Source organism: Phacochoerus africanus, chromosome 3 (genome assembly GCF_016906955.1).
Source record: "Phacochoerus africanus isolate WHEZ1 chromosome 3, ROS_Pafr_v1, whole genome shotgun sequence".
NCBI classification, from domain to species: Eukaryota; Metazoa; Chordata; class Mammalia; order Artiodactyla; family Suidae; genus Phacochoerus; species Phacochoerus africanus.
The window spans coordinates 895,968-1,162,234 of NC_062546.1; the positions used below are offsets into that span (position 1 = coordinate 895,968).

The 266,267-nt window shown below is 62.1% G+C and overlaps 10 protein-coding genes and 1 long non-coding RNA gene across 26 annotated transcripts; 3 read left to right on the top strand and 8 right to left on the bottom strand.

Moving 5' to 3' along the window:
* Positions 1-7,426: 7,426 nt before the first annotated feature.
* On the top strand, positions 7,427-16,567 carry BHLHE23 (basic helix-loop-helix family member e23). 3 transcript variants are annotated; one of them, XR_007133775.1, is made up of 3 exons: positions 8,167-9,185; positions 11,531-12,031; positions 12,641-16,567. XR_007133775.1 is itself a non-coding variant. In XM_047770665.1 (3 exons), exons 1-3 carry the CDS (start codon positions 8,946-8,948, stop codon positions 12,370-12,372), a joined length of 798 nt encoding a protein of 265 aa, XP_047626621.1. In that variant the 5' UTR covers positions 8,167-8,945; the 3' UTR covers positions 12,373-16,567. The 3 variants fall into 3 exon arrangements, 2 of the variants coding, with proteins under 2 accessions (XP_047626623.1, XP_047626621.1); XM_047770665.1 differs by having other exon boundaries at positions 12,316-16,567; XM_047770667.1 differs by having other exon boundaries at positions 7,427-9,185; positions 11,531-16,567.
* A 19,635-nt stretch (positions 16,568-36,202) lies between these two features.
* On the bottom strand, positions 36,203-49,481 carry SLC17A9 (solute carrier family 17 member 9). Its single transcript, XM_047770668.1, has 13 exons — positions 49,308-49,481; positions 44,283-44,480; positions 43,848-43,987; positions 42,005-42,104; positions 40,550-40,680; positions 39,993-40,089; positions 39,711-39,807; positions 39,205-39,292; positions 38,750-38,784; positions 38,272-38,387; positions 37,022-37,077; positions 36,864-36,893; positions 36,203-36,487 (listed from the first exon to the last, which is right to left on the bottom strand). Exons 1-13 carry the CDS (start codon positions 49,364-49,366, stop codon positions 36,324-36,326), a joined length of 1,311 nt encoding a protein of 436 aa, XP_047626624.1. The 5' UTR covers positions 49,367-49,481; the 3' UTR covers positions 36,203-36,323.
* Positions 49,482-55,515: 6,034 nt separating this feature from the next.
* On the bottom strand, positions 55,516-61,396 carry GID8 (GID complex subunit 8 homolog). 5 transcript variants are annotated; one of them, XM_047770676.1, is made up of 5 exons: positions 61,253-61,396; positions 58,703-58,832; positions 57,354-57,550; positions 56,862-57,059; positions 55,516-56,354 (listed from the first exon to the last, which is right to left on the bottom strand). In XM_047770676.1, the coding sequence occupies exons 2-5, from the start codon at positions 58,818-58,820 to the stop codon at positions 56,181-56,183; spliced, it is 687 nt and encodes a 228-aa protein (XP_047626632.1). In that variant the 5' UTR covers positions 58,821-58,832; positions 61,253-61,396; the 3' UTR covers positions 55,516-56,180. The 5 variants fall into 5 exon arrangements, with proteins under 5 accessions (XP_047626632.1, XP_047626634.1, XP_047626633.1 ...); XM_047770678.1 differs by lacking the exon at positions 61,253-61,396 and adding an exon at positions 60,778-61,072; XM_047770677.1 differs by lacking the exon at positions 61,253-61,396 and adding an exon at positions 60,604-61,072.
* A 107-nt stretch (positions 61,397-61,503) lies between these two features.
* DIDO1 (death inducer-obliterator 1) lies at positions 61,504-109,371 on the top strand. Of its 5 annotated transcripts, none has more exons than XM_047770671.1 (17): positions 61,504-61,615; positions 80,046-80,173; positions 80,841-80,949; positions 81,710-82,541; positions 83,034-83,355; positions 84,796-85,008; positions 85,892-86,105; positions 93,852-94,320; positions 94,420-94,579; positions 94,835-94,951; positions 95,058-95,162; positions 95,371-95,503; positions 95,726-96,239; positions 96,630-96,783; positions 97,398-97,487; positions 97,970-98,165; positions 104,826-109,371. In XM_047770671.1, the coding sequence occupies exons 4-17, from the start codon at positions 81,712-81,714 to the stop codon at positions 107,996-107,998; spliced, it is 6,690 nt and encodes a 2,229-aa protein (XP_047626627.1). In that variant the 5' UTR covers positions 61,504-61,615; positions 80,046-80,173; positions 80,841-80,949; positions 81,710-81,711; the 3' UTR covers positions 107,999-109,371. The 5 variants fall into 5 exon arrangements, with proteins under 5 accessions (XP_047626627.1, XP_047626626.1, XP_047626628.1 ...); XM_047770670.1 differs by having other exon boundaries at positions 61,602-61,721; XM_047770669.1 differs by lacking the exon at positions 61,504-61,615 and adding an exon at positions 70,263-70,394.
* LOC125122403 (vegetative cell wall protein gp1-like) lies at positions 61,561-63,402 on the bottom strand. The gene is made up of 2 exons (XM_047770680.1): positions 63,166-63,402; positions 61,561-62,215 (listed from the first exon to the last, which is right to left on the bottom strand). Exon 2 carries the CDS (start codon positions 62,143-62,145, stop codon positions 61,675-61,677), a length of 471 nt encoding a protein of 156 aa, XP_047626636.1. The 5' UTR covers positions 62,146-62,215; positions 63,166-63,402; the 3' UTR covers positions 61,561-61,674.
* Positions 67,225-70,121, bottom strand: LOC125122404 (uncharacterized). Its single transcript, XR_007133776.1, has 3 exons — positions 69,155-70,121; positions 68,630-68,721; positions 67,225-68,487 (listed from the first exon to the last, which is right to left on the bottom strand). It is a non-coding gene; the product is annotated as an uncharacterized LOC125122404 (long non-coding RNA).
* A 10,415-nt stretch (positions 109,372-119,786) lies between the features above and the next one.
* On the top strand, positions 119,787-140,790 carry TCFL5 (transcription factor like 5). 6 transcript variants are annotated; one of them, XR_007133778.1, is made up of 7 exons: positions 119,787-120,454; positions 121,318-121,504; positions 121,798-121,960; positions 124,592-124,835; positions 127,228-127,369; positions 140,030-140,369; positions 140,507-140,790. XR_007133778.1 is itself a non-coding variant. In XM_047770684.1 (6 exons), exons 1-6 carry the CDS (start codon positions 119,793-119,795, stop codon positions 140,150-140,152), a joined length of 1,521 nt encoding a protein of 506 aa, XP_047626640.1. In that variant the 5' UTR covers positions 119,787-119,792; the 3' UTR covers positions 140,153-140,790. The 6 variants fall into 6 exon arrangements, 4 of the variants coding, with proteins under 4 accessions (XP_047626640.1, XP_047626641.1, XP_047626639.1 ...); XR_007133777.1 differs by having other exon boundaries at positions 140,030-140,365; XM_047770684.1 differs by having other exon boundaries at positions 140,030-140,790.
* COL9A3 (collagen type IX alpha 3 chain) lies at positions 140,472-159,690 on the bottom strand. Its single transcript, XM_047770681.1, has 32 exons — positions 159,426-159,690; positions 158,803-158,871; positions 157,584-157,619; positions 157,001-157,072; positions 156,299-156,352; positions 155,164-155,199; positions 154,923-154,946; positions 154,688-154,741; positions 154,370-154,423; positions 153,934-153,975; positions 152,934-152,990; positions 152,522-152,575; positions 151,948-152,001; positions 151,652-151,705; positions 151,294-151,347; positions 150,647-150,700; positions 149,908-149,961; positions 149,184-149,237; positions 149,033-149,086; positions 148,814-148,858; positions 148,660-148,713; positions 148,526-148,579; positions 148,130-148,183; positions 147,907-147,978; positions 146,856-146,891; positions 146,468-146,512; positions 145,435-145,467; positions 145,147-145,293; positions 144,928-144,982; positions 144,288-144,470; positions 142,263-142,340; positions 140,472-141,559 (listed from the first exon to the last, which is right to left on the bottom strand). Exons 1-32 carry the CDS (start codon positions 159,633-159,635, stop codon positions 141,369-141,371), a joined length of 2,187 nt encoding a protein of 728 aa, XP_047626637.1. The 5' UTR covers positions 159,636-159,690; the 3' UTR covers positions 140,472-141,368.
* Positions 159,691-161,695: 2,005 nt separating this feature from the next.
* On the bottom strand, positions 161,696-169,394 carry OGFR (opioid growth factor receptor). The gene is made up of 7 exons (XM_047770686.1): positions 169,177-169,394; positions 167,080-167,148; positions 166,442-166,520; positions 165,496-165,574; positions 164,512-164,578; positions 163,864-164,012; positions 161,696-163,355 (listed from the first exon to the last, which is right to left on the bottom strand). Exons 1-7 carry the CDS (start codon positions 169,324-169,326, stop codon positions 162,017-162,019), a joined length of 1,932 nt encoding a protein of 643 aa, XP_047626642.1. The 5' UTR covers positions 169,327-169,394; the 3' UTR covers positions 161,696-162,016.
* Positions 169,395-171,937: 2,543 nt separating this feature from the next.
* Positions 171,938-176,581, bottom strand: MRGBP (MRG domain binding protein). Its single transcript, XM_047770688.1, has 5 exons — positions 176,373-176,581; positions 175,788-175,909; positions 173,590-173,671; positions 173,306-173,380; positions 171,938-172,936 (listed from the first exon to the last, which is right to left on the bottom strand). Exons 1-5 carry the CDS (start codon positions 176,518-176,520, stop codon positions 172,749-172,751), a joined length of 615 nt encoding a protein of 204 aa, XP_047626644.1. The 5' UTR covers positions 176,521-176,581; the 3' UTR covers positions 171,938-172,748.
* Positions 176,582-199,791: 23,210 nt separating this feature from the next.
* Positions 199,792-246,568, bottom strand: NTSR1 (neurotensin receptor 1). Its single transcript, XM_047770689.1, has 4 exons — positions 245,604-246,568; positions 207,517-207,718; positions 204,034-204,124; positions 199,792-202,775 (listed from the first exon to the last, which is right to left on the bottom strand). Exons 1-4 carry the CDS (start codon positions 246,312-246,314, stop codon positions 202,526-202,528), a joined length of 1,254 nt encoding a protein of 417 aa, XP_047626645.1. The 5' UTR covers positions 246,315-246,568; the 3' UTR covers positions 199,792-202,525.
* Positions 246,569-266,267: the final 19,699 nt, after the last annotated feature.

Below are 266,267 nucleotides of genomic sequence, written 5' to 3' on the forward strand. Positions count from 1 at the left end.
GTCTGGGCAGGTCCTGCGTCCTCTTGGAACTCACCTGTTTCCCCAGGGGACCTGCCCGGTGTCTTGCTCGCAGCAGTCTCTGATGACCCTCTGGGCCTCTGTGGCACCAGCGGGGCACCGTGGACGTTCACAGAGACGTTAGCCACAACTGCCAATAACTCACACAAGAAGGAGAGTCTTTGTAAGGGTATGGAAATTCTCAACAATACAATCAATACATTTGACCAAATCGATTTATACAGGACATCACAGCCCCTCCCCTCCAAAAAAGTCTACAAAATTTGAGCAGAGGACAGAGTTGTAGAGGTTGGGGTGGGAACAGATAGTATCCAGGGGACTTTTGGCGCCCTGAAACGGCTCTGTATGGTGGATACATGTCATATACCTTTGTAAAAGAATGTGCAATACAAAGAATAAACCACGATGCAGGGAGTTCCCGCTGTGGCTGAGCAGGTTAAGAAGCCGGCTAGTATCCATGAGGACACGGGTTCGATCCCTGGCCTCGCTCTGCAGGTTAAGGATCCAGCATTGTTACGAGCCGCACTGTAGGTGGCACACACAGTCGGATCCCAGCACGGTCGGATCCCAGCAGCTGCAGCTTCGATTCCACCCCTAGCCTGGGAATTTCCATACGCAGCAGGTGCAGCCCTAACAAGCAACAATAAAATAGTAATGTGTCAATACTGACTCATCAATTATAATAAAATATGTAGCACACGGGACAAGACGTCAAAAGCAAGGGAAGCTGAGGTGGGGTGTGGAGAGAGGTGGGAGGGAACTCTCTGTAGCTCCCGTTTCCCTGTCAACTTTAAACCTGCTCTTGGAAAAAAAAGGTACAAAAAAATTTTAATTGGCCATATGCTGAGTCTAAACCAAGTTTCAAGGAATAAGTAAGCATATTACTGTCTTTAGGGAACACATTTTGCAGATGTATCTGAATGTACCCGTAGAATGGCTTTACGGGCAGTCATGGGTTCCCCCCCTCCTCGCCCCCCCCCGGCCACCTGTCAATTTTTGTCTGATATATTCAATGATGTGGTAATAAAAGCCTTTATCATACCTCTTTCAGCGTCTTTCTGACAAATACCCCCGCAGAAATATAAGGGCATAAAGAATTTGAACAACGCAATGTGTTTGATACGTATTGGCTATAGAAATGAAATATATATAATGCATGTGTATATATATATATATGTACACAATTTCAACTGTGCCCAATAAAATTCCCATCGTACACACGAGCCAGGTTCATTGACCACATGTGATAAAGTTAGAAATCAACAAGGAGGGAAAAACAAAATGCGTACCTGGATTTTTCACCCACAATTTGTTTACAAAATTTAGAATTGATTTCCTACGAGGAAATCAAACCGTTTCCGAGGAATTTAAAGGCTCCAGGTCTAAGCCTGGGGGCGCAGAGGCAGCATCCTCAGCCGGGATGATGAAGCTCACAAGCCTTTTGGCCCAGCTCGTCGTTCCTAATGAACGCTGATAGGTGGGCATCTGGTCCAGCTGGCGGAGGGTGCCAGGAAGACCCCCTGGACCAGGAGGTACCGTCAGGCCTGTGGGGTGGGGAGGGTGTTCTAGGTGGGCAGCACGGGATACAGGCAGGCGTAAAAGACCTGGCCCGTCCCCAAGGCTCAGGGACTCCATCCGCAGGGGACTGGGAGCGGCTGACACCTTACGTGGCAGGAGATCAGGTCAGCAGGGGTCTGTGTGGTGATGGAGAAGAGGGCGGGGAAGACGGGGGCAAAATCAGGGCTGAAGCCACCGGCACCAGAACCTGGGAGGCTCCACCTGCTCCCCAAGGTTTCCCGGCGACTCAGCTGCCCTCCTCATGACTCCAGGTCAACGGCTGTGCTACAAACCAAGGCATCAGTTTAGGGAGAGAAATTCCCGCCGGTGCATCCCAGGCTTGCCCCCAAGACATCCCACAGGGACTCCTGCGTGGGTACCACCTCCATGGGGGTGGGGCTCCAGCTGGTGGGGCAACTCGGGGTCAGGAGAGGGTTGGCTCCTGGGTGGAGGTGGGTACCACGTCCATGGGGGCGAGGGCCCAGCTAGAGGGGTGATTCGGGGTGGGGAGAGGGTTGGCGTGGGGGTTGTCTGCTACGTCCCATCCCGAGGCCACCAGGCAACAGCTCGGATGGTGTTAAAACCTCTCCTGCGACGTGGGCGAACCTGGAAACGCACTCGGTGAGAGGAGCCAGTCGCAAAAGGCCACACACGGTACGAGTCCGTTTACACCAAACGTCCAGGGCTGGCAACTCCATAGAGACGGAAGGCAGACGGCAGGTTGCCGTGGGCTTCGCGATCAGGCACGCGGGCTTGGTGGCGAATGGATACGGGTCTTTGGGGGGCAATGAATGTGTCCTGAAAGGGACCGTGGTGACGGAGCGTGACCCCGTGGGTGTAGGAAAACCACTTCAAACGGGCGAATTGTGTAGCACATGGGTTATATCCCAATAAAGCTGCTTTTTTAAAATTTTTCCTCATCTCCGTAGAATCGCCTGGCACAGTGCCACTAGTGGGGTGAGGGGAAACAGGGAGGGAGGGAGTCCTTTGTAAACTGTCAAGTTCTGTCCAGATGCAGGAGTGGTGGCTTCGTGAGAATCTGACAACAACGTGAACAGGAACTGGTTCCTGCGAGCGGGCTGGGGGCTCGCCTTCCTTATCGTCCCCCCAAGGGGAGTGAGCCGGCCTGAGACGGTGGACAGTTAGTCGCCAGAGCCGCCACCCCGAGGCTCTGCCACTCGCCGGAGGACTTTGGGGACACTTACCAAGTGGTAAACCTGAAGCAGCTGGCGAGAGGCACAGGGAGACACGCGCCCCTTCAAGTCAGCTAAGCAGCAGCCTCCAGAGGCGGGGTCCTTGGGCCACCGCCCATCACCAGATACCCACAAAAACCAGGGGGGCAGGAGCAGAGTCTCACCGCAGCTCCCAGGGCCAGTGTGACCCCAGAGGAGCTGCCAAGCCCCTTCCCCGCCTTACGGAGTCTGAGGCCATCCTGCTGCCCGGACCCAGTGCCCTCGGCCTCCCCCAGGACCTCGCCCCAGACGAACCATCCTCGCCCGACAGCAGAGTCCTGGCCTAGTCCAAACTTTTGCACATAGGAAACATCACAGAAGCAAGCACGGGGTATAAAACAAAATCAGGAGTTCCCGTCGTGGCGCAGCGGAAACAAATCCGACTAGGAACCACGAGGTTGCAGGTTCGGTCCCTGGCCTCACTCAGTGGGTTGAGGATCCAAGGTTGCCGTGAGCTGTGGTGTAAGTCACAGATGCGGCTCAGATCTGGTGTGGCTATGGCTGTGGTGTAGGCCGGCAGCTATGGCTCTAGTTGGACCCTTAGCCCGGGAACCTCCCTATGCTGCGGGTACGGCCCAAAAAGATGAAAAAATTTTTTAAAAATTTTTAAAAATCAGTAAAAACAACGAGGTTTGGGGAAAAAAACTCAAAGAGGTTTGAAATCAATGTTCTTTATGCATCTTTCAGCCAAGGCCCAGGATTGGCCCTGCGGCCTCTTCTGTGAAAGGCGTGGCTCCTCAGCGGGTTTGGAGAGCTAGCGGAGCCGTCAGAGGGGACAGAAGGACGGGGTGCGAGTCTAGAGAAGTTCCTGCTTCCGGCCCTGGAAAGGTGCTGCCTTTGGCTCCGTGGTTGGCGTGGGTCTCCACCCAGGTCTGGGGCAGCAGCCTGAGCGTCTGGTCTTTTATCCGATCCCCATTCTGGCGAAGGCCTGGGTGGCTAAGCGCTGCGTCCCAGCGCCAGGAGCGTGGGCTTCTCGGTGCTGCCAGCGGTGACCTCTCGCTGTGCCCGACTCTGCCCCTTGCAGATAGGCTGTGAGGCTGGCCCCAGGCCCACCCAGCCTACCCCGGGCTCCCCAGGTGAGCCCCGGTGCCCCACACCTTGGCAGCGCAGCCGGGGCACCTGTGATGCCTGCGTGGGCCATGCCCCCGAGGGGCACAGGCCAGACAGCCGCAGAAGGGCAGGGCACACGGAGGGACCCCAGCTGCTGGCTGGGGAGTGAACCAGGAGGCAGGCCCACCCCGGGGGTGGTTGTCAGAATTCTCCCCATGAAGATGACGCCGGGGAGGCTGTGCAGCTGCCCAGGTAATCACGGAGGTCGGTGCATAGCGGCCTCACACCCAGCACTGCCCCCACCCCGCCCCCGAGAGTGGGGGAGCCGGGAGGCCCACGGCCCGATGTGCTGCAGCAGCCAGCTCCCCGGGCGAGGCCTGGAAGCTGGCGCACTGGGGACATGGGCGCCCCAGGGCAGGACCTACGGGTTCCTCCCTTCCCCACCGTGCACACGCCAGACGCCTGAGAAACCGCCCCCAGCAGCCCCCTGACCAGGATGCAGGCCTGAAAACGCGCACTAACCTGCGGGCGGGTGGGGTGCAGTCTCCCGGCGGCCAGCAGGTGGCGGCATCTGACCAAAAACACGGCTCTCCCTGGCTCTCGGGGATTTACCGCTAAGCACCGCCAGGTGGACCCTCCCGGGAGGCGGCTTGAGGGTCGCTGACCCCAGAGGAAGGCCCGCCCCGGCCCACGCCCACCCCGGCCTCCAGCCAGAAAGTGGCCCAGAGCCCTGGTTTCTGGGCCTGGCGTTGGGACCTCCCAATGCCCGCCAGACCCCAGACTGACGATGTCCGATGCCCTGGGCGGTGCCCATGTTGGCTTTAATTTAATTTCAGCGACTCCACCTAACATTTGCACGTCCAAGGGCCTGCCAGACACCCCCCAGGTGGATCCAACACCCCCTACTCAATTTGTCCACGGCACTCCCTCCCCCTCAACCCCAGTCCCCTCACCCCCCAGCTCTGAGTCCCAGAGGCGGGAGGTCATGCAGCATCCCTCCTACACCAGTGCCCACCACTCATGCCCTCCTTGGGAGACCAGGGCCTGGCTGCGGAGCGCTCTCCCTCCCACTCGCGCCGCTCCTGCTGCAAGGTGCAGAGGCGCCCGCGGGGACTCTTCGGCCGTCCAATCAGAGGGGACCTGGTGACAGCCTTTTTCCCGGAGCCCAGCTCCATCCGCCGCCGCCGCCGCCGCGCAGACCGATGGCCAGCGGTGGGGGGACCGCTGGATGGGAGGGCGATCGAGGGCTGCCGGGAGGCCCGGTGGCGGCGAGGCGAACCGGGACTCCACCTGCGTCCTCCTGCCACCCCATAAGCTCCCGTCCCCTGTGGGCGCACGCCTCAGTTCGTCTTGGCCTCGTCCTTCGTACGTTTTGCAGGAGCCACCTCTGGAGTCGCACAGGCAGAGGTCGGAGCAGGCAGCGAGCAGCACCCCGCGGCGGACACCCCGACCCGCCCAGGAGGGAGCAGGTGAGGAGCGCGCGCACCTGGGGCGCCCCTCTGCTCATTGGTCTGCAGGGACCGGAACGTGGAGAATCTGATGCTCCCGGTGTGTCTGCTCATCTCCTCCAACACTCGCATCCAGCAGGGAAGCCCTTGAGACCAGGATCCCTGTCATTGCTGGACTTCCAGAACCTTCCAGAGCTCACACAGCTCTCATCCATTTGCTCCATAAAAAAGTGCCTGGCTCCTGCTCACCTGCCCCGAGCAAACACATGGATTATCTCTGTTGCTCCTCTCCCTGGTGGAACCTGGAGAACAGAGAGGTTAAACCACTCTGCCAAGGTCACACAGCAGGGCACCACGAGTGGTTCCCAGGCAGTATTGAGCTGGAAGCCAGAGTGACACCCATCTCCAGACTGAGTGGGGAGCAAGCATCCTTGCCAATCTCACAGGCCCCAGGCAGCCTCACCTGGGAGAAAGTCTGGGGTTTTCACCCCCTGTTGGAAGGACTGAAAAGGCGGACCCAAGGCTGGCAGGCCTCCCATCAAATGGGGCAGGACCCGAGGGGAAGAGGTGCCTCTGGAGACTCTGGCAAAAGCCCTGCCAAGCCCGTGTGCGCCTAGCGCCCTTGGACCTGGAAGAAAGGCCAGGTGGTGGTGCCTGGTGGTGAGGTAATGCCCTGCACCCACCTCCAACTGCTGTGCAAAACAGGGAGCCCGGGTTTGAAAAGAAGCCAGGCTGCCCTCCTCGTCCTACCCTCGACCCTTGAGGAGGGTCTGGCCTTCCTCCTCGTCCCCTCCTCCCAGCCCCCGGGGCCCTCCTGGCCGGCCACCCCTGCTCACCCATGGGAGCGCTGTGTCCAGAGACCAGCACAGCCCCCCCCATTCCAGGCCGGTGGGAACACTGCAGAATCAGGTATCAGATGCTACCCCGCTGGCGCTTGGATGACAGCCCTGGTCTGATGCCCTCCGGGGGCTCCACCCAAGTCCCTCGAGAGGTTTCTGGGTTGAGACTCAGGCTGGGCACAGGACCCGCCCCCACCCCAGTCCCCCACTGGTGCAGCCCCCACCACCTCCTCCACCAGAGCTGCCATCCCCCCTCAAATTGCCGCCCCCCCTGCCCCCCCCAGGACAAAATTCCCCCTCTGTGGTAGGACCAGCATGAAAAAACCTTCCACCTGAAATATCAGGTAACTGAAGCTAGAGGTTTAGCCTAAAAACAGGGTTTTGTCCTTATAACTCCAACCCCTGCCTCAAATCACTGAGACTTCAGGGAGTGTGGGAACAACCCCAGGACTCACTTGTCCCTGGAAACTGCGGGGGCGGCAGGGGGAGGCCAGGAAAGGCCCAGCCACCCCGGGCGCTGGGAGGGCACAGTTTGCCACTCGCTTATGGGGCTGTGCGGTTGCTCCTGGAGGGCTGCGCGCTGACGCCCACGCGGGAGGGGCGCCCCAGGTGCGCGCTCCTCACCTGCTCCCTCCTGGGCGGGTCGGGGTGTCCGCCGCGGGGTGCTGCTCGCTGCCTGCTCCGACCTCTGCCTGTGCGACTCCAGAGGTGGCTCCTGCAAAACGTACGAAGGACGAGGCCAAGACGAACTGAGGCGTGCGCCCACAGGGGACGGGAGCTTATGGGGTGGCAGGAGGACGCAGGTGGAGACCCGGCTCTCCCGGTTCGCCTCGCCGCCACCGGGCCTCCCGGCAGCCCTCGATCGCCCTCCCATCCAGCGGTCCCCCCACCGCTGGCCGTCGGTCTGCGCGGCGGCGGCGGCGGCGGATGGAGCTGGGCTCCGGGAAAAAGGCTGTCACCAGGTCCCCTCTGATTGGACGGCCGAAGAGTCCCCGCGGGCGCCTCTGCACCTTGCAGCAGGAGCGGCGCGAGTGGGAGGGAGAGCGCTCGGCAGCCGGGCCCCCCGCGCCGCCGCGCGGAGGGTGGGGGAGGGGCAGGAGAGCCGGGAGGGGGGAGGGCAGCGGGGGAGGCGGGGCCGAGGCGGGACCCAGTGGCCCCGCGCAGGACCGGGAGGCTCGGCCACCGGCCCGCTGCGGGACGGACGCGCGAGCTGGAGCAGCACCGAGGCGGCGGCGGCGGCGCGAGCGGACCCCCGGGCGGGGCGGCGCGGGCCGGGCTGCGGGCGCAGCCTCCGGTCCGGCGAGCCCTCGGGCCCCGGAGGCGCGGCCATGGCTGAGCTCAAGTCGCTGTCGGGGGACGCGTACCTGGCTCTGAGCCACGGCTACGCGGCGGCGGCGGCGGGCCTCGCCTACGGGGCGGCCCGGGGCCCCGAGGCGACCCGCGGCTACGGCACGCCGGGCCCGGGCGGCGACCTCCCCGCAACGCCCGCGCCCCGCGCCCCGGCCGCGGCGGCCGAGAGCAGCGGCGAGCAGAGCGGCGACGAGGACGACGCCTTCGAGCCGCGGCGGCGGCGGCGCGGGCCTGGGGGCGCGGCGGACGGGCGGCGGCGGCCCCGGGAGCAGCGCTCGCTGCGGCTGAGCATCAACGCGCGAGAGCGGCGGCGCATGCACGACCTGAACGACGCTCTGGACGGGCTGCGCGCCGTCATCCCCTACGCGCACAGCCCGTCGGTGCGCAAGCTCTCCAAGATCGCCACGCTGCTGCTCGCCAAGAACTACATCCTCATGCAGGCGCAGGCCCTGGACGAGATGCGGCGCCTCGTGGCCTACCTCAACCAGGGCCAGGGCCTGGCCGCGCCCGTGGCCGCCGCCCCCTTGACGCACTTCGGCCAGGCCGCCGTGTTCCCCTTCTCTGCCGGCGCCGCGCTGCCCTGCCCGGACAAGTGCGCCGCCTTCTCCGGGACTCCCTCGGCGCTTTGCAAGCACTTTAACGAGAAGCCGTAAGGGCCCCGAGCCGCCCCCTTCCGCCGCACGCCCCCCATTTCCCCTGCCGCCCAGACTGTGTCACCCCGCCCCTACCGGATCCCGCCCGGGGGAGAAGGCGGCCCGACCTCGCTCCAGCCCTTGCGCCACGAACAGTCGGGCTCGCGGGAAAGGCAAAGCCCATCCGGGCGCTGGATTGAACGGGAGAGCTGGCCTCTGGAATCTAGCCGCGGAGCCCGCAGCGCCTACCCGGCACCCTCCCGCCTCCCCCAGCCATCGACCTTGAGGACGGCATGGGGGTGACCAACCGTGGTCTCATCTGGGCACCGCCGCTCACCCTCAGAAAGAAAACCAGGGCGGCAGTGGGAGCGGGGACCGGCACACCCTGGCACGGATGTGCCTCCCCAGAGCCGCCCAGGGACTCGCGAAGCCCAGGGACAGAGCGGAGCCCTGCTTGGCGAGTTGTGGCCCCCTTGTTGGGCCGCTGGCGACGGCTGCTCTTGCCAAACCCCAAGGTAGCCGTCTGCTTGGCCGTGTTCCTGGGGTCGAGCCTCAGCGCCTCACTCGGTTTCTCCCGCCTCTGCCTGCTCCACGGCCCCAGCGCCGCAGCAGCGGAGAGCTCCTGGATGCGCCCAGACCTGGCGCCGCAACTGTCGTTTGCAAAGGAGCTGGACCTTGGAGACAAGACCCTGGGCCGGTAGCTTTTCGGCTTTCCCAAGTCTGTTACGTTTATTTTCCTGCCTGCCTGGAGGTGTCTGCCTCTGGGGAGGGCGTGGGCTTGGAGCAGATGCTACCGCCTGGTGCCTCCAAGTCTGCATAATGTGTCCCCTCAACAGCCCAGGGACCCCCAGCCACTGCTGCCCCCACAGGGCGTTCCTGCCGCGGCACCAGTGGAGCTGGTGGAGCTGGATGGAGACCAGTGCGTGCCCTCTGCTTAAAGGCGGCTGCCCCGAGGCGAGGCCCTGGGGTGTCAGGGGACGGCTTGGTCTGGCTCCGGTGACCACCCGAGCCTCCTCCCCACCAACCCCGCGTGTTTCCGGGACAGGAGACCAGGCCGAGGTGAGTGTGCTGGTTGGGGTCTCGGCCTGGCCAGGGGTAACAGGGTCTCTTTTAGTGTCATTGTGTCGATGGGGTCTGTGTCTTTTTTGTCAGTGTGCCACCAGCCGGGTCCAAGTGCCACGCGCAGCCGGCCACCCGCCCTGGGGACCGAGCTGTCGGCGCTGGTTTGCGCCAGAGCGGTCCTGCGACAATATTCGGCTTTATTAACCCAATTTCCTCGGCTGTCGCTAATGCTATGCTAATAGGAAGAGGACCTGGCCCTACAAAGTGGCCTGTCTACAGCAGTTAACTTTAATTAATACGTTTCCAAAGGCCCTTTTGTATTTGCAAAATGAAGTGTGATTAAGCCTTATTCATAAAGACATATGCTGAATACTGGTTTTTGCTAATTTCCATACTTATTGTTTTTTCCCCCCATAACGGACTAGTTTATCAGTTTTGCACGTTAAAAAACTGGTTGGAAACTCTGTCTCAAATCGCTTCTAGACAGCTACGTTCTCAGGTGTCATGAACTTGCAGAGTCATTTCAAGCGGCCCTAAATTCAGCTTTGTAAATTACTTTTCATGATCGGAAACGGCAGAGTTGCTTATTCTGGTTGAGGCCAGACATGTTCAGTCCACCCTTTACATTCAGAAAAAATGTATTTGATTGCAACTAATTTTTTAAATGATATGATGAAATTTTAACATCAAATCGAACAGTGCTCATTTGTGATTGAACTCATAATTTCAGTTTTCAAGGAATTGTGTCAGTTTGGGCGACATGCTTTTAAGTCAGAGTCGAGGCTCAGCAGGTTAAGGCTCTGGCGTTGTCGCTGGTGTGGCACGGGTTCAGTCCCTAGCCTGGCAACGTCTGTGCGATACTGGTGTGGCAAAAGAAAAAAAAAAAATCGCAGCATCTAAGATGCAGACAGCTGATCCGTAAGCAGCTACTCAGCTGTATGTGAAATAATAAGAAAAAGGTGAAGGAAAAAATCTCTCTGCCCCCTTTCAGGTGAAAAATAACCCATTTTTAAACGAGCCATTTAAGTCATCATAACTCCTTCCAATAACTTCACTTAAGTAAAAGTTAAATTCAATCTAAACATTTTTTAAAGCTGCAAAAACTCTTCTCCAGCCTCTCAGCGTGCAGGTCCCTGGGGTTAGTGGAGGAATGGTTCAAAGTGGAATTAGGTCGTTTCTTGACAGCTAACCAAGCAATCCAGTCAATCGGAATAAATGGCCGTCGGCTCCTCCCAAGTTTGCAGCAAACTCCTCGTGCTAAGAGAGCCTGGGCATTGGAAGAACTTTCCCAGCACAAAATGTCTAACACTCCCCGCCACGGCCGCGTGCCCCGAATATAATCAACCCGGGCCGTGTTGGCATTGCCTGCGTTATAAGCCAGAGCCTCTCTGGAAACTTCTGATGGGGGTCGAGTGTCTTCCCCGAAGGCTTGCTCTCCCGCAGGGCTGGCACGAGCTGCTGGGGATGTGCTTGAAAAAGCTCATCACCCCGCAGCTGACCCCGAGTTCACCTTTCTCCAGCCGTCGGGGAGGAATGAAATAGGAAAGAGCTTTGCCGGTGGCTTGGATGTGAGCTGCCTCTTCAAGATCCCGCTTAGGAAGGGAAGATGCACCTGCTGTGACCAGTGGAGCAGGTGTCTTGTGTTAGGCGGGATCCAAGCCGCGTCTGCGACCTACCCCACAGGTCACGGCAGCACCGGATCCTTCACCCACGGAGCAAGGCCAGGGATCGAACCTGGAATTTCATGGTTCCTAGTCGGGTTCGTCTCGAACGCGCCACGACGGGAACTCCAAGTGTCCTGTTAACAGTGGAGGACCGAGATGTTAACAAGAGCCCTTGCCACCGCGGCTGCCCCAGCAGAGTGCCGGCCACATGTGGAATCTTAGTTTCTGGCGGCCAAGTGACAAAAGGAAATAGAAGCAGGTGACTTTTATTTATCCCAGCAAACCCCAGCTATTATCACTTCAACATGCAATCCATGTCTTTATGTTAGGAGTTCCCATCACGGCTCAGCGGAAATGAATCTGCCTAGTATCCATGAGGACACAGGTTCGATCCCCGGCCTCGCTCAACGGGTTAAGGATCCAGCATTGCCGTGAGCTGTGGTGTAGGTCGCAGACACGGCTCGGATCTGGCGTGGCTGTGGCTGTGGCGCAGGCCGGCAGTCACAGCTCCGAATGGACCCCTAGCCTGGGAACCCTCACATGCCACGAGTGTGACCCTAAAAAGAAAACATACATTTCTTATTTGTTGTATTTGTTCTCATTTAAAATGTTTTTGTAACCAACATTTTCAAATGATTAAGGAGATATTTTATTCTCTTTTGTGTTTTCAAACCCCAGCGTGTTCTGCCCTCAGCGTCTGCCTCAGTTCAGAACAGCCCTGTTTCAAGCGCTCAATGGGGCTCGTGGCCAGTGGGGCTCGTGGCCGCCACGGTCACGGCAAAGGAACAGCACAGTGACAGCGGGTCCTCCGCGCTCCCACCGAGGGGTGGTCTGGAGCCAACAGAGCCTCTTCTCCTACCGACCCCGCCAACGAGGGGCTCGGCCGCGCTGGCTGCTCGTTGCTTGAGCAACTCACAGACCAAGACTCCTTCACGCTCAGGTTACGAGCCCGCGAGGCCTGGGGGCTCCGTCGCGGGCTCCGTGGGCCAGAAGAGGCGAGCTGCCCCGCCGGGGTCCTGCGCCCGCTTTTGTTCAGTGACCGGCGTGGCCGACGTGGCCAGCGTGGCCCCAGTGCTTCTGGCTTCTGGCGGCGCCCGCGATTCTTTATGTCCACAGAGCTTTCTCTTCCTCCTTAGGAGACCCACGCATCTAAAACGGCACCCTGGTCTCCGGCGACAGGTAAGGGCGTCTAGCCTCCGAGGCAGAGCCCTGCCCACGCCTGGCTCTGCCCCCAGGGCCCGGGAGGACGGCCACGCCATGGCCGCCCAGCCCACGCGGGGTCATGACAGACCCTCACGGCCCAGGCACGTGGCTTCTGCCGCTGCTTTTTGTTGATTTCGTCCCAAAGATGGGGTTTCCTGTTCACTCACACAGATGTCCCAGGGTCCTGAGGGAGCCTTCTCGACCTTACGAGCGAGTGCAGACACTTGCTTTGCCAAATTCGCCTGTCTGTTGCCTTGCAGGTTGGGGACGCTCTAAGAGGAGGCCCTGCCTCGTGGGGACAGACGCTGCTCTCCTAAAGCAATGGGGAGACGCACCGGCCACCACTCCAGCTGGCACGGCAGGCCTTGCGCCTCCCTCAGCCGTCTGAGAAAACTCCCACCGAAGCCTCGGAGCAGAGGCTCCTGGGCCCTGGTTAATCCAGCAGAGTGATTACAGCAATTTTATCATGTGAATTCGCTTGTGATATGTTTTAGTCTTTAATCGCTTTTGGCGTCCCATTGAAAGGGATAGAAACAGAGGGATTTACAAAGTATTAAATCATTTCTCTAACAATTACCTCTCCAGGCTCATAACTCTGGACGTAATATTCCAGCTCCCCAGCCGAAGTCCGTTCTGGAAAATTAGGAAGTGCGTACACATGTGCAGGTTTAACCCCAAAGGAACAAAGCCCACGTGACCGTAGCTGCAGAAAGACGGAAATAATTAGCGGAGTTACCTTCGATCCAGCGTCGCCCCGGTTTTACAAGGGCTGTGTGTTTCCCTGTCTGAAAGTGCCTGAGGCTCATGTATTCCCGTGAGGGTGTAAGAGCTTTTTTTGCGGCTCCCTGTGCGGGAAGACGGCCGGAATCACCGTGAGGTTAAGGTGAGGGTAGCCTTGTGAAATGCACGCATGCCAGGGGTCCCTGAATGGACGGCCGTTTCTCTTCCGTGGCCGGCCCTGGGGAGCCACCCGGCTGTTGCCTGGTCGGGACACAAAGACAAGCTGCCTGTGGCTCCAGGCACCTGTTTCCTGGGGACGCAGCCCTCCGAATGCAGCGCAGAGCCCAGCCTGGGCCTGGCCGATGGCCTCTGTCCCCCACGACCCTCGAGGCCTCCTGGGTGCCAGCCAGCACGGGGGAGCCACCGGGGCTGCACGCGGTCCTAGCTCGAGGCTGCGCAGGGAGCGCTCTCCTGCCCGCTGAAAACGGCCCGGGCTCCCCGCCAGCCTGCCTTCGCCTCCAAGCTCCGTTTTGTCTCCGCGATGAGTCCACAGTCAGTTGCTCTCCTGGGGGCCCTGATTGGGCCTGACGGGAGCCCCGTTTCCGGGTTCCACGTGGCCAGCCCTGGCTGCCCTAATGAGGCCCAGGCCAGCCGGGGAATCTGCCTTCAAACCTGAGACGCAGTCGGCCCCGTGAGGCTCTCCGATGGCCACAAGGCAACTGACAGGAGGTGTTTTTGTCGCTTGCCTCACTCTGCAGCCGGCTGGCTCGCGGCACCAGAGCTGTGTCCGCGGCCCTCCCAGCTCTGCCCTGCCTTTGAGGATTAAAGTCCCGCAGCTCCTGCACGCAGACGGAGCTGGCAGACACCAGGGCTCGTGAGTCAGGGTCTCGAGGTCGGGCCCAGCCTGCATCTGCCCAGGGATCCGACGGGAATCAGCCAGCTGGAGAGGGCTCACGCGACCAGGCCCACGTCACCACCAAGCAGGCAGGAGCCAGGTCCCCTCCACCAAAGGATGGAAGGTTTGCGCAGAGCAGCCTGGACACCGCCCACGGGCCACAAGCTGGTCAGGAGCCAGCTGACCCCTGTGGCGCAGACACGCCTGCGGGTTTTAGCAAGAGGACTCGGAAACCCCACCGTCCGTGGGTCGCGTCCGGACTGCGGGTCGGGGGAGCTGCGTCTCAGCATCTGGGCGTGAAGACCCTCTTCCCCTCCGGCACCTCCCTGACCAGCGATGCCAGCGTCCCCCGGTTCTCCCCCGCTGAGGATCCTGGGAAGGCAGAGTCTTCCCTTCAGACAGCAGACGCACACGCGCGCGCACACAGGAGGGTGTTTATTTTATATTCAGGAGTCTGGATGTCCACGAGAAAGGAAAGCCTTTCACCTGCTGCCAGGACTTGACAGTGACTGCCCTTCGCCCGCCCTTCGGCGTCTCCTCCGGGCTGTGGGGTCAGCAGGAGGCTCTCTGTCGGCTCTGCCGCCACCTTCGTGACTGGGGCTGCTGGATGGCATGGAGAACGCCGTCCAGGAACAGAGGACGCCGCTGCCAGGCCGCGGCTCACACATCCGGCTCACTCTTCCTCTCAGTGGACAACAAGCTGGAACAGCTGTTTCCTCGGCCTGAGTGTCGTCTGCACTCGCACACGTGTGCACGCATGTGTGTGCACACGCATCCTGCATGTGTGTGTGTGCGTGCATGAGAGCGTGTAGTGGAAAGTCACGCAGTAAACCGTCCCATCCCCTGCCAAGGCCACATCGCGCCTGCGGGGATGGGGGTTGCACTGCCAGCGGCTATCCTGGATGGTGGGGGGGGCGCTGGGCGCAGCAGTCACGGAGCCTGAGAGGGGTGGTCTCCAGCTGGCTTCAGGGGACAGTCTCACTGTGGCCACAGTCGGGAGTGACTCTACAGAGAGGCGTCAAGAACCATGCGGAGGGGGCATCCCTCGGGCTGCCGTCCCTTCCAGGTCACCCAGCCTGGCCTCAGCGCTGGGCCCTCCCCACTTAACCCGTGGCCCATCCCGGTTTCCGCAGAGCAGAGGGAGGCCCTCTTCCTCCTCGTCCAGGGCCTGGCGAGGCAGCGGGGGCACCAGGGGGCTGAGCTGAGGTCCCAACGCATGGCTTCGCCCGTCCCCCAGCCCCTGCGCCCAGCAGCTTCGGGGCTCCATGTCTGTGACAACAAAGGGCGCTTTGCTGAAGGGCACGGTCCCCTCGGGCCCCCTGAAGAGGCCGCAGGTGGAGGAGACAGGGGGCGGCCCTCCCAGAGGGGGCGTCCTCCCGTCCCTCTGCCCATTGCGGTGTCCGCGTTCCTCGTGTTGCGACACCGGACTCACCTTCTCGACCACTTTCAAGTGCGATTCAGCAGCGTCAGGTGCGTTCAGATGTCGCGCAGCCACCTGTTTCCAGGGCTGTGTTACTGCCCACGACTGGATTATTCCAAACCAGGCCCGTCGGTGAGAAATTTACACGCAGTAAGATGCACCCCTTTGATGCCGCCCCTCGGATGCTGGGAACGGGTGTGAGTCACGGCCGGTCAGGACAGAGAATCTGGCCGTCAACCCGGAAAGCCCTCTTGCTCACCTGCTGCCGCTTTCTGGCCCGCAGGGTCGCTTTTGCCAGAGCGTTGTCTACGGAGCTCACGGGGTGTGAGTTTTGGGGCCTGCCCTCTGTCGCTCAGCGTGACCTCAGAGGCCACCGTCTGGGAAGTGGGGAGGTGAGCTCAGTGGCCGTAGGAGGAGCCTCCTAACCCCCAGCCTCATCCCCCCACCGAGGGCTGCGGGCCGTCGTCAGCGAGATCCCACTGTGCCCACCGTGGCGCTTTGAGCGTCAGGGGCCGTCTGGATTTTACAGAAGGATCCCCGCCCCGCGTGAGCCTCTGTGACGGAGAGAGACTTTGAGGGATGAAGGGAGCAGCGCAACCGCGGTCTTTAGGGGAAGGTCTCCAAGGATGGCCCTGCCAGCAATCCCGGGCAGCCCCGGACGAGGCCAGAATCCACGGCGCCCTGGATGCCAGTCGCCCCGACGGGGTGAGGGGCGGTGAGGGTTGGGGAAGGAGTTGCAGAGGCAGCCAGGCCAGGAAAGCCGAGGGAGTGAGAGGACATTGCCGCTGAGCTGCCCCGATGGCCGCTCGCCTCCAGGGAGGGGCCGGACCGCGTGGGTGTGCGGTGGGCGCCCTTAGGCCCGGATGGACGGAGATGGCCGCGGGGACCGGGCGCCGGGCGGCAGGTACCCCATGATATCACTGTTGCATGAGCTCGGCACCCCGGGCGGTCGCTAAGCTGCCTGTCAGTTAGCGTTAACCAGGAGACACGCAGCCCCTTGCTGGGAACCACGGAAGATAAAGCAGAGACAGAGGACTCTGGTGAGGAAGCAGGAATCGCTTCTGCCAGGGAGAAGGGACCCCGGCCGGGGGACAAGTGGCCAGAGGAGACACGTCCCGCAGCCATTGTCTCCACAAACTGGGAAGGCGGCCAAGGGCTTTCTGCTGGTGTGCTTGTTTGATGGAGAAAACGTATGAAGTCTCTAACAGGCAAAGTGAGGTTAACGGGCCGTCAGGTCGGGGTAAACGGCGCGACCACCCGGGACAAGGGCCCCCAGCACGCCGCCTGCGTTGTCCCGCTCGGACCCCTGCGTGCCCAGGCCAGAGCCGTCAGCGGGAAGCTATCTTCACAAACAGGAGGCATTTATAACCCCCTGGTGGCAGCTCAATTATTGGCTCGGCGGCGAGCAGACATCATGGATGAGGCTGTGATTGAATTTCCTCCTGTAACGACCCTAAGTAAATCTTTGCAATTTTCATTTTGTGGAGATTTAATATAGATGGGTGCCCTGTGGTTGGCTCCCCTTTTAATCCAACATCACTCATTAGATGGAGACGGGCAGACGTTGGTGGGCGAGGCCTGTGGGCTGAGCTGCGGACTGGCCAGCGAGAGCAGGGCCAGATGGACGGCTGCTGCCCTCCTTCTGCCACGGACGCTAATCTGAAACCTGGACCCGCTTCCACCACATCACTCACAGGAAATGCCCCAAAATTCCGGGGGGGGAGACCCGGTCCGCGGTCCACGCCGCTCTCCCCGGGTGCCGCTGGCCCAGAGCCTGCATGGGACGCATGGGCCAGCACGTCCCCCAACCCCCACCCAGGTCTGCTCCGTGCAAAGCCCCCTGGAAACGGGTGGGCTTCCCTGCCCACCTGGGCGCACAGCCCAGCTGGGGTTGCCAGTGAAACGCCAGCCAGTTGTTTGTAACAAGACTGTCGGAGATAATTGCGTGGCAAGTACTTACACTGAAAATGTGTTTCCTGATTATCTGAAATTCAGAGGTTTTTTTTTTCCTTTTTTGGCCACCCCGCAGCATATGGCGTTCCCAGGCCAGGGATCAGATCTCGGCCGCAGTTGTGTCTTAAGGGGCAGCTGCGGCAACGCCATATCCTTTACCCGCTGCGTCAGGCGGGGGATGGAACCCGCGTCCCAGTGCTCCCAAGATGCCGCTGACCCTGTTATACCCCAGGGTGTCCTGTACTGTCCCGGGCTGCTCTGGCACGGTGCCCAGCCCCCGCACGCTTCCCGCTGGGCCTCCCCGCACCACACTGGCCGGGTTTGCTCACGTGGCTGGGACTCCGCCCCGGGACCCTTCCTCCAGAGACCCGTGGGTTTCCTGGGCGCCAGACGAGCTGCAGAATAGCAGTCCCAGCACCAAGTGAAAACACGGGGCCCAGGTTCCAAAATGATTAAGAACTTCAGTGACCGCCTTCTGGGGGGTGGGGGCTCCAGGTGCATCACTCGCTCAGGCCACTGCCCATCGAGCCGCCCTGCTGCGGGTGGGGGCACGCAGAGCAGCCCGCACCCTGCCCGGGCCGCATGCCCAGAATGGATCCCTTCCTCCCACCCGCCTCTCCTCCATCCCGCAGGGCCCTTCTCCTCAGCAGCCCAGAGACGCCGCACACGTTCTGACACAGGTACACACAAACGTGCACACGTCGCACACACAGGCGCGCCCGCTGGACGCTGCTCATTCGGGGACGTGGGGACAGGTGCTCTGAGTGGAAAGGCAAGCTGGCCGCTTCTAGCCTCAGGGGACAGGTGCAGGCCTTGGGCCAGCAGTCCTGCGTGGGACCGCACCGCTCAGCAGAAAGGCGTGTCCCGGGCCTCCAGCCAGCACGGGGTCGGCCAGCCCTTCGGCCACGCCCTGGGGACAGAGCCAGGACAATCACACAGGCCGGATTCGGGCTGTTCCCAAGACCGGCAAAGCCACGAGAAGCCCTGTTTACACAGCCCGAAACTCCGGGTCTCACGACCTCCTCACAGACGTGAAATCTCTCCAGCAGGGACGAGGCCCTGCCCACGGGGCCCCTGAGGAAGGAGCTCGGGCCGCAGGCAGGCGGAGGGAGCGGCTCCCCTCCCGGGATGACTTTCATCAGAACCAGGAAGTAGCGGTCACGGGCTGAGGGGTGGCCCCCAAACGCGCCGCAGCCTCGTCCCCAGACCCCGCAAGTAGCACTGAGGTGGCTGAGGACAAGCGGAAATGATGTGGGGGGGACCACGGCCCCCGCCCTGAGCTGCCCCTGCTCCACCCACAGCCTGAACTTCCTCTGACCTTCGCCAGGTCCCAGGACACCAGCTGCCCCCGGCAACCTCAAGGGCTCGAGGTCACAATCTCAAGGTGGCAGCTATTTCTGCCCCCACCTGAGCCCCCTTAACCAGCGCCCTCGCCCCTCGCCCGCTCGGGCTGTAGCTCGAGAAGAGCGGCCCGGTAGCTGCCTGGCCCTGGCCTGTTTGCCTGGCCTGGGGCCCCGCGTCTGCGGTCTGATGGGACACAGCCCAGGCGCTCTGGACCACTCTGTCTTCCGGGCTGCAGTCCTAACCAACCCCAAATAAACACCCTTTTATCTCAACCAGTCTCCGTGTCCGAAGTGTTGGGGGACGTGGCAAAACGTGTGATGAATTTAAGGGTCTCGAGAAGAGGCAGTTACCTGGGCTGCCCGGTGGGCCCATCACATGTGTCCATATAAGAGAAGGCAGAGCGCTGGGGCACGAGCCACGGCGGACAGCCAGAGCTGGCACGGGCAAGGACGACTGTCCCGGGAGCCCCGCGGGAGCTCGGCCCGGCCCCGATCCCGCTGTTCACGGCCCGGCATGTGTGCTTGGTTCCGGCAGCTGCAGAACCCCCTGCAGAGCCACCGTGCTGGGCACACCCCACCCCGCACCCCGGAGGCTTCATCCTCCCAGAGGGGATCAGCAGGGGGCGGTGGGCGGTGGTGGCTCCTGGTCTCCCGAGAGCGTGAGTGTACAGCCCCCCAGGTCAGGCCCCCAGAAGCGGCACCAAGCGGCTCTGCTGGACCGCGGCCTCTGGAGCAGAGGGAGGGTCGTGTGGACACAGGTGCTGACACCATCCCCGTGGTGGCCGCACCTGCAGGACACGCCAGGAGCCCCGAGGCATCAGCTGACCTGAGGAACCTGCGTGCCTGGCAGGCAGGAGGCGGAGCGAGTGAAGGGTCATCTCGGGTCACTCAGCAGCCGCCGGAGGCCCCTTTGCCAGCACTGTCCCCACAAAGGGGGCGGGGGCTTCCCTCAGGAAGGGACTCACGGGGCCCCGAGCCCCCCCCCCCGCACCAGCCTTGACCTCTGACCTCGGGGCGCAGATCATGATCCAAGCAGTGGGGTCCGGCTGGCCCTGGGGGGCGGTTCACGGTGATCCGAGACCGGGGCCCGGCCCGGGGGTCCGCCCCCTGGGGGCCCGTCTCCCCGCGGCCTCCCTGACGCCACTTCTCACGGGGACCTGCTCAGGAACCCGCTGCGCGAAGCCAGCGAGCCCCACCCCTCGCGGCCTGAAACGATTGCCCACCCTGGTCACCATCTCCCCGCTTGGGGACAGGAGCTCCGGAGCGGCCGGGCTGGGTGCGTCTCACGCGGGGCCTCTCTCGAGGGGCGGCCCGGGGGTCGGCCGAGCCTCTGGTCAGCGGGAGGCAGGACGGGGCTGGAGGGCTCCCTTCCCGGCTGGCTGGCTCCACGGCCCTTGGCTGCCGGCCTCAAGTCCTCTCCCCAGGGCCGTCCACAGGCCGCCCGCAGCGTGGCGGCTGGTCCCCGGGGCGCGAAGACGGGCGGACTCAGACGTGACAGGCTGTCCCCTCCCCCGCACTTTATCCCTTAGGCTGCGGCCACGCTCAGGGAAAGAGAGAGTTACCCCTCCTCTTGAGGGGACGATGGTCAAAGAATTTGAAGGGTTTTTTTTTTTTTGAGATTTTATTTTATTTTATTTGGCCTTTTGTCTTTTTAGGGCAGCACCCGTGGCACATGGAGGTTCCCAGGCTAGCGGCTGAATCAGAGCTGTAGCCGCTGGCCTCCACCACAGCCACAGCAACACGGGACCCCAGCCACGTCTGTGACCTACACCTCAGCTCACGGCGACGCCAGATCCTTAACCCACAGAGCGAGGCCAGGGATCGAACCTGTGTTCTCATGGATCCTAGTCAGATTCATTTCCACTGAGCCATGACAGGAACTCCTGGAGATTATTTTAACACCACCACATTTGTGTAGTTCAGTCAAAAGGACTGAAAGAAAATCAGCCAAAGATACCCTGTCCTACAGGTAAATCTGTTTCCACAAACAATCACAGGGTCAATGATTCAGCCCTTAGATAGTCATTTCTTTGGCTTGAGCATTGGGTCTCCAAGTTCTACAGTTGGACATGAATGTCTCTCCAAGGGGTTATGTGTGAGGAAACTCCTCTGTCAACCCTTTCCAAGAGCAACTTGCTGTCCTTTCTCAGAGGGTCTTTGCTGACTGTCCTCTGGGCCACACCTGCCCCTCAGCCCCACCGTCAGTGCCTGGGTCATGTCGGAAGCAGGAGGCACTCAACGAATGGACCCGGCTGCACCTCCTGGTTCCAGCAGGACGTCTCACCCTGGACCCCACAGAGTTCCCACTGGTGTCCAGTGAGGTCCCTGCCCCACCCCCCGGCCCAAGGGCTCAGGAGGGACAGTGTGCAGACACGCTGGCCCCGCCAGAACCCTGACATCATCTTTTATGGGCGGTAATAAATGCCCGCGCTAATTAACAGGATGGGCTTGAGGGCAGTAATGACCGTGTATCACAGGAGTGGCCGTTCTGGGCCCGATATAAAAACTGCCGTCGTAAAATTTTCTCGGTGGTATTTGCAGCAAGTTTCCATTGTTCTGAAATGAAGGAAGAGCTGGAACATTCTGCAGGGGTGCCAGGGCCTCACGCTGACACGCCAGGGCTCCCGGGGCTGGGACAGGCGCTCCGCTCCGGCTGGAAAGGGGGAGGCTGTGAACAGCAGGTGGGGCGCCCCTGACCTGGCGGTGCCAAGGCCGCCCGAGCCTCCACCTCCCAGTCTGTGAAATGGGGCTGAGACGGCGGGGCCGGGAGCAGCAGCCCTGCTGCCGCGGGCGGAGCAGACAGGCCGGCAGACACCCAGGCGGGCGGCACCGTCTTACAAACTCCCCCCGCCCCCGGACCCTGACCCCGACCCCGTGTGAAAGACACACGCGCTCCCGGAAGCCGAGTCGTGTGCACCTCTTCCCAGACAAGACCCCGTCCTCGGGGACGGGACCCGTGTCCCCCCGTGGATACGCTTCTGCCAGTCAGTCAGACCCTGACTTGGTCGCAGACCCCAGGGCCGCCGCCGCGCAGGCACAGCACTCCTCAGATGCTGGGGCAGGAAGCAGGGCCTGTCCCCGGGAGGCCCGGGCTCAGCCTAGGGACCCTCACCAGCTCGAGGTGTGGGAGCCCCCCGGCCGACCCCTCTGTCACCAGCACAGGACCAGCAGCACAGGGGCGCACGCGAGACCCGCACAGGCCGCGCCTGCAGGGTTAGGCTCTTGTGCGTCCCTCCCCCGGTCCCCAGACTCACGGTCAGTCCTTCGGAGACAGAGCAGTGCCGGAGGCTCCATCCCCTGGATTTGACAAAGCCGGTGGAGTTGGGGCTTTCGGCTAACTCGGGTTGTTCTCAGCCAGCATCCCCCCCCCACGGCCTCCCTCCCCCATCCGCCCTCCCCCTCTGCCCTCCCAAGGGGCCTGGGCGGATCCCCCCTCTGCCCAGGAGTCCGACCGTGGCCTCCCCGGGTCCCTCTGTCGCCCAGATGCTTCTGCAGACTCTGGAGGCAGAGTTCCGCTTTGCGACCAAAGCCAAGAGCCGATGCCTCGGAGAGGCGCCTGCCCCGCGGCCGCCGCGGGCCATGAATATTGATGGCGCTTCCTTTGTGACACGCGTCCCGCCAGGCGGCTGCTGCGCGGCCGGCCGCGCTGAGATCCGTACGGCTTTGTTCAGAGGCAGGGCGCGCGGCGCGCCAGATGGACGCTCGCCTTCAAACCCCGAGCCCGCGCCCGCACACCGGCCCGGGATGGGGCTGGTAGCACACCTGCCCGCGGGCTTGTTTTCAATCCCACTTTCCAGGGGCTTCGGCTTTTTATCAGTCAAACGCCTTAAGCACTTTGTCAGCTTGGACATCTGGCCACACGTTTAGAATTTTTTTGCTAAAATATTTAACAGTGTGGCAGGGGTTTCTCTGGGGACTCGGGCTGCCAGGAACGCACGGACACCAGCCGCTACCTCAGAGAACCTCGGGGCCCCAGGGCCACCGCCCAGGGACGCGGCCGTGGCGGGCACGGTCCTGGTGGCCCACACTTTGGCCTCTAAACCGAGGGAGGCTCTGGGGACTCACAGGATGGCCGCAGCCGAGGGCAGGGACGCAGGTCCTTGGACACATGCGTCCACGCAGCCTCTCAACACCCCTGACCAATGCTGAACAGGAACCCACACGGGGAAACAGCCAAATGCCCCTGGTTGAGGCCTGCTCGACAGAAGGAGTCTGTCTGGACATGGGGGGGCGGGCACAGAGTGACACCCTGCCTCGGGGACTAACCTTGGGGACGTTAGGATCAGAGACAGAAGCCAGACACAAAAGACCACGCGGTGTATGATTCTGCTGGTACAAACGCCCAGAACAGGCAAATCCAGAGACGGAGGGTGAGCTCGTGGCGGCCGGGAGCTGGGGGTAAGCGGGGGCTGAGAGGACTGCTGAGAGGTACAAGCCGTCCCTTTTGGGGTGATGAAAAAGTCTGGAATGCGGCAGAGGTGTTGGTTGCGCTCCGTCACGAGCAGTTCCAGTGGGAAATTTGCACAAGACTGTCGCGAAGATGAGATGAGGCTGGTACCGATCGCAACAGCCTTAACCCGCACCGACTCCCAAACGTTGTTAGGGGTCGCGGTCCCCTGTGCGCCGGGCACAGCAGTCTGCTGAGAACACACCAGCGAGTGACAACAGCGGGCCTCGGCCCTGGCAGAGCCCACAGCTGAGCACAAGCACAGGCGGTAGCCAGATAAGTGAGCCCGAGACGAAGGAGGCCTTCCTGGAGGAGGTGACCTGAGGCTGTGCTTAGGAGAAGGGGGGGATCGGGGCAAGGGAGCAGCAGGTGCAGAGGCCCCGAGGCGCGGCGTGGCCCGAAGCTTTGAACGGTGCGCCGGTGGAGAACAAAGAGGGTGGAAGGCAGTGCCAGGGGCTCTGCTGAGCAGAGGTCAGGGGTGCAGGCTCATGCCAGGGGTCTGGTCTCTGGCCCTGGGCAGCCGTCACGGCTGTGGAAAGAAGGCATGTCCAGGGCAGCTGGCATGCCTGGCATCAGCCTGGCCCTGAGCCCGTCCCTGTGCCAGGCTGGGAAAGTCCCTCCCGCAGTGCTAGCCGTGACCTCTCACACGCCCTGAGAGTGACCCCAGGGTCACTGGCAAGGGTCATGCTGCCCCTAGGCAGGGCCTCAGCCCACGTCTGGGTCCAGAGCCCCATCCAGGCTGCCCCGGGCCCCTCCGGGGGCCAGCAGAGAGGACAGCCACCTGCCGGCTCCAGTGCGCCCCCCGGAATGAACCCTGAGAAGTCCTGGCAGGCTGGCCGGGGCTGAGGGGCTGCAGCCTGGCCCCGGGCGCCGAGCGCCGCAGTGTCGGGCCAAGGACCTGGGACCAGAGAAGCCTGTGTCTCCATCCTGCACCCCCCGGGCCACCTAAAGGGGCCGCCGGATCTCAGAGCCTCCTCCCGCTTCCAGGAGCAGCCAGGACCCACCCGTGTCTGTCTCCAGAGAAGAGCCCACGGCTGGGCCAGCCCGGCTTCTCCTGCAGCCCGGCTCTGTCCGGAGTCCTGGGAGCTGGCTCCAGGGTGGAGAGGCCCCAAAGCGGATTAATCTCTGCCCAGCGAGGACGGTTCCCTGAGGACTCCGGGGAGACGAGAGCGGGTACGGCCCTGGGGCGGGGACGGCGTCACGTGTTTCCCAAACAAGACCTTCCCCACATTCATCCCCTGCCCTCAGACCTGGGACCAGAAGGGAGGCCGCTCGGGCCCAGGACAGGACCTCAGGTCAGAGCTGGAGGCGACACCCCGACCACGCCCCTCGGGGCAGCCCCAACCCTGGGCCCTGGGCTCCCAGGGTCCAGCCTCCAGCAGAGAAGGGCACCCGCTCTGGGGCTGCATGCGTCTGATGACCCCATCCCCGAACGCCCGTCCCAGGGCCAGGCAGACAGGGGACACCAAGCGGGCTGCAGTGTGGACAGGACACACCGAGAGGGCCACAGTGAGGATAGGACACATCGAGAGGGGTGCAGTGTGGACAGGGGACCTTGAGAGGGATGTGGTGTGGACAGGGGACACCGAGAGGGCCACAGTGAGGATAAGACACATTGAGAGGGATGCAGCGTGGACAGGGGAACCCTGAGAGGGACACTGTGTGGACAGCAGAGATTCCCGTGCAGCCCACTCACCCCGACAATTGCCCTCCAAACGGCAGTTCCCGGAGCCACCGGAGCGAGGTGCTAACCTGCACCCACCGGGGTTTTCGCACCTGTTCCCGGAGTCCCAGGGGCCCTTCCCCGTCTCACCCACCAGATCCCAGCCGGATGCCTCCTCCCGGAAGTCACCCCGCCTCCCTGGGCCCCCAGGCTGTTTGCCGAGCTGGTGGGGCGTCTGGGTTGATGTCTGGAGCCAGCACCTTGGACAGAGCCTGGGCAGGACCCCAGCCAGGATCCCAGAAGGGGTTCACCCAGCAGTGACCCCAACTCCCAGAGGAGACGACAGACGTCAGGTAGCCGCAGGGGCTGACCCCACTCAGCCCCACCTGGGAGAGATGGAGACGGCGGAGGCGGAGGCCCGGGGCGGGGAGGGTGGGTGTCGCCTGGTGGCCGGCGTGCCCCACGCGCCCCACTCGAGACGCTGTGTCCTCGTCGCGTCTTCAAAGGGGACACTGTCCTCCCCTCAAGGAGACCGGTTCTTTCCTCCTCCTCCTTGGGGGGAGCTTTCATGTCTCGCAGAGGCGGCCGTTGACACGAAAGGGTCTGCCCACCCCGCCCTCCTGCGGCCACACGGCCACCTGCGCCTCCCGGACGGTCCCACCTTGTCCTGCACCGCCGCCCCCCCCCCGGGACCCTGGTGGATCGGACTCTGTGGCCCCCTCCGCCAGCAACACCAGGACCCAGGCCGGCCGGTTTGGACTCTGGCGTCTCGCTCACCTTTAGATGTTCAACAGCCTGAATATTCTTATTTTTTATTTAAAACTAATTTGGAGTTCTCGCTCTCCAAGGGGCCTCTAATCACCAAAAAGTGCCCACGGCAAGAGCTGATTGACAGGCCAGCGTGGCCACTTCTGAGGAACAAATTGGCCATTGGCGGTGCCACATACAAAGGCAAACGCCAAGGGTGCGTTATTTATGAGCTATTAGGGAAGCGGACCAGCATCTGCTCCCACGCGGGCAAAAACACCTGTCAGACACCAGGAGGCCGGAAAAGGCGCAGGCGCTTAACCGTCACTTTGTTTAAAAAGTCATTAAAATCGAATGTCAGCTACAACTTGGGAAAACATTTATTCTTCAAACCCCCTTTGAATCTTGCCGATGAGGAGACAGGACTGTTTCTCCCCCGACAAAGACACGAGTTTGTAAACAGGCAGCCAAGTCCCCGGAGCCGCCACAGCGACAGAGGGGGCCCGGGAGAGGAAGGGCAGTCGTCAGGGTCCGGACAGCGTCCCCGCCTGCCCCCAGCAGGACCCCGGCCCCCGGCAGCAGCCACAGCCCCTCACCCTCATCCGGCCCAGAGCCGCCCGCTAGGCCCAGTTCTGGACAAGACTCCACAGTGGGAACCCACGGCCCAGGCCCGGGATGGGGTCTGAGTGGCAGTGGCAGGTGGGGCCTGGGGGCGCTGAGTAAGGAGCCAGAGCCGCGTCTGGCCGGCCCCGAGGGCTCTTCTGCAGGAGGGCTGACAACTGGCTCTCCCTCGCGCGTCCCACTGAACAGTGGTCCCAGGGACAGAACCTGGCCTGAGGCTGCTTGCTGCCCACAGTCTTAACTCGGTGGGGGCAGAAGATTGAAGACAAGAAAGGCATGGCAGAGGCTGGCAGGGGCAGGAAGCCCCTCTGGACTCGGGGGGAGCAAGGACCGGGCTTGCCGGAGCCGTATCCCTGACTGGCTCTGCGGGGAGGGGGAGGACGGCACCCGGGCATCAAGCTCGAGCTGGGCACGGGCGGCAGGCGGAGCTTGGGCTGGGCCGCCACCGGGGACTTGGGCCTGGGAGTGGCAGTCTCGGCCCAGATTTTGGCTGTTCTCTGCCCGAGGCCTGCGCAGTGCCGCTGGGCTCCGCTCAAGGCTGCATTCAGCGTTGACCAAGGGTTGCAGGGAAGAAAAGCAACAGTGAGGCCTGCGGATGTGCCCCGGACACGAGGACAAGGTGGACATAGGCCCGAGGGCCCAGACGTTACAACTGGCCCGTTTTGACACAGACGGGCAGCTGGGCTTGTGTGTTTGTCCCATAAAGGAAGTGACCCGCTGAAAATCATTTCTGGCAAGATCCCACATGGCGCAGTGGGCTATGGACCCGGCATTGCCGCAGGCGTGGTGCACGTCTCAACAGCAGTGCGGGTTTGATCCCTGGCCCAGGAACTGCCCCGTGCCACAGGAGTGGCCACGAAAAGTAATCATTCCTGCCAAGGAAACATGGAAACAGACAATGGACACAGGGAGGAGCCACATGGACACAGGACAGAGGAGCTGGGCAAAGCCCGCCAGGCAGGGAGCCTGGGGCAGGGGCGGCTGCAGCTCGGGGCCTCACCAGCTCCTGGGACCCCTCTGTGCGCAGATCAGCTGGCAGACGTGCCGACGGGGGAGAAGGCAGAGAAATCTAAAGACCCATCAGCCTGGGGAGAAAACTGCAGGAGACCTGAGGCTGAGGGTCTCCGCCCCAGACCCCGGGGCTGCAGCGCCAGTGCCGGCCTCCTGCACCCACCCCACCCCACCCACCGGCCACTGAGCTCATCAGGCAGCCAAAGGGAGGAAGGGCTGCCTGTGCCCCCTGGGCCTGGGGACAAGGGGGCCCAGGGTCCAGGCTCCCTGGGGCTTGTCCCCCCTCCTCTGTGGGTGACTGACCACTGTGCCCTGGGGAGCTGAGAGTGTCCCACCCCTGCAGTGTCACCTAGGCCGGCTCGGGGCCCTGCCCTTGTTCAACGTCTGGAGAGTCTCAGACTTGGGAGGCATGGGTCCCTCTTGAGCTCAGAGGGGTTCTGGGGGCCCCCAGCCACGGTTTGGGGGCTCCCCTCAGGCTGGGCCCCTGAACACACCAAGGTGGGGATTTGTTGCAGGAGGTCATGGGAGCAGGGCGGGCAGAGGAGAAGCTGGGGTGCGAGGCAGCCCCACAGAGGCCTCCACCTGCCCCCCGGGAGCTCTGGAGCCTGTGACCCTCAGGGTTGTCCTTACTGAGGCCGAGGGTGGGGCCCTCGTGCCCCCACACCTGGGGTCGTTGGAGGCGCTGACCCTTGGGGGAGGGGTCAACTCAGGGAAAGAGAATCAGCTGTGAGCTGCCCGCAGGGCCCTCATCTCTAAGGGGGTCCAGGGGGCCTACGACACCTGCTATTGTCTCCAGGGCAGGGTCCCCTGGCTCCTACAGCCCTGCGGTCAGGGCAGGTGGAAATGGGGGAGCCACACTGTCATGGCTGAACGAGGTGCCCCCCACATTCATATGTTGAGGTCCCAGGACCGCAGAACGTGGCCTTTGGAAGCAGGGCCCTTGCAGAGGTGACCGCCATGGCCCGGGGCCACTCTGGGTCCTCAGAAGAGAGCAGGACTCGGCCTCACCGCGGCCACGAGAGGACCCAGGGCGAGGGCGGCCGTCCTCACGCCCAGGAGAGAGGCCTCAGGAGGGCCCTGCTGCACCTTGACCCCAGACTCCCAGGCCCCGGGACACCGAGGGAGCCCGTGGCTATTGCTCAAGCCCCGCCCCCAGCCCGCCTCGGCTGAGCACGTCGTCCTGGCAACCCCAGGACGCCACCACCAGACCCCTCCTGACGGCCCTGGGAATGGCCACCCAGCCTGAGCGCCTCCTCCAGCCGGAGCAGGGAGGCCGGCAGGCACAGGGCCGCAGGACGGCCAGGACCCCTGGCCCTCAGTCGTTCAGCTGGACAGGCCGGGAGGCATGTGGGGTGGCCCCGTATGGGGTGCCTCCGGAGGTCTGTCTTTGGCACTGACTCCTCCTGGCTCTTTCCTAAAGCTGCTTGTACGTCCACCACCCTCCTGGCCAGAGGCAGCTCCCTGCTTGTAGGAGGGGGTCAAATTCTCCCCCAACAACAACTGGACAGCCCCAGAGTGGTCCCCTCCGCCTGGCCAAGAAGCCCTGCCGCCAGCGGGTCCTGCCTGGGCTGTTCTTCCCGAGCAGCACCCTAAGAAGCCCACGCCGACCCAGCTGAGACACGTCTGCTCCCGCACCCCACCTGGCCCCCCGTCTTTAAGCCTCCAGTCGATCCCGCAGGATGCTCCCTCCAGCTCTGACCCGGTGGTGATCCTGCCCGGTGAAGCACCCCCAAACCTGGTGATTCTCTGTCCATTTCCATGGGTCAGGCATTTGAAGAGGGCTCACCTATGCCGTTCCGTGGGTGGGGGTTCTCATGCAGTCAGCCGATGGCAGCCCCCGCCCGGCCTCCGCGTACCCTGGAGGCTGGCCTGGGCTTCCTCGCAGCATGGCAGCGGCTCCCGTGGCCAGTACCCCCAGGAGCCAGATGTCGGCTCACCAGCTCTGCCCAACGTCACACTCTGGCTTCTGAGTAGCCCCAGCCCTGCCCCCCAGATTCGAGGAGGGCACAGGCCCCATCTCTCGAGGGGAAGAATTGGGGGAATGGGTGCTGAAATGGCCTCAGCGTTCCATGCCAGCTGGGCTTCTTGGGGCAGGATGGGTACCCTTCCTCTGCCCCCTCCCCGGATGGGCACAAAAGAACGCGATTATTGCTGAGGCCAGAGGCCCCAGGGCTTCTGCACCCTGGATGCAGCCAGTTCCTCCTGACGGGCACTCCTGCCCGGCAGACCATGGGTGCTCTGCCCCCCACCAGGTCTCCTCTGCTCTGTGCAGGCGCACCCTCACCAAGGCGCCCCAGGGTGGGGGGCCCAGAGGGGCCCCAGGCTACTGGGCCCCCACACCCCACATCAGGACCATCAGCGGGTGTGCGTGAGTGCCCTCCTGTGTGCGCGTGTATACATGTGTGCACACAGCGAGTGTGTACAGGTGTGCTCAATGCAGCGGGGAGGGTGATCCAGGCAGAGACAGAAGCCACAGTCAGCAGGTGGGAAATGCGGGCAGAGAGCCTGGGTGTGAGGGCTGCGGGCGCGGAGCCCCGGGGCCCGGGGGGCTGAGGCAGGAGCCTCTCGGCGTCAGGCCCAGCGAGGCTGGGGGCAGGGGGCGCCGTTGCCTCTGGGACCTTAGAGAGTCACATCAATAGATGGTCAGAGTGAGGGGCCCAGGACCCCTCTGGGGAGAGAGAGACAGCGACAGAGAGAGACAATGAGGAAAGAGACAGAGACACTGAAGAGAGACAGAAACCGAAGAGACAGAGAGAGACAAAGAGACAGACAGAGAAATAGAGACAGAAAGACAGACAGACAGAGACGAAGACAGAGGACAGGGAGTTCCCACTGTGGCTCTGCAGCAACGAAACCGACTCGTATCCACGAGGACGCGGACTCTGTCCTTGGGCTCGCTCAGTGGGTGGGGGACCTGGCGTTGCCGCGAGCTGTGGTGTAGGCTACAGACGCAGCTCGGATCTGGTGTGGCTGTGGCTGTGGTGTAGGCCGGCAGCTGCAGCTCTGATTCGATCCCTAGCCTGGGAGTTTCCATACGCCACGGGTGTGACTCTAAAAACCAAAGCAAAAAAAAAAAGACAGACCCAGAGGGAGAAGCATGTGAGAGCTGGAGTAGGAGTGGGGCCGGCAGGGCTGCTTGTCGCTGGCTGGCAGCAGGTGGGGGACGGAAGGGGCGAGTGTCCCTGAGGAGCCACACGGTTGCAGGTGGGCGTAGGTGCGCCTGCCGGGCTCGGTCACCCTCAGGCGACAGGAGGGAGGACCACCCCGCACACGGGGCACTAGGCGTGGCCTCAGTCTCGGTCAGGGCCGTTCTGACCGGCCAGGTCACTGGCCTCCTGCCGCCCATCCAGAGCAGGGCAGATCCGGGGGAGCCCGTGGGGGTGCGGGGTGGGGCAGCCCTCTCTGAGGGTCCCTTGGCCCACCTCCAGCTTCCAGCCCCTGCATGCAGGACACAGGGCTGGCCAGGCTGTGTCATTGTGTGTCCTGGTGCCTGTGACCCCAGGTGACCCCACGTGGTCACCCGCCCTGGGGGGGGGGGGTGGAGTAGCCAGGGTTTTCTGCCCCCAAGGGGAGGAAGGTGGACCGGGCGGTGGGAGGACGCAGCGCCCAGCGGCCCGGCCGCCCCTCCCCCGCCTGCACCCGCGTCTTTCAAAGTTGGGAACCTCTTTTGTATTCCGGAGGTCAAGGGCCAGGCCTGCCTCAATTAAAATGCACGTCCTTTAATTAAAGGCCCCATAACACATGAAGGGCATATCCAGTGAAAGACAACGGGTGACACAGTCGTTTCCCTGCTGTTAATTACTAATTAATGAAGCTATTTCAATTAATAGCTTCCCCACCTCGCTCCCCCTGTGAGGGGCTGGGGAGGCACAATCAGACGAGGCTCGCAGCCACCTCGCTGAATATTCATGCCGTGGCTTCGGCAGCGGCGCTCAATTAAACACAATATAGGAAAAATCCTCGTCCAAGCCGTCCCAGCGCAGCCCCGCTCCTGCAGGAGCCAGCGGCAGGGACGGCTGTGACCGAGGGGACGGTGGGGGTGGAGGGCTCCCCTGCGGCTGGACGAGAACGTGGCCCATGGTCCCAGGAGGCGCCCTAACCGCCCAGGGTGGCCCCTGCATGTCCTACTGGGGAAAGGTGAGCAGGAGCCCCGAGGACAGCAGTGAGGACCCCAGGGTGCAGCCGACCTACACTTGAAGGACGAAGCCAGACGTGGGGGAGGGGAGCCCAGAGAGGTGGAGGGGCCGTGAACAAGCTAATTGAGTGGCCAATAAAGATCCCATTGAAAGGAAGGACAGGAGAGTGTCACTCCCGGCGTGAGTGGAGGTGGGGAAAGCGCCCGGCGAGGCCGGCCTGAGGCTCTGGGGTCGGGAACAGAACCTCCGGGGAACGTGGACCTGGCCCATCCTGGGTGCCAGAGGAGCCCAGCCCGTCCTGAGACTGAACTCCCGCAGTCCCAGGTGGGGGCTGCCCTGCCCCTGGGGACACCTGTGCCCTGGGGAGCGGACGGGGAGGGGCGTCAGCCCCTGGAGCCACCAACCACCAAGTCCTGGCTGCAGCCTCGCCTTGGCACGGGAGGACACACACACAGGGCGGCCAGTGGGAGGGACCCTGGGGACCCAGAGCTGGAAGAGGGGGTAGGGAGAGGGCCTCCCCCTGTGGGTCACCCCAACACACCTGGCCGCTCCCCGGGTCCCACTCCCCACCACGGTATCCAGCCTCGCACCCTTACTGAGCCCAGAACGCCCTTCCCACTCTCCCCTTTCTGCAGAGCCCAGCGGGCAGCTCTGTGCGCCTCCCGCCTGCCTCCCGGGAGGAGTGGTGACGGCTGGGGTCCAAGCCCTGTCACACGGCGCCCTCTGTCGGCCAGCTGTCGGGGGACAGCCACCTGGCCCTCCCCAGGCGCCTCCCGGGTGGGCCATGCAGGCGTGTGCACCACACACACACACACACACACACACACAGAGCACACACAATGCCCAAACACAACACCCACAAAAACACACACCACACACCACACACATGACAGAATATGCACACACACACACTGCACACACCCAACACACACGCCCTGGCAGCAGAGCCCCTCCTCTCAGGAGCGAAGACTCCGCAGGTTTGGTGTCTGGTGCTTGGTGACCCTCCAGACGCTGCCCCACCCTCCCCTGTGGCGCTCAGGGTGGTACTGGTCCTGGGATCCCGCCAGGGCTGCAGGGGCGCAGGCTGGCTGAGCCCGACCGCTGGCGACAAGGAGATAACGCGCATGGCGGGGCCGGGAGGGAGCTAACTGCTCCCTCCACCAGCAAACACTCCCGCCCAGAACCCGAGGAGCCCGTTCCAGTGCCCAACACTGGCCTTGGGCGGGGGGCGGGGGGGGGGCCGCAGCCAGCTCCAAGGTGCCCCTCAGGACCAGGACGGGCAGTGACAGGAGGAGGCACAGTGGGCCCCGTGCTCCTCCCGCCCTGCTCTGCAGGCAGCGACAGGCGTGAGCCCAGTCTGCACGTGAGCCCCAGACCCCCTTTCTGAGCAGGACCCACCAGCCCCTCCCGGGGCCCGCACCTCCCCAGGGCTCAGACGCTGAGGCCCCTGATGGCTGGGGCTCCCGTGGGAAGAGCCACGTCCTCGATCACTCTCCCCGAGAGCTGGCCGCTTGCCGCGGGTTCAAGAGAAGGGTGTCACTCTCACACCCACGCTCAGAGCCGCCAATTCGCAGCGGCCAAGGGTGGAAGCAGCCCGCTGTCCGCTGATGGACGATGGATGAACGAGACCACCCGTCCGCAGGAGGAAACAACGCACGGCGTCAAGAGGAAGGACTCAGTGAGACGGGAACTCGCCCTCTCGCTGTGCACAAAAGTCAGCTCCAAGTGGCTTAAGGACCTAACCCAAGGCAAGACCCGGCAGCTCCCCGGAGAGAACACGGGCAGCACCGTCCCCGACCTCGCCCGCGCAAATGGCGTCTTTGGTCGGTCTCCCGAGGCAACAGAAATAAAAGCAAAAATAAACAAACGGGACCTAAACAAACTCACAAGCTTTTGCCCAGCAAAGGCAATGATTTTTTTAAGAAAAGAAAAGACATCCTACAGAATGGGAACGATAGCTGCAAATGATATAACCGACAAGGGCTTAACCTCCAAACGATAAAAACAACTCATGACACTCAACAGCAAACAACCCAACTGAAAAATAGGCAGAAGATCTGAACAGACGTTTCTCCAAAGCAGGCGTGCAGACGGCAGCAGGACGTGAAGACTGCTCAGCGTCACTAGTTATCAGAGAAACGCACATCAGAACTACAGCGACCACATCACACCGGTCAGAACGGCCGTCACTGGAGTTCCCGCTGAGGCACAGTGAGATTGGCGGCGTCCTGGGAGCGCTGGGATGCAGGTTGAATCCCTGGCCGGGCACAGTGGTTCTGAGATCCGGCGTGGCCACAGCTGAGGTTTCAGTCACAACTGCGGCTCAGATTTGATCCCTGGCCCAGGAACTCCATATACCTCAGGGCAGCAAAAAAAAAAAGAGAGAGAGAGAGAGACAGAGGGAGGGAGGAAGAGAGAGAAGTAAAAGAATGGCTCTTCTTAACAAGTCTACAAACAACAGATGCTGGAGAAAAGGGAACTTCCTGCACTGTTGGTGGGAAGGTCCATTGGTCCAACCACCATGGAGAACAGCATGGAGGTTCCTCAGAAAACTAAACCTAGAACCACCGCATGCCCCAGCAGCTCCACTCCTGGGCATCTCTCCAGACAAAACTCTAATTCAAAGAGGTCCACGCCCCCCTGCATCCACAGCAGCACGACCCACAACAGCCAGGCTGTGGAAACAACCAAAATGTCCACGGACGGAGGAGTGGGGTAAGAAGATGTGGGACATACACGCAATGGAACACGGCTCAGCCGAACAAAAGAAGAAACGAATATGCCACTGGCCGCAATACTGAGGCAACTAGAGGTTCTCATACCAAGTGAAGTAAGCCCGGAACAGAAAGACAAATACCATACGATAGCACTTCTATGTGGAACCTAAAATAGGGCCCAGGAGTTCCCGTCGTGGCGCAGTGGTTAACGAATCCGACTGGGAACCATGAGGTTGAGGGTTCGGTCCCTGCCCTTGCTCAGTGGATGACGGATCCGGCGTTGCCGTGAGCCGTGGTGTAGGTCGCAGACGCGGCTCGGATCCCATGTGGCTGTGGCTCTGGCGTAGGCCGGTGGCTACAGCTCCGATTCGACCCCTAGCCTGGGAACCTCCATATGCCGTGGGAACAGCCCAAAGAAATAGCAAAAAATAAAAATAAAATAAAATAAAATAGGGCCCAGATGAACCTATCCACAAAACAGAAACAGACTCCAGACATGGAGAACAGACTTGCGGTTGCCAAGGGGGAGGGGGAGGCACCGGGAGGGGCTGGGAGTTTGGGGTCAGTCGACGCCAGCTATTGCATTTAGAACTGAGCAGCAGTGAGGTCCTGCTGTCCAGCACAGGGAACTCCACCCAGTCTCCTGGGAGAGACAGGCTGGAAAATCACATAATAAAGGGGATGCGTATACACACACACACACACACACACACACACACACACACAACTGGGGCAATTTGCTGTACGGCAGAAATTGGTACAACATCGTAAATCAACACTACTGCAATAGGACCTAAAACATGAAAGAGAAGGAGTTCCTGCTGCGGCTCAGTGGAAACAAAGCCGACTAGCATCCATGAGGATGTGGCTTCAATCTCTGGCCCCGGGCAGTGGGTTAAGGACACGGTGTTGCCATGAGCTGTGGTGTAAGCCGCAGACGTGGCTCGGAACTGGCGTTGCTGTGGCTGTGGTGGAGGCCGGCAGCTGTGGCTCTGGTTCGACCCCTAGCCTGGGGACCTCCACATGCCGCGGGTGCAGCCCTAGAAAGCAAAAAGCAAAAAGAAGGAGATGCTGGGGCAGGCTGCACGTGGATGAAACCTGGGGACAGGCCCAGTGAGCCAGGACGGGCGTTTCCAGGAGGTCCCACACAGACGGGAGGCGGACGGCAGACAGTGGGGCCGGCGTCTGGCAGAGGGAAGAGGGGCTGGGCGTTTAACGGGCTCAGTGTCGTTTGGGGAGGATGAGAAAGGGAGCATCCGTCACTGAGCTGTACTGGCCGAGGGCCTCGAGGGCACCCTGGGTCCTGTGCCCGAGAAGGCTGCCCGCCGCGGGCTGGGCTCCCAGCTCAGAACAGCGCGGCCCAGCCTCCCCTCCAGGCTCCCCTCGAAAACCCGGGCCGAGCAAACAGAAAGACCTTTCCGGTGAATTCGCGTGCTCGCTGCACCTCCGTCAACACTCAGGCCAAACCGACAGAGGCCGGACTCGCTCGTGAGCAGCAGTCTTCTTTTCGGGTCCCCTCTGACCACAAGTGCGGGGTCTTTGGGGGGACGTCTTGCTCGACGTGGGAAATCGCGAGCTGTCCCGTTCTGGAAGCGCCTGACGTCAGGCGCGCAGACAGAGCCCGTGGGGAGCGGGAGCGGGAGCCAGGCACCCCCCACGCCCCCCACCCGTGTCGGCGTCCCCAGGGGATCAAAGCGTCTGTTCTGGGTACTCGCCCCTGACTGTGTCTGACACTTTGCTGGTTCCCGGAACAAGTGAAATAAATCTCTAACAAGTGTTCATTCCTTTTATAAAAGGGTGTTGAATCACAGCGCTCCTCTTTTTAAATAGTTTGAGTCACTTAAATAAGGCGTTGGGGTGACTTTCCTCGTTCTTAGAGCGTCTTTCCTCCGCACGTGCGTCTTGAAAATCTGTCATTACTTCGTGCGAGGGCCGCCCGCTCTTTGTCAACAGGGAGGGAGGAGGACCTCGAGGACAGGCGGGGCCACGGTTTCTGGGGCGTGTCCAGGCCAGGAGGGGTCCCCACGTGCCCTTGCCAGGGCCTGGGATCCATGGGAGGGGACTCCGGGGGCAGGCCCCCAAGGATGGGCAAGGGCCTCAAGGTCCCACCCCACCCACCCACTGAACTGCCTTGGCCTGGCCGCCTGGAGAGGCAGAACCAGGGCGGTCTCCGCGGACTTCACCCAGAGCTGGGGTTGCCACCAGGGGGCGGAGGCAGGTCCCCCAGGACACTTGGTCATATGTCAGTGTTGGCCGTCACAACGGTGGCGGGGGGCAGGGACGCTGCTAAACACCCCGCCGTGCACAGGAGGCCCCACCACAGACCATGACCCGACCCCACGTGCTGAGAAGCAGAGCCAAGCAGGTTTGGGGGAGACTCTGGCCAGGGACCCCGGCCCCGCGACACCCAGGCCCCAGGGGCGGGCTGACCGCGTGGGGCATGTCCGGCCCACATGGAGCAGACCAGTCTGTGATGAAGCTGCTGCTGCTAAAGGCACTAACCCACGCACCCCGTGGTCCCACCGACCCTGGAGGAGGGTGCGACCTCCACGGGCAGGGGGGCAGGGCCCGGGGTGGGGGGCGGTGGGTCGGGCGCTAGAGGTCCTCGTGGGCGGGGCTCAGGTCCACCCGCTGGGCCTTCCCAAACACCAGGAAGATGCACAGCCCCAGGCTGCTGACGGCGGCCACCAGGTTGAACACAGACGCCCAGGAGCCCGTGGTCTCGATGAGGTAGCCGCCCAGGCACACACCCACGACACCTGCACGCGAGGGAGGGGTCAGGCAGGCTGGGGACCGGCAGCCCCACCCCCTGAGCGCAGTGGGGGTGCTGGGGGGCCGAGGCAGAGGCCCCGTCAGTCATCCAGGCGCTGGACTCTGGGGGTTCACCCACGTCTGTGGGCCAGGTCGGCGGGGGCTGTTATAAGGCACTGTTCTCCCAGGGGCCAGCTACAGAGTCTGGGCACCCCCTCTGCCCTGACACTGTGGGACCCCTGCAGGGAACCAGCCCCATCCCCACCCCCCCACCCCCGCCCCACGGGGCTGACGCTGGCTGCCAGGAGATGGGAGGCTGCCAGGTGGCACCCTGGGGAGCTCTGGGCTTGAAAGCCACAGGCAGGGGCCCAGCCCACCTCTCACCTGCCAAGGCCCCAGCTGTGTTGGCCACACCTGTGAACAGGACAGAGGGTGAGCACAAGGACGGGTCAGAGGAGGCCCTTGTGACCTGCTTGGGGCAGCCCACGGGGGTGGGGGTGAGCTGCTCTCAGGCCGGGGCAGCCCAGGTGCTGCGTCCTCACCAAACAGAAAGCCGGCACAGGACGGGGCCAGGTCCTGAATGTTAACGGAAATGCCACTGTGGGAAAGAGGAAAGGAGGCGGGTGAGCGACCACAGGGTGGCCGCCACACGCTGAGCCAGCGGTCTGCCCGCCAAGCACCTGCATCCTGGACACTGGCCAGGAGTCTGGCCTCACCCCGGCCCAGGAACCCAGTCCCAGGACAAAACACAGCAGGAAGGTGGGTTTGCTTGACTGCAAAGGCACCTGCTGTCGGATGATTCGGGAAATAACATCAAGTTGCCAATTCCCAAGATGCGCTGCTGTTTTCCTGATTAAACGCTAAGCTGCTACTAGTTATAACAGCCAAGACGTGGAAACGACCTGAACGTCTGTCCATCGGGAGAGGACTGGGTAAAGGAGGCGTGGTCCACACACTGTGGAATACTACTCGGCCATAAAAAAGGAAGTCACGCCATATGCAGCAACACGGAAGCAGCTAGAGATTCCCATACTAAGTGAAGTCAGACAAAGACAAAAATATAATGTTACTTGTATATGGAATCTAACAAAATGGTACAAATGAACTTCCAAAACAGAAACAGACTCACGGACATAGAAAACAAACTTATGGTTACCAAAGGGGAGGGGTGGGCAGAGGGTAAATTAGGATCTGGCATTCACATATACACACTGCTATGTGTAACACAGACAATCCACCACGGCCGACTGCATGGCACTGTCACATATATAATACATATATTCCACGATAGGGAAATATACTCAACATTTTATGATAACCTATATGGGGAAAAATCTGAAAAAGAATACACATATACATAAAATCGCAAAAAATCTGAAAAACAATACACATATACATAAAGCAAAAGGCTGTATACTTGAAACTAGCAAACACAACACACGCACGCACACGCACACGCACACGCACACACACACACACACGCGTGGCCTGCGGCTTCGGCCGTCCAGGCCCCGAGGCCTGAAGCTCAAGCCCGGGGCGGGCTCGCGCCCCGGGGCTCACGCGGTGCTTCTGGAGACCAGCGTCTCCTCTCCCAGCCCCTCCCCAAGCACCGGTTTGGTTTTTTCCCAAATGGCCCTGGTCCATGCGGGCTCTATGCCGCCAAGCCCCTCGCCTCGGGGCGCACGCAGGTCCACCCTCCACGCACCGCCCCCCCCAGCCATGTGGCTGCCCGCGTGCCTGGGACCCGGGAGCCCGGAGGCGGTGCGGGCAGCTCGGAGTGCACGGCCCTCACCTGTGGTTGAAGGTCTGGAGGCCGATGGAGGCCGATGCAAAGACCACAGACGTGCAGAAGCTTGAGGTGTGACCCAAACACAGGGCGAAAACGCCGGACAGGCCAAGGCCCATCACCTGCAGAGAGAGGGGCAGACAGTGAGGACACCATGGACCCTCGTCAGCCCACGGGCCCCCCCGTCGCCACCTGGGGTGCCCTGAACAAGGGTCCGTGGGCAGCCGTCCCTGGGACACGGGGACAAGACCACCAGCTGGTCGGAGCCCAAGCAGAGACCCATTCGACGTGAGCAGACCCGGCCCTAAAGTGGGCACCGGGGCTCAGGGAGGGGCCTCAGGTCAGCCAGGCCCCGGCACCGACCCTCAGCGCCCTTCAGCCACCGGGCTCCCCTGGCCCCTTCGAGGTCAGGGGACTAAGGGACAAGAGTGGGAACAAAACAGGGACGTGCAGGGGGAGCCAGCCCGTCAGAGGAGCCTCCTACCTGCATGAACTTCCGTACGGAGATGGTCCTGTAACCTGGACAGAGGGAGCCGGGGGACGGTGGCCGCTGTGCGCTGCCCCCCACAGGATCTGCCCCCCCGCCCCCCGCATCCACCCCCCCACGGCTCGGTGTGAGTCCCACCCGGCCTGCTGCGGGGAGGGAGCGGGGAGAGGAGGGGCGGGCCGGGCTTGAGGAGGCCATCCCAGGCCTTCGTGAGCGTGTGCCCACACGTGTGGGCGCGGGTGAGGGCACTACCCTGCCGCGTGTGTGTGCTCTGAGAGGGTTCGAGGCCCAGGTGGGCCCAAGCCGCCCCACGGTCTCCCAGTGCCTCTTTGCGTTTCTGCACCTGTTCTGATTTCCCGCAGGAAGCCCGGTCCTCGGCCTCTTCCCAGGACTCCATCCGCACCCCGGGGGGTGGCTCCCCGCCCCCTGCCCGGCCCTCCCCTGCACCTCACCCTGATTGATGAGGTGGTCAGACAGAAGCCCGCTGAGCAAACTGGCAGGAATGGCCACCAGCCAGGGCACCACGTTGAAAACCCAGCCCTGCAGGCGGCAGGGGGGACAGGGCTCAGAGGTGGCCAGGCGGCCACCCATACCCACACTGACCAGTGCGGCTCTCCGCCCACAGGCTGGGCGTCAGGGGACAGGCCCTCCGGGACCCTAACTCACCCCCACCCGCTGAGGTGGGCGCACTAGCCCCGTCTCCCCGGGCGCAGAACCTCCCTTGAGGCTCTCACAGCTGGTGTGACAGAGCTGGGGGGACACGCCCCACTCGGAGTGTGTGGCCAGGGGGTTCTGGGAACCGGGAGAGTGGCCAGGCAGCCGAGGGGGAGCCGGCTGCGCTGACGGGCAGGTGGCAGCCGTGTCCCCGTCACAGCCCCCGCATGGCCCCTCCAGCTGCACCTGGTGGCCTCATGCGTGCCCAGCCCCCACCCTGGGAACGGCGGGGCCGCCAACCCACCTTGGAGCTGGGGAAGGTCTCCTCAAAGAAGGTTGGCAGCCAGGAGAGGAGGATGAAGAAGGAGCAAGCGGCAGAGAGCTGGGAGGTGACGGCGGCCCTGGGGGCGGGCACCAGGCTGAGGATCCACGCCCCAGCCCCCTCCCTGCTCCAGGTGGCCAGGGGCCTGGGGGGCAGAGCTGAGAGGGGGCCCACCCCGTGTGGCCGCTCGTCCTCTGGCTGTGGTCCCCAGGGCCCCAAAGCCCAACCCTGCCATGCCCACCGTGCCCGCTGTGCCCCACTCACCAAACCGCAGGCTTTCGGAAGAGCTGTCTCCAGGGCACCTTGGTGGGTCTGGACACGGGCAGGCCCTGCGCCAGGACACCCAGGGCCAGGATGAGATCTGAAGGGGCAAGGCAGGTCCACATGAAAGCCGTGCAAATCAGGGACAGCTCTGCTCCCACAGGGTTCCCCCCGCCCCAGCCCGGCTGTGCATGGGGCAGGGGCGGCAGTGGGGGTGGCGGTTGGGGGGGGTCCTGCCCTCTCCATTGGCACCCAGGCTTGGGTTGAGTTTGAGCCAACTTCCTCCATCTGTCCCCAAGTCCTCAAGGCCCCATCCCAGCTCCCTCCACCGGAAGCTGCCGCCTCTGCCACTGCAAACTGCCTCTGCTCGTGCCAGCCTTCACTCAGCGGCTCACAGGCTGGACTTGGCCATGACTGGGCTGAGGGTTCAGGGAGCGGATGCCTTCTGTGAGGCTCCACCTAGAAGGCAAAGCCCAGCCCCGGGCGCCCTGGCCTGCTCTGCGGGTGCCGGGTGGAGGGGACAGGTGCCAGGCCCTCACCCTCCCCGGCGGCGCACGCACCTCTCTCGCTCAGCAGGCACTTGTACACGTACCACACCCAGAGCAGGGTGAGCCCACCCGAGAAGTAGAAGACGCTCGGCCAGCCGTACCAATCCAGGAGCAGGGAGCCCACGGCCCCCGTCACCAGAGTCCTGCAACAACAGGGGTGCGGCTGGGGCCCCCACTTCACCTGGGCACGGGACGCCTCCAAGGCCCCCGCCTGGCCCTCCCGGAAGCCGGTCTCTGTGTAGTTTACCGGGGATGGGAGGGTTCAGGGGCCTCACGTTGCCAAGGGGCCAGAGTTAGCACGGGCACAGGCACGCAGCCGTGCCTGCCTCTCTGCTACGCCTTCAGGTTGACCTACAACTGTGGTGTGGATGCTTTTAAAATAAAAAAGCTACCAAGGAGAGTTCCCCGGTGGCCTCGCGGTTAAGGATCTGGCGTTGTCCCCGCAGGGGTGGGACTTGCGTCCCAGGCCCAGGAACGTCCGTCGGCTTCGGGCACAGCCAAAAAAACCAAGAGCAGAAACAACCAACAAAACCTCCGCGCTGTTTTTAGCTTCAAGCATCAGAGCGAACGAGACAGAACGGAGAGACCAGACCCAAGCCCCCTCAGGTCCCGCGGATCCTGCGGTTCCCAGGGTCCCCCTGGGCCCTTCCTCCCGCCCGCACGCAGGCTGGCCTGTCCGGTCGGGGCGGCCCCATCTGCGGGGGCTTGGCCAGGAGACAGTTAAAGGAGAAAGAAGGGGAAAAGCTTCCCCGCCAAGGCCAGGGGGCCTGGGGAGGGCCGGCCGCCCCCCCGCACCTGCCAGGCCGGGTCTCTCCCCGCGCTCCCACCGCACCCCACCCCCAGGGAAACTGGGACTGCAGATCCACAACGACCTTTGCGGGTGTGAGGACACCCCACGTGGCTCCCCTGAAATTCACAGTGCCAAGGGCGCCCCGGCTGTCCGCTGGGGCTGCTCCCGGCCCCTCCACATTCTTGCCTAGACCTGGGCAGCAGTGAAGTGAGGGCCCTGAGCCAGGGGGCGTGAAGCTCAGAGGACAGCGGGACGTCCTTCCCACCCCAGCGCAGCCTCCCCAGGGAGGGTCTGGAGCTTGGGGGGGACAGGGACGAGGGGCACAGGTTTTCAGCTCTGGACACGGCGGATGCCCTCCACGCCGATCACAGGCCACCTCTCCCATCGGGATGGACCCCCCATCCAGTCCATCGGCAGAGGTGAAAGGGAGAGGGATGCCAGCCCATGGGCCAGAGCCCCCAAGCGGCACCTGCCTCTGGCCCCCAGGACACGGAACTCAGGTCAAGAAGCGCTCTGCACAGAGATGGGGGCGGGGGGGGGGGGGCGGCAGCCAATGCCTCCCGAGCGCGGGGCCCACCGTGGTCTCCAGACCTGTGCCACCCTGTCGCAGACGTGCACGCGGCCTGCCTCTCCCCTGGGACCCCCCGGGGCTGCTCTGCCAGACAGCCGAGACTCACCCGAACTGGGAGCCGGCCCCCACAGTGCTGTAGGTGAAAGCTCGCTCGCTCTCCCGCACCTTCTGCGACAGCAGGCTGGTCAGCGCAGGGAAGTAAACCCCTGAACAGGTAGAGAGGGCAGGGCTGGGGGCGGCTGTGTGCCCAGGCGGCCAGCAGGGGGAGGGGGCGGGGGTGGCTCTAGGGGACGGTGTGGAGGGGCAGCGGGGATGATCTAAGTCTCGCTGTCCTTTCTCCATGTCACCCCCAGGCACCCGCAGCGCTGAGGAGACATGCGGGGGGGGGGGCTCACTCAAGGTCCTGCCACCAGGACAGCTGCGGGGGGACTTCTGCTCTGGCTCCCAGAGCCAGTCCTGGCACCGACACGCAGCATCCAGCGTGGCAAGTGCACACACACAAACTCACACACTCACACACGCTCACACACGTGGTGTGCTTACATCCAGTGAGACCTGAACAGCCCTGTGGGATCACACAGCCAGGTCCGGGGTGCGACACTGCCCTGCAGCTACTTGAGATGTCACCACAGGGAGGGGGCAGGGAGCTGGGGACCTCCCTGCACTGTTTACTGCAACTTCCTGTGAATCTATAATTATTTCAAAATGGAATTAAAAAAAAAACCTGCACAGGGGACTGCAGTCCTGCCTGTTACACTGTGGTTTCCTCTGAAGCGCCTGGGGGAAGCTCAGAAGCCAGGGCACGGGGACACGGCCTGGTGACCAGCTTCCCACGGCCACACCAAGAGCCTGTCGCCCGGGGTGAAACTGCTCCTTGAGCCCCAGTCTGGCCCTGTAACGGGCCATAGGCTGGCCACACAGAGAAGTCCCTCTGGCTCCCAGGAGGGTGGGGAGAGACGGCCGCGCAGAGAGCCACTTAGCTGGGTACCCAGCGGGCCACCCCCAGCCCGGCGTCACATGGCTCCGTCCTGGGAACTTCGCCTGCAGGGCAGAGCACCAGCCACAGCCACGTGGGGAGCACGTGGTGAGTCTGAAGGAGGGCAGGTGCTGGACCCCCGGTGCCCCTGGAGCACCCGTGGGTCAGACAGGTGTAGCCGATCAGGAAACAGGAAGGCCACTCCTGGGACAACTGCGGCCCCAGGATATGGGATGGAGGCAGGCCCACGCCCTACGCGGGCCCTGGGAACGGGGACCTGAGGTCAGGAGGGGTCACGTCCAGGGGAGGGTGCAGGCAGGAGCTCGGAAGCTCCCCCCTCCCTGGAGGGTGGGCCATGGGCCCCTGCCACCAGCGCTCCGGGGTGACATTTGGGGGCTCCCTCCATAAGTCTAATACCGCCAAAACATGGGAGCCGAGGTCTTGGGAAAGCTGGCACCTCTCAGTCTGCTGGCTGGCCAGCGGGGGCCATGGCCTCTGACCGGCTGCACACACAAACTTGGCAAGACCCCACCGTGTGACCGGCAGAGCTGACGGTACCACATGGCCACCTGGCTGCACCAGACCCCTGGCGGGGGAGGACATGTGACCCCAGAAGGTGCTCAGGTGCCAGGGCTTCGGAGCACAGGGAAGTGCAGCCAAGAGCCGGCAGCCCACCAGCAGGGCCGGTCCTCGCGGCCGCCTGGCCCCAGCTGACCCACCGCGGGGGAGGGGCCCTCATCGGCAACAGCGCTGAGGTGCTGACACACTTGCTGTCATTCATTCGAGGCACAGGTTGAGGCACAGCACACCCAGGGCCACACGTGAGGACACACATGCGTGCACACGGGAACCCCCCTGAACACGCACCCGTGCACACAGGCACACGCCCACCCACCCGCCCCCGGCTCTGCCAGGCCTGGGGCCGGAGGTGGCATGCCGGCAGCGTGAGGGCAGCCCCCCGCGTGCCCCTTACCTTGGAGCAAGCCCGTGAGGATGCGAGAGAAGGTCATGAAGGCCAGGTGGGCGCTGCCCAGGTGGGCGAGCAGCGGGGTGGCGGCGGTGATGAAGCCCCAGGCGGAGGCCGACAGCAGGATGACCTTCTCCCCCCCGATCCTGCACAGCGACGGGAGGGCGGCTACGGGGAGCTGCGCGGCCCGGCGCCACCCCTCGCTTGGAGCAGCACTCTGGGGGGGGGGGCGCCGCAGCCACGTCCCCTCTGCAGAGGAGGGGCCAGCTGTCCCCTTCGGCCCCAGAGCTGCCTCCGTGGAAGCCGGGCGCTCCCTAGGCAGCCAGGTACCCTAAGCCCCACCAGTGCCGGCCCAGTGTCCCCGACGTGCACCTCGGGCCTCCCCGCTTCACTTCCTGGAGCCCCCTCCCCAGGAGCAGCCCCCCCCCCCGGCGGGATTACCTGTCCCCCAGGTGGCCGCCCACCACCTGGGTCAGGCAGTAGCCCCAGAAGAAGCTGCTGAGCACGACGCCAGCCTCTTTCTTGTTCCAGCCGAAGTCCTGGCTCATGGCAGCGGCGCAGACGGGCATGCTGACGCGGGCGCAGTACAGCAGGCACGTGCCCAGCAGCAGGGTCCCTGTCCATACCTGGCCCTCGGGCCTGCAGGGGTGAAGGGGCCTGGTCAGGCCTGGGGGAGGCCGACCCTCTGCACGGCGGCCACCGTGCCAACATCCGTGTCTGCTGACTCCCAGGAGAAACAGGCAGAAATGGCGCTCGAGCAGCAACATGGGGATGCCCGGATGGCTGCCGTGGCAGGTGGAATAAAGAGCGGTTGGGGAGGTGCTGCTCCCAGGACCTGGGGCCCAAGAAGGCAGCTGGGCAGAAGCCGGCAGCCAGGAACCCGCCAAGCTATGCCAAGGGCCGGCGGGCAGGCGAGAGGAAGCTCGGACTCCATCTGTGGACACGTGGGCAGGTCTCCCGCCGGCCGGCCCCTCCGGGCTCAGGCTGCAGGCCGACTGGGGCGGGGGACAGACCAGCATGAGGCCAGGATCACCGGGGTGGGGGGAGCTCTCGCCTGGATGCCTCCAGGGAGAATGAGGCCTGGAGCCCGAGGGTGAGGGCGGCCTCACGCCTGAAGTGGCTCTGAGCCAGCGGGCAGCACACTCCCAGGAACTGGCTAAGTGGGCCCATCGGTCTGTCTGTCCATCCGTTATCTCCGGGGCAGGCCCTGGGCCGGCAGCAGGGCGGGGCCCCACGGCAGCGCCCTCCTCCAGCAGGCTGGACCCCTGACCCTGGCGCTGTGAGAAAGTTTGGGAGCAGGAAGGAGCCCCTGGACCTTGTCACGGCTGCCACCACCCGGAGCCACGGCAGCCACCACGTCTGGGGGAAAATGCAGAATGAGGCCCCCGAGCAGAGGGGCTTGGCCCCCGACACTGGCCTCCCTCACAGGTCAGTAAATGGCACGGTGACCCGCCGGCTCCCGGTGCCCCAACAGGAGCCACTGACTGGCCTGGGGGAGCCCTGGCATCAGTGTCCAGGTCCTCCTGCCTGGCCCTCTGCACAGGCCACTCCCCCCTCAGCAAACTGCAGGGTACTTTACCCCCAGGAGCAAGCGGGGGACGCGACCACCCCAGATCTTAGCTACTAAGGCCCCACGGGCCCCCCAGGCCACACCCTCTCCTGTTGCTGCCCCCAAGGAGGAGGCAGCTGACTCCAGGCTCAAGAGCATAGCTCTGGGGTTTTGTTTATTTCCCTTTTTGGCTGCCCCGCAGCACAGGAAGTTCCCAGGCCAGGGCCTGAGCTGCGGTTGCGACCGACGCTGCAGCTTCGGTAACGCTGGATCCTGAAGCCCACTGTGCCGGGCTGGGGGTGGAACCTGCGTCCCCGCGCTCCAGAAACGCTGCCTATCCTGCTGTGTTTCTTTCTTTTTTACGGCTGTGCCCGTGGCGGCATGTGGGCGTTCCCAGGGCAGGGAGCGAGCCCGAGCCACAGCAGTGGCGAGGCTGAATCCTTAACCACCAGGCCATCAGAGAACGCCTTTATTTATGTTGACGTTTCAGAGTCGCACCTGCGGCGCATGGAAGTTCCTAGGAGCTACAGCTGCCGGTCTACACCGCAGCCACAGCAATGCAGGCTCCGAGCCGCGTCAGCAACCTACACCACAGCTCAGGGCAGCGCTGGATCCTTAACCCACTGAGTGAGGCCAGGGATCAAATCCACACCCTCATGGATATTACTCGGGTTCTTAGCCCTCTGAGCCACAACGGGAGCTCCCGTCACGCGTGGGTTTTGGGGCAAAGGAGCCCAGCCTGCCATCCCCAGACGGATCCGTGTGTGCGGGCCAGTGCCTGGCTCAGAGTTTGGGAATCACTGCCCAAAACGCTACCCGGCCCTTGACGGAGTGTGTGGTCGGAGGCGTTGACCAGCTCTCCGGGAGGAGAGTCTTGGGTGCTGTTCTGGGCCCTGGTATGACTCAGGGGAGCCCTGCCCTCCCATGGGGCCCGGCTTCCCAAGTGCACAAAAGAGGCTGCACTCGACCATGGATTTCAAGCTGGTAGCTGGTCACTAGGCGCCACGCGGTCACCGTGGGCGGGGCTCCAGAACCCTCGCTGTGACCGCCTGCTTCCTACACTAGAACCTCCTATACGGGTCCAGCGGGCAGCAGCTGAGCCAGGAAGACCCATGGGTCTGCAGGTGCAGAAGCCTGACAGGGCCTCCACTGAGGCTGAAGAGGGGGCCCCCCTTGGAAATGCCCAGTGACCCTCACTGACTGGGGAAGGCACCCTGGCCATCACACCTGGGCCTGCTTCCTGCTTCCTAAAATGCCACCGGGGTGACGGGGAAGCCAGGATGATGGGAACGGAGGTGCCGTGGCAGATGAGATGGCTCTTGGGGCCTCTGCCTGAGAGGTCAAGGTGGAGGGAGGGGTGGGACCCCCTGGCCCAGCTCACCAACCCTCCCTGGGCCTGGTGGACCCCAGTGCTAGTTTTCTTTATAGAACCAAAGCCTGAGCTTGGGGCGGGGGGAATCTATGAGGCCCACAAGGTCCCAGGCAGCCCATCTTCCCCGGGAAATGACGGCCGCAATCCACCCCCTCACCCTGGTTTCCGAGCTGGGCGCTGCAGGCCTTTGGGGGGACGCTGCTCCCTCTCGGCAAACACTCCCTCGGGGCCGAGGGTGAGGCGCAGTCCACGGTGCACATGAGAGGCAGGCCAGCCGGCCCCCAGCCCACCTCAGCCGAGCCGCCAGGCCCCACAGGACTGCACTGCCGTGGCCTCAGGCACCATCCAGGAGAGCCCAAGGCAGGCATATGAGCAAGGGCTGGTTTTTACCATCTGGTGCCAAGGCGAGTGGTGGGGGCTGGAGAGCAAAGCTTTGACTTCCCAGGAACAGCCCCGGTGCCTTTAAAGGGAGATGCATTCCTTTCTGTGGTTGAGGCCACCAAGGGTCACCTGCTTGCAGACGGGACCACGCCCTGGGCCCCCCTCCCCTCCCGCAGGTGCCCTGCGCTGTCACCCGAGAGCCTGGCTGTTTGCTCTCTGGGTGAGACGTCCAGGTAGAAACAGGGGAAGGCTGGCAGGTCCTCAGAATACAGTGCTGTCCCCCCACCCCCAGCCTCCTTATGGCCCTGGGAGGTCCAGAGAGGCCCATGAGCTTCCAGGCAACCAGTCGCCCTGGGCTTAAGGTGCTGGCAGCTTTCCTTGGGGGCTGTGGGGAGCCAGGGTTTGTGCACTTCCTCCCGGGGCCCTGGAGGCCCCTGCAGCCCTGTCCCTGAGCTGGCAGGCACTGCCAGCCAGGCAGGCAAAGGGTTGTCCTCCACAGCTTCTGGGGACAGAGAACAAGCAAGTCTGGCTAGAGGGGGGCAACCCGGACACGGCCAGCTGCCAGCGTGCGGATTAGAACACCAGACCCAGAATCCAGTAGGAGCACAGATGGTCGGTCACGGCAGGATGGGCCACGAAAGGCCTGAAGAGCTAATCCTGCCCACTCTGGTGGGACCCAAGTCCCAGGTCTGTGCCCCAGCTCTTCAGGATGCTTCCTGCAAACTTTCTAGAACCTTCTGCCTCCTGCAAACGGCCCCTGAGATGCATCCACGGCTGAGCAAACAGGAGGTCACATGGCCCCTCCATTCAAAAAAGGGAAATGCGCCAGTGCCGAGGGCAGGGGGCGGCCGCCAGGGAAAGCGCTGGGGGCCAAGGTGGCCGGCTGCCTGCGCCTCCGCGGTTGTCCGCGCAGGGGGCACCCAGGCAGCAGCCACACACAGGAGCACTTGTGACAATTCTCATGACCATGGTCCACTCGGGGGTGTGAACAGCCTTTTCCCGCCGAGCCCCACCCCCCCGGGCCCCCGTCTGCCAGGGCGCCTTCCTAAACTGGGCGTGGAGGCAAAGGCAGCCAGGTCCATTAGATCGCAGCCTGCGAGGGGGGACTGCTGAGGCCCCAGCTCTCTCCGCCTAGCTGGCTGCAAAGCCCGCCTGCCACCTGGGTCAGGGTAGTGCCTGGCCTTGGCAACCGACAGGGGGGGGTGGGAGGAAGTGAGTGGAGGCAGGCGGCAGGGCGCTCCCTGGCCCCGGCACACCCCTGTGCCACCCTCCCGCACCCACAGGCACCAGGCAAGGAGACCGCTGCTGGGATCTGAGCTCTCCCCCAGGTCACCGTGCCCTGCCCCGCCTCGCAGAGCCTCTGGCTTCGGAGGGCTTCTTGTGACCTGACCCCCGCCGGCTTTGCCTGCTTCTCTGCCCAGCCTCCGGGGCTGCCCCTTGGGGCTTTCCTGCAGGGCAGGGGAAGGCCCCGGACAGCCGGCTCCCTGAAGACTAGGAGCTGGACTCACAGGGCCTGACTTCAGGCCTGGGGTCCTCTGGCTTGAAGAGGGGCCTCAGCCCACAGAACCCAAGGGACCGCTGAGCCCCAAGTGGGTGGTGTGGGGGCTCCTCGGGGGTTTGAGTTCTCGTGAGTCACATTCACGAGCCAAGCCCCTGTCCCAAGGCCCCCTGCACGTGGCAGCAGGTGGTGGAAACACCAGGACAAGCAGTGGCGACCTGCCTGGGCTCTTTCTCCCCCACCACTGACACCCCCATGGGGCCCTGGTTCCCATCGACCGGCTGGCCCTTAATGGCAGGAGGCAGCCATCTGCCCCAGGTTCCAGGGTGTGGCCCCCACCAGCCCAGTGACTGCCCTGCAGCTACAGGTGGCCCTCAGGTGGGTGGTCACAGGGGGCCTGGGTGGCAGATGTGTATGGTCCTACCGGGCAGCTCCCTCTGCGCTGCCCAGAACACGCCCCCGCCCCCGCCCCCGCAGACCTCCCTGCAACGCCCCCAGACCCCGGCCAGGAGAGCACGCTCAGGGGACCCTTCCTGCCCTGCGACCCAGTGGAAGGGAGGAGTGTCCCGCCCCCCCCCCCCCCCGCCGGCGACGCGGCCCGGAGGTGCGCGCCCCCCGGACGCCCGCCCGTCCCCTGACCGCCGCTCCAGCCCCGCGCGGCCCCACCTGGACCACTGGGCGTCCTCGGCCCCGTCCCTGCGGGCCTCGTCCGCGGGCGGCTGCATCGGGCGCGGACGGCGCGGGCGCGGCGTGTCCGGGGCCCCGCTCGCGCCCGGCCGACCCACCGGGCAGCGCCGCCCAAGTCCACGTGTCAGTCCCAGCGGCGCTTCCGTCCGGCGCGCTCCCAGGACGTGTCGCCCCCGGACGGCCACCGCGGCGGGCGGGCGGGGCGCGCAGCTCAGGTCCCCGCCCCGTTCACGTCCGTCGGGGAGGCCGGGCCTCGCGGGCCCGCGGGCGGGTGGGACCCTCGCGCCGCCTGGCTTCGGCCCCGCGGCTCTGGCGTCCGGAACGTCGCGGGCGCTCCGCTGCCGGCCCAGGAAGGATGGGGCTCGGGCGGGGCTGCGCCGGCGGGGAGCCTGGCTCCACCGCGCTGCTGGGCGGGGAGCCTGCGTGCCCTGCGCACAGCCCGCGGGCGCGGGGGTCCTCCGCTCATGGGGCTGCGGAGGCTTCAGGTGGGAGGGTCTCCTTCCCCCCCGCGAGGGCAGCCGACTCCGGGGGCAGCCCGTTTCTAAAGCAGACCTCGCTCGGCAGGTGGGCTCCGCCTTGCCCCTGGACCAGCCCAAGGAAGCTAGGCAGCCTGTGCTCAACCAGGGGCCTGAGCCCTTCACGGCGACCTTCTGGGGAGTTCCTGATGCGGCACAGTGGAAACGAATCTGACTAGGAACCATGAGGTTGCGGGTTTGATCCCTGGCCTTGCTCAGGGGGTTAAGGATCCGGCATTGCCATTAGCTGTGGTGTAGGTCACAGACGCAGCTCGGATCCCGCGTTGCTGTGGCTGTGGTGTAGGCCGGCAGCTACAGGTGGGATTCAACCCCTAGCTAGGGAACCTCCACATGTCGTGGACGTGCCCCTAAAAAGCAAAAAAAAAAAAACCCAAAAAACAAAAAAAGACCTTCTGGAGTTCCCGTCGTGGCGCAATGGTTAACGAATCCGACTAGGAACCATGAGGTTGCGGGTTCGGTCCCTGCCCTTGCTCAGTGGGTTAAGGATCCGGTGTTGCCGTGAGCTGTGGTGTGGGTTGTAGACGTGGCTCGGATCCCGCGTTGCTGTGGCTCTGGTGTAGGCCAGTGGCTACAGCTCCAATTGGACCCCTAGCCTGGGAACCTCCATGTGCTACGGGAGCGGCCCAAAGAAATAGCAAAAAGACAAAAAAAAAAAAAAACCTTCTGGGTTCAGTCGCCTGCCAGGCCCTGTGCACTGGGTCCCACGGACCCTCCTGCTCCAGGGCACAGTGGCCTGGCCCATGTGGCAGGCACAGCCAGGGTGGAGGGGCTGCAAAGGTTGGGACGGCCACGGCGAGTGGGCTTCTGGCCAGGTCTGCTTCACCCAGCTGCCACCTCTCACGCCCACAACCCGCCTCTGACCCACTTCTGCCTGCCCTCCACACAGCACCCTGGCCGACTCAGCCCCCCGCACATAGGAGCCCCTCCTACCAGAACCTAAGACACCCTACACCCTGGGCCCCCCTTCCACTCCCTCCAGCTCCGTCTGTGTCCTCCCCAGGCCGGGCCTCTGCGGTGCCCCAGGGCCTCGCGCCGAGCTCGTACACGCCGACCCTTCATTCCGCCCTTCTGTGCTCCACACGATGCTCCAGGGACCAGAGAGACGGCGGGGACGGCTCATCCCCCAAACAGCCCACAGCCGAGGCGGGCAGGTGAGCACCGCACAGCTCCCCTGCCTCGGGCAGTTCCCTTCGCATCTGCCGCCCAAGGCTCTTCCACGATTCTGTCTAAAGACCTGGAACTACGTCATGGTGGACATTTGTCACTTCCCCACATCCCTGTCCTGGAGCTGACGATCCGGGCACGGAGAGAGAACACAAGAAGGAGACCGGGGGCACGGGCAGGGCCTGCAACAGGAGGGGCTGCTGGTGTCCCCGAAAAGGTGCAGGAGTCCCGGCTGAGAGCAGGGAAGGTGCGGGCGGGCTGGAGGCCAGCTCCAGGCCGCCAGGCCGGGGGCGAGGGAAATGGGACAAAGCTGGCGGGGGGGGGGTGTCACAGGATCACCCTGGCTGCTGTGTGGACGGCTCAGGGGCCAGGGCTGAGGTGGGAGGACTCCGGGCCCGGCGTGGGGGGCTCCAGCCAGGCTGGGAGGGGTGGGCGCAGAACTTAGGGTCCAGGCTGGGTGAGGAAGCTGACAGCAGGGCTCAGGGGAGCACCCGACAGATTCCAGACACCCCAGGCTGGCAGGGCCTCGGTCCTGGGTGAGGCAGAAGGTTCGGAGGGCAGCCAGAGCCGCCAGGCCAAGCACCACATCCGGAGAGGGAAGCGGCCCTCGACGGTACTGGCGGCCAGGGTGGACACACGCTCTGGCTTCGAGGGGCCTCTGTGAGTTACCTCAGCCCCATCCAACAACGGGCTCCCGAGGTTCAGGCGGACAATGACGGCGGCCGTGTCCAGGGCACACGGCAGGCCCCACGAGCGGGGAGCCTACAGCTGCCGAGCGCGAGGCCAGGCCCTGGGGCTTCAGCAAGGCTCTGTCCAGGGTCCTGGGCCGCCTTCCAGGGAGGCTGTTCTGGACCCTGAGAGCGCCGGTAGGCCCCTGGGCCTCGGCACGGGCACAAGCACGCGGTGGGGCACCAGGTGCCAGAGCAGCCCCTCTGCTTTGAAGATTTGGAAACTCTCATAAGCAATGAAAATGACTTAGGACCTTCTAATTCAGCTTCAGGTCACAGGGCGGGTCACTGCCTCCACAAAACTGAACCTTAATTTTGTTTATTTAATTAATTAATTTTTTTAGGGCCGCACCAGCGGCATATGGAGGTTCCCAGGCTAGGGGTCAAATCGGAGCTGCAGCTGGCAGCCTATACCACAGCCACAGCCACGCGGGATCCGAGCTGCCTCTGCGACCTACACCACACCTCACGGCAACACCAGAGCCTTCACCCACTGAGCAAGGCCAGGGATCGAATCTGCAGCCTCATGGATGCTAATCGGGTTCATTACCATGGAGCCACAGTGGGAACTCCCAGAAAACTGAACCTTAAGGGCGTGGAGAACAGAGGGCGGGCTTCCGGGTGGGACAGAGCCACGGCAGAGCCCGGAGTTCCCTCCCACTCTTTCAACCCCAACGGAGAACGCGTTACATGACACTTAATTCTTTGTTCCGAGCATCTTCACGGGAGGAAAACAACGAGCTTTCAGATGACACTCTGAGAAAAACATGAAACTTTTGCCATGAGATTAAGAATAGGCAGCACGAGTGGCCTGTCCTGCATTTTTCAAAAGATCCTGGGGGCCCCACCCACGCCCCACAGGAATCGTGGGGAATCACAGGCTCGAAGGCGTACAAAGTGCCAGGACGGGGACTGTTTCACGCAGCGTCTGACACAACCGATGCTCGCCAAACACGCGCCCGCCAATCCGAAAAAGCAAGGTGTTTCTGAACCAAAGATACCGCGTCGTGCGTGACGTGCACGTGTGAGAATAAGACGAGCCCCGGCAGTGATCACACCGAGCCAAGTGAGTCAGACCCACATGCGAAATCTAACAGAGAGGGTGCAGTCGGACCCCCAAAACAGGATCCGGCTCAACGATACAGACCAAGCTTACAGTGACCACCGGGGAATCGTGGGGGGGGGGGCGGTAAACGGGGGAGGGGACGGCTGGACGCTGCTCGGTACCCACAGCGCTAACAGGACCCGCAGCACAGCCAAAGGGCTCCCTGCTCAGCACCGCGTGGGCCCCGCTGTGGGAGAAGAATCTGAGTATAACTGACTCGCTTTGCTGTGCACCTGAAATCAACACAACTCTGGAAGGCCACTCTTCTCAGTAAAATTAAAAAAAGGCCAGAGCGCTGCCCTCCCCGGGACGCCCCGCCCGAGCGGCTCAGCCTGGTCTTCTGTTCAGACCGAACTTGGCCGAACCACCCAGAAGGGAGCCCTGCTCCGCCACCCTGACGGCGGCACCAGCTCTGACGTGCTGTGTGTGCAGTCCCCTCCGAGGGCCCGGGTCCCTCGCTGCCCATGCTCACAGACGCAGCGCTTTAGGAAAGCGGCCCCCCCGGCAGGATGGAGACAGGCGGGGCCTGGGGTCTCCCTCCATGCAGGCCAGCCCCGGGCCCAGTAAACAGCCGACTTTTCTAGAACCTGGGAACCTTAATTCAAATGGCAAACACATTGGTTCTCACTTGCTTTACAACAATCCCCGCGCTTGAGAAGATTTCAAACTAGGGTTTTTCCTGCAGTGACTTCATTATCAGGAACACAGGGTACCAGAATGTTCTCCCCTTTTATCTCAAGGCACTTTTTTTGGACTTTCTAGAGCTGCACCTGAAGCATATGGAGGTTCCCAGGCTAGGGGTCGAATCGGAGCTATAGCCGCCGGCCTCCACCACAGCCACAGCCACGCCAGATCCGAGCCACGTCTGCGACCTACACCCCAGCTGACGGCAATGCCGGGTCGTTAACCCACTGAGCGAGGCCAGGGATGCTGGTCAGGTTCGTTTCCACTGAGCCACAAAGGGAACTCCCACAACGTACTTTCCACAAGAAAGCATAGAAGAAATAAACGACCCCTGTAAAATATGACATTTTAATAAACACCGAGAGTGAGATTCCAACGAGAGGGGGCAGAAGGGTGCATATACACTGAGCATTCGCTTTCTGGAAAGGACTGAAGTTGATCTGCTTGCGGCAAAGAGACTGCAAAGAGGAGGAAACAGGAGAGTCTGCAAAGCTGCCCCCTTGAGGGTTTGCAGCCCTCTCGGGAGGACCTAAACCCCTTAAAGCAAGGTAAGGAAGCTGAGAAGAATCTCTGAAGCCCCGCATCGCACCAGGGCCCAGCTCACCTGTTTTGGCACTGGCTCATCAAGCTACTGAGTGAGCCGGCAAATAAAACACAAAGACTTTCTATAGCCAGAATTCCGGTTGTGGCTCGGTGGAAACGAATCCAACTAGTATCCATGAGGCCACAGGTTCGATCCCTGGCCTCGCTCAGTGGCTTGGGGATCTGGCATTGCCGTGAGCTGTGTGTAGGTCAGAGACGTGGCTCAGATCTGTGTTGCTGTGGCTGTGGTGCAGGCCGGTAGCCATAGCTCCAATTGGACCCCTAGCCTGGGAACCACTATATGCCATGGGTGTGGCCCTAAAAAGACAAAAACAAACAAACAAAAAGAAAAAACAACCAACTTACTATAACCATTTAATGGGATCAGGCAGGAGACAAACCCACACAGGCCCTGATGGTTTATGGACACCTGCTGCTGTCAACATGCATCTCAGACCGCCTGCTTTCAAAGACGTGTCAAGTTGACCATGTGCTAACTGTGCGTGGAAACAGTCTCATACACACTCATGATAAAGGATTAGAAATAAGCCCAATGGCCTGGTGCTTTTCAAAAAGTGTATAGTTTTCTCTCTTCTTCCTTAATATTTTTCTTCCAGCTTCTGCTGCATTTGACTATTAATAACTTCAAGGAGAAAGCCCGTTCTCTCTAACTTCAAACTTCAGAGGAAGCGATGCTAGAGAAAGGACACCTCCGAGGTGGACTGCTGAGACAGAGTTGAAAGGCATCATTTTGGGATCAGGAAAGGCCCCCCCATCCGCACAGGGTCAAAAGGCAGGACAAAGGGCCAGCTGAGGCCCGACTGATCAATCACCCTAGGGAAAAACTGCGAAGCACTGACCCCACGGAAAACCGGTCACTCAGATGCCACACGGAAGGAGAGAGGGAGCGGGGGGCGGGGAGGGCAGCAGGTGCCGAGGACGCGTAACCGGGTCTGCAGGGACGCCACCGGCACAGCCCGCCCCGCACCCTGAGCACCTGCCTGGCCTTGCTTGCCAAGGCCAAGGGGCCCCTCCAATTTGCCTGCTGATGGCTTTTCTCTCCATCCAGCCGGGGCCCAGACACTCCACCTGGCAAAAGGAACCACACGGCGCTGGAGCCCCTGCCCGGGGAGGAGCAGCTCCAGAACGAGCTGGCACCAGCACCAGGGGCACCCATGCAGGACCCGAACACACGGGCCCACGCTCGAGCCCCACCCACCACACGGGCATCCCTCCCCAGCTCCCCGCTGGGCGGGGGCAGACGCGGGGCAGGGAGCCAGGACACCTAGGACAGCGGGGGCGCAGGCCCGGGGGACGGTGCTCCCTGGGGAAGCCTGCCCCGCCCCCCAAAAAGGTGTGTCGGGGCAATTAAAACTTTCCAGAGGCTGTTTTGGTCCTTCTTGACGTTAAAGGGAAACCTTTATTTTCAGCGAAACGGCCTAGGAGAGACGGTTCACTGATCCCCTGGGAAAGAACCTCTCCCACACACAGCACCAAATATATATTAAAACAATTAAAAACACACAGCCCCCCCCCAAAGCCACACAACCCAGACCAAGAGGGCAAACAAATCCAACTCAAAACCCTCGCACCAAAGTCTGTGAGTTGGGACCTGCAAATTGCTATCCTCTTTCCGATGAGAAAACCAAAGGAAGAATCACGGGGCTGTGGACACGCTCCCACACGGAGACCTGACCTCGCCTCGGAGGACGGAGAAGAGCGGGCTCTGCCTCCTGCGCCCACAGAAAGCAAACCGAGCGTCAGAGGGCGAGCCTCCGGGGCCCGCTGTCCCCAGGGACCCAGCCTCGGCGGCACCCGGAGGCCTCCAGGGACCGCAACGCCCCGAGCGCCCTGCGGCAGCCCGAGCTGCTTCAGGACGCACGGCGCCATCCGCGCCAGCCTTCCCGAGACAGCGTCCAGGGCCTGAAAGGGCCCCTTTCCCTTAGAAGAAGGTGCTGGGTCAGAAACGGCAAAGGGGAAGAGTCTCTGCTGCGGAAAACGTCCTCCGCCGCAGGGGGCGCTGCGGAGCCACAGGCCGGGCCCCGCGCAGCCTCTACTTGGGCTCCTCGATCGCGCCTTTGCTGAGGTCTGTCATTTTGGGGTATTTTACTTTCTTCTGGTCCAGCTCATTCTGAGCCCAAAGGAGGAGTTTCAGCAATTTTGCCAGCTTGGGTGTGGACTCACGATTCTCATAATCGAGGACAGCTTGGTTCACCTCGCTCCACACCTAGAAAACAAACCCGCCGGTGACCCCCGGCCCGCAGGCAGAGCGGCAGCGGCGAGGGCCCCCAGGAAGCGCCCTTGGTCTCAGGGGAGACGCTTGTTATTTCTTTACACAAACCCGAAGCCGCTCACAGTGAGGCACCCGCAGGCTGGCAGACAGAGTCCGCGCGCCCGGCCAGGCCCAGGGGTCCGAGAGGAGAGGAGAGGCCGGCACGGGGCCGGACCAGAGGGGACCCCGAGGACCCACCCCTGCAGATGGGGCACTGCCAGCTGGAGCACAGCAGCGGCGATGGGGACGGGCAGTGTGGAGGCACCGGAGCCTGAGGGTCTCCACGCAAACAGGAAGGGCGTCAAGGTAACGGAGACACGCTGGCCAGGAAGCTGGACGCGCCCCGGACCGGACATGGCCACGAACGTGGCCGCTGGGCAGAGCGGCTGCTGCCTCCTCTGTGCCCGGGCTTGGGGGCAGCTGTGCCTGAGCCCTCCCACACCCCCCCCACCCCGAGCCCACCTTCTGCCTCTGTAGCATGTTGAGCAGGTCCCCGAAGGGCGACTCCTCGGGGCTGTCGAAGGCCAGCAGGGCCAGCGTGCGCTCCATCTCCGTCAGGCACTCCCGGCTCTCCTCGCCCTGCTCCGCCAGCTGCGTCTGCGCGAACTCCAGCGCCGCCTCCGTCTCCCGCTGGCGGATCAGCTCGATCAGGTGCTGCTGCTGGGCATCGGCAAGCAGGCGGCGTGAACCCCGGCAGCCAGCCGCAGGGGCCGCCCTGTGGGCCACGTCGCCCAGAGGCAGAAGCGCATCTCAAAGGACAGCTTCCTAGCACCTCCGAGTTACTGGGTTTGCGTTTTTAAAGCAACAAACAGCTTCTGAAATCCTATGCCAGCAGCCAACTTCCCCGCGTGAAGGAAAACACTGCAAGAACTAGCCTGGGCACTTCTGAATCCCCAGAGGTGACCCCCGCTGACCCAGTGTCCACAAACCAGACGCCACTCAACCAAAACTCACCTGCAGGTGAAAGTAAAGGTATCGGTTGGTGTCCAGCAGCTCCGGGTGCAGACTGTTGATGAGCGCGATGGCCTCCTGGATCTGGCCTTTCAGAATCATCTCCCGGATCTTGATGCGCTCATCAAGCGTCTCCAGGTCCACACTAGGTTCGATCCCAGATTCCATCCGAAACTTCTCAGCTGCTTCCTTGAAACCCTCTGGAAACGAAAACCACCATGGCTGCTCGATTAAGGCAAAGCCCTTTTATCTCTAGAAAGCCTTGAATGAAGACCCTCTGAAGCATTCCCGATGCGGCGCAGCGGAAACGAATCCAACTAGGAACGAGGAGGTTGCGGGTTCGATCCCTGGCCTCGCTCAGTGGGTTAAGGATCCAGCGTTGCCGTGAGGTGTGCTGTAGGTGGCAGACGCGGCTCAGATCCGGCTGTGGTGCAGGCCAGCGGCTACAGCTCCAATCAGAGCCCTAGTCTGGGAACCTCCATGTGTCGTGGGTGTGGCCCTCAAAGAAAAGACAAAAACCAAAACCAAAACCAAACACCTTCTGAGAGGCACCCTTGTAGGGGCGAGGTGACTGGCTCGTTAGGCTCCTGATGCACAGAAACAAAGCAGAAGCACTTTGTCACCGTCCATCCCGCCCGAAACACCCCGACCTCGCCGATGGCGAGGATGGGTGCCGAGGCCAGGGTGCTGGTGCAGCTCCTTGCAGGGGCTGGGGCCAGGCCCGGCGGGGAGAAGCTGTCCGGCCGGCCGGGGAAGCAGGGCCCTGGCGGCTGGCAGGACACAGCCACTGCCCCTTCGGTGAGTCCGTGACCCCCTTGGACATGAAAGCAACGCCACCCACAGCGCTCCGCCCGCCGACACATGTGCCCACACAGCTTCAGGCCGCTGCTTCCTAACACTTGTCAGAAAGGAGCCTTAACAGAGATGGACCCGGGCCGGGGGTGGGCACTGGGAACCCAGGAGGAGACTCGCACCCTCTGGAGACCCGTGGGTGGTCTCCCGGCGCCCAGAGCCACCCTCCTCCTCTCCAGGGTCAGGGGCACTGAGGGGCACTGGCTGGCCAGACGGGCCAGCCCGGCCTTCGCGTTGACTCGGAATGACCTTCATTACTCCGGCCCGTTACAAAGACGTCCAAGGCCGAGCAGCTGGGCTTGGCCTCTGGTCCCGGAGCCCTGGGACCGTGACATCAGCTCCAGAGAAGGGGCATCCCTTTAAAACGATCGCTGCAAGGTCACTGTGTCCGCACCGCGTTTGGCTGAGGCCTGACCGCGGGGCAGGGCCGTGGTAAGGCCTGCTGGGCACAGCCAGGGAGGAGCCCGTCCGAGCGGCACGGCCTCAGCGCAGCCTGTTACCTGTGACCAGGTAGTTCATGATGAGGCGGTTCATGTCTGCTCGCTGGACGTGCAAGTTGTTGAGCTTCTCCATCCACTCGTCCTTCGTGATCTCGTCAGGTTTTTCCGAGTAACTCATTCTGAATTACTTCTACGGGGGAAAAAGGAATGTTCTAGGAACCGATGAAGAATTGTGTGTCAGCTGGGAACATTTTGGAAACAAACACAGCGACAGAGCAAGAAGTAAAAGGCAGAGGGGGCAGATACTTGCGATGTGGAAAACAGCAAGTGCAAAGAACCTGAGCCTCAACACGGTCGGTGTCTGGAAGGTAGCATGGACGCGAGGAAGCGCCGACGGCCTTAGAACCAAGGTCTGGCGGTCAGCTGGGGTCAGACTAAAGCCCTCCAGGCCGAGGGAGAGCTCTAGAGGGACCCTCTCCTAAGCAGAGGGCGGCTGCGGGAGGTACAGGCTGAAGTCCCGGCTGCTGTGTGTGCCTGAGAGAAGCCTGCGTCCCACAGCCGCTGGCCAGGCAGAAAGGGAAAGGTCCGACGGCAGCGAGAGTTAACACAGCCGCGGGGCTCTCCCGACCTGACCCTGGGCTCCCCCAGATCTGCCTGCACACAGACGCGCGCAGCTCCTCCCGCTGGACGGAGTCCCTCCAAAACTCACCACCGGGCCGACACACACCAGCCCGTGCACAGACTCTGTGCAAAATGGCACAGTGTGGAGGCCGTGCACCCAGAGTTCATCCAACAGCAGCACGGACAAACATCCTGTGCTTCCCGGACCACAGGCCCAGCTCCGAAGCCCTTGCACAGACTGGCTTCAGAATTTAGAATTGCTCAGACTGTACAGAGGCCATCTGGGGAGTTCCCGTTGTGACGCAGCAGGTTAAGAGCCTGACAGTGTCCGTGAGGACGCAGGTTTGACCCCTGGCCTCGCTGGATGGGTGAAGGATCTGGCATTGCCGAAGGCTGCGGTGGCCTGGACCCGGCGTTGTGGTGGCTGTGATGGAGGCCTGTGGCTGTGGCTCCAATTCGACCCCTAGCCCAGGAGCTTCCACAGGCCGCAGGTCAGGATGTAAAGAGAAAAAGAAAGTGTTCAGCCACACACACACACACACACACACCAAAACTGCTTTGTTGTTGTTGTGAGGGCCTGAAACATGACCCTCGGGAGGCGGTCACCCCTGGGAGAGGGTCCCTGGGAGCACCAAGTAGGCTCTCGAGACAGACGGTGAGTCCACTTCAGTTTTACCCCTTGTTACTGACAAAGGTGTTGTGGATGTTACCTTACATCCAGCAAAGTACATCTGAAACTGCGTCCAGACATGAAGTCTAAAGGACGCCCTGGTTTCCCGGCAGACGTGGGAGGACTGTGGGTGGTGAGGGCTGAGCCGGAGGATGAGCCAGGGGCCACCCGGACAAGGAAGAGCAGCTATGCAAGAGCCAGAGGGCAGAGCCCACCTGAGGACACCGAGCCACGTGTCTGCTGCTGGACCTCACGTGGAAGGACAACAGAACCAACGCGATGGGGACCATGGAGACCCGGAGACCCTGGCGCGTGGAGCCGCAAGTGAGGAGGAAGGACTGGGAGAGGAACAGGTTTGAGGAGCCAGGCCAGTTTGGGCTGCCTGTTACACACGCCGCAGGAGTCAAGCTGGCACCTGGATCACAGGTCCCGAGCTCAGCGCCGGAAGCATTCATTAGGGAAACATGCGCCACACCATGACTGAAAGCCCGGATTCCGCCAAGGCTGCCCAGGGAGAGAGTGGGCGCGGGGAGCAAAGGGGCGCCAGACCAAGTCCTCGGTAGCGGGGGACGCCGTGCCCAACTCGGATCAGCAGAGGAGGAGGCGCGGCGAAAGCAAACTTAGCTTGTAGGAAGACCTAACAGGGAGCTGCGGTCCTTCCAGCACACACCCAGCTCTCGCGGCTACGGCCAACTTCACGACCAACGGCGTGACTCCCTCAGATCCAACCCTGACTCCCAGACAACAGAGCGAGAGTTGATGTAACAACGCTGGAGAACGGCCCCGGGAAACACCCCAGCTCCGAGGGCGCGGAACCCCAGCTTCCCAAGCAGCAGCGTCCGACCTCAGCACTTCGACCTCCGCTCTGAAGCGGCTCTGTGTCCAAACAGTTCCCTTGCGACACAAGTGCGCCGGGTCGACAACCATCACCCCAGCAGGCGACCGCCTCTCAAGGCTGCAGCCTTCCCTCGAAAGGCGCTCGGGTCGGGAACACACACTGAATCCCCGACCCGGGCTCCGCCGCGGTTAGCGAGGAGGGAGGCAGGTTGACTCGCAAACCTTGCGAGCGCCGCCTCCCGCGAGAACGCGGCCCGACTCGGTCCTGCTCGGACCTTCGACCCGGAAGGCCCTGGCGCGGGACGCCCCGGCCCAACCCCCTCTCCGGCCCCTCTCCCCGCTGCCGCCCCGCGCCCGTCCTCCCCGGTCCCGACCCCCGCCCGGCCCCTCCCCTCCCGGGGCCCTCCCGGGGCCCCCCGCCCGGCCCCTCCCCTCCCGGGAACGCTGGGCCCGACCGCCCGGGCCCGCCGCGGCCATCTTACCGTGCGGATCCCGCCTGCCGCGCTTCGGGGGGGGGGGGGGGGTCTTCGCGGCCGCGCGGGGGGCCGGGCTGGGCGGGGAGGGGGCGGCGACGCCGGGGAGGGGGAGGTGGAGGCGGGGGCCGCGGCAGAGGCGGGGGCGGGGAACGGGAGGGCAGACGCACCGGCGGCCGCCCCCTCAGCCACTTCCCGCGAGATCGCCAGCTCGAGAGCCGGCAGCCAATCAAGTGCTCCCGAAAGGGGGGCGGGGCGAAGCGGCCCGCCGGAAGCGCGGAACCCCAGCTTCCGCCCTTGCGCAGAACTCCCCTCGCGGCGCCCTCGCTCTACGGATTGGCGCGAGAGTCAAAAGGCGTCGGCCGCTTCTGGGTAAGATGGCTGCCGCGGAGGTGTCGTTGTGGGGCAACTTTGCGTCGGGACGGCGACATCTAGACTGAGTCGGAGGCGAAGGTTCCAACGCCCTTCCGTCTTTGGTGTGAGCCCGCGGGCATGGGCGGGAGCGGGGGGCAGGCGCCGGTGCTCCGCGCAGGCCCGAGGCAGGGTTCCTCCTGGCCGGGCGCCTGCCTTCGCGCAGGCCGGGGAGGAGCCGCCCGAGCGCGGCCGGCGGGAGGTCTCGGCTCCGACGGTTGGGGCGGGCTCGGGGGCCACGCGGCCGCGGCCGAGAGCGTGCAGCCGCTCGCTGCCGGATGAGTCACCCGGAACGGGCCTGCCCTCAGGGAGCCTCCCGCCCGGGGTCCCTGCGGCCCGGGGCCCGGGGGTCTTTCCCGCCCGGGCTCCCTTAGCCGCGCTGGGGTTGGGCGAAGGCTGCAGCATGTGCCACGGGGGCCGGGAGAGCGGAGGGTCCCCCTGCGCCGTGGCCGGGACCTGGTGCTCGTGGAGGTGCAGAAAGGCACCTTCATTTGGTTGTTTTCGTCCGTCTGCTGGAGCAAAGTGCAGACTTGGTCAGAGCAGGGCCTCGTCTTCTCGTTACTGGAGAGTAAAGTGAAAAGATGTTAGACTCTTTCCGGAAGGAAATTGAGGGGGCAGCCCTTTATTCCATCGGATGAAATCCGACGTCCTCCTGCAGTCAGAGGCTGGAGGGTTGGTGTGGTTGCTCTAGAGTCAGCTAAGAAACGTGGAGGTGGTGTGGGGCTTCTTGCACAGAGAGCTATTTGGCAAATAGGTTTGACAGGGAGAACTAATTGTAGATTATTTCCGTTCGTCGAATGAGCTAAATTTGCAGGTTCAAAGCTTTGGCACAAATCTGTTTAAAGTGCAGATGTAAATGCCTGACAGACGTGCGATTCCATTCCTTTCAGAGACTCAATCCTGTAAACAACCTTCGCTGTCAGCTCAGTAGTGAGAGGTGCAGACTTTAAAAATTATTTCAAGGGTGCACGAGCACATGCCGGTGCCCTGAGGAGACAGAACGTTCCAGCCCCTAAAAAGGGTTCAGGGGGCCTTCTCTGTGGGTCATAGGTTAACGGCCGCTCTCCCCAGGTCCTGCGCCCCCTTCATTCCACCTAGACATGGGCTGCCTTCTGTGGCTCCCAGCCTCGCTCCCATAACACTGAGGCGCCCTCCTTCCTCTCCTCCTCCATCCCGGGGACCCTGCCAGCTCCCTCGAGACACCCCCGTGGCAGGCAGGGCGATCTCCCTTCGTCCCTGTCCTCTTCACACCCCTCAGAGACTCCCCTTTGGCGCCGAATGAGCTGAAAGCCTCGCTCCCCTGTCTCGCCCTTTCTCTCCCCACCGCTCTCTGGGCTCTCGGCCTGTGTCCCGCACTCCCCAGGCTCGCTCCTGGGAGTGGGGAGAAGGACCCTGGCAAGCAGGCTGTAGCGCCCCCCCCCCCTTATGCTCACCTGGTCCCCACACTGTCCCCTTGGTGTGTTTAGCTCCTGACCTGTGTGGCAGGTGCCTGTGAGCGGGTCACGACTTACCCGAAACGCCTGAGCCTCCGCAGAGCTGAAGCGTCTGGCGCGTGGCGGGAGGCCCGTGGATACTGGCTGGGAATGTGGAGGAGGGAATGGATGCGCCACGAGGACCCCAGCTGGAAGCAGGGACGGCCAGGGGAGGGGACGGTCTGGAGTGGGTTGACGGCCGTGGAGTGACAGGGGAGGAAGGTGGCGCTCAGGTGCGTGGCCGGTGAGGGCGGTGGTGGTGGCACCAACCGAGGGAGAACGTGAGTTCAGCCTGGGCCACGTGCGTTGAAGTGCCTGTGAGTGTCCACAGCTCGAGGGCAGATGAGGCTGCAGGTGACAGTTTTGCGGCGACAGTGGTGACAGCTTGTGAAGGTCAGTAGACAGGTCAGTAGGCACATCCAGGGTGGGTCCTCCCAGAGCCGGGCCCAGGCACTCCTGGGGCCTGGTTTCTAGCGGGTGTCCGGGCCGAGGTCGCGTGTGGAGTGGCGGTTGACTTGACATCCACCAAGCCTGCCCGAGGGACGGCCAGGAGGTGCAGTGAGTGTAGGGTGAGGTGTCCAGTCTGGAGAATCCACTGGGGCCCTGCAGTGGACGTGGGGTGGAGTGACCAGGTGGCACCAATCACGGGGGACACTGAAGCCACAGGGTTTGGTGGCTGGTGTGGCGAGGGGGTCGGGGACCTCTGGGCTTCTCGTTGGTGCCTTTGAGTTTGTAGGCGGGCCCATCACTGGGGACAGGAGAGGTTCTGCACTGGTGGAGAGCCTCGGAGGTCGGGAGCTCATCTCACAGGCGCTGGGCCTTGAGGTGCTTTTGAGGCATCAAGTGGAGAGGTTAGGGGAGCGGGTGAGTGGAAAGGTGGGCCAGACCTGAGAGCTCGAGTCCCCCTTTGGGGAGAGTGGAGGTAGAGGCAGGGGCAGCCTGCGCGCCCTGAAGACTCAGCCTGCAGCGGGGAATGGGGGGGGGCGGTGCGCAAGGAGGTGAGTGGCTGCAGGGCCACCTGGTCCTTGTCGGGGGCAGTGAGCAGGTGGAGCGAGATTTCAGCCCTGCAGGTCGTGAACTGGCTTCTAAGCAAGAGGTGGCCTGCGGAAGAGGGTGCCAAGCTGCCAGGGGGCCAGAGCTTCCACTGTCCTCCAAGCCCAGGGGGAGTTTCTTTTGGCAGATAAACGTTTTTGTCCCCTCCCTCGTCATAACTGTTTCTCTTTGTCTAAAATCAAGGTCTCGTTTAGGTGCATTGTAGGTTTGGGGCGTACAGCAGAGCGCTTCCCAGGGTAGCAGTCCGCCCAAGGGGGCCATCAAAGGTTGCCTTGTTTTCAGAGGGCGTAAGAGTGGGCGTTTGTTTTGTCTTTCTTAGGGCCGCACCCACGGCATATGGAGGTTCCCAGGCTAGGGGTCGAATCGGTGGCGGAGCTGTAGCCACCGGCCTACACCACAGTCACAGCCACAGCCACGCGGGATCCGAGCCGCGTCTGCAACCTACACCACAGCTCACGGCAAGCCGGATCCTTAACCCACTGAGCAAGGCCAGGGATCGAACTCAAAACCTCATGGTTCCTAGTCAGATTCATTAACCACTGCGCCACAGTGGGAACTCGGAGAGGGCGTAAGAGTTTTTAGCAAGGAAAGTGTGTTTTGAGAATAAAATGCAGTGTTTCCGTCGATCAAATCCTGGACTGTTCAGAACCAGGCCATCCGCCCTGGTTTATAGGACCAGTGTTTTGGTGGGTGTTTGTCTTACTCTCAGTCCCAAAAGCATAAACTCAAACCCTTACACGCTAGAGCCCTGCTTTCACGGGGATCTGGCAAAAATCAAACCTGGTTCTGCAGGTTAACGTGTAAACTGAGGGCTTGTGGCTGTCAGAGTCGTGACAAGTAGGGGGTCAGCTCCCAGGAAGCCAGTGTCCCCAGCCTTAGTTTTTCACAGTATCTTGTCCTGAGATTCTTCACGAAGATGTTGAAAGGAGTAAAGACCACTTATAATCAGAGGCTGTAAGTCTTGGCTAAGTCCCTGGGAAGCGTGTTTGATGGGGTCTCGGGGTCCCCCCCCCGCGGTATCTTCCTTTCTCGACGGTCATGTGACACGTTTCTCTGGCAAAAGCGAGAGTGATGTCTTTGCTAACCCTTTAACTCCGGCCTGGAGCCACCTGAGCCCCGGGGGGGGGGGCGGGCCTGGCGGTGCGTCCCTCCAGGTCACCTGCTGGGCTTGCGGGCCCTTCGGACCCGGCTGGTGAGGGGGTCCCGCGCGCACGGCCCACAGACAGCGGGGACCGCGCCCGCGGACACCCGGGAGGGTTCGCGGGGTTTGGCGCGCGCCCAGGCGGTCGACCAAAGGTCTGGTTGGGGAAGGAGAAGCCCGGTGGACTGGAGGCGCTTTTCCAGTGGACATCCACGCGCTCCGCACACTCGGGAAGTTTCGTTTTGGCTTTTTGGACTTTAAAATCCTCGTGTATTTACTCTAAACGCCTTTACTTTCCGCTGGAGCTAGAGGAACTGTGTGTCTGACAGGATCTCCACGTTTTTTCACTTTTCTGTGCAACCGAATAGGCAACACCACCGTCTGCAGACGGATTCGAGACGTGCGACTTGTCCTCGGACTTGTAAATGTTAGAAGCAGTTCGGTTTGGAGCTCACAACCCTTTTAGAATTCAAAGGGTAGTTTATGGGTATTGGTTTGTTGAAATTCAGAGTAAAACCTTTTGGCATTACTGATGGCTCCGCCTTTGTCATGCTTATTGGTGTTCCCTGCAAACGCACGTTTTCGCACTTTCACCATCTTGTTTCTGTGAGCCAGGCTGGAGCAGAAGTTGATGCTTTTTTTTTCTTTTTTGGAAACGCAGAAAGCCACTGTTAGACCGTCCGTTTCACTTCTCGAGTATCTTCATCTCAGAGAAGATCATTTTAAATTGTAGCCCGCCTAGTTGCAGCTGCGCCCCTGCCCTGGGACACCCTGTCCGCGCAGACCGGCTCCCCGTCCCCGTGGGGCTTCCTGTAGCTTTCTCCTCGGGCTCAGCAGCCGGCTTAGGAGCTCTGTGCAGGTCTGTGGGCTTTGTCTGTCCGTTTTTCTGTGTTTCATCCTTCATGGTGTGGTGTGATGAACCTCGGAGGGTAAAAGGTCCATTGGAGCACGTGGTGTAGACGGCTCACCCAGTGGGGTGTTTGCCTTACTCTTCAACTGCTTTTCTGGAAAATTCTGTGAAAAGCTTTGTTTTTTCTGCTTTTTAAAATCTGGTGTGTCCCGTTAGAGACTTAGAGATGAAACCAGCCAGAGAGGAAATACAGTTTTTGTGTCTTAGACTCAAGGAAGGTTTCTTCCGGAGTCACCTTGACTTACTTTTCACTAACCTCACAGGAAAAAGGCGACCTCTCAGTGACAGGCACGGCTCAGGACGGCACGGTCCCTCGTGCTTGGACAGCCAGGCTCGGACTTGCCGCGGGGAGACCGTGCTTCTCGCGGCCTCTGGGCGAGGGGAGGACTGAGCAGAAGGCACCCGGAGGCAGGGCCCCGTCTCTGCGCAGGCCTCCCAGCCTTGCCTTGGGTATTGAAAGCCCGCGGCCACCTGCCCCATCTCTTCCAGGGGCTGGGTCACTGCTGCTTCCCTCAGTCCGCCACGGCGACAGTTGCTAGCGTGTTAAAGATGGACCCTGTCCCCAGGCGGGCTCCGGCACCGTCCGGGGGGCGGCGTTCCTGCTCCCCTGCTCTTGCCCGGAGGACAGGAGGCTGCTGTGACTGCGCACTCCTTTGGACGGGGAGCTCTGTCACATTCCGCTGACTTCTCAGCAGGTTGCGCTCATCCTAACTCCCCCCCAGTTTTTAAATTTTATTTTCCGCTTTCTAGGGCTGCACCTGAAGAGGTTCCCAGGCTAGGAGTGGAATTGGAGCTACAGCCCCCAGCCTACGCCACAGCAATGCAGGATCTGGCCTGCATATGCGACCTACGCCACAGCTCACAGCAACGCCAGATCCTTCACCCGCTGAGCAAGGCCAGGGATTGAATCCGCAACCTCATGGTTACGAGTCGGATTAGTTTCCACTGTGCCACAGTGAGGACTCCCTTTTTTTACATTTATTTATCCCCCCCCCCCATTTTTGCTTTTTGTTTTCTGGCCTGTTTTCCATGGTGCTGCTTTGCCTTGCCTTAACTGCTGAGACGAACGCCACGGGGCTCTGCTTCTGAGGCCCTGCTCCCTCACCACCCACCAGCAGGGTTCCTGCAGGCCCTGGAGCTGTGGCTTCTGATGGTGGTGCACAGAGCTAGGCTCTGTCCTGCTGCTAGACAGGTGTGGTGAGGAAGGGTAGGTAGCCTGTTTTCTTTCGAGGGGAGCCAAAGCCTCGTTAGTGCTGTGGCCCGTTTTGCTTTGGGGGAAGGCGTTTCCAGCTTGCTTTCGGCCTTGCTGAGATGCCAGGGCTGTGCCCTGCCGCAGCTCAGGTCGCTGCTGTGGCACCAGATCCATCCCTGACCCCGGGAACGTCCACATGCTGCAGCCGCAGCCAAAAACATACAATTACCTGTGAAAGTTAGCTGGCTTAATACAGTGTAAAGGTCATGAAAATTCGTAGGCTTTTCAAAGAGAATACAGTGGTTGATGCTTTTGGTAGGGACATGAGAAAATACTAGATTCATCTGTTTCTGGGAACTCGCGTTCTAGCCTCAGAAGGGTAGGTGCTGTGTCTTGTAATGACCTTTGCATTTAGCTAATACCTTCCAAAGGGGGAAGCCTACGGCCTCTGGGTGCCAGGCACCCCGGGGCCCTAGAATAGGGTGAGGAGCCACACAGGGACCTGCTGGAGTGTGTAGCTCTCCTCAGTGCGCCCGGCGCCGTCCACCCAGCCTCGGGCCTGGGCCGCCCATGGCCACGGGATCAGAGGGCGCCTGTGGGAGCTCCTCCAGGCTGCTCCTCGGGGGGGCGCCTTTGCCCCCTGGCTTCCTCTCTCCTCCTCGGCCTTGCTCTTCTGCCCCTGACCTGGGTCTGAGTTGGGGTCCAGGATCCCCGGGGACCTTGCCCGGGGCCGGGTATCAGGCCCCACCCTGGGCACGGACCACCCGGCCCCTTCTCTGCCTGCCCGCCGAGTGTCCTGGTTGTGCTCTTCTGTCTGTAAATTTCCTCAGCACCGTCCCCTGGGGAGGCGGCAGGAAGGCTCTGGGTTCTGCTCATGCTGCTGCCGCAGTACCCCCCCCCCCCCGGGGCGGGGGGCATGGACGCCTGGTTAGCGTCCTGCTCTGTGAGCCACGCGGGCTGTTAGTCCCCCGACTCTGGGGGCGTGTTGTGTGTGCGCTGCGCTGTTGGGTAGAGAACTTCAGGCAGCTGGCGCCGGTCTTCTTTAACCTCTTCCTCTGGCTTTAGCTGTTGAAGCAAGTGTGTCAGAAAGTATTCCTTAGCTGGTAGAGCGCAATTAAAAAATACCCAAACTGCAGTCTCAGAAATGCCGTTTTCACCAGAGAACGGCAGCTCCCACGAGGAGTGACCACAGGTGACCCGCACGTACCTGAAGAGGTCAGAGAAGGGCAAGGGCCTGACTCCGCCCGTACGTGGCAGGTGCGCCTCAGCTCAAGGGCCCATCGTCCGAGCTAGCTCCTGCTGGGAGATTGGAAAGGGAGGCCTTCACGGCACAGCGGAAGCGAATCTGACTAGTACTCGTGAGGACGCCAGTTCGATCCCTGGCCTCGGTACAGTGGGTACCAAGCATTGCCGTGAGCAGTGGTGTAGGTCGCAGACGAGGCTCAGATCCCACATTGCTGCGGCTCCGATTCAACCCCTGGCCTGGGAACCTCTATATGCCGAGGGTGCGGCCCTAAAAAGACCGAAAAAAAATAAAAGGGAGGCCCGGCTGGGTGGAGGGAGGAGGGCTGAGCAGTTCCCTTCCTAAGAGCCTCCTGAGGATCATGGGGCACCTGTCTGTTGTCCCTTCTGTCCCCTTGGTTTTCTGCTCAGAGCTTTCTCTTCCCCTGGTGCCTTTCGAACATCCAAGCGCCCCCCCCCCCCCAAGCAGCACCCCAGTTAACAGTCTCACCTTGTGGAAAGATCCGCTGCTGGCTCTGCCTCATGTGAGGATTCTCAGCTAACCTGGCCCGGCGGGTCTCCCCATTCCAGCTCCTACTTGGGGCCCTTTGCAGGAGGCCGCCTGTGAGCCCCTTGCCCGAGCATGGGAGCCCTGCTTTACAAACAACCAGCCAGAGGTCACAGCGCTTGTTCAAGCGAGTTTCCGTTCCGTCTGTCTGGTGTCTAAACTCATGACACCTATGGGGCAAACCTGAAGACGAGCAAGAAGCAAGTGTAGACAGCGCCCCTGCAAGGCTCGATGCGGGGCTTGGGGGGGCAGACGGACTCACACCAGCAGAAACAAGCCGGGGCTGTAGTGCTTGGAAGAAGACGCACAGTCTCTCTCGGAACTTGGCGGCCGAGTGAGTGAGATCGTTAAAGGCACGCCTGCTTCTCCACGTGGAAGCACCTGGAGGCCCCTGCAGGGGCAGGGCTGCAGTTTTAGTGCCCCAGGGCACGCGTCTGCTTTTTGCCCAGCGGTTCCTGCTTCTCGGAAATGGGGCAGAGGGATCTGCGGAGGCAGTGATGGGGACGAGGGCCCTCTGCCAAGGAGCTGCGGGCCTTAGGGCTGGTGTCCGTGGCGTCCAGGTAGCAGGCGTTTTCCCCTCTGAGATCCGTTTGCTGAGTATGTGGGGACGGCAGGCGCTGGGGAGGGGGGTTACTAGAGGAGAAAATCCAGGTGGAGGGTGGTCGTCGGCCGGAGCGCTTTCCCCGCCGCCCCAGTGGCAGGTGTGCCTGGTTGCTTGAGCTCCGCTCCGCTCCGCGGGTATGCGGGGGCGGCGCGGGCGCTGAGCTCCTTGGCCGGGCGGGCAGCCGACACGAACCCCGGAGAAGCTGGGCACGCAGTCTGGTGGCAAAGGAGCGGCGCGCCTCGCTCCGCCGTCCTCGCTCCGCCGTCCTCGTCCCGGCCCCTTCGGCCTCAAAGTGGGCGGGGAAGCGCCGTCGAGACCCGCGCGGGGCCGGGCCGGCGGGGCGGGGCGGGGCCGGGCCCGAGCCGCGCTCCTTCCTCCGCTCGCCGTGCGGGGGCGCTGCTCCGGGCGCGGCCGGCCTCTCTACCCCGGGCCTCTCGGTGGCCGGCGTCTTCCGTCCGCTCGGCGCGCGGGCGGCCCCTCTACCCCCGCGTCTCGCTGGCCGGCGCCGATCCCGCCCGCCCGTTCCGCGGCGCTCGGAGGAAATGGCTGCGAAGCCCTAGAGGAGGCCTGCGGGCCGCGGTGAGTGGCGGCCGGGCGCCCGGCCGAGGGGCCGGCCGCCGCGGGGCCGCGTCGGGGCGGGCGCGGGTTGGGGGGGCGCGCCCGAGCCCGGGCCGCCCGGAGCCGCAGGGGCCGCGCCCGCCCGCGTTCGGCCGAGCGGAGAAGATGGCGGCGGCCGCGGGGCGGGGGTCGGAGCGGGGAGAAGCGGGGCGCCGCGCGGGGCGGGGCCGCCAGGGGGAGAACGGGGGCGCCGCGCGGGGCGGGGCCTCCGGGCGGGTCACCCCCTGAGCCCCCGGAGAGGAGCGCGCGCGCAAAGCCGCCCGGCGCCCCGCCGCGGCCGTGCGGGAGGGCGGGCCCCGGGGAGCGAGATGCTCCTTCCTAGAAGTTCCCGGCCGGTTGCTGGTGCAGGGAAATTGTTTCAAGCAACCGCAGCGTAGGATTAAATCCCCCCGCCGCCTTATTTTCCAAAACCCAGTTGGTTCCTCTAGAATCTTGGAGATGAAGTTACAGTCTAGATTTTTTGGAGTGTGGTTCTGTCCGCTTTCATTTTGCTTGATGGTCTTGGTTTCTACTCGACGACTCGTCAAGGGTAACATGACAGTAGTTGCGTGGTACTCGGTGCTTAGGAAGCAAAGGGGTTTTCGGAAAATTGGTTTCCCTTTTTTAGAGAATATGTGCCTAGTCCTGAAATACAGATTTTTAGCTTTTTTATTGCGTGAGTCGTTGGACTTATGACACAAATTTGTGTTATAGTTTACTCTCTGGCCATCTGGAAAGTACAGAGGGGCCACTCTCGCCTTCCACGGGAGGTGTGCCTAGCTGTCCCCTTTCTGGCTCACGTCTTTGGGGATCAGAGCCCTCTCGGCTTCCTCGCTTTGTTGGGGGCGTCTGTTGCTCCTCCAGCGGGTTGCAGGTCGGGGCAGGTTGTTTGCTCTGAATCTGGCACGTCGGGCAGTGAGCTCAGAGCTGGGGCCTTGGAACAACAGCTCATGAGTTAGCTTGAAGTTGCTCTAGTTGGTATCATCTGTGTGGTCGGCACCCGGTGGGGTCGAGGTCTGTGCCGGCTGTCTTGGGCGTTCTGCAGGAGGGAGAGGCTCTGTGTGCAGCTGTTCTGAGCAGTTTATGGGTGCCCATGCGTTCCGCCTAACCAGCAGGATGTTTCCGCGCCCGTCGCAGTCCCAAAGAAGCTGGAGCGCCTGTGCGGGACTTGCCCGAGACTGCAGAGCTGTGTGGTCCTCGGCTCGATAACTTGCTTCTGAGAGAGGCGCGTGAGCCATTCTCCTTAGGGAGGCGGGGTCTGCGACCTTCAGAATGATTCCTGGTTGTACTCAGCACACAGCTGTTGGGCCCCCCCGCCCTGCAGAGGAGGGTAATGGGGACTCGCGAGGCTCTGCCAGCTCCTTCATTGAAATCCGGTGTTAACAGCCCTGGGCCCATCTTGGGGTTGGCATACATATACAACTCTATAACTGGCCCCCTGTGTGCCCGCTTTAACATGGCACAGAGCTTTCGGGTGTCAGCTGGGGAGACCAGCCCCAACCCTGTTGTGGAGCTTTCTGCCTCGTGCATTCCCTAAGCCCTCTGGGTTTCCTCGTTGCCTGTGTCCCTGCAGACTTGTTTTAACAGTGAGTTTAGGAGTAAGATACATCTTTAATTGACTTTTGATTTTCCACGGAGAACTGTCCGTTATTAGTATTTCATCGGGCAGGCGACTTCAAGCAGGTGCGCCGTGCTCTGATAAGAAAGGGCACAGAGTGAGGTCTGTCGTTGGCTGCCCCCTCTGTCGTCTGCCCGTCCCCCCCATCCCTTTCTCTCGGGCATGCAGCGCCCTCCCAGCCAGTGTGCCTGTGTGAGCAGCACAACGGCTTGTTGAGGAAATGGCACTGGGGCTTGGGCCTGGCGCACCCGGCCAGGGCTTCAAGCAGCCCTTGGAGTGGGTGAGGTTTGTCTTCCTGGTGGGGAGGGAGGGCTGGGAGCGGCCACTTGGCCTTCCATTTTCTTTCTGAAGGCAGGGTTCTGGGGTCCTGCTGTGGACCCTCTAAGTCTTCCTATGACCATGGGTGCCTGCGTGGCTCAGAGCCCCTTCCTGGGCAGCCCGTGGGTGGGTGCTTCTTAGCCTCTGTTGCCAGGTGTGCAGGTCCCGAGTGTTGTGTGTTTCCGTTAACATGAGGGGTTTGCCTTTTCATTCACTTGACCATGGGACCAAGGGACTTCGTTTGGCTCTTGGAGAGCCAAGACTGGACATTTACAGGCCGGCTCCCCATTTCCTTGGGTGCCTGCAGTTGGCATTGTGTCCGAAAGACACCTGGTTTCTCGTATACCCGGTGGGCCCAGGAAGCCCCTTAAGAAAACTGGCCTTAAACAGTCTCCCTTTTGCTTTTCTTCTTGAGACGGTGGCATCCGTCACAGAGGGTTAGCGGTACCCTCTATGGCCAGCATCTAATGATGTGTGTGAATTTTGTTAACAGAGGCTCCGTGGTTACCAGTCAGTGGACTGGACAAGTACTAGTTGAGAAGGCGGGGTCAGAAACAGCCTTTATGAGCTCACTTCCTCCCAGTGCCCACAGCTCTGGAGTCTCTTCCTCGGGCCACTTTGTGCGTGTGTGTGTGTGTGTGTGTGTGTGTGTGTGTGTGTGTCTTTTTTGCGGCATATGGAGGTTCCCAGGCTGGGGGGTCCCGTTGGAGCTGTAGCCACCAGCCTACAGCACTGAGGGATCTGAGCCAGGTCTGTGCCCTACACCACAGCTCACGGCCATGCCAGGTCCGTAACCCACTGAGTGAGGCCAGGGATCAAACCTGCGTCTCGTGGGTACGAGCTGGGTTCATTAGCCACTGAGCCACGAGAGAAAGTCCCTCGTTTTGTTTTTGAGTAGGGCGCTTGACCCTTGAACAACACGGGTTTGCACCGTCAGAGTCCACTCATCCAGGCGCTTTTCCAGTAGTAAATAGCCCTCTACTGCAGGAGCTCTAAGTGCGGGTTCTCTGTGGGGTCTTGGCTCTAGCAGAGCGGGAGCCTGACTCCTGCGTTGCTTAAAGATCAGCTCTGACGTTGAGGGTGAGTTGTCACGTGACGTCGAATAGGCGATTGTACTTACCTCGATGAGAATTCTTGCAGCCAGGACTTTACAGCTGCTTCATCCGTGGGTGTGGTATCTGGTTGGCGTCAGGGAGGTGCTGCGGGTTTTGTCCTTCATGTGCTGACACAGCCACTCACGTGGTATTAACACGCCTTTTACAAGAAGGTAAATGAGGATCCCCCCCCACGGTATAAAGATAGCTGTCCTGTGTTTGGGCTGCAGGGAGAAGCGTGTCTGTGTAGAGAGAACCAAAAACAATGACGGGCATAAAGGAGATGCCAACATGGCTCAGCAGAAAGGCGTCTGACCGGTGTCCCTGAGGACGCAGGTTCCCTCCCTGCCCTCCCTCGGTGCGCTAAGGACCCCTTGTTGCCGTGAGCTGCGACGTAGATCGCAGATGCAGCTCGGATCTGGCGTGGCTGCCCCTCTGATTCGGCCCCTCGCCTGGGAACCTCCATGTGCCGCAGGCGTGGCCCTAAAAGACAAAAAAAAAAAGCAAAGAAGAAAGCAGAAAGCCCAGAAGTGGCTCCATGTGGAAGCACAGTTACAGCTGGGGACCTGCTTTTGAATTTGGGGGAAGGGGTGCGAGAGGTGCTGGCAGTTGTGAGCTGCCATGGTCACTCCAGCGGGGGCTGTTCCAGGGCAGTGGCTGTAGGGTCCGTAACCCTTTCCTTACAGTCTTGAGGCGTCCTGGCCTGTGGATGGTCCTTGACCCCCCCCCCAGTCCCTTGGTGAGGACATCGGTTTGTGTCCTTTCTCCTAAGGGGTGGGGCCTGCTGGGAGCAGCCTCATACACGCACCTGTACCTTCCCGGTTACCTGGGGGGGCCCTGTGCCGCCCTGCGGGTCCGGTGGGGCCGGGCACACAGAGGTGCGGCCTGCTCTTTGCCGAAAGCACCTGAGGGACACTCTTGGTGAGTACTTGCAGGCGCTTCTCTGGGCGCCTCTTTTCCCAGCCGCGCACCGGGGAGGTCGCCGTCGTCCCCGTTTCCCGGGTGTTGGGGAGGTTCACAGCTGGGGTTGAAGCCAGGGCCCCGTCCTGGAGGGAACCCTGCTGTCTTCCACGTGCTGCCCCTCCAGCCTCCCAGCCCCCAGTCTGCCCATGCCTGGGGGGAGGGGACCCTGCTGTCTGCCCTGGTCAGGCCCCCGGCGGCTGAGCCTGCAACAGGCCGTGGCCCGGATGCCCACGGAGACAGGGTGGGCCCGGCCGCTGCCGGGATGCAGGTCCTTGGCTCTGCAGGGTTGTCTGATGGTGGCTTAACTGCGTCTTCCCTCACCTGAGGCGCTGGCAGTGCTGGGACGGCTTGTCTCTGCACCCCCACCTGCGCCGCGGTGGCAGGGGTTGGCAGGAGTCGGGGACGCCGCCTCAGGTTCAGCTCTGCACGCCTCGGTAAAAATGAACCCAGAGAAGACGAACACAGAAAACCCCTGTACTTTCCTTGAGGCCAGGCCTTCCCCGTTGGCCTCGCCGAGCCTTGGGGAAAGAAGGGAAGGCGGCAGCGGCAGTACAGGGTTCCCGACTGTTCCCATGGTCTCCAGTATTTATCTTTGCCCCCGGGCCTGTGAGCTCCTGAACCTTCACGCTGGAAGCCAGTGCTGGGGAGAAGCAGGCCTTGGGGCGGGGGGGGTTCCCTCCAACCACTTCGCCTTTGGACGTGGGGGCAGTCCTTCTGAATGCTGCTGCGGTTTCAGAATTGGGCATCCGGCCTTCTCAGCCATCGTGAGGGGAGCTGGGGGCAGCCTGGGCAAGTCACTCCTGGAGCAGCGCTGTCCCTGTTCTTTGGCTCCTCGGGAGCGGTCCTTTGCAGTTGTCCTCCGTGTCAGGGCTGTGTGGCAGCCGTTCCCCAGCACCTGCTACTAACGAGGACCGCAGGGGGCTTTCGTGCGTGTGGCATCTGCTGATGCGGCCCGTGTTTGCCACTTACGTGAGTCTTTTGGAGTTCCTGTCGTGGCTCAGTGGAAGCGAATCTGACTGGCATCCATGAGAACACAGGTTCCATCCCTGGCCGCCTCAGTGGGTTCAGGATCCTGCGTGGCTGTGGCTGTGGTGTAGGCTGGAAGCTGCAGCTCCGATTTGACCCTTGGCCTGGGAACCTTCACATGCCGCGAGTGTGGCCCTAAACAGACCCCAGAAGAGAGATTTACTTATTCATTTAAAAATAACAAACCCTTGCGTGTTAACGTAAATAGCACTTTACGGAAGGTAGGTCCCGAGGTAAGACAACTTGGTGGGGGCGTCTGTCTCTCAGTGTTGCAGGCCTCTTTCCCGTCTGGCTGAAGCGGCAGGAGCTGCATCCGGCCCTCGTCCGGAGCGGCCTCGGTCCTGCAGCTTCTGAAAAACTCCACTCTCTGGTGCCACCTGGGGCCCTTCTGAGAGGTCCGTGGCCACGCCGAGGACCTCGGCTCCAGGTGTGGCTAGAAATGCCGTGTTGTTGAGAAGCAAGAATTAAAACAAAAACAAGAACAGCTGGCCTTGAAATTTAACACATGGGGAAATGTGTTAACTTTGAAGAAGCTAGTGGTGACTTTGAATTTGGGGCTGCAGGGTGCTCAGCCCTGTCCTTGCTTTTTGGGAAGAGCGTGGGTGTGGCTAGTTTGTCACCCCCAGGGAGGAGATTTCAGTGCAGCCGGGGGGTGGGGGGGTTCTTTTGGCTTCGGGGCACGATGGCCTTTGGCCTGGGCATGGGGGAGCCTGTGGGACCTGCACAGCAGAGGGCTGGGATCCTGCTGCAGTGCCTGCTGGGCCCTGGGGGGAGCTTTGTGGGTGTGAAAGCCCCCCGGTGGGCTGCAGACTTAGAGACTCCAGGGGGTGGGGGGGTGGGGTGACCAGCAGGGGTGACTGCCTGGGAAGGAGAACGCTGGGCACTCTCTCTCTCCTCGTTCTCCTCCCGGGAACCCATCCCAGCATCCTTGGGCATCCGGCAGTAGCCAGAGCTGCCCCGCAGGGCAGCACCTCCCTGAGGACCAGAGCCTGTTGGGGGAGGGTCGGCCTTGTCCTAGGGGCGCCAGTCATGGGGATGTAGGGTTCAGGGGGTCCCTTGGAAGCCATGTCTTGTTCACTGTGAGACGGGAGGGAGCTGGCCCAGTCCCCTCGGGGGTCACACACCGTGGGTCCATGTCTCACAGCTCGGAAAGCTGGAGGCCCCCGTCGGGACCCCTTGGCAGGGACCTGAGCACAGGCCTCCTTCAAGGGCAGTCTGACCTCCCGACTGGGCCCCTCCCCAGGCCCCACCTCTTCGTCCTCCCTGGGGCCCCCGGGTTTCCATAGCAGCGGCAGGGCCGTCCAGGGTGGCCGTTTTGGGGCTGTGTCACAGCCTTCCTTCCGCAGGACGGGGCGAGCCGCCTCTCCTTGGCATTCCCCGGGTCGCGAGCCGGGTTGTGCCCTGGACATCGTCGTCGTGGTGGGCACCTTTGCTTCGGAGCAGCGTTGGTGGTGACCGTGCTGTCTGGGGAGCGGCCACGCTTGAGTCAGGGACTGTGTTCGGGCAAATGGAGGTTGGGTTTGTTCCTTTACCTCGTGGGCTCCTGTTTCGTGGACACGTGTGGGCGCCCGCGTGGCCGGCGGTCAGTTGAGGCGTTGGTCAGAGGACACGTGCTCCTGCTGCAGGATGTGGCATGTCGCCTGCGGTTTCTCTCTGGGCGTCCTCTCTCGGGGTCTGTTCCCTGAAAAAAGGGGGGGGGTCGTCAGGGTCTCTAGTCGGGAACGCCCACCGGCCCCTCGCGCTTTTAGCGTCTTCTCCGTCCCCCTCTCCCGCAGCCGAGGATTCGGTGGCAGGTGGCAGGCCCTTAGCACCAAATGTAAGTGGCCTCACCTGTCAGAACTGAAAACCGAGCCGAGGGTCTGAGGGTGAGGTGGCGGGGTCGCGTTGGGTGCAGTGGGTGGCGGGCAGGTTAGAAGCGCTTCAGAGGTCAGGCTCTCCGTTTGTTGTTCCGGGCGGGGGGCGCGTATCGCGGTTTGGAGAGTGCAGCTAGGCCCTGGGGTATGTTTTTGATCAGCTGTGGCTGTTTTCTCACGGTTGTCTTGCTCTGAAAATAGGAGCTTTGCCGCGATTGTGTATTTTAAAGCGTTTTAGAGAAACTAGTCTCGAGTTGGTAGAACTAAACACTTAAATGGGCGCGTCTCGAACTTGAGCCTTCAGATGTAGAGTGGTTGCAGTCAGGCATCGCTGACAGGGTGTCTTTCCTCGGACGGTCACTTCCAGCAGCTTAACTCGTTTTTGAGTTTGGCAGCCTAAAGGGAAGACGTAGCAGTTATCTCGGAGCAGTTAGTGGGAGGAAATGTTTGATGTCCCAGTCCTGAAGCAGGGGCGAGTGCTACTGCTTGGCCGCCCCGGTGGGTCCTTAAGCTGCTGGAAGCTTTCCCGGTGTTTCAAACCCTTTTGGGGGCTCAGCCGTCCCAGCTCTCCTGGTCCCGGGTGCCCTTGTAAGGCATAGGCCCCACGGACTTCAAATGCGCCGCCTGCCCTGGGGAGCGGGAGCCTCTGGGCTCTCTCTGGCCAGCGCTGCGCTGCGGTGGCTAGAGGATAGGCAGCGTGGACCACTCTGCAGAAGGACCCGCCCCCAGACCGCCTGCCCGGTGTTTTCTCGAAGATGAGCAGCGGGGAGCCTTGAGGAAAGCAGCTGACAGTATATGTAACGAAGGCCAGAATTCGAGCGATAGGCGAAAACTAGGACTTTGAAACGTCGTGTTTGCACTCCTGGCTTTCTGGGCCTCCCAGTAAGTACACACCCTCCTGCAGATGGGCACTGACGCTAGCAGACACTGCCCGCAGCAGTGGGCCAGGACTTGCCACGTGACTGCCACGCATGTGGGCCAAGGATGCCTTCCCAGTGCGTCGTGATGGGGGGGGTGTAGCGTCACATTCGTGTCACAACTAATTTTTATGGAGCTGTTACATGTCGTTGAACGTGGGATCAGCGAATATTCACACTTCTGAAAAGCCCTCAGATTTAATTTTGGAATTGTCGGTAGGTCTCGCATAAACGAGAGGTCTTTGGGGTTCTCTCTTGAAGAGTAAGGGGGCCCTGGCAGCCCCGGGTTGGAGAGCAGCTGCTGGCTGTCACCCCTGGGACGGAGATCTCTGCTGCCGTCTCCAGCCGGCAGCCTGCCCTGGGGAGCAGGCAGGTGACGGTGAAGTGTCCCCTAACCCTAACCCTTTTCCGCTGGGGAGACGTTTGTTACTAGTAGGGCGCGACCTCAGTTCGCCCACCTGCTGTCCCGGGTGGACCTGCCCGCTCTTAAGCTGTGTTAGGAATGCAACACAGTTGGGGTTTTGTTTTTACTTATGCCTTGGTCATAGGCGTTTTATTTTTCTTTTGTCTTGGTGCACTGCTTTTATTTCATGCGCTGAAATTGTATGTTAGAATTCCTGGGTAGAAGAAATCATAGAATCACTTTGGTAAATAAAACGTTCAAGATACACCAGTCCAGTTATCTAACATGATTTGACGTGAACTTTTTATCAGCGGTCACGTCCTCGTTTCCTTGCTTTTTGTAAGTGTCCCCGCTGTGAAATAAGAAAGGAAAGATGATCTCCAGCCCCTCCCGAGGAGCGTCTTTAGAGATGGGTCTGCGGCCCGGGAGAGGGGCGGCCGTCGGGGCCAGGGTGGGGGCTGCCCCGACCGGACGGGCGCCGGCTCTTTAAAAGCCGGGGCGGAATGCCGCCTCTGAGGTCACTAAGGAGACCACAGTTACGAGGAGGAGGCCGTTGGAGGGAGGCCGGGAAGAGGTGCCACGCGGGCCGGGGTCTTGGGTCGAGAGTGTGAGTCGTGTTGAATTCGGATAGCCAGGGCTTTCCTGGGGACAGGGCCTGTTTGGTGCCTTGAAACTCGCGGTCGAAGGGGGAGCGGGAGGAGGGAGGTTTTGAAGTGGATGCGACGACGACCGACCGCGGGGACGTTCAGGTCGGAAGGCGCCTGTCTGAAACCTTACCTTTTACCCGAGGCGACGGCGTGCGGTTTCTAAGTGATTCCTGTCAAGCGCGACTTTGTTGTCCGTCGTTTTGTGTTTTGTTCGTGTTTCTCTCTGGATTCCAGTGACCGGGTCCCTCCCCGAAGTAGATCGGTACCTGGACCAGAGGCCACTGTGAGGCCCCGGCGCCTCCCTCCCCCGGCCTGTCCCAGCCCTGCTCTCGGAGCCCCTTTCCTTCTGTGAAGTTCCTTAAGGAAGACGGCCGGGGCTTGTGGCTTTGGGAGGGGTTTTGGACTCCCCAGATGTCTTTGTAGATCACATCGTGTGCCCTCGAATAAGACGCTGCTGGGAAGGTTCGATGTCCTTTTCCTTTTGGTCTTTTGAGGGCCGTACCCTTGGCGCATGGAGGTTCCCAGGCTGTAGGGGTCGAATGAGCTACGGCTGCCGGCCTGAGCCACAGCCCCAGCCCCGCCAGCTCCGAGCTGCATCTGTGACTTAGACCACAGCTCACAGCAGCGCCGGATCCTCAACCACCTGAATGCGAGAGCCCAGGGATCGAACCTGCGTCCTCGTGGATACCAGTCAGACTTGTTTCCACTGCACCACAGTGGGGACTCCCCCTCTTTTTCTTAAACGTGGTTTTGGTTCCAGGTGAAATCAGTGAACCAGCCGTGTTCTCTTTCAGGAGCTCACTCTGGGCGCAGCCTCGGGACAGCCTGTGTTGCTGGCAGCGGTGTTCGGGGGCCTGGGGCCTTCCTGGGTCACACATCGCCTCAGCCAGGAGTCAGAAAAGGTGTCCAAGCTTTGGGACAGGTAACCTATCAAGAGCATGTCCTTCCCCCCCACCCGCCGTCTTTTTAGGGCCACACCAGCAGCCTATGGAAGTTCCCCGGCTGAGGGTCAAATCAGAGCTGCAGCTGCCGGCCTACCCCACAGCCACAGCCACAGCCACGCGGGATCCGAGCCGCACCTGCGACCTCCGCCACAGCTCACGGCAAGGCCGGATCCTCCACCCGCAGAGCGAGGCGGGGGGGGGGCCAGACCCGCGTCCTCAGGGATCCTCGTCACGTTCGTTCCTGCTGAGTCACGACGGGAGCTCCCGAGCTCACGTTTGTAGATGACTGCAGTAACAACCACGTGCTGAGAATTGGCCTCGGCGGTCCCTTGGTGGCCGCATTAGTGCGCGCGTGTGACCCGTGTGGGCTCGGCTGACGTCACGCGTAGCGCCCTTGCCGCGGGTGCCGTGTGCACCATCTCCGGCGGAAGCCGCGCTTTGCGGAGGAGCATTCTTGCTGTGCTGCGGAAGAGCCGCGTGTGTCCGGAAGAGTGCTGCGGTCCGGGCACGGGCGCCCGTGTCCCGGCTGCTCCGGGGCGGGGCTGCCGAACCGGCGGGAAGGGGCACGCGATGACGCCTCGTGGGAACCGGAAAAAGAATTCAGTTGCCTGTGGTTTTGAACTTTGTGTATTTTACCTTTTGAAGGTTTCTGTTCTGTACCAGTCCTGCCCCAGGATGGACCGTGGCATAAAATCTGAGTCACGTTAGCATTTACCTGGGATTGAAGTCTGCACAGCTGGGAAAAATTCTCAAGGTACATACTAGGTTTTTTCATTTTAAATGAAGTTTTCACAGACGCGACCCTTTAATCATCTATTAGAAAGATAGTGGGAAAGAAAGACTAGCCAGAGAAAGAACCCTCTGAAGGTCCTGCCTGGCCCCGTGTTTTGCCAGTGTCCCGTGTTCCGTGGCCGCGTGACCCCACCCCAGAGCTCAGGGGAACCCCAGCAGCATGGCTTGTGTCCATACAGTCTTGGCTCAGGAATCTGGGCCAGGTTCGGGGCCTGAGGCTTGACCTCACGAGGCAGCCCCAGGGCTCCTGTGGCTCAGCCCGCTTCAGCAGCGCCCCTGCACCTGACCCCCGCGGCTGGGCGGTCCACGCCTTGAGTGCAGCTCAGGGCTTCCGAGCCCACGGCCGAAGCGGCGAGTCCCGGGGTGGACAGTGTGCCATCCTGCTGTGTCCTGGCGCCGAGGCTGCTCGCGAGCCCTGCCCCTGCCCCCTGCCTCTCAGATCCTCGCAGAGCAGTGGGGGGGATCAAGCAGCCAAGAGACCTGGCCCCCTGCCGCCTTCCTCTGAATGTTCGCCGCGACGCGTGGCGGCCTGTCCCGCCCAGCACGCCCAGGAACCCCCTTCAGTGGTGCTGGGTGGAGGATTGTCCCCTTGTGCCCGGTCGGGGGTCCCTCCCTTCCCAGCAGGGCTGCCTCCGTCCCCGCATGTCCCACAGCTGGTCGTTCCGGGCCCTCGGCCCGGCCCCGCTGGACGCCTGTCATGCTCTGCTTGCGTTTCCCGTCAGGTATGGACGAGAAGGGCGACCCCAGCAGCGAGGAGGCGCCCAAGGCCATCAAGCCCACCAGCAAAGAGTTCCGGAAGACGTGGGGCTTCCGGAGAACGACCATCGCCAAGCGCGAGGGCGCAGGGGACGCGGAGCCCGAGGCCCTGGAGCAGCCGCCGCCGCAGCAGGGCCTGTCCCTACGGCGCAGCGGGCGGCAGCCAAAGCGGACGGAGAGGGTGGAGGAGTTTCTCACCACCGTGCGCCGCCGGGGAAGGAGGAGCGCCCCGGCGCCCCTGGAGGAGCCCGGCGAGCCGGCGTCCTGCCCGCTCACGGATGGCGACACCGCCTCTGAGGGGAGCGTGGACAGCGCCTCCGACGGGAAGGGCGGGCCCAAGCCTGGCTCCTCGGCTGTTAAGGAGCGGCCAGCCTCCTCCAAGGCCAAAGGGGGTGACGACGACGAGGACGACACCTCCGATAGTGACAGCGATGGGCTGACTTTGAAGGAGCTGCAGAACCGCCTGCGGAGGAAGCGGGAGCAGGAGCCCGCCGACCGGCCCCCGAAGGGCCTGCAGAGCCGCCAGAGGAAGAAGCGTCGCGAGGACCCGGTGGAGGCCGCGGGCGTGGAGGCGGCCGACGCGGGGGAGGGCTCGCTGCCTGTCAAGGCGGAGCCCGAGGCCGACCAGGGGGCCGCGTCCCCAGCCGCGGAGGACGACCGCGAGGGCGAGCTGCAGGGGCCGGCGGCTCTGGGCGGGAGAGAGCAGGAGCGCGGAGGCCCGGGGCGCCCCAAGCCCGAGTGCGAGGTGTACGACCCCAGCGCCCTGTACTGCATATGCCGGCAGCCCCACAACAACAGGTGAGCCGCTGAGCGCCCTCGGCTGGCCCGGGCGGGACCTGCCCCGCCGGAACAGCCAGAAAATGGGGTGGGCGGGGACTGTCCAGAGCCACCGTCCCTCTGCTGTGGTGGTGGCCAGCGGGGCTGCCGATGCCTCCGTCACGCTGGCCACACACAGCTGGCGCCGTCCCAGAGAGCGGCCCCGGGGACACCGCGCCCAATGGTCCCGTGGACGCCGGGCAGCCCAGGGCCTCGAGCTGCGACTGGCCGCTGGGGGCGTTCGGGGGCAGGGGCGTGGCTGCCGGGCTGGGCACCCTGGTCTCTGGGGCAGATGCCCCCCGCCCCCAAAAGAAGACGTGAAGGCTGTGGCTGAAGGTCAGTACCCACGAGGGAGGCGTGTTCCCATTGCTGGGTGTCTGCGCTTGTACAGCCAGAGCGTGAAGACCACGCAGCACCTGCTGGACATGGAGCGTGTCTCCTTCGCGTGCCGCATGCCCTTGTTTGTCGTTCCAGGTTTATGATTTGCTGCGACCGCTGCGAAGAGTGGTTCCACGGGGACTGTGTGGGCATCTCTGAGGCGCGAGGGCGGCTCCTGGAGCGGAACGGGGAGGACTACATCTGCCCCCACTGCACCATCCTGCAGGTGCAGGACGAGAGTAGCGCGGAGAACGCGGGCCCGCAGGACGCGGGGCCAAGGCCTGCTGACGCCGACGGCACGGACTGCACGAGTATCGGGACCGTGGAGCAGAAGTCGGGTGAAGACCAGGGCATCAAGGGGCGGATCGAGAAGGCCGCGAACCCAAGCGGCAAGAAAAAACTCAAGATATTCCAGCCTGTGAGTACCCGTCTCCCAAGGCCACTGGTGGCGGGGACTGTGGCGCCCTCGGACAAAAAGCACCAAGGCCGGGGCGCCAAGTTCGTTTCCGGGCGCAGGAGCGCCGTCCTGTGTGCACACCTTCGTGAGGCCGGAGCGCCTGGGGCTCCCCTTGTGAACCCTGTCGTTTCCTTTAATGGCTTCCGAACTGTGGTCCTTCTTTAGACGGCCTTGCTTTTTAAGAAGCCCGTGGGTGTTCTCACGGGAGGACTCTCCAGCTCAAAGCACACGTGTTGAGGACCGAAGTTATTTTTGAGTCGTGGAAGTGCCTGTGTCCCCTGGCAGCACCCGCCTCTCTGTGAGACGCCGGGGCGTGGTGGGAGCGCTCTGGTGCGCACGCAGCCGGCTCCCCTCTCCCCGGCCCTGTCTGCCCGTGGGTCCTCCCAGGGGCCAGGGTTCTTTGTCCCGGGTTCCACGTGTCTTGAGAACTGTCTCGGGCTCCTGTGATCGTCCTGCTCCGGCCTTCCTTGAGGCAGGGCCGCATCCGAGCACCCCTGCTGCTGCGTTAGCTGCGTGTCAGCCTCAGCACGGGGCTGGGGGGTGTGAGGAGCACGGGGCGGAGGCGGGAGGGTAACGGACCACTGAGGCGGGAACGGAAGCGTAGCTTGAGGAGCGCCGCCGTCTTGCTGCTGGAGAGTGGGGGACTCCGGGAGCTCACGTCACCTCCGGTTAGGCTTGTGCTCGGTGGAGGAAGACAGGGGCAAGATTTGAGAAATACGCTTTTGCCCAAGTGTATCTGAGGACCGTGGTCACGCGTGGTGTCAGCCCTGACCCAGAACGTGCTGTAGAAGCCCTGAGCCCGAGCAGCTGCTCAGCCCCGGTGGTGCTGCCGCTGCCACCAACCAGGCGGCTTCAGACGCACATCGTTCCTGGCCCAGAAACTGGGGTCTGGTCTGGCCGGGCCCTGGGCTCCAGTCTTGCACGACTTGGCACACAGATAGGTCCCGCTAGGGCTGGGGCTGCTGTCTGTGCAGCGGAAATTGAAGAGGCTGTCCCGGGGGTCACCTGACAGCCTTGCCCTCCAGCCCAGCCCTGGGTGCCCCTTGCCTCCCCGGGACCAGCAGTGGGGTCCTCCCTCTGCAAGGCCCCGTCCCTCTCTTAAGGGCTTTTGCCTGGTAAAGTCAGTGCTCTCCTTCGGGATTGTAATGACGAGGCAGAATCCCTGCCCACTGGCCCGGCAGCACGACCGCGCCGTCTGAGCCTGTCGTGTGTGGCAGTGCAGGCCGTGGGAAGGCCAGCGTCTCGGGCGGGGCGGGGCGGGGCGGGGCGGGGGCGGGGGCGCCCTGAGGTCAAGATCCGTTCTCACTCCTGAGCCCGTAAGCTCGGTGCTGGGGGAGCGGGTTTCAGAGGGCTGCCCTGCGGAGCCCTGTCCACGCATCCAGGCCTTGCCCTGTCCTGCAGGTGGTGGAGGCGCCAGGCGCCGCCAAGTGCATTGGCCCCGGGTGCTCGAGCGCGGCGCAGCCGGACTCCGTGTACTGCAGCAGCGACTGCATCCTGAAGCACGCCGCCGCCACCATGCGGCTGCTCAGTGCCGGCAAAGAGCCGAAGCCAAAGCCCAAGGAGAGAGGCAAGACGAAGCCAGAAAGACTCATTCTTCAGAAATGTACTGTTCAGGTAGGTTGACCAAGGCCGGCCCTGAGAGTCGGGAGCACGGAGGTGTCGCTCGTGCGCCTGGGGGCCGGCAGGCCAGGCGCGGTGCCGACGGCGTCAGCTGCACCCGGCCCTCCAGCTTGCCCAGCAGCTCCTCAGCAGACTTAGGGCGAGCAGGTGTCACAGCGGTGCTTCTCCCCGCCTCTCGCCGAGGCGCCCTTGATAGAAACGCAGGGACCGGCTGCCGCCCAGACGTCGCTTTCGGCCCGGAGCCGGCCTCTGGCGAGAAGGGCCGGAAAGTTGACTCAGGCAGGCAGCCGGGGGTGACGCGTGGGTTCCAGGGAGAGGCCCTGTGCTCTGATGGCAGGCCTGGCCCCCAGCTCGCCACGTTACCTCGGCCTCGCGCGGCCGGGCATGTGGGAAGCGTTGGGGTCCACCGGCTGCCTTTCCCCTGGCAGACCCTTCCTGCAGCTGAAGTTCGGTTTGGCATGGCTGTATTGCGGCCCCCTTTCTGCTCGTGCAGAACAAAACACACCGCGTGCCGTTGGGGGTGTTCTCGGTGTTTCTGCTGCTGCCTGAGCAGGAGCAGCGGCTGCCGGGTGCGGTCTGGGGGCGCCGGGGGCAGGGGTGCCGCAGCTTCTCCTGTCCTCCCTCCAGTGGCCGTCTTTCGTCCTCAGCCAGAGTCCGGGTTATTCCTTCGGGAGGGGCCCTTCATGTCACTCAGATGTTGACATCCTGGACGGGACGTTGGGGTGCTGAGGGCCTGTGGGCCGTGGGAGGGAGCCAAGCAGATGCGGGGCACGAGCTCGCGACGACCCCAGGAGCGGTGCTGCAGGGCCTCCGTTGCAGGGACATGAGCGGAGGTCCATTCTGACCGCCCAGTAACTGGGGCTTTGCTGACATCCAGGCAGGCATTAAAGTCGCTCCTGTGCCCAAGAGGCCGGCGCCGGACAGGAAGGAGAACGCAGCGAAGAAGGTGGCGGCTGCCCCGCCCCGGAGCGAGGGCCTGGCCCCGGAGCCGGCCTCGGAGAGCAGCACGCCGTCGTGGGCCAGCGACCACAATTACAATGCGGTCAAGCCCGAGAGGACCGCTGCCCCCCGGCCGCCACTGTTGTGTAAATGTACGTATCACCAGGGCGCTCGGGACCCTTCCCGCCTCGCCTCCGCCTCCAGAGCCTGCGTGCCTGTCCTTGGCCCGGTGGGCTTCCTGGCGCGTGTCCCCCAAACCTGTGCAGCCTCCCTGCTTCTCCCTGGCGCTCGCGTCTCTAACCGCCGTCTTTACCCTCAGGCTGGGTGAGTATCTGTAGGGCCTCTGCAGCGCCTGCCCCCGCCGCTTGGCCCGGCAGCGTCCAGTGTCCACGGCCACCCCCCGCAGTCCCCGCTTCCCATGTGTTGCGGGAACTCTTACTGCACGAGACTGTCATGGCTGGTGTGCAGCTGGAGTGTGATTCTCAGGACTTCAGTTATTTTTGACCAAACCAGACATTTTTCCATGCCCGCTTCACACACTACACACCACATGCACACACGGGCCAGTCCCGAGGGCCGCGTCCTGCTGCGTCCTGTGCTGTGAAGGTAAGTGGGCACGACCTTGTCTGCTCTGAGCAGCTCCCAGGCCAAAGGGACGCCCTGAGTCCCAACTCCACTCTGGGCCCCATGAGGCCGCCTGCCCAGATGGCACGGAGACCGTGCAACCTGAGTCTCTTGTGTGTGTTCGTGTTGCTCAGCTTCGTTCTCCAAAATTAAATTTTGGAAGTTGAAATTGATCACAGGGCTCATTCCATTATTAAGATTATCTTATGCAGCTTTTATTTACACTTTTTATACGCTTGTGGCTCTTTTAAAAGTGCCAAACGGTTAGCCAGCCCCAAGTTGCAGGGTGGTGGCGGTGGGCCGCCGCCTCCGTTGCGCCAGCCCTTCAGCCGCTCACCTGGTCGATGCTGCTGTGCCGCGGCCGGAATGCGTCGAACCAGATCCTCACTTTGAGAACGAGATGGCCCAAGACGTAGGAAATGGAGTCACAGGTCGGCTCCAGAGCAAGCGCATGTGTGTATCTAACCAATTTTTGGATTGTAGGAGTCGTTAAACACAGAATTCAGCAATTGCTGTGTTAAATGAGTGTCGACACACCTTAGGTTGTCCGAGCTGAGACGTTCATGCTAACACCCTGTCTCAAACGCCCATCAAACGCTAGCCCCCCCCTGCACCCTGGCGGCGCTCTCTGCTCGCAGAGGTTAGGAGCAGCCCTCAAGCTCGGGGAGCCGCCACTGGGCGTCCTCCGCGGGACGCGCCAAGGGGGGCCCAGGCATGTGACAGTAAGAGGAGGAGGGGGCAGCCCGCAGACCCCCCGGGTGCCCGTGTCTGCCGTCAGCTTCCGTCTCTGTCGACCAGAACGGGGCACTGCCCTGGGCCCGGGGAGGGCCCAGCGGGGGGCAGAGTTGGGGCTCTTGCCAGGTGGGGGGCAGGGGCAGGGAGGAGGCGGCAGCTCTGCTCACAGGCCCGCTCGTCTCCTCTGCCACCGCTGCCGCTCCTGAAGCGGGCGTGCCTCGGGGATGGGGGCAGACGGATGGCTGGCTACCCTGCTCAGCACACGGACGCCTCGAGGTCGCAAGGATGGATGGCCACGTTTCTAGCACGTGCGAAGGACCTGTCTTTGAGCTCGTTGCTTTGATCACTTTTGTGGCCCGGAAATGTCGTCTTCCCCAAAGATGGTCGGGAGGAGCGCGTCGAGGGTCACTGTCCCCTCAGCCTGGCGAGGGGCACTGGGCCGCTGCCTCTTCCCCAGACAGAGCCTCACCTCGCCGGCGCCGGGCCCTTCCCGAGTCCCCAGCCACGCCTCGCAGACCCGGACTGTGCTCAGGGGGGGCGGTGCCACCCCTGGCCCCGGTCGGGGCTCGGGCAGCCAGGCTGCTGCCCCGGGGCGGCTCTGGGCCTCCCTTCCCCGGGCTGTGGAGCCGGCCTGGGTCGTGGGTGCAGGGCGGCTCTTCTGAGGGCATCGAGGGTGAGACCTTGCTCTGCAGGGCTCGTGAGCAGCGGAGCCTCCCGTGTCCTCGGGGCGCGGGGCAGACACGCGCCTGTTCTCGGAGGTTTATCAGGATTTCTGAACAGCCGCCCGTCCCCTTCTCCCCCATCACGCTGCTTTGTGTTTCCACAGCCTTCCCTCTCTTCCTCCTCCTGCCTCTGCACTCCCACTGTGGTCTCCCCTCTCGTTGCTTTCCAGGGCATGAGGAGGGCTGACAGCGTCTGTTCCACCGTGTCCCTGGGTTGGTAGCAGTTGGAGGTGGGCTGCTGCTGAGTCACAGGCACGATTCTAGTATCGTGGGCTCCACGAATGGCTCTGAGGCGACTTAAAGCACAGGGTCAGAGCAGATCGGAACTGGAAGATGGGATTTCCACGGCTTCATCTCGCTTTGAGAACCAGCATGGAACCCCTGAGGGAGCCTGCACACCCAGCTCTGGCGCTGCCCCACGCGCCACGCGTCACAAGAGGAAGTGGCTTCCTCTGGGGAGAGATACATGGGGTCCTGAAGCCAGGCCTTAGTCGAAATCCCATGCTTGGGACGGTCTCGTTTTATCGGTTGCACAAGCCATCTTTACCTGTCTCTTCCAGAGTTGTCTGTGGCCAAAAAACGTGGGTGGGGCAGGCAGACCTGTGCGTCCGAGCCAGTTTGGGGGACACCGCCCCGAGCAGTTACGGGGTTTACCATGACAGGGTTTCCCAGTTCCCGCCGAGCTAGGATTGTCTTGGCTGTCCTTGGCAGCCCCACACTTGTCACAAGGGCTGGCCACCAACTGTCCAGAAAAGCAGGGCGAGAGGTGTCACACGCACGTAGGCTCTGACGTGTTCGGAGACCTCAAGCTCCCCCGCCCCCGCCAGAGGGGGTGGAGTCGAGAAGCGTCGAGCAGGATCGACCCTGCTCCCTCACCTGCGCTTCCCCTGCCGTCGCGTGGCCTTCGGGGGTCCGCATCTACCCAGTGGGTGCCGCAGCCAAGTCCTTGGGTGGCCTTGAGTCCAGGGTTCCTCTGGAGGTGGTGCAGTCCCCGTGCGGGACACGCGTCTCAGTGCCTTTGAAGTTAGGACGCTCTTGGCGGTGCGTGGGCACGTCCCCGTGCACGTAGCTGCAGGCTTAGCTGCTGAGAGTTAAGGAAGCAAACCCAGAAGATGGAGGAGAAGCTTTCCCACCTGCGTTTATGTCAGGGAAGGTCGGGGTGACGCCCGTTGCCACGCACCCGGAGGCCTTCAGCAAGACGCACAAAGGTAACCGCTGCTTGGCCTGCGGGCCCAGCCACCGGCCCTCTGCTGAAGGTCACCCTTTGGGACGAGGGGCCTGGGGGGCACGAGTCTGAACACAGGCCTGGTCCTGTCGGGTTGCTTCAGATAACCTTACCCCAGTGGGGAGAGGGCCGGGCACTGCCCATTGCAGGTCTGGGAAGGGGGTGAGGTCCCTGGGCACGGCCTCAGCGCTCGTCCAGCACGACTCGGGGGTGGGGGTGGCTTGCAGGAGGCTCTGTGTGAGACGACTGGCACGCGAAGGGCCCTTTGCCTCCAAGCCACGCTTGGACGTGGGCGAGTGTCTCGTGGGCGGCTGTGAGCACCTCCCCGTGAAGGTGGCGTCACTCGGACCCTGGACGTGCGTGAGACCAAGTCCGCCCAGAAACGCTCGCTGCGGCCCCGAAGCACCACAGCCTGGCTGTGGCCCCAGAGAAAGACCAGCACGCAGGCCTCGGGCCCCCTAGAGGGGTTCGGGGCGTGGGAGCCAGTCGGCACAAGGGGCGTCCAGATAGGCAGAGGCATGAGCGCAGTGGCTCGCTCTTGCTGCCGGGTTTTTCACACTCTGGAGAATCGTGTCAGGAAGCGGAGTTGAAACGGGGAAGCTCCTTGTACGTGTGTCCCACTGAGCCGGCAGCAGGGCTGATGTCCCCACGGAGCCCACCTCCCCGGCTGCCCCTCTGTCCTCTGAGCCTGGCACTCACTCCCTGTGGCAGTGGTGCCAGCCGCCTTGCTCTTCGCGCTGAGCGGATTCGGGCCCCAGTGGGGTGGGTGGGGTGTGGGGTCAGGGGCCCCGGGAGGGAGCCCCTGGGAGCCGCCTCCCTGCCCCAGCAGCTGGGGCTCTGCCTGGCTCCTTGTCCCACCAGAAGCTGGCTTTGGTTTCTTTGGCGTTCACAGGCAGCCATTGGTGAGCAGCGGGCCCCCCCCTCCCCTCCGTGTCAGGGACCGAGAGCCTCACATCTTCTGGGGGGGCAGAGGGTCAGCTGGCTCCTCGTGGGGCGGGACAGAGGGGACAGAGCAGCCGTGGTCGCTGGGGCTTCTCAGCAGCCCTGTGAGGAGCTGTCGAGGCCTGGGCGGCACGGCGCGTGCAGCTCCCGTGCTGCCGGGACTCCCTGGGCCGCCAGCGGCCTGAGCAGTGCAGCCGCCCTGTCCTCGGCAGAGGCTCGCCACTGCCACCCAGCGGCCAGCGGGGCCGCGGCGCCTCGGCCGGCCTTGCAGTTGACGCGTCCCTGGTTTCATGCCTAGTGGGAGATGAGCCAATTAGAGAGTTGCTGGCCCCTGCCAGGCTCCCCGCGGCCCCCCTGGTCCCCACGCAAACACACGGCCCCCCAGCAGAGGCTGGCTGCTCCCCAAGACGGCGCCTGGCCTGCAGCCCGGGCCACTCTTCCTCCCCGCAGGCAGGCCCGCCCAGCCCAGGCTGGGCACGCGCTCCCGTGGGCCATCTGGGTCCAGCACGTGGGCAGGCGTCCCCTGGAGCCACTGGCGGGGGCGGGGAGGGCTGCTTTCCTCAAACAGGCTCTTGGTGGCTCCTTAGGTGCTCCGAGCCCCGCTGCGGCTTTGCACGCACCACTGCAGTACGGTTTGGGGTGCAGGGCGAATTTGCCCTTAGCCCACTCGGAGATCTTGTTTCTCTCGCGGTCGGACACTGGCGCTGCACTGTGGTCGCTTGTTCCAGCAGCAGCCGACCCCCAGGCGGCCGACGGTGGGACCGCGTCTGGCCGTGGTGTACACGGCCCCCTTCAGAGCGGGAGAGGGATGCGGCCAGCGGGGGGCAGTCCACCTGCTCCAGCTCTTCCCAGGACCTTCTCTGCAGACCTAGTTGTTGGCATATTTACTCTCGGAGAGGCAGGGACGGGATGAGGAAAGCTGGCTTTTCAAAGCCAGAAGCAACTAATCTTGTAAGAGTCGCTTCGTAGGTAAGGAGAGCCACCTTCTGCTCCAAGATAGGTTACGTTCACTCACTGGTCCGACCGTTGGCTCGTGGGTCCCACTCATCACGTGTCCTGGGCACGTCCTAAAAATAACCTCCGGGCTTGGGTTTCCCTGGACGTTGGATGAGTGGAAACGCTGATCCTGGGGGCGGTGGGTTCTGGTGAACATGGGTTGTCACCTGGCGAGACTTGTTAGAGGCCCCTCACCGTGTGTCCTGCGTTTACAGTCAGCCCCTCGCTGGGCGTTCTGGAAGCACCGTGGTCCAGCCCTCTTGCTGTATTTATTTATTTAATTAATTTTTTATTTATTTTTTTTTTGTCTTTTCAGCTATTTCTTGGGCCGCTCCCGTGGCATATGGAGGTTGCCCGGCTAGGGGTCGAATCGGAGCTGTAGCCACCAGCCTACACCAGAGCCACAGCCACGCGGGATCCGAGCCACATCTGCAACCTACACCACAGCTCACGGCAACGCCGGATCGTTAACCCCCTGAGCAAGGGCAGGGACCGAACCCGCCACCTCATGGTTCCTATTCGGATTCGTGAACCACTGCGCCACGACAGGAACTCCCCTCTTGCTTTATTTAAAAGCGTGCTGTTGGAATCCCCGGCAAGTCGGCGAAGGGCAGCAGCCGAGCCGTTCTGGGGCCTCGGCGTTAGTCCTACAGGCTTGTTCCTTCCTGCCCGCCCGCCCTGCATCCACCCCGAGGTCTGGCAGCTCCGCAGTTAGATGCTGAGGGGTCCTTCGCCAGGCCTGTGCCCAGTACTGAGGGTCACTGCTGCCCCGGTGACTGCCCTCGACCTGGTGAGACGGCACGTGGAGGAGTGCGGGTTCTATTCCTGGTTCCGGGTGTGCCCCTCTCCTGCTTTGACGTGGGCAGAGAGCCCGCCGGTGCTTTAGACTCAGCTTCCAAAGCAGTGAAGCCTTTGGAGCTGTGACCCGACAGCGGTCGTCGGGCGGCAGCAGGTCACTTGAGAGCAGGTGGTCTCTGGAAAGCCCAGCCAGCACAAGCCCCGGGGCCTGCTCCGCGAGCACCAGGTCCAGTGGTGGAGACGATGTGGGGCTGAGGGGCCTTTGTGAGATGAAACAAAGTCAGGATTATTTACTGATAATGACATATTTCTAACACTCAGTTTGGGGTGCATGCAATGCTGTTTGCAAACTTTCTAAAATTAGTTACACTGTAAAGTGGAAAAAACCTGAGGTCCCTGGGCTCCTAATTCAGAGCTGAACCAGCCTCACTGGCTGCTGGAGAAAGGAAGTCTCTGGGGTGGCCCCTGGTTAAGATTGTGGGATTGCTGGAGCCTCTGTCAAATCTTCCCTTTGGGGTGCTGGGGGTTTCAGGGCCCCCTGCACCGTTGGTGGTCTGGGGAAGCAGGTGGCTGTGTCACGGGACCTGCCCTCGTGGTGTCCCCATGGTGTCCTGCCTCTTCACTGGGCCCGCCCCTGTGCCCCGGTTTGCCCCTCTGGGTGGATTCCTGCCGTCGTGCGCGCCGTGCCAGGGCAGAGCCGTCTACCAGCAGGTCCCAGCTCTGCTTGGCTGCGGGTCCCTGGGGCTGAGGGCTGCGGCGTGATCTCCCCTGCGGACTCTGGTAAGGCCGGCTCTGACGCCCTGCTGCCGGGTGGAGCGCGACCAGCCCCTCAGCACAGAGTGCTGCCTGGCGGCGTAGAAAGATTACTGTGCAAGTTGAGCGGTTTGTGATGGCTTTTGTTTTCGCTGTGGCCGCCCTCCTTGCCTGGATTACAAGCGCGCCCCCCGAGCCTTGCTGGCCGCCAGGTGCAGCTGGAGGGTGCGACAGGGCCGGTGACAGCCGCCAGCGGTGCTCCTGCCCCCCCCAGCTCGAGGTGTCAGAATAGTCGCTCTCGCCTCATGCGGGTGCTTCCGACACCCGAGGGCCCCTCGGGGACTGTGCCCTCAAAGAGAACGCCCCTGTGTGATCCGCCCTGAAAAGATTTTCTACGCTCAGGTTTACCAAAAACCGCACTTGAATTCTCCTTGAAAGTGGTCTAAATCTGCCTTTTCTTGATGTGAATGTGCCCTTCTGGTCAAGCCTTGGGTAACGAGACCTTTTTTTAATTTTGTAATGACTCTTCTCTTTCCCACTGGAGCTGTCCCCTTTCTCCGGTACAGCGCGGTGACCCAGTCCCACACCCATGTGCACGGTGACCACAACGTCTTTTTTTTTTTTTTTTTTTGCCATCTCTTGGGCCGCTCCCGTGGCACATGGAGGTTCCCAGGCCAGGGGTTGAATCGGAGCTGTAGCCACCGGCCTACGCCAGAGCCACAGCAACGCGTCTGCAACCTACACCACAGCTCACGGCAGCGCCGGATCCGTAACCCACTGAGCAAGGGCAGGGATCGAACCCGCAACCTCATGGTTCCTAGTCGGATTCGTTACCCACTGCGCCACGGCGGGAATGCCCCCAGAACTTCTTGGTAGAAGTAAAAGTTGTAGTTACTCAGGTAGCATTTCTTCTGGCACAGAGCGTGGTCGCTGTCGTAAACGCCGCGTTGCCCTCTGAGACGCCTTTTCTGAGCAGATCGCGTCCAAGCCCTCTTCGGACTCTGTCTCGCGCCGTGACGCCTGGTTGGCGCTGCCGGTTCGGGGGGAGGAGCGGTGTGGGGGCCCCGCGGCCGCCTCACTAAGCAGCCTCGTCTCTTTTGCAGCCGGGAAGGAGGACAGACGCGTGGAGAAGGTGGTGGCAGCGGCAGCGCCCAAGAAAGGGGCTCCTCCGGGCTCCTCTGGGGGCGGCAAACAGCCCGCGCCCCGAAACCTCCTTCCCAAGAAGTCTCCTCCTTTTGCGAACGCGGCAACGGCCAGGCCAGCCATCCGGAAGTCACCCTCGGGCTTCAAGGGCACCGTCCCCAAGAGGCCGTGGCTCTCGGCCGCCCCCTCGGGCGCTGGCCCAGCGGCCAAGCAGGCCGGCCTGGCACCGGGCGCGGCCTCTTCCGCTCCCAAAAAGTTCCCAGGACCGGCAGCCTCAGCGGCCGCCGTCAAGAAACCAGTGCCCGCCTCCGCTCCTCTGGCCTCGCCCGCCCTCGGACGCCTGGTCCCCGCCAGTCCCGCCTCGTCCCAGCCCAACTCACAGATTCGGCAGAACATCCGGCGCTCCCTGAAGGAGATCTTGTGGAGAAGGTGGGCTGCTGCCCTCTCCCCCGCGCTGCGCGACCGTCCCGCGTGCCCGGCGTCGCGTGCGAGCGCGGTGCTGACGCGGGCGCGTGCTGCCGCTCCCAGGGCCACCGACAGCGACGACCTGGTCATGACGGAGAGCGAGGTCGGGAGGGTCGCGCTGCGCATCGAGAAGGAGATGTTCGGCCTCTTCCGCGTCACGGACAGTCGCTACAAGAGCAAGTACCGCAGCCTCATGTTCAACCTCAAGGACCCCAAGAACCAGGTGTGTGTCCCGCTCGCTGGGGCCCCGTCGGCCGAGTGCGCCTGGCAGCCTGGGGGCCCACGAGCCGCCGGCCCGTTCGCACCCCCGCCGCCCGCGGAAGCGGGTCTTCTGCCTTTACCCGACCCCCGTGCCGGCCGACGGCCTCTTCTTTTGGGGGTGGTCTTCGTAGCAGCGTCGGGGGGTGGGGGGGGCCCTTCGCCAGCGTCTGCGGGCGGGCCGGGCTCTGGGACCCGTGAACAGGGCGTCTGTCCGCAGGGGCTCTTCCACCGTGTTCTGCGGGAGGACATCCCTCTGGCAAAACTCGTGAGGATGAAGCCGGAGGAGCTTGTGTCCAAGGAGCTGTCCGTGTGGAAAGAGAGGCCGGCGAAGGCCGTGAGTGCCGCCGGGCGCGGGCCTTCGGGGCGCGGGGCTGACGGCCGGGCGCGTGCGTCCTCCTGGGGAGGCGGCTCAGCGCGTCTGTCCGTCTGGCTCGTCGCAGGTGATGGAGCCCAGAGCGAAGCTGCACAGTGAGAGCAGGAAGCCTGCCGCTAAGCAGGAAACCGCTCCCGACCTGGGAGACTCTCCCCCGGTGTCGGACTCTGACGTAAGCAAGCGTCGGGGACCCTGGCGGGGGACTGCGTCCGCCGCGGGCCTCGCCCTCAGCCCGCAGGCGCGCCCGTGTCGCTGCTCGGCTCCTGCAGCTCAGGGGCCTTTCTGTGCTCGGGGGTCGTCAGCAACGCGAGGTGTTTCCTCCCGCGGCCGTTAGTGGGGCGCCGGGCGGGAGGACGTGAGCAGGTCTGTTGCCGTTGCAGGAGCAGCAGGAGGCGGTGCGGGCGGCCCCCGAGCGGAGCGTGGCGCCCCTCGACGTCTTCAGCAGCATGCTGACGGACACCACCAGCCAGCACCGGGCCCACCTCTTCGACCTGAACTGTAAAATCTGCACAGGTCAGTCTTCCTGCGGGCAGAAGCTCGGGAGCCCCTCTCAGTGACAGTGGATCTGGACCAAGTGTAGACACTCAGAGGCGAGACTGGTTTTCTCACGTTCACGAAGTTCGCCTCCACCTTCTCCGTGTCTTTCTCTGTGGAAGGCAGGTGTCGTCTTCTCGTGGGCAGATGTGCCCGCGAACGCGTCGGGTTCCTCACGCAGGCCTTCCTCCCGTTGCGCAGGTCAGGTCCCATCCTCAGAAGACGAACCAGCTCCCAAGAAGCAGAAGGTGTCAGCTTCCGCCCGCAAGGAGGACTCCAAGCCCGTGTTGGGCAGCCCTGCCCCGGAGCCAGGCCTCAGCTCCGCGGACGACCTGGTGCCAGACGCTCTGCCCAAACACGCCTCAGAGCCAGACCTGGGAGGCGCCGCGCAGGCACACCTGGAGGGCACGCATCCCCCGGTGCCTGCAGGGGACACCCCCCCCGCGCCCGCCACCCTGGAGGACCCCCCGGGCCCAGCCCCCGGTGGGGGCAGCGTGCTCACCACCGTCACCGTGTCCGGCCGGGACCCCAGGACCGCCCCAGGGGCGGCGAGCACCGTCACGGCTCCCGCGGCAGCCCAGCCGCCGGAGCCCCGGCCAGACCCCCCGAAGCCCGTGGCGACCTCCGTGACGGTGCCCAAGTCCATTCTGGCCAAGCCGTCCACGCCCCCCGAGCCCAGATACCTCCTGTCCATCCCTCCGTCTCCGAGCACCAGGTGAGGCCTCCACGCGGCCGGACGCGCCGCCTCGCGTCCTTTTCTTGGGTGACGGGAAGGGGCAGCACGAGCGGGTCCGGGGCGCAGCCCCGAGGGCTGCCAGGGAAGACGGCTTCCCTCAGTCCCGTGTCTCAGAAAGGCGTTTGACAGCCTCCGTTCTAGGAAGGCTGACGAGCACCTTGGAAACAGACCTTGAAAACGGCAGTTTGTGTCCGTAACCGTCCAGCTGAGGTTCCTCGACCCGGATTGTGCGTCTCTGTCATTGTGATGACAGCAGCCCGTTTGCAAAGTCAGCTGTGGCACTTGCAGGGCGTCCCTCGGCTTTCGTACACGTGTCAAGTCTTCCTGCTCGGGAACGACTGACCTGCTGTCCGGGGCTTTGTCTTCCAGCGTCCCGGAGTCGCGGTCGCCTCCCGACGGAGACACCTCCCTCTTCTTGTCTCGACTCAGCACCATCTGGAAAGGGTTCATTAACATGCAGAGTGTCGCGAAATTCGTCACGAAAGCGTATCCCGTCTCTGGGTGTTTTGACCACCTCAGTGAGGTTAGAACGGAGCGCGCGTGCGCCCACACATGCGTGCGTGCGTGTGTGCGTCTGCTCGCGTGCCTCCACCTGTCTTCCCGGGCGCTCTGACCCTGCGCTGGCATCGGGGTGTGGCAGCCCTGCCGAGGGCCAGGACGCACGCGAAAGGGGCAGGGAGCTGCCGTCCCGAGTCGGGCAGAAAATTGAGAAATCAGGCCTTGCACCTCTTTTGGAAAAAGCTGAAGCTCGTGCACCCCCGTCGTGTGAGCGGGTCCTGCCCGGCTGGTTCACAGCCTGGGCGTGCGTGTGCCCGGCCAGAGGTGTGGCGGGGCCCGCCCAGCGTGACAGCTCTGGGTTCTCGCGATGAGTGGGAACAGCGGCGGCAGTTAGCACCTCCGTCGTGTGTGTCCCTCAGAGGGACCACAGCCGCGTCCTGCCCCCGTGGTCCTCTTCAGCGGAAGGGGGGCTGGTGACGCCCGGGCCCAGATGTTGGCTGGCTGGTTGGCAGCGTGTCACCGACGCTGGCTGTTTTCCCGGCGGTGCTGGGGGGGTCTCTCTGTGGCGACCCGTGGGTGGTCTGGCGGGGTGACCCCAGCATCTGGGCTCCGCACCGACTCCGCGTCTCTCCTGCTCAGGACCTGCCCGACACGATCCACGTTGGCGGGAGGATCGCCCCCAGGACGGTCTGGGATTACGTGGGCAAGCTCAAGTCCTCCGTGTCCAAGGTACCCGCTTGGCCCAGCCAGCGCGGCTGCGTTCACTGCGAGCCTCCCGCTGGCGGTGCCGTAGCCAGGAGAGGCCTGGCTGGCCGGCCGGCCAGCTGACCGACTGCGTGAGGGGGGTCGGGTGCCCGGCCCCGCGTCAGGCAGGAGCGCGGTGTGAGCCGAGGTGGGGCCTCGGGCCTGGGCTCTGCCGGCCTGAGGGTCCTGAGAGCCGAGGCCCAGGCGCCGCGTGGGTGCAGGGCCGGCTGCGGGAGGGGCTGCCGTGTGCGGCTTCTCTCGGGGACAGGGGCTCCGTGGGGCGGGCTGTTTTGAGGCCCCGGGGCTAGAAGCCGAGTCGTGGCTCTTGCGCCTGGGCCGGTGCTCTCCCCGCCTTTCGTCCCTTGGACGGCGCAGGGCCGCTCGGGCTGCGCCTCGGGCTCAGGGCCCAGGGGAGGGCGGCGCGCTCGCACGGCCGCTCCAACGGCGCCCGTCCCGTGTCTGCCCAGGAGCTGTGTCTGATCCGCTTCCAGCCCGCCACGGAGGAGGAGGAGGTGGCCTACATCTCCCTCTACTCCTACTTCAGCAGCCGCGGCCGCTTCGGGGTCGTGGCCAACAACAGCAGGCACGTCAAGGACCTGTACCTGATCCCCCTGAGCGCCCGGGACCCCGTGCCCTCCAAGCTCCTCCCCTTCGAGGGGCCAGGTAAGCACCAGCCTTCGGAGCCCATGCCCCCCCCCCCACGGACCCCAGGTCCTGCGCCTTGTCACCAGTGGGCCTGCCGCCGCGGCCACACGCCATGATGCTGGCCGCGCGCGGCCCTGTGGGGCTTGGCTTCCGGCACGTGGGTGGCTGGCCCCAGAGGCAGCCTCCCCCAGGCCCGAGTCGCCTCAGGGAAGTCTCAGGAAGCGGGACCGCCCCGCAGCGCCCACCCCCAGGCCGCGCCTGCCCCAGGTGAGCACCCGCTGCCACTGAGAGCACGGGGGACGCGGGGGGAGCGCTGGTCAGAGGCCCGTCCTCCTCGGGGACTCCTGGCGGGTCCCTCTCCGGCCTGCTGCTCGCGTGGCCGCCTTCAGCCGGCCTCTTCCCGGGCGCTCGTCCCTCGTCCCTCGGCGGGGGCTGCGTCAAAGGACAGCTTACACGTTAGCACAGGCTTGTCGGGGACCGAGGGTGACGCCGGGGGGCCAGCTCCTCTTAACCCCCAAGAAGGTGACGTGACGTAGGTCTTGCAGAAAGGTGCCTGAGCGGACCTGTCCTTGGCCTTGACGCCCCGGGGGGCTGACCCCCTAGAAGGGGCCGAGCTGACGCACGTCGGCGCTCCCGGGCGCTGCCTGTGCCCAGCCTCCTGTCCAGGTCTCACTCTGGGCCGTCCCCACTCTGGTCCCGCCCAGAGTCCCGCTTGGTTCCCGGGGTTGCAGAGTCCAGGGCTCACTGGCGGACACACGAGATTCTCGTCACACCGAATACACGGAAGCCCAGCTTTTTGGGGTGTCTCCCACTCAGGCCTGAGGTGGTGCCACATGACGGGCGGCGGGGGGGGGCACGTGGGGCAGGGTTCCTGGCGGGCGGCTCGTGCAGCACGAGCCAGCTCCCTGGACGCTGTGTTCCCGATGCGACCGTGACAATGGGGAAGCCGCCTTCGTGACGACAAAGAGCCTCCGGTCAGTCCTGGGCGGAAGCCTGCGTGGGGCCCAGCGTGAGCATAGGGTCCCATGACACCCACACCGAGAGCTTTGGGGGGATGGGAGCATGAAGTGCTGCTTCGTCCCCGCCTGAGCCCTCACCCCACCCTCGCCCGACCCCATCCCGGGCGCAGCCGGTCAGACCTGCCAGGCGTGGGGCTGAGGGCAGCAGGGTGATGAGGCAGGGACGGTGGGGTCCGGGCAGAGACCCCCCCCCCGCATTGCAGCGTGGTGGGGTTGCCAGGGTGACACGGGGACAAGGACGAGGAGGGCTGGGCTGGGAGGGTGCAGTCGCCTCATCTGTGAGTGAAGGGCACTGACCCCCCCGCCAACACACACGGTCCCCAGCCGAGTGGGCCCGGCCCGGCCACCCGCTTTCCTGCGGCTGACACCTGCTGACGGGGCAGCACAAAGCCGCGGAGTGCGGCCAGGATCAAGGGCAGGTGTGTCTCATGCAGATAAGATGGTGAGGCCGGGAGACGTCCGCACACAGCGAGTTTCACCGTTAGTTTTAAAGGCAGTTTCTCAAGGGCTTCTAAGCCTACCTCAGCCTGTCTAAGGTAGTATGAGTGTGTCTTAACTTTCCAGATCCTTCTGTCTGACGTGCATACCTACCTGTGTTCCGTACACTCGCGTGCCAGCCATGTATCTTGACCCCCAGCGGCCTACCTGCCTGAGCCGTGCTCCCTAGCGCAGGGGTCTGTGTGCCCGGGCTCGTGGTGCCTGGGTGTGTGCTGTGTGCGTGCCTGAGCATCAGGAAGGTGGGCCGGGGGTGGGCCAGCCCTTGGCAGCAGCCATCGGGTTGAGCACGTGCTGGAGCGTCCTCAGCCCCACGCCAGCCCCGCAGGAGGGAGCAGCTGAGGTCGGTGCCCAGTAAGTGTCGCTCACGCCAGGGTCCGTGCTGGCCCCACCTCTGTTCCAAGGCCTTGTGGGCGCAGGACTCCCCCCACGGGGGTGTGAGGAGCAGTTCTGGGGCAGAGGAGGGTCGCCTTGGGGCCCAGGTCCCTCGCCTCCTGCACACGGAAGCCCAGCAGGTTTCGACAGTTCACGCTTGAGAAGCAGGTAGGGAGGGGTGCGAGGGATTTAGGGAAGCCTGTGAGGCCTGCCCGTGGGCCACGGTGAGCGCGCGGGGGGCCTGGTGTCCCCGCAGAGCCCTCGGCACACACCTGGGTCCCTGGGCAGCGTTAGAGCCTATCCAGAGCCTGTTCCACCTCGGGGACACCTTTGCCCTGGCCTTTTTTTTTTTTTTTTTTTTTTTTGCTTTTTAGGGCCACACTTGAGGCATAGGGAGGTTTTCGGGCTAGGGGTCTAATCGGAGCTGTAGCTGCTGGCCTTATGCCACAGTCGCATCTGTGCCTCACACCACAGTTCATGGCATCACCCAATCCTTAACCCACTGAGCAAGGCCAGGGATCGAACCCGCAACCTGATGGTTCCTAGTCGGATTCTCTTCCGCTGCGCCACGGCAGGAACCCCTGTCCTGGCATGTCTTCACGGCTTGTCCCCTGAAATGCTAGGGTGTGGTCATTTCAGAGGACCTCTGACCGGCCTTTCCACTTGGGGTGGCAGCTCAGCACCCCTGACACTGACAGTCTGCTCACTGGGGACGCAGCGTCTCAGCTGCTCTGTGCATCTCAGGGCCTTCGTCAGGGGACCAGTCAGGTGGGACGCCGGGGCCAGGCCAGGGCAGCTGTGCCCCTAGTGGGTCAGGAGGGCTCTGCCCTCCGCCTGGAACGCCTGAGGGACCTCGGGGGCCTGGTGGGCCACAAGCCACCCAGGGCAGGGGAGGACCCTGCCGCCCTCGGGGTCGCAGTGGAAGGGTAGCTGGACCTGCAGTGTCGTCTCCTGTACACGCTTCCCACCGCTTCCTAAGCTAGCTGAGCGGGTGCGTGACTTGCAGTGTCGTCGGGGAAGCGGGTCCTCGGTTTCGGTGTGCGTGTGCGAGGGTGTGCGTGCCCGTCAGAGCCCTGCTCAGACGCTGTAACCGAGTCACACGGTGTGGGATGGAATGTGCTGCTCCTTTGAAATCAATAAAGACATTTCGTGGAAACTGGTCATGGTTTGTTTGAATCTGAACCATTTGGTAGATCTTGGTACCTGTCCCAGGTGCGCAGTGACACAGGACCCCGTCGCCACCTTGCTTGTCAAAAGTCCCGGGCGCCTGGACGAAGACGGACCTCGCAGCCGTGGTTCTGCACAGGCCTGGGGCGCGGCCCTGGAGCGGGCGAGGCGTGAGCGTGAGTGCGCTGGGGCGGGCCCCCCTGTCCTGCCACGGCCGAGTCACGGTCGCTGCTGCTGTTCACGCAGCACAGCCTCCGTCCCTGCAGCTCTGGGGCCTCGGTTGGGTCAAGTCAAATGACCAGTATTGGAGTGTGCCGGGCAGTTTTAGGGGAACAATTACACGCCGTTTGGATGGTTTGGGGGTAAGGAGTCGGCCTTCGGCTGGTCTCTTGACGCAAACGAAGCCTCTCCCTGCAGTCTGTCACTGGAGGCTGCTTCTGCCACCCCTCCTTGGCAGCCCTGGCACCTTTTCAGACGCCCCTTGTCCCCGGGCTTGCCGGCTCCTTTCCCGTGTGGGGGGCTGGTTCTCACCAGAGGCTGGAGCTGACCCTGCGTCTGTGGGGACTCGGGGGCCTCCGTGCAGCTCACGGGGCTTGTTCGTCCACTCGGGACCTGCTGGATACGTCTGCTCTCGCCCTTTGGAGGGGCGGCCAGGCGGGGTGCCCTGTGCTTGGTCCGACCAGCACCCTGTGTGGAGACGGAGGCTGGCACGTGGAGCTGCAGCTGGTCTGCGTCCCACCCGCCTGGTTTGCATCCACTTTATGAGCTAGAAGCCTCGCACCAGCCCTCCGGGGAGGTGGGTAAGCTGCATCCCGCTCCTGACAGCTCGGCAAGGAGGCTCCCCCTGTGCCCTCGGCTGGAGCCTCCACCTCCACCCCCGCCCACAGCTGGCACCACGGCTGCTGTGCCCTCTCTGCGGGGGGCCCGCTGGCAGCAGCGAGCCTGCCACTGCCCCAGCGGGTGCCTTTTCTCCTCCCGGTCCAGGGCCCTGCAGAGGGATGGAGTCCCGGCTGTACCCTCATCTCCAGCACGGTGGCTGCTCGGGCCCAGGGCCCGTCACGGGTGTGGTTTCTTTCGTGAGTGGACGTTCTTCCCAAGGTGCTGGGGACACAGCACGTTTTCACGCAGTCCATCCTCGAACCTATGAGTCGGGCAGGGCGGCTTCAGAATAGGGCCGTGTGTCTGGAGACAGCCCAGTTCAAGTGTGGGCTTCAACCTTGGGGAGATTGCCGGGGACACAGAAGGCTGGCGCTCCCCAGACCCTGGAGCGCGAGAGCCCGGCGCACTGGCATCCCAGCTGCTCGCCCAGTCCCCGTGACCTTCCCTGCGACCACGACGAGGGCAGAGCCTGAGAAGTGCTGCCAAGTCCGAGATGCAGTTTCCACCTCAGGCAGTAGGCAGTTGTGGTCGGAATGGCCCCCCAACAAAGACCAGAGACCCCCGCCCCCCTGGATTTCACGCAGCAACTTAGCGTCCACACAGCTCACTTCACCTGCAGCGTGATAAGTGCCCCCGGCCCTGATGTTGGCACTTAGAAAGTTAGCTCTGGGAGGTGGCCCAGCCCCTCCGTGTGGATGACAGGCCCGGCCCCGCCCCCGTCACCCAGGCCCTGCCCCCCCCTCAGGCCCAGCCCCTGCCGCTCCGCCCCAGGTTCTCCAGGGAGAGCCGAGCTTGCAGAGCTGTCCCCTGGAGCTTTGGGTCGTCTGCAAGCTCAGGGTCGGCGCCAGCCGACACTGGGTCCATTGGGGCCACACGGGCCGATGTCGTGATTGACCATCCCCCAGACTGGGTTGCCGAGAGCTCTAAAGCCCTCGGGGTTAAAGTTGTCTTAATCTAGTTGATCAGAAAGTGAGTTTGATGGACGCCCTTCCCCTCTGAGCAGAAACGTGGGTGTGAGGCTCCAATGGAGCCTGCTGGCCTCCCAGCCCCCGCTCCCTGCTCTGTCCGGCCCTTCCTTCCCCTGGTTCCTGGCACCACCTGGGGGGCAGAGAGGCCTCCTGGAAACCACTCCTCTGTCCCTCGGTCCCGCAGCTGTGGAACGAGCCCTTTGAACACTGCCGGGGGCACGGGCGGTCCCTTGTCGGTGGGGCCAATGCTGGGCCATCCCTGCTCCCTGGGGACAGCTGGGGTGTCCACGGCCCTCAGGCTCAGCACCCATCTCTTGGAATTTAGGAAAGTGACACGTTTCAGAACTATGTAATGACCAGGAACAGCTACTGCAAGTGGAGTGCGGGCAACTTAAAATTGCGAGAGTCGGAAGAGCAGGACTGACCCTTTTAGTGACCAGGGAAGCTGGGCCTGGCAGTCTTCATGCACAGGGCTGGCTTACCCTCACCTGGGATTTGTTCCGTTGGATGCTTTTGCATTTGTCTTTTTGCCTTTTCTAGGGCCGCACCCGCGGCACATGGAGGTTCCCAGGCTAGGGGGCGAATCGGAGCTGTAGCCGCCGGCCTACGCCAGAGCCACAGCCAGGCGAGGGCCGAGCCACATCCGCGACCTGTATCACACAGCTCACGGCAACGCCGGATCCTTAACCCACTGAGCGAGGCCAGGGATTGAACCTGCAACCTCATGGTTCCTCGTCGGTTTCGCTAACCACTGAGCCACGACAGGAGCTCCCAGTTTGATGCATTTTAAGTATCTTCTGCTATTGAGATGAAACCTTGGTCCCGTGTTTATCGTGTCTCCCTAGACGCCCGAGTCGAGCCTTGGGCTTCTCTGTCCTGTCGGCCTTCTGGACTGGGTGTGGGCGTGGCGGCAGGGGGTCGTTTCTGAAACGGCCGCAGCTCTGATAGAACGTGCTGCAGGTGCAGGGGTGGGAGTGAGCCCTTCTTTCTGAGAAACAGTTGTTCTCAAGCACCACACTCTGCTCTGGGATTCGCAGCGTGTTCCCTGTGGTCTCACCTGTGCTGCCCCTGTTCTGTGCGGTTTGCAGAGACCCGGGCGTTGGGGGCTCTTGATGAGTTCGCGACCGTTGAGCTTCTTTCTGAACCCAAAAGAGTGTTTCGCCGTTTCAGCCAGCGTCCCTTTCCCCCGGTTCTGTCGTTTCGTCGCGGTGCCTGTGAGGTGGCGGAGTGGTACGCGGGGGTGGCCGGTCGTGCCCGCCTCTCCGGCGGTTGTGGTTGTGGAGCCGATCCCTAGGCGATGTTGGCAGGAGCGCGTTAGCTTTCTGATCCGTGGCAAGGGGCAAGGAGGAGAACCCAGCTTTTCCCCAAGGTTTTGTTTAGAAAACATCCTGCCACCTACAGGCCTGGCGCCCAGGTGTGCGGGGCCGCGGGACGGCCTTCGCCCCTCCTCGGCCATGCCGCTGTCGCCGTCGTCGTCGTCGTCACGGAGTGGCCGCATTGCGCGGCGGCGGCGGCGGCGGCGGCTGCCCGCGGGGTGGGCCTCCTCCTGAGCTGGGCCTTTGGCGGCTGGTGTGCGGCGGCGGGCCGGGCGGGCGAGCAGAGCAGAGTCCAAGCCTTCTGCTCTCGGCTCTTCCCACGCTCGGTTTTGTTTTGCCCCAGAAGTTCCTCCTCGTCCGAGGACGGCAGCCCCCACCGCTGCCCCTGAGAGCGTTTGCCTCCGAAGGACGGAGGCCGCAGTTCCCGCCTAAAGGTGGCACACATGTCTTGTTTTTCAGGTCTCGAGTCGCCGCGGCCAAACCTAATCCTCGGGTTAGTGATCTGCCAGAAAGTAAAGCGTCCGTCCGGCGCCGGCGAGCTGGACAAGCCGGAGGAGAAGCGGGCCCGGCCGCCGACGCAGGACGAGCTGGACGGCGCCCCCTACGCCAAGGCACCCGGCGCCCTGCTCCCCGAGAAGAAAGCCCCCAAGTATCCGCTCAGCTCGGGGGACCCGGCCGCCAGCTCCACACCCCCGGGCTCCCCCCCACCCCCGCCCCCTCCCCCCGAAGCCCCCGCGGCGCCCGCCTCGGCCTCCGTGTTAAAAATACTGTCGGCCCTCAAGCCGGGCGCCGCCAGCGCCGTGTCGCCTGCGTCGTCGGCCGTGGCGGCGGCCGCGGCCCCTGCCGCTCCCTCTGCTTCCAAGACGGCGTCGCCCCTGGAGCACATCCTGCAGACGCTCTTCGGAAAGAAGAAGTCCTTCGACCCCCCGACCAAGGAGGCTGCGGAGGCCGCGCCCGCCTGCCTCGACCCGCACGCCAGGGCCGACAGCGGGCTGCCGGCCGCGCCTCTGCTGGACCCAATCGTCCAGCAGTTCGGGCAGTTCTCCAAAGACAGGGCTCTGGAGGAGGAGGAAGATGACCGGCCGTACGACCCCGAGGAGGAGTACGGCCCCGAGAGAGCCCTCGACGCGCCGCTCCTCGAGCGGGGGAGGCGCCAGGACGCGGAGGCGGCCCCCGAGGCGGCCGAGCGCGAGGAGGTGGCCTACGACCCGGAGGATGAGACCATCTTGGAAGAGGCCAAGGTGACCATCGACGACCTGCCCAACCGGATGTGCGCGGATGCCCAGGCCGGGCCCGGTGCCCCCACCCCATCCCTGGCCGAGCAGCAGCAGATGATCGAAGAGCTCAGCCGCCAGATCGAGGAGCAGAAGCGCCAGGTGGAGGAGCAGGAGGAGGCGCTCCGGCTGCAGCGGGCCGCCGTCGGGGCCTCCATGGCCCACTTCTCCGTGTCGGACGCGCTCATGTCGCCGCCGCCCAAGGCGGAGCTGTTCCCGCAGGAGCCACAGGCTGGGGGCAGGGCGGCCGTGCTCCCCGCCAGCAGCCAGGGGCCCAGCCCGAGCGCCGACCTGCGGCCCAGCCGGGATCCCCGGCAGGCCCGGCGCCTGGCCGCAGAGAGCAGTGAGAGCGAGGCCGCCCCAAAGCCCCCGGCCAACGGCACGCGCGGCGCCCCGCCTGCCAGAGAGGTTCCCGGTGGGGCCGTGGCGGGCCCCGGGCCTGTGCCAGCCCTGGAGGAACCTGACTCGGCCCCTCCACCCTGGGCTCCGGAGGAGGAGGCCGCGCGGCCGGCCAAGCAGGACGGGCCCCTGGGCGAGCGCTCCCAGAGCCCGGGGCAGCAGCCAGGGGAGAGCGCACAGCCCATGGCCCCCGGGGATGGCGTGCCCAGGCCCGCCCGGAAGGTGCTGCTGCCCACGCCCCCCGGAGCCTCCTTCCAGCCTCACTTCCCTTCGCAGAATGAGGGCCAGAACTTCAACCCTCCGGGAGGAAGGGATGCCTTCTCAGGCTCTCTCTACGCATCTCAGGAAAAAGCACTCAGCTGCTCCCAGTACGAGGATCCGAGACCTGCTCAGTTTGCTGGACGGGGCGACCCCCCGACGGCTGAAGCCGAGGGAGACAGAGAGCCCCAGCCCAGGCCTGGCGAGGGGCCCGGCCCTTTCCCCCCAGCCACCCAGAAAGGAGGGCCCCCGCCCCAGTTCCCCGGCCAGCGGGAGCCCGCGCCGCCGCGCACTTTCGGAATGTCCGGCCTTCACGGCCCCAATTTCCCGGGACCGCGGGGGCCCGTCCCTCCGTGCTCCGAAGAGAACGTCGTTTCTAATAACGAGGGGCCCAGGGGGGTGGCCCCGCCTGGCAGGTTCGGGCCCCAGAAGGGGCCCATCCCTTCCCTGTTCTCAGGGCCACACGGGCCCCCTCCCTATGGGGACGGCAGGGGCCCCTCCCCCTCTCACCTCGGTGGGCCCAGGGGAGGGGCCCCACCCCCCTTTGAAGACCGCACAGACCCCCACGGGGAGAAGAGGGAGTTCCAGGACGGCACCTACAGCGAGGCCGTGGGCCCGCCCGCCCCGTTTGAAGGGCCAGAGCAAGGCCAGTTCCTGGGGGGCCGGGGCGGGGGCGCCCCGTTCCAATTTGGAGGCCAGCGAAGGCCCCTGCTGTCTCAGTTTAAAGGACCCCGGGGCGGCCCTCCCCCCTCGCAGTTCGGGGGTCAGCGAGGACCGCCCCCCGGCCACTTCGGGGGCCCCAGGGGGCCGCACCCCGGGCAGTTCGAAGGCCCCAGGGGCCAGGCCCCCAACTTCATGCCGGGGCCCCGTGGGATTCAGCCTCAGCCGTTCGAGGAGCAGAGGGTCCACTCGCCGCCCAGGTTCGCCAGTCAGAGGGCGCCGGCCCCGCTGCAGTTCGCGGGCCCCAGGGGCTCAGCCCCGTTCCCCGAGCAGGGCGAGGCCGCACCGCCGCGCTTCCAGTTCCAGGGCCAGGCCGCCCCCGGCTCGAAGCCCGCGCCCCGGCCCCTGCTGGAGCTGCCCAGCCACCCGCCGCAGCACCGGAAGGACCGCTGGGACGATGCCGGCCCGGCCCCGGCCCTGCCAGCCGCGCCGGGCCCGGGCCCCGAAGCCGACTTCCGCGAGGCCAAAGGCCACGAGTACCGAAACCAGGCTTTCGAGGGGCGGCCGAGGGAGCGGTTTGAGGCCGGGCCCAAGGAGAAGCCCCCCGACGAGCCTGAGGCCCCCCCGCCCGACGGCCGGCCAGGCCGCGCCCTCGATGACCGGCGGCGCGAGCGGGAGCGTGGGAAGCCCTGGGAGCGGGAGCGCGGCCGCACCTGGAGCCGCGAGCGGGACTGGGACCGGGGCCGCGAGTGGGACCGACACCGCGACAAGGACGCTGGCCGTGAGTGGGACCGCGGCCGCGAGCGGAACACGGGCAGGGACAAGGGGCGCGAGTGGGACCGGGGCCGCGAGCGGAGCCGCAACCGGGACCGGGACCGCAGGCGTGACCGGGAGAGGTCCCGCAGCAGGGACCGCGACCGTGACAAGGCCCGCGAGCGGGAGCGAGGCAGGGACCGCAGGGACCGCAGCCGGAGCCAGGAGCGGCCCCGGGACACCAAGGCCGAGGCCCCGCGGGCCCCTGACCCCGCCGCCCAGGCCTAGGGCGCCTGGGGCGTTGAGACAGCCGTGAGCGCCCGCACAGGGCAGAACCTTCTGGACTCAGAAATGACTGTGATTCTGTGCGCGATGGTTTCTTCCCCCGTCTCACACCTTTCCAGTTCTGACGCTTTAAAGCTGACAAACAGAAACTGAGAACTCTCAGTGTTTCCATTGAAAGTGACTGAAATGGGAAATATCCAGGAAAGCATATTGCTTTTTCAGATCATAAAGTTATCTTTTTCTAATAACTCGACTCTTGTAAATTTTAAGGGAATCTCAGTGGACCTCAGAGCCATACCTGCCCGACATCTCATCTGTGCTGCTGTTTTCACAGGTCCGGGGGGGGCGGGCGGGCGGGGTGCTGCGTGCTTCTGGGGGGGCGCCGGGAAGCAGCCCACACGCGTTCTCCTCTTTTGTAAAGGCGTTGGAATTACACACTTCAGCCGGGAGACAAAACGCTTTTCTTGGTTTTGCTCAGTTTTTATGTACCGCCTTACACATTTCTTTTCAAATACATGATTTAAAGCAACATCTAAATAGAAATTGTTGAATTTTAAATAACAGTTTGTTTTAAAAGGTTTCAGTTTTACCAGCCTAAACGAAATGAGAAAATAACCAATTAAGTGAACTTTGGGGGGGGGGCTTCGATATGAATAATCAGGACGGGGGGGTGGGGGGGACTCTGGTGTCTGAACAGTTCTTTCTCGATCCCAGGAGGAGGCCGCTAGCGCCAAAGCGTTAGATTCGTCAGGTGATAAATTTCAACGTTTGTCATTGAAATGGAACAATATTTGTATAAAGCCCGAGATGAAAATAGTGTATTAGCTTCAGAGCTGCCGACTCGGAAGTTTTTCACTGTGAAATACAGTATACTGCTTCTCGTCATGTATTTCCCAAGTACTTCTCAAGTGTGAAATAGAGAAAACCGTGCTAATTTATTTGACTGTACAATACACTTTGATAATTTTTTATATTTTCATAAACTTACTTTTGCAGATGCAAAATTATTAGAGGATTTTGTTGGTTCTTCGGAGTCTCGTCGCTACAGAGCTTTCGCTTTGTAGCACAGACGTTTTACGTTGTGAGAGCCCAGCGATTTGGGGTGATCGGTGTTAGAGACCCAGCAGGAGGTTAAATTACATGAACGTGGAGTCAAGTTCCAATAGCTAATGCGACATGAAGGGTTTTTTTACCTGTAAAGCAAATTTTTCTAATTTAAATACAACAAGTGTAAAAATCAGGTGTGTTTCTTTAGGTTTACTGGATAGAAGTTTCTGTAAATTGTATTTTATACTGCAAAGGATTCTATCACTGTACATTAAACGTGGAACTTATAGCTTTGTTACTTGACGTAGAATAAACACCTGCCGCAAGTTGCCTGCCTCTCGCGTGTCATCACTTTTTCCCTGGCGGGAAGCTGGGGCCAGACGGCTGCCTTCTTCCTGCCGGTCCGGTCGGAGTGCTGTGGGCTGGACTTGCCTGTGGCCCACAGATGCGGCCCCAAGCTCAGGGGGGGAGCCCAGCTCCTGACTGGCTGGCGGCCGCCAGCCGGAGGCCCCCTCTTCAGGGGGCGGTTCCAGCGCGGGTCCCACACCCTCCCCTCCCTCGGCAGGTGTTTCTTGTGCGGCCTACCTCTGACCTTGAGTGGGTGACCCACGCCTTGGACTCAGCAGGCAGCAAACCCGAGGCCGCCAAGGGAAGGACGAGAGGCTCGTGGCTGGGGGATGACCGCGACGGGGGCCGCAGGGCAGGCAGTCGACCAGCCCCCGCAGGGTCCAGCCGCTGCCTCGGGCTCAGGGAGCGCGGGGCTGCCCAGCAGGCTGGTTGGCGCATGCTGGGCCGGCCGGAGGCGGTGGCCCAGGCCCTGTGCCTGGTGGCAGCGGAGCCCGCGGGCAGATGCGGGGCTTTCCCGTCGAGGGGAGCGGTTCGTCTCAACCCTGCTCAGGCTCTACGTGCCTTGCCTGGAACGTGCCTGTGCGTGGCGGACCCGAATCTGGTGACCCCGGTGGCAGCGTTTAGCTTCTCACCCAGCTGGCGCACTGTCACCTGCGCTGTGAGCCGGGGCAGGACAGGCCCAGGTCCCGGACCTGGCCGTCCCGGTCGCTGGCTGCAGCAAGTTGGGGTCCCCCAGGAGACCCCGAAAGATGACGCAGGGAGGCCCAGAAAGACTGCTGGGAGCCGTAGTCCTGCCAGAAGAGACCCGACTTCCGCGGGACTGGCTGTGCTGGGCGGGGCGGGGCCGTGCTGGGCGGGGCGGGGCGGGGCGGGGGCGGGGCCTTGCTGGGCGGGGCCGGGGCGGCCGCGGCGGGGCGGGGCCGGCTCCAGGCCTGAGAGCCCTTCTGACCTGCAGCCTGCTGCCCGACCGGCAGCCCACCCCCACCCCGCAGCACGCTGCGGGGAACATGTCCGTGTGCTAAATCCTCAGTCCTTCGAGAACAGCTGCCATGTTTGATCCTCCCTGAAGCTCCACAAAACCCTCCCGCGGGGTCGCCACTCCGCCACCAGCCCCGGCTCTCCAGGACCAGCCCCCACTGCTGGAACCCATGACCCTGTTTGGCCAAAGTCACCCACGCCCAACCCTGGGCGCCCTGCTGCACTGGGCTCTCCAGGAGCCTGACGGTGAGGGGTCCTGCTCCAGGACGTGCTCTCCTCTCAAGAGATTTCGGGGGCTCGTTCGGGAAAGGAGAGGCCGCCAGGCCCACCCACACCTCCGCCCCCGCCGATAACTGCTGGCAACGGCCTGGACATTGCATCGGTTTGCCCCACTATTTTTCTCTTACAAAGTTGGGCTTCTATACATCTTTTTTTTTAATTATGTTAGCTGCAGGTGGACGGCACAGTGATTCGGGTGTCTATACAGATACGGAGATGTATCCTTTTTCAGATTCTCTTCCCTTAGAGGTTATTACCGACTCTTGAGCAGAGGTCTCTGTGCTCCCCGGCGGGTCCTCAGTGATGATCTATTTTACAGCCAGGAATCCGGGATCCTGCCCATTCTTGCATCTTCTTTTCCACTTCTTTCACTCCAGGTGAGTCCCAGAGGCATCAAGAACTCATCAAAAGCATTGTTTCCATTTTTCACATTGTTCGAAGGTTTGTTATCATGTACTTTCAAGAGACTCCGTGTTCCCTGTGGATCTGCGGGGCCCTGCGTATCCTGCGTGGAGGTTGCGAGAAATGAAAGACCCAGCGCCCCGGTGCCGCCATCCGGAGACAAGGCTCCTAATGTCCCCCCCCCCCGCCTCGGTCCCCTTCTTCCGCGCCCTAGTTCCCTATGCTCAGCGTGTGTCACCGAGGACACACTGGGCCTCAAGGACCAGAAGGTCGATTTGGCGACTTCGAGTTCTGCTTCAGTGGGTTACGTGCCCAACGTTGTGTCCTTGAGGCTGCGGGTTCGACCCCTGGCCTCACTCAGGGGGTTAAGGATCCGGCGTTGCCGTGATCTGCGTTGTCAGTCGCAGATAAGGCTGGGATCCAGCATCGCTGTGGCTGTGGCACAGGCTAGCAGCTGTAGCTCCGATTGAACTGCTGGCCCAGGAACTTCCATAGGCTGCAGGTGTGGCCTTAAAGAGGAGAAAAGGAAGAAGAGTGAGTTACCAGGGACAGTCCTGTGCCTGCCAGTCTCCTGGCTGGGTGGCTGTGGCATCACCTTCCCCTGTGCTGCCACTGCCAACTCGTGACTTTTGGCCTCAAGTCTGCCCCTGCAGCCGTCACGTCATCACCTCACTGTCATAGGAGGAAGCCAGCCGGAGCGATGGAGGCTCTGTTCCCCGCTCCCCCCCCCTTTTTTTTTTTTGTCTTTTTGCCTTTTCTAGGGCCGCTCCTGCAGCATATGGAGGTTCCCAGGCTGGGGGTCGAATCAGAGCTGTAGCCACCAGCCTACGCCAGAGCCACAGCAACGCGGGATCCGAGCCGCGTCTGCAACCTACACCACAGCTCACGGCAATGCCGGATCCTTCACCCACTGAGCAAGGCCAGGGATCGACCCCGCAACCTCATGGTTCCCAGTCACACTCGTTAACCTCTGCGCCACGACGGGAACTCCATGTTCCCCTTTTAAAACATCCGTTCTGACCTTGTTGGCCAGGCTGGCACGAGGCCACCCCTGGTTCCAAGGGAGCAGGTCAGGACGTCAGGATCGGCCCGTAACAAGGAAGAGGAATTGAGCCCCCCAGTGCATGGGGGGGGGCAGGTGCTCCCACCCTGGAGAAGAGCAGCCGGTTTCCAGTCAGTGCCTTGTCATTAAACTCCACGCTCCACACTGACCCCAAAGCCCACATCACCAGTGGGGACAGTTCCACCCCAAGGAGCTGAGAGTTGGTTTGGGGGCCTTAGGGAGTGGGATGGTTCATGGCCTGCGAAGAGACGCCGCACGCACACCTCGGGGGGAGAAGCCAAGCAGAGGGCGGTGTCTCCGGAGGCCCAGAAGCGCGCCCCCCAGGTGAAGATCTTTGCTCAGCAACACCTGGAAGCAAGTATTGCGAGCGGTTTAGTCACCCCCCGGGGCCCTTTAGTCCACGTGGATCGATCGACCAGGGCCAGCCTCAAGGAAGCGAGCACGTCCAGGGAGGGAGAGGACCGGGCCGCCAGCCACAGCACCCCACGTGCGCCGTGCTGGAGGGCACAGGAGGCAGACCACGCGGGGTGGCGTGTCCTGTCGGATGGCCGTGCTGGAGGCCTGTGACTGTGGGTCCGTGACACCCAGGTCACCCAGGCGTCCAGGGAGACTGGGTGCTGGACTGGCAGCTACCAGAGGGGAGTCCCCCCCACCATGCAGGCGCCACCCGCATCCGGACCAAGAGGAAAGCGGCTCGAGTCTGGAAGGTGACTTGGCCGTGGTCACGCCTTTCTCCCCCGGACCACAGAATGCTCGTGCCTGCAGGGACAGGCTCGCCGTTTTCCCCTGTACCTGCCTAAGTAGTCAACCCTCTCCCCGTGTTCAAAACCCAGGAGGAGGAGGCCAGGAGGCAGGGACCCTCTCTCGCACTGCGCCTTCCCCGGCCGCTCCCCAGTCCTCATCCTGCCCCAGGCCTTCTGGCCTGATTTTCTCTAGCACAGGGGCCACCAACGGCTGCTTTTAATGTCTTATGATTCTAGGCGTTCCCGTCGTGGCGCAGGGGAAACGAATCCGACTAGGAACCATGAGGTTGCGGGTTCGATCCCTGCCCTTGCTCAGTGGGTGAAGGATCCGGCGTTGCCGTGAGCTGTGGCGTAGGTTGCAGACGCGGCTCGGATCCCGCGTTGCTGTGGCTCTGGCGTAGGCCGGTGGCTCCAGCTCCGATTCGACCTGTAGCCGGGGGGCCTCCATATGCCGTGGGAGCGGCTCAAGAAAAGGCAAAAAGACAAAAAAAATGTGTTATGATTCTATACATTTCAATGGAAGATACAGCTGGGCCCCCGCCCCTGCTGGCCTCTGACTCCCACCGCCTGGCCCCTCATCACAGAAGTCTTGATCCCGTGCTGCTTTGACCTCATGCTTTCATTTCCTTGGAAATCCAAAGCAGTTGCCCAAAGATTTCCTTTGCTTTGTATTTGCTGGTGCGTGTGTGTGCGCGTGTGTTTCTGTGTGTGTGTGTGTGTGTGTGAGAAAGAGGGAGATGAATCAATACTTTCATAGCTGAGGAATTTTTGAGCAAGCAGAGGGAAGCTCGTATTTTGCTCAGTGTCCTATTTCTTCACTCCATAAATCGATTAAGCAATATTTTTAGAAATATTTAAACACAAGGTCAAACTCTTAAACATCGACTCAGATTTAATGATGTTAATGTTTCCAAATATGTAGAAGTCAGGTGCAAAGGTATTTAGGCCGATTCTCCTCTGCAGCTAATTACAGTCACACCCCAGGAGCTCCCTGGTGGCACACCAGGTTAAGGACCTAGCGTTGTCACTGCTGTGCCGCAGGTCATTGCCGCAGCTCGGGTTCGACCCATGGCCTGGGAACTTCCGTTTGCAGGTGGCACAGCCAGGCAAGGAAATTGAGAGGAAAGGAAGGAAGGGGGAAAGAAAGAAGAAGGAGTCACGCCCTAACGAAGGGGTCCCAGGCTCTCCTGCTCACAAGGCACACCTCAGCGAGCTTTCCGGACGCCGGTGCCCGGGTTTCTCTGTGTCACCTGGTCAGAGAGAGACCAGGACAGAGGGAGAGACAGACAGAGCGACCGGAACAGGGAGAAGCCCCAGGGCTTGGTCTGCAGGCTCGGCGGGGCTGTGGGAGCTGCTGGGAGCTAGACTGGCGGGGGGACGGGCCGAGGGCGGGGTGGAGGGGAGGGGAGGACGGACGGGCCTCGGGTGTGTCTACCTCCAGCCTCCGCAGTGCGGACGTCCGGCGTGGGTGGCCGTGAAGGTGATGTGCACACCTGGCCCGAGCGGCTGGAGGATCCCGGGGGCGTGGGGCTGGCGGAGGGGACTGCCCCACGCAGGACCCGGCTCAGCCCTCGGAGAACAGGCGGTAGGGTTGGGCTTCTCCTCTGGCTCTGGACCTCGGGCCTCGTGCACACCGCCGGCCAATCCTCCACCAGACGCTGAGGCTTCCACGCAAAGAGAGACGTCGCACCCCCGCCGCCTGGCCCGAGCGCCTCCCAGACTCGCCGGTTCCCAGAGCCAGCCCCGGACTCACGCTGCCCAGCGACACAAAGCCACCAGCCACGGCCGGGAGAGGAGACCCTGCTGTCCCTTGCGGGGATGCTCCCCGCCTGGGCGGCTGGCACTTGGGGGGCTGCCTGGTCCTGCAAACTCTGGGAATGAGGGCAGTGCTCCTGCCATGCCCTGGCTGGTGGGGACAGCAGAGGGGAAGGAAGCGGGGCGGGGGTGGTCAGCAAACACACAGGTGGGACGGGCATGGCTGTCACAGCCATCACTGCAGCGGCGGCGCCGTCACCGGCACTGACCACCACCTCCATCCACTCCCCGAGGGCAGATGCTCCAGGGTCCGTCCCTGGCAGGGGCCCAGGCCTCCCTTCCCGCCAGAGCAGCCTCAGCATCGCTGCGCTGGGCCGGCCACCGCCTGGAGGCTCCTGCTGCCCCCTCCCCGCGCCCCCCACCCTGGAGAGACTCGCCAGCACCCTCGCTTTGCCCGTCATCTCACTGGCATGAAGAGGAAGCTGTCTTGCCCTGGGCACCACACCCCAGAGAAGCAGCGTCGCAGGAAGAGGAAGCCCTGATGCCTCAGCGTCAGGAGAGGGGAGGGTGAGAGGAGCCACCCCTTTTTCCACGCCTTGGTTCCAGAGACAGAGCCCCAGCACCCCTGCCCCACACGGGCTGCCGCCTCCTGGCACGGTCACTGCGTCTTGAAGGCACTGACAATGACAAATGAAAGCGAGGACGTGGCTTTTCAGGAGCTCTCGTTTGTGGCTGGTGGGATGGGAAATGGTGCCACTCTGGAAGGAGTCTGGCAGTTCGGTTCCTTCCACACCCCATTGGGTCCAGCAGTTGTGCTCCTGGGCATTTTCCCAAAGCAGCTGAACCTCCGTCCCCAGAAACACCCGCATAAACGGTGGAACATCCAGACTGTGGGCCACGATTCCACCCCAACGGAGACGAGCCTTCCAGCCACGCGAAGCCAAGGAAGGAAACGCACGTGCAATTCGCTAAGTGAAAGCAGCCACCAATCGGAAAGGCTAGAATTCCCAGTGTGGTGCAATGGGATCGGCGGGGCGCTGGGATGCAGGTTCGATCCCCGGTCTGGCACAGTGGGTTAAGGATCAGCTGTTGGCACAGTTGCAGCACAGGTCACAACCGTGGCTCAGATCGGATCCCTGGTCTGGGAACTCCGTATGCCATGGAGGGTGGGGGAGGCAAAAAAGAGAAAAAAGAAAAGAAAAGGAAAAGGCTACAGACTGTGCGATACCAAGCATATGGTGTTCTGGAAGAGGCAGAACTATGGAGACAGTGAAGGGAGCGGGGTCTGCCCGCGGCTGGGGGGGCAGGGCAGGCAGCGCTCGGGGATCGGGGGGCGGCGTGAACCCGCCCTGCGTGTCCTACGCGTCCTGCTGGTTCTGAGTGGAACTAGGTGCTGCTGCCCTTTAACTGCAGGGCCAAGTCCACCGCCAGGATCAGGGGACGGGCCGGGACTCCGTGTCGTGCTCTGACCCTGGCTTCTCGTGGGTTCCACTGGATCCTCTCCTAGCTCACCGCGCTGCCTGCGAGGGAGACAGTTCTACTGCTTATCTCCCCACTTGAGCGCTCTGCCTTCGCTTGCTCCGCAGCACAACCTCCAGGACGATGGGGGCACAAGTGGCGACGGGTTAGCTCTCCTTTTCCTCCTGGAGGGGAGGCAGTCCGTCTTTCCCGTTAAGCGTGGGGTCCACTGTTGCTGTTGCATCCATGCCCTTTATCGGGATGAGGAGCTTTCCTTCTTTTCTGGGTTCGCAGAGTTTTTATCGGGAGTCGATGCTGCTTTGTCGGACACAGTTCTCTTGCTTTGCATGTTTGAGATAAGGGTACGGTTTTTCTCTTTGGTCTGTTAATGTAGTGATTTACACGAGGTGATTCTCAAGCATAAACAAAACGCATCACTGGAATAAACCCCGCTGGGTTGTGATGAACTCTTTTGAAAAATCTTGTTGGGGAGTTCCCGCTGTGGTTCAATGGGTTAAGAGTCCAGCGTTGCCACAGCTGTGGTGTAAATCACCCCGGAGGCTCAGAGTATTCGATTCCTGGCCTGGGAACTTCCGCATGCCGTAGGTGCAGCCAAAAAAAAAAGAAAAAAAAATAGAAAAAAAATCTTGATGGGAGTTCTCCTGTGGCTCAGAGGATTAAGGATCTGGCATTGTCACTGCAGCAGCAGAGGTCACAGCTGTGGCGCGGGTTGGATCCCTGGCTTGGGAAATTTTGCATGCTGTGGATGTGGCCAAAAAAGGAAAAAAAATATCTGGTTGGATTCGATTTGCTAAGATTTTGTTAAGAATTTTTATGCATTTGCGTCCTATATATATATTTTTTTGGGGGGGGGATTCCTTTTTAGGACAGCACCCGTGGCATATGGAGGTTCCCAGGCTGGGGGTTGAATCAGAGCTGTAGCTGCCTGCCACAGCCACAGCCACAGCCACGCAGGATCCAAGCAGTGTCTGTGACTACACAATAGCTCACGGCAACACTGGCTCCTTAACCCACTGAGCGAGGCCAGGGATCGAACCCACGTCCTCAAGGATAGTAGTCGGGTTCATCACCGCTGAGCCACAGTAGGAACTCCCATGTCTGCTAAGGCTCTGTGGTTTTCTTTTCCTGTCATATCTTTACGTGTTTTTGATACCCAGCCTTGCTGGTCTCACCAAATGCGGCTGTTTGCACAATAATGTCAGGTCCAGCACTTGCCCGGTTACTGGAGGGTCACACCAGTGCTGTGCTTGGGTCTCTGGTTGTTGGCCCAGAGCCGCTAAACTGACTTTGCCACCTGCTGGGGGTCCTCCCCCTTGGGACGGCCGGGCAAGAGCGGCTCCTGATGGCCTCGGAGGCTGGCGCCTCACAGCTGTCCAGAGGCTGTTTGGGCTGCGTTTTTTTCTGGCACGTTTGGGGCAGAGGACCTCTCTGGGCTCAGGGGAGCCAGGGTGGAGTGTTTCTCCCGCCCGCCTGCTCCCCCCCCCGCCGCCCAGGCTCTGCCTGACCCCTCCGCTGAGGGCTGCCTCCCGGCCGCCAGGCCAGAACCATTGGGAGCCATATTCAGGCTTTGAAAAAAGCACGTCTTATGCTTTTCTTCACATAGTATTTATAAAGTAAGCCCCACTAAAGCCAGAGCACTCTCATGTTTCACGTCTCATTAAAAGAGGGCTCAAAAACTGCTCTCTGAAAGGAATCCACCCAAATCAAGAAACAAAAAAACCCGATATAGGTGCCAATACTCTTTATTTCCAGTAAAGGAAAAGCCCGGTTGGATATAATCTGGATTTTCTTCTCTCTCTCTCTCCCCTTTTTTCTTTTTGCAGCTGCACCTGCAGCATATGGACGTTCCCAGGCTAGGGGTTGAGTGGGAGCTGCCGCTGCCGGCCTGCACCACAGCCACCGCAAGGCGGGATCCGAGCCTCATCTGCAACGTACATTGGCAGCTGGTGGCAATGCCAGATCCTTAACCCCCTGAGGGAGGCCAGGGAGCCCACCCGCGTCCTCAGGAAGACACCACGGGGTCCTGAACCCAATGAGCCACAATGGGAACTCCTATTTTCCTTATAAACACTGACTCTCACTGTCCCCCGTGGTTCTGCTGCTCTACGTGGGGTCCGCTGATGGGCAGCACAGGGTCAGCTGGTGGCTCCTTAGAAAGGCGGGATTCTGGGCGCCCCCAGGCCTGCTGATTTAGAACCTACTTTTCAACAAGATTCCCAGGGCAGTTTTGCACACATTATGGTCTGTGATGGTGTCGTGCTTAGAATTTTCTCAAAGATTTTATCAATATCGTTCTGTATATTTAGCAGTTGTTTAACTTGCTTTTTATTCTTATTTATTTTTTTAACTTGAGGTATAGTTGATTTACAGGTGTCAGCCTCAGGTGTTTAGAACAGTGATTCAGTGCCGTGTGTATTTATGTTCTTTTCCCTTATAGGTTTTTTTGGGTTTTTTTTTTTTGTCTTTTTAGGGCTGCAGGTGCAGCAGGCACATGGAGGTTCCCAGGCTAGGGGTTGAACGGGAGCTGCAGCTGCTGGCCTGCACCACAGACACAGCCACGCCAGATCCTTAACCCACTGAGTGGGGCCAGGGATCCAACCTGCTTCCTCATGGATACTAATTGCTTCGTTACCGCTGAGCCACAATGGAACTCCAATTTTGCTTTTCAAATTTAGGTATTGCAATTACCTGAAACTAATTTTTTATCTTAGGTGTGGGAAAAGTGCTAACTCTTTTCTAAATGATTAATCAGCTGTCCTGTAAGCCATCATTCCCTGCTGGTTGAGATGTGGGTGTGGGTGAGAGGTGGGTGCAGTAATTATTCTGAGCCTGCAGGAGTGACTCTTTTAAAGACCCACCTATTGTATGATGCCATTCATAGGGAGAGCTTGAATGGGCGTGAGATTTCTTTGGGTGAAGTGTTCTGAGACAGACTGTGACTTCACTTTTGGTGGGGTGTGATGCGCTGTGATACGCGACCACTGAATGGCGCACTTGCAATGGATGGACCCACGTGGCGTGTGCTTTCCAACTCAATTCACCGGCCAGAGTTTGAGGAGTGCATTGATCCCGCGTGGCCTGCCCTGCTCGGGGATGAGCCCGTGCGACACGTGCATTCCCTTGATTGCCTCTGCACCAGGTACAGAGCGCCCTGTCACACCTGGAGCGGGGCAGCTGTCTCACCTACTGCTCCCGCCACTCTGAGAAGGGGGCGCTGCACAGCACCCCGTGGCTCCGTGAACGCAGAGAAGCACCTGCTGCCTGGGCCCTGCTCCCCGGCCGGGCCCCGGAAGGCCGGCCCCGCCACCCTGGACCCGCGGATACCGGACCGGGCGGTGCGGGGCCCCCCTTGAGGCCGCGGCGCTCGGGTCCTCGCGGACACTGGGAGCCGGGCGGCCCGGGAGCCGGGCGCTGGGCGCCCTCGCGCGGCCACTCGGGCTGCCCGGCCGCTAGGGCGGGGCGGCCCCGCCCCCGACCTGCGCGCGCAGCCGGGGTTGGGGGCGGGGCCGGCGCGGCGGGGGCGGGGCGGGCGGTTGGCGCGGCCGGGCCGCGGGGCGGGGCCGCGCCGCGCCGGGGAGGGGCTGCCGTTGCGGGCGGGCGGCGCAGGCGCGCTGCGGCCGGCGGTTTCCGCGCCCCCGCCCCGCCCCGCCCGGCCTGGCCCCGCCGGCCCGCCCGCGCGCCCCCCCCCGCCGTTGGCGCCGGCATGTCGGGCCCCGGGCCGCGGGAGCCGCCGCAGGCGGGCGGGCCGGCGGGCCCCGAGGGCGCGGACGCGGCGCTGGGCGAGGCGGGGCTGAGCTTCACGACCACCGACCTGAGCCTGGTGGAGATGACGGAGATCGAGTACACGCAGCTGCAGCACATCCTCTACTCGCACATGGAGGCGGCGGCGGCCGACGGCGAGCTCGAGACGCGCCTCAACTCGGCCTTCCTGGCGGCGGCGGCGCCGGGCGCGGCGGCCGGGGGCTTCGCGGCGGCGGGGGGCGCGGCGGCGGCGGCGGCGACGGGGGGCGCGGCGCCCGTGTACCCCGTGCTGTGCCCGCCCGCGCTGGCCGACGGCGGCTTCGCGGGCGCCAACCCGTGCCTGGGCCACATCGACTTCCAGGAGCTGCGCATGATGCTGCTGAGCGAGGCGGGCGCGCCCCCCGCCGCCGAGAAGACGCCGGGCGCCGACGGCCCGGGCCCGGGCGCACCCCGGCCCAAGGCGCCCGACGGCGCCGGCAAGGAGAACGCGGAGGGCGCGCCCGAGGCGCGGGCCAAGTCGGCGGTGCGCGTCCGCCTGGAGGACCGCTTCAACAGCATCCCCGCCGAGCCCCCGCCCGCCCCGCGCGGCGCCGAGCCCCCCGAGCCCGGCGTGGCGCTCAACAAGTGGGTGCATCCCGCCGGGTCTGGGTGTAGACCAGGGTCCTGTGCGGAGAAGCGGCCGCCTCGGTCAGGGTGTGGACCAGGGTCCCGTGCAGAGAAGCACCGGCTTCGGTGCGGGTGTCGACCCCCGGGTCCCATGCGGAGACCGCCAGTCTCCTGGCTTGCATCTTTGCAGGGAGCCGACCTCGGCGGGTCCGAGGTCGTGTGCTGGTCGCAGGCGCTGCGAGCCCATGCTAAGCTCGCAGCGCCTGCACACAGCCCCCAAAGCCTTGGCCTCGGGTGCACGCTGCGTCTGGAAGGGCGATGAGTTGAGACAAGTGTAGCGATGCTCCGAGCGCCAAAGGTTTTGCCCCGGACCACCCACCTAGATGTCCGGAGAGGCCCTTGCTTCCCGCTCCGGGGGCGGGCTCAGATTGTGCTGACCTAGTCTTGTGCACACACGTGCAGCCCGACGGAAGGACAGATCTCGGGCAGGCAGCCCTCCTTCCTCGCAGACACCCGCTGGGGTGTCTCCCCAGCTTTCTCTCTGGCCCACCCCCAGGTTTTGTCCCATTTTGCCCGCCGTCATCAGATTTTGGAGGAGGGCCAGAAAGCCAGAGATGGGTGTCAGAGGCGTGATGGGAGGGGAGGTGTAACTAAAAGATGACACACAGCCCCGCCCTCCGGTGTGAGCGAGAAGGGAGTTGGAACTTGTCCCCTGCACCGCCCTTGATAGGTTGTCTAGCGACTTCCACGATGCCGCCCGGGGCGTGCACTGTCACAGATTTCCTGCCTGGAACCTGGACTGTTAGCCGTGAGAGCGTGGTGGGGATGGCAGTGTTCCAGGGAACTTAGCCTGCTTCTGGGGCTTTTGTGTCTTTTGGCAGTTTGGTGACTCTTATTCGACATCCGCCCGAATTAATGAACGTTCCTCTTCATCAGCAACAAAACAAATGCACAACACTGGTGAAAAACAAGACCGCTGCGGCCGCGACTGCTTTGCAGTTTACATGCCCTCTGTTCACTGCAAATGCCTGCTCTGCTGCTGGGACTTCGAGTCTCTCACAAACACAGGTAGGGAAAATGACTTTCGAGGCTTTGCTCTTCTGCGGTAAATGGATAAAACTGGTTTTCGTTAGGTCTCGAGGCTTTTTTTTTTTTTTCTTTCTCATGAGCTTAAAAGCTTTTTAAAATTGAGAGGATGTATGTGGTTTGGGGATGTTTAAAACTCCTCAGCGTCCCAAAAGGTCTTCAAAGTTACGGCGCTCGCTTGGCTGTTTCTTCTATTAAAGTGGGTTTTCTTTGTTCAGTCAGGAGAATGTTTTGTCGCATGTCGATAGCGCTCCTGTTGCTTCATGTTTTTTCAGAGCTCTAGTAACTCATGTTCTGTACTTGAAGCTGCCAAGCATCAGGATATTGGATTGCCTCGAGCGTTTTCCTTCTGCTATCAGCAAGAAATTGAATCCACTAAACAGACTCTGGGGAGTAGAAACAAAGCTTTGCCTGAGCAGGTTTGGATTAAAGTAGGAGGTAAGCGGCAGAACGGAAGTAGCAGGTGCTTTCTGCCCTGCCTGACCTTTGCCCTCCATGTCCTTTTGGCCGTGGGGCGGGGCGGGGGGGGGTGTCGGAGAAGGGGTGCTTTCTAAACAGAGGACGTGATCTTGGGGGTCTGTTCATATCTCCGCAGCCATCGTGCCCCCCTCTTCCTTAGTCACCCTGCCTCGAACCTTCTTAAGACTTTCAAACACCAAGTGTGCACCTGGCATGGAAACCTTTGGGTTTTCTTTTCTTTTTTGGCCATGCCCTTAGCATGCACAAGTTCCCAGGCCAGTGGTTCCTGTTGTGGCTCAGTGGTAACAAACCAGCCTAGTATCCGTGAGGATGCAGGTTGATCCCTGGCCCCGCTCACGTTGCCGTGTGCTGTGGTTTAGGTCATAGGTGCGGCTTGGATCCCGTGTTGCTGTGGCCGTGGTGTAGACTAGCAGCTGCAGCTCCCATTCGACCCCTAGCCTGGAAACTTCCCTATGCCCCAGGTGCAGCCCTAAAAAGTCCAAAAAAGAAAGTTCCCAGGCCAGGGACTGAACCTGAACCTGAGCCACAGCAGTGACAACGTGGGCTCCTTAGCCACTGTGCCACCAGGGAGCTCCCGGGGCTGCTTTTTCTTAACAGCGATCTCCGTGAATAGGAAAACCAATAGACTTGTACATCTTCCGTTGTCTTCAAGTTATTGAAGCACTTAGAAGTTTTTTTTTTTTTTTTCTCTCTCTTATTTTATCCTTTGTGAGTGAGGCGGGGTCTGAAATCTGCTAAAAGCTTTAGGAGACCTCTGCAGGTGGGCAGAGGATTGAGTTGCGAACAAGAGGCCATAAGGTGACTGAGAAAGTTTGAGCGATAAACGGCTCCCAGCAAACTTTGCTTACCTCCCAAGTTAACGCTTGGGCCCATTCTCCCTGGAAACCTCATTTTTCAAGTTTCCAGCAGTAACACAGCTGACCCTGGCCTTTTCACCAGCCGGTGAAGGCGAGCCAAGGCTGGAGTGCTGCTCCTTCCCCTCGTGGGTAACTTTTATCCCTCGTTGTGACATCATTGCACGCAAAGCTCAGGCTCGCGTGAGCAGGATGTGGAGGTGGATATTAAAGCAGCCTTGGAGCCCCCTGGTGGCCTCGCGGTTGCAGGATCCGGCCTTGTCACTGCTGTGGTGCTGGTTCCGTCCCTGGCTGGCCTGGGAACTTCTGCATGCCAGGGAGGCAGCCAAAAAACCCCCCTAAAACAACGTCAACGAAGTAGTCTCTGTCCTGACGTCTCGGCTTCAGAAAGAAAACATTGCCAGTGCTTGTGAATTTCCGTCCAAGTCTTTGAAAAATTACCCCCATTCTGAGATTTGAGCTCAGTGATTCTTTCGTTCTGGAGAGTTGGGCTCGAAGTGGCAGCTCAGGCCTGCTGCTCCTTTAAGATGGATGACCTCTGCTGTGATGGCACTTTTTGTGGGGGCTCGTCCTTGGAAGGTAAAGGCAGATTTTTTTTTTGTCTTTTTTGCCATTTCTTGGGCCGCTCCCGCGGCATATGGAGGTTCCCAGGCTAGGGGTCGAATCGGAGCTGTAGCCACCAGCCTACACCACAGCTCACGGCAACGCCAGATCCTTAACCCACTGAGCAAGGGCAGGGATCGAACCCGCAACCTCATGGTTCCTAGTCGGATAGGTTAACCACTGCGCCACGCCGGGAACTCCCGTAAAGGCAGATTTAATCCTTCACCAAGGTTTTGTCCTTTTCGGAGCATCGCAGTGAGAATATCATTTGTCACGTGAGAGTAATTGCGTATAAGGGAAATCTTTGGGAGGAAATATTTCCAGCTTTTTCTTCTTCTTCCCATTCTGAGTATCCGAAACATCCAACAGCTTCCTGGTTTCTCTGTTCATTGATGACAGTTAAAATGCCTCTTCATTTGAAAGCGGGGCTTTTACAAGCTAGGCTGATTACATAAAGCTGTTTTCACTTATGTTCAGTGTTTTTTTTAATTTTAAGTTTTATTTTTTTTGCCTTTGAGGGCTGCATCCTCGGCACATGGAAATGCCCAGGCTAGGGGTTAATTCGGAGCTATAGCTGCCGGCCTACACCCGCACCACCGCTCACGGCAATGCCGGCTCCTTAACCCACTGAGCGAGACCAGAGGTCGAATCTGAATCCTCCTGGACACGCGTCAGGTTTGTCACCAGTGAGCCACGATAGGAGCTCCCGGTTTTTGGTTTGCTTTTCTTTTTTTCCTTTTTCGATGGCCCTGCAGCACATGGCGTTCCTGGGCCAGGGATCAGATCTGAGTCACAGTCGCCACCTCCGCGGCAGCTGTGGCGACGCCGGATCCTCAACCCGCTGCTCGGGGCCAGGGACGGCGCCTGCGTCCCGTGTTCCAGAGACACGGCCCATCCCGTTGTGCCCCAGCAGGAACTCCCCTGTGCAGTTTTGTGATTTGAGAGCCGGAGCTCTGTGCTGACTGCGCGCGTGGACTTACTGCCTGCTTCCCGTTGGGTTCTGCGTGCCCCTTTCCCCAGTAACATGTGTATGTCTTGGGTAGAACCCACCCCAGAATACACGCAGCGTGCATGACGGTACGTTAAGGAGAATAACAAAATTAAAAGAGCACTCTTTTCTTTTGTCGCAAAGAAGAAGCGCTCTGTAAACAGGCCCTGAACAGGAGGAACCGGAGCAGGCTACGCCAGCTGGACGCCAGCGGGGAACGCCGGGCGCTCGGAGAGATTCAGAACGTGGGCGAAGGCCCCGCGGCCGCGCAGGGCCCCTGGCAGCCCGAGTCCTCGCAGTCCAGCCTCGGGGAGCAGCCGCAGGGCGGGCCCCAGGGAGGGAGGTCCCAGCGGCGGGAGAGGCACAACCGCATGGAAAGGGACAGGAGGTAAGGCCGGGGCCGTGGGGCAGGCTTTCCTGTAGGCAGTGGCCTGGCTGTCTCTGTGTCGAAGGGAGGGCCAGCTGGCAGAGGACAGGGTCACTTTAGTTGGCTGGGGGGTCGGGCACCCGGACCCCCCCTCCCCCCCCCGGGTTTGAGGAGGACATTGGAGTACGCATGGCTTTGATGTCTCTTGGACAAGGGACGTGGCGCGTGGGGAGAGGTCGGGGGACCAGGCGGGGGGACCCGAGAGCCCCTCCCAGCAGAGCCACACAGGATGCTCAACCCGGGGGCGTCTCCGGCCAGGAGAGCTCCTTCGGGACTCGATGTCCAGGGCCCGCCTGGGGCTGGTCGCATGGGCACCCCGACCTGGCACGCGGCCAAACCCCAGGCCTCCGCGGGGAAAGCCTGTGTTGGACGCAGGCCGGGTGCTTTGCCCACATGCTTTGGGCCCGGGGAGCCCTCCTGAAACCCACGTTCCCAGAGGTCAGCAGGCAGTGTTCCTGGGAGGCGGGTGGCAGGTGGCCTGCATGCTCAGCCACTCAGTCCTGCTTGGTTCTTTCAAGGACGTTGCAGAAGGAGGCAGTGGCGACTCATTTCAGTTGTGTATCTGTGGATTTTCTTCATGCTGCTCTGCGTGGAACCAAAAGATGGCTCATTTTTCTATTACAGCTGGGTTTTTCCAGGAAGATTCGTAACATGTAGTTAATTAACTTAGTCATTTATTGAGTACTTTGTACCAGTTGCTTGCTTGCTTGCTTTCTCGCTTTCTCTCTTTCTCTCTCTCTCTCTCTCTTTAGGGCCGCCGCACCCATGGCCTATGGAGGTTCCCAGGCTAGGGGCTGAATCAGAGCTGCAGCTGCCGGCCACAGCCACAGCCACGCGGGATCCGAGCTCTGTCTGCGACCTACACCACAGCTTTCGACAACATTGGATCCTTAACCCTCTGAGCGAGGCCAGGGATCAGACTCGCATCCTCATGGATCCTAGACAGGACCATTAACTGCTGAGCCACGACGGGAACTCCAACTTTTCCCAGTTTCTGTTTTACGCTCTGGAAATACAGCATTGGGCAAAGACAGATACTCGTCTCTGAAGCCACTGTGTTGAGCTAAGGCAATTTCCTTCTTTCTTTTTATTTATTTATGATTTTTTTATTTTTTGGCCTTGCCCACAGCATGCCGAAGTTCCCAGGCCAGGGATTGAACCCAAGCCACAGCAGTGACCCAAGCCTCTGCAGGGACATCACCAGATCCTTGACCCACTGTGCCACGAGGGAACTCCAGTTTATGTCTTTGTAAAGGGATGTATTAAAGCTAGCCAGCTAGAGGAGTTCCCTGGTGGGGCAGTGGGTTAAAGATCCAAGGTGTCACCACTGTGGCTCAGGTCGCTGCTGTGGCGCGGGTTCCATTCCTGGCCTGGGAACTTCCTCATGCCGCAGGTGTGGCCCCAAAAAAGCTCGCCAGCGCGACAGTGCTCCTGAACCCGTGCCCGCGCACAGGCTCCGAGCAGGGCGTCGGTGAGCTCAGCGTGGCTCGTTACTGGCATGGCTCCTATTCTGGCATTTATTTATGAACATTTACTGAACACCTTGTATCTGAGAAAAAAAAAAAGCCCTGTGCTACATGTTTATGGTAAAAGATTGAGTTCTTGCCCTGCCATTTCCTGCCTTAACAAGCTTCTACTAATTTTTTGCTTCTCCTTCTGAGTTTCTGGGCCATAGACTAGGGATGTTACCTCCCGCGTAGCCTGGCGATGAGAGTTGAGCTGATGTGCAGGGTTTGGCCCAGTGCCCGCAGGTACAGGGCACCCAGGCGCCGCCGGCTGCTGTTAGCTTACAAAGGCGCCCTAACATTCCGAGTACAGGTGGGCAGCTGAGGAACCAGGGCCACGCGTACAGGCTGCTCCGTGCCAGCCCGTTTAGGACGGAGGCTCGTGTGTGAAAGTTACGGGGGGCCCGGGGGCGAGACTCCGGTTGCGATGGAAGTCGGCTCTGGAGTGACCGGTTTGGTCTGTGGGCCTCTTTGGACGGGGCCCTTGGAGGCCCCCAGCTGTGCGTCCCAGCTCGGGCAGTTCCCGGGCACCTGGCAGGCAGGCGAGTACCTGCTGAGTGAAAGGATGGCCCGCCCCGAAGAAACACATGCAAAGTTTTGCGCCCATCCCTGGTCTAGACGCTTGAACTGGTCCTTGCTCCTGGCCCAGGAAAGGAGGCAGAGAGCACGCCAGGGCGTGCGCGCGCGTGCGCGGGCCGAGGGGGCGGCCGCTGGCGGGGGGAGGCCCGAGGTGGGGGGCCCGGCCCTCCTAAGTGAGCCTGCTCCCGCCCGAGGGAGAGTTGGTCGCTTGTGTTCTTCCTTGGCCCCGCGTCAGCCCGTCCGTGTGACCGCCTGGGTTTTGCCTGCAGGCGCAGGATCCGCATCTGCTGTGACGAGCTGAACCTCTTGGTCCCGTTCTGCAACGCCGAGACGGACAAGGCGACCACCCTGCAGTGGACCACGGCCTTCCTCAAGTACATTCAGGAGAGACACGGGGACTCTCTTAAGAAGGTCAGTATCCAGGCCGGCCGGGGCCCGGCGTCTGTGCCCGCAGCGGCGGTGTGTGCGTCCCGTGGTTCCTGCGGAACCCAGCCGTGCTCGTGGGGCGGCAGCCCGACGTGCACCAGAGTCCTGGTCGCAGCCTTGATGTGCCCACTGACCGCAGAGCGCCAAGCCGGAGGTGTCCGGCCAGGGGGCCACGGTCAGACACCTGCTCCGTGCAGTGGGTTTTGGGGCTGGCGGGGTTGTCAGGGATGGGCCTGCGGGATGTGAGTTTTTTCACCCTCAGAAGATTTTGGGAAGGGATGAGGCGCAGATTGAGAAGATTCCTGTGAAGGAAAGCGAGCCGGGCTCTTCCGCCCTGAGCAGAAGGCAGAGGAGGCCGCCCCTGTGTGTCTGGGGCGGGGGGAAGACGACTGAGCACCTCGGCCCCGGTGCTGCCAGCTCTCCCGCGACCTCCGCCGGCCCAGGGGCGCGGCTCCCAGTGGGTCCAGACGCTGGGGTGGCGGGGGGGGGGGGGGGTCCCGCTCACCGCCTCCTCGGGTTCAGCGGGAGAACGGAGGCTTCGTGGCGTTGGCCTCTGCTCTGCCTCTGGGGCACCTTGGTCCCGGGCCTGGCCCGGAACGCGGGGCCAGGCGAGTGGTGAGGGCCTTGGCGGGGAGCCTGCTCGTTTTGCTCCTGGTCCGGGCTGGCGGGTACTTGCTGCTGGCAACTGCAGCACGCGTCTGATGAGAGCGCCGAGCTGAGGTTGGCGTGATAAACGGGAGCCTGTGTAGAAGGAGCCGCCTGTGTCTAGATCCTGGGGCCCCGAGAGCCGCCGGGCCCCCCAGGCCGCCTGGAAGGAGGCCCTCGGGCTGAGTGCTAAGGGTTCGCCTTCGCGGGGGTCCCTTGGCTGTGCCCGTGGCGCTGACGTCCTGTGCGTTTCGTAATTTCAGGAGCCTTATTTTCATTGTATATTTCATTGCATTTCAAAGCAGTGCCTGTCACATTTGTTCTGATTGGGTCATTTACGGTTATTTATAATGTGGTTTCCTTTTGACATTTTTTTTTAGCAATAGACTTGGTTTATTGTCATGAAATAAAGCTTTTATATTTAAAAAAATGATTTAATGTTTGGCTCTGTGTACCTAGTCGCAGTAAATTATTATTTATATGATTCATTCAGGCATGGTGAAGGGTTGTAACAACCAACAGCTGTCTCTGTATATACTTGAAGACTGAATAGGTTGAAAACTTACGGTGGGAGTTCCTGTCGTGGCTCAGTGGAAACGAATCTGACGAGCATCCATGAGGACCCAGGTTTGATCCCTGGCCTCACTCACTGGTTTAAGGACCCGGCGTTGCTGGAGCTGTGGTGTAGGTTGCAGACATGGCTTAGATCCCACGTTGCTGTGGCTGCGGTGCAGGCCAGCAGCTGCAGCTCTGATTCGACCCCTAGCCTGGGAACCTCCATATGCCATAGGTGTGGCCCTAAAAAGACAAAAAAAAAAACCTTATGGATGTTACTTTTTACACATACGATGCTTTCTGAATATTTCTGAAATGTGATTACCTTGAATCCGTAGGCTGTTTCCCAGTGGGGTTATAGGACCCGTCCCATCAGGAAACAGGCTGAGCAGAGGGGTCGCGGTTTGTTGAGAGGTTGGGCTAGAAGGAGCCTGAGCCCCTGTGTGTTTGCTCTTAGCTGCCCTCTTACCTGCGTGAACATTTTTGTCCTTTCTTGGGGGCCGCCCTGTGCGGTATGGAGTTCCCGGGCCAGGGATCAGATCCCAGCTGCAGCTGTGACCTGTGCCGCAGCTCTGGCCACGCCGGATCCTTTAACCCCATGTCACACTGGGGATTGAACCTGCATCCTGGGGCTGCAGAGCCGCTGCTGATCCTGTTGCACCCCAGCGGGAACTCCAACATTTTGTCCCGAGTGATGTCCTAGCCCCCAGTTTAGATGATGTGCCCACAGCTCTTTCCAGCTCTAACTGGGCTTCTACCCAAACACGGGGGCGGGGTGGGGGGGAGCAGTTTTTGTTTTTTCCATTTTTGGTCGCCCCGCAGCCTCTGGAACGCCCGGGCCAGGGGCTAGTTACGAGCTGCAGCTGCCACCTAAGCCGCATAACCCGCTGCATCCCAGCTCCTAGGACGCCGCCACCAATCCCCTCGTGCCCCAGCGGGAGCTCCGCGGAGGCAGTTTGAATAAGACAGACCATGAGGGCCAGAGGAAGGCAACCAGAAGGTGGGGGGGAGCCGGCCGCCTCCATCTGGCTGCTGACGTTTTGCAAAGATCACTGTCCCTGCTGTGGGGGGACTGGGCTCCAGGAGCAGAGGTTGGGGGGCAGGAGTGGAGACGCAGACCCTGGTCGGAGGCTCTGCTGGGGTCTGCCAGGGGCCACGGTGGCACAGGAGAGGTACGTGCTGGCCAGCGGTGCCGGCCGTGGGGCTGCGGGGAAGAGGCACCGTGGACCGTGGCGGGTCCGGCTTGAGCAGCCGGGCGGATGGAGCTGTTTCCTGGGGTGGGGAGGCCCAGGGAGAAACGGTTGGAGTTAGGCTTAGGGTTCGGACGAGGCGGGGTGGAAGCCACGTGCCGTGTCCGATGGGCGAGCTGTTCACGGTCCTGGAGGAGGAGCTGAGCAGGCAGACGAGTCTGCAGGCGGGCGGCTCTGAGGACAGAGGCCCGCCAGCAGCCGTCCGCCCCTCGCCCGGGACCCACTGTCAGCACTGGCACAGTTTTGTCATGGTGTTGACGTTTCCAAGACAACAGGTCAGGGGTGTTTCCATGAGTCCTTGTGTTTATGTCCAGTACCTTCGCAGGTTCATGCCGTTTGAAACCTGCGGGAAAATGCCCAGAACAGTGCCCAGAGCCCCTCGGCAGCCTCCCCGGTTTGCCTAGAGTCGCCGGCTGTCGACGTTGTGCCCCACTTGCTCGGCCTCGTGCTCCCAACCCGTCCGAAGGTGACCCGCGGGCACCTGCCCCTCGCCAGCCGCGCACCGCCGTCTGTGACCATGAGGCGTCCAAAGTCGTCGCGCGTAGCCAGAGGCGATGGTCCGGTCGGGAAGCTCGGCCGGGACCTGAGACTCAGCCGAGTCAAGGTTAACTTGCGCCTCTTGTCCCAGTCGTAGCCTCTGCAGAGCTTGTCCTGGCCCAGGTCGGTCCTGGATCGCTGCTGTCGTGCAGTTGCTGGGAGGTGACATCGTGGGGTCGTGGCCTTGAACCCCAACAAAGGCTCTGGAGGCTGCAGGGCAGCCTCTCCCTGCACCCCCACGCCTCCCTGCCCTCTCGCTGGTCACATGGCGTCGCCGGGCAGGATGGTGGCGCTGCCTCCCCCCTGCTCCCTCGGAGGTCGCGCTGGGGGCTGCCCACCCTCTGCCCCCTTTTCCTGGGGCACCAGCCCCAGGATTTCGCTGTGATCGTGCCGTTACTTCTCCCTTTGCTGCCTGGTAGGAGGACTCTGTCGTCACGTTTATCGACCACACTGTCATCAGTGAAGATGGCAGCTTTTCAAACCTTGCGGAGACTTCCGTGGTGGCCTCCCTCCCGCGTGGTCCGGTTTTCCAAGGTGTGTGTTTATCTGAAAAGGACGTGCGTCCTCAGTTTGGCGGATTCTTTAGTTTTATTGGGTAGAAATGATGGTTCGTGACTCGGTCCGTCCTCTCCTCTCCTGCCCGTCGGCCCCATCGCTCCGAGAGCCCATGTGGCACCTCCCACGGCCTCCGGGCTTGTCCGTCCCCAGGGGCAGCCGCAGCCGTCAGGGTGGCCGTGCGCCCGGCGCGCGCCCTCCTGCCGGGCCCCACAGATTCGTCGCCCCCTGGGTTTTGTTAACCCTTCGCCTTTACTTCTCTGGACGGCACCAGCGCGCTTCCTCTTCCCACCTTGCTGGCGTAGTCGCTTGGCGTGTGAGCAGAACCATCTTCCTTTGCCCGCTGAAATACGATTTTTATTGTGGGCATTCTCCTGTGTGCACATCTAGTGGGAACATCACCTTTAAGCAGACGCCATCTCAAGGTGTTGCTGAGTTGTAAAAATCCCTTAAAACTCCGTTCTTTCGCTTGGGTTTTGTTGAAGCAGCTGCTAGTGCAGAGAGCAGGGTAACAGCTACTGCTCACCTCTGGCGAAGCTGCGGGTGGGACACGTCTGCTTGTCTCCCTCTCAGGTCACCCCAAGTCCCCGTAAGTCGAGTCCCAGGGACCTCATGAGGGTCTCGCTTGAGGTACAGCTTAAGCCCACTTCTGGCAGAACTATTCACAGGAAAGGAAAGGGGGTGGCCCAGGGCTTAGCCTCATCGGCGTGTAAAGACCGTCCAGAAAATGCCTTGAAGTTCTTCCTCACGTCTGAGAAATGATTCTTTTCTTCTCTCTGGCCTCTGTCTAGTTATCCTGAAGGCAAATTCTACCTTCTCAAATATAGGCAAATATTTTATATTTGGGCTTTGGCTGTCGGAATATAGGCAGTTATCGAACCATGGTTCATCTTAAATTACATTAAGACCCATTGGGATGCTTTTAAATTGGGGGAAGAAAATTAGACTATATTTGTATATTGGAGTTCCCGTCGTGGCGCAGTGGTTAACGAATCCAGCTAGGAACCATGAGGTTGCAGGTTCGGTCCCTGGCCTTGCTCAGTGGGTTAAAGATCCAGCATTGCCGTGAGCTGTGGTGTAGGTTGCAGATGCGGCTCGGATCCTGTGTTGCTGTGGCTCTGGCATAGACTGGCGGCTACGGCTCCGATTCAACCCCTAGCCTGAGAATCTCCATATGCCACGGGAACGGCCCAAGAAATAGCAAAAAGACCAAAAAAAAAAAAAATTTGTATGCAGCTATAGCTTCTGCGTGTACGCGGTGACTGCAAGTGGCAGGTGGCCTTGGTGGCAGTGGCGCTTCGGCAGGTGGACAGGTGGAGTGCTCCAGCCCTTCCAGTTGCCTCGGAAGTTAGAGCAGTGGCAGCAGAGTGCTTACGCCTTCCTGCCTGGACGCGAATTACACATGAACCTACGAGCGTCCAGCAAAACAAGACAAACAACGCGATTTAAAAATGGGCAGACAGTTGACGAGTCGTTTCTCCAAAGAAGAGAGACACGTGGACAGTAAGCACGTGAGAAGACGCTCACCTCTCCCGACGATCGGGGAGCGCCCATCCAAAGTGCCTGGACGGGTGTGAGACCCCTCGTCACCCCTGCGGCCGTGGTGAAGCCACGTAACTCGGGTCGGTGAGGATGTGGAGAATCCGAACTCCTGGGCCTGCCGGGAGGAGCGGAAACAGTGCCACTGCGTGGGAGACGGGTGCTGGTTTCTCCGAAAGACGAGACGCGGCATCCACATGCCCGCGCGTGCGGATTTACCCGTGGGGCTGGAGAGCAGGCCCTCCAACAGGCGCGTGTACGCCGCGGGGCACGCCGCATTCGCCCCCGGGGCCAGAGCTGGAAGCACTCCGCGTGTCCGCCCACAGAACACCTGCAGGTGTGGGTTCCTCTCCAGCCGCGGCCCGGAGGGAGGAAGGCGTGCGTCTCCCCGTGCGGGCGGACCTCGAAGCACGAGGCTGCACGAGAAAAGCGACGCAGAAAGCCAAGTACCGTGTGATCGCACTCCAGCGAAGGACTGAGAGCCGTCAGAACGGGGAAGGCTGGGGCCAGGGGCCGGGGAGGCAGACGGGGAGCTGGCGCTGCGTGGGGACAGAGTTTCGCTTCGGGAAGCTGAGAAAGTTCTGGAAATGGGTAGTGGCGATGGTTACATGACAGGGTGCATGGACTTAAGCCACTGAGCTGTGCACTTGCAAATGGCAAAATGGCAAGTCTTCTATGCATTTTACCACAATAAAAATATGTGCACTAGGCTAAACTGTGAGAGGCTGCGATGCCTAAAAAACCCTAAAAGCTTTAGAAGGGCATCCGTGCACAGAAATGGAGAAACGGGAATAACGAACCCCCGTGGCCCGTGGCCCAGCTCCAGGCTGATTTCGTTTCAGCTGCCCTTCCTCAGCCCCCCCCCCCCGCCCCCCGAATTAGTCTAAAGCATCTCCAGAAGGCTCATCACTTCATTCACAAGGGTGGGTCTGGAAAGAGCTGTTGAACAAGGCGGCCCCTGCGCCAGCATCCCTCACCTCCATCCCTGTGTCCAGCTTTCTCTCTTGACAGCTGACTCCTGTGAATCAGTATCCAAACACTGCCTCTGGCTCCCAGCTCTTAAGTCTTTTACTCTGTCGTGGTCCCCTTCCTGTCTGCCTCCGCGCGTTTACTTCTTGGTGAGGCTGAGGGCCGCTGAACCCAATTTGGGTCCCTCCCCCAGGCACAGTAACCCAGTCTGCTGACGTCGGGCTGTGCTGACGGGCAAAGTGCAGCGATCTTGCGGGGACCACAGGGCGGCTGGGTGGCTAATGCTCGAGACCCAAACTTCTTACTTGGAGCCTGAAATAAACGCTGCACGTTTCTTCACCACAACCCGGTGTCAGTAGATTGGCTTTGGATTCACCGTGGACGGGTGAGTAGACTCACATTTGGTTTAGTGACAATTTTCGGCGACCCCGATGGGCGCATCTGCCGGGTGCCAGAATCATCCCGAATGAGCTTGGGTCTGCTCACCTGCGCGCAGCATCACGTGTCCTGAGTAGTCACACGTGGTGACAACTTTAGCAGAGGATTTTTTGCCATTTAATGTTTTCCATGTAACTTAACACATGTAATAATCTTAGTTTAGGGAGTTCCCCTCGTGGCACAGTGGTTAGCGAATCCGACCAGGAACTATGAGGTGGCGGGTCCGATCCCCGGCCCTGCTCAGTGGGTTGAGGATCCGGTATGGCCATGAGCTGTGCTGTAGGTCCCGGACACGGCTCGGATCCCGCATGGCTGCGGCTGTGGCGTAGGCCGGTGGGAACCTAGCCTGGGAACCTCCATATGCCTCAGGTGTGGCCCTAAAAAGCCAAAAAAAAAAAAAAATCTTAGTGTAGTATTTCTTTCTGGGTTGTCTCAGGCGCCCTTTGGAAAACTCAGTGTCAGCTAGAGAAAAACTGACAGCCTGTTATCAGAAGCAGCTCGATATTCCAGGGACACGTCCCTCTCTTAACGGAGAGGGAGCCAGGTCGCCCCTGTACCAGCTTGACTGCGCTAGAAAAGTGCATTGACTTAATTGAAGCCAGTCTAACCCGAGCCAGTCCCGACCACGCACAAAACTCTTTCCTCAAGTTTCCTTTTCCACAGACCTTCCATCACTTTCTGCGTCCATGTTAGTTTGTCCCATATTTTTTTTTTTCCCATCCAGAAACAACCAGCTCTGGGACAGAGTTATTCTTTCCCCCTTAAGAAAGCTCTTTCCACGCTTTGTACCTTCTCACACCAACATCGCTTATCGTCGTACTGTCTTTACACACTGAACCAGTTCCCTTACTGGTGTCAGTAGCTTAATTACATACGTATTACAATTTTTAACCCTTAAAAGCCTCAATCTCTAGTGAAAACCAAGAATCAAATAATTAATTAAACTGGGGGGGGGGTTCAGTTTGGTTTTTGGTTTTATTTTTATTTTTTTAGCTGTGCCCATATCACGTGGAAGTTCCTTGGCCAGGATCAAACCTGAGTCACAACGCTGGGTCCTTGACTGCTAGGCCACCAGGGAACTCCTGAACTGTTTTTTATATCCGCCTGTTTTGATTGGCAAACTTAGGAACCGATTCTATAACCTTTAAAAACGTAGTTTTCCCAGCACAACTGTTTTCTTTCTTTCCTTCTTTTTAGGGGCACACATGCGCGGCACAGGGAGGCTCCCAGGCCAGGGGTTGAATCAAGGCTGGAGCTGCTGGCCTGCGCCACCGCCACGGCAACGCCAGATCAGAGCCGTGTCTGCAGGCTACACAGGCGCTCACAGCAACACCAGGTCCTTAACCCACTGAGCAAAGCCAGGGGTCGAACCCATGTCCTCATGGATACTAGTTAGGTTCATTACCACTGAGTCACCATGGGAATCCGCAGCTTTTTTCCTTGATGTGGTACAAGGCACGTGTCTAATGAACCCAGACGCCTTGAGGCTTTTTTCTTTCCCGTAGAAGATAAAAGACATTGAATGTGGATGTGTCCAGTGATTGACGTTATTGCTTAAAAGACCTGAGCCCCCTGCTTGGCACCTGCAGTAAACACGGCCCTTTCCTCACCGCAGCCGGGGGGCGCGTGGGCGCAGACGGACTCTGTGCCAAGGCTGTCGAGCACTTTGGTCTCGGGTTCGGCCCCAAGTCCTTTCCACCAACTGGGCGTCCTTGGCACACGGCGGTTTTGATTTGTGTGGTAAAGGAAACAAGACACTCACGTTGGCAGATGGCAGCATCTCTGGGAGGCGACAGCGCCCACGTGGTGACCCAGGGTAGCCTTCCCGGCTGCGCCACCTCACCTGGAGCACAGCCGTGGTTGGCCTTTCCCTTTTGGACTAAGGCCTGGTCCTTTGGCTTTGTCTCTGATGGGACTTGGATAGAATTTCCCTTTTGGGAGTTCCCACTGTGGCGCAGCAGTTAATGGATCCGACTAGGAACCATGAGGTCGCGGGTTCGATCCCTGGCCCTGCTCAGCGGGCTGAGGATCCGGCGTTGCCGTGAGCTGTGGGGTAGGTCACAGACGTGGCTCAGATCCTGCGTGGCTGTGGCTCTGGCGTAGGCCGGTGGCTACAGCTCCGATTCGACCCCTCGCCTGGGAACCTCCATATGCCGTGGGAGCAGCTCAAGGAAAGACCCCCCAAAAAAAAAAAAGGAATTTCCCTTTTGGGGACCAGGGTCCTGTGACCCTGAGAGACAGTTCTGTGTGACATGGGTTTGTTTGCTTGACATCTGACAACAGTGGCCGCGAGTATCTAAGTTTGGGGGATCAGAGCTCTGGTCCATCGTGCAGTTCCTTCCCTAGGGGGTATTTTACAAAACTGGAAGATGTTCGGCTGTGCCCCTAAAGAAAGAAGAGGGGTTTAACACCCCACGGCCACGACGCTCCTCAGACTCCAGAGAACTTCAGCTACGATGAAACACGTTTGAAATCCCAAAACTGGTTGTTTTTTGCAAATGCAGTTAGAGAAAGCTGGCTTGAGAAAATAGGTTTTCAGAGTTATGACCCAGAGAACAAAAATATTCCTAGAAGAAAGCTTGACGCTACAACTCATGTCCTTGCAATGCAGACACAGCCCCACTGCCTGAGACCTCCCGGGGCTGTAGAACCTCGGATCAGAGGGGGAGAAAGGGGAAAGAGGCCTTTGCAAGCTCAAGTCAGTTTAGCTTAGTCCAGCTGTTAGTTCAGCTTTACGTTTGTTGGGTGACTCGCCATGACACCCAGTCCCAGTTTTGTATCTCTTCGTGTGCTTTTTGTCTGTGCCCAAGCAGGAACTCTTAGAGTTCCCTCTGTGGTACAGCTGGTTAAGGGTTTGGTGCCGCCGCAGCTGTGGTGTGGATCCCAGCTGCAGCTCAGGCCCGGGAGCATCATAAGCTGCAGGTGCAGCCAAAAAAAAAAAAAAAAAAAATCAAAACCGCAGGAGCTCCCACTTGGGAAGTTGAGGGAATTGTTGGGCATCACTCTTTGGCTTTTGTTCTGCAGGAATTAGACTTTGTTGTTCATGTGTGTGTTTGCGTTTGTCGCGTGTATACGTGTGCAGACTGCCTGAAACCCAGACTCATTTCCCAAATACAGCCCCTGGGGGTGCATCCGCCAGAACTGGACTGCTTCCAGTCACAAACCAACAAAACGTAGAAAGATAATTTTCCTCTTTAATACGGCCTGGCCATGATACTCCCTAGAGCCACAGGGGAAAAGTGGCCCGTTCATGGATCTCCAAACTATGCGATGATTGTGCCGTTGGAGCAGTTTGCATCCAGGGCGGAGGGAAAGCGGGATGGAATTTATCAGCTAACACGTTTTACATTGAGAGACCGATTCACGACTGAGTTTTGAAATAAGCTATGGGGGTTCCTGCTGTGGCTCAGTGGAAACCACGAGGACGTGGGTTCGATCCCCGGCCTCGCTCAGTGGGTGAAGGATGTGGTGTTGCCGTGAGCTGTGGTGTAGGTTGCAGACGCGGCTCGGATCCGGCGTGGCTGTGGCTGTGGTGTAGGCTGCAGCTGCAGCTCCCATTCGACGCCTAGCCTGGGACCCTCCATATGCCGTGGGTGCGGCCCTAAAAAAGAAAAATAATCACGTAAATAAAATAAAACAAAGCTGTGGCTGTCTTGTGTGTTGAGCTGTCTGTGTATGTGTGATATTTTCATAAGGAATGAAATAGGTGAATGGGACGGGCGCTTTCAGGGCAACTCTTTAGGAATAAACGTCGTGTATTAGTTTTGCCAGGTTTTTGGTAACTCGAAACTTTAGAGTTTGGGTAAGTTAAGCTATATGAGGGGAATTCATTAAAGTTGTGAATCAATCTTGTTTTGCCCCCCCCCCCCCCCCCCCCCCCCCCGTGGCATATGAAGTCAGACCAGGGATCAGATCCAATTGCACTTGCAGTCTACACAGCGGCAGCTGTGGCAATGCCAGATCCTTAACCCACTGTGCCAGGCTCGGGATCGAACCTGCGTCCCTGTGCTCCAGAGACATCACCGACCCTGTTGTGCCACAGCAGGAACTCCTAGGTTGTTTTTAATTAAGGTAAAATCCTGGAATATCGATTGATAGATAAGTCTTAAGTTCGCCTTTTGTCTTCTCATGAGAGAGAAAAAACAAAAGATGTTTGGTTTCATTAGAAACATGTCTTGTACCACAGTAAATAGAAGAATTATAGGAAAATGTCTGTATGTGTGTATTTATTTTGCTTTTTAGGGCCGCACCCGTGGCATATGGAGGTTCCCAGGCTAGAGGTCGAATCGGAGCTGCAGCCGCCGGCCTGCACCACAGCCTCAGCCACGCGGGATCCACACTGTGTCCGCAGCCTACACCACAGCCACAGCAACAACGCCGGATCCTTCACCCACTGAGCGAGGCCAGGGATTAAACCCGCGTCCTCATGGACACCAGTCAGGTTCGTTACCACTGAGCCACAGTGGGAACTCCAGAAAACATTCGTTTTTAGATGGTGTTCATAAGTTTGCTAATCAAAACATGCTGATATAAAAAAACAGTTGCATTAGTTGCTTCTTAGTTTTTGCTGGAGATTAGGGGTTTAAAGCTATAATACGTATGTAATTCAGCTTCTGAAAGTAATGAGGGAAGCATTTCAACGTGAGGACAGTAGGATATACGTAGTTGTTAGTATGAGAAGGTAGGAAGAATGGAAATATTTTTGTTATGGGGAAAAAGAGAGTAATTTTGTCCCAAAGCTGTTTTTTTCTGGATGAGGAAAAAAAAAGGGGGGGGGGCCCAAACCAGTAGGATGCAGAAAGTGATGGAAGATTTGTGGAAAAGGAACCTTGGGGAAAGAGTTTTGTGCGTGGTCGGGACTGGCTCGGATTAGATGGGATTTAATTAAGCAAATGAATTTTGCTATTTGTCTTTTTGCCTTTTCTAGGGCCTCAGCCTTGGCATGTGGAGGTTCCCAGGCTAGGGGTCCAATCGGAGCTGTAGCCACCGGCCTACACCACAGCCATGGCAATGCGGGATCCAAGCCTCATCTGCAGCCTACACCACAGCTCACAGCAACGCCGGGTCCTTCACCCACTGAGCAAGGCCAGGGATCGAACCCACAACCTCATGGTTCCTGGTCGGATTCGTTAACCACTGTGCCACAACGGGAACTCCCAATGAATTTTGCTATTACAAGTAAGCTGGTGGCGGAGTTCCTATGTGGCGCGGCGACGCCGTGGGCTGTGGTGTAGGTCGCAGACGCAGCTCGGACCCCGTGTGGCTGAGGCTGCGGTGTAGGCCGGCGGCTGCAGCTCTGATTCCACCCCCGGCCTGGGAACCTCCGTGTGCCGCAGGTGCGCCCTAAGCAAGCAAAGGGACAATTCTCTGCCACCGCTGTCGCAGAGCATAAGAGCTGGTGACCCAGCCCTGCAGGCAGGCGAGGGGACCCAGGCTCAGCTTGGTCGCATGAACTCTGGGTCCTCAGGCCGCAGCCCCAGGGCTTTTGTTTCTCGGAGGCCGGTGAGGGGCGGGCTCTCGGCCTCGCTGGGTCCTTTTGCCAGCGTCGGCTGAGCCGCGTGCCCAGGGCTGCTGTCCCCCAGCCGGGCAGGTCCGGGCCTTTGACCAAGCGTGTCGAGGTGGAGCGGCCTGGACCCCGGCCGGCAGGGCGCTGGGGAGTCACGTCCGCCACCGAGCACTCGGGGCTCGGGGGCAGCAAGTGCCCACGGCAGGAGGGTGTGTCGCTGGTGCCCAGTGTCTGTGTGGGGTGGAAAGTTCTAGAAACGGACGGTGGCAGTGTCTGTGCGGCAGTGTGCACGTACTCACTGTCCCTGGACCGCACAGCTACAGATGCTTCGATGGCTGAAGGTCGGGTGCGTGTTGCCCCAGGGGAAACAAGCCTGAGCGGATCCACCGGAGAAGTGGCGAGAGGCATTTGGAGAATCTCTCGGAAAACTCGGTAGAAATACCTGTAAATTAACTGTTTGCGCAAAATATTTGCATCCCTCTTTTATCGCCTGTATCACCCTTCCGAGACGTGGCAGGCGTTCGTGAGTGACCCTTCCTCTAACTGCACCCCTGAGCTGGTTTGGCCCTGAGCCTCCGCCCGTGGCGGTCTTGAGGCGGCCGCTCTCGTGCCTGCGAACACAGCCCATTAACCACCACGTCTCGATTTTAGGAATTTGAGAGTGTGTTTTGCGGTAAAACCGGCAGACGGCTAAAGCTGACCAGATCGGATTCCCTGGTGACGTGTCCCGCACAGGAGACTCTACAGAGCAGCCCCGCGACGGAGACCAAGTGACTGGACGGGACCCCGGCTCCCGGGGCGCGAGTGCCGTTCCTCGGTGGCCACAGACGTCCCCAGGCCTGGACTCGGCTCTCACGGGCTCACTGAGGGGACGTGGCTCCGTGGATGGGACTCCGGTGGGGACTCTGAAAGCACACTTTGTGGGAATGTTTATCTAGCCATTGGCGTCCCTTCCACCACTTGGGGATGAAGACAGCTTGACCATTAGTAAGTAAGTTTTCAATTATCTGTCTGATTCCATCATGTTTTCTTAACATGATAACTTAAAAAAAAATTAACATCTTTTGTAATTGCTTTAGTCTGAAAAGGTACATGGCTTTTTACTTATTTTATTTACATTTTAAATAGGCCCCGTTAGCAACTGGAACAAGTTAACTTGTCCCAACTGTAAGTAGTTTGGAAATTTTCTCTCCTTTGTTCACCGCTTCCCCTTGTAATGACCTCCGGCCGCGTAGAACTGCGTTGTCAAACGCGGTCCTATGTTCAACCGCTTTGCTAGAAATTTTCCAGAGACTTCCTTTAAAGGTACTTTTGTCCATAAATGACACATTGTCCCAGTGGCCTCCTCACTGTCCTCACTTTCGCACTGAGACTCATTACTTTGTGTAATAAACTGTGGTGTTTGGAACGGAGTTTTGCACGCGAGTGGCTTTATTGATGGTGAGAGGACACCCGTCCAGTGTCCTCAGTGCAGCGCAGCCGCCAGCGGTACGGCCCGCCCGTCGGGGGCAGGGTGTGACGCGAACGCAGGACAGGCGGACGAGGCCCTCCTGTGGAAGGACTACTGTGCCTGAGATTCTGTGTTTTGGCAGCACTGTGGCCAGGCATTAATCTGGAGGTGTCATGTATCATTTTATTGAAATCAGGTCTCAGTCTTTACAGGAATGTTCTGGAAACAAGTTGTCGCATAGTTTTTTTCTCACGGGATCACAGAGGCTTCGGCAGCACAGCCCGCTCCCGCTCCCGCGTCGGGTCGAGCCTTCATTACCCAGGCCTGTGTCCGAGGTCCGGCGGTCGCCGAGGGGGCCGTTGTAGAAGCACGTGGACAGAACAGCTCGAGGCACGACGCTCTGGGGGCCCGTGTCCCGTCGCTGCCCCGAGGACGTGGAAGGGCAGGTGGGGCAGGCCAGCCGGTGCGGTGGGGCCCACCTTCCAGGCCGGGCCCGGGGGCGGCTGCTTCACTTGGCGTCACCTTCTCCCGAAGTCGCCTTTAGGAGCTCCTGGGACCCGATTTTTCCCCGCCCCCTCCCATCACGGCTCCTTGGCAGGCGGCCGTGTCGCAGATGCCAGGGGGGCCCTGGGCTCCGACAGCCCCGGGCCGGCCGGGATCACCAGGGAACCCGGGCTCGCCGTGCGCCCCGTCGCGGCCGTCCTTGCTCACGCCGGGCACGCCCTGTGGTCCTTGAGACGGGAGGGAGGGAGACACAACGGGGACGTTAGCGGCTGTCCGTTCAGCCACCCTGTGTCTTTCTCGGCTCAGGGTGGGGCCCCGGGGAGGGGCAGGACGTGGCAGTGGCAGCGAGAGGCCACGGGGATGAGCCTCAGGCCGCGGAGCCCTGTTCTGTCACAAGCGGAGCCATGCAGACCTACAGGTCGGTCGGTGCCACGTGGGGAACGGGTCTGGGGTGCGCGAGGGGGATGCCCTGGGAGGGGCTTGGTGACGGTGGTGGCACCAGGCGGATGCACTGGGCGGGAGGGAGACGCAAGGGCCCGGGCCCGCCCCCGGGGGACGGCCACCGAGCGGGGACGGCAGAGGAGGGCGGGGGCAGGGCCGGGCCGGGCAGGTGTGCGGACACAGAGGTCTCCTCCCGGCAAAGCATTTACACTTCACGTGAAAGATTCAAACATCCAGGGTGCGTGTGGGTCACTTAAGGGGAGGTTCCATCAGAGTCGAACTGAGATGGATACTGGGTGGCTGGGGGTGAGCAGAGCTTAAGTGACTCAACTGAACGCTTTGGCCGCCGCATGTCAGGGGCTCTTGGCACAGCCCCTCGCCTCGTGTCTGGCGACGCTTTGCCGGGAGAGAGGAGTCGCTTGCTGGGAAGACAGGGACGTGCCCGTTACCCACCCCCGCCTGTGAAAATCAGCCGCAGTGACCTCGTACCTTGGAGCCCTTGATCTCCGTCAGGCCCGTCCAGACCCTCGCCGGCCGAGCCTTTGTCTCCTCTGTCCCCCTGGCTTCCTGTCAAAGGCAAGCGGCAGAGGCTTAGAAGACCCGGCTCCAGCCAGAGACGGGCCGCGGCGGCGAGCACCTGACCCGCGGGCCTGCGGATCCCGTGCCTGCTGCCAACGCTCCAGTCCGTCGAGACACACGGGCAGAAGGACACGCAGCAGCGCGCCAGGCCCCGCGGCGGGGGGGACAGAGCGAACCCCCCAGGCGCCCCTCAGCAGCTCTTCTGGAGGCTGAGGGTTTTCTCTGCCCCTGTCAGTTCGACATGACTTGTGACAGGCTGTATCTGTGGTGTTTCAAAGCACCCCCTGAACTGTGTCCCCCACTCCTCCGCCTCAAACTGGTCTTGGCCTCCGCGGCCTCCTCCAGGGCCTGTGCTGTGTGCTGCTGGGTGCAGACCCCTTGTCCGGACTGATGTTTCTAGAAGGAGGAGCCTCTTGTCAACACAGGGACAGCCTGGCCGGGGCGGTCCGTCCCGCCTGACGTTCAAAGCAGTGACACGGTTTTCTTTCAGTGGCGCTGTCCCTGGACCTCTTCCAGTCGCAGAAGGAAACAGGCCTGCAGCGACCGGGAGCCCAGGCTTCACGAGCCGCCCGAGCAGGCCGGGGCCTCGGGAGCCGGTCACTGACCTGCTGTGTCCCCCGGGGCAGCGACAGTGGCTTCTGCCTAAGGGCCTGTAGCACCTCTCCTGGTTCACCTCAAGCAGTAACCCCGGGGCGCCTGGGGCGGTGGCTGCCCTGAAAACCGTGCTGTTTTCCCGAGACCCCTGCAGGTGGTTAAGGCGCGTTTTGAATTTTAGCTTCAAGGGGCTGGAAGGCACTCAGATCCCTGTTTGGAGAAAACCCTCTTCGGGCTCTCTCTGCAGACCACAGCCTCGTGCGCTGAGCTGGCACGGCCGCCCAGGAGCCCCCGAGAGAACAGGAAGCTGTCTGCTGGCAGATCCGCCTCATCACAGGCGCCTTCCCCCGCGGAAGCGTTTAGACGCAGCCCACAGGTGAAGCAGAGCTCACCCGAGACTCCCTGGGAGCCTTTTCTCACGCTGCTTTTCAGAAACAGGAAGTCGTCTGGTCAGTAGGTTTGGAATGAACTGCAATCATGAACTTGATCTAAATCCTGACCTTGGGCCGTGAGCCTCGCTCACTAGGCTGACTATGCTGGCAAATGGTCAGAATTTTATTTATTATTATTTTGCTGTTATAGGGCTGCACCCCCCGCATATGGAAGTTCCCAGAGGAGGGCTCGAATCGGAGCTGCAGCTGCCAGCCTACACCACAGCTCAGGGAAGGCCGGATCCTTAACCCACTGAGCGAGGCCAGGGATCGAACCCGCGTCCTTATGGTTCCTAGCTGGGCTGGTACCACCGAGCCCTGACGGGAACCCCCTGGTTAGAACTGTCAAAGGCCACTTGGGAAAAGGTCAGCAGCCGACCGTCTACCGGGGTCAAGATTTTCCTTTTTTCATCTCATTTCTAAATTACTTTTCTTAGTTCCTCATGGTCCTTAAAATGGATTTTTGGACGTTCCGTTGCTGTCTTTGCCACTGTTCTCCAGGCCCGCCTTCATCGGGGCAGGGCTCCTGGGTGTCCACGGGCGGGGGGTGGACGTCTCACGTTTTTCCCGCCCTCCTGCCCTGGATGTTTTTCCAACGGATTCGAGACAAACCGCCCGTTTGGAAAACCGCGGTCAGGCTGCAGGGTGAGGGCACTGCCCGAGCTGGGCCTGAGAGCACGAGGGCCTCTCCCAGCATTTCTGGATGAGCCGGGGACCCGGGGGCAGGGAGGGCCGGGGCACTGAGGCCGCTCGGACGTGGGTCAGACACGGGTGTCAAGGCAGGAGGCCCCCGGCACATGTCCCAGTGACTTGGGCCCGATGCCCCTCTGGTCCCCCGTTTGTCCCCTGCGTGGCGGGGGCGATGCAGGGACTGGCTGGGCTCCCGTGCGGCAGGCTCGTCTGCACTCACCTCTGGGTCCGGGGTCTCCCAGCTCTCCGGTGGGACCGCGATATCCGGGGGGCCCTCGGGCACCAGGGTGGCCCATGGAGCCTGGGGGGCCAGGGGGGCCCGGGGGCCCCGCGGGACCAGGCCGGCCGATGGAGCCTGGGGCCAGGGGCTTCCTCAGGTGAGCAGCCAGCTGGGCAATTTGCTCTTTTGGAAAAACAACGAGGACTTGGGTCGTCGGGGGGCGGGTGGGGGGTGGGGTGCCGCGCGAACACGGGCCTTAAAGGGAGTTTGTTCGTTGACTGGAAGCGCTGGGACTGCTCTGGGCGCCTGGGGTGCTGTCGGAGCCCCTGGTAACCCCGGGAGTGAACCACAGCCCAGAAAGGAGCGTGTGAGACCCTGACACAGTTATATTCGTCCCTTTAACTGCCTCACCCGTCAGGTTTTTAGAAGGTCTGCCCGGCACTGGGCTCCACGGGAAACCCTGCGGGGGCAGGGGGCGGGGGCTCGTCCCGGGTAGACCCTCGGGACCCCAGGGAGTGGCGGAGGGTGAGGGAGCGGCTGGGGTGAAGATGGGGGGGTGGGGTTGAGGACAGCCTGGCGGTGGGGGGGGAGGCAGAGGCTGCAGAGCTGCCCTAAGGGCTGGGGTGGGGGGAGCACTTACCGCTGATCACCCCCCCACACAGCTCCCGGATGTGCTGCTCACTGGCCTCTTTCCCCTGAAATTTACCCCCCCAGTCACCAGCATATTAGGGGGCGAGCTGGCACCTCTTTGAGGCACCCCCACAATCACACTCTGAAAGTAACCCCGACTGTCGAGAAAAACCCGGATTAAATCGAGGGAGGCCAGGTGCCGAGGGGCTTGGGAAGGAGGGGGGCTCACCGGGACTCCGGGCTTTCCCGTGATGCCGGGCATGCCGCGTACGCCCTGCAGGCCCGGGGGGCCCGGGGGGCCAGGGAGGCCGTCTACGCCGCTGGTGCCGTTGGGGCCCTGGATGCCTTTGGGGCCTAGCTCCCCTCGACTGCCAGCCTGGAGAGAGCAGGGGGCTGTGGGGTGGGGCCGAGCCCCCCACATGGGCTCCCCACTCCTGGTGGGTCACCTGTGACCAGAGGCCCGTCACTGCCTCAAGGCCCAGGGTGGCCAGGGAGCCAGCGTCTGCCAGGCACTCACCTCTCCTTTGGGCCCAACAGGGCCGCTGGGACCCTGCAAAAGAGCAGAAGGGCAGGGGTGGGCTGGGGTTCCCTGCGAGCTGTCGGTTGGAGGGAATCGGTGCCCAAGGGCCCGTCTCGGGAGTTGGGGCGGAAGGAAAAATTGCTCTGTCCCTGAAGCTATTGGACGGCCTCAGAAGGTCCACAGCGGCTCCTCCCTGGATCCAGGAAAGTCGATTACATTGCTGAGGTTGTGTGGCCTTACGACGTTTTTAAACTTCTCTGGGCACTGGTGAGGAGCTGGGTGGGGTTTTCTTACTTTATCCCTGCTCTTTGTTTTTGTCACACACGAGGCAGAGCTGAAGGTCCCTGTGCACCACCTGTGTCCCCAGGAAGCTGCCCAGCAGGACAGGACCAGGGCCTCGGACCCGACCAGACAGCAGACGGCCCGGGGTCTCATCCTTCTGGCCAGAGAGCCAGCTGCCCCCTGAAGCCGGGAGCCTGAGGGACCAGCTTCTCAGCTCACGCCTGCGCGGCCCCACAGCATAAGGCGGTGGTTCCTGGGGTCAGAGCTGTCCAGGAACTTGCCAGAACCAACCCCACACCCACACACGAGGACAGGACCTTGGCTAGAGATGGGAAGGCTTTGCCCTGGGCCGTGAGGCTCTGCAGGAGACAAGGGGCTCGGAGACGCTTAGTCACAACTAGAAACCCCTGGCCACGTGGGAGCCGGAGAGGCCTTTCTGCAAAGGCCCGACGGTCCATTTCGGCCGCTGGCAGGGTCGCTGTCAAGGATTTTATTCTTCACTTAACCTCAGTCTTGGTTCTGTGGGAGCAGCTTCCTTTCGCTAAATCGCACCTCTGAAAGGCCCCGATGGCACACAGGAGGGGCGGGCAGAGAACCTGCGGCCGTGTCCCCGGGGGGGGGGGCCGGTCAGCGCCCGGGCCTGGGCTGCCCACAGCCCGCCTGGACCTGCAGGTGCCGTCCGTCTCCCCACCCCGAACGGGCCCAGTCGGCGCTGCACTCATCCCTTGAGGCCAGCGGTCACACTCACCAGCTCTCCTTTGTCCCCAGGAAGGCCGTCGGAGCCCGCGATGCCCTGAAACGACACAGCCCCAAGTCGACCACCTGCCCACGCTGCCTCTCCAACCCCGACGGGAGCTGCGCTCAAGGTCCAGGCCCAGGACGGGAGGCCCAGCCACCCGGGAGCAGAGCTCAGGTGGGTATAGACGGTTTCCCTCCCCCGGCGCTATGGCGGGGGGGGGGGGTGCGCGCAGAGCAGCAGCCCCCCGCCCCCGGGCCTTCCAGAGAGAGAGGGTGCTGCCTGGAGAAGCCAAGGCATTTCCCAGGGGCGTGGGGCTCCCGGGCTGGGTGCCCAGAGCTGTCATGAGCGAAGTCGGAAGGAGGCAGCCCCTCGCCTGACCTGAAAAGCGTCCACCCACCTGGTCGCCCTTCGGGCCTGTGGCTCCTCCGGGGCCCTGGGCAGAGAAAGACTCGGCGTTAGCACAGCGGGCATCCCCCACACCCACTGTGGGCCCGCACTGTTCCGAGCCTGTCCCCAGAGTGCCCCAGGGGTTTGTGGCATTGCCTGCGAGGGTGTGACAGTTTAACAGGCCCTGCTGGTGACAGCGAGGCCTCCCGGCTGGGCACCGTCCCTAGAGGAGCCAGGTGCCCGGTGAGCCAGCTTCCCAGTGAATGGGGGTTGGGTGTGACTGCCAGGGTCACCCCAAAGACACTCGGGTCGCTCCAACAGTGGCCCAAGGAAGAACCCACCCAAAGGGCACACCGGTGATCCGTCCCTGCGGCTGCAAAGTGCAGGCGACAGTGGGGGGGGGGGGGCAGTAACGGGCCCCCACCCCCACCCCGGGATGGGCGCAGCCCCAGGGCCGCCTCTTTCCACATCTCAGAGGCCCTGGAGGCGTTGGCGCCTCCTGATCCCTGGAATTTCCTGCCCGGAGGCTAATGAAGGGCCCACTGTCCCAGCCCTAGGCCGTGGTTTCCGTGGCCCCGCCAACCCACGGCCGCTGCTGGTGGCGACAAGGGGCAGGCGGCCAGCCAGGGAGGCTCGGGAACCCCTGGGGACCTGGTGTAGTGTGGCTGGGCCGAAGCAGAGATGCAGACCCCCAGCCTCCTCCTGGCAGCCCCCGGTCACCTGGTGACCACCACTTGGCCTCAGGCCCTCTGTGTCCTGAGTGTCACAGGACAATAGGGACCCAGAGTAAACCCGCCGGCTATGGAACGCCGGTTGGGAGAACCTCAGAGTTCGAAGCAGTGACAGTGACTCTTGCTTAGGGCGCTGGGTTTCACACTAAGTGTGGCCCGTGCCGGGTTAGCCTTCAGGAAACCCTCCCCTCGGCCCCAGCAGGGCCCGATCACCTGGTTACTGGGCTCCCACAGTGAGGCGCCCTGTGGGGCCTAGGACATGGGACCACTGTGTGTCCGGTGGGGCGTGGGGCGTGGGGGCTAGACCCCCTCACTGGGACAGCCACTTACCCGGTCGCCCACGCCACCTCGGAGGCCCTGGGGGCCGGGCAGGCCGGGGGCTCCTGCACTGCCCTTCTGGCCCTGTGGACAAGGACAGGCTCATCAGCATCCAGGGAGCCCGGGGAGGCCCCTCCCCAGCCTGGCGGTCCTGGGCTCCCAGGGCACAAACTGCCCACCGGGAGCCTGGGGAGGCCCATCCCCAGCCTGGCAGCCCTGGGCACAAACCACTCACCTGGAAGCCTCGGACACCAGGTGCCCCAGGGGGACCTTGTGGGCCCAGTGCCCCCTGAAAGACAGAAGGGGAGAGTGAGGTGGGGGGGCGTCCTAGGGGCGCAGAGGTCAGGCCTGCCCTTGGACCCTGTGCACTAGCCAGACTCGGTGCCAGGCACGGCCGCCCTGGGCCCCGAGGCTGGTGCTGGCATCGTCTCGGTTTGCCATGGGGCCGGGGGGCTGGGACGTGGCTCCCCCAGCACGGAGGTCTCCAGGGCAGGACAGTCGGGCCTGGCCATCACCGTGTCCCCTCTTTCCTGGGCTTGGGTCGTTCCTGCATCTAAAAACGCCACCCCGGCCTGCACAGAAAGTGGGCCCACTCAGCCATGGCCCCATGCCCCCTCATCCCCCCACTTACCGCCGAGCCCCTGTGGCCAGCCTCGCCGCGCTCCCCGGGGGCGCCCACATCTCCCTGCACACAGGGACAGGGACAGGGTGTCAGCAGGGTCCCTGCAGACTGGGTGGGGGTGGGGGTGGGGTGTAGGTACTCACGGGGACGCCGGGCTCTCCTGAGGGGCCAGCCTCGCCCAGCTCTCCAGCTCGGCCCTGCAGGGGAGGAAGTGCCCTGAGAACCTGCTGGTGTCCCCGCATCCAGGGCCAGGCTGTGGCCTAATGTCTCCCCCTCCCCCCAGAAAGCACCACATACCAGTTCTCCTTTCTCACCCTTGGACCCTGCTCGGCCAGGGAGACCCTGTGGACAGAGGTCAGAGGTCAGAGCTGCCGCGTCCAGAGGCACATGAGGCCAGAGGGGTGCCTACAGCTTCTCTGTAGGCCTTGACACACAGCCCCCTACATGCGCCCCCACATGTGCCCCACGCGAGGGGACTGCTGGCGCCGTCCCTGGGGACTCCGTGCACTCACTCACCGGCAGCCCGTCGGGTCCCTTTTCTCCTGGGGCACCGCTGCGTCCAGCTTCTCCCTGTGGGAGTTTGGGGGGACACCGGGTGCTGAGGTCTTGGAGGCTGAACCTCCACAGACCCCCCCCCCTCCCCTGCAGACCACCAGCTGGTACCAACCTTCTCACCGTCGAGGCCTGGCACGCCGTCCCGGCCGTCCTTCCCTGGCATGCCCTGGGGACCCAATGGTGTGAGGCCTGAGGCCAGGTGCCCCACCACCCTGCAGCCTGCTCGCCCTCCAGCCAGCTCCCTCCGCCACCTGCATCTGCACCACCTAGGCTCAGTGGGCAGGTGGTGACCTGCGCTGCCCTCCCATCAAGCAGGTGAGGGTGGGGAGGGTCCACCCAGACCCTTCACGGCCAGGGAGTTGTGCCCACTTTGAATTTGGAAAACTGGTTTGGGAGCCAGGACTCGGGCTCTCAGGCCTGACTAATCCCACAGCCACGTGCTGGAAGGTGGCAGAGCCCTGCCCCCACTGCCAGGCCCACCTGAGCTGTACCTGGGGGTGGGGCTTCCCAGGGGCTGAGGTGGGGAAGGGGCCAGGAGGAGGTGCAAGTCCAGGCTGAGCGTGCCCACACCTGTCACACTCACACACACACACACAGATGAGCTCAGCCTAAGACCCTCTTCTTCTGCTTGGTCTGGACCCAAAAGAATCTGCAGCCTCGGACAAAATGGAATTTGGGGGGCTGTTCACCACTACGAGGCATTTCCAGCCAGTGAGAGCAGAGCGTTAAACCAGGGTGCGCCAGTCGCCTGCCAGGCCCGACCGCGGAAGAACCGTTCTCCAGGGCAAGCAGGGAGCCACCTGCCCGTCCCTGCGCTGGCAGCCGCGGCTACTCACCGGCTCTCCGCCCAGCCCGGCCATGCCAGGGACGCCTTTGGGCCCAGGTCTGCCCTAAAAGACATGCAAGCACCCGCCGTCAGACGGTGGGGACAGCCCCTCCCAGTCTACCTCACCGGGGCTGGGGACAGGGACGCGCCAGGCGCCCCGCCCACCCCTTTCCAGACGCAGGGTTGTGCTCAGCCGGCAGCCGCCAGGGGAACGGCCAGTCTACTCCGGAGCTCTCTTAGGATCCTGGGGACGCTGGAGCATCTCGAGGCCGCTGGACCTCTGGCCACCAGGCTCAGGAGGGGGGCAGTGGGGCTGGTCCGGAGCAGTCACTTCAGTTCATCTCAAGATGCTTAATCGCCTCGGCCTCACTTACACTCCCTTAACCCGAGTGGCGTCCTCTGTCTCCACCTCACAGGGGCGGGCGGGCGCAACCTCGGCACAAGGTCAGGCCCCACCGCCAGGGCCTATCGCCGGGCGCGTGAGGACTTGGACCCCAGAGGGAGGGTGGTCCTCTGGCCCCTCCAGAGAGGAGAGTGTTAGGTGACGGCAGCTTCAAGGAGCCACGGGAGGGCTCCTGGGAGAGCTGCCCCAGCGGGGGGAGAGCAGGGGCCCCCAGGCCCAGCCTGGCACCGTCCAGGGCTCATACCTGCCCACGCTTCCCTGAACTTGCCTCTGTGGGCCCCCGCCCCCCCACCCCCGATCAGGCCCTTCTGGGGATGGTCCCAGAGAACCAGGTGTGTTTACTTACGAGGTCACCCTTGGGGCCACGGACCCCCTCTGGGCCCCTCTCGCCTCTGTCACCCTGAAATGACAAGGGGGGGCAGGGGATTAACTCGAGAAGTTGGGAGAGGGGTTCCCCAGTGGCTCAGTGGGTTAAGGATCTGGTGTTGTCACTGCTGGGATGCAGTTTCAATCCCTGGCCTGGGGAACTTCTGCAGGCCATGGGCCCAGGCCCCTCCCCCCAAAAAAGGTGGGAGAGCTGGACTGAGGGAGGGTGGGGGACAGTCAGCGTGAGGAGTGGGGATGCTGCCTAGGTTCGCAGAGGCCAGATGGACGCACATTGCACCGCACGTCCCGTCTGGAAAGAAAAAGCACACAAACCTCCCACCAAGACAACCCACTCCTTTGGCCGACTCGCCCCCCAGGTGTGGCCTCTGGTACCTGCCCAGGTGTGCCTAATCCTTCCTCCAGGCATGCGCACAGCTACCTGCCCAGGTGTGGTCACTGGTACCTGCCCATGTGACCCCCCCCCCAGGTGTGGCCATGGGACAGTTCAGCCCCAGGAAGGGTGAGCACAGCCCAGGGGGCAGAGGGGCTGGGGAAGGCGTCTGAGAGGAGGAGAGACCACAGCCTGGGCCTGTACGGGCCCCCCTCCACCCCCAGACACACACGTACCACTTTCCCAGGGGCTCCTGGGATTCCGGGGGGCCCTCGGAACCCGATGGGACCCTGTGGAGGCGAAGGGGGCTCTGAGGCCTCTCATCGAAGCCTGGCCATCATTCCCCCAGAACTCCCAGCTCCCGAAGGGGCCCTGCCCCAATTAGCCCCCCAGGGGTTCCCGAACCCTCTTGCCTCCCCCATTGGCCCCTCCCATCCCCCTTTGGCCTGAGCCACAAAACCTTCACAGCTCGGGTTGGGGGAAGCGTCCAGTGAATGGAGGCCCAGAAGCAGCCCACCCACGGCCACTGGTCAGGCCCAAGCTCACGGGCCCTTCTGACGTCTGGAGTGGCCGGCGGAGGCCCTGCAGACTTACCCGGTCCCCAGAGGGTCCAAGTGGCCCTGGAAGTCCTCGCAGCCCCCGCGGACCCTACAGGGAGAGAGCTGGAGCTGTAGAGCCAGGCCAGCAGGCCCCCTAACTCACACACCCGGGAGCCACTGAAGGGGCCTGGTTTCTTTCCGGCAAGCCCTTGGCCTTGTCCCTGAAGGGGGCCACGCCTCCTGCGATGAGCAGCCCGGCAGAGGCAGGACCCCGGCCTGGTCCCTCCAGCCCTGAGCCGTCGGAGGGGCTCCTGTCTCACATCCCGACCCGTCCACCCCTCCCCCACTTACCTGCAGCCCCACGGTGCCCGGGATGCCAGGGGGCCCAGGGGGGCCCGGGTCACCCTGCAAGAGGCATACAAAGTGGTAGTGAGGGGGGTGAGGCCCGAGCTCTCCCGGCACCGCTCCATGCCGGCTTGCCCCCCTACGCAGCCGTCAGGGGCACTGCCCCACTTCACAGCGGAGCTGCTGAGGCTGAGGGGCCCGGGTCCTCCTCCGTCCAGCAAGGACCTAGCCCTTCCCAGCCGCCTCCTCCTGCCAGGGGCCGCCCCCTCTGTTGCTCACGAGGCGGTCTGGCCACACCCACCGCACTAGAGGGCCCCCAGCCCCCGCCCTGGCCCGTGGGGGAGGACAGACGCCCTCCAGGGCAGTGGCCATGGGGGAGTGTGGCGGGGACGGCTGGGGCCACTGTGAGCCGAAGCCAATCTTTTCAGCCCGCAGCGGGCCTGCCCAAGACCAGGGCGTCCAAGTGAGGCCAGGTGGGGGCTCTGGGCAGAGACCCTGTCCCACAACACAGGCGCTGGGACGCGTGCCCCAGGGCAGCCAGCCCCACCCCCGGCGCCACCCAGCCACCGCCCGCCTTCACCTTCTCGCCATCCTTGCCAACTTCTCCTTGCTCCCCTTTGTAGCCGGTGGGTCCCTGCAAGTCGGCAGTGGGCGGACAGTCACAGACCCACCCCCCCAGGCAGCTCTGCCCAGCCCCCAGCCCAGACAGGGAAACGGAGGCCCAGGTAGAGGCACCGGGGCGGGGGGGGGGCAGGAAAGGGGCAGGGCCATGCCAGTGCCTAGCGGGTCTCGGTGCTGAAGGGGGACAGGGACAGAGCGAGGCCCCTAGACAGGGTGAGGCCAGCCCCCCTTTCTTCCTGGAAGTTTGGCAGGCTTTTTGGACCCCCATTCCCTCCCCCCCCCCCCGCGGCTCTCAGCCCACGTGGGGGCCCGGCCACTTCTCGCATGTGAAGGCTGGCTGGGGTCTGAGTCGACCCTCGAGGGCTGCTCACCTTGAACCCGGGCATTCCCGGGGGCCCCGGGGGGCCTGGCGGACAGATGGCTGGGCACTGCAGGGAAACCTAGAGGTCAGACCCCTCCCAGACCAACAGGGGCTGACACGGAGGTCAGAACCCGGGGGCCAGCAGATGGGGCCGCTCGGCGCAGGTGACGGGAATCTTGGGCCCTGGGGCCTCCAGCGCAGCCCAGACAGGGTGTCCATCATTCAGAGCGGCCGGGCCGGGCCGGGGCCAGACGGCAGCCAGCTCACAGCCCGGCTCCAATTTCGCAGCCCCCGCGCAGCCCTGGTTCTAAGCAGCTATTCAGCGTGGGGGCTGCCGGCTTCACAAAGGCGCCTTTATCACGTGTGCCACTGGCAGCCAGCTCGGCTCAGGGGTCCCCATGGTGACAGAGGTGCTTTAGGGACAGGCGGGGGCCCCGAAGCACAGGCTAAGGCTCCACACCTGGGGTCTCCGCGGGGCTCTAGGTGGCTCCGAGGCTGGTCAGGCACAGGGCGGGGACCACCTCCCGGCACCCCCGCCTCCCTCCCTCCCCAGACGATCCCTCAACCCTCCCCGGGCCGCCGGGGGTCGGGACTCCCCCAGGGGGCTCAGAGCCGAGCCCCCTGGAGGCCCCCAAGCCCAGGCCCCTCTGAAGACAAAGCTCAACCACCAAGATAGCCGTGGGTCCCGAACGCTGAAACCTCCGTGATGGGAAGAGCCCTGTCTGAGCCTCCGGTGCGGCCCCGCGTGCCCTGCGCTCGCAGCCCTTGAAGCCTGTGCCCAGGAGGTGGCTTGTCGAACGTGGGCTCTGGCTTCAGTGAACGCAGCCCTGCACAGCCGCTCACGCGGGGGCGCCACGGGGACTGGTGCTGGCGGTGGGGGCTGCACCGAGCCCCATGTCCCTAGGGACCCCCACCCCTGCCCCCCACCCCCCACTCTCCAGGCGGGTCCGGAGCCCTTCCCACCAAGAAGGCACCCCCACAAAAGGCTCCCCAAGGCTGCGCGTGCCCACCTGAAGGTCTGTAGCGCCTTCGGGGAGGACCCCTGGGTGACCCTGGAACACGGAGACGCCAGCTTGACACGGCCCACGGCCCTCCCTCCGCTCCGCCTACCACCACAAGGGGACCCGGGGCCCTTCACCCCCCAGTGGCCAGTGCCAGGGCTGCTGGCCCATCTGCAGGGCAGTGACAATGACAGAAACCACCTGCCCTTGGGGCGGAGTGGCCACCAGGCCTGAGCCCCTCCAGTTCCAGGTCAGCCGACCCAGCCGCTGCCCCCAGTCCCTGGAACCAAGGGTGGTTTGTGGCCAAGAGTCTCCACCCAGCCATGGGTCCCAGGGGGCCTGAGGACGGGCACCCTGGGGACAGGGGAGCCGAGCCCACCACACAGTCACCATCCGTGCCTGAAACCCTCCCCCAGAAGCTCTGGAGCCCCTGCCCGGTACTCACAGGGGGTCCCGGGGGGCCTGGGGGGCCAGGAAGGCCTGGGAGTCCGGAGGGTCCCTGTGGGGGGTTATGACTTAGGGCAGGACGAGCCCCCACCTGAGGTGAGGTGACCAGCTCCCGCTCTGAAGATGCCCTTACGACGCTTCCCGCCACCACCCCGCCCCGCCCCTGCCGTGTGCCCCCCTGAGACCTGGTCTGCCCTGACCCGGGCTGTCAGCCACTGGGCCCACCTAGAAAGGAAGGGGGGAAGGAGGGCAAGAGGAAGGAAGGAAAGCTGGGGCCCCCAAGGTTGAATCTGGGGGAGTCCTGGCAGCTACTCACCGGGGGGCCCCGGAGGCCGATCCCACCTGGGGGGCCGCTCACCCCTGCCTCTCCCTGGGGAGGTAAGAAGTGAGAGATGGGGTCTGCACCCCAGGCCCTGGGGACCCCGTGTTCCCAAGCACAGGGCAGGGACTCAAGCCCCACCCCCGGCCCTGGTGTGGGGCCCGGAGGCCACGTCAGCTGTGGGGGTGGGGGCCGTGCTTGGGTGGGGGCCACGACAGTTGTCAGTACTCACGGGGGGTCCAGGGAGGCCTTTGCCCTGCAACACCAAGCAGGGGGTCAGAACCTGCTGGGGCCAGAGGGGTCGCCCACCACCCACCCCCTCCCCTGAGCTGGTCACATGGGCCGTGGGGGACGAGCGCCTGGGGGGAGGGCGCAGCCCCGACAGTGCTCAGGACCCCAGCAGAGGCTGCAGAAAGGGCTGGGCCCAGAGTCTCGGGGCCCCACACTCCCGCGGGATGAGAACAGGTACTCACCCCCAGCCCAGGTGGTCCCGGGGGTCCCAGGCTTCCCTGCAGGAGGAAGTGAGGCGTCAGGGGTGGGCTGGAGCCAGGTGCCCTCACTTGTGTTTGCAAACCTGTCCCCCTCCCTCCCGAATCCATCTCTTCTGCGGAGGGGCCCCTGTTTTACTGAAGGCAGGTGTGGGGGGTAACCTCTGATGCCCCAGGGGCCTGGGACTGGTCCTTCTCCAGCAATCCTGCTGAGGAAAAGCCAAAAGAATCCCTTCCCAGGGGCGCTGCTGCAGGCTGGACAGGCCACCAGGAAAGCCCACATCAGGTGGGACCTGCACTGTACATGAAAGCCCGATGCCCGCCTCCTCCAGGAAGCCCGCTGGCCTCCTCGGCCACAGCAGGGGGCCTGAATCTCAGCAGCCGACACCCTCCTGGTCCTCTGGTGGTCTCACATCCCAAGAATGAGGTCCTTGTACCTTAGGGCCACCCCGCCGCTCTCAGGCTCCCTGCAGAAAGCCTGGACCTAGCACCCCCGCCCCCAGCCCCAGCAAAGGACCTGCCCACCGCAAGCAGCCTCTCCCTTGTTTCCCACTCAGAACGCTCCCGCGGGTGGGATCTGCCGCCCTGGCCTCCTGCCCTCTACACCCCAGGGCTGGGGGATAGTCACTTCTCGAAGGGGTGAGAGGGAGAAGGGGGTTTTGGGCTCAGCTTTGCACTGGAAGCCATGAGAGGAGGAAGCTTTCCTGCCAAGCTGGTTGCTCAGAAGGCAGGTTTCTGTGGACAGTGATCAGACTTACATACAGAAAGGCTGGGGGACCACAGGCCCTTCAGGTAGGCACGGATGGGCAGCGTGCACAGGGGGCAGGGGGAGGGACAAGGGTACCTGGGGCCCGTCACTCCCCAACCACACCAGCCCCCACCCCCATGGTCTGAGGGCTAGAACAGCTCTGACCAGAGGGGGGCGTGGGACAGGGAGGGCACTTCCCACGGAGGTGGGGGGGGGATGTGCCCTCCTGCCCCTCCCTCCACTGCAGGAGCGGATCCAGTCACAGCAGCTGCCCTCAGAACCACCAGCCTCACGCCCTGGGGACAGGCAGCGCTCAGCCTGGCTACCCCTGGCCGGGACCCCGCCCCGAACTAAATTAAGCTGCTGCCTTACCCGTTCTCCAGGCGCGCCCTTGGGTCCAGGGGGTCCATCCTGCCCAGTCAGACCCTGGAGGAGGAGGTGGAAGGAGAGCTGGAGGGTCACGTGAGAAGGACATGTCCCCACAGGGGAAAGAGCAGCCCGGGCCCTTCCCCGAGTAAAGTCGGTCCAGAGCAGGTCACAAAGACCCTTGGGTCTGGGATTTGCCCTCCTGGCCCCATCCACGGTCCCGCTGAGGGGCTGGGGGCAGCCGGTGGGAAACCAGTCGCTGGAGCACCTGCCGGCTCGCCGAGCACAGCAGACAGGGGCGTTCGCTTCTTAGACACGCACCCCCCACCCCCGCGCCCCCCGCAGTGCTTGCAAAGCCTCTGGTCCTGACGCCCCTGGATGCAGAGAGTGGGTGGGGGGCGGGGGGCTCGGAGGCGACTGGACAATGGGCCTTTGTTCCCAGGGAAGCAAGAGCTGGCAGGACCTTCACCTCTCCTGGGCGCTGGCTCTGCGTCTGGCAGACAGGGCCAGACACTAACGGTTCTGGGATAAAGGCCAAGGGCCCCCCGCCGGGGACATGGAGAGACCCTCTTGGGACGGGGGCTCCTGCTTGAGGAGGCCCAGCTGGAGAACAGCAATTAAGCCGGACTGCTGGGCGCTGGGATGGGGGCCTCCGGGCCGGGCGGGGGATGGGGGAGGGTGGCGCCCTGGGGAGGCGGGCACACTCACGTCCACACCAGGCAGTCCCGGCAGCCCGGCCTCTCCTGGCTTCCCTGGCTTCCCCAGGGCCCCTTTTGGTCCCTGTGGGGGAAAAGGGCAGAGCGTGAGAGAGCTTGGCCTTCACCAACAAGACAAGTGTCGTCCAGGGGGCATGGCCGGCAACTCGGGAGGCTCCCTCGCCAGGGCCCAGCGCCCTGCAGACCCAGCTGCCGCTCACTCCCACGCCCACCGGCCTCCTCCCCTTCCTTGGCCAGAACGTCTTGGCCTTCGCAGCTAAGGGCCAGGGGATCCCTCTGCGGGACCCTCAGGGAGCGCAGCCCCTGCTCATTTGACAGGTTACCTGTCCCCCTGCCCGCCTGTGGGGGCGCTGACCCCAAGGAGCTCCAAAGCCAGACCCTGCCCAGAGAGGCGGCGGGCCCCAGCACCCCCCCCCTTCCTGCTCTGCACCCACCCCTGCTCTCAGGCCTTCCCTTTGGCGACCCAGGGCCTGGCGTGGTGGGACCCGCCGTCAGTGACAGTTCTGTTTTAGGCCCACCCCCCTCCAGACTGGAAGGAGGCTCGCTCCCCGCCCCCACCGCCGCCGGACACTCACCGAGGGTCCAGGCAGCCCCGGAGGACCAACTTCTCCCTGCAGAGGGAGACGACACGTGACCCAGCGTCCCCGGGAAAGGCCATCCCAGGGGAGCCGGGCTGCGCCCAGAAGACAAGACGGAGCCCTCAGCCTGCTGTCCACATCTGGGGGCACCGCCCTCGCAGGGCCAGGCGCAGAGGCCGCGGTGGGGAGAAAGGTGAGCTGGACGGACTGGGGGCTTTGCTCACTTTGAGGGCACACGGAGGCCCCCAGAGTGATGGGAGGCATCGTGAAGGCCCGCCCTCCACCTGCCTGAGAAACTTCAGAACCTGGGGGGAGGTGCAGCCCCCCAGGCACGTGGAGGATCAAGGAGGCGCCCAGCACCCCCCCGCCCCGACCACCGCTGCATCTGCCTCTCACCCGAGGCTTCATGGCTACGTGGCAGGTGGAAGTATCCCCAGAACGAATGGTTGGGTCTGCTGGGGAGCCCCGGGCCCCGAGTCCCCAGCCCCACCAGGAACGGGCTGGGCGCAGGTGGCGGGCGGGGAGGCCACCAGGTCCAGGGCTCCACATGGCTGCCCTGGGCAACAGCCCTGCAGGGGGTGGCAAGGGGGAGACAGGACCATTAAGGGCCAGGCAGGGCCCCGGGGACTCAGGAAGCAGAGGACCAGTCTAGAGGGCTCCACCTAGAGGAGGGAGGAGAGGCCTGGGGGCCTGACTCTCACGGCTGTGACTGGGGGGCTCTCACCTCAGTGGGGGTCTGGGGGCGGGCTGCAGGCTTTCACCTGCCCCCCACACTTCCCCGGGTTGCACACAGGCTGGGGTGCCCTTGGAGGAGGCCATTTCTGGGGCAGAGCTAGCCAAGACCCCTCCGTGGGGGGCTCTGACCCCCAGCAGCTGCCAACAAGACCCCCCCAGGGGGCCAGGTCCCACCCTGGGCCTCCTCCCCAGAAAACAGGACCCGTTCTGGGTCCCTCACAGTCGATGCCCGCCTTTCCCATCCAGAGGGCGCTGCGTGGCCACCCTGCCCGCTCTGGGGAGGCAGTGCCCGGGGGGGCTGCCCAGTAAGGATCAAGGACCCTCTCTGTCCCGTTTCACATCCCACACGGGATGCTGAGCCAGCGCCCCAGTCCTGGGGGGTGGGGGGGCTTCTCTATCCATCAGGCCTGGGGCTCAGGGAGGTTGGGGCCAGAACAAGAAGCCCACAGTCGCCCCGGCCTTTCCCGTCCGCAAAACTCACATCAATGCCGTCCTTGCCCGGCTTCCCAGGGGGCCCTTGGGGGCCAGGGGGGCCTCGCGGTCCCGCTTTCTGAAAGAGACAAGTCAAGTCGTCAGGCAGCTGTACCCCCACCCTCTCCTGCCAGGCACGTCCCCCTGTGTGGCCTTGGGGCGGCACCCCCCCCCCACCAGTGTTCTCTCTTCTCAGTCTGGGGACGTTGATGAGCCAGGGCCTATCTAAGCGGCCAGCGACCCCAGCCCTCCTCAGGGACCCCAGAGCCTCAGGTTATGGCAGCACCCTGCCTTCCTCACTTGGCCAAGCCTGGAAAGGGACAAAAGATGCCAGCCCCCACCCGGTGAGCAAGGGGCAGCCCCCAGGCTCGTCCCCGAGGTGTCCGGGCATCCGTGGGGGCTCAGCCAGGCAACGGTGAGCCTGTGCCCAGAAGGTGAGGGGACTATGGGGTGACTAGGCTGTGCCCACCGTCCCCAAGCGCCCTGGGCTTCCTGGCTCCCTTGCCGACCCCGGGGGGCTGCAGGGGAGGAGTGGGGCACTTATTCGCTGGCTGCTCTGACCTCAGAGCTGAGGACCCCCCCACTCTGGGCTGTGCTGGACGGCAAGCCCCGCGCACCGGGGCCCGCACTCACCTGCGCCTGGGTCACAGTCACGGTGGCAGCCAGGAGCTGCCCGAGCAGGAGCAGGGCCAGCGTGGGGGCGCGGGCCATGGCTGCACTCACGCTCTGAGCTCTGAGCGGCGTCGGGGCAGCACCGGCCTCGAGCTGGCTGGCTCGGCAGGCGGGGCTGGCGCTGGGCCGCCGCCAGCCCCCGCCCCGCGGGCCCTCGCACAAGCCCCCCATTCAACGGGGCCCACCTGGGAGGGTGGGGGCGTCCGCGCTCCCTGCCGAGCCGGCCCGGCGCCGCTGCCGCTGCCGAGAGGAAGCAGCCCAGGGGGAGCTTTCTGGCCAGGCTCTGAGTTAAAATTAACCCGGGACTGGTGAGCTTCACAGAGCCGCCTTTCAGCGAAAAGGAAAGAAAGAGGTTCTTTTCTCCGTGGCTCCTCCGCGGGTGTGGGGCCGGAGAAAACCATGTCGAGGTCTCCTCTGCAGAAGCGCAGTCTGGTCCTGCCCGTGGGTGGGTGAGCGCACGCCCCTCCCAGGGTCTTCCGAGGGACCCAGGCCGCCCGAGGCCCAGGGAGACCCCCGGAGAGGGTGAACGCACCTGTGCCAGTGCCAGACAGGACCCAGGCTCCCGCTCCCAGGCCCTCACCCCAAACTGTAACTGGACTGAGTGGTCCGTGCCCAAGGCCAGCCCCGGCAAAGACCACCCTCTCCCAAGCACCCACTGCCCTGAGAGCAAAGCGGTGGCCTTGGCAGAGATGAGCAAGTGCCACTGGGATCCCGGGGCCCCCGTCAGAGCGTTGACCAGCTCTGAGGCTGCTGTGCCCTCTCGCACAAGCCTGGGCAGCTCTGCCTCAGCCTGGGAGGGCGAGGGACACTCCAACGCCCAGGTCACCTCCAGAGCCCCCGGGATGCTCAGAATCCCAGCCTCGCCCCAGGCATCCGAAGCTTTAGGGTCCCTGGGAAACACCGTCTGAGGAGGCGCTTCATGTCTGCAGGTGGGAACCCAGGATTTCTGAGTGGATGGGAGTCAACCCGGGAGGGGGCGTGCGGGGAAGCAGATGGACTCAATAAGAACCTCCTGGAGTTCCCATTGTGGCTCAGGGGAAACAAACCCGGCTGGTATCCATGGGGACTGGGGTTTGATCCCTGGCCTCGCTCAGTGGGTTAAGGATCCGGCATTGCTGGGAGCTCTGGGGTAGGTCGCACACGTGGTTTCTATCTGGCGTTGCTGTGGCTGTGGGTGGCTCCAATTGGACCCCTAGCCTGGGAGCTTCCATGGGCCACACCTGTGGCCCTAAAAAAAGAACCTCCCTTCCTTGCTGGGCACTGGGCTGCCCCTCAGGCCTGGCCGCAGCCTCCAGCGGGCGGGTGAAGTCTATGGGGAAGGGCCGAAGGCAAAGGTCCTACCCTCCAGGCGGGTCGGGGTCCTTCTAGAACATCCTCGGAGAGGAGGGTGGGGCTGGGGAGCAAGCCACCCTGCCCCATCCCCACCGCTACTGCCCAGCTGTCCCCGGCACTCACAAGCCGGGTGTGGCCGGAGGGGTCCTGCTCGACTAGACTCAGGGGAGGACTAGCCGGCCTTCAGCTCAGCCTCAGGGGAGCGACCTGGTCCCTGGACTCCCTCTCTCCCCCACCAGCTACTCCCAGTGCCGGCCCTTCCCTCCCAGCTGCTGCCGGGAAAGGCCCTCCCCCTGGAGAGCAGCCCCTGCCTTGGAGCCCAAAGAGCCAGCGCGGCCTGGGCTGGGGCCCCGGCTGGTCTCCCACCCAGCCATTCTGGGCGTCACTCTCCTCCAAGTCTGGGGGTCCCCAGGTCCCCACTGCTGGCCCAGAGCCCCTCCCTCAGGGTTGCTGCAAGGGTCTGCTTCTTACTCCGGCTCCCCGCTTCTCCACCCGAACCGGAGCCCCATAAGGGTCTGGAGAGGACACCGCCCACTGGGGCCACTGGACTTGCTGGGGAGACTCAAGGTTGGACCCCCACCCCTACCCCAGCGCCGTCACTGAGCCAGACCCGAGCTCAGGTGCCTGGGGTCCCACTCCCAGCCAGCCAGGTGGGGGAGGTGAGCTGCAGCCAAGGGCAGGGACCCCTCCCCCGCCAGCACTGGTGGAAGGGAACGCAGGGGCTCTCCCTCCCCAGGGATGTCCAGTCCCCCTCCCACAGGACAGGCGCTAACCCTCAGGGTTTGGGGCGGGTCCCAGCCCCCAGCCCCTAGCCCCCTGCCCAGACACCAGGGGAGCCTCGACGGCACCTCCTCTGGTGCAGATGTAGAACGGCCAGCGTCAGGAAGTGCCCCAACACGCAAAGTCAAGTGAGTTTATTCAGAAAAGGCCCGGGCACCAGACTAAGAAAACGAGCCCCCGCTGCCACCCCCTGACTCTCAAGGGCCAGTTTACAGAGATGAGGCCGACGACGGCCGGAGGAAGGAGATGCGAGGAGGCGGGGCGGAGGTAAGGGTTCTGCAGTCCTTGGTCTTCTTCGAGGGTGGGGTCTGTCCTCCCGGCAGCTGTAGTGTCCACTGCAGTGACCACTGACCACGAGGGCGAGGCCAGCAGAGCTGGGCACTGAGAACAGCCAGCGACGTGGCCCAGGCCTGAGGCCCAAGCAGCCAGCATCCCATCCCTTAAGGCGTCCCGGGTTCACCACAAGGCTCCGTCCCTGAGGCCTCCGCCCTCCCATCCACCAGCTTCTCCTCGGCGGGTTCCCCCTGCCCCGCAGCAGGTTCCCCCTTCCCCACGGGTTCTCCCTGCCCCTCGGCGGGTTCCCCCTGCCCCACGGCGGGTTCCCCCTGCCCCTCAGCGGGTTCCCCCTGCCCCACGGGTTCTCCCTGCCCCACGGCGGGTTCCCCCTTCTCCTTGGTGGGTTCCCCCTGCCCCACGGGTTCCCCCTGCCCCGCAGGTTCCCCCTTCTCCTCAGCGGGTTCCCTCTGCTCCCCCTCCTCCTCCTCAGTGGGTTCCCTCTGCTCCCCCTCGGGTTCCCCCTGGCCCTCTGTGGGTTCCCCCTGCTCCCCCGCGGGTTCTCCCTCCCCTGCGGGCTCCGCAGCAGCGGCTGGGCTCCGAGGGGCACCCTGCTCTGGCTCTGCCTGGCCTTCTGCTTCCTCTTTGATCTCACTCTGGCCCTCCTTGGCCTCTGGGCACCCTGACGGGGCAGGGGGCTGGGTGGCAGCCACCCCGGCGCCATCCCTGGCACCCTGGTCCACCTTCCTTCGCTTCCTCACCTCATCGGCCACCTTGGTCCCGGGGGGCTGGGGGCAGGGCTGCGCGGCCTCCCCCGGGGCCCGGCTGCCCGCCTCCGGGGGCCCATCGCTGAGGCCGCCCTGGCTGAGGGCGCAGCCTTCCAGGTTCAGAGCGATCTTCTCCACCTCGAGGGCGCTCGGGCCCGGCTCCCCCGGCGCCCGCTCCCGCAGGCTCGCCTCCAGCTTCCTCTTCTTGCTCTCCTTGGGGTTTGGAGACGCGGGCCCCTGCTCCCCACCCGCCTCATCGCCCGGGTCCCTCTCCAAGGCGTCCGCCTCCTGGGGCTCTGGGCTGGGCGGCGGGGGACCCTCAAGCTCGCGGTCCCCCTCCTCGCCCCTCCCTGGCCCGCAGGTCTGCCCTGGGGCGCTGGCCTCGAGGACGGGGTCCTGAGGGCCCTTCTCCCGCTTGGCGGCCCACCGTGGGCCGGTCCGGGGCGAGCAGGGCGGAGAGCAGGGCCTGAACTTCTGCAGCTTCTCCAGTGGCGCCCAGACGAACCTGCAGCGGGGCCGGAAGTGCTCCCAGGCGAAGTACAGCAGCTCGCGGCGCTGGTGCCGGCAGCGCACGGTGAACACGAAGTAGTCCAGGGCGCTCTGCCGCACGCCCGGCAGCTCCCGGCGCACCAGCGTCTCCTCCAGGAAGAAGCGGGTCAGGGGCACCTGGAAGTGCTCCAGGCCCAGCTCACCCAGAGACTTGAGCATGCGCGTGATGCGGAGGTTGTTGTGGCTGTGCCTGGCGGGACACAGAGGGGCGCTGGCGGGGTGCGCTCAGCCCACGACCCCCCGCCCCCGCCCCAAGAGCCTGAAGTCCACCTGCAGAGACGCTGGGGCCACGGGTCTGGTTCTGGCCCAGCCTCGCCCACCCTTCAGGGCCCCGCCCCAGTTCCCAGGAAGACGCCGCGGGTGTAGGCCGTGCGGGGGAGGGACCTCCAGCAGGATGACTGCCTCCTTGGTCCCAGGGACCAGCCCCTGCCACAGCAGGAGGGGGCCCCAGCACGGGGGCCTTAGCTCCGACTGGATATGAGGCTTAGGGACACTGGGACAGAGGGCCAGCGGCAACCTGACCCACGCCCACGCGGGCAGGAGGGCACAGCCCAGAAGCCAGCAGCCTCCAGAGCCATGTTCTTTAGTTCTGCCCCGCAAGCAAGGAGGCTGCCTAGAGCCTCCGGCAAGCGCCCAAGCAGGCCGCCTCCCCACCTAGGCTGCGGGGGTGCGGGCCCGGGCGGGAGGGGCGGCCTCACCAGTTGAGGTTCTGGAAGCGTTTCTGGTAGTTCTGTGCTCGGCACACCCGGCCTGTCTTCCGGTCCTTGAGCTGGATCCCGTAGAAGCCCAGCATGAGCTCGTAGGCCCGGACCAAGCGCTCCTTGACCTCCGGGGAGCTTTTAAAGGCCTGGGGGACACCCCGAGGGCAGCGGAGAGCTCAGCCGCCAGCACCTCCCTCTGGCCCCATTCGCCCCGCCCCCTAGGCTGTCGGGGCACGTTCCGGGGCCCAGGGATGCCGCGCTGCCCCAGGCACCGGTCAGCTCGGTGCCCTGGCTTTGCTCCTTCTCATGCTCCTCGGCTCCTGGAGCCCCTCCTGGGCGCCCCCGACCTTCAGGCACCCCTGACCAGCCCAAACCAGGGCTGACCCCTGCAAAGCCCCGTTACTCTGACTCCACTTGTGGCCCCTGCCCTGGACATGAGCAACCCTTGCAACTGGATTTCTCTGGAAGACTGCAAGGAGCACTGGGGGCCAGAGATGAGGCCTACCTGGGAGGGAAGATAATTACACTGCGGGGGGGGGGGCTCCTCCAGAGGCTGCACCTCAGGCAGCTCCCAAAGGGGCACACAAACACCCGAGGGCGGCAGTGACCCTCCCCGGGCGGCGGCCTCCCGCCTTCAGAGCTCACCTCGACCTCTTGGAGTGTCAGGGGCTTGGCGTGCCAGTTCACCCCTGGCTCCCGCAGAGGAAACAGCCTGCGACAGAAGGGACGGCACAGACCCCATCAGTGGCAGACGTGGGCTCTCAACCCCTCGGCTCGTGCGTGCTGTGGGCTTAGGGGAGCCCGTAGAGCCAGGGGGTGAGGGCGGAAGAGCTCCAAGGAGGTGCCCGGGTCGAGCACCCAGATCAGGAGCACCTAGCGGGGTCCCAGCGGGTGCGCAGCAGCAAAGGTGAGGCTTGCAGGGTGAGGCCCCACGTTCCTTTTTTTTTTTGGCTTTTTGCTATTTCTTTGGGCCGCTCCCGCGGCATATGGAGGTTCCCAGGCTAGGGGTTGAATCGGAGCTGTAGCCACCGGCCTACGCCAGAGCCACAGCAACGCGGGATCCGAGCCGCGTCTGCGACCTACGCCACAGCTCACGGCAACGCCGGATCGTTAACCCACTGAGCAAGGGCAGGGACCGAACCCGCAACCTCATGGTTCCCAGTCGGGTTCGTTAACCACTGCGCCACGACGGGAACTCCCCCACGTTCCTCTTTATTTTCACCTTCTTTTCCTCCCACCATCCATGCTGCGAAGTTACCACCCTGCGAGACCCTGTGCCCCAGGGAGGCCCCCTGCGAGTTGGTCCTCAAAGGACTTTGAGGGGGGCACCGTCCTAACGACCCCGCCCTTGGGGCAGAGCGGCCTCCTGCACCGACGCCGCACCCGGGCCGCCAGCAAGCCAGCTGGCCTGGGGCTCTTTCCGCTCCCCAAGGCCGCTTTCACTTCCAGCAGCCGAGGCGACTACACCCGAAGAGCCCAGACTGCGCGGCCCGCGGCGCCCAGCCGGGACGCCGAGGGCAGTGCGCCTGCGCAGGAAGCTCCGCGCCGGGAGAGGCGGGGCCGGCTGGGGCCTGGGCGGGGCCCGGAGCGCCTCCCCCCAGCCCCGCCCCGCCGGCCGCGCCCACTCACCACTGGATGTAGGTGTGATTGTCCTCCAGCAGGTCGTAGTCCTCCTTCCAGTTCTTAAGAAGGTCCTCAATGAAACAGCCTGCGAGGCGCGCGGGGACGGAACAAGTCAGCGGGGCTGCGGCCACGCCCCGGCCCCTCTCTGGGGCGTCTACGCCAAGCCCTGGGGCTTGGCAGCTTGGGGTGCGCACACACTATGTGACTTTACCCCAACTCGCGCCTTCTCCAAGGCAGTCTGGAGAGTCGGCCCTTGTTGCCGACTGAGGGCAGAGCCGGGCGGGCAGGCACGCTGGGTGCTCTGGGCGGGAGGGTGCGGATAAGGACAAGTGTCCCTGACCTGCACCTGTCTCTGGGGGGCGGGGGACTAGCCACACCCCTAAACTGCAGCCTGCGGGCCAGAACTCTGCCCTCCAACAGAACCTGCAACCTGGTCTCCCATAGGGCAGCCTGTGTTCCTGCAAAGGACCAGGGGGGATATCTGAGGCCGTGTGGCGCTGTGGCGGGAAAGCAGCCATGGAACACGTAAAGTGACCCGACGTGGGTGTTCCCGTAAAACCTCGCTTACAGAATTCGAATTTCAAATGATCTTCACAAATCACAAGATGCTATCATAATTCAAAATTTCCCCAACCACTTAAATCCCTAAAAACTGTTCTTTCCTGTTAGTTTCCTATGTGGCTTTCCTACCACGGCGGGAGGCGAGTCATTCTCTGTGCCAGGGACCGTGGGGCCTGCAAAGCCACTGCTAGTCACTCCTGGCCCTCCAGGGCACGTTGGCCACTGGGTCCAGGCCAAGGGTTGGGGCCCCGATGGCCCCTCGGGAGCTTCCAGAGGGAGCTGTGGAGCGATCTGAAAGTCACATGTCCAGACAGGTCCCACGGCCCCAGGTGGAGTGGAGGCCCCCCCCCCGCCCCCGGAGGGAGCTGCTGACAGCCAGGCAGGAACACACCGTTGGGCAGGAAGGCCATCTCGTTTTTGTAGAAACTCAGGTTTGGCATGTCACCATTGCCATCTGGTTCTACCAAGTCCTGAGGAGCCAGAGAGAAGCGTCAGTCAGGACAGTAAGAAACATGCTGTCCCCCAGGGCTCCTCACATGAAAGCCTTTCTGGGGTTCAGGGAGGGTGTCCGCTCCGGGCCCTCGAACCTCCGGATATCCTGAAGCCTGCCGAAGACCCCGGGTGCCCAGGCCGGGCCCCGCCTCCATACTTAGGGGACAGCAGCCACCTCCAACTACCAGTACACACCCCCCTCCTCTGGGGCTGGGAGGGCCCCTTCCTCTTCACCCCAAAGACAGCCCAGGGGTGCCTGAGACCACTGGGTGCAGAGGGCGGGAGCTGAGGGTGATGCTGGCCTCCCGAGGACGAGCTGCCAGCTGGCGCCATCGCAAGTTTTGAAGGTCAGGGCCAAGGTGGGAGTTAGGATGCCCTGCCGTCACCCTGAGATGAGGGAAGGAGCAGCAGGCCCAGGTGAGGCTTCCGGCAGGACATGGGCATTGCCTGAGCAGAGGGGCTGACGGGATACTACCCGAGGGGAGGATGTGGGCCTGGGGGCGGCAGAGGGCAAGGGCGCGGCAGGCAGCCACGTACCGGGTAGTGGTGCCGGTACCGGCGCGTGTCCCGCGCGGCTCGCCAGTTTCGAGACCCGGTCACCTTGACCTGGGGAGAGAGACTGGATGAGACCCTCCCCACTCCTGGAGGCAGCCCCCATCCTGCCGAGGGAGGCAAGGACCTGGGCCAGCTGTCAGCAAAGCCACAGGGGGCCAGACTAGCTGGAGAGGCCGGCCCCCTGCTGCCCACTCCAGCCCTCAGGACCCACGGGCCATCGTGCATTCTTGGGGTACAACCTCTAACTCCAGCTTCACTTCCTCCCACGTTTGCTGGCTCCCCTACTGGCATCACGCCCCAGGACCTCCCTCTGGGAAGCCCACCTTCCCCAGCAGGTCCTCCTTGCGCCATACTAAGTTGTCATCACCAGGCTGTGTCCCTAAGGGCAGTGGCCTTGCCACCTAGAGCCCCAGGAGGGGCCCCAGGTGTTTCCCATGGGCGGGGGTTCCTCAGCCAGGTGCCAGTTTGGCCAATGCACAGCGCATGACACCAAAACTCCGCAGCAGCGGCCCCCACTCCCGTCTCGGCCAGTTTCCACTTCTCCGCCTCCCTGGAGCCAGTCAGGCTTGTCCCTGGGTTGGCTCAAGAGAATGGGTCCTGACCAGACCCCGGCCATACACGTAGCTCGGAGCAGGGCCAGCCCCACGGGCCCTGCACAGCACCAGGCACCAAGGAGCTGCATCAGGACCCAGCGTGGGGTGGCGGGGGGAGAGGAGGGAGTTGGGACTTGGGGAAGGGACAGAGGCCACAGCGGGAGGGAGACAGGGAAGAAAGTGGCCAGAAGCTCCTTTAGGAACATGGAGTGTGGGACTACCGGCTCCTCACCTACTGGCCACGCCCGGTGGGCATCCGCTGGGCTAAGAGCCAGATTCCTGCCCTCTGACTCCAGGCTGTGACCCGACCACTGCCCAGCCTACCTTCCCGAGGAACGTGTGCCTGCCTGAACCACTGCGCATGTGCCGAGGCCACTGGCCTTCCCGGCCAGCCCTGAGCCCCTGGACGTCCCTCTTGGTGACCTGGAGCCCCTGGACGTCCCTCTTGGTGATCATGCCAAGACCCAAGACCCAGAGAGAAAGCCGAAAGCCAGGGCTCTCGTCTGCTACAGAGAGCGAGCATCCGTCCCGGGGCCACGGGCTGGGACTCGAAGCTCCTTAGACATGGTGCCAAGTCACCCTCATCCCAAAGCGAGTGGTGCACATGGTGACAGCGCTCACTCTGGCCCTCCCTGTCACCTGGAGCCCCAGCTGGAGCAATGGCACCCCCCCAGGAATGGGCCACCCAGTGAGCGCAAGTAACCACGGGTAATGACGGGTAACCACAGTTAGTCATGACAAGTAACCAGGGGTGACAGAAGTAAATGCTGGTAGGGACAAGTGACCAGCGGTCCGGTGGTGACCGCAAATAACCAGTGGGCACAGCTGACCGCCCTGGCTCAGGGCCACGTAAACAGATCCTCCAAGGCCACCTCCAAGACGTGAGGCCAGCCCAGCCAGGGTGGGTGGGTGCTGCGCCGGCAGAGTCAGCCGGGATGGGGCAGACTGGGGGCTGGTGGCCTGGGCGAGGCTGGAGCCGAGGCAGTGGGGGAGAGGGAAGTGCTCCCTGAGCTGCGCCAGGGTGGGGGCAGGGAGCAGCAGGAGAGAGAGGCTGGGGAGCAGTGGGGGTGGCGGGGCTGAGGGCCGGGATCTACTACTCAGAGGACAGGGCCAAGGGCCGGAGGGTGCGATGTGGCAGGGAGAGGAGTCAGGGATGCGCCCTGGCCATCCATCCCCTGAGGAAGTGTCATCATGCAGCTCTGGTCCTGGGGGCACGGTCCGGCGGTGGCCCTGGATCCCGGCAGGGTGCCCTGGTGGGGGACCGCACGCGGGAGAGCGGGTGGGGGGCCCATCTCAGGGCGTCGTGGGGATCACGGCCAGGGACGGGGCAGTAGCTGGCGATGCAGTGCCAGGCCCGGAGCCGGGTCTCCGAGGGGTGCCCTGGCACCCCGCCCCGGGGGTACGGCCTTCCCGGAGCAGGGCCTGGTTCCCTGCTTCACCGCGGCCTGCCCAGGGGCGCGGGGTCCCCAGCGCGCGGGGGCGGCACCTGGGGCATGCAGAACCGCAGGGTCTCCTCGGCCTCGGCCCTCGCGGTCCCCGGAGCTCTGGCCTCGCCGCCCTCATCGGCCCTGGAAAACGGGCCCTCGCCGTCCTCCTCGTCGTCCTCCCAGGTCGAGTCGCAGTCTGGGTCCTCCATGCTCCGGCGGCGGCGGCGGCGGCGGCGGCTGCGGCGGCTGCGGCGGCGGGACCCGCTCTGGCGGAAGCGAAAGTGAAAGAGGGAGGAAGCGCGGGGGCGGGCCGGGGGCGGGCCGGAGGCGGGCCCGGGGCTGCGGCCTCCCACTGCCCCGCCGGGGCGGGGCGGGGGGACGCCGGCCCCCAGGATGTCCCCGGAAGGCTGTCCCCCCGGGATGACAGGCCCCTCCGAGAATTTCCCTTTGCAGAGAAACGCCTGCCGGAGATGCTCGCCCCTCCCGCCGGATGCTCCCCGAGCTTCCCCCAGAATAGCCCTGTCCCCTGGGAGAGTGCCCCCCACAAGGCCAGCAAGCTGCAAACCCCTCTTCCTTTCCCCCCAGCCCGGAAGGTTCCCTGGGGGACACCTCTCCGCCCCAAGATCCCCACCCTAGAGATTTCTGCCACCCCCCCCCCAGATTCCAGAACCATCGCCTGGAAGAACCCAACCCCCCAAGATCTCTCCCCAGAAGAATGTAGCCCAGACTGCCCTCTGGCACCCAGAGAACCCCCAGCACACCCCTTCCCCCAGGACGCACTTCTGGAGGATTCCATTTGCACTGCGGTGCCCCCTCAGGATGACCTCGGGGAGGAGGGCCCCTGATGCGTGGCCCCCTGGAGGTTGTCCTATGAGGGTACCCTACCTGAGTGGGTGGCCGTTGTTCCCAGCATGCCCTCGGGGCTGCAGTCTCCCCACATTTCCTTTGGGGAGTGACCCTCTGAGCCCATCTTGCTGCTGCAGCAGGACGGAGACCCCTGTGTCCCTCCAAAGGCTCACACCGGTCAGTCGCTTCTTCGAGGCCCGCAGGAGGCTGTCTCTCCAGTACTGAGCAGCCCCTAGGGCCAGGTCCTCAGGGCCTGGCCTCCTGGCCCCGAGCGGCCTTCTAAGGGTTACAGGAAAGGCCAGGTGCTGCTGTGCTTCCCAGGAGCCCCACACACCCAGAGGCCCAAGTGTCCAGGGTGAACCCCCGGGGTCATTCAACGCAGACTGAGGCTGTTAACCGCCTCCCAGGGGGGGCGTCTCTGTGGCTGGGCCGTGGCCGGGGGAGGCTGGATTGGGCACACGTTGGACAGATCACTCAGCCGCGCTTCCCAGTGACTGTGGGTCCCTCCCTCACCCTCTGCCTTGGACACCTGCTGGGTGGCAGCGGCAGCTCCGGCGAAGTTGGTGACCCACCGCTTGAAGGGAAAATTGGGAGTGGCCCCTCGGGTAAAACTCGTCTCCTGTAACTACCACACGGCCGTTTGCATTGAGCTAAAACCCCGCTCTGGCTTTCAGATTTGGACAAGATAACTGCTGGGCGAGCAGCCTGTGGGGGCTGAGGTGAGAAGGCGAAGGCCCAGTCCAGCCGCCGGGGACGTGGACTCCCCTCCCCGAGCTCAGCCTGCGTCTGCCTGGGGATGTGACATTCCTTGAGCTGTGGGGCGGTGACAGCCCAGAGCTGAACAGAACCTTGTGATCTTGGCCTTTCTTGGTGCTGGTGCCGAGCCGTTGCAGGCCCATCCACCGGCGTCACCGCTCCAGGTACCGTCTTGCTGGATGACTTTCCAGAAGGACAGTTGTGACTCCGCAGGAGGCCTGGGGCTCTGGCATTTCTGCAAATCGCCCTCCTCCCATGGCCAAGGAGGTTTCTGGAGGAGCACGCGACAGAGCAGCCACCGGGCCTCAGGTGGGGCTGGCCCACTGCAGACTGCAGCCACAGGCCTGGCCTCAGAGACCCTGGCTGGGCCTTTTGCGGGGCTGGGAGCCTCTGACGGATGCTGATGGGTGCTGGGGGCGCCCTCCAGGGTTGGGCAGCTCTGAGAGCACCTGGGTGGGCAGGTGCCACCCAGCCTCTGCCTCCTGAAAACCCATGAGCAGACAGCGTAGGAGATGCTGGGCCTTCCCTCTGCTGCCAGGGCCGGGGCCCCCTTTCCACGGGGGCTATTCTCAGACTCTGCCTGGCTGCAGCGTCACAAGTGAGTCACACGCAGCTGCACCTGGTCAGGGTCCAGCTCCTCCCTCCCAAGGGACGTCACCTCGGTGGGGGTGTGGCTCCTCTGCTGGAGACCCGCCCACAGGGCCCCCAAGCAGGCGTGGCACCAGCTTCTGCCCAGGTTCCAGCACGGTGGCGGGGTGCGGCAGACCCCCCTGACACCAGACGCTGCGCTGCGATAAGCATCGGCCCTGCTGGGAAGCAGAATGCTAGCCGTGCGCGCAAGGCCTGGGGTGGCCAGTCTCCTGATGGTGGCGGCAGGCAGCACGGAGACTCCTCCGGGCTTGTCCAGATGTGGGCGAGCGTCTCCTCTGTCGCTTGGAAGGTCCGCTCCGCGGGAAGAGCCAGCTCTGGGAACCAGGCACCAGCTCTGCCTCCGACAGCCTCCCTCCCGACCTCCCTCCCTCTGCCTCCTGTACCCAAATGCCGCTCACAGGTAACAACGTAATAACAACGTAACGACGCGAGACCTGCTCCTGGCTTGTCTATACATTGTATCGGTGACTCAGAGAGTAGCTTCAGCTACAAATCTTGAAAAACAGAAAACTTCCCATTGGAGGAAACGTTAGCTTAGTTTGGTATCAAAATCACAGGACGGCCAGGTTGCTTTTGTGTGTTTTAATGTCCCTCCGTCAAAAGCAAGTGCACTTCAGCCCGCCCGGGGCCCAGGCTGCAGGGCCCACAGTCCTGCCTCCCTCCACTCACTCATTTGGTCTGTTTGCAAGTTGCTCGATAATACAAAAATAACCGCTACAAATTCTCTGTGTCTGGCATATAAAAACTGAGCAAAAAGTTAGCTCAGTAATCATCACCTTAAGACAAAACCTCTCGGAAAAAATACAACACGGATTTAACTTCGCAGTATTTTTTTCATATAAAACACTAGTAAAATAGGCTTCTTAAAAATTAAATAGCGAAATCCCAACCGAATTATATACACCGTTACAGTACAAGTGGATGAGGCAGAATACTCAGTTCTCAGTCTCTCGGGTGGTGGAGGGGCCATCGCCTGAGGCCTGGCGCGCTCCTGAGGCCGCAGCCCGTCGAGAGGGCGCCTGACGGGCGGACAGATGGACAGACGGGAAGCCCAGGGTGTTTACTGCTTGCCGTGCCAGGCCTCTCCTGCCAGCCCTGCTCCCTGCCCACGCAGCCTGGTCCTCAGGCTCGTTCCAACGCTGGGCCACCGGTGCAGCTAAGCTGACGCCCTGGGAGCCACGTGCCCAGACGACACGGCCTGGGCTCACCTCTCGGCTCTCAGCTCTGAGCGTGGCCCGTCTTGGTCGACGCGGGCCAGCCCAGCCCCGATGGTCTGAGCGGCACCTTGGGAGCCTCTGGTACCTGAAGGCGGGCAGCGGGGCCGGTGGCATCTGCCCGCTGACTGCCTGGTGACCATGGCGGCCGCCACTGCAAGCGTCTACGTCCGGCGCCGCTTGGCTGCGCTGGGGCTGGAGGGGTTGCTGTTGGCGGTCAGGACTTTGTCGGTGACCCGGCTGCGCTTCCGCTTGTCCGACCCCTCTTTGGACCCCAAGTCTGAGTTGCTCTTGTCTTTGTCTTTGCTGGACTTTTCTGCGGACTTCCCCAAGCTTCCTGAAGATGAAAAAACTGGGAGACAAAATCATTTGGCTGAAAACAGAATATCCAAAATTTTATTTCATCTTCCTGCTCGGTTAAAAAAGACAATAGCTACACACACGACACTGACCCCCCAAGACTCCTCCTGCGCTGTGGGCACCCGTGTGGCCTGAGGCGTGTCCGGCGGCCCAAGGATGTGCCGCCCCGTGCCCATACCCGTGCCCGCCCCGCAGGGAACGAGGTCCGTCTGTGCGGTCTTGGCCGCGCAGGGCTCTCCCTGGACGGATGGGCAGCCCTCGCCAGCTCACTCCGAGCCCTGCGCTCCCGCGTCCACCTGACTGTGCAGGGGCCGGGCCGCCCTGTGCCCGGGGGCCTGGGGAGGGCGCGCCCCGGCCTTACCGTCGTCGGCCCCGTTGTGAGGGTCCACGTCTTCCTTCATCTCCTCCTTCATCTCCTCTTCGACGGTCACTTTTCCTGCGGGGGAGACGGCAGCGCTGGCAGCCCGCGCTGGCTCAGGCCAGGGGCCGCTCCCGACCCAGGCGGCCCGGGCGGGTGGCGACCGCCAGGACGCATCTCAAGGAGGCCTCCCGCCCCGGGGGGGCCGGGCACCACCCTGCCGGGGAGCCTGGCTCCCCGAGGCTCGCGACCTTCCCCCTGGGCCACTGCCCTCGAACAAGTCTCACCTTCTCGGACTTCCTGAATGATTTCTTCTGGAAGGACGAAGTTCCTCTCCGGGTTTGGGAATGGAAGAATCTCAGACTCATGCTGACGGCAAAGAGGGCGTTTTTTTGTTTGTTTGTTTTGTTTTTTAAAGAAACAAAGAGGAAAATGTGATTTCTATGGCTGTATCTGTGGCGCACACAAGCTCCTGAGCCAGGGATCAAACCCGAGCCATAGCAGCAACCCGAGCCACTGCAGCGACAACACCCGATCCCCAACCCACTGAGCCACCAGGGAGCTCTTAAACGTGACTTTTAAATTCAGGAGCAAACAACAAACACAGGTAATGGTCTCGAGGCTGCAGTGGGCAGGTGGAGGGGCCGAGGCCGTTTCTTTCTCTTCTATGGTTTACGAGGGGCTGGGCTTGTCACACGGACCCAGACAAGGCAAAACCACAGTGCGAGCCACCAGCAGCAGTCACGAGAGGGAAGACTCTGGGTTGACTGTCGCCTGAGATGAGGCCGGGGTGCCCTGTCTGCTGGCACACCTGCAGGGCCAGAATCAGGCTGCAGCTGTCCCGCAGGCCTGGCCCGGCTGTGCGGGCTCCGGGAGCACGCGATCCGAGGGCCGTGACAACCCTGCAGAAAGGCCATGGGGCTCCTGTCCCACCCATGTGGGCGGGCCACCGGGGTGGGAAGCAGGTGAGTGCAGGGGAGCAGGCACTGCGGATGCTCAGCGTGTTCCACCCGGCTGGCAGCTCGCACCTGCCGGACCGGACAGAGACGGCGGAGACGCAGCCCACGGGACGAAGGGAGAGCTGAGCTGGCAGGAGGGACTCAGGGTTGGGGGCGATCAGGAGACACTCGGGAGCCATGCTCATCACCAGGCGGTCAGCGCGTAAACGTGCTGATAGGCATCGAGGAGCTTCAAAACCCGAGGGTTCCTGCGCCCACGGCACCTTGTGGGTGGGGTTCAAGGCCCCAGGTGACCGTGACGTCAGCCCCACAGCCATGCTAGGGTGCGAAGAAAAGAGAGAAGGGCCACTGGTCCTGGGCTGAAAGCCCTGGGTGCCCCCGCTGCAGTTCCCTGAGTGTCACGTGGGCCCTGTGCTGGGGTCACAGCCATGGGATCCTCTGGGCCAGCACCGTGCCTAAGAACCATCTGCCTCCCCCAGGTCGGGGACCCTGCCACTCTGATCTCTGGGTCCAGCCTGCAGTCAGGGCTCAGGATGTGCCTGGGGGCCAGGTGACCTCACAGTATGACAGGTATGCGAGCCCAGTCAAGCTGTGGAACCCGGGAACTCACAGAGGGCAAGGCACTGACCAGCAGGCATGGCCCTTTGGGTGGGCCTGGTTTAGTTCAGCGGCCAGTTCTCGAGTTTCTAGAATGCCTACTGCAGGCCAGGCGCTGGTCCCAGGACACAGTGGTCACCTTTATCTCCTTCCTACACCAGGACGAGATGTGAGTGACATGCCCAAGGCCAAAGGGAGGGAATGGCAGTGAGGTTTCTGGACCCAGACGGCTGGGGGTCTGCTGCCCCCGTCGCCCACATGCACCAGCTCTCGCCTGGGGGCATGAGGGGAGATGGAGCCTTCCCTAACCCAGCACAGGCTCCCACCTCACCGGGCACCTGCCACCCGGCTCCCACCCACTCTCCAGACACCCTGGCCTCCTCTGCGTCCTCTGATGCACCAACACCTGCTGCCACAGGGCCTTGACACCTGCCGCTCCTCTGCTGGGAACGCCACTGGGCTCTCTGGCCACCCTGTTCCCCTAGTTCATCTGCCCCGCTAACGACATGGCTCACGGGGGGTTCTGTGAGGCCCAGGTCCCTGCCTGCTTGGTTCTACCAGCAGCCACCAATGTCACCTTAACATGACTCAGGCCCTGCCACCTCCCTGCCTACAGCACTCTGGGACTTTCTGTAAGACTGACAGTGGCCTCAGAGCCCCTCCTACAGGCCTCAGCTCCTCAGTCGTCTCCTGGCCAGGTCCTAACTGACCCCTCAATCGCAAGTAGGTCCCATGTGATAACCAGCTACCGCCACTAGGTTTGTGTCTTCCGTAAAACTGCTCAGAGCTACCTTGTTGAACAACTGGTCCCCTGCGGGGCAGCCCAGACGTCAAGTTCCCTGAGGACAGGGCCTGGTGTAGACGCAGGGAGGCGCACGGAGGGGGCTCTCGGCCACCACCTGTCTGGGGGAGGGTGGGGGCCAGCTCACCAGTGCCTGCATGTCGTACATGGTGCTCAGGTGGTCCCAGATGACCTTGGAGGGCACTTGCCGGCCGATGTTCTGGCTGAACTTGTCCCGGATGCAGATCATGTGGAAGTGCCGGTTCACACCTGCAGGGGGAGAGGGTCAGCCCGTGGGGGACAGACAGGCAGGCTGGAGAACAGACGTGGGGATCAAGGGGAAGAGAGGGGAGAAGGAGCAGGGGGAGAAGGAGCAGGGGGAGACGGGGGCAGTGCTTGGAGGGCGCGGGGGTAGAGTGGGGGAGGTGGCAGGTAGAAGGGGGGAGAGGAAGAGGTAGGGGTCAGTGGGGGAGGAGCAAAGGGGGCAGGGGTGCAGGTGAAGGCAGGGGTCGGCCGGCGTGGGGGGGGTGGGGGCGGGAGGGGGCAAAGTCGAGCGGGGGAGGGGACTGCAAGGAACGGGCCGGGGAGGGGCGAGCAGGTGGGGGCAGGGTCTGCAGGGGTGCAGGGGCCGGAGGCCCCGCCCCGCCCGCCCCGCGCGCGCGCGCGCCCCCGGCCGTTGCCGGCCGCCCCGCCCCCACGCGGGTGCGCGGCCTCGGCGCGGCGCTCCGCTCACCGACGGGCTTGTGGCCCAGCATGGCGTGGAAGAGGCACACCTCCACCTCGGGGCTCCACACGACCGTCTCCTCGGCCGGGCTGGTGGCTGCCTCCCCGGGCCCCTTGTCGCCCGCCGCGCCACCGCCGCCCACCTCGGCCTCCCCCATGGCCCGGCCGCCCAGCGACGAGCCCCCGGCGGGAGCGGGCGCGGCCACGGGCTCCGCGCAGGCGCACTCGCGGGGCGGGAGCGCGCTCGGCGGGCTCGCTCTGGGGTTCGCGCGCGGCGTCGGCGCAGGCGCAGCTGAGGGCGGGGTCGCGGCGCCCCCTGGCGGCCAGGTCTCTCAGCGCAGCGCCGTCGGAGCCTGCGTAGGATGAGAGGGACTGAGGATGTAAACGCCCTAAATTAAGTTGTGGCGAGGGCTGCACAGCTCTGGGTGAACCCCGCAGAACTGTGCGCTTTAAATGGAGGAATTGCAATTTACACCTCAGTAAAGCTGCTAGGAAGAAAAAGAACAGGCAACTGACAATGCCCGCGAGTGTGGCTCCAAGGGCTTCAAACGCCCCTGGCTGGCCTCTGGCCTGAGTGTGGAACAGAGCGGCCCCCGCGCACCGGGGCAGAGGCTCCGGGCCCCGCGCCTTGACCGCCGGCCTCAGCCTAACGGGCAGGAGGGCCCAGGGCGGAGGGGGCGGGGTTAACCCCCCACGGAGGGGCGGGGCCCGGGCGGAGTCTGGCCTGGCAGTCCTGTGACGAACTCAAAGCAGCACCCAATGGAGGCCGCCGGCTCCGCCCCGCCCTGGCCCGGCCCCGCCCTCGAGGCTCCCCCCGCCCCTCTCCGCTAGGCCACGCCCACAGCGGTGCCAGGGCTCTTGCCCAACGCGCGAGCGCTCTTCACCTCCCGGGTGTAGACTCCCGCGTCGGGCTTCCGGGTCCTCTTCCGGCTCCGCGACCTGCTAGTTCTGTGAGCGCTGCAAGGTGCGGAACCTCTTCAGGCCTAAGCTTCCTCCTCTGTGCAGTGGGGATACTGATGGGGCTTGGTTTCTGGGTGCCCCAGCACAGGCTCGGGCGTCTTAGCAGACATTTGGAGCCACAGCGGTGAGCGCTGCCCCTTGGCCGTGTGGGCTCTGGCCAGCCAGTCACCTCCCGGTGGACTCAGAGCCTGAGTCTTGGCTTCCCATGCTGGTGCCCACAAGGTGGGAAGACGCGGTCAGCGGAGCCGGCCGTCCTGTGAGCCATGTTATGGCTGGACGTTGTGATTCTATTATTATTATTATTTGCTTTTTTTTTAGGGCCGCATTTGCGGCATATGGAAGTTCCCAGGCTAGGGGTCGAATCGGAGCTGTAGCTGCCGGCCTGCACCACAGCCACAGCCACAGCGGGTCTGAGCTGCATCTGCGACCTAGATACCACAGCTCATGGCAACGCCGGATCCTTAACCCACTGAGCGAGGCCAGGGATCAAACCCGCCTCCTCATGGATCTTAGGTTCATTAACCGCTGAGCCACAAAGGGAACTCCCTAAGTTGTGATTCTTGCCAGGTGTGTCTCCTCCCCTCCCTCTGACCCGCCAGCTGGGCTCACCTCAGGGTTGCTGCCCGTGGGGAGGAAGCCCCAAGCCACTTACACACACGAAGTGTAACAGATGGAGGCCCTTCCCTTTAGTCTCCTTACAGTTCCCGGGGTGTGTGTGTGTGTGTGTGTATGGGGGGAATAATCAATAAGCAATAATTAGAGTAGAAAAAAGTTTTATTTGAGCCAAACGGAGGACTGCAGCTCAGAAGATAGCTTTCCAGATTCCTCTGAGGGACTGTCCCAGAGACGCATGGGTTTCAGCACAGTTTTGTATCTTGTCAGAACAAAGAACATGAACTAACTCTGGGATCAATTTCTACAAGTCCCCAAAGTAAACAAACAAACACCAAACAGACCGTGACGCACCCCAGGGCCTTGGCGCCTGGGAAGGGGCTTATCGTCAAAGGAGGAGGGCATTGGTATCCCCGGAAGGGGCGCTTAATTTGTGTTTTTAGCATGGACATTCTTTTTTTTCTTTTCTTTTTTTGCTTTTTAGGGCTGCACTGTGGCTTATGGAGGTTCCCAGGCTAGGGGTAGAGTTGGAGCTGCAGCTGCCAGCCTACACCACAGCCACAGCCACGTCTGTGACCTACACCACGGCTCACGGCAATGCCGGATCCTTCCCCCACAGAGCAAGGCCGGGGATCGAAACCGAATGCTCATGGGTACCAGTCGGGCTCATTACCACTGAGCCACAGTAGGAACTCCTTTTTTTTATTTTTTGGCCGCCCTGTGGCGTATGGCGCTCCAGTGCCAGCAATCCGATCTGAGCTGCAGCCTCGAACTAAGCTGCAGCAAAGCCAGATCTACTGCTCTGGGCTAGGGATCGAACCCACGTCCCAGCGCTCACAAGCTGCTGCTGACCCCGTTGCACCACGGCGGGAGCTCCGGCCCGGACATTGTGTCCTTCTGGTCGATGTGCCCTTTTACTTAATAATTAAAGCAGATGCACAGTGTGTGTTTGATAGGCCACAGCAGGCTGCTCTCGTTAGCACGAAATTCAAGTTAACTCTCATTAAGCTCGGATAAGCTCCCCAGACCTCAGCGGGTGACATTTCTTTTATCCCTGGTCACCCTGCGGTCCCTGCTCCTCCACCGGTTTTGCCCTGCTCACCTCCTGCCCCATCCCTGCCTTCTTCAACCCGGAGAGCCTCCTCCCCCGGGCAGCCCCCCACCCCGGCCAGGGGACCGCTCTGGCCCCTGTTAGTGTCTCTCTCACAGTCTCTCCCTCCTGCCTGGGGTGCCTGTGCCCATTTAGCCCCCGCTGCTCTGGAGGCTCTGGAGGCCAGGCTGTCTCCGTCCTTTCTGGGGGCGGCTGCCCCTGCAGTGTGTTCAGTCCACAGACACCTGGCTCCCTCGGTGGCCGGCAGATCCCGGCATGTGTGGTGGGTGTTCAGACTCGGTGCAGCAAGACAGGAAAGAGAAAAATGGGCTTCTCCACGTCTTTCTTACCTGGAGGCTCCCAGGAACTGCCCGTTGGTCTGCCCCATCAGGCACGCGTGGCCCCCCCCGCCACCTGGGGGTTCCGTGCCTGCCTCCGAGCCCGGCGTCAGGATGGAGCTAAACGCCGTGCTCAGCCTCATGCCGGCACTTTGGCTCATTTCCCGCATCACACAGATGTGCGCGCAGCTGGAGCCAGGCTTGGACAGGATGGAGGACTCGGAGCCAAAGAGGAGGCGGTCCAGACTGCGCCTGCGCCCTCAGCCTCTGGGTTTTGGACAGTCGGACGACGGGGGGCAGAGCGATACCCGACCCCTGACTGCGTGTGGGTGACAGGCCGTCAGGGAGATATTTGGGATGCGTGGCCTCCAAATAAGATGGGAAGAAAAGAAGTGTGAAAAAGTGAAATGCAGTGGCATAGAGAGCTGCGTGTGTGTCTGTCCGGGACGGTCCTGAGAGTTTCGCCCCCGAGTGGAGAGCTGTGGGGAGCAACTCCCCTCTTAGGGGCAGGTCCTTCCCACCCGGTCCGCGGGGTGGGGGCCGGGTGCTGGGTGCTGGCCAGGGTTGGAGCCTGGCTGGGAAGGAGGGGTCATGTGGGCATTGTTAGCTGTTGATTTCTGAGTGCCTCCTGCGTGCTTGGCATGGGGGTTGTGGGGAGGGGCTGAGCACGGTGCCCTCTCTGCTGGGAGCCCAGAGTCTGGGGAATCACACAGAAGATGTGAGATGTTATCCCGAAGGAGCTGACGGGAAGGGAGCTCCCCTGGGGACGAGGACAGCCCCAGGTGGCAGGACTTCAGAGAGGGCGCAGGTGCCACAGGGGCTGCAGGTATGACGGTCAGGTGCATGAAATGCTCCCGATCTCAGTGCACAGGGTCCCTGGGGCCCGGCATGGCTCAGACAACGCCCCCCCACCCCCGACCCAGACACCACCCCCAGACCCATTCTGGGGCTCGAAGGCCGGGACATTCAGTGCAGAGTGGCTAAGACCAAGGGTTGCCCCTCGATGTTCTGGGCACCTGGACCTCCTGGGCCCTGGGGGGGGGGATGGGCAGCTCCTCCCCCAGGAAACGAGACACTGGATTACAATACCAATGGCATTTTTCACAGAACTAGAATAAATAATTTTAAAATTTGTGTGGAAACAGGAAGACCCCAAAGAACCAAAATAATCTTGAGGAAAGAAGGGCAGATCTGGAGGAGATCCGTCTCCCGGTCTTCAGACTGTCCTACAAAGCTACAGTCAGCAAAACAGTATGGCACGAGTACAGAACCAGACACAGGGACCAATGGAAGAGAATAGAAAGCCCAGAAATAACCGCCCACCCCACGGTCGGTTAATCCACAACAAAGGAGGCGAGACGACCCAAGGGAGGGAATCTCTGCAATAAATGGTGCTGGGAAACGTGGGCCACTCCACGCGGAAGAATGGAGTCGGAACATTCTCTCTAACTCCATGTACGAAAATAAACTCAAACTAGATTAAAGACCTACATGTAAGGCCAGAAGCCATAAAACTCCTGGAGGAAAACAGGGGCAAAACACTTTTTTAGACGTAAATCATAGCAATACGTTTTTTGAGCTCCGTCTCCTAAAGCAAAGAACATAAAAGCAAAAATAAACAAATGGGACCTAATTAAATGGAAAGGCTTTTTCACAGCAAAGGAAATAATTGACAAAATGAAAAGACAACTTACTGAAAGGCCGAAAATATTTGCAAATGATACGACTGCTAAGGAGTTAACATCTATCGCACAAAAACAGCTCTTACAACCCGACATCAAGAAAAGAACCCACAAACGACCTAATTAAAACATGAGCAGAAGAGCTGCATAGGCATCTTTCCAAAGAAGACATACAGATGGCCAACGGGCGCAGGAAAGCATGCGCCACATCGCAACCATCAGGGGAACGCAAACTCAAAGCCACAACGAGATACCACCTCACACCTGTCTGAATGGCCATCATTGAAAGGACACGTCGAAAGCTCCCACCGTGGCTCAGTGAAAACCAACCTGACCGGATGCAGATTTGATCTCTGGCCTCGCTCAGTGGGTTAAAGATCTGGCGTGGCCGTGCGCTGTGGTGTAGGTGGCAGACGCGGCTTGGATCTGATGTGGCTGTGGCTGTGCTGTAGGCTGGCGGCCACAGCCCCGATAGGACCCCTAGCCTGGGAACCTCCATATGCTGCAGGGGCGGCCCTGAAGAGCAAAAAAGAAGACAAACCCAAAACCGAACCAACCAAAGAATGCAAGGAGTTCCCGTTGTGGCTCAGTGGGTTACGAACCTGACTAGAACCCATGAGGATGTGGGTTCCATCCCTGGCCCTGAGCTGTGGTGTAGGTCGCAGACACGGTTCAGACCTTGTGTGGCTGTGGCTGCGGTGAAGACCGGCAGCTGCAGCTCTGATTTGACCTCTAGCCTGAGAACGTCCGGATGCTGCAGGTGCGGCCCTAAAACGCAAAATAAATAAATAATAAAAATTTTTAAAAAAGAACCCAAATAACAAAGGTTGGTGGGTATGTGGAGAAAGGGGACTCTCTGACCCTCTTGGTAGGAATGGAAATGGGCGTAGCGGCGTATAGTACGGGGCTTTCTCAAAAAAAGCGCACATAGAACTACCGCATATGATCCAGCAATTCCACTCCTGAAAAAACCAAAAACATTAGTTTGAAAAGACACTTGCACCCTGGTGTTCACAGCAGCCCTGTTTCCAGTTGGGGCAGGGGTGCAGGGAGACCCTTTCCTGTGTGTGCTCTTTGTTCAAGGGGTTCTGGAACCACGTGAAGTGAGTTCCCTAGTCAGAAAATTAAATGAAACAAAAGCGAATGTGCCACATATTATCTGCAATCATTAAGAGCAACAGGAGGAATTCCCACTGTGGGTTAAGGGTCTGGAGTTGCTGCAGCTGCGGGGCAGGTCACAGCTGCGGCTTGGGTTCAAGCCCTAGCCTGGGAACTTCCATATGCCGCAGGTGTGGCTGAAAAAGAAACCGAAACAATAGGAGTTCCCTGGTGGCTCGGGGGCTAAGGACCCAGTATTGTCACTGTCGTGGCTCAGTTCATTGCTGTGGCATGGGTTTGACCCCTGGCCTGGGAACTTCCACATGCCAAGAATACAGCCAAAAAGGAAGAAGAAACAGTGTAACTGATGGATAAAGGCTATGTTTCAGGTGTGTAACATAATGATTTGATATTTGCACGCACTAAAAAGATGTCATGTCCCTCATCTAGAAGAGAAGAGGGCACTGAAGAGCCAGCGGGTGGAGGCCAGGGTGAGGGGCCCCAAGTTGTCAGAACCCCAGGGCTCCCTTCTCTATGGGAAGACCCGGGCTTGGCAGAAACCTGGGCCGGTGCTGAGCTCAGCTCATGGATTCACCACTTACCCCACAGCCCGCTTGCTGAGCAGGTGCCTCGAGGCTTGTACTTAAGCAACCTCGTCATGTCCCACAGTCAAGGACGGGGTTGGGAACTGACCTCCAGAGGCCACCTACCTATGCAAGCCGCCCCCCAGACCTGTCCTGCTCTGGTCCTGGCGTGCCCTCAGCTGGGCTCCCCCTTGCAAGCCACCCTCCAGCTCCGGGGGCCCCCAAACGCCTCCCCTGCCTTTGCTGTTTCTCTCCCTCCCAGACTTCAGTCCAAGGTCGTCACCCCAGGGCCCCCTCCTGAGTCCCTGCAGTGGGGCTGCCCTCCCTGTGCACCCGCTGAGACCTGGGGGAAACGCCGATGCAGAAGGAGGAGCTGGGGGTCCGGAGGTGGGTCCTGCTCACCCACGTCCACCTGCTGGACCGCAGGCCATCCTCAGCCTCGCCCAGACTGCGGGCATCATCCTCGGCCTCGTCTGGACTGTGAAGTGGGGCTTTGATACCCCAGTGCCCTGCTGAGCCGCCTGCAAAGCAAGCCGGTGCAAGATTTACCGCCTGGCGCCAGCCTCGGGCACCTGCAGCCCCACATCGCACCTCTAGGGGGCGCCTCCCACCCACTGTTTGGACCCAAACCAGGGCTCGCGTCTTAGAAACCTGCAGGCAGGAACCAAGAGAAGGTGTTTCCTGTTCCCTGGGACCCGGGCCAACCCGAGGGTGCCAGGCACGGCGTGTTGAACGGAAGTCCGGTTCCTCAGACCGGGCACACGAGGGACAATGTGACAAGCTCAGGATATTCAGCTGGCCTGCCGGGGGAGGCTGTGTCGGCACCCTGCCCTCGTACTCTCCTTGTCCCCATCACGCCACCCACAGGACCAAGCTGGGCCCAGGGGAGCTGGGAGCCCCAGGGACAGGCTCCGAGTCTGGTCACCCGCTGCGGCGGGGGCGGAGGAGGGGCTTCTTTGGGGGGCTGTCAAATTTGACAGGTCAGAACAGGATGCTCTGTTACATTTAAATTTCCGATAAACAGTGAGGACTTTGCAGCACAAGTGTGTCCCAAGTACCGCATGCCGTAGACATACCCCAAATTATTCATTGTTTATTCGGAGTTAAGGAGGCGTTCTGTATCTTTTCTGATGATCCTACTCCCTTCGGCTGAATTACGTTTTTTTTTGTCTTTTCTGGGGCCGCACTCGCGGCATATGGAGGCTCCCAGGCTAGGGGTCCAATCAGAGCTGTAGCTACCGGCCTACACAAAGCTACAGCAGTGCAGGATCCGAGCCACATCTGCGACTCACACCTACAGCTCATGGCAACACCAGATCCCCAACTGAGATCTGAGCAAGGCCAGGGATCGAACCCGCAACCTCCTGGTTCCCAATCAGATTCATTAACCACTGAGCCATGACAGGAACTCCTGAATTACTCTCTGATCAGCAGCTTAATTGGTCCTGAAACATGGGGCCAGCCAGGTCCGAGGTGTTCCATCTGCCTCCCGCTGAAGCGAGCAGTGGGGGAGGGACAGGGTCTGTCGCCCTGGGGGCTTACCAGGGTGTGTGGAGGCTGGGGGACTCGGACGGGGACGGCCAGGCTCTGGCTCCCCAGCGCCGATGCTGTGTGCAGAGGGTCTGTGGGGAAGGCTGCCGATGCGCTGTGCACTGGGGCTGTGAAAAGCCCCGCTGTCCTGAACCCAGTCGCTGTGTGCGACTCACGTCCCTGGGCCTGTGGGACGGACCGAGGACAGGAGGCGGGTCTAAGTTTCATAGACGCCTGGGGCCCCCTCAGCTGTCACCTGGGATTTGTCACAAGTGTAGCCTCTTCCCAGGGGTGCCAATGCCCGGGAAGCAGGCACGTGTGGGCACACGCGCAGCTCTGAGGGGGCCAGTCTCCCAGGGGCCCAGCACGCACGCCGGCAGCCCTGCAGGGGTCTCGGGGTGAGGAGCCCGGTGGGGGATTTGGCCCAACTGCCCGCCACGCGCCCCCTCCCTCGGTGGCCTGGCAGTGGGGGGGGGGCTTCATCACTACTTTTATTGTCTTCTTATTTTCTGCTCTCCTGGGAGATATGAGCTCACGTTTCCTGCCTGTCCTGGGACGCGTGGTCTTCACAGCCCTTTGTTGTGGAGCCAGGCCCTGCCAGAAGGACCTTTGTCCAGCTGGCATGTGGTGGCTGTGAGGGCCGGTGGCCTCTCCTGTGAGGCAGGGACTGAACTCAGGAAATGGAAGGAAGGGCTCCCGTGCAGTGGCTGTTGTGGTCCCTTTGCGGGGGACAGCAAGGCACGGGAAGGCAGGGCAGCTGGCCCGCTGTGCTGGACGGGGGCCAGGCTTTGCGCGGTTCGGGGGACCCCCACGCACGAGCGCCCGCCCCTTCTCGGAGGGCGAGGTCCTACAGGTCAGCCCTCATCTGCCCTCCTTCCTCCTCCCTCCTGTGGCCCCAGGGGGCCTTCGGTCCTTTCCCGGTCCCACCTGAGGCTCCAGAGTAGGCGGTCCGAGGTGGCGGGAGAGGTCTGGCCACAGGCCTGTGCAGACATTGGCCCTGTTCCCAGCATCTCCGGTGTGGCCTTACCCTGGAAGGGGGCGGGGAGCAGACCCTGCTTCCCCAGAGGCTGGCACTTACCGTCGGCTTGGAGACCCCTGTCCCCAGGATGGCTCCAGCGCCGTGCCTGCCCCACAGATGCCCGCCCCCGGCTCGCCCCCCTCCCTCTTTCCAAATGAGGCTTTTACAGGCGTCATTTCCTCACTTCCCACTGTTATTCTCATCTCCTTGGATCCCCTGGGGCCCTGGGACAATTACGACTTCAGAGACACCGCAGGATGGCGACGCGACAGTCCTGAGACGCTGCGAGGCTGAGCCTGGGTCACCACTCATTTCAGCTCTCAAGTCAGTTTCAGCGGGACTAACCAGGCCGGAATTTATTTGAAGAGATGGAATCTCTGCCCATTAATTCAGCTTCCAAATGCCAGCTCTGCTTTCTTGTGCGCAGGCAACAAAAAGGAATGATCCTGACATGAAGGATGTGTGTCGTCCTTTGCGGAAGACGCCGTTCTTTCCACAGGCAAGAGGAGCCGTTCTGGGTGAAGACCCCACGAGTTCCTCCTGCGGCTCAGTGGGTCAAGAGCCCAATTAGCATCCATGAGGATGCGGCTTCATCCCTGGCCTCACTCAGCGGGTTAAGCATCCAGCACTGCCACGAGCTGTGGCACGGGTCTCCGAGGTGGCTCGGACCCCGCTTTGCTGGGGCTGTGGTGTAGCCCAGCAGCTGTGGCTCCGATTCTACCCCTAGCCCAACAACCTCCATGTGCTGTGAGTAAGACCCTAAAAAGACAAAATGAAAAAAAACGGAATTAAGACCTCTTCTGCACTGGCACTTCCGTGGCTTCTGTCCACTCTGAGCGGGGGGGGGGGGGGGGAAGATGTTGAGCCTTGAGGGTCAGCAGCCGGTGGCCTGGGTGGGTCCAAACTGCAGCTTGATGCGGGGGGGACAAAGACGCCGCTGAGGGGCAGGACTGATGCGAGAGGGCCCCTTCTGGTAACACCACAGAACCAGGCACAAGGAGAAGAGCTACGCGCTTAGGGAGAGGCGCTCCACGGCCCCGGGCCCTCCGCACAGAGTGGCAGGTGCCTTGGACCCGCCAGGTCCCCGAGGAAAGTGATACTGCTCTGGGTCCCCGCCCATCTACGTCTTCTTCCAGGGATCAGGCACAGTGCCACGGGGCTCAGGGGAAGGAGGCCACGTGGAATGCACGAGCCAGATGTGACGCCAAATGGACTGCAGGGGCCAGGTGTGGGGTGGCGGCAGAATTGCGTTTCCTACCCCAGGGCCCAGACGTAACCCGGGCTTCTCAACAAACAGTGTTCCCAGAGTTCCCACTGCGGCTCAGCAGAAACAATTCGACTAGGATCCACGAGGATGCGGGTTCGATCCCCGGCCTTACTCAGTGGGTTAAGGATCCGATGTTGCGGTGACCGGGGGTGTTGGTCGCAGACCTGACTCGGGTCCCACGTTGCTGTGGCTGTGGTGTAGGCTGGTGGCTACAGCTCCGATTCGACCCCTAGCCCGGGAACCTCCATATGCTGTGGGTGTGGCCCTAAAAAACAAAAGAGAAGATGGAAAGTAACGCTCTAAGGGAGGGAAGCTGGGGGGGGGGTGGCCGGAGGGGGCAGGAATGCCCTGTGTCTGCCAGCTTTCAGAGCAGCTGTGTGTCGAGAAAAGTCAAGAAATAAAGGTGTCAGCCAATATCCTTGCACTCACCCCGTGTCCTGGCCTGGGCTGTGGTAGCAAGACCGCAGACTTGGCGGGGGGTGGTCAGGGAGCTGGGGGGGCCCTTTCACTAGGGCGCTGATCCCGCGGTTGCGGCTCCACCCTCATGACACGATCACCTCGGGGATTCGGGATTCAACGGAGGAGTCTGGGGAGACACAAACCCTCAGACCACAGTGCCCCAGACGAACTAGGAGGAGACCCTGGGACAGAGCCCCCTGGGAGTGGAGGGTGACAGGCGGCACTTGGGATGGGCCTGGCCCACCAGCGTCCCCGCCTGCTGTGAGGACAGGCTGCTCTGAGCAGAGCCAGGTGCCCCGGGAGAGGCCGTCACCACATGTCCGCGGTATGTCTGAACTCTCTCCCATCAACTCTCTTATTCGCTTTTTTTTTTTTTTTGCTTTTTAGGGCCACACCCGTGGCATATGGACGTTCCCAGGCTAGGCGTTGAATTGGAGCTGCATTTGAAGTCTACACCACAGCCACAGCACCTTGGGATCCAAGCCACATCTATGACGTACATCAGAGCTCACGGCCACACCTCATCCTGAACCCACTGAGCGAGGCCAGGGATCGAACCCGCATCCTCATGGATACTCGTCGGATTCATTCCTGCTTCGCCACAAGGGGGACGCTCTCTTTTTGCTTTTATGAAGAACATTAAAATCTACCGTCCCCTGGTGGGTCAGTGGGTTAAGGATCCATGGTCACTGTCGTGGCTCTGGTTCAAGTGCGCGTTCACGCTCCAGCCTCGGAACATCTGCGTGCCGAGGACGCAGCCAAAAAAAAAGAAAGAAAGAAAGAAAGAAAAGAAAAAAACATTACAATCCACGAAGGCTGTAATCTCGATGGTCCAGCAGAGCTTCCGCAGAGAGACAGGAATCGGAGAGCAAACACAGGAGGTGCCTGACCTGGTGGGGCTGGGGGAGGGCGCCCTCGTGTGAGTCACGCACCTTCAGTGTGAAGTTATTGCAACATAAAAAATTTAAAAATTCAGAGATTGGGAAGGAAAAAAAGATACGTGAAGAAAACATTTTATAGCAGGTTTTTTTTTTCTTTCTTTCAAAAAACAGCATTTGTGTAATTTCATACATGATCGAGTCCCGAATCCTGGCCTTTCTATGTGTTCCAGAGTAAGCCTTTCTGATTAAACTAATTCCCCAAAGCTGCTTCGTAAAACGGAATCATTTCCATTTCACAGCAAGTGCTCGGGGTTGACGGATGGAGTGGGGAGGGGGTAGTGAAAGGGCTTTCTGAGCTAACCCTGCAGTAGGGTCTCTTGGGGTCACCAGGGGTCTCCCTTGAGTGTTGGGGTATCTCTGACAGGTCCACACAGACCTGTCATAGCCCCCAGGATGGGGGGGCCTGCTGGGGTACAGGCTGCTCTGGGTTCCGGTGCTTCCCCAAGGCTAAGGGCTGCTGAAGGAAACGCAGCCTGGAGACCCCCGCCGGAGGGCAGGACCCCCGAGCCTTGTCCTGGGTGCTGCTGAGCACCCCCAAGGCTCCTGGCAGAACCTGCTGTGTGATCCTGGGCCACTGCCCACCCCACACCAGGAGCCACCGCAGTCCTGGCCATAGCACGGTCTGTGGCGGGGCAGAGCCTTCCTGAGCCGGTCAGGTGTTATCTGCTCACTGGGGTCCTGGCTGTGACCCTTGCCCGGCCCTGAGCACTCGGCTCGTGCCCAGGATGGGTTGGGGCACCTGAGGAGATGCGATGCAGGGTGGCTCCCATGGGTGCGTCTTGACCTCAGGTTCTCAAGGACCGTGGCCTCAGCTTTGACGTCCTCAGTGTGAGGGCTCGTGCCCGGCTGGCTGGAGGGGGTCCCCCGAGGTGTGCCTGTCTTGGGGGTCTGCCCGATTTCTGTCGGTGGGTCTGGGTGGCGAGAGCAGAAGGGACGCTGGCAGGCGCGGGGCTCAGGCCTGGCAGAGCTGACAGGAAGCAGGGTGGGGGTGGCACCGGGGCGGGGGGGGGGGGTCCGCGCTTGTGTGCTGGGGTCACGCTAATCTTGGGATGGGAAACTGGCCCACGAACAAAACTGAGGTGCTGCTGGAAAGAGGCACGGATGCTGGGCCCCAATGCACAGACGTGACCGGGGGGCCCCGCTGGCTCATGGGGTAGGAGAGGCAGGATGGCTCAGGGAGCCCAGGATGGGCCCCAACAAGCCCCCCAACATCCCCCTGGTCTGGGAGCCCTCCTGCCTGGGCTCTGGCTGTCACTGGGCCCCAGGGCCCCTTGCTGGGGACACCCCCATGGGCCTGAGCCAAGCGCCCTCCCTGGTTGCTCTGAGGTCCCTGCGGGGCTGGGCTGCGGGGACCACTTGTTCTGAACTGAGTTAAGTCAGAACAGACGGCATGTCGGCCCTTCTGGCACCGCGGCGCACGCTGGGCTCAGAGCCCAGAGCCTCTTGGCGCTGCGGTACCCCAGCCGCCTGTTCCACCTGCTAAGGATCCTTTCCATGCTCCAGCGGAGGCTCAGGCGGCGGGCGCGGGCTTAGCTCTCCTCATCCCTGGGCCCAGGCAGGTGGGGGCCGCGTGCATGTCCCCCCACGGGGATGGTGACGTGGGCTGTTTCCTGTTTCTCAGGAGCTGGAGCCAGTCTTGCCCACTCCCGGCAGGACGCCAGTGCTCCGGGAAGGCGGGCGTGGCCTTTGTCTGAAACATCCAGGTAATTAAGGAGAATCTATTTTCCGGTAATTGAGCCCGAGGAGCAAGCCTGGCTTTGCTGTGGTCGGAGACCCCTGGGACACTGTGGGGGTTTACTGGGAGGGGAGCAGCCCTCCGTGGGGGTGGGGCTGCTGGGGTCTGAGCCTGACGACAGAGCCCAGAGGAGCCCCTTGGAGTCCTCGTGGGGCATGGGGCCAGAGGAGGGCTCGGGCAAGCAGCCTGGTCCTGGCAGGCTGCCCTCGGGGACCTGGCGCCCCGTTACCCTCCAGCCCCTCCCTGTTCCTGGACTGCTCGGTGCCAGGTCGCCCCCTTCTTCCCTTCCCGTGTCAGCACGAGATGCCGAGACTCCCGCGGGGAGTGATCACAGCACTTATCATGTTTTCCCGAGAACCTGACACATCGCCATTGACTCATGAAGTTGCCAGCAGGCTCCTCCGCACCCTGGGGCCCCTGGTTGGGAGCTTCCCCAGAAAAGCAGTGGGGAGGCCGCCCTGGGGTCCGACCCCTGCCCAGCGCTGGGTGTGGCCGCACGTGGGACCAGGAGCCGCTCCCTCCGGCCTCTTATGACGGGGGGGGGGGGCTGGGGGCTGCTGCCCCCCCGGCCCCCCCATCCATCCCCCCCCGGCCCCCCCATCCATCCCCCCCCCGCACCCCCCCATGCTGTCCTGGTCGTGCCCTGATCTCTGATGTCCTGACAGACTTAACAGAAAATGTGGCCTTTTCATTGCCCTGCTGTTGAGCCCAGATGTGTGGCCACGTCCACTCGGTCGCGCTCTCCGCTTCTCTGTGCACCTGACACTTTTCCTAACACAGAGTGGGAGAATAGAAATAACGTCTCTCCGCGGATGAGGAGGATTCTTAGAAAAACCAGACAAGTAATCGCCGCGCGTGAGGGACATTCTGGTGACGAAAAGCCTACATGGAAGAGCCCCGGGCGCTCTGCTCAGAAGGTACTTTCCACCCGGATTCCCCAGTTAGAAAACGCCCACGGAGTTCCCGTCGTGGCGCAGTGGAAACGAATCCAACTGGGAACCATGAGGTCGCGGGCTCGATCCCTGGCCTCGCTCCGTGGGTGAAGGATCCGGGATCCGGCGCTGCCGTGAGCTGTGGTGTGGGTCGCAGACGCGGCTCAGATCCCCCGTTGCTGTGGCTGTGGCTCTGGCGTAGGCTGGCGGCTACGGCTCCAATTCGACCCCTCGCCTGGGAACCTCCATATGCCGCGGGAGCGGCCCTAGAAAAGGCAAAAAGACAAGAAAAAAAAGACAAAAAAAAAAGAAAACAAAGAAAAAGCCCACACGGAAGCCCATCCCACCTGCTGCCGGCCCTTCCTGTTAGTTTTAACACAGCAGTTGGTCACAAGCATTATCCCAGGACAGCAAACGGGACCTCCTTTGGCAGGTATTTGCTGGGTGCTGACGGTGGCCCGACGCTGCCCGAGGGCGGGCTGGGCCTCTGTGCGGACAGCGGAGTGAGGAACGCCCTGGAAGTGCCCCCTGCCCGGGCTTCCTCGGCCTGCCCTGTGGCACTTCCTCGGCCTGTCCCCTGGTGGGACCACTTGGTGTTTCTGCAGCGTCCCCAGGAGTCCCCGGGGGGGCCGCAGATCTGCTCGCTGACTCCCTAGCTTCCAGGCTCACCTTCCAAGAATACTTGGCAGGCTTTGTCCCGGGCTGCATCCTGGGAGGGAGTGTGGCCGCTGGGGGACAGCGGATTACGGGGAGGCAGCAGTGGGCATGTTATGCTTGAGAAACAGGGAGCAGCGGGTGTGGCCAGGGCGGAGTGGACGTGGCAGTGGCAGGAGGGGTGAGCCTGGTTGTTCGGGGACTGGAGCAAGGGGCCCTCTGTATGTCTGTCCAGGGGAGAAGGGGGCAGTGCAAGGGCTGGGCTGACCAGCAGCACCCCTTCCGTGTTGGCGTTTGCAGGGAAAACTGCCAACGCTAGGGAGGGGGACACGGAGCTCTGGCCCCAGACTGCGCCGTCCCTCAGCCCTCAGGGCCCTGGGATTAACAGTCCATTTCCCAGGGGCTTCTCTTCCTTCCTCCACCTGCTCGTGGCATCGGGATGGGCTGCCTCTGCGGGGTTAGCAGCGCCCCTGGGGCCAGATGGGGCAGGAGCGTCCAGTCGCAGGAGTGCGTGGTGGGCACGCAGGCTGGGCCAGCACGTGGGACTAAACCGCTTCCTCTGCGTGTCCGACACAGCCTGCTTGGGTTCCAGGACTCAGGGGCCCGGTTCACCCACCAGAGGGGTCTCCTTGTGCCGAGAAACGGCAGGGGCGCTTTCCCGCCAAGCAAGCCCCCCGGCTTGAGTCAGAAACGGACCAGAAGGTTCAGCCCGTCTGAGCACAAACCTTCTGGTGGCCCCAGGACTGAGCCTGCGTCACGGTCACATTCTGGGGGTCACCAAGCTCCTTTCCAGGACAGCCAGAGGGGGAGGACTGGTGGTCACGGCCCCCAGAACTGCAGGAAGGAGGGGCTGCCGAGGCCAGGGCCCTCGCCGGGCCGCAGTGTCCGCCAACTGCCTCTTCTGCCCACTTGCCACAGCGTTAATAGCAAAAGACAGAAGGAATGTGGATTTGTGCCCGCATGACGCTGGTCAGGGCGCTGGAGCAGAGCGTCTCCTGCAGCCGCAACAAACGACCGCAACGGAGCAGCGCCAAACCACGCCCCTTGTGGCCGCCCATCCTGCAGGGCAGACGGGTGGCAGACGGGTGGGTCACAGGCTGAAATCACCATGTCGCAGCTGGGCTGCGTTGGTCCAGGCCGGGCTCCTGCGACCCCGCTGGGCCCACCCGGGAATTCAGGGGGCGCCCCCCTTAATCACAACTGCAAAGTCCCTTTGCCCATGACACGGCTCCGGGGACCGAGGCAGATCTGTGTGCCCGTCTGGCGTGGAAGGTGAGGAGGAAGCCAGAGGCGCAGATGGAGGCGGGGGGGGTCGGGGGTTCGGGGCTCACCCCACCGGGTCCCTCCCATCCCGGGCTTGGGTTCGAGGCTTATCCCTCGGAGAGAACAGAGGCGCCTGCTGGGTGGGTGGGGGGGCTGCCTCAGAGGAGAGGGATCAGTGGCGGGGCGGGGGGAGGGCGACATCTCTCGACATCCACTTGGCAGCTCTTTTGAGTTGTACTATATACGAACATCTCACCTATTCAAAAACCTGTATATTTATGCATGAAAATGATATGCTTTCTTTCTTTTTTTTTTTGCTTTTTTTTTTAGGGCCGCGCCCACAGCATATGGAGGTTCCCAGGCTAGGGGTCGAATCAGAGCTGCAGCTGCCAATCTACACCACAGCCACAGCCACAGCCATGCAGGATTCTTAACCCACTGAGCGGGGCCAGGGGTTGAACCTGCTTCCTCACGAGTCAGGTTTGTTACCGCTGGATCATGACGGGAACTCCTGAAAACGCTATGTTTTTGAAACAAACAAGGGAAAGCCCGGATGTCGAATTGGTGTGGGCCGGGGCTCACACCGAGCCTTGCCCGTTGGGAAGCTGTTTTGGGGTCCCCAGCAGGTAAGTAGCAGAAAGTCATCCAAAGTCACCCACAGGCGTTTGCCTTTGCAGAGCGCGAGCTCAGCCTGGTGTTTGCAGGACCAGCAAGAAGGCTGTCGTGGTTGCTCCTTGAATTACGTGTGGGCTTGGCTTTCTGGATGGGTGGATTCACACCCGATCAGCCGGCTGGCACCTCCCTCCGCCTGGGAGGCGGGGGCCCGAGGGGCCTGTGGGGAGCCGCGTGCATGCATCCTGGGGCACGGGTGGGAACTGGGCCAGTGTCTCGGGCACCCAGCGTGAACTGAGAAGGAGCCCCATCCGTGGGGGGGGGGGGGCGTGAGAGTCAAGCAGCTCCAGAGCAGCCAGGTGACGTGCCAGGCTCGCGGGGGCACACCACGTCCCGAGGAGCTGGGGTGTCGGGGGCGGGGAGCCAGGAACGAAGCCTCTCCGCAAAATGGGGGAGAGAGAAGACAGTTTCATTACTGAATGAGCCAGAACGCGGCCATCTGCTGCGAGAGGCGGAGGCAGGAGGGCACACCATCTCCCAGAGCCGGGAAGGCACGCCCCCGCCCACCTGTTCCCTAGGTGCACAGTCACGGGTCCTCGAGGCGCAGGCTCGACGGCAGCGTGTGTCCCACTCGTTCATGCCAAACCCACCTGGCAGCGGGGTGCCATCTGCATCAGCTAATTGGCTTTACCCAAAGGAAAAACAAGCCTCTGTCATCTCTGTGACAGGAGGTGGCGTGGGGTCAGTGTGCTGCTCCCGCAGGGCTGGGAGACGGGCGCCATCCTGCATTCCAGAGAGAGCTGGCTCCCTGACAAAGGAGCCTGGGCTGGAGGCTGGCACGAGGCCCATGAGCTTTTCAAGGGGTGCAGATTCCTCCCCAAGGGACCTTCAACCCCAAGCTGCCTAAAGGAAACACTGACGCGGGGGAGGGGCCCGGCTTTCCCTTTTCATACCAGGGACACTTCTTTTCCTCCTTTTCAATGTCTATTTACCCATGCAGGGGCCAGCAGCCGGGTGTCCGGCCAGCCCTGCTGTAGCACCCATGGGCCCGAGCGGAGCACATGGGGCACAGGTGCCAGCTGGGAAGGTGGGTGCTCAGGGCACAGAGGGTCCTGGTTCTGGGCCCAGGTCTGCTGCTTCCGCAGCCAGTGATGCCACCCCAATTGCCCGACATCCTGGAGCCTCAGTGCCCGCGAAAGGGCTGTGCAGACAGTTCCTTCCTCTGTGGCCAGAAGGGCAGAACCGCGGGGGCGCTGGCGAGTCCAGCCTTCCGTCATGGCTGCTTCGGCCTAGAACGCACTTAAGGGGCAGTGGGGCACACGGGGCTGCAGACAGGCTGCCACTCAGCGTGGGATGGGCAGGGAGGAGGTGCCACGGCACGTCTGGGGAGCAGTGTGGGCAGCAGGAACAGGGCACCCTAGGCCAGGCTGGGACCCTCCAAGGTGGGCAGGAAGGAGGTCTGGGTCCATTGCGGTCACCTTCCTGGTCAGAGATGCCACCTTGACACATAAGAATCCATCTCTCTGGCTTCTCGGGGTTCCAGGGGCTGAGGCCGGGGCTGGTCAGGCTGGGATGCGGGTGGAGGGGCGTCAGGACCCCAGGGAGCCCAGGCTGGAAGGTGGACCCTAAAGTTCTCCCCCCAAAGGAGGCTGGAGTCCCACACCAGCTGGGGGCAGAGCTGGGAGGCAGACTATCTGGGGACAGAAAGAAGCCTGTCCCCAGGCCTCTCCCCTGTCAGTGAGCTGGAGACACAAGGGGCCGTCTCCAGGCGCTGCTGCGAGGTGCAGAAGGGGCAGCCCAGGCTGGGTAGGGCCCTGGAACCCCTGGGTAAATGCAGCTCCCCAGGCTCCCTCCTGGGGCCCCGATGCGGGGCGTCTGATAATCAGACAGCCTGGTGCTGGGGGCCGCCCTGAGGCCCCCCGCCCCCAGACCAGCTGCTCCCTGCCGGGGGGGTGCACACAGCAGGTGCTCATTACCTGTTGGAGGCGTGGAAACGTGCAGGCGGGTGGGTGGGCCTTGGGGACCGCCGTCAGACGTGGGGGACTGCGTGGGAGCGCCCGGCCTCTTCAGCCCTGGGGTCACAGCAGGCAGGGGTCCGGGCCAGCAGCCAGGAGGCCCCGCCGCAGGCGTCACATTCTAATGTAGACGGATGGCCGGGCCGCTCAGAGGAGCCGGGCTGCCGGGAGGAGGAACGAGGTGATGGAGGGTCATTCAGGCCCAAGGGGACTGATTGATGTGGACAGACGGCCCGAGGGCCGGCCGCCCTGCCGGCCGGGCTCCGTCCCGCCCTGTCAGACGCTGGTCCCATGGCTGGGTTGGGCTGACTCCGGGATGCGGTGGCTCTCCGGGCCCGCAATGCCGCCTCCTACCCACATGTCCCCGAGGAGCTGGGAAGGACGCCAGCCCTGCCCACCCATCCCCTGCTGCCCTCAGCGCTCCTGTTCCGGCCACACGGGGGTCACCTTCCCGGCCCGGAGGGAAGCGAGGTCCGCCCAGCCTGCTCCCTGAGCGGCCCCCAGGACTGTCTCCTCCTTGTCCGCCGGGCCTGGGAGCCCCAGGCCCCGCCCTGCTCACCCCGGGGTCCCGCACAGCCTGGATCCTGCCCGGGCTTATCTGTCCACGGGAACCTCCCCACTGGGTGGGCTCCGGGGGGCGAGGGCAAGGCTGCCCTCCTCCCCCCCCTTCCTGGATTACAGCCACCGTGGGCCTGGGGCCGGGGGTTGGGGCCTCTGCTGCTTCCCTGGGCAGGAGGCCCCCAGGGGCCCTGGGCAAGGGGCAGGGGCGGATTTTGAGGCTTCCTCGGGTGCCCCCCCGCCCCACTCCCACTCAGGCAGTGGGGGTGGTGTCAGTGGTTTTGAAGCGAGGGTTCCATGTCACCGGCAGGCTCCTCAGCCGACCCCGTGACGCGTGTGCCTGTGAGTCACCCAGGGGAAGGCGGACGCAGAGGAGTAAAGGGCCAGCAGGGCTGACGAGGGCCCGTTGACTGCGGCAGAGGCGGGGTCAGGGGGTCGGGGACCCCGGGTGAGCGGGGGCAGCCTGTTTCCTCATCGGTGAAAGGAACTGGCCCCTCCTTGTGGAACAGACATGGGAACAGAGGCCCAGAGGGGCTACCGTGTGGTCCCACCCCCGAGAGAGGGCAGTGGCTGCTGCTCGTCCCTTCCCCGTGCCCCAGGCCCCTCCTCGCCGGGCCCCTTGGCCTCACTGGCTTCACCAGGAAGGGGTGGGGTAGAAGGGCCCCCGCCCAGTCCCCGGACCCCCTGAAGGGGCCCTCCCTGTCTCTGGGCTCCCGTGAGCTCAGCTGAAGCCTGTTGACACGGCGTGTCCTCTGCGTGGCCATGCGGGGACAGGGAGCACAAACCTGCCTGGGATGGGCCACTTGCTTTGGAAGCATCTGAAATGTAACTTAGTGTCTGAAAACGTGGCTTTCTGAGTGCACACAAAGGAAAGGGGGATGCTGTGTGCAGGGACATGGCCGCAGCTGTGCGTGTGCACGTGAATGGCCCTGGGAGCTCGCGTGCTGCCGTCTTTGCGCCGCAGCAGCTGGCGACACCAGGGCCCGGGCGGGATGCTCGCCCACCTGCCGGCAGTGATGACCTCGTGGGGTTGGGCAGAGACTTCACGCTGTGCTTTGTATCTTTCATGTTATTTAAATTTTTCACGAGAGAACGAACTGCTTTTATAATAAAAGATAAAGGTTTTGCATCCTGAAATCCGATGCACACACAGCAAGCTGGACGGGCGGGGGCACAGGGTGGGGACCGGGTCCAGGAGCCCCTTCTGCTCCTGTTCCCCCCGGCTCCAGTTCTCTCTCCAAGGGGCTGAGCCCACATTCCTGGAGGGGCGAAGGAATGGGCGGCAGACGTGTACTGAGCGGGGAAGGGCGAATGCAGAGTCGTCTGCAGGCTGGAGCCCAGGGCAGGTGCCGTGGGCATCCTTGGCCGTGGCCGCTCCCTTGGGGCAGGCGCCTCCCTCAAAGTTTCCTGTAGCTTCAACATTTCCAGGTTTGGCCGATGGTGCAGGCGCATCTCCCGTTGACAAGTCACGCACTCAAACGCCTTGAGGGGACCGGGCCGGCCCCATGTTCTCCCAGTGACCTTCTGGGCGAGCTCGTGGCCCCCACAGGAGGCCCCGTCATCCTTGGCACAGGGTCCCCCCTCGGGTGGGGCTCGAGTCAGGAAGGTGAGGGCCTCCCCCTAGACGTTTCAAGCGCAGCCAGACTCTTGTCCCCTTTGTCCCCAGAGCAGCTCTGCCGACGGAGGTGGGGGCGGGGACCCCTGGATGGTGTCACCTCAAGGGGGGGGACGTGGCGTCCCAGAGGGGCCTGAGGCTGATGTCCTCTGAGCTCCTGCTGCTTGATGTGACCGGAAACCTCCAAGGGGACCCAGGGAGCTTCGGGACAAAGAGCCTCCTGTGGGGTGGGTGAAGGGGAGCTCCACGCCACTGTGGTGCCACTGCCAGCGCACAGGCCCGCAGCCCGGACCCCGGATGCACTGTGCGGACAGATGGCCTGGGGGCCAGAGACGGAAGTCAGAGGCCGGGAGGCCAGGGACAGCCTCGTGTCCACTGTCACGGTGCCGGAGGTCCTTCCAGAGGGAAGAGATACTCCCCAACATGCCGCGGCTGCCGGGTGAGGCCAAAAGGCAAGCTGCTGGGGTGGAAGGAGCCCACGGCCGGCCTTCTCTCCCATGGGGTGCGGAAGCTACAGACTGGCTGGAATACCAGGATGCTGGAAAATCCAGCAGGTGGATTTGGAAGGAGTTAAAACCTGAGGCACAGCCTTCGGCACCCGTGGGACCTTCTGGGTTGTCTCCCGTCTTTGTTCCCCAGCTCGGGGCCCCACTTACAATCGGCAGCGGGGCCCTTAGGACCCACCCCCGCATCCCCCCTGGACCACCAGCCACAAGGACTTGGACCCTGGGTGTCTACGTGGGAGGCCATCCTGGGAAGGGTTCGGATGGCGCTGCCCGGGGCCCTGGGAGTCAGGGTGGAACAAGATCCGTGGGTTGACCTCACCCACTGGGGCGGGGCACTGGCCATGCAGCCTCTGTAAGGGGTGGTATCAGTTCCTGGGCGACGCCCCCTCCCAGCTCGGTGAAAATGGAGCCTGAAGAGGCCAGGGACCCCCTTTGCAGCCCCTTCTGGGCAGCCCCGAGTGGCTGGTGGCTCAGGAGGAGTGTCTGTGGGTCTCAGGGGCAATGGGGCGGGGGTGGGGGCGGAGATGGAGCTTGCATCCTTAAACTGATGGGGCGGACGCTGGCTACACCTACTGAGCAGAGGGTCGCTCTGGGAGTTTTGCTCAGGTGGGATATCAGGAGGCAGGACCCTGGAAAGGGCTCACCCTCCAGAGACAGGGGTGCTGAGCAGTGAGGGGGGGTGGGATGGCGCCCCCTCTTGGGGTGGGGGGTGGAGGATGCAGGCTCCGTGCTCTCTCGCCTCTCCCTGGGCTGAGCCCACGCCAAGATGCACCCGCCCCAACCTTGCGACTCCTTCTATGCGGGAACTTCGTGTGGTCACCTGCCTCCAGGGGGCTCTGCCGTCTGCCCTCCCTCTGCCCAGGGTAGGGGGAGAGGGGGGATTGCTGAGCTGGGCAGGTGGCCGCAGATCTGAGGCCATGATTGTCACGTGGGGGACACCACAGCGGCCTCTTGCTGGGTGCCCTGCTGCAGCGGGGACCAGCCTCGGGGCCTGCCCTCAGGGGTGCCAGGCCTGAGTGTCCTGGTTACCTGCTCGGAGCCCAGCTCCAGGTGCGCCCCAGGGAAGAGGGCCCAGCGCCCCTCCAGCAAGTTCTGGTGCAGAAGGGGGAAGGGCGCGGGTCAGCTCGTTCCTTAGACTTTTGAGTATCTTTAAAGCACCAGGCCCTGTGGCCCCCACATAAGCAGAGGCCGGGGATGGAGGGCGGGGGTTGACTATTTGGCGGAACTGGCCCAGCAAACAGTTGCGGGGTGTGCCTCTCATTTCACCCCGTCCCACTGGCATTAGGAGAGGCAGCCCAGGCTCTGCCGTCCGGCGGCCCAGAGCTGGGAACCAAGAGCCCCGCCTGAGGAGCAGGACCCGCGTGTGCATCCCGGAGCCGGGGTTGTGGGGGCACAGAGGTGGGGGAGGCGGGAGCCTCTCCCACGTATCCCCGGCCTGGCCAGTGCCCGGCAGCCTCTGGACTCAGCGGCTGACCCCGGGGGCACAGAGTGAGGCCTGAGCCCTTGTCTGGGCTGCACACAGAGAACGGGCAGCCTTCAGAGTCAGGAAGGAGGCGGGTGTAGCCTGGGTGCGTGTGAGGCTGGGATGTGTCTGCGTGTGTGTGTGTGCACACATACACTCACGGGGGCTCCCGGTGGGTGTGGAGCTGCCGCCTCCCTCATGCCTGCTCCGTCTGCCCCTCCCCCCCCCCCACTGGCTCCAGCCTACCCCCTGCTCTGTTCTCCCTCAAAAATTCAGCCTGGATGTGGTTTCCATTGGTTTCTGATAAAAATCAGAATTCAAATAATTGTGGGAAGTGGCCGAGGGGCAGGGGGAGGGGGAGGCGGAGGAAAGGAGGGGTGGGGAGGGAGGGGGAAGGGAGAGAGAGGGCAGGGGGGGGGGGAGAGATGGAAGGGGCGTCAAGGGGGAGGGAGGGAGGCAGCTTTCCCTGGACTCAGACTCCTGCAGGCAGCCACTGGCTGTTTCGCTCTTCAAATGTATTTAAAAATGTATGGAATTCTCTCCAAAGCCCTCCTGTTGCTTAGCGACAGCGACGACAGGGACACAGGGACGGGCCAGAGGGGCCTTGCTGCGGGAGTGTGGTCCTCCCCTGTCCGTGGCTGGAACAGGGACCAGCGCTCAGAGAGCCTGCGGGTGGCAGGGCGGGGGTCCCAGAGCTCTAGAGCTCTGGCCTCATGGGATGGCGCCTTGAGGTGCGGCTGCGGTTTGGGCCTTCCTGCCACGGTCCCCAAAGATTTCCCTCCTGGGCTGGTCTGAAATCCCATGGTTAGAGCTTCATTCCTTTGGATAGTCTTATAAACCACCAGTGTACCTACTGGGGCTTGCCGGTGAATCCCTTATGCCTCAGGGTGAGTGGGAGTCCCTTCCTTGCTGATGGGGGGGGGAGAATGACCCCGAAGGCCTTGGGCCTCACACCTCAGGCCTGTGCCAATCAGGATGGGGCAGCTTTGAGGAAGCCAGGCCTTGTGGGGACCCTGGCAGGTGGGGAAGTGGGGGGCGGGGGGAAGCCCGCAACCTGGAAAGGTGCTTTCCTTATGTCCCCCAGCTGGAGCCACCGCGGACGCTGCTGCATTGAGATGGGGCGGGGGAAGGAGGAGGCCGGGACGCCTCTCCTGCTGGTGGGAGATTCCAGACAGGGCCGCTGGGTGGGAGGACAGGCTGACGGCCCTCCCTGGCCCGGCTCCCCACCTGTTGGCCTCCGGGGCCCCTCGGCTCCTTGGGCTGGTGGGAGGGGACGCCCCAGAGTCACAGGACCCTGGTCCCCACCTTCGCTGGGCCTTGCCCGTGCCCAGGCCACAGATCAGGACCCTGAGCCCTGGGGCCCCGTGTCCTGCACCAGCTGCTTCTCAAAGCTCAGGGGGGCAGGGCCTGAGCTGGCGCATCCTGCCCGGTCCCCGGGGAACGGGGCAGAGTGCATGCGTGTTGGCAAAGGGGCCGGCAGAGGGCTGTCTGCTGAGTGACGGCTGCACGCGGCCCATGGCCTCCTGGGGAGCCGGGTCCAGTCGCCTTCATTCCTTTACTGAGTGTCGCTGTGGGACGTGAGGGCCGCTGGGGTCAGTGTACATCACGGGGTTTCGGCATCACCGCTGACCAGCCACACGGGCGCTGGACCCTGAGACCAGACACACACGGCACACAGAGCCGGCCTCTGGGGTTCCAGGGAGATGCGGCCAGAGCTGGGGAGGCCTGGGGGGGGGTCCGGCAGGGCGTAGACATGGGTCCCCACGGATGTGAAGTGGGCCGACAGGAGGGTCTGGGTGGTGGGCATCTCGCCCCATGTCCACCCTGCCCCCACCTCCGGGGCCGCCACGTCCAGGCCTGGCCGAGTGGGTGTAGTGACCACGCCTACATCTCGGGCGCCTGGGGAAGCCGAGGCGCGTGGGAATCGCACTGTGCCCGGGGTCCAGGGACGGCAGGGCGGCCCTGAGGGCCAGGGCTGGCTGACCTCAGCCTCTCCGCTGGGCTCCCTGCTCTCCCATCCAGAGCCGAAGCTCATGGGGAGCTCTGAGCAACCTCAGCCCCGTGTTGTGGCCACGGGGTCAGGGGCAGACTGCCTGCCCCGCTCTTGGTGAACAGCCTGGAGGAGGACTTTGGGGATGCAAGTCACATAGTGCTCACATCAGGGCCCAGATCCGAAGGGACCATGGACCACGGATGCTGTAGCATCCTGGGTGGGGGACTGAGTCCTGGCCGACCCCAGACCAGGCCCAGGTCACCGCCATCCACGCAGGTCCTCTGCCCGTCTGCCCGCCTGTCTCCCTTCTGGCGGGCCCGCCCCAGGCCCAGGGAGGACCTGCTTAAAAGGTCTGCGTCTCACTTCTGGCTCCGGCCACGCAGTGTCCCAGCTGGTCTGGGGCAGCTCCCCAGGGACCCGCCTTCCCGGGGCCATCCTGTCTGGAGACCAGCCCCCAGAGTTCCAGGGGGCATCTGCCCTTCTGGGTGCCCAGAACGCCTCCTTCTTGCCTGCAGCCCAGGCCCCACGGCTGGCATCTCTCGTGACTCCCCTCTGCTGCAGGGCATCCACTGCAGCGGCAGGAGCTCAGCCGGACAGGGGGAGTGAGAGCACGTGGGACGTCACTGGTCTGGCCACTGGGACCCCGCCGACCTGGCCTTGTGTCCGCAGAGCCGGGATGGAGGGCTCCTCGGCCGAACGGCCCTGCAGTGGCATCTGTGCCGAGCCCTGGCTGCCTTGGCCTGGGGAGGAGCGGCGGGGAGGGGGCGGCCCGGGGCCGGGCTGACCCCTCCCTGTCCTCTTGCCACATCAAAGCTTCCTAGGACCTGCCCTGGCAGAGCTGGAGAGGGGCCCACGGGGTCCTGAGTGCCTGGAGGCGCGACGGAGGCCCTCTGGTGCCAGGACAGCGGGGTCCTGCCGGCTGGCCTCCACCCAGCGCCGGCTCCCAGGGTCGCCCCCTCCCGACGGCTGCCCGGCTGCCCAGGGCCCGGCCCGACCTGCTGCTTTCAGTCCTTTTCTCTCTAAACATCCATTAGTCTGAGAACAAAGACGACTGCCTTTCACCTAACACTGAGTTCTCCCCATTAAGGCCCTTTTCGGGCTGGGAGAGGCTCGAGCTGTCTCTGGCTTTCAAAGGGGAGATCGAGGCGGGCGCAGGGGAGGCGAGGGGGGAGAGGGAGGAGCAGCTCCCAGGACGGCTGGAGGCCAGCGGCAGCCCCTCTCTGAGTGCCCCCCCCCACCCTAGTACAGCGTTTCCCGGGTGACGTTGCTGGAGAAGGTGTGGTTGCTGGACACACTGTTGGTCTTCCTGGAGAGGGCTGGCCGCTTCCTCCGGCGCCCCCACAGGGGACAGAGGCAGGCCAGGGTGGCCAGGAAGGCCTGGCGGAAGCTGGCGGAGACGAGGTTGTAGAGGACCGGGTTGATGGCGGAGCTGACGTAGAAGAGCGCGTTGCTGAGCATGTAGAAGTAGTGGTAGAAGTCGAAGAGGAACCTGCGCGGGCGGGACGGGGCGCTCAGGCGCGGCGGCGGGGCGGCGGCGGCTCGGAGCCCCGGCCACAGGCGACGTGGCCTTTTGGGACCCGGGGCTCCGGCTTCCCCGGAGAAGGGGGACACTCGGCCCACACTCTCGCCTGGCCCGGGCCGGCGGGGCGGAGCGGAGCTGCGGCCGCCCTCCCAAGGCAGGCTGGGCGGCTCTACTTTGCCGCAGTCTCCGCGGCTCCCTGCCGCCCAGCTGGCCTGCACGTCCAGGGGCAGAACCCCAGCACCGCCCCCCCTCCAAGGGCCGCAGGCCTCGGCCAGAGCTTGGCCTGGATGGGGCAGCCAAGGCAGGGACCCCCTCCACACCCCCCCAGACAGCTGTGCCCCTCATCCACAGCTTGTTTGCCTTCGTGCCCAAGGATGTCGCTCCCTCCCCAGGCAGCCCTGAGTTTCAGGACCCCCCCCCCCTTTTAGGGTCGCACCTGTTGCATATGGAGCTTCCCAGGCTAAGGGTCTAATCAGAGCTACAGCTGCCAGCCTACACCACAGCCACAGCCACGCCAGATCTGAGCCACATCTGGGACCTACAGCACGGCTCGCGGTAACACCGGATCCTTAAGCCACTGAGGAAGGCCAGGGACGGAGCCCGCATCCTCATGGATGCTAGCTGGGCTGGTTTCTGCTGAGCCATAGCGGGAGCTCCCAGAAACCATTTTGGGTTGTCCTCCCCCCCTGTGACATCTCCTTATATCCATCCTGGACCTGCCCTCCCCAACACTCCCCGCTGCTAGGAAGGTCCCACAGCCCTTGGACCCGGTGGCCTGCACGCAGAGCTGCTCACATAGCCGGGCTCAGGCTGCCACTGCAGGGGGCCCACGGGCCGGGGCCGTGTCCATACATGGCACAGCCTCACTGACACACATCGGCACGCGTGTGTGTGACGCTCTCGAGCCCCGGGGGTCCTTCTGGTGACTCCTACAGGCAGGGGTGGTCCAGGGGCCCCCGACAGCTGCCAGCCCTCCCCCCACACCCAGCCCTTCACTGTCCCCCTCCAGACGGCCCCCAACCTGCCCCCAACCTGCCTGTATGGATCCTCCTCGGATCTGCTTTCCTGATGCAGCCTCCGGGGGTGTCTGACCCTCTCTGGCCTCGCCCCTGCCTCCCGTCGCAGGCACGCCCGAGGGCCCGCTGGGGCCACCGGACGCGCCCCCACCCCCCACGTTCCGGGGAGCGTGGCGCGGCTCGAGCCCCCACCCGGGCTCCATACTCACGGGGTCCACTGCTCGTCGGAAATGTAGCAGAACATGAGGCGCCGCGCGTGGTAGGGCAGCCAGCAGACCACGAAGGCGATGACCACGGCACCTGCAACACGGAGACACGGGCCTCGGGGGAGGGGAGGCCCGGGGACACCGTGAGGACGACGGCGCTGCTCAAAGCGACCTACACGTGCCGCGCAGCATCGAGCGACGTCCTGGGGACGGTTTTCCCCCCAGAAACAGAAGAATTCATTTGGAATGTCCAGGGAGCCTGAAGACCCCCAAAACAGTCCTGAGAAAGAAGAGCATGGGCGGGGGGGCTCCCACTGCCAGACTTCGGAACCCGCCACAAAGCTGCAGCCACTCAGCCTGCAGCCGGCCTAAGGCAGACGCACAGACCCTGGCCTAAAGGGAGGACCTAGAAATAGCACCCTGTCAGGTGATTTTCCCGGGGTGCCAAGGCCATTCAAGGGGGGAGGGCTGTCTTTTCGACAAGCGTCCTGGCAAGACTGCCTGCAGAAGAACAGAGGACGCCAGACCCTCAGCCGCTGCAAGAAGGACCTCAAAATGGACAAAGATCCAAAGAGACGAGCTAAGAGCATACAACTCCTGGAAGAAAATAGAGTCCCAAACTTCCTAACGTTTAAATTTTTTTTTTTTTTTGGTCTTTTTAGGGCTGCACTATCAGCATATAGAAGCTCCCAGGCTAGGGGTCAAATTGGAGCTGCAGCTGCCGGCCTGCACCACAGTCGCAGCAGCGCGGGATCCTTAACCCACAGAGCGAGGCCAGGGATCCAACCCGCTTCCTCATGGACACCAGTCGGGTCTGTTACCGCTGAGCCACGACGGGAACTCCCATAACGTTTAAATCTGAAAACAGTTTCTTGGATCTGGCACCAAAGGCACAGACAACGAAAGGGTAAGTAAACCACCGGGGTCCCTGGACATGAAGAGCCACAGTTAACACAGCGAAAAGCCGACCTACAGGACGGGAGAAAGGCTTTGCCCTCATATCCCTCCCTCATCAGGGCTTAATATTCTGGAGGAACAGGGAACTAAAACTCAACGACCAAAATCAAACAGCCCAATTCAAAAACAGACGGGGGGGGGGGGGGGGGCGTTCCTGTCGTGGCGCAGCGGAAACGGATTCGACTGGTATCCATGAGGACGCAGGGTCGATCCCCGGCCTCGCTCAGTGGGTTAAGGATCCAGTGCTGCCATGAGCTGAGGCGTAGGGACAGACTCGGCTCGGATCTGGTGTTGCTGTGGCTGTGGCGCAGGCCAGTGGCTACAGATCCAGTTGGGCCCCTAGCCTGGGAACCTCCATATGCCGTACGTGCAGCCTTAAAAAGACAAAATAAAAAACCAAAACCAAACCAGGCACAGGGCTGGGCAGATGTTTCTCTGAAGAAGACGCACGAATGGCCAATACGCACGTGGAAAGATGCTCAGCATCACTGATGGCTGGGGAAGCCCAGGTCAAGTGCAGTCAGGTACCACTTCATGCGCAGCAGGATGGCTACGATCCCCCCCAAAAACACCCAGGAAGTGGTCATTTGGGGGAGGGGACCTGGAGAAATCGAAATACTTGAAATATTGGCGGGAGTGTAAAATGGGGCAGCCACTTCAGAAAAACAGCATGGCTGTTTTAAAATATTCTTTAACTCAAAATATTAAAAATGGAATTTACATATGATTCAGCAACTCTCCTCGTGGGGAAGTGCCCCCCCCCAGAGAATTGAAAGCAGGAACTCAGACACCAGGATCTCGAAGCGGCGCTATGCACGGAGCTGAAAGAGCCCGCCTGTCCATCAGAGGATGATGGATCGACAAGACGAGCTGCCTCCACACAGCGGAATATTACTCAGCCTTGAAAAGGAAGGAAATTCTGACACAGGCTATGACACAGATGGGCCTTAAGGACCCTGTGCCGTGTGCACAAACCAGTCACAAAAGCCCCCAGGACAGTGGGATTCCCCGTAGAGGCGGTCCGTCAGGGAGTCAGATTCGGAGTAGCCGGTGGGGGCTGGGGGTGTGTAACGGGTAGCGTTTCAGTTTTACAAGCTGAGAAGAGCTACAGGATGGGAGGTGGTGCTGGTGATGGCCACACAGGACTCGTGATTATACCACCACTGAATCTCGTGCTTAAAAAGCCAACCCCCTGGGAGCACCCGGGCTGCCTGTAGGGTCCTGGGGCAGAGAGAGGCGTGGTCCTGAGATGGTGCCTCATCATCTTGGCAACATGGGGGGACTTGGGGGAACTGGTGTTTGGGCTCCTGCGCCTTGGCGGCTGCCCTGCTCCCGAGGGCCCAGGGGACCCGCCCTGGGGGCCTGTGGAGACCCTAGGCCTGGGGGAGGCCCTGACAAAGGGGCTGTCTGCTGGCAACAGTGGGAACGGAGTTGGTGGCTCTGGGGTGTTCCGGAAAGCCCGCCCCCACACGGCCAGCAGAAGCGATCGCGGCGGCCTGCCCACCGGCCGCTGGCTGTAGGTCCCTGGACATGAGGCTGCCGGGAGCTTAGTGGGGCCAAAGGCAAAACACGGCATCTCTCTCAGCCGTCACGTGACGCTGGGCAACACAAAAAAGACAGCATTGTAGAAATCCTGGGGTAACAAATGATGGAAATTACTCTCACCATCTGGCCACCCTGCAGCCTAGGAGTTCCCAGGCCAGGGACCGACTTTGAGCCACGGTTGCGACCTATGCTGCAGCTATACCTTAACCCACTGTGCCGGGCTGGGGATCGAATCTGTGTCCCAACTCTCCAGAGACGCCGCTGACCCCGCCGAGCCGCAGCGGGAACTCCTTACGAGCCACAGTAGAAAGTTCCTACTTTCCCAAACCCGGTCCCTAGACCCTCAATGTCACATGTGGTGCCTGCGTCACATTCCTGGGGACATTTCTCTGCTGGGAACCAGGTGAGGGCCGGGCAGCCTGGGGCTGAGGGGGAGAGGGAGGAGGGCTGCTGGGGCCCGAGGCTGGGTGCCCTGGGGGGCCAGGCGGCTGGGCTGGCCCAGCGGAGCAGGGAGGGGGCAGGCTGCCTGAGGACCGCTTCTCATGACGCCAGCCCCAGGGATGGGGACGGACCGTCACGATGCACAGAAGCAGAGGGTCCGCCCCGCAAGCTCCCGTGAGGGGTGCTGGCCTCGGGAATCCCCTACTAGAACGTGGGTCCCTGTGCCAAGGGACGGTACTCGGGCCTCTCTGGCTGGCACCCAACTGCCTGCCGTGCAGGGGACTCCAGCGCTGCGGCCTGGCTCTGTGAGCACACGGCCCATGTTAAGGTCAATGTGGGAGACGTGCTGACCCTGTGAATGCACATGGGAGAGCGGAGGAACCAGGAGCAGCCCGACCCCGGGAGGAGCCAGGGCCGCCGGGAGCCTCGCCCCACGCGCCTCGGTCCTGGGCTAAGTGGCCGCGTGCGTCCCTCTGGAGCTTGCGGCCTTGCTGGCCCCTGGCGGCCACCCGCCCCCTGCCCCAGGGCCCAGCGGTTACGTACGTAAGACCCGGACGCCGTGCCGCAGGGCCTGCACCCGGCCGGGCTCGATGGCCATGCTGAAGGAGCGGCGCGGGTCCCCGCCCCTGCACGCGGGGCCCTGCTCGGCTGCCTGGCGGACCATGACCGTCAGCTTGTTGGCGATGACCGTGTTCAGGACGGAGACGACCCCCATGGGGATCACGAAGGACGTGAAGGCGTTGACCTGCGGGGGCAGAAGGGCGCCCGTGAGACCCCGGGCGCCGGACGCTGCCCGGGCGCCCGCCCTGCCGGCCGGGTCCAGGGGCTGGACCGTGGGAGGTCCCGGGCTGAGCCTCCGCCTGCTCGCCCCCAGCCCCGGCTCGGGGGAGGCTCACAGACTCTTGGGAGCCCCGCGCGCGCGGGGTCCAGCCTGTCCTCGGTGTGGAGCGAAACCCAGGGTGTCCTGGCTGCGGGGAAGGGCCTGGTCTCGGCGTCCCTGCGTCTGGACGGAGGCAGCCCCACCTGGGCTCGTCCTGCACGCGCACAGCTCACCTGAGGACATAAAGGAAGTCCCCCCCCACTGCCTCTCAGCACAGCGAAGGCTGCTTCCTTCGGGCACCGCCAGCTCTACCACCTCTGCTTCTGTCCCTGCTCAGACGTGGCTGGACCTGGACTTGAGCTGGAGCCCCGCCCCTTGGTGACACCAGGCTGAGCCCTGCCTTTGAGGGCGCTTGCTCAGCCGAAGCGGCCCAGGCTGCTCACGACAGGAACGCAAACCTGCCCGTGGACTGAAGGGGCCCTGACAGGCGGCAGGGGACCGGCCTCCCACGGAGCTGGCCCTGAATCGGCACCACCTCCCCCCACCGCGGAGTAGCAGCCTCTGGTGTAAACCGCTCTCGGCGCTGTCTTCTCAATGCTCTCTTTGTCTACACTGCCGTCCCTGCCTCTCCTGCTGCTCGCGCACCTGCTGCATGACCCGTGATGGGGCTGGGCCTCTCCACCCCGCTGCCGCCGCCACTCGTGCTCCTTCAGCTTCAGAGCCAGAGAGCAAAAGGGGGCACCTGGAGAGATACCTGCGCTGGCCGGCCAGGCACAGCCACCCCATCGCGAGTTCCCAAGGGCTGTCCCTCCGCCTCCTCGCTCAGGTTTGCTCGCAGCCCTGAGAGCAGAGCTGAGGGTCCTGCGTGGAGCCCCCCACCCCGCCCAAGGGCAAGACAGGGACAGCCGCGGCAGGGTGAGGGCAGTCCAGCTCTGTCCTGCTAATGCGGCAGTGGCCACGGAGACCCAGGCAGCCAAGAAGTGACAGAGGTTCCAGATCGTCTTTGGGTTTGCTCCCCACGCCTCCTGGGGTTCAGGAGTCCGTTTCGAGGATCGGGCACCTTGCGCCCTGCTCTCTTGCGGCACCGGCTGAGGCCTCTGCAGACCCCGCCCGCCCCATGCCTGCCCGCCCATCACATGGGGCTCCAGGCCCCGTATGGAGGACTCCAGGTCTCCGGCTCCTCTTGGGTGGGACTCTGCTAAGCTAGAAAACAAACACACCCGACAGGGGCCGCCCGGGCCCTCGGGAAGCAGCCTTTTCCATGCCTGCCAGCACCGTGCCCATGCCTCGTCGCCCGCTGGGTTCCCGGGAGCCGCCTCCACTGGACATCCTTCTCTCTGTACCCCCCCCCCCCGCCCCCAGCTCTAGCAGCAGGTCCGGAGCCTGGGTGCCCATTCACCTCTGCTAGGTGTCTACCTTCCGTGGGACGCTGGGGGCTGGTGCCGCGGAGGGGCAGCCTGGGCGGGGCTGGGTGGGGTGCAGGGGGACGTCTGCCCGGCGCAGGAGACAAACCAGCTCCTCGGGAGTCACCGTAGCAGGTACAGTGTAAACAGAGCCAGTGTATCCAACACAGATTTTAAATGTCAAAACACTGACAACACCGTACTTCCCGAGCGGGGGCAGCAGAACCAGCCACCTCTGGGGAATGCAGGCAGTGGACCGGGGCCCAGGCCGGCGGGCTTTGGGATCTGGTCCGAGGCTCCCAGTGGCTCCTCCAGTCGCAAGTCCAGACCCTGACCCTGAGGTTCTGGAGCCAGGAAGGGGACCCGCACGGCAGGCCCACCCAACAGAGGCTGGAGAGGAGGCTCGGGCTCCCCTACGACAACCTGAACGAGCTCCTGGAATTTATACAATAACCTAGACATCTCGCGCCACAAAAATCCAGATGGAGCAAAGATTAAAACGCAGAAATAACCCTCCCAGGACTGCTGGCGGGGGAGGGGGGGCGGGATGGGGGGTGCCTTCTCCGGGCTTCCTCCGAGGTTCCTTTGGGGCGAGGGGGGCAGCGGCACGCCTGACCCCCGGGGGTCAGCCTTCTCTTGCCAAGCTCACAGCATGGACAGGGCTCCACCTGCGCTCCCTTTCCTGCATTCTAGCCCTTACTTCTGGGAACAGGGGAGCAGCCTGCCCCCAGCAAAGAAGAGTGAGCCCTGTGCAAAATCTCCAGGAAACACGGAGAGTGTTGCCACACTCGGGGCAAGGCAGGAGGGCGGCCGGGCCCTTCCGGACAGCACGGAGGGGCCGTGCCCTTGCCCCAGGAAAGCATGAGGCCACTGGGGAGCAGATGGGCTGACTCTAAAATTCAGATGAAACAAAACGCAACAATGACAACTAAGAATAGCCAGGAAAGTTCTGGAAAGGAAGCGTGTCGGGTCAGTAGGGCCAGAGGCATTGGCCTTACCAGCAACAACGGCAGCACGACGGAGACTTTAAGGAGAATAGTCTGAGGCGAATAAATGAGTGAAGGGAGAGGCCCGAGGCTGCACCGGGTGAGAAAGAGGTCTGAGTGGGCGCAGAAGGTGGGCGATGGCCTGAACTGCCCCCACTCCCCACCGGGCAGCACCCACGGCCCAGTCCCAGGACTTCCCCTCCCCTTCCCCGGAACCGCCCGCCCCCCCTCCAGACCTGGCCAATGGGCATATTCCAAAAAGCCCGGCTGGGCCCTCGTTGGACAAACACAGGCTGCCTGTTCACTGCGCCTCAATCACGTCTGTTCTGTGAGGACCAGCCACAGGCATTTCTGTTCAGGAAAGAGACCCCACTTTGCAGGGGCCTGTGAGTGGAAAACTGCCTTTGTGGCCTTTGGTGCTATTTTCCCACCTTATGGACCTGCTTAAGAATGAAGACAGCACAGGCGAAAAAAGAGTGCCCTGATAACACTGAGCTCCTGGATCCAGCCCTACCTGTAGCCAGAGCTCCTGGACTTTTAGTGTTTCTTGAGCAAAACAAATATTCCTTTCTTCCCCCTAAGAAAATCTGAATGAGTTCCTGGAACTTGTACCCTGACTTACAGAGATCTCAAAAAAAAAAAAAAAAAAAATCAAGATGGAGCAAACATTAAAACACAGAAATAGGAGGAGTTTCCACTGTGGTGCAGCGGAAACGAATCTGACCAGTATCCATGAGGATGCAGGTTCAATCCTTGGCCTTGCTCAGTGGGTCAGGGATCTGGGGTTGCCGTGAGCTGTGGTGTAGGTCGAAGATGAGGCTCGGATCCTGCATTGCTGTGGCTGTGGCTGTGGCTGTGGCTGTGGCTGGAAGCTGTAGCTCCAATTTGACCCCTAGCTGGGAACTTCCATGTGCTACAGGTGCGGCCCTAGAAAAGCAAAAAGCAAAAGAAAAAAAAATCACTGAAATAAAAGCCACAAGACTGCCAGAAGGAACCATGGAGCTTCAACCTTTTTTTTTTTTTTTTTGTCTTTTGTCCTTTTAGGGCCACACCCATGGCATATGGAGGTTCCCGGGCTAAGGGCCAAATCAGAGCTGTTGCTGCTAGCCTACACCAGAGCTGTAGCAATGTGGGATCCGAGCTGCATCTGTGACCTACACCACAGCTCACAGCAACGCCGGATCCTTAACCCACTGAGCGAGGCCAGGGATCGAACCCGCAACCTCATGGTTCCTAGTTGGATTGATTTCTTATGTGCCACGACGGGAACTCCAGAACTTTGACTTTTCTCTGTGTATATTATACTGTGAGAATCTTAAAAATAAAGTGGTTTAGGCCTTGCTGTACGGTTTTGCTATAAAGTTAAGTGGTGGAATAAAGACAGATTCTTTCAGTCCCAGGGGAGGTTCCTGTCGCAGCTTGCCCTCCCACCCTCCGTGGCTGTGGCCCCAGGCCCTGCTGCCTCACTTCGGACTCTAGGATGCTGAGGGTGCAGGCCCCCCGCCCCAGGGAGGCGGGAGGGTGCCGGATGCAGCGGGGGCCGAGGGGCCAGGTCGCGGCCTGGGCGTCAGCACATCCCGTCTCAGAACCCGTCCTTTCTGTCCCCGAGTCGGGGCCGGGCACACCTCACCACAGGGCGAGCGGACCACTGGGCCAGCTTGGACCACTCCGGGCAGCCTGCCTGGGGGAGGACAGGTTTCCCGAGGGCCTGGCGACATGTTTAGATGCCGCCTTCCCTCCCCCAAAACCTCTGGGCTCCGCGGCCCTGACCTGAACAGAAAGCTTCCCAGTTGGGATCCCCAGGAAGTTGCAGGACACCTGGGGGTTGGGGACGTCGGCCTCCCAGAGAAGGGGCCTTGGCCTGTCCATTGGCAGCCCCGGAGGGGCCCGCGGGCCTCGGCATTCTCACTGCTAACACGGGCACAGTGATGGGGCTGGGCTCAGCGCTGTGAGCAGGGTTTGGGCTCCGTCCCCCAGGATGAGCCTGGGAGGTGGGATGGGCGCCCTGAGGGCACTTCCCTGTGGCCGGTCCTGCCTTGGGACTCAGCCGGGTCTCTGCCCTCCAGCATCTGTCATTCTGGGAGGGAGGGAGGGAGAGTGGGCACTTCAACAAGGTAAGAAGGTGGAACAGGACACAGGGCTGTTGGGAGGGCGGCCCGGCCTGGCCCCCCGACCCGGCCGCGGGGGCAAAGCCTCTGCCTCCTCCTTCCGTCCGGTCTACCCTCCCCCGAGGAGCAATGGCTTGGTTTGTACCGGCCCCTCTCTCTAATTGATCCCACTGTGTTTAGGTAAAGAGACAGCCCTCGGACTCCACAAGCATTCACGGCGCAGCAACCAGCCCGCCTGTGTGGGAAGGTGCAAAATACTGCTCAGGGTGTTTGCAAAACCCAGCGGCTAGAACACCAGCTTCTGAGGCTGCTGGGTGGGGGGGGGGCGGGGGGGCAGCGGGAAGGAGCTTCCTGTCCCAGCCCTGCTGAGTGAGCGTCCCCAGCAGGGCACCGGCCCGGCCAGGCCCAGGCTTTAGGGACCAGCCCCTTCTAATATCTGGATATGAACCTCCTCAGACCCAGCAGACGCTGAGCCCCCTGCCTCTTGGCCTCCGCCGAGGGCAGAACAGCGATGTAAGTTGCTCCGGAGACCCCGAGGGTCACTGCCACTCAGCACAGGGACAGGCTCGCTCCAAAGGAAAAAATTCAGGAAACACGTCCATGCCCACCACGCGGGCTGGTTACGTTATGATGCATCCACACCAAGGGGCACTGTCGCCACTGAGAATGACAGGCGGGGACGGGGCACGGTCCCGGTTTAGTGAAAACCGTGGGCAAAGAGCAGCCAACGCCTCCCTGGAGTAAAGAGACAGCTCTACGCCCAGGACGGCCTGTCCTGTGACAGGTGGCTGAGTCCCTGCCCCCATGGTGACAAGAGATCCGCACACCCCCCCTGACCCCCCCAGCGCAGGGGAGGTAGAGGGGACTGGTCCTGAGCGCCTCCTCCCTCCTTTCAGAGGTGGGACACCAGGGCCAGAGGGCAGAAAGGGTCCTTCAAAGGGACAGCCCAGACCCTTCCAGGGCCAGTGTCATCTGAGGCGACTCCCAGCCCTCTGTCATCCTGTATCTCATGGGCACCTAGGAGGCTGCTGGGATCTGTCACCCGGGAGACCAGTCCGAGGGCCCCGCCGACCTGTGGTCAGGTCAGCTCTGACTGCAGACTGGAGCGTCCGAGACACCAGCAGCTGCCTCCAGGGGGGACCCCTGCCCTCCCACGGGCGGTCCGAGGCCCCAGACAGGCCGTCTCAGCACCTGAAAAGCCGCCCTGGCTCCGCAGATCGCGTGCCGCTTGGGGCTTAGCTTGGCTGCTTCTGGGCACTGGCCTCGGCTGCTCACAGCACCTTCTCGTTGACACACGCCCTTTAGTTAACACTTCGCACAGCGCTTTCCACGAGCCACACGCAGGCTCAGCACCCTGCCCGTGTCACCTCATGGAATGTGCACATAGACGCTACTGTTCTCATTTTATGGAAAAAGCCCACAGCCAGCCCGACACAGCCCAGCGCTTGCCTCCCGCCTGCGTCCTGGGGCGGCTCCACAAGCAGAGAGCAGGGGAACGGAGCACCCGGGGATGGTGGGCCAGAGAGGGGTGATGCAGCCTCACCAGCAAAGCTTTGTGGGCGCACGCCCCACCAACTTCCCATGGGCACTGCAAACCTCGGAGAACTTGCAGTCAAAGGCCATGACTCGTGGGTGATCTCTGGGGACAGAACCTCTGTCCGTTAGTCTCTCCTTTCTTTCATCTCTTTTCTGCTCCACTTGGCCCCTGTGCTCTTCTGGTTCGGAATTTCTGGGAGAGGGTGGACCAGAGTGGCCAGCGACTCAGGGGAGAGAACGCTCGCGCCACAGGGAGCCTCGGGGTTCAGCACCGCGGACAGTGCCCAGGGAGCAGTGGGGCTGCCCCGGTAGGGAGAGAGAACCGGCTGGCAGGAGCTGGGGGTGGGGGGACTGGGGTGAGAGAGCAGGAGTCCTGAGCCAGCTGGGAGCTGGGGCCAGCAGGTAACACCCCACCCCGGCCCCAGTCCCCAGACCTTGCCTATCCTCTGACAGGGGCCAGTGAGCAGCCTGTAAGCCCTGCAGGAGGCCCCCTCCAAGCCCCGGGCTGCCCATGCAGCCAGGCGCCCTGCACGCGGGAGCCTCTCCCCTCCCAGACTGCTGGAGCCACAGAGGCCGCAGCCCGAGTGAACCTGGCGAAGCAGAAGCCCCCTCACTCCCCCCCCCACGCCTGCAGTCACATCCTGTCTGCTCTCGGCTGTGCGGCAGCGCTGGCACCAGCTGGCTGGCGGGAGACCCTCAATCAGATTAGGCAACGGCCTTCCCAACATGCCTGCCCCTCCACCTGCACCAGGGGTGCCATCCTTGACGGGGGACAGCACGGGACCCCTCCCCTCAGCAGCTCACTGGGCAGGTGCTGGGGCCCTGGCCTTGGCTGTGAGTTGTGTGGGGTGCTTGTGAACCACCCTGGGCATGGCAGCTGGGCTGGCAAGTCCCATTTCGGTCATGCCAGCCCTTCTCAAAACGGCACGGAAACCGTCTGTGGGCGGAAGGCTCATTTGCTGGCTTTTCAAATATCTGTTGGCTGAAAAGCTACGAGAAGCTTCACATCAGCGGAACATCTGCTGAGCAGCAGCAAACCGGGCTTTCCCAGATCTTGACAAGGACAGGCGCAGGGCAGGGGGGTGGAGACTGGCCCCGGGCACAGCCCCCACCTCCGTGCCTCGTAGACTGCAGGCAGGAGGGTGTCCTGCTGGGCACCCGACACGAGACCCGCCCACAGGGGGCAAAGCCCAGCTCTCGCCCCCACGTGCCTCCCGCTAGGACAGTGACCACCTTGGTGTGGCCAAGTCTACCTTGCGGGATGGCTCCCAGTTTGTAAGGACTGGCTGCTGCTCATCCCCCTGCTAAACAAAAGCCCCTGTGGGCAGGTCCCCAAGCCTTTCGCTTGTGTTTTTCTACTGTGTGGAGCCCCGATGTGACTCAGGATTAAAAGGGGGGCCGGCTCGGCACAGCGTTTTCTGGAGGCTCCAAGGGTGCCTTGAGGGAAGTCAAGCCATCAAGAACGTTCTCTGCTCTATGCCAGGAAAACCTGGGGACTTGGTTTTAATCAAGAGCCGGCTGGACGTTGGGAGTGGATTTCCGGGGAATTGGGCAAATCCCCCAGCCGTGCCCAAGAGTGGGTCCTGCAGGACTGGGCACCACTGGGCTCTCAGGGCTGAGGTCCAGGCCAGGGATGGGAACATTTCAGAAAGCGCTTAGGAAGAAGCTGTGCCCCCAGCTGCAGCGGGAAGCCCGGGCTCAATCTGGGGCCAGCAGCTCGACAGACCATGCCTGTCACTGGCAGCTCAGTCTCCAGCCCTGCCATTTCCAGGGTTTTCTTGCTGTGTAATTGTGTGGGCAGCTTAGCAAATATCCTGTTCCTTCCCAATTGTGAATTACCGTCCATGGAAGAGTGGTCACTCGCTCCTGTGGACATCCGGTCCTGTACCCAGCATCTCGGCTCCTTTCAATAGAATTAGTGCTCGGTCCCTGCTTTAGGCGAATCTGATTAGTGGACCCAGAGCTGAGTGGCTGGTGTGAGGGAGGGGGGCTGGGGGCGGCCACCCATGCTCCCCAGGCCCCCGAGGGGGAGGGGACTCAGCCACCCGGCCAGCGTTTGCTTCTAGTTTCTGGCCAAGCTGACCAGCCCCCGGGAAGTGACACTTAGTGCACCTTCGTGCTGGCCTGCCTGCTGCTCGTGAAGAGGCGGTGGCTGGTTCACCTCGAAGGCCCCAACCCTCGGGATCAAGGGCAGCGCCGGCTGCACCACTGAGGCACCAGGGCAGACGAGCTCCCGGCTCCTGCCCCCGCCCGACCAAGGCCTGGGGTACCTGGAGCGCTGTTGACAGTCTGAGCCCGAGGCCCAGAGAGGGGGCTGATGGCTCCCGCTTGAGAGCCAGGACTGCAGCTTTCCAGGCGTCCCTTGCGGGACAGCAGGGCAGCAGGGGGCAGTTTCAGGAAGTGAGGCTGTGCTGCTCAGGTCTCCTGTGATGATTACCGGGAGACGAGCCCAGGGCACCGGCTTCCTCCAGCCTGGGAGCCGGAGACCTAAGCAGGGACAGGCCCTGCGCCTGCTCTGGAAGGTTCCAGCCCTTTTGGCCTGCACCCTCCCTTCGGATGACCACAGACCCCCCGCCTGTCCTCCATGCTCCATCCTCCATCCCCCGAGTGCACCACGTAGGCCCACCTCGTCTAAACGTCACAAGCGTTTATTGAGCACCTGCTGTTTGCGAGGTGCTCTGCACACAGACTGAGGCGAGGGGTGGACAGGTGGACCAAGGCGGAGGTGAGCATGAGGTGCAGTCGAGGGATGAAGGGCACCGGTGGGGCTGGGAAGGAAGGGAGCACGAGAGACCCTGGGCGCCTGGGGTGGGGGTCGGGCCACGGAGGAGGGGGAGGGGTGAAGTGGGGGGTGGTGGGGTGGGGGGGACTGGCTGCAGGTGCCTTTGCATTTCAGGGAGAGCTCTGTGGATATGGCCTGGGGGTGGGGGGTGGGGCAGGCAGGGAGGGGGGCCCCGGTCCCCAGGGGGCGCCTGCAGGGATGGACACATGGAGGGTTTGGAGGGACTGGGGGGCCGGGGCAGGACCTGGGTTGGGTGGATGTGGGGGGCGAGGGCAGGCAGGAGGCAGCCAGGGTGATTCCTAGAGGAGATCCCGTTAGACCCTGGGCTTCTCAGGGCCCCTGGAGCACGTGCTGGGCGGCGCAGCAGCTCCCAGCAGAGGCGGGTCTCCCACCTCAGTAACCCCGGCGCAAGTGTCTTTGCCGCTATTGGCATCCTAAATTTCAGCGGAGACACCCAGAGCTGCCAGCTCCCTCGCCCCCAAAAATGACTCACCCTTCAGTACGAGGCATTCATGAAATGGGAGTTTTCCCTTCTGCAGAATCACAGGGTAAACTGCAGTGTGGGGGCGTCTCCCAGCCGAGCCTGACACTGGGGAGACGCCGGGGGTGGCGTTGGGGGGAACCTGACACTGCAGACACTGGGGAGACGCCGGGGGTGGCGCTGGGGGGTACCTCAGGGCCTCCGTTTGCTCTTGAGGTGGGTGCAAAAGCCCCCTAGGGTTAGGGTCTCCCAGCAGCTCTGGCCACACCGGAGGCCAGCCCTTTGCTCCCAGTGTGGACACGCATCTCCCGCCATCAGCCTGGGCACCAACTGCAGCCTCTTTCCCGGTACCTGGAGGTCCAGCTGCATTTACTGCGGCCCTTTCAGTGCAACCTCGTGCCCCCGCCCTCGATCCATACTGGCCCCTCCACTGCCAGGTGAGTTTTCTCTGACAGCTTTGATTTTTTTTTTTTTCTCTCCTTTCTGCTTTTCAAGGCTCCACCCGCAGCATATGGAGGTTCCTAGGCTAGGGGTTGAATCAGAGCTACAGCTGCCAGCCTACACTACAGCCACAGCAATGTGAGATCTAAGCTGTAACTGAGGCCTACACCATAGCTCGTGGTAACACTGGATCCTTAACCCACTGAGCGAGGCTAGGGATCGAACCCGCATCCTCATGGATCCTAGTTGGGTTCGTTAACCGCTGGGCCACAATGGGAACTCTGATGGCTTTAAAATGGCCACTAACTTCAGGTGGGCTTCAAGGAAGCCAAGGGTTTCCCCCACCCTGGACGCCCACCTTTGCCATGTGACTAGGCCTCTTTTCTCTCAGGGAAGTGGGGGCTGCGGCCCACCCCTCGGCAGGGCCGGCTGACCAGTGAAATGCAGCGGAAGTGTTAGCATGCACCTCCTGAGCCACACCTTATGCTTTGTGCCACGACATGAGGAAGCCCTGGCGAGAGCCAGCACCCGCCTCCAGAGAGGTGAATGTGACCATCTCCGACCCATCCAGGCCTGGTGCAGCCGCAGGATGACTGAAGCCACACGACTGACCTCACCTGAGATGGGCTGAGCCGGTCCAAACTGCCATCCAACAGATCCCAAGCAAATAAATAGCTCTTGTTTTAAGCCAAGATGTTTGGGGCTGTTCGTTATGCAGCAGAAGCTAGCTGATACACAGCCTTACAGCACTCTGCGTTTTTTACTTATCTGTCCCATCACTGCATTTTCTCCTTGGAGGAAGACCCTTCTTGCTTAAATAAAATACAACCACCCCATCCCCACCCCCCAGGCACCAGCAAGAAGCCCCATGAGGCAGGAGGTCACCTTTGGGTGGGGATGGTGGGCAGAGATCGTCTGTGTGGCTGACTGGGCTACTCCAGCCCCAGAACTTGGGGACTGGTTTCCCGTCTCTCTCTCTCTTTTTTTTTGTCTTTTGTCTTTTTTGTTGTTGTTGCTGTTGCTATTTCTTGGGCCGCACCTGCGACATATTGGGGTTCCCAGGCTAGGGGTTGAATCGGAGCTGTAGCCACCGGCCTACGCCAGAGTCACAGCAACGCGGGATCCGAGCCGCGTCTGCGACCTACACCACAGCTCACGGCAACGCCGGATCGTCAACCCACTGAGCAAGGGCAGGGACCGAACCCGCAACCTCATGGTTCCTAGTCGGATATGTTAACCACTGCGCCACGACGGGAACTCCTGGTTTCCCGTCTCTTTACAGTTTCCATGGAAGATTGCCAGTCCCCAGCTAGGGGCTGGCTTCATAAAGGTGCCTCCCCTGGTGTCCCACCCCCTCCTGGCACCTGCACAGTGGGGCCAGGAGCACTGGGGCCGCAGCTCACTTTTACTTTTGTTTCTCGGGAAGAGACGCTCATCAGCGAGTCTGACCTGAGCATCTGACCCGTGGGTCCCACTTCCTGAAAAACCAGCAGCGTGTAAATTGAACCTTAAAAGGGAAGGGCCGGCTGCCCGATCGAGCTCAACTCAGTGTGACTCAAACCCAGAGGGATGGGCAGCTGAGCCCAGGTGGAGACGTGACCGGTGCCCCTCAAGGGGTCTGCGGCTTGACGGTGTTAAGTGGTCTGCCCTCAAGTCCCCAAACGTCGGCTCCTTGTGCGTGTGCGTTTGTGTGTCTGTGTGCAGGTGTGTGTGAACTGCCTGTGTGCACACTTGGCTTTTGTGTCCGGCCCTGTCATGTTCTTGGTGTAACAGAGCAGGACCCTCTGGGCTCTTCCTGGGACAGACCTCTCCCCAACCCTCTGTTATCACTCCTCCCGAAGCACCCAGAAAACGGTAGCAGACACACACTTCCCGGGTTGTTTTCCAGAGGCTACGCCCACCACCACGTGGAAGAAATTAACCACCCGAAGATCAAGAGTGCGCGGCCCGGAGCCTGAGAACTGATGGTCCCACCCCTGTGACTCCACCCTGGTACCGCACTTTCAACCAATCAACCAGAGCCCGACCCCATGGCCACAGCAACGCCAGGGCCTTCACCTGCTGACCGAGGCCAGGGACGGAACCTGCATCCTCATGGATACTAGCCGGGTTCGTAACCCGCTGAGCCCTGACAAGAACGCCCAATCAGATGCCTGTGCACAAGCTGATCACCCACCCCTCGGACCTGCCCGACCCCCAGCACACACATACCTGGCCTCGAAAAGTGCCTTCCTGAAACGCGTCGGAGAGTTTGGGCTTTCTGGCACCCGCTGCCTGGCCTCCTTGTTGGACCCGGCAGTAAAGTTTGCTTCCCAACCCGGTGTCAGGAGATGGGTTTTACTGCAGGCGGCCCAGCAGAGAGGGGACCTGAGTTTGCTCCCCAGCATTGGCACCGCAGAACTGGAGCTGGACTCGAATGAGCCAAGGGCCTTTGGACGGCTGGAAGCCTCCGTGTCCCACAAAGCGGCCTCTCCCAGGAGCCCCACGCCTCCCCATCCACATGGCCACCGAGGGGCCGTGTTTCTGAACAAAAGTCTCCAGGGCTAGCACCCAGCCTTTTATAGCCACTGCACACCGGTTTCTGCTGAGGGATGAAAGTTGGCAGATTTAGACGATAATTACCAGGCTCTGAAAATTAGCCTCTAATGAAGAGAGTGGTGGAAGATGGAATCCGAATTCGGTGTTGAGCCCAGACGCCTCTGAAGAGCGCTCTGAGGAGGGAGCAGGGGTCAGCTGGAGCCCCGGTCTCCGGACAGCTTCGCCATTCGCCGCCCCCCCATCTCCAGGGTCCCTGCGCCCCGGACTCACAGCCTCACCGACTACTAGCGGGGAAACAGCCAAGGTCCCTGGGATATGCCCTCCCACCTGCATATTTACCTTATGTTACCTCTTTACCCTCCCTCCAACCTGAGGAGGTGACTCGCCCACGTTACACAGAAGGGGCGACTCTGCTGTGGGCCCAGTGGGTGCCCCCCCCCCCGAATTCACACGCTGAACCCTAACCCCCAGGGTGATGTGTTAAGAGGCGGGGCCTCTGGGAGGTGATGCGGTCACGACGGTGGGCTGCAAGGGAGCATCAGAGGCCCTTCCGGCCCCCCCCCCACCACGTGAGGACAGCGAGGACCCGCCCGTACAGGCTCCTGGATCCCGGCCGTCCAGCTCCCGGGGCTGCGAGAGACGCTCGTCCGCTGTGAGAAGCCCCCAGCCTGGTCCGTCTGAGCAGCGCGGGCGGATGGAGTCAGCCGCGCGGTTATCCGCCCCCAGGAAGCCCCGCGGGGGGCTGCCTGGAGGAGGTGGGCTGGTCCCTGCCTCGGGCATCGCGGCGGGGGCCTCTTCCTCCGCAGCGGTTCTCCGCTCTTCCGCCCACGAAAGGAATTTCATCTCCCTCCTAACTCTGCTTGTCACAAAGGCGTAATCGGTTCATTTGTTAGCCTGGGAGCGTGTCAAGCCGCTGACGTTGGGTTTTTGCCGCAGAAGCGCCATCCGGCTGCACCGCGGGCGGCCGGGCGCGGAGCATACAGGCCTCCAGCCCCTCCCGCGGCCCCGGCTTCCGGCCCCGCCTCCCGCCCGCAATTACGGCGATTTGCATAACTGTGAATGGGGCCGGTCTGGGCGCCGCGAGCTCCCCGCTCGGCCCCGCCCGCGCCCAGCAGGTGAGGGCGCCCAGGCCGAGGGAGGGCGGTCCCTTGCCCCTGCCACACGGCGGGGTCGGGGGTCTGCCTCTTGGTTGCTGGCAACCCCCGCCCCCACCCAGTTGGCACGGTGGGAAGAGAGCCCGGTGCCCCCCTGCCACTCACACACCGTGTGCACGAAGAAATAAATGCGTGGCCGACCGCCCAGGCTGTCCTACCAAAGCACCAAGGACCCGGCGGCTTATAAACAACGGATTCTAGTTCGCACAGCTCTGGAGGCTGCAGGCTAAGAGCCGGTGCCTGCGTAGACGGCCCTGGTGAGGCCGCCTTCATGCAAGGGGCCCTCGGGTCATCACGGGGGCTTGGCCCTCCCACCCGCATCACCCCACAGAGGCCTCACCTTAATGCCGTCGCTTTGGGGGGCAGTGTTTCAGCACATGAATTTGGGGGGATACAAACATTCTGTCTGGAACGGCTGGCAAAGGGAGGGATGAGCTGTCTCCACATGGGGACCCCTGACCTGGGGGAGGCCTGGGCGGGCTCTGGAAAATGGCCCCAAGCACCCAGGAGCCTTCTGTGTGCAGACAGGCTGCTTCCTTGGGGGCCGTGTCTGGGCAGTTAGAGCAATTCTGCTCTGCAGTGGATGGAACAGCGAAATCTCTGCTGCTGTAACCGATTTAAAACGTTCCAGCGGCTGCAGCAATAAAGTAGAATCAGGTGAAAATAATTTCATGACTGCACTTTAACTCAATACAGTCAAAACACTACCCTTTCACCTGCTCCCATTATACAGACATGAGTACATCCCCCCTCAAACGAACTCCCTGGAATCACCGGCGTGCAGTTTACACGGAAAGTTCCCCAGGAGTCAAAGTGGCCACCGCACCACTGCACAGGGCCGCTCGAGGTCTTCTGAGAAGCCCTGCAGAACGGTTTCCAGGTGGCATCCCCCCCCACGGCCCATGGTGCTGGCCGTCCCCTGGTCCCCTCTCTGGTCAGCATGGCGTCACCCCCCAAACAGGATGCACTGGAATCTGCACACACTCAAGGGGGAGTCATCCATTTAAAATGAGCCGTAAAAAGGTTGTGCTAAAAAACAAAGCTGCCATAAGAACATGGGCAGCAAGCCCCTCTGGGGGACACCCTAGGAGGGCCCCCCTGGGCAGTCTGGGTTTGGGGCCCCAGGTTCCAGCAACAGATCTTGGCTTTCTCTGCACCCCTGTGAGGCATCAAGGACACCAAGATTTCCTGGGGAGAGGGGGTGCACAGGGCACCTCCAGGGAAGGTACCCGCCTCTCTTGCCCCAGAAATGATCGAGTTATGTCCAGGAGCCACGGTCAGAGGACAGGATGCCGGGAGGGGCGGGGAGCATGGGGAGAAGAGGCAGACGGGGTCCCACGGCCACCCTGGCTGCCGAGCTGAGCAAGGGGCTTCCCCCACCCCAAGCCGCGGTCTTCTCACCCATAAATGGGTGCAGCTGAGAGAGCCCCCGGCCCGGGGAGTGACCGCGGGGTCAGAGCTGTCTCTCAAACCATCATCAGTGACACGAGTACCTGCATCTGGCTGTCACAGCGCTGACCCTCCCACAGCACCGACCCTCGTGCGAGCCCTGCTCACCCAGCTCAGATCCCTCTCCCTGATCAGCCGAGACCCTAGGTAGGAGCGGCCATCAGAGGGTGGGGTCCCCTGCTTCTCAAAGGTGGGACCACCACACTGTGCCCTCCCCGGCCACCCCCTGCATCATCCCATGAGAGGCCTGACCCAGTCGGTGGCAGCTGTGCCTTCTGAAACTCCTCTTCCCACCCGGACCCCGGCACCCATGCCGTGACCACACGTGGGGAGGCTGGAGTGTCCCTATGCAGGGGACACTGGTGTCCCCACGGCGGTACTCACAGCCCACGGAGGGGAGTGGGGGCCAGCATCAGCTTAGTGCTCGTTTTTGCCCCCCTGGAGCTGAGACTTTGAAGGCTGGTCCCACGAAGGTGCCTCGGGCAGGCTGAGGAGGACATGGCCGCAAAGGCAGCTTCCTTGCTAGAGTGGTAAATCAAGATTCATTTTCTCTGACAGATCTTATCCCGAAAAGACAGCCACACACTGCTGACGACATTTAAATTACTGGGGATTTGCACGTCGATGGCTTGCATGAATATTCATGGATGCGTGATACCCAGGCAGGGTGTATTTTCCGCGGCTCCCCCGGGCCCCACGCCTCTCACAGTGATGGGACATCCGCCTGAGGCCCACGCAGCTGTGAGGAGCCCCTTTCCACAGCAGCGTCCGCAGGCCCGGGCCGCCCCACCGTGACCCCCACAGGCAGGAGGCGAGTCAGACACGGGGGTGGGGAGAGTAGGGCCAGGGGCACCGTGTGGACGGACCTGCTCTTCCTAAACTAAAGGTGGCTGCGTGGGGCTGTCTAGGCCGAGGGCTCCCTCAGACCTCAGCCCGGCCATGGGAGTGGATGAGGCTGTGCGCCCCCAGGACCCACCGCGGGCACACCTGGCTCCCCGTCCATCACCCAACAGGACGCGGGGGCCGGGTTCTCTCCCCAGCGGCCCCTGCATGGCCGGCCGGCCCTCGGCGTCCCCCACCCTGTGATGGGCCTCGCGCCTCCCCCTGCTCGTGGGATAAAATCACGCGTGTGCTCCCAGCAGGTCGAAGGCCCAGTAACGTGGAGGTCCATTAAAGACCCTCCTTTTGAACCAGAGCTAACGGGGCCTGAGTTGTTTCCACCACCTGTTAAAGCCCCCTGTGAGGGGAAGTCCAGAAACCCGCTTGGAGAGGGGACAGGTCCCGACACAGGGGCTTCCAGGTGCCGCTTTCAGTGACCTACAGGTGCCAGCCCACCGTGGCCTCAACCTCAGCCCCGACAGGGAAACCGAGGCCGAGGGCGGTCCTGTCGCCCAGCTGGCAGGCACAGGGTGGGGACGCGTGTCCAGGGCGCCCCGCCCAGCTCCTGCTCGCGGCTAGCACCCCAAAAAGAAGAACTTCAGGCATAACTCCATCAAAGTATGTACAGGACCTGCAGAAGGAAAATGACGAAACTCTAATAACAAAAGAACACATCTACAGCGACAGAGAGAGAGAGAGTCCATGTTCTTGGCCAGGACGGCTCCGGACGGGTGAGGTTTCAATTCTCTTCAACTTCATCTATAGATTCAACCCAATCCCCATCAAAACCTCCACTAGGTATTCTGTGGGTTTTTAAATTTTATTTCATTTTTTGTCTTTTGTCTTTTTAGGGCTGCAGCCGCAGCACATGGAGGTTCCCAGGCTAGGGGTCGAAGCGGAGCTGTAGCTGCTGGCCTCCACCACAGCCACAGCCACGCGGGATCCGAGCCGGGTCTGCGACCTACATGACAACTCATGGCAATGCCGGATCCTTAACCCACTGAGTGAGGCCAGGGATCGAACCCGCAACCTCATGGTTCCTAGTCGGATTCGTTTCCGATGCGCCACGACGGGAACTCCCTATTTTGTGGATATCGATGAACCGATTCTGAAGTTTAAATGGAGAGCAGGCAGAAGCCCCAGAGTAGCCAACACGGTACTGAAGAACCAAGGACTGACTATAAAGGCAGCAGTTCCGCAGGGCACTGGCGGGGGACAGACAGAGAGACCAGTGGAACAGAACAGCCAGAACTAGGTCCTCAAAATGCAGTCCACTGACCTTCGCCAAAGGAGCACATCAATTCAACGGAGGAGGGGTAGTCTTTTCAACCAACGGTGCCGGGACAACTGGACGTCCGTATGTTCAAAACAGGCCTTGAACCTTAGACAAGCAACTCAAAACGGATGCTGGACCTAAGTGCGAACTGCACAACAAGAGAACTGTCAGGTAAGGAAGTACACAGGAGAAAAATCTAGGTGAGCTTGGGTTCGGCCATGAGTTTTGGACAGAACAACAGACATTTGATCCATGAAAGAAAGAAAAAAAAGAACGAGCTGGATTTATTAGAATTAAGACTCTTGCTCTGCAAGGCACTGTTGAGAGAATAAGACAAATCACAGACTGGGAAGAAATATTTTCAAAACACACATCTGATAAAAGATTTGTTCATAGGTCTGGTGAGGGAGTAATATCCATAATACATAGAGAATTCTGAAAACTCAACAACCAAAAAAAAAAAAAAAAAAACAGTTACAAATGGACCAAAGACTGGACAGACGTTTCTGCGAAGAAGATACACAGATGGCCGATGAGCACGAGAGAGGAGGCTCGGCATCACGGATCAGGAAAACGGCAGCTCGAAACCGCAGAGCGATGCTGCTTTACACGTCCGACCGGGACGACTACTGAGAAAAAGGGACACAGAAAATGACGTCCCTGAGGATGCGGAGAAACTGGAACCTCGTGCACGGCTGGCGAGAACGCAAAGCGGTTAAGCCGCTGTGGAAGTCCGTTCACCACGTCCTCAAGAAGACATAAAACATTGCCCCAGGCAATTCCGCTTCTGGGTATAAACCCCAAAGAATGGAAAGCGGGGTCTCAGGAAGTGGGTTGCCCACCCGTGTTCATAGCAGCCTTCGTCACAGTGGCCAAGAGGCGCAGGCGGCGCGGTGTGCATCCACCGAGGGACAGATGGGGAAAAGGCAGCATGTCCGCAAGAGGAATAGTGTTCAGCCTTAAAAGGAAGACTTTCTGTCACCTGCCAAAACACGAACGGACCTCGAGGACGTCACGCTCAGTGACATCAGCCAGTCACAAAAGGGGGGCCCCCAGTCCCGGGTCGCCTGCCTCCGGCTCCTGGTTGGAACACGAAGTCCCACCTCCCAGGAAGCCCCCAGTCCCGAGCACATGGGATGGGTCACCCCCCTCAGCCCCCCGCCCCACTGGGCTGAACTTGCCTCCCCAGAAGGGTCATGGGACGTCCCCGTGCAGAGTCGGCTGGCCCCGGGGTGAGCCCTCTGGCCCTGATTCCATTTCCTATCGTCCAGGGGACCCCCCCTCCCCCACAGCCTCCCTCCCTGTGGGTCCCACTGCCTGGCACCCAGGCCTGGAGACCTGTGTGGGGTGAGCTCTGCCCCCACCCCTCGGATGAGGAAGCCGAGCTGTGAGAGCAGAGCTGCCCGGTGGGGGCCTCTCAGGTGCTGCCCCGGCCGAGGGCTGAGGCTCTGGGCGTTGTCACAGCAGCCCAGGACGCAGGCGCCATGCTTGTCCCTCTATCCCTGGGACCAGGGCAGGGAGGGCTGGGTGGGGTGCTCAGGTCCTCTGGCTTGACGGCTCTGCCTGAGAGGCGCCCCTGCCCCTGTGGACATCACCACAGCTGCCCCTCCTCGACTCATCGCCACCCAATGTTCCCCTGGGTGCATGGCTGCCAGTCTCCTGATTCATGAGCCTGAGCTCCGCCCTGGCCGCTGGGATATGTCAGGGACTCGCTGAACGCTGCTGCTGCAGGCTGGGCTTGGGCAGGGACCTGGCAGAGGGTACGTCCTCCACGGGGACAGGGAGGGCCGTGGTTGGCTGCAGGTGCTGGTCCTGCTGCGGGACCCCTATGACCTGTGTCACTACCGGCCCAGAGGTGCCGGCTGTGAGGGTGACAGCCCAGCCCGCCTCCGGGAGGGACAGCTTCGGGGGCTCCAGTGGGGTGGGGCTGAGGCTGGACTCCTCCTGGGCCCCCTCCTGCTGACACTGCTGTCCAGGAGCTACCGTCCCTCCCCGACCCAACCTCTCCTGCAGGCTGCAGGCAGAACAGAGACGGTGACCTGGGCGACTCCCTGGGCTGCAGGCTGGGAGAGGCCACTGGGCGCGCGTCTGGGCACCGTCGAATGTCGGCACCGACTCCCGGCCAGCCAGGAGCTGCCCGGCCCGGACAGACAGGCCAACAGCATCTCTCTGACGGTTGTCATGAGGGGAGGGGCGGGGGAAGCAGGCGCCTCGGGGACCCCCAACTCAGCACCCCAGTTTCCCCCAGAATAAAAAGCATCCAAGACCTTCTCTGCTGAGCCCAGGTTCCTGCGGAGGGGGGTGTGAGTGCAGCTGCCAGCGCCCAGGCCGAGCACCTGCCTGTCCGTCCAGGTGGGCCGGGGGGGCGCCCCTCCATCTTTAACGAGGAGCAGGTGTCTGTCGCATTGACCTGACTCCCCGGCAATCAGCTCAGCAGAGAAAGTGCAGCCTCCCAGTCCGTGGGTGCCTGCTGTTTGTGGATGGTCCTTTTTCCCTCTCTCTTTTTGAGCAAGACTGGCACATAGAAAGAAACTTCCCCCGGGCACGTGTTATCCTCTGCAGAGCCCTTGTCCGGCCAAGTGGAAGCTGGCCCGGGGACTGGCCAGCAACGAAGGTGACACGTGCCTTCACTTTCACTGAAATAGAAGCAGCTCCACGGAGGAGACATTGAGAAACAAGAACTCTGCCGGTTTTAGAACCAAATGTAAAAACCCGCAGGAGTGAAGCTGGGGTCGAACGGAAGCTTTGCTTGCTGCTGCGACGGGCTGTCTGCCCATCTGCCCCCAGAGGACACTCGCAGCTAGCTAATTGACACCTGGTGCCTCGGCTGGCTCTGTCCTCGTTTCTCAGAGAGGAAGTGGAGCATGAGGACGGAGCCACGACGTGCAGGGATGGAGGGCTTCGTGGAGGAGGCAACCCTGGGGCCTGACGGAACAGGTAGGGGTGCGGGGGCAGCTGAGACCATCCCCCTCCCTGGACTGGAAAGCCTCCTGGCCCTTCCTCCAGGAAGCCCTCCTTGCTCCACGAAGCCTGACACGGGTTGCAATTCGACGTCACGACTCCTTACCCTCACGGGGAGCCCCGGGAGGGGCGCGAGGAGCTGGCTTGGCCCTGTGTTTGTCCCGAATGTGCCTGGGCTTTGGGCATCCCGGGCCGTCCTGGAACTGGCACTGTCTGCTGTGACGGGGGTGAGCGGTGCAGGGAGCTGGGAGCAGGGTTGGCCCTGCCCTGGTCACAGCCCTGCGGAGCCCAGGACACAGCCGCTCCGTCCCTGGGGCCACTTGCCGGCCCCTGCCCAGGGGCCAGACGTGGCCAGTCTGAGATGACATGTCTCCTCAGACCCCTGGGAGGGACCTGGTGCGCTGGGAAGTAGCTCACAGCGGCATCTTGGCGCCCATGCCCATCTGCCCGGGGTGACACAGCAGCTCCACGCTGGCCCTCGGGAAGATCCTGCTGTTTGTCCAGGGGCCACTCGCCCTAGAAGCTTTCAGAGAGGACACCTGGTCCCAGGTCCACCTGTTCTGGCCCGAGGGGCTCCTCCAGCACCCTGGACACGTGTCCTTGTGCAAATCCAGATCCAGCTGCCCTGCTGTGCCCCCATCGCTCTACCACCCACCTGGGGTTCAGAGCCTCTGCCAAGGCCATCGGCAGGGACGCTGCTCAGACAGGCTTCTGCTGAGCTCCCCCAGCCCCGCAGAGCGCGAAGCTGGCTCCAGACCCGCCTGCGGGATGGGCCCCATCACAGGGAAGGAAGCCACGTTTCCAGACGCAGACGGCCTGGTTTATTTTCGGGGCAGAGGCAAAAAAGCCGTGCGCGCCTGGATCGCTCCGGCACTTGGCCCCAGCTGTTCCCACAAACTCGGGGCTGGGCCTCCCTGCGGCCCCCTCCTCGCTCCCAGCCCTTTGGCTCCCCACTGCATGGCGAGCTGGGGACCGTGCCCCTGCACAGAGCTGGGAGCGCGCAGAGGCAGCTGCAGAGAGGAGACCCGTCTGCGGGGCTGTCTGTGTGCAGAGGCCTCGCACCTGGCCCCGGGCTGAGGGGGCCGCGTGGGGACAGATGTGACCTGACCTGGTTTCCCCGTCGGGCCAGACAGTCTCCACAGGGGCACCGGAGACTCTGGGGCCAATGAACACAGGTGACACCCAAACCCTCTCCTTCCCGCTGGGCACCGCTGACGAACCCGAGCCCCCCACTCTGGCCCCACTGAAGCAGCTGGTTTATTGGCTGGACTCAGAGCGACGGACAGACGCACAGCATCTGGTTTTCAACGCGATCCCAAAGGTGACGTGTGACACGCCCACGCTGGCAGGGACACACGTGGGCCGTGAGCACCCTACAGCGTCCGTTGCCCCCTCGGTAGGAAGGGGCAAGCAGATTCCCGGTTGGCACCAAAGGTGCCCCCAGTGTTTGTCGAGGTGACACCACTTGACACCCCAATCAGCAAACTGGGGCGTTCCCACTGTGGCTCAGCAGTGATGAACCCGAGGAGGATCCATGAGGATGTGGGTTCCACCCCTGGCCTCCCTCAAGAGGTTGGGGATCTGGGGTGAAAGTCACAGACCCGCCTGGAGCCCAAAGGGTGGCTGTGGAGCCACAGACTGCACCACACCCTCTGCCATGGCTGGTCCCCGCAATCTGACCACTCCCCGGCCCCCGTCGACTGTCACGGGCACCTGGCCTCCCACAGCAGGCTCCCACGTAGCCATCACATCCACCTGAACTTGACTTTGGCTCAAAACGGCAGCAGATAGGACTAAGCAGGAAGCAGCCGCACACTCCAGCTGCAACGGGCAGAGCTTTCAGCCAAGGTGCAGCCTGACAAGGTGAGAACAGGTGGGGCTGGTGACAAGGTGAGACCAGGCGGAGCTAGTGACAAGATGTGAACAGGAGGAAGTAGTGACAAGGTGAGGACAGGCGGGGCCACTGACAAGGTGTGACCATGTGGGATTACTGATAAGGTGAGACCAGGTGGAGCTAGTGACAAGGTGTGACCAGGTGGGAATAGTGACAAGGTGACAGGTGGGCCAGTGACCAGGTAAGAACAGGTGGGAGTAGTGACAAGGTGAGACCAGGTGGGACAGTGACCAGGTGAGAACAGGTGGAGCTGGTGACAAGGTGAGACCAGGTGGGGCTAGTGACAAGGTATGAACAGGTGGGAATAGTGACAAGGTGAGACCAGGTGGGACAGTGACAAGGTGAGAACAGGTGCAGCCTGACAAGGTGAGAACAGGTGGGGCTGGTGACAAGGTGAGACCAGGCGGAGCTAGTGACAAGATGTGAACAGGAGGAAGTAGTGACAAGGTGAGGACAGGCGGGGCCACTGACAAGGTGTGACCATGTGGGATTACTGACAAGGTGAGACCAAGTGGAGCTAGTGACAAGGTGTGACCAGGTGGGAATAGTGATAAGGTGAGACCAGGTGGGAGTAGTGACAAGGTGAGAACAGGTGGGAGTAGTGACAAGGTGACAGGTGGGCCAGTGACCAGGTGAGAACAGGTGGGAGTAGTGACCAGGTGAGAACAGGTGGGAGTAGTGACAAGGTGAGACCAGGTGGGACAGTGACAAGGTGAGAACAGGTGGAGCTGTTGACAAGGTGTGACCAGGTGGGACTGGTGACAAGGTGAGACCAGGTGGGACTGGTGACAAGGCTGGGCAGGGAGGCCAACTGGCCTGGGCTGTGCAGGACTCCGAGGCTCCCACCAGGGAAGCTCTCTCCACCCCCAGCTGAGGGACTGGGGAGTGGGCAGTGACAGAGCCCATGGCTGCGTGGGGAGACGGCACCCCCTGCAGAGCCGGGAGGAAATGGGGCCCCAGGGGCCCCAGTTCACCCACCACCCCCGTGTCTTCTGCGTCTCCACGGGCCTCGCCCTGCTGGGGCAGGGTCAGCGATAAGGACCCAAAGGTGGAGGGTTATCTGGGTGAGGGGACAGATAGACACTGCCCAGTGTGTCGCCCACAGTATCTCTTCACCCGGATGGTACAAGGGGGCTCACCACGGGTCAAATGAGGATATGTACGGAAGGTGACTGGCGGCCTGCCTGACCCGCGTCCTCGTCCTCCCCGGCGTCCCGCCCTCCCGGGGCTGCGTCCTTGCCGGAGGCGGGGGCATTTCCTCTGCTGAGGATGCGGGGTCCCCCCGCGCTGGCTGCTCCTGGGACTGTCCTGGGCACTGTCGCTGGGGCGGGGGGGTGGTGGGGAGTGAGATCTGTGTTCAGCCCCTCCTGTTCTTGCCCAGCGTTTCCCCAGGGGGTGAGGTGGCTGGGAGGGTGAGGTGACCTGGGCAGGTAGCACGCCGGGGCCACCCCCTGTCAGGAAAGCTGGCCCTGGCCCCGCTTCCTGTCTCTGCCCTTGGAGTGTGGTCTAGTGGGGTTGTTGGTGGCCCCCAAAGCTACGTCCAGTCCTAGCTCCCGGAACCCATGGACGTGACCGTATTTGGGAAGAGGGGTCTGCGCATGTGATTAAGGATCGCAAGATGAGGTTGCCCTGGTTTGGGGTGGGTCCTAAAGCCGATGACAAGTGTCCCTAGGGAGAAGCAGAGAGGAGAGACGCACGGGGGAGAGTTCACATAAAGACAGAGGCGGAGCCGGGAGGGAGGCGGCCACAAGCCCAGGGACACCTGGACCACCAGAGCCGGAAGAGGCAGGAAGGGCCCGCCTGCGAGCCTCCGTGGAGCACGGCCCTGCTCACACCCTGGTTTCGGAGTCTGACCTCCAGACTGCGAAAGAACGGAATTCTGTGGTTTTGAGCGGCCTGGTCTGTGGTCCTTTGCTGTCACGGCCCCAGGGGGATCAGCTCACAAGACCAGGGCGTGTCCCGCGGCCTACGCGACAGGCAGAAGCACAAAAGGTGTTTGGGGTCAGAGCTTTTCCGAAACAGCAATGTCCGCCCCTGGTGGATTCAGCTGGAGGCTTTCCGAGCGTCTCCGAGCTGCTGTCCAGACCTGCTGCCGGTGGAGGGATTTTTAATACTCGGGACGGGTGTCTCTTAAACAAGCTGTCAGAAAAACGAATGGCAGGAAGTTGAGCGGGTATTGGCCGCTTTGGAGTGCCCTGCAATTCTCCACGTCGTCTGCAGGCGAGTTTGACAGGGCGGGGGCCCAGCGGCGCCTCTCTGTTCCAGAAAAGCCTCCCTCGGTGGGGTGCGCTGTCTGTGCGGCGGCTCGCCGTGGCTGGCTGCGGCTTCTGCCCCATCTGCTGGGCCTCTGAGGGCACAGAGGGTCCACCGTCCTCAGGGCCGCACCCCGAGACGTGCGCCCCTTCAAGCCCTCGTGTGCCCGTCGCCTCCAGCCCAGGCAGAGCTGGTCACCCCGCGAGAGGCTCAGGGGGACCTCGGCAGACGGGCTCGGGCTGGGCAGGAGCCGGGAGCCAGACGTCCTACCAGTGGCCGCTCTCCTTCTCTCCCCCAGCAAAAGCCTTGGGGACATCACTGCGGGTGTCAGCCTGGGCGACCCCTCGCTCTGGGGCCCTCCGTCCTACCTCCAGCTCTGGCTGCTGGTGCCTGTGCCCCTGACCTGCTGACACGAGGAGGCCGCTGGAGAACCCTTCTCCGAAGCTCGGCCCAGCCTCTGGCAGCCCATTGCCGGCGGGGGTGGGGAACACAGGGGTGATGTTACGGGGCTCCCCACTTCCCAGCACAGTCCAGAGAGGGGTCTCGGGACCACGTGGCCACGAGGGACCCTGGGATGGAGAGGTCCCTGCCCCCCCCTGCCACCCTGGTGCACCTTCCTTTAAGGGTCCTGGGAGCTGCCGGGGAGCCCAAGTCGGGAGTTGGGGGGGGGTGAGGCGGCCCAGATGGAAGACCTCCCCACTCCCACCCCGGCAATAAATAGTGGCCCTGGACAGGCGCTTCCGACCATGCACGTCCTGTCGGGCGCAAAGCCCGAAGCTGACCGATTCTCAAACGAGCCGGTCTTTGATTTTGGCCCCGGCCCGGAGGGTCTTCAAGGGCGTGACGCATGGGGCTCCCAAGGGACTCAGCCCGGATTCACCGTTCCTGCCTCCTGACCCTCAGGAGCTGGAGGGCTACGGTCCTGCCTGACGACTGTCCTGGACCGCAGCATCCCCGGGCCTTTTCCGAGCAGCTACAACTTAGTGATGCCTGAGCACGGATCCTTCCCAACAACCCCAGGACTCTCTGAACTTCAGGAGGTTGGAAGTGGCGTGTTTATTTACTTTTTTAAATAGAGGAACCATTTTTGAGTTACAAGGCACAAAACTCACTGAAGAATGCTCTTAACCTTTCAATATGTCAAGAGGGAGTTACTGAATTTACAATAAACCACCTTTTAACAGACAATGAGCTAAAAATGTTTGAAATCCAAATAAGGCTGCCCTTTTTTTTTTTATAAGCCTCAGTACAGGATTTACTCAAGCACAGTGGCTGTCTTCGACTTTATGTTTCTAGAATAACTATGTTTCTTTTTATATATTCCTTCACAGCATTGTTTTAATAATCCCTTTGAACCAAGTCTTTTGTCATAAGCTGCCTCAGATGTTTTTGAAAGTAGGCCGTGTTTAAAATCCACAGATGCCTCTCACTTGGGGTACTGGCCCCGCTCTCTTGTCATAAACAACTAGAAAGTCATACACGACTTGCCAGGCGCTGTTTTCAGGCACTGGACAAGCCACAGAGCAAAGACCACGGTCGCCGGGAGCAGGGAAAGTGCAGGGTGAGTCCGCTGTTACCCCAATCACCTCTGAGGGCCACGCTCCTGATTGTAACATTGGGAGCGTGACAGAGCCTGGCTACTCCAGGGAGAAGGCAGAAATCAGAGCTCAATCTGCAGAGCAAGGCGCTGGGGGGGGGGCCTGCCTGGGGGCTCTCCTGTGGGTCTGGGCTGGCTGGGACCTTGGGGGGCTAATGGGAGGGCCGCTACACTCGGGCAGAGCTGGAGTGGGGAGGAGAGTGTCCTGCGGAGACCCCAGCAGGTCTGCACCTTCGGAGCAAGGAGCACGCCCTCGAGGAAGGCCAGGTCTCCACCCACCCTAACTAAGCCTAAAAGCCAACACCGAGTCCGAGTCTGCACACGGTCAAGAGGACGAGCCTGCAACTGAACGGGCTGCTAGAACAAGAGCCGACATCCTTCTAAAGAAGATAGCAGAATCCAGCGTCTCATCAAAGTGCCATCTGCCACGTCCAGTGGAAGTCAAAAATGACTAGACACGCGAAGGCAGAGAGCAGCGTGACCCACGAGCAAGGGAAAAAGAAGCCAATAAAAACGGACCTCCAGGGGAGCAGTGAGCATGGGAGATTTACGGGTGAGCGGGTGTAGTGTGGCCCCTTCGTGGACTCTGGTCACTTAATGGTGATAGCCCTGGAGCAGCCGGCACAGGAGCAGACACAGAGAGGCGGGTCTCAAGGCCAGTGCAGGGAACGAAAGGGAATGCCCTGCATTCCCAGCCCGAGGACCAAGAAACGAGTATGGGAGGGAAGCTCAGCAAGGAGACAGCTGGAAGGGGGCCCCGAACTCTGTGTGTGCACTGACACCAATCCCGAGGTTCCCACTGCTCCAAGCGTGGGTGGAACACACCTAAAACCCGAGCAAAGGATGTGAAAACGGAACTGTGATCCAAGACTACACCCTGAATGGCGCACACGTGGGGGGGACTGAACAGCACAGCCAAGGACTTGAAAACAGAACTGACCCAGGAACGACCACCAACAGACGGTAAGACACAACTCCAGTTCTAACTGGGCGGACGGCGAACAGAAAAGGATCAGCTGAAAACATCAACATTCCCCAGAGGATTTTAACATAACCCCAAATACCAAAATGGTCAGGAAGTGATCCCAAATTACTTGACATTGAAAGAACCAGTACAACACGACGAACTCTCAAGGAAAAGTCCATCGGCACATGCCGCCCTCAAGAAGACTCATGATGGAATCACCAGAGACTTTAGAGTAAGTATCGTAACCACGCTCCTTGAGGCAAAGGGCACCCCCCTGAAATGCCTGGAAAGGTAAAGCCCTTAAAAGAGAAAAAGAAACTACATCAAAAGAATCAATGGAAGCTTTAGAACGAACATAACATTATCAACCAAATTCACCCTAAAGGAATAATATGCCCAATAATGACAGGATACGGAGCCTGCGAGTATCATTCGCCAACACAGACCATCACCCAAGACCTTCAAACAAATATTAACACAGCTACAGCATGGATGTTGTGAAAGTGTGTTCTCTGAACACGTGGAATTAAGTTAGAAATCAATAACAAAATGTAATCCGGAAAATCTCCAAACTTGTGAAAGTTAACACACCTCTCAAAGAGAAGACACTTTCTAAAAAGAAAGGAGAATTTTTTTTTCTTCTGCTTTTTAGGCTGCACCTGTGGCATATGGAGGTTTCAGGCTAGGGGTCCAATCGGAGCTACAGCTGCTGGCCTACATACACCGCAGTTCACGGCAATGCCAGATCCTTAACCCGCTGAGTGAGGCCAGGGATCGAACCCACATCCTCGTGGATACTAGTCAGATTTGTTTCCTCTGTGCCACAATGGGAACTCCCAAAAAAGAAAATATTTTGAGCTGAATTAGAATACAGTATTTCAAAAATTTTGAGACACTACTAAAGCAGTATTTAGGAGAAGGTTTTAGCATTCAATGTTTACATTAGAAAAAAAGAAAGGTCTTGAATCAATAATCTAAGCTTCCATCTTAAGAAATCTAGGAGCATGAGAACAAATTAAATTCAAGGCAAACAGAGAAAGGAAATGCACTTGGGAACAGAAATAAAATAAAAAACAGAAAGACAATTTAAAAAAAATCAATGAGGGCAGATGCAGATTTAACTAATATTAGGCATGAAAAAGGAGGTACCAGTACAGACCCCACAGACACCATAAGGACAATAAAGGAATACGACCCGACAAACATGCCTGTGCCAAAGTCACGACAATGGGTCAGTTCATTGGAAGACAGAAACGGCCACAACTTAGCCAAGAAGAAATGCATAACCTGAATGTCCTATGAAAGGGGTTGAATGAGAAACCCTCCCACAGGACTCAGGCCCAGAAGTTTTCACTGACATGGTCTACCAAACCTTTCAAGAGGAAATAATAGCCACTCTACCCCAGCTCTTTCAGAAAACAGAAGAGGAGCAGACACTTTCCAGCTCATTTCATGAGAGGGCAAATTATCTTGACACCGAAGCCAGACAAAGACATCACAAGAAAATAAAATCCTAGACTACAATCTCTCATGAACATAGATACGAAATTCTCAATAAAATATTAGCAAATCAAATCCAGCAACATATTAAAAGACAATACCCAGACAAAACTTTCCTTAAAAAAGACACATGCACCTACATGCTCACTGCAGTACTATTCACAATAGCCAAGACATGGAAACGACCCACATGTCCATTGACAGATGATAGGATTAGGAAGATGTGGTATAGGGAGTTCCCATCGTGGCACAGTGGTTAACGAATCCGACTAGGAACCATGAGGTTGCGGGTTCGGTCCCTGCCCTTGCTCAGTGGGTTAACGATCCGGCATTGCCGTGAGCTGTGGTGTAGGTTGCAGACGCGGCTCGGATCCCGCGTTGCTGTGGCTCTGGCGTAGGCCAGTGGCTACAGCTCCGATTGGACCCCTAGCCTGGGAACCTCCATATGCCACAGGAGCGGCCCAAGAAATAGCTAAAAAAAAGACAAAAAAAAAGGAAGATGTATATATACACAATGGAATATTACTTGGCCATAAAAAAGAATGAAATAATGCCATTTGTAGCAACATGGATGGAACTAGAGACTCTCATACTGAGTGAAGTATGTCAGAAAGAGGAAGACAAATGCCATATGATATCACTTATATCTGGAATCTAATATATGGCACAAATGAACCTTTCCACAGAAAAGAAAATCATGGACTTAAGAGAATAGCCTTGTGGTTGCCCAGGGGGAGGGAGTGGGATGGATCAGGAGCTTGGGGTTAAGAGATTCAGACTATTGCCTTTGGACTAGATAAGCAATGACATCCTGCTGTGTAGCACTGGGAACTTTGTCTAGTCACATGTGATGGAGCATGATAATGAGAAAAAAGAATCTATACATGTATGTGGAACTGGGTCACCATGCTGTACAGTAGAAAATCGACAGAACACTGTACCCCAGCTACAGCGGAAAAAAATTAAAATCATAAAAAGAAATAAAGCCAAGACCAATGGTTTTTTGAGTAAAAAAATAAATAAAAATAAAAAAACCAAAAATGAATAAAAGGATAATACATGACCAAGTGGAGTTTGTCCTAGGACTGTGAGGCTGGGTCAACATTAAATTAATCAATGTTTTCTACTGAAGTACGGCTTCTAGAGTCTCAAATTCATAGAGACTGAGAGGAGAGGGTGGTTTCCAGGGGCTGGAGGACGGGTGAATGGGGAGCAGTCGCTTAATGGGTTTCTGTTTGGGAAGATGAAGAAAGTTCTGGAGATGGATTGCGGTGATGACTGCACAAAAATATAAATGTACTTAACACTGCTGAACTGGGCATTCGAAAATGGATGAAATGGTGCATTTTATGTTATGCATATTCTACCATAACAAGCAATTAATATAATGCACCATTTTAACTGACTAATGAAGAAAAACCACAGAAGCATAGCAATACAGGCAGAAAAAGCATGGGACAAAATCTTACCTGCCTTCACGATAAAAGAAAACGCTCAGCAAACAAGGCATAGAAGGGAACTTCACTCACCTGATAAGAAACATCTACTACAAACTTAACTAAACTAAGAAACTCATACTTAAAGATGAAAGTCTTTCTAAGATGGGTAACAAGGCAAGAAACTTTTCCCTTCCGCCCTAGGGAACATACAAAGAAATCTCTAGAATTAGTGTATTTATCACAATTGTAAGATAAAAGGTCAATAACTAGAAATCAATCGCATCTCTATGTACTAGCCATGAAAAATTGGAAATAGAAAAAAATTTTAAGTACATATATAGTAATTCCCAAAGAGAGTTCCCTGGTGGCCCAGCAGGTTAAGGATCCAGGGATGTCACTACTGTAGCTTAGGTCACTGTTGTGGCGCAGGTTCAAACCCTGGTCCAGGAACTTCCCCATGCCATGGGCATGGCCAATTAAAAAAAATTCCCAAGACATGAATACTGCAATATAAATGGCGGAAAATACGTATAGAATCTGTACGCTGAAAACTACCGCTTGTGGAAAAAAAAAAAAATCCAAAAGACCTAAATAAATGGAGAGGTGGATTTGGAAAGCTCAGTGTCACGCTGCCAGGTCTCCCCACGTTGATGTACAGACGAACACACCCCCAGTCAAAATCCCTGAAGGCTTCATCACAGGTGCTGAAAATCTGATGCTCAAAGCAGGCCCAGGGCCGAGGGTGCGGGGGGCGCGCTGACTCCATGAAAGCCAAGGACCCGGAGTAGCCGCAACAGTTTTGGAAAAGAGGCTCGTGCTATCTGAACGACGTCCTACAAAGCTTTGGGAACCGAGCCTGGGGGGCTGGGGGCTGCCCAGACGCAGTGGGGATGAAAGGAGCAGGTAAGAGTCTGGATGCAGCCCTGCACACGAGGTCAGGGGTTTCTTGATTAAGGTGCAACAAGACCCCAAAGGAGAAAAGACCATCTTTCCGCGGGCGGCGTGGACCTTTTGGACGTGGGTGCCCAGCGAGGACCCGGAGCCCACACCCTGTGGAAAAAGGAACTCAAAATGGATCATACGCCTGACTGTAAAACACAGAAGCACAGAGATTCCAGATGATAAGCGAGAAAAACATCTCTGTGGCCTTGGGGTAGGCCCAACACCCAAACCGTGATCCTTTAATTTTCTTGATGAATGGGGTTTTTGTCAAAATTCAAACTTGTTTCTCTGTGCCGTGGAATGTTAGGAAAATGCAAAGATAACCCGCAGAAGAAAAAATTTGCAAATCACTTATCTGACAAAGGACTTGCACGCAGAATATTCTAAAAACGCTCAAAAGTCCACAATAAGAAAACCAGAATCCTGTCGTGGCTCAGCGGGTTAAGAACCTGCCTAGGATCCAGGAGGATGCAGGTTCAATTCCTGGCCTCCCTCAGAGGGTTAAGGATCCAGCGTTGCTGAAAGCTGTGGTGTAGGTCACAGACACGGCTCAGATCGGGCGTTGCTGGGGCTCTGGTGGAGGCCGGCAGCTGCAGCTCTGATTCAGTCTCTGGCTTGGGAACCTCCATATGCTGCAGGTGCAGCCCTAAGAAAGCAAGCAAGCAAACAACCCAATTTTAAAAATAAGCAAATACTGGAACAGACATTTTACCAAAGAAGATATACAGACATCAAATAAGTACCTGAAAAGATGCTTACTATCATGAGTCATTAAGGAAATGCAAATTACAACCCCAGTAAGACGCCACTCCACAGCACTGGGATGGATACATGAAAAGAGCAGACAAAACCAGACTCTGCCGGTAGCAGGAGCCGGCCGGGACGCACGGAACCGCCCCTCCGCGTTGCTGGTAGACGTTCACTTCGGAAAGATCTGGCAGTTTCCTATGAGGTGAGATCCACTTCCTGTGCGACCCAGAAACCTGACTTCTAAGTGTTTCCTCGTGAGAAGTGAGAGCCTACGTTCACACGCCAGCCTGTCCATGAATACGTTCAGCAGCTTTATTCGTAATTGCTCAAAACTGGAACCACCCACAGTCCTTCAACCAGTGAACGGATAAACACACCATGGAGATTCTGTACGAGGGACTCCAGTTCCACACACAGAAGGAAGGCGCTATCCACACTGACGACGGCCCGGCTGGCCCTCCGGGCGTCGTGCAAGTGAAGGAAGCCAGACCCCGGGCTCCTGGACCTGGCATCCGAGTCAGGGCCAGGGCTGGGGCTGGGGGTGAGCGGACTCCATGAGACTGGGCTCGATGTTGCAGGTGCTGGTGACAGGCTGGAACTCAAAAATTCGCCACAGAAAAAAGAATTCCGTGGTGGCCGGGTGGTTTAAGGATTCAGCTGCTGTGGCACAGATTCGACCCCCGGCCCCAGAACTTCTGCAGGCCGTGGGCTCGCCACCGCCGCCCCCGCACAAAAGAAGAGACAGGAAAACAGGGATCTGGTATCGGACCCTTTCCCACCTTCTCTGCTCCCACCTGGTCTGGGTCACCTGGGACTCCACGGCAGCCTCCGGCCCATCCTCCCCGTCCCCCCCAGCTCTCTCAAGGCAGCAGAGCGCCCCACATGGCCGTCCGCTCAGGCTCCCACTGGGCCCATTTCCCTGGAGAAGGGATGCTGCCTCCTCCACGAGGCCCTCCGTGATCGCCTCTTGGCCTTCCCTGTGCTCACCCGCTGGGCCACGCCACTCCTGGTGGCTCTCCAGAGGACACGCCAGCCGCAGCCCCTCCTGCTGTCCCCTCCCTGCAATCTCCTTCCCCGACGCTGTCACACCTGCTCCTTACCCGTCTGTGAGATCTTCTCTGACCCGAGATGTCACCCCGCTAACCCCCCACCGCCCCCGTGCACGTTTCCTCGGCTGCCCTTGCCACTCTCAACCACCACATAAGGTGCTCACTCATGTCGCCAGTTGGCTGTGTCCTCTGCTGGGACACGTGCTTCACGGGGCAGAAATCCCCGCAGCGCCCCCCATGCTTCGCACACGTGCTCAGCCAGCGTGGGGTGGGGGGGTGCCATCACAGAGCTCAGTCGGGGATTCTTCACACACACACACACACGCACACACGCACACGCGCACACACACACACACACACACACACGGCGCCACAGAGACAGGCTCAGGCCTCCACCCTCAGGCAGCAAATGTTTCTCAGGGGGGCTGGACCGTTGCTGTGGCTGGTCCCTGACCCTACAGGTGTGGGCGCAATGCCAGGCTCGGGACCCTCCTGCAGGACCCGGCCGCGTGCACGCAGCCCGCACAGCGAGACTGAACGTGGACAGCGAGATTGGCTCCCAGCACGTCGGAGGCCTGCCCCTGCTTGACGCCCCGGCTCCGCTGCGTGTAGGCAACTGAGACAGTGGACCCGTGAGTCACTGTCACCTCCAGCCGGCAGGCGAGGAGACCGAGCCACAGAAAGCCACGTCGGGGCCAGGGCCCTGCCGCTGGCCCGGGTGAAGCTGGGACTTGACCTTGGGTCCTGGACCGCAAACAGCCCTTCCCGAGCAGCTCGGGTGCAGGGCACCTCTGCCTGGCTCCCTGCCTCGGGGGCGCAGGGCCCCACAGGTGCACACGTGCGACGTCCCCAAAGGGCAGGGACCCTGGCAGGCAGGGGCTCCGTCTCGGCCGCCTGCGGGAACAGCGGGACGGGTGGGCGCCGGGCCTGCTTGGGGACCCCCAACCCCCCCGCCTCGGTCCCTTCTTCAGACCTGAGCGGCCCGGCTGCTTCCTCTTGCGGGCTGTGCTTCCACCGCGGACGGCAAGGGCGGTGCCAGGGTGATGCGGGTCTGCGCGGGGGTCTTGGGGACCGGGCAGCGCCCACAGCTGAGAGCTTGGCGGCGCGGTCCGTCCGCGGGTCTGCGGATCGGGCTCTCAGCCCTGCCTCCCGGGTGCCTGGTTCCCTCTGGTGATGGGCGGGCGGGGAGGGGCGGCCGCCTGGGGCTTCGTGCTCCCAAGGGTGTTCCCAGGGCCCCTTGGTCCTCTCCTGCCCTAAGCGCCACCCGCCCCCCGACCACGCGACACAGGACCTGCCACCCAAACAGCCTTCAGAGGACCAGGCGCCCTGAGCTTTCGTTTCCGACACTCACGGAGGAGACGCAGCGTCTCCACAATGAAGTGACCTCTTGAGCTGAAGTTCCATGAGTTTCCACAGACGCTGGGCCGTGGAGCGAGCGACCTGACAGTCGGGTCAGGACTCGGGAAGTTCATCAGCCACCGCCAACCCCACGGGCCCGGCCCCAGCCTGGCGGCCGTGGTCTCCTCTCCCCATCACTCTCCTTCCAGAACAGCCGTCCGGGGTCGTGCAGCTGGAGGCCTTCTGAGGCCGGCTCCCTCCCGTGGCCCAGCGCGCTGTGATCTGCTTCCCAAAGACTAAAGACAGGCTGGAAACCCTGGCACCAGGGCCCAGAGCAGCCAGCACGGCGACAGAAGCTTGGGGCTGGCAGGGGTGGGCGGCTGGTGTCCAGTGGGATGGGGGTTTTGGACACGGGTGGCGGTGGTTGATTTACAGGTGGTTGAAGGGGTAAATCTGATGTGTCGACTTTACTGGAACAAGGAATGAAAGGCTTGCAATCCCTGTCCCCCCTCGAAACACAAACCACCAGGAGAGACAGGACGCGGGCAGCTTCTCTGGGTGGAGGGAGTGGAGGGCGCCCCTCGCAGGCCCCGCGGTCCGGCTGGGCCCCCTGGGCGAGCCTCCCATGCTGGCCCGCATCGCGGCTGGTGCCCCAGTCCTCCAGAGCCGAGACCTGGGACTCGGGGCGTGGGCTGCTGTCCCTGAGCTTGTGGGCGTCACCTGGGACGGCTGCTCAGGCGGTCCCCGCCCCCCTTGCTGCCCAGGACTGACTGTCCAGAGCCACGGGGCAGCTGTCAGGCCACGAGGTCCCACTGCACACTGGACTACGCCACCACCAAACCCTTGGGCCGCCTTAGGCCGCTGGCTCAACAGCCCCCTCAGGGCCGTTTGCCTTTCTGGACCACCGCCGGGTGGGAACCACGCCGTGTGCTCAGCTGCTGTGTCCTTAAGACCCTTTAATACAGAACAGCTCCCCTGGCCTCCCTGGCCTTTCACGACCTGGGCACCTCCTGAGCACAGGGTGGATGCTTCTAGAACAGCCCTCAATTGGGGCCGCGTTCCAGGTAGGGTGCCGCGCCCTCTGTGCACACAGCCGGAGGCGCACGTGTTGGGATCTGCCACATTTCCCCAGTTAATATCACCCCTGTGGGGGCCCTGGGACTCATCGAAATTCAGCCACAAGTGTCACATCAGGGAAAGGAACGGGGGCCACGAACGGGATGGCTGGGGGGGTCGGCGGGCCCGGCGCGGTGGCGGCGCAGGACGGAGCCACCCAGGAAATGGTCAGCGGCCAGTTTTCTTCCGCTTTGTGGAGACAGGTCTCAGCTGCCTCCGCCTCCGCGGAATCCCGTCAGACCTCGACGGCCTGGGCGCTCAGGACGCCGCCCGGGGTCCACGTACCCACGGACCCGAGCTCCTCCTGCGTGGCCCCCACCCCTTCTGAAGCCGGCGCTGAGTGTGAAAGGGCGGGGCTCCGTGGGCTCCTCCTCCCTGTGGACCCGGCACCTGGGCTCACTGTGATCTCCGCCCACCCGCCGCCTGTCCACCCCCAGCCCCGCTGCAAGCTCAGGAAACGCCAAGCTGTGTCCAAGAATGACAAGCCAAAGCTGCTCAGAAATCCCCTCCAAACCACTCGTTCTAAACGTGACTTCTGTTTGCAAGTGTCAGGGATGGAAGGCCACAGGGGTGAAGGGCTGGCGGTCCTCGTGGGAGACACTTGGGCTGCGGTGGGGGGGTGGGGTCCCGTCTTGGAAAGGGGGGGGCCGCTGCAATTGGCCTGCTTCTGCTCACTTCCAAATGTGGTCCAGGAGAGGGAGACGCAGGGCCAAAGGCGCCCAGCCCCTCTCTGGATAGACGTCACTGTATAAAAACAGTGGATGCTGGCCCAGAAGCCCATGTGGGGACCCCCCCACCCCAGGATGGCGGGTGGCGGTGGGAGGGGGAAGGCAGCAAGGCCAGGGCCCCCGGTGAGGGACATTCTTTCAGGCACATGGAGCAGCCCGCACGCAGGAGCCCTGGAAGCCTCGAGGAGCGGTCAACATCGGAGGGAAACAGGTCTCTGAAAACCAGGCCCTCAGTCTCTCCCAAGCAAGGGCCGAGGCCTTTACAGAAAAGGAAACCCCCGCTCGCCGAGGGCACCAGGAAGCCAGCAAGTATTTAGTGAGCGCCGGGCAGTGCTGCAGCTGCAGGTGTGCACGTGTGTGCTCGACAGACATGCACCCAGCGGACGGACGATGGGGACCTGGCCCCCCTTCCCCTTCCACCCGCCCCCACCCCCGCCCCAAACCAAAGGACTGTGAGGAGTGGCCCTGTGGGAGAGCGCACAGCGTTACTGAGGCATCTGATTCCTTGGAATCAGCAGAGGGGCCCCAGGAGTCAGAGTGGGGACGCTTTAAGGGGGCCGGGCTCCCTCCACTGTGGTTTGCTTTCCATGAACCAAACCCCACCCATCCTGGCTGAGCTCTGCGTGGGGGGCAGAGGAAGGGAGGGGGGCGCTGCGGACCCCTAACTGCTGACCCAAGCCGGACATGTCACACACTTGTAGGCAGGTGCCCTGGCTGCTGTCCCTCAGACCCCAGCCCCGGGCACAGCCCATCAAGACCTCAAAGGAAGCTGGAAGGCAACCGCCACTGTTACGGCAGGCGCCCTGCCGCCGCCTGCTCTGACTCATCTCCCTGCTCCACGCGCTGCTGGGCCCCTCCACGCAGGACACCTGTAGCCATCAGTTTTCAGGTCAGGTGAGGGGACCCAGGGCTTAATCCTGCCCACTGGTCCACCCCGGTGGTGGCCTGCAGAGGGTCAGCTGCAGCCCAGGGATGGACACGCAGACACCAACTCCTGCCTCCCCCAGCATGCCAACTTCCCCACCCATGCCAGCCACACCCGGCACACTTTCTGCTGGGAGGCTGCTGCCGGCTCCAGCATGAAAGGACCGCCAGACGGGACAGCCAGGTCCTCTGGGCCCCCTCCGGCTCCACCCAGCTTCTTCCCCATCCATCCTGGTCTAGAGGCAGCGCCCCAAACTCCAGGGTGGCCCACATCCTTGGGCCACCATGCTATTCAAAGGGGCATCTCTGCCAGGACTGGCTCCTGTGGACGCCTCCTCCCACTCAGGGCCCTGCCTGGACCGTCCCTGCCGGATAAGCCTTCTCTCCAGGGCCGGACTCCCCCGACCCCGCCAGGCTGCCTCCTCCAAGCTGATTCCTGGGGTGGGAGGGGGGCTCTCATGTGCTTCACCGAGACCCTCAAGGGCTCTCGGCCTCCAGCTCCAGTGTTATTCCCTGCCCTCAGCCTTCGGCCCTCCGCCTACCACCAGCCCCAGGACCTTAGGATTCTCCGGCACAAACGACATTCGTCACCCCCACGGCCAACGAGAGCGCCGCTACCTGCCGGGAGCCATGCAAGCCCTTGCTCCGCTTTCACCCTTGAAGCCTCACCTCACAGGTGGGGCTCTGATTGCCCCATTTCACAGGTGGAAAAACTGAGCCCACACTAAGGAACCATCCCCAGATGGCATCAGGTTCAGCTCTGCCCCCCCCCCCCCCCCCGCCACCGCACGGGAGGTGTGGCCTGGGGGGAGGGTTCTGCGGCGGAGGAGGGGGGCTAGCCTCTGGGGAGCACAAAGCCCTTGGAGAAGCTGATGAAAGGGGAGCTCTCCAGCAAGAGGCCAACACCAGCACACAAGTTTACCTTACAGCTCAGCTGAGGCCCGTCCATAGATTCCCCCCTAAGATCTGGGGCTCCAGCCCCCTTTGATAGAGGGGGGATAAGATGGGGGCCCTGAGGCCTGGCAGCCCTGGAGTGAAAGGTGGAAAGTGGAGGTCAGGCTGCTCTCAAGCACCGCCCCATCCCTTCCTGCACCCCGGCCTTCCATCCCTTCCTGCCTTCCCAGGAATAAAATTTCTCGGCGACATTTCTCCAACTTGCGGAATCCAGAGGAACCCAGACCGGAAACTACTTTGGGGGGTGAGGGAAAGAGGAGCCTGAGGCTTCCCTGAGGGCGTGGGCCCTTGCCCCAAGGGAGACCCCCCCGGGCGCCCCCACCTCTGCTTCCCCCAGGCCCCGCTCCCCTGAATCGGCTGCTCACCTCAATGACGACCTTGACTGTGGCTGTGCCCACGATGGGCGTGCACACCAGGCCGCCGGGGTGCTGGCCGTCGGCGCTGCGGTTCTGCTGGCCCATGGTGAAGAGCATGGGCAGGGCCAGGAGGCCAGAGGCCAGCCAGATGGCGCTGATGAATTTCTTGGTGCGGCTGCGGGACATGAGGGTCTTGGCCTTGAAGGGGTGGCAGATGGCCAGGTAGCGCTCCACGCTCAGGCTGGCCACGTTGAGGGCTGTGGCGTAGGTGCAGGCGTCTCGGAGGAAGTAGTAGCCCCGGCACACGGCGTCGCCGAAGGCCCAGGGGTGGTGCACCCAGATAAAGTTGTACAGCTCCACGGGCATGGCCAGCAGCAGGATGAGCAGGTCAGACAGCGCCAGGCTGCCCAGGTGGTAGTGCACGGTGCCCTGCAGGTTCTGCAGGGACTTCTTGCGCGCCAGGGTGAACGCCGTCACCGAATTGCCCACCGTGCCCACGACGAAGAGCACCAGGTACACAGTGGTCACCAGCACCTTGGAGTAAGTGTCCGTGTTCACGTCCAGGTCGCTGCTGGGCGCTTGCACGGGCTCCGACGCGTTGCCCGAGCTGTTGCCGAAGCCGGGAGCCAGGAGCGCCGCCTCCAGCCCCGACGGGGGCCGCGAGAGGGGGTCGCCGGCTGGGGCGACCTGGGGGCCAGGCGCCGAGCCGTTGAGGCGCATGGCGGGCGCGGGGTCGGGGCCGCGCTCCCCGGGATCCCCGGTTCCTTCTGGCGCCTCCGCCGCCGGAACGCGGTCGAGAGGGGGCGCGTCTCAGGCCGGGAGGGAGCAGAAGGCGCCGGCGCGCCGTCCGGCCAGGAAACGCCGGACTCGGACCGTGCCAGCCGGGAGCGCTCGGGGCTGGCGCTCACCGGGGCCGCGGGTTCCCGCTGGGCTCCGCGCTGGCACGGCTTCCTCCGATCGCCAGACCCCGCGATTGCGCGGGGCCCGGGGCGGCAGCGCCGGCTCCCGCCGAGAGCGCCCGGCCGGCTGGGGCTGCGCGGGGCGCACGCCCGGGGGCCCGGGGGCCCGGCGCGCTCGCTCGCCGCCCGCGCTCTCCTCCCCGGCGCTCTCCGCGCACGCCCGCCCCGCGCACCTCCCGCCGCGCCAGCGCCTCCCGGGCTCCGCGCCTCCACTGAGCGGGCGGCGGCGGGCGCGCCCAGCCGTAGGGGGCGGTGGACGGGAGAGGAGGCGGCCCCAGCCGCTGTCCCCGCCCGCCGGAAGGCAGGGCCGACCGGTCTCCCCCCCCCCCCCCCCCCCCGCCCCGCGCTCCCAGGGCCAGGGCAGCAAGCCCTTCTTCGCCGGTCTTCCCAACTTCTTGCGCCCCCTCCCCCAAGGGAGCTGCCCCGGGTCGCCCCCAGGTCGCCCCCAGCAGGGGGAGAGGAGGGAATGGGGCTGTCAGGCCCAAGGAGGAGGCTTCCAGCTGGGATGGCTGGAGTGCCCTTTCCTCTGGGGTACCCATGGGGGTGCCAGAAGCTGGGCGCCCAGGGGGGCTCCACACGCAGCTAAGTGGGGGGAGGGTGCATGAAGGGAGCAGAAAGCAGAGACAGGAGCAGAACCCCGCCCTGCCCAGGCTGGGCTCCTGGCCCCGGGGGTGGCCTGGTGCCACCGTGGGTGCAAGTGATGCCCTCCAGCCCCTCCTCCCTGGGTGGACCTGGCCATCTGAGGGCACCCTCAGGGCCCAGTCCCAGCGTTACAGCCAGGCCTGGCTAGTTGTACCTGCCCTGCTGGGCGTCAGACCCTGGAGCCGGCTGAGGGGAATGGGGCATTGAGGCTGAGGCTGGGGCTGAGGCTGAGGCACCCTGCCCGGACCCCAGAGCCACCCAGGGGGAGAAGTTCACACTCAGTACTGACTTGTCTGTTCCCAGCTGGCTCTAGGCTTGTCTTCGCCGCTGAAGCCTGGCGTTCTCAGCACATAAAACATGTGCTTAGAAGTTTAGTCTTCAAGGGACACACACACACACACACACACACAGGTCCCTTTGCCGGAGCCAGCACGGTGGGCTCAGAGGCTACGGGCACAATTTCAACCTGCTACTTAATATCTGGGCGAGTGTTTTAGCGTTCCTGTGCCTCGACTTGGTTGTACGTAAAATGCGAATATAGGGAGTTCCCGTTGAGGCTCCGTAGTTAATGAACCCATGAACCCGACTAGTATCCATGAGGATGTGGGTTCGGTCCCTGGCCTCGCTCAGTGGGTGTAGGTTGCAGATGCGGCTCGGATCTGGCGTTGCTGTGGCTGTGGGGTAGACCAGCAGCTGTAGCTCCCATTTGGCCCCTAGCCTGGGAACCTCCATACGCCGCCAGTGGGGCCCTAAAAAGACTAAATAAATAAATAAATAAATAAATAAATGCAAAGGGACTTAAGGGTGAACGGACACCTCTGGGGGCCCGGCTGTTCTGGATGCCGGCCGTTTTGCCACCTGTGGACACCTGTGCTCAGTGGACACCTGTGGAGCTGATGCCGTGGAGCAGATTGTGTGGCGACTTCAGGGGCTGTGAGGGCGAAGGGCCCAGGACAACCATAGTTGTTTTAAATCCACCAAATTAGCCCAGATTTGCTCCCTGGCAGACAAGTCCACCAGTTCAGGGGAGAGGTCTTGGAACTGAGACCTGAGCGTCCGGGTCGCAAAGAAAGGGACAGTGCCAGACTGTGTCGGACCCGGGGGGGCTCATCTCTGCACAGAGGAGCCCTGGGGTCTTACCATGGCCAGTGCCACCCGGTCACCCCTCTCGGAGCCCCCCGAGAGGAAGGCAGAGGCCTGTGGCCACAGGGGCCTGTCCCTTTGTCTGCCGGGAGCCGTCACCACTCAGGATGCGCACATGCTCTCACCCGCCGCTTAAGCTCACTGTTTGGTTTCCACGCCCTGACCTTTCCGCTAAGCTGGCCTTCTTTCAAAGATTTCTTTTCGAGCCAGCCTAGGAGCTTAAAAAATCATAACAGCAACTTAGCACAAATATTATGACAAGGCATTTGCTTAAAATCACAGAGGAAATGTCACCTGGAGGCCTTGCGTGCACCCTGGGGGGGCAGGCCCTTGGCTGGGGGTCCCTGGCGGCTTGGGGTTGTTCTTCCGGGCACGGGGAGCCTGGTCGGCGGGGCGGCCAGAGCCTCCGACTCCAAGCTAATGGCCCCTTTCTCTTCTGGTTTCCCCAGACTCACGGGCTTCCGCAACAGCTGAGACCATTTAAAGAAAGCTCCGGTGAGGTGCGAGTGGCTTGACCCAATCACACCCTTGGCCAGCCCGACTCCTGCGGAGCCTTGCGTGAGCTGCCCGGGGCTGCGGGAGAGCCCGGGCCAGCCGCCCAGGCCCTGCCCTCCAGTGCCAGCCCGGACTGAGGCCCACTCACAAGGGTCTGCGTTTGTGGAGCAAAGCAGGTGCACTGGCTGAGCGGGCAGCAGGCGACCAAGTGGCCAGCTTCCTGGGGTCCCTGTGTGGGGTCCTGGCTGGTGAGCCCTGGGGACCGAGGCCAAGTCTGGGATCCCAGAGGAAAGAAGCTTGGATGGCCACTGCCATGGCAGGGCTGCTGGTGTTTTGTTTTGTTTTGTTTTTTAATAATTCAATGAATGTTATTATATGTTTAGAAAACCATGACAACCTGATTTTAGGACATTTCCATCCCAAACGCCCAGTTCTTGGTTTGTTTGCGTGGCTAACTTCTCTGAGGCCCTGCAAGGCTGCCTGGTATACAGTGGGTGCTCAGCTAGTGGAAGAGAAGCCAGCGAATGGTGCCTTTCCCCAGCAGGCTTCCAGCTGCAAGAGGGCGTCTGTAGGGAGCCCAAGAGAGACCCCTCCAGGCTGCACCCCCAGGCCACCCCCGGGCCTGAAGCCGTGGGAGCATGAGGGCACCTGATCACCCCAGGAGAGCGGCCGCCAGGATGGGGGCAGCAGAGGTGAGCGGGGCTCTGCCTTCCTGGCGACAGGAATTGGATCCCTGGGTGTGTCCTTAAGGCACCTCTTTCCTCTGGGCCCCACACCACCATTGGGCAACTCTTGCCAGAAAGAAGGCTTCTCCCTAAATTAAAAAAAAAATACATTCACAGCACTGCCTGCGCCCCTTGTCTATTTCGCTATTGCTGCCTGACAAAGTACCCCAAACTCAGTGACTTCGTGGCAAAACAAACGTTTTGTTGTCACCGCCGTTACTGCGAGGCTCCCCGTGAGGCTGCAGGTGGGTGGGGAGAAGCGTGCGTTTAGTTAGACACCCTCAGGAGACGTCACCTGTGTGATCTGCAGTGTCGCTGTTGAGTTTCACCCACGGCGTGGCAATTGCTCATGTCAGGCTGTGCAGCCTCCCAAGGAGGATTTTAAAAACAGGGCAACTTGGGCGTGAGTGCTGGCCGGCGGAGCGGGGCGGGGAGCCTCCTTCCAGCTTGGGCAGCAGCCCCGGGGACCACGTCCTCCTCCTTCACAGCCCTGGATGGTCCCTTGACCCTGGGCCCTGGCCACGTTCTGGAAACGTGAGCTGTGTTCACAAGGAAGAGTCAGAAGGCGGGGGGTGGCTGCCCGGAGTGCATCGTCTGCCACGTGACGGCTGCTCAGGACGTGGCTTTCAGTCCTGGGTCCGCTGTGCCTCGATCCCCAGGGCTCACCAGCCAGGACCCCACCCGTGGGCTCCGTCGGGGCGGGGTAACTAAACTGACCAAGCCTCCATTTCCTCACCTATAGAGGGCAGACCGCGGGGCCCCCAAGTCACCAGGCTGCTCTGCACACCGTGTGCAGACACCTGTCCTCACACCACGTGGAGGCCCCTGTTCTGTGACACCAGCTTAGAGCCGCTGGGCCCACCCCGTCCGGAGCTGGGAACGCCCCCGGGCCCTGGCAGTGCCCGTGAGGGAATCATTCGTGAGAGGCAGGGTCCGCGTGGAGGAGGCGTGTGGAAGGCTGCGCTCCAGGGCCAGGTTGGGGGCTGGTCCCTCTGGGGCCCCATTGTCGGAAGCAGGCAGGAGGCTGATGGGGCAGGAGGGGGCTCAAGCCATGGGGACGCCATTGTCACCGTTGTTATTTCACTGCCTGCAGAAGCACAGCCCCTTCTAAGTAATCGAGACAATATCTTGCCATGTGTGTTTCCAGATTTATCGAGCAGAACCACTTGTAAGAGCTGACAGCCACTGACTCCCTGGCTAAGGCAGGGGTGGAGCCCAGCAACCTCGGACTCCGCCTGAGACGGAGCCTGCAGCAGAGAGACGCGTTGGGAAAGATGAGGTTTTGGGGTACCAGGCATGTCAGGTCATCTTCCAAGGAAAAAGAGAAAAGCTCAAAACAGGCTTCAGTGCAGCCCGATTTCCTAAAAATGACCACTGGGAAGGCTTGGCCGTGTGGCACTTGTTTCAGGCAGATCAAAAAAAGGACGGTGTTTAGAATTTGCTTTGAAGTCGCATCCCGACTTCCGGCGTAACCTCCCCCAGGCCACCGCCTCCCCCCTCCCCTCCCCACACCCGGTGGGGGTCCGGCTGCGAGGGCGGGGTCCTTAACAACACCCCCCCAGGAAAGGCATTTTCTTTTTGAGATTTGCTCCTGGGCAAAAGACAACATCCAGTGCAGAAGGACAAACAGTTCCATCTGCTCCACTGGCAAAGAAAAGCAGTATTTTGTCGGCTCTCACCCGGGAAGCCGAGAGTTTATGCCTCTTATAAATTCACCGATTCCGGCTAAATTTCCCAGGTGTGCTTGTGAACACACTTGCCGCATAAGCTCAGAGGGTCACGTTTGGCTGGCCGAGCCTCCACGCATCCTGGGGAGAGACGGGCGGGGGCGCCCGCACTCCACCCAAAGGCCTCCCGGCTGCTGCAGGGCCCCGGAGCCTGGCACTGGTGGGCGAGCGGGCCCCTGCCCCGTGCCTTCCTTGGCCCTGAGCCTTCCCCTGCCAGGCTTTGCCAAGCGGCCCCTCTGGGCGGGGCGGGGTGGGGGTGGGGGGGATGGGTGGGGGGACGGGGGTGGGGGATGAGGGTGGGGGGGTGGGGGCAGCTGTGTGTCAGCCTCTCTCCCCTCTCCTTCTGGCATTTGCATAAGCATGACTTCTGAGGTCCCAGCTCCTTCTCCAGAGACGCGAAGCCTGCTCCCTTTGTCTATAAGCAGGAGTTCTAGTTGCCTAGAAATGTTGAAGGAGAAAAACATGCCTCCCATTTCCCAGTGACTTCACATGTGTTCCAAAAATAAAACCAGAGCGGTGCCTCCTTTGTCATTCCTGCCTTGGAGCTCTGATGGCCCGTTGGAGGGACACAGGAAAGAGCAGCAGGTGCCAGAGGGACTGAGGGCAGGGGGCCCACTTGCCTAGGGAGCCTCGGTCGGAGGGGGCGTGGTCCCACGGAGGCGCCCGCGGCCACCTGGCCACCTGTGGGTTCAGAGGTGCCCTGGCAAGTGTGGGACTCCAGGGAGGGATGACCAGGGGGGCGCTGGCCGAGCCTCCCCGTCCCCTCTCCCCTTCCCCCCTGCAGGCAGGCGTGTCACGGGAGTCAGTTCTGACCAGCGGGTGTAGGGAAAAGGGGCGCCTTCTCTGGTCAGGTCTGGGACCTCTGGCTTCCACTGTGTGGCCTGGTGTTCGCGGTGTTGGGACCCCAAGACAGAACCCTCGGTGGAGACGCCGGCTGCAAGAGAGGGAGCCACGGCCCGGTGCTGGACCCCTGCCTCCCTGGGAGGGACCACCTCACCTCTCTAGGACACCCCCAGCTCCCTCAGGCCATTTTGGGGGTGAAATGGGGCCCGCAGCCCCCGAGGCCGTGGTCCGAGGCTGTGGACTGGACTCAAGCTGATTACACATGGGTCCTTGCCACTGGCCCCCAGGTGACCTGACCGTCATCTGAGATCTCAGCAGACACCCTCGTTTATTCACCTACAGAACGAGGAGGCCTGGAGGCCTGGGACTGGGGGGACAGGGACCTGATCTCCTCTCGGGGTGACTGAGCCAGCTGCAGGAGGCCCGGTCGGCAGGGCAGCCACGGCAGAGGGCTCCTGGCAGTGACGGTGCACCGTGGCCTCCCGCGGCCAGCTTTCCTGTCTTGGCTCCTGGATCGGAAGCCCAGTGGGCTGCCGGGCCCTTGACGGGGGCGGGGGAGGGGGCTCTGGGGAGCATCCCTGTGGCTCACCCAGGCCCCTGTGGCTGCAGGACCGAGGCCTGTGTCCTGGCTGCTTGTCAGGGGGCTGCCCGGCTCCCGGAGGCCTCGGAGCGGAGCCAGTGCCTCCATGTGAACAGTCAGAGCATGTCCTCTGCTCTGGAGGACCCACGATGAGCCAGGCCCACGGATAATCCAGGACGCACGCTCTCCCGTAATCGCAGCCACAAAGTCCCCTTGGTGGGTCTCAGCGCAGACTCATAGTTCAGGGACCAGGGGTTTCCCGGCACTAGGCTTTCAGCTGAGACCTTCTTTCTAGATCTGCCCCCGGAGGCCCCCAGTCAGAGCACCGGGCGGAAGTGGAGGTTTGCACTTCCCGGGGAGAGGGCAGCGCGTGCCCTGCTGGCGCCTGGTCCGTTGCCATGGGCAAGGGGACAGGGTGAGCTGTACGTGACACCCAGAGCTCCCTGTGGGATCAGGGCGCCCCGCTGGCAAGGGGTCTGCTTGTGGGACTGGAGCTCAGACAGCAGCCCCTAGGAAGCCAGCCGGCGGCCTCACTCAGGGCAAGTGAGGTGGGCCCTGGGCTGACCAAAGGATGGGGGGTGACGCTGTTTTGTTGGAATGAATCAAACATCTGAAGAGCTGGAAGACTGCAAGGGCCCTAGGCCGACACAGATCCAAATGCAGGCCCCCTGCCCTGCCCAGACCAGCAGAGGTGGCAGGGTGAGGGGGGCAGAGCTGGCCCGGGGATTGGGGGGCTGCCTCTGGACCAGCAGAGCGCTGGTGGCTGCAGAGCTCCTCTTGGGACCCCGTCAGTGTCCAGGGGCTGCCGTGACCAATGACCACAACCTGGGGGCTCACCGTCCTTTGGTGAATATGCCGCCTGTGCGAGGGCTTGATGCAGGGCAGTGCTGACACATGGTCACTCTTGAGCCCACTCAAGGGTGTCCCCGTGGGCACTCGGAGGGTGACCCAGCCAGGGAGGGGGAGGGCGGGCCATCCCTGGGGGCCCAGTCCTGGAAAGCCCTTCTCCGGGGCCCTGAGACAGGCTGTTGGTCCCCCGCAGTTCCAGGGGGAGCAGGAGGTCTGCTCACGGAGGGCTGCTTGTTTTCGCTTCAGAAATCTCTTCCAGCGCCCGTGCCGCTCAGCAATCTGGGTTTTAAAAATATCATCACTGGGGGAAAAAAAGAGCATTAGCACGTTTGAGGAAAATGTGTTCTAGTGTAAATGAGCAGTTGAAACATAATCAGATTATGCATGCGAACGCACGCAATCTGCTGAAATGACACCCTCCCTGGGGTCCGTAAATACGCGCCTTCTCGCCTGTGCACAGACGCTGCCTCGCGGCATCAGATCTGCTGCCTGCATTGTTCCTGGTACTTTGCATGCACGTCTCCTGGAATCCGCACACACCTTCTCTCCCGCCCCTCTCCACACACACACACACACACACACACGCACGCACGTGCGCGTGCGTGCACATGCACACAGGTCGCATATTAAATACACGGCCTGTGCAATGGCCGGGATGGCGACAGGGGATGACACGTTATTCCATTTCTCCTTGGAAAGGCCCAGGCTGCTGGATGTCCCCAACTGAACGTTCTCGCAGTTCATCCTTGGCGGCCCCGGATCTGAGTCTGGTTTCTGAAATCTTTTTTTCAAATGCCATTTTGGTCAAAAAGGCCTGCCCTCTGGATGGGAAATCTGTCGCCTCTGTGTCAGTCTCTCAACAGGCCAAACGGCGCTGCTCTGGCGGTGGCAGCTGGCCCCGACTCGACTCGGGAGGGGCGTCTGTGGGTTTTGCTTGTCCAGACCCTCGGTGCCTCCGCCTCAGGCCTGCCCTTCTGCTGGCTCCCAGGAGTCTTGGTTCCTGAGCGCCCGCCCTGCATGGCCTTGGTGGGGGAGGGCTGGCCCTCTCCTCCCACCGCTGCTAATCAGAGGCCCCACTCCCACTGCCCCGGGGGCACCCGGCGGACACGCAGAACATTTCCTGCTTTTTGAGAGTCCAGACCCTGGTGCTGGCTGCTAAGCTGGTTCCCGCAGAGCTGTGGTTGGAAAGAGCCCCTGGGTGCTGATGGCATCGCGCAAGCCCCTGATCCTGCCGTGCCTGAAGCTGGCACCGCCCACATTGCTCTTCCTCAAGCTGGTTTGATTTGAGTTCCCACCCCCTGCACCCAGGCGTCGTGACTGGTGCTTGAGCACAAAGTGGACACGATGAGCCTGGCGTGGGCTCTTCAGACATCACTCTCGGGTGCCAGAGCCACGTGGTGGCTGAACCCTTTATGTGTGAGGATGGAGGAATGGCAGCAAAAGGCATCAGAAGAACGTCTAGGGCTTCATTTCTCTGTAATCAGTCGGAACATGACGAGGGGGCCACGCCTGAATAGATTCCTGTCTCCTCTGGAAATTTCACGGCTGGCTATGAAGACATTAGCTCCTGCAATCCCCAGTCTGATGGCAGCCGGCTGGGGTGACTGGCTTCTTCCTGTGACAGCTAATGATCGGCTTCATGACAGCACGTCGCCGACGCAGGCTGATTTGCCTACCCAGTGACTTAGGAAAAACAAGTCTTTGAGAAAACATCATTCTAGGGCCCGAGTGGTGCTTCTTTCAGAATATTCCAGGAGTTCCACCCCGTGCTTTGCTCGTCTGAACAATCCTTCCGGCCTGGATCCTCGGGGCGGGGGGCGGCAGCGGGTTCCCGGCTCCAACATCCAGGTTGGGGGCGGGGGTCCAGGTACGGCGGGCACGTCTGTAGATGTCCTTTAATATAAGAGCCACAGGGAGTTCCCGTTGTGGCTCAGTGAAAATGAATCTGACTAGTAAACATGAGGACGCGGGTTCGATCCCTGGCCTCGCTCAGTGGGTGAAGGATCCGGCGTTGCCGTGAGCTGTGGGGTAGGTCGCAGATGCAGTTCGGATCCCAGGTCGCTGTAGTTGTGGTGCAGGCCGGCGGCTGCAGCTCTGATTTGACCCCTAGCCTGGCAACCTCCGCATGCCGAGGGTGCGGCCCTAAAGAACAAAAAAAAATAAAACAAAATACAAAATAAGAGCCTCGGGAAATTGCTGTCATTTCACTCCATTCTTCACCTGTTAATGCACCAATGGACGGATGAGAACTTTTTGACTTTGCCAAATCATGTTAAAAAAAAGTCCTTAGGTAGAGATGCCAGGCAGACCATGGACAAACCAGACTGTCCGAGGGCGGGGCGGTGGGGTGGGAAGTGGGCACAGGCTTCCCTGCATTTCTGTGTTTGGTGGTTTCACAACCAATTTGGCAAAACAAAGTCTGGGCTAAATAAAAATGCGTTTATTGAGTGGCAATTCTCTGCCTGTGAAGTCTCCAAGCTGGAAATCAGTAGGTGTCTCCTTTTCATTGTTAAGAATAAATCTCAGAACGAGTCCATTGAGGCATCTTGCCACCCCTCGAGTTTCTTCCGCTGTGAAATGAGCAGTAAATCTGAGGTGTTTATGGTGCAGATGTGGTGCTGTGAGCTGGGGTCCTGGGGTTGGGGGCGCGTCCTGGGCCTGTCTGGAGGGGAGTGGATGGCATGTCCTTTGCTCCCTAACTGTGGAGGGAGGAGGGGCACGGGGTGGATGGCGGAGTCCGTCCCTGGCCGTCCCCTCGGGGCCGAGAGCAGAAGCAGGTTCCACCCTCTCTGGAGCGCCGAGGCCCCGTGTAAAGTGGGGCAGGAGGTGGATGCTGCACAGGCCGTGGTGCCACCTGGCCCATACTGGGGCAGCCTGGAGCTGCATGGGCAGCCTGGGTCTTCCCGGGGTCCCCTCCAAACCTGTGTAGGACAGGGCGTCACATGCAGGCTGTTTGTGGGGAGGGGACCTGGAGGCAATGCTGGGGTGGGGGGTGGGCAGGGTCAGGCGGGTCCTGTCAATCATGGATGAAGGGCTCCTCCCGCCACGTCGCAGGGAAGCAGGCGTGTGACAGAGGAACGCAGGTGCTGGTGCGGGAGGGGTGGGGCCTCTGTCCGTGGCCATCAGCACTGTTCCCGCAGGGCGGGGCCCTCACCCGCCTCGGCCAAGGGACACCCCAGTGCCCAGGGAGCCCACCATCCGCATCCCACAAGCGCCAGCACCCTGACCAGTGAGGAGCAGGTGGGCAGACGCGGGTGCTGGGCGCTGACGTGCAGGACCCCCACACAGGGGGGCCCTGGCTGGTTGAGTGGTGCCTTCAGGTGCTCTTCACCCTCTGCAACCTTCCAAGGCTTGGCGATGGGCTTCTGGGGGGCCCTGGGGGGTCTTTAGAAAGGACCTGGTCCCACGGGAGGCGGGAGGGCGACCCTTGGGACAGAGCCCCAGCTCACCTGGGCCCCTCTGCCACGTCCAGCGCTCTGACCCTCTCGTGTCCAACCCCGGGGCCGTGTCTGCACCGCTGGACCCTTGGTGCCTGGGCTGGGTCTGCCCCAAGCCCTGAAGAAGGCAAGAGGAAGCCACCGTGCCTGTGAGGCCCCCCGAGGAGGCCCGGATCAAAGCCAGTCGTGGCTGGGGAGGGCGGCGGGGTGGGCGGGTTGAGGAGCTGCCCAGGGTTTGGTTCTTTGAGCGCCCTGCAGCCGGTGTGCTGGCTTGAGAACTAACCCAATATGAAGGTCCGAGGAGCTTTAATGGGACGTGAACTTTCACGAGCTTTCAAGGTGAATCTGATTTTCAAACTTCTGTGCAGGGGTGCTTTGCTGCTGAGAGATGTGCTCATTTGGTTTATCTAAAGAAATGAATGGGTTTCTCGGGAAATGATAAGCCTCCCTCTGGCCCCAGCCCAAATTAGGACATGAAATGAAGACCCCAGCTCCTGTTTGGGGGACTGTTCCTGCAGGTGGCACCCTCTTCATCTGCCTTTTCTTGTGGCCCCACGTGCCGTGCCTTCCTCTTCCCTCCCCTGCATCTTGCAGACCTGCCGTTGGTGAAACAGCTGATGGTAATTCGGACTAAAGGAGAAATGACTGTAAGTCTTCACATACCTCCTCCTTCCCTTTATATCTTATAATAACAGCCTTTTTAAAAAAAGAAAACAAAACGCAGACCAGACTGAGAGTGGTGGCAGCTGGCTGGGAGAGTGTGCAGTGGCCGGGGGTGGGGTCTGTGCTGGGGGCGGGACCTCAGGCGTGGGGCTTGGTCTTGGGGCCACGCCACGCCCCTCCCTGCGGTCGCGTCCCCACCTCTGCGCCAAGATGAGCCTTTTCATCTGCGGAACGTGACATTCAGCGGTTGAACGAGTCATGAACTCTGTGTCTCACAGTCAGCTGTCACAGAGGGCAGGGACGGGGCCTGCCCCACTTCCCTGCTGCCGGGGCGGGATGACACCTGTCCTCGTGGAGGGCCATCTAGCTGTCACCCGTCACCCTGAGCTGGGAAGCTCCTCATGGGGCCAGATCCCTGCTGAGACACTCAGCGCCTTTCTCAGAGTGAACCTTCTGCGGGTGAAGGTTGCTCTGGGACGACACCCCCCCCACCCCCCGCCCCGGGAAGCCCACCGCCCTGGAGGGGCACCGTCCCCCCCACAGCTCAGTTCCCCTTCTTGGCAAGATCTGTGGTCAGAGATCAGTGTGGCCAGGAAACAAGAGGCCCAGCTGCTCCATTGATGGCCCCACAACTGTGGCTTTGGGGGCGGGAGGAGGAAGGGGTGGGGAGGGAAGGGGAGGGGGGGTCAGGGAGGAGGCGAAAAGGCCGGTGGGGGGGGAGGCGGACCAGGCTTCCCTGGAGGCGACTCTGTGCAGGAGCCCTCCTCCCCCTGCTAAGCTGCCAAGGCTTCTGGGAAGGCTGAGCTGTGACTGCAGCAGGTGTGTCCACATGTTTGCTGTGAAACCTTCCTTTTGAGCGACGGCACCTGGCCTTCCCAGGACAAGGCCGCCAGCTTCCTCCACTGTCTGCATCCTGCGCTTCTCTTCTCCAGGCTCTGGGGGCCAGGGCACTTCTTCCCCAAGGAGGAGGCGGGCAGTTCATCGCCCCGGGGAAAAGGGTGTTGGAGGATGGGTGGGAGCGGGGGACACCTCCGTGGTGGCCTCGGGGAAGCTCCGGCTGGAGGCAAGCTGGTTGTAAGCTGCGCGCCACCTCCCGGCTTCCTGAGTTCATTGTCTGCTCCGTAAGACCACACGAGACTTCCTACCCACTGAGGCGGTTAGGCCACGAGACAGGAGCAGAAACGGCCTTGCCCCAAGGTGCCCCTGGGGCCAGACTGGGGGGCGCAGGAAAAGCAGCCAGGTCCCACCTCGCCCATGCCCTGGCCGCCCACCTGCACCCGTCCCCCCTCCACCAGCCCTAATCTTTCCACCCCCTTCCCTCCCACCTGCCCTGAACCTGGTTCCCGCCTTGGCCCCCACCCCCAGGAGCCCACCAGCCCGCCCCCCACTTTAGAATCGCTGCTAAGGGGAGGGTGGCCACTGCTCCTGACCTCGTGTTCCGTGGCCTGACCACCTGCCGGCTGAGTGGCCACTTCTGGTCTCTCCTCAGCGGTGCTGCCGGGCCCTGCCCGCTGCCCGCTGCCCGCAGCGCGTTCCTGGGGGAGGTGCTGGTTGTAAAGGCGCAGGCATTGGCTGCCAACCAAAGCCGCAGTGGGATGCTCAGGCGAGAAACCAGGATGTGGGGCTAATTAGGCGCTAATTAGTGACTTCCCGGGTGGCAATTGCCTGGCCGGGCTGCCCTGATGCATGGAGCTCTTGTGGAAATGAGGGACTCCGGGGAGCGGGGAGCGCTGGCCGCACGGCTGAGGCCGCGGGGAGCTTTAGGCAGGGGTGGGGGTGGGCAAAGTCCAGGGCCTGAACTTGGTGACGGCCCTGCTACCGGGGTGCCCTTGAAATGCAGATGGCAGAGACCCTGCCCAGAGATTCTGAACCAGGGCGTGGGGGCGGTGGACTCTGTCTTTGAAAGTAGGTTCCCACATGGTCTGGTGGACAGGTTGGGGTCCCAAACCCCGAGAAAGGCCAGGCATCCTGGGGACGTCTGTGTTGCGAGAAGAGGCTGGGAGGCCTGGCAGGTACGTGGGGGGCTTTATGTCCCGTGTCAGCCTGCCTGGCCGCGGGGCACCCGTGTGAAACGTTCAGGGGGTCTGGGAAGGTGTTTCTGGGAGAGATTAGCGCTGGAGTCGGTGGGCTTTAGGGAAGCAGATGGCTGTCCCCAAGGCGGGTGGCCTGGCTGGAACGACAGCAGAGAAGGAGGGCTGGCGTCCTGCTGCCCGCCTGAGGGGCCGCGCTCCTCCTGCGCTCAGACGGGACTCCCACCATCCCCTGTCCTGGTCCTTGGCCTGGACTCTGCCACCCGCCTCCTGGCCTCCAGCCTGCGGACCGCGGACGTGGTCAGGAGCCTGGTCCCCAGATGCCTCATGCCCGAGCGCGCGCACACCCTGTCGGCTCTGTTTCGCGGGAGAAGCCTGACCGATGCTGTCGGTGGGCTCTCTGGCCCCATCTCCTTGCCTGAGCAGGGAGGACAACGGTTATTTTAATGATGGAATCGACGCTTTTGCTGCATTTACTAGAACCCAGAACCCAGTCTGTTCGGCCCCAGTGACATCCGTGGTGCGGCGGCCCCCGTTTCCAAGTTGGGAGGCACAGCAACGTCACGTCAAACGCCCGGGACCAGCCTGTTACCCTCACCTGAGCCGCCCGCCCTCGCTCGCGGGTGTCCGGGTCCAGGTGAAATGTTCACGCGTCCCACGTGGTTATTCAATTAAGCAGCCAAGTGTCTGACATTACACCAGCCTCTGCTCAGCTCACCGTCGTCACCGTCACATTCCCTGTGGGCCCCGTCCTGGCCCAGCGTCGGACCCCTGCGGGAGCCAGGGGACGTGTGTGACCGAGGGGAGGCTGGGCTCCTCCAGGGCACCCCCTCCAGCCTGTGGCCCAACTCAGCACGACTTGGAACAAGTGATCGAGTTATGAATTAAACACAGCAGAATGTAATTACCGTGGGAGCCAGCTGAGAATAAAATGGATTATACATAGAACAGTCATTAAACGGTTACCGCGTGTGCCTTGCTAATGTGCTGCCGATTAAATAAATCTAAGTGCAAATGATCACTGAGCAATTGCTCTCCAGTTTGTCTTTGTGCCCGCGGGAGCTGGCACCAGAAGGGGGCGCCCTGGACCTGGGGCCTCGCCCACCAGCAGGGCTGGTCCTTCTTGGGCCTCCAGCCCCCAACCTCAGACCACCTGGGGCACCGAGGATCTTGGAGGGACCAGGAGGACGGCGGGCGAGCGCACTGGTCCAGGGGTGTGCTCGGGGTGCCACACAGATGAACGGATGCTTCCCCGGCCCGGAGGCGGGTCCCTGTATGGCCCCACTTAGAGATGGGAACGCTGAGTCGGTGCGGAGGTTACCATAACTCTCCCAAGGTGGGGGCCAGAGCCAGGACCCAAACCTGACTCCAGGACCAGGTTGGAACCCACTTCATGGGGACAGCCCCTGCCGAGTGAGCGTGTGCACATGTGACCATCCTTGCACGCGCACACGTGTGCCCACACGCTGGCACCTCATCAGGGGATCCCCCGATTCCAGTCGATGTTCCAGGGTCCGCCAGCTCTCATAGCCCCCCCCCACCCCCTGAGGGGTCCGTCTGCAAGCTGGAGGTGGGAGATGAGGGAAGGCTGGGCTTGGACCCGGGTCTCAGGAGCCCCCAGCCCACCCCAGGAGACGCGTCCTGTGAGAAGTTCTCTCAGCCCCGGGGCTCCCTCAACGTGGCCACACCTGTAAGAACAGGCTCCCCCGGCGCCCCCAGGCCTGACCGACTGCCGGGTGGCAAAACCTCGGGTTGGGGGCACCGCTGCCGCCTACCTGCTCCCAGTACTTCTGGTTCGGGTGGGCCCCCCGCATGGGTCACCCCGACCGGCCCTGTCACCCTCATGCTCTGGGCTGATTCCTCTTCTATTTTCCTTTTTTCTCTTTTCTGCTGCTGCTGCGCCCTCAACAGATGGACGTTCCGGGCCAGGGACCGAATCTGAGCCACAGCTTCCAAGGACGTCGCAGCCGGGGCAGCGCCTTTAACTCACTGTGCTGGGCGGCGGGTCAGACCCACCCCTCTGCAGGGACCCGAGAGGCTGCAGTCGGACCCTTAACCCACTGCGGCACGGCGGGGACTCCTGTCTCTGTGCTGGTTGCTGTGTCAGTTCACACCCCTGGAGACTAACGGCCATTGGGATTTCCACCGGGATTCCTCCGGGGCTCCCCGTGCGGGGCATTGGTGGGGTTCCACCTTTTGAGTGTTACAGACGGCGGCCCACTGCTTCCTTCGGCGGCATTTCGGGAACAGAGAGCAGACATCTGTGCCGTCCTCCTGGGGAGCTGCCGCATTTAACTCCTGCAACGGGCTGGCGGGAGAGGGCGGTGCCCCCCCCATTGGAAGAGCCCACCAGCGGGTGGCAGGTCACCTGGGGATGACCGCCAGGTGGCATGCCGACCTGGACCTTTGTCTGAAAGGTCTTTCGTCCGTCAAGGTGTGGAGGTCCCGTGCCTGACCTTTCAGACCTCCCAGGAGCGGAGGAAGGGTGGGGAGGCTGACAAGTGTCATTCCTGCTCCTGGTGGGCGGGGTCAGCGCGGCCCCCTCGCAGCGGCGCCTCCAGGGTCCTGGCTGTGGCCGCGGGCAGGCCAGGGTCCTCTTTGCTCTCTCCCTCCCTCGGTGCCCCTGCAGCAGGGCGGGTGGCGCGCCGCTGGGCCGCACCCCGAAGGCCTGTGCTGACGCAGCCTAAAGATGGAAGACAGAACCCAGAGTCAGCAACGGGGACGTCCACGGCGTAATGGGTGGGGCCAGGTCCTGCAGCGACCGGCCCACCCCACATCGTGTGCGGTGGATGGCGGGTAGGACGTGGCCGCTCCCCGGGGGTGGGGGGGTGCCAGTTGCAGGGGAGTTACAGGTTGACTCATCAGCTGCCGGGGAAACCAGCAGAGGGGCCGGGCCCTCGCATCCCTTTGATGAGAACCATCACCAGCTGGGGTGGGGCCGCGCTGGCCGGACGGGGGATGCGGAGAGCAAGCGGACGGCCTGACTGTGCAGGCCCATGAGCCCACCGCGTTCGGATTCAGCAAGCAGGATTGGACTCCTGCCACCTCGGCCGCCTTGAGCCTAGACGTGATTGGTTCTGGAGGCAGGACGCCCGGGGTTGGGGGGGGTGCTGTGGTTGCTCTGGGGGCGCCTCTTCCGGGTGGCAGTCAGCATCTGGCTGTGTCCTCGTCTCACGAGGGCGCTGATCCCACACGGGCATCCCACCCTCCCAGCCTCAACTGGACCTGATCACCTCCCAAGGCCCCACCTCCAGATGCCATCACCCTGGGGGCTGGGCTTCAGTTCTGGGGGCCGGAGACACCTGGCCACACCACTCAGCTCTGCCAATTTACCACCACAGGAACTCAGGGCACAGCACTGGGCCCCTCAGACCCTCAGTCTCCTCATCCATGAAACAGGACCGTTTCGACCCCTGGGGCTGGGACCCACCCCCCAAATTCACCGCCTTCCTGCCCTTCCCCCACTGCACACTCTCCCTCCTGCCTTCGAGTCCTGGGGCCCTGTCTTTCCCTCATGGGACACGGGGCACTTTGACGCTGCCCATCAGCAGGGCCTGGAGGGACCAGTGACCCCGGGGCACTGTGACTGGTCATCTCCTGACCCTCGGGGAGGGGCTGGCACAGCACCTCTGCCCTGGCTTCCTTCCTTGGCCCTGCTACACTGGGAGCTGGGCCCAGTGGGGTGAGTGCAGAGCCATTCCGGTGACCTTGGGAAGGGTCAAGCTGTGCCTGCTGCAGGACCTCGGGGTTCATGCTGGAAACAAATGCCTCCCTGACCGGAGCCACTGGGCCTTGTCCCCCGGGGGACCCCACCCCCCTGACCCCGGCTGAACTCGCCCACACCAGCCTCCCTCCTGTCAGGTCCATCAGAGTGACGTGTGTGTGTGTGTGTGCGCGCACGCGCGCGAACGTGTGTATGGGGGTGCTGGGCACCCTCCCTGAGAACCCCCACTTTCACCCACCAGGATGCAGGGAGGGGGTCTGAGCTCTGAGCTATCCGGGCAGGAGGGCTGCATGGGGCTGGGAGCGCAGTACCGCCTGCGGGGCCGGGAGAGGAAAGCAGGTGACCTGGGGCGGAAGCGTCTTCCCACGGGCAGTGGAGGATGCGGTGGCGGCCACGCTCAGACAATGCTGGAGGTCGTGTCTGACTCCAGTGCCCAGAGATCGATTTTACGTTCCGCCTGGAAATGGCCAGGAGAAGCCAAGGACTTTTGTTTCTTCCTTAAGTGATGGTTGATAAAACGGGCTCCATCTGGGGAATGCTATTGGGCTTGAAAAGGACCAAAACGCTGACACCTGAACAGCGTGGGTGAGCCTGGACACGTGATGCTCGGAGAAGGACCCAGACACAAAGCCACATAGCGAGAGCTCCCCCTCTGCGGGAAGCACCCAGAACAGGCAGGTAGAGACAGGAAGAGGCTAGCGGTTGCAGCGGGGGCGGGGTGATGGCTAATGGGTTCTTTTGGCCAAGAAAACGTCCCAGGGGTCCGTGACGATGGGCGCACAGCTCCGCGCATGCACTGAACTTGCTGAGCTGGACCTAAATGGGTGAATTCCATGCATGTGATTCTCATATCAGCAAAGCTGTTTTTTAAATGTGATTTTTTAAATAATTTTTATAATTTTTTTTTTGTCTTTTGTCTTTTTGTTGTTGTTGTTGCTATTTCTTGGGCCGCTCCTGCGGCATATGGAGGTTCCCAGGCTAGGGGTTGAATTGGAGCTGTAGCCACCGGCCTACGCCAGAGCCACAGCAACACGGGATCCGAGCCGCGTCTGCAACCTACACCCCAGCTCACGGCAACACCGGATTGTTAACCCACTGAGCAAGGGCAGGGACCGAACCCGCAACCTCATTGTTCCCAGTCGGATTTGTTAACCACTGCGCCACAACGGGAACTCCTAAATGTGATTTTTAAGTACCGCCACCCCCAGCTCAGTGGTGTGCACACCACAGACACACCCTTTCCAAGGGCAAAGACAGGAGGGAGCGAATCCAGGAGCACCAGCCTCTGCCAGGCGCTGGGGTCCTGCCGCAGGAAGGGGTCTGTCCCAGGCCGGGCTGTCAGAGCTCTCAGGGCCTGGCGCGGCGTCCGTAAGGCCCGGAGCCCATTTCTTGCCTAAACTACCAGCCCGGCCGTGTTCCTGACACACGCAGGCGTCTGGGTCAGGTTCAAGGAAGGGTGGGCGTCCAGCCCTCGTCTCAGAAATGTCTCCCAGGGGAGTGGAAGGAAGAGATTCCCCCCCCCCGTTTCATTTTGCTCGGCATCCATAGGAGAGGGGACCCAGCTGGGAGAGGGACTGGGGTCCACCTGGTTGGGTGGGCTGAAAGTCTGGAGTCCAGGGTGCCTGCGCCCAGAATGGGTCTGTGCTGCCCCCTGGTGTCCACAGCCATAACTGCAGCTCCTCTGGGCCGGGGTAGTGGGGGGGCACCTGGAGGGCAACGGGAGGGGCTGGCTCAGAGCTCACTGTGCCTGGGGACACCCACCCAGATCCAAACCGAGCTGGTTCCATCCACATCCTTCACTGACCCCCAGAGGCGAGGCAGAGGTGCCTGATGTGCCCAACACACCTGGATCGCTTCTGTTTGCTGCCACCATGGCTTCTTCCAGGAAGCACTGCCAAACACCGTGACACCCAGCTGCCAGGGTCATGGTCTGGCTGGTCACTGCTTGTCACCACCCTGTGTCGGGTCTCATACACGTGTGTACCCCTGCCGACTGTCCTGCCACCCGAACTGAATCCCAGGGTTCCATGACAGCGGTGGGAGTCGGGGGCCTGGCTGAGGACCTGGGCCCACCCGGCTGCTGGGCCCTGAAGGGAGGTGACTCTTGGGTCACAGGATGGGGGGCTCCCACCAGGGAGGACCCCAGCCAAGCCAGTGCTCACCCCGGGCAGCCCACAGCTACACTGGGCACAAAATCACAAAGCCACTCAGAGGATACGCAAGCTGGCAAACTGGCAAGTTCATAGAAATAAAACACGCTTGGCAAGAAGGTCTGCTTTAAATATTAAAATATATTTACGTATACAGTTTAAACCGAGGACTCAACAGTAAACATTCCAGGCAAGTCCCAGGACCCTCCGGGCAGAAACTACTGTGCCCACCCCACTATCAGGTACAAAATAACTTCTATAAATAAGTGATTATGCAAAATACGGGTCCACAAATACACCCTCATACAAGTGGCTCCCACCCCACTGCGAGGTCGCGCGGCTCCGGGACGGAACCGACAGCAGCACTTGAAGAAGGGACCCTGTGCCTGTGCCCGGGACGGCCTCGCACGAGCCTGGCCTCCTCTCCATCAGGACGGACAGGAAGTCAGGGCCAGGCCACCTGCAGATGCAAGGACCCGCCAGAGGCACCGCCAGCCACCCGCTTGCCCACAGGGCGGGTCCTGTGTACCCTCAGTGGAGCGGCCCCAACAGTGTGAGCGACCTGGGGGCCCCCTGAGCATGAGCCGCGGGCATGAGGACCACGACGGTGAAGCCCCTCTGGAGGGTAGACGCCCGGTGGCCACCAGCTCCGGAAATCTGTCGTTCAAAGACACAAGGGAGACTGGAATCGTGCCCCACGGGCCAC

What these genes read in the sequence shown, in the direction of transcription:
- BHLHE23 (XM_047770665.1), top strand. Translation starts at nt 8,946, where the DNA reads ATGTGTCCCCTCAACAGCCCAGGGACCCCCAGCCACTGCTGCCCCCAC. An exon ending in GGACAGGAGACCAGGCCGAG is followed by an intron (nt 9,186 to 11,530) that starts GTGAGTGTGCTG and finishes TTCAAACCCCAG; the next exon opens with CGTGTTCTGCCCTCAGCGTC. An exon ending in ACCCTGGTCTCCGGCGACAG is followed by an intron (nt 12,032 to 12,315) that starts GTAAGGGCGTCT and finishes GTTGCCTTGCAG; the next exon opens with GTTGGGGACGCTCTAAGAGG.
- SLC17A9 (XM_047770668.1), bottom strand. Translation starts at nt 49,366, where the DNA reads ATGCAGCCGCCCGCGGACGAGGCCCGCAGGGACGGGGCCGAGGACGCC. An exon ending in GGCGGCCACCTGGGGGACAG is followed by an intron (nt 43,988 to 44,282) that starts GTAATCCCGCCG and finishes GTCGCTGTGCAG; the next exon opens with GATCGGGGGGGAGAAGGTCA. An exon ending in AGACCTTCCCCAGCTCCAAG is followed by an intron (nt 39,293 to 39,710) that starts GTGGGTTGGCGG and finishes TGCCGCCTGCAG; the next exon opens with GGCTGGGTTTTCAACGTGGT.
- GID8 (XM_047770676.1), bottom strand. Translation starts at nt 58,820, where the DNA reads ATGAGTTACTCGGAAAAACCTGACGAGATCACGAAGGACGAGTGGATG. An exon ending in CATGAACTACCTGGTCACAG is followed by an intron (nt 57,551 to 58,702) that starts GTAACAGGCTGC and finishes TTTCGTTTCCAG; the next exon opens with AGGGTTTCAAGGAAGCAGCT. An exon ending in ACCTTTACTTTCACCTGCAG is followed by an intron (nt 57,060 to 57,353) that starts GTGAGTTTTGGT and finishes GCCGATGCCCAG; the next exon opens with CAGCAGCACCTGATCGAGCT.
- LOC125122403 (XM_047770680.1), bottom strand. Translation starts at nt 62,145, where the DNA reads ATGAAGGTGCCTTTCTGCACCTCCACGAGCACCAGGTCCCGGCCACGG.
- DIDO1 (XM_047770671.1), top strand. Translation starts at nt 81,712, where the DNA reads ATGGACGAGAAGGGCGACCCCAGCAGCGAGGAGGCGCCCAAGGCCATC. An exon ending in AAGGAGATCTTGTGGAGAAG is followed by an intron (nt 94,321 to 94,419) that starts GTGGGCTGCTGC and finishes TGCCGCTCCCAG; the next exon opens with GGCCACCGACAGCGACGACC. An exon ending in TCAAGGACCCCAAGAACCAG is followed by an intron (nt 94,580 to 94,834) that starts GTGTGTGTCCCG and finishes GTCTGTCCGCAG; the next exon opens with GGGCTCTTCCACCGTGTTCT.
- TCFL5 (XM_047770682.1), top strand. Translation starts at nt 119,793, where the DNA reads ATGTCGGGCCCCGGGCCGCGGGAGCCGCCGCAGGCGGGCGGGCCGGCG. An exon ending in CGAGTCTCTCACAAACACAG is followed by an intron (nt 121,505 to 121,797) that starts GTAGGGAAAATG and finishes ATGTTTTTTCAG; the next exon opens with AGCTCTAGTAACTCATGTTC. An exon ending in GGTTTGGATTAAAGTAGGAG is followed by an intron (nt 121,961 to 124,591) that starts GTAAGCGGCAGA and finishes TTTGTCGCAAAG; the next exon opens with AAGAAGCGCTCTGTAAACAG.
- COL9A3 (XM_047770681.1), bottom strand. Translation starts at nt 159,635, where the DNA reads ATGGGGGGCTTGTGCGAGGGCCCGCGGGGCGGGGGCTGGCGGCGGCCC. An exon ending in CGGGACCACCTGGGCTGGGG is followed by an intron (nt 154,947 to 155,163) that starts GTGAGTACCTGT and finishes TTGGTGTTGCAG; the next exon opens with GGCAAAGGCCTCCCTGGACC. An exon ending in CGGGAATGCCCGGGTTCAAG is followed by an intron (nt 152,576 to 152,933) that starts GTGAGCAGCCCT and finishes GCCGACTTGCAG; the next exon opens with GGACCCACCGGCTACAAAGG.
- OGFR (XM_047770686.1), bottom strand. Translation starts at nt 169,326, where the DNA reads ATGGAGGACCCAGACTGCGACTCGACCTGGGAGGACGACGAGGAGGAC. An exon ending in TGACACTCCAAGAGGTCGAG is followed by an intron (nt 164,013 to 164,511) that starts GTGAGCTCTGAA and finishes GGTGTCCCCCAG; the next exon opens with GCCTTTAAAAGCTCCCCGGA. An exon ending in CGCTTCCAGAACCTCAACTG is followed by an intron (nt 163,356 to 163,863) that starts GTGAGGCCGCCC and finishes GTGTCCCGCCAG; the next exon opens with GCACAGCCACAACAACCTCC.
- MRGBP (XM_047770688.1), bottom strand. Translation starts at nt 176,520, where the DNA reads ATGGGGGAGGCCGAGGTGGGCGGCGGTGGCGCGGCGGGCGACAAGGGG. An exon ending in CATTCAGGAAGTCCGAGAAG is followed by an intron (nt 173,381 to 173,589) that starts GTGAGACTTGTT and finishes TCTCCCCCGCAG; the next exon opens with GAAAAGTGACCGTCGAAGAG. An exon ending in TCACAACGGGGCCGACGACG is followed by an intron (nt 172,937 to 173,305) that starts GTAAGGCCGGGG and finishes TTTGTCTCCCAG; the next exon opens with TTTTTTCATCTTCAGGAAGC.
- NTSR1 (XM_047770689.1), bottom strand. Translation starts at nt 246,314, where the DNA reads ATGCGCCTCAACGGCTCGGCGCCTGGCCCCCAGGTCGCCCCAGCCGGC. An exon ending in CAGTCAAGGTCGTCATTGAG is followed by an intron (nt 207,719 to 245,603) that starts GTGAGCAGCCGA and finishes CTGCCCCCGCAG; the next exon opens with GTCAACGCCTTCACGTCCTT. An exon ending in TCCGACGAGCAGTGGACCCC is followed by an intron (nt 202,776 to 204,033) that starts GTGAGTATGGAG and finishes CCGCCCGCGCAG; the next exon opens with GTTCCTCTTCGACTTCTACC.